At 36.2% G+C, this 288,358-nt stretch overlaps 1 pseudogene; it reads left to right on the top strand.

The window, feature by feature from the left end:
• The first annotated feature begins 64,599 nt into the window (after positions 1-64,599).
• Positions 64,600-243,872, top strand: LOC130844408 (tigger transposable element-derived protein 1-like; annotated as a pseudogene).
• Positions 243,873-288,358: the final 44,486 nt, after the last annotated feature.

The following is a 288,358-nucleotide window of genomic DNA, read 5'->3' as shown; positions in this document are numbered from 1 at the left end:
TAGATAAATTGACCATAATGTTTATTTCTAGAATGTCTGTTCTGTTCCATTGATCTATGTGTCTCTTTTTTGTGCTGGTACCATACAATTTTGATTACTGTAGCTTTGCAGTATAGTTTGATGTTAGAGAGCAGTTTCCTCTAGCTTTCTTCTTTTTTCTTAAGGTTGCTCTGGCTATTCAATGTCTTTTGTGATTTCATAAAAATTTTAGGATAATTCATTCCAGTTTCATGAAAAAATGCCAGTTTTATTTTGATAGCAATTGGATTGAATCTGTAGGTTGCTTTGGGTGGTATGGGCATATTAACTATATTAATTCTTCCAATCCATATACACATAATATCTTTTGCATATATCTTCTTCAGTTTCTTTCATCAGTGTCTTATAGTTTCAGAGTACAGGTCTTTCACCTCCTTGGTTAATTTATTCCTAGGTAATTTATTCTTTTTGATAAAATTATAAATGGGATTGTTTTTTTAATTTATATTTTGACAGTTTATTATTAGTACATAGAAAGACAACAGATTTTTGTGTATTGATTTTGTATCCTGCAACTTTACTGATTTCATTTATTACTTCCAATAGATTTTTGGTTGAGTCTTAGGGTTTTCTATAGATAATATCATGTAATCTGCAAACAGTGACAGTTTTACTTCTTCCTTTCTAATTTGGATGCCTTTAATCTTTTTTTTTCTTGTCTACTGCTGTGGCTAGGACTTCCAATACTATGATGAATAAAAGTGGCAATAATGCGCACTGATCTTAGAGGAAAAGCTTTCAGATTTCACCATTGACTATGATGCGAGCTGTGGGTTTATCATATGTGACCTTTATTATGCTGACATTTGTTCTTTCTGTACCCGTTTGTTGAGAGTTTTTATCATAAATGAATGTCAAATTGTGTCATGTATTTTTTTCTGCATCTATTGAGATGATAATAGGATTTTATCCTTTGTTTTGTTCATATTGTGTATCATATGGTGTATCATGTTGATTTGTTTACAGATATTGAACCATCCTTGCATCCTGAGAATAAATCCCACTTGATCATGGTGTATGATCCTTTTAATGCTGTTGAATTCAGTTTCCTAATATTTTTCTGAGGATTTTGCATTCATCAAGGATATTAGCCTGCCTGTAATTTTATTTTTTCTATTTCTTTATCTGGCTTTGGTATCAAGGTAATGCAGGCCTTGTGAAATGAGTTCAGAAGTGTTACTTTTTCTTCAACTTTTTTGGAATACTTTGAGAGACAAGGTATTAACTCTTCTTTGAATATTTGGTGAAATTCCTGTGAAGCTGTCTGGTGTTGGACTTTTGTTCATTGGAAGATTTTTGATTATTGAGTGTATGTCATTACTACTAAACAATATCTTCAGATTTTCTATTTCTTCCTGATTCAGTATTGAGGATTATATGTTTCTAGGAATTTATCCATTTCTTCTAGGTTTTTTAATTTGTTGGCATATAATTATTCTTAGTAATCTTTTAAGATTCTTTGTATTTCTGTGGTTTTAACTCACTTCTGATTTTATTTATTTGTATTTGGGTTCTCCTACTCTCTCTCTCTCTCTCTCTCTCTCTCTCTCTCTGATAAGTCTGGCTAAAGATTAATCAATTTAATTTTTTTTTTCCCAAAGAACCAGCTTTTAGTTTCTTGATGTGGTGGTTTTTTTGTTTGGTTGTTTTTTTTTGTCCCTATTTCAGTCTGATCTTTTCAGCTACGTAGGCTGGATGAGTTCTGGAAATTTAGTGTACAGAATGGGGACTACACTTAATAATACTATATTGTGTACTTTAAATTTGCTGTGAAAGTAGATCTTAAATGTTCTCACTGCAAAAAAATATCACTGTGTGAGGTGATGGATATCTTAATTAGCTTGATTGTGGTAATAATGTCACAGTATATGCATCTATCAAAACATTGTATACTGTAAATATATGTAATTTTTAGTTGACATATATACCCCAGTAAAGCTGACAATTATACCCCATACATAAATAAATATATGTAATTTTTAGTTAACAATTATACCCCCTGTAAAGCTGGTGGAAGAAAAATGAGTGTCAAAGAGAATGTTTCTCTCCACAAGTTCAGAGAAGATAATTGAGAAAGGATCTGCTTGTGGATGAACCCAAATTAGGAAAAAGCTTATCTGAGATGTCAAAGGAAAAGATTTAATCCTGGTAATATTGTCTCACGCAGTCATGCCTGTTTAAGAGAGACTCGCTTTCTGCACTGGCGGCTGAGAAGAGGCAAGATCCCAGATAGAAGATGACTCTGCTGTCTCTGTTCAGACAGGATCAGAGAGTGAATTTGCTGCGTGAAAAAACAGAGAAACGAGGAAGCAAAATATCATGCCACCCAATAAAATTAGCATCTTAGCCAATTCCTGTTCAGACTGTTGGGCTGGAATCAGGTCTCACCCCAACCCCAAATGCCTTTGCTCTAATCAGTTCACTATTCTGGGAAAAGTTACTGATAGCAATAGGTTTGGGCTGGACATAAAGATTAAATTATAGAAAAAAAGGTTCCCATTCCTATACACTTGCATTGGCAGACTGAGATTCATATACAATACATGTTGTGTAGTCTTGTTTAGGTTCAGTAAAAGTCTTAAATATTTGGAAAGTTAGTATTTCTCTGGAGGCATTTAACATCTCACAGAAATAGTTTCAGTGAAGTTCTTTCTTGAGGCAGGAGAGAGATTAAATGTTCTTTTGAAATGTCTGTCAGATTAATGATTCAATCATATTTGCTTTCATGTTTAGTATAAAAGTCAGTATTTATACTTCAAAACCAGTGACCTTTACGATTTTTTAAGATTCTGTGACAGTTTTATTATTTATATAGGAAAAACGTGAATTTCCTTAGGTAGTATATAATAAGTATTATGTAGTGTGGAAGAAATGAATTTTCTTTTTATCTTTGGTCACTCTTGTTTTGGAGAGCAGGGTATAGACGCCATGGTACATCCAAAGCAGAATGTGAAATTGATTCATTGTATTTGGTGTTTGATTGAAATAAAATATAAAACTAAGGTTTTATTTAATTCAATCTCTTTGTTAGCATATTTCCAAAACAATAGTGTAACATTAAATGCTTTATAATTATATTTTATCCTTACAACATCCCAAATAGGTTAGTATCATTATTTACATTTTACATGTGAGAAATATAAAGCACAGTAAATTTAAGTAACTTGGCCCAAGGCCACAAACCTTGACTGGCCAAAATGTGATGTTAACACAAATCTAACTAAATCCAAAACATATGTTGTCAACTAGTACCCTGTGTAGTCCTGGTTTTACTTTTAATTGGTATCACATTGACTTGAGCTATTTATTTTCTTCTTGCTCCACATTCTTTTCTATAATCTAATGTTTTGGACCAGGTGACCTCTAAAGTAGCTTCTGTTCACATATGTTATTCTATAAGACAATAACTGGATATATTTTTAAGCAATCGACATGAAAATTATTTCCCCAACAAAAAATATAATTTATAATCTCTATTTGCTAATTGATACTCCTTTGTGCATATGGAGGTAATGTAGCATTAGTAGTGCCATTGGAATAAAGACTCCTTTTTAGAGTCTTTAAAATTTTTTCTTGTCAAATAAAAATTGTATGTATTTAAAGTGTACAACGTGATTTTGATGTGTATGTATATATTGTGAAATAATTACCACAATCAAGCTAATTAACATTTCCATCCCCTCATATAGTTTCATTTTGTAGTAAGAACATTTATGATCTAGTTTCTTAGCAAATTTCAAGTATTCAATACAATATTATTAACTATAATAACCATTCTTCACGTTAGATCTCCAGGCCTTATTCATGCCATATAACTGGAACTTTGTAGCCTTTGACCAACATCTCCCCATCTTCTAACTCCAGCCCCTGGCAACTATGATTTTACTCTCAGCTTCTATCAGTTAAATTCTTTTAGATTCCACATATAAGTTGAGTTCATGCAGTGTTTGTCTTTCTGTTCCTGATTAGTGTCACTTAACATAATGTTCACTAGGCTCATCCATGTTATCACAAGGGGCAGGGTTTTCTTTCTTTTTTCAAGCTGAGTAGTATTCCATTTTGTATCCGTCAGCGGACATTACATTGTTTCTATATCTTAGTTATGGTGAGTAATGCTACAGTCAACATGGGAGTGATGATACCTTTTAGAGATATTGATTTCATTCCTTTTGGGCCTGTCCCCAGAAGTGATATTATATGGTAGTTTTATTTTTAATATTTTTGAGGAACTTTTATACTGTTTTCCACAGTGGCTGCACCAGCTTACATTCCCAGCAACAGTGCACAAGGGTTCCCTTTTCTCCACATCCTCACCAGGATTTATCTCTTGACTTTTTAATTATAACCATTCTAACAGGTGTGAGGTGATATCTCATTTTGGTTTTAATTTGTATTTTCCTGATTATTAGTGATGTTGAGCTTTTATTTTTCTTTCATACACCCATTATAGACATCTATAATGTTTTCTTTCAGGGTATGTCTGTTCAGGTCCTTGACCCATTTTGTTATTTTTTTTCTTGTCATTGAGTGATATGAGTTCTTTATATAGTTTAGATAGTAACCTCTCCTCAGGTATACAGTTTGCAAATATTTTCTCCTTTTTCATTTGTTACCTTTTTACTGTGCTGACTCTTTACTGTACAGAAACTTTTAAATTTGGTGCAGTCCCACTTCTCTGTTTTTGTTTTTATGTTTTTTTGCCTGTAATTTAGGTGTCATTAAAAAAAAAATCATTACCAGTATCATACAGTTTTGATTACTGTAGCTTTGAAATATATTTTGAAATTAAGAGTGTGATGTCTGCCTCCAGCTTTTTTGTTCTTCCTCAAAATTGTTTGTCTACATAAGCTCTTTTGTGGTTCCATATAAATTTTAGGTTTGTTTTTTCTGTTTCTATAAAAAATGTAATTGGGAATTTGATCGCAAATGCACTGATTTTGTAGATCACTTCATGAGGTATGAGGATTTTAACAATATTAAGTCTTCTAATCCATGCACAAGGAATGTCTTTCTATTTATTTGTCTTCTTTAACTTTGTTCCTCAATGTTTTGTCATATTTAGTGTACAAGTCTTTTCCCATTTTGGCTAAGTTTATATTTAAGTATTTTATTATTTTTGTTGTCAGTGGGGTTGTATTCGTAATTCCCTTATTGGCTAGCTTATTGTTTGTATATAAAAAAACACTGTTTTTTGTATGTTGACTTCGTGTATTACAAATTTAATGAATTTTTTTTTATTAGTTCTAACAGGCTTTTTTTTTGTCTTTAGGTTTTTCTGCATATATGATGATGTCATCTGCAAGCAGAGGTACTGTTACTTTTCTATTTGAATGGATTTTATTTATTTTTATTATCTAATTGCTCTGGCTAGGACTTCCAGTGTTGTTTTGAATAGAAATGGCAAGAGTAGGCATCCTTGCCTTGTACCAGATTGTGGAGAAATAGCTTTTAGTTTTTTCTGGTTGATTATGACATTTGCTGTGGGCTTTTCACATACAGCCTTTATTGTGTTGAGGGAACTTCATTCTATAACTAATTTGTTGAAAGCTTTTATCATGAATGGATGTTGAATTGTGTTAAATGATTTTTTTTCTGCATCTGTTGAGATGATCATGTTGATTTTATCTTGCATTTTGTTAACATCGTGTATCACAGTGACTGATTTATATGTGTTAAATTTTCCTTGCATTTTGGGGATAAATCCCATTTAGTCATGATGTATAATCCATTTGATGTGCTGTTGAATTTGATTTTGATAGTATTTTATTGATAATTTTTTTCATTGAAGTTCATCAGGTTTATAGGCCTGTAGTTTTTCCTTTGTTGTTTGTTTGTGTTTCTTGTGGTGTGTTTATCTGGCTTTGGTACCTGGTGATGCTGGCCTCATAAAATGAGTTTGGCAGTATTCCCTCTTCCATATTTTGGAAGATTTTAAGAAGGATTGGTATTGATATTTCTTTGAATGTTAAGTAGAATTCACCAGTGAAGCGATCTTGTCCTGGGCTTCTCTTATTTGGGATGTTTTTGATTACTGATTCAATCTCCTTATTTGTTATTGGTCTTTTCGTTATTTTTCTTTCTTAATTCAGTTTTAGTAGGTTGTGTGTTTAGGAAATTATCTGTTTTTTCTGGTTTGTTTAATTTTTGGTGTATAATTGAGCATAATAATCTCTTTTGATCTCTTTTAGTTCTGAAGCATTCATTATAATGTGTTCTCTTTTAATTTTAATTTTATTTATTTCAGTCTTTTTTTTCCCCAAGTTAATCTAGCTGCTTGTCAATTTTATCTTTTTGAAAAACAACTCTTTGTTGTGTTAATTCTTAGTTTTTGTTTTCCTTTTTTTTCTGCTCTAATCTTTATTATTTTCTTCTTTGGGCTAACTTTGTTTTCTTTTTCTATTTCCTTGAGGTTAAAAATTAGGTTGTTTACTTGAGGTCTTTGTTATTTTTAATTGAGGTATAATCAACATATAACACTGTGTTAGGTGTACAACATAATGGTTTGATATCTGTATATATTATGAAATGAAAATGTGTTTATCACTGTGAACTTTTGTGTTAGTAATGCTTTGGCTGCATTCCATAATTTTTGGTATTTTTGCCTTTATTTTTATCTCAAGATATATTTAAAATGCCACTTTGATTTCTTCTTTGACATAATGATTGTTCACGAGCATGTTGTGAAGTTTTCATGTGTTTTAGAATTTTCTGGTTTTCTTACTAGTGGTTTCTAGTTTCATTCCACTATGGCCAGAAAAGATACTTAGAATGATGTTGATTTTCTTAAATTTATTAAAACTTGTTTTGTGACTTAACATGTGACCTGTCCTGGAGACTGTTCTGAAAGTGCTTGAGTAAAGTGTGTTTTTCTGCTGTTGGCAGAGAGTTCTGTACGTGTCTATAAGGTCTGTTTGGTCAATGGTGCTGTTTAAATCAGCTATTTCCTTATTGATTATATGGATGTTTTCTCCATTATTCAATGTGGGATATTGAAGTCTCCTACTATTATTACATTGCTGTCAATTTTTTTTTAGGGTCTTTTACATGCCAAGTGACCATCCCTGGGGTGTATATTCCTGATTAGAATACAACACATGTGAACAAATCACAAACATTAGCAAAGCTTTGAAGTTAAAATCTTCTATGCTGTGGGCCCATAGAATTCCCTCACTAGTCTGTTCTTTATAATTAGAGAGGACCCATAGATAACTGTATCCTCTCCCTTTATAATGCTAATTTCCAAGTTGAGAAGGAAGGTCTGTGTTCTTCTCTGTTAACCTCCATTTAATTTGCTTATCATATAATAAAGGAGATATATACATGTGCATAAACAGTTAAAGACCATTATGAAGTATATAGTTATCACAGTGGAACTTAGTGATAATAATACAGACAAATACTGGATGATTTAGGCTGAAAAGTCACAAGATATGGAGGAACCTAAAAGTTGTGAACTAAGAAAACATTAATCAGATAAAAGTTGGATGTTAAAAACTATAACTATAGCAAGAATAATTTAATATTCAGTATAATTTTATATGTGCTATGTAATTTATACAATTCTAAGAGATCTGAACCCTTAATTAAGTATTATTCTAAGATCACCAGCCAAAGGCTGCTGAAGACAGCCATATTCAAGTAAATTATGTTTATTTGAATTCCTGAAATGAGAGGAAATACATTGCAGAGGGGAAGTTGGAAATATTTTAGTATCAAGAGTAGAAAGAAGCTTTTTAATAGCATTTGGGTTTGTGATTCTAAGAAAGGTGGTGGAAAGTAAGAACCAGCTCTAGATTGGGGGCTGTTGAGTAGTTAGGACATTTAGCAATTGGCTATCTCATAATAGTTGTTGGGGAGGTGAAAAGAAAGAAGTTGGGTTGAGATGTCATTGGTAAAAAAATGTGTCAATAGCTCGAAAGCAGGGGTTGGTATTTGTTCTACTGCCATGGTGTGGCCCTTGGAGAAGCATTGCTTATATGGTGTCAATATCCCAATGTAAACATTGTTCTGTGTTCTGTTAGGAATGTCACAGTCTGTTTACCAACAGCATTGACTTTTACTTTTGAATATTTATGCTCCTTTCTGAGTGATTCAGGATGGTTAATCATTTATTGATTCTAAAATTCTTTATTAGAAACCTGTTATTTATTAGGATCTGAATAAGATATAAATCCTGCCCCTCAAAGGGTGTTTAGACTATTGGACAAGGGAAATACATTGATAGCAGTGATTGTAGTAAATTGACAATGAGACCATTATTACTGCAAACTGACCCAGGACCATTTGGTGGTTCAGAAAGTATCAAGTGTCTTTGGTGAATATTGTTAGCTGATAATGGAAAGATGTTTTTTGGGGCCAGCTGATCCATATCAGGTGGAATGCTGTAGTGAAAGTAAGTCTAAGGTCAAGTTTCTCCAAACATGCAAACATTTTTAGGAATCAAAAAAAGTATCATGTACTTATTCTATACCTCTTGGAATTTATGTTTGCTGCATCAGGTTTGACTTAGAAGTAAATGAATGGATGCATAGACAGAAGGACCAGTCAGCTTTGTGACTGAATGAAGTGGCCAATGCTTTGTGAAAAGGAGGGATGCAGGGCCAACAGGACTCCTGGCAGAGTAGTGCTCTGAGGGCGCTGGTTGGTCCAGATGCTGTATCTTTTTCGTGCACAGCTTGAGAGACCTCTGTGATTATTTCCTGCCAGTTAAAATCTTGAACATTCATTTTACAATATAAAAATTATTTCTAACATCCTTTCTGCTAATGAACAAACTTCAGTATCAATGCTACGACAAAGTGGAAATGACAGATTACTTCCTCTGATTGCATTGATTCCTGATAAGAGCACAGATGACACTCTCAGGAGCATCGATTCCTGATTCTATTCCCTCACATGCAACTAACCTACCATTCCCAGGTTCTAGATTAAACCAAATGTGCAAATATATATGACAGGGCTTATCCTGAAGTATTCAAATGTAAATCAGAGCAAAGGTCATATAATTGGTCTATCACAGTAAGGCTTTGGACTTTGTTCTTCCAAGACATATACTAATTGCACACTTACACTGGAATAAACTAGTTGTCATTAAAGGAGAAGTTGATGTATTGTACTTTCCAAAAGAACAAGTGTAGCAGCAACATAGACATGCAAACAAAATGGACACTATACTTTAGTTGTCTCTTCACCTATCTTAAATGCATTTCCAAGTTTTTAAATTAGATACTGACCCCAGTTTTAAAAGCCCAGAAAAATCCTCAACACTTCTTCCAGTCTCTAAGGCTCTTATTGTATTATCCACTGAATTTTTCATTCTTCCTTCCTCTGATGGTTCCTGCAATAAAGTTTAAATGAGTACCGACTGTATTATAGACAGTATGTTAACTTAGGTGTAAAATGAATATGATGTCACCCTAGTCTCAAATAACTCAAAGTCTCCTGTGAGAAGAAAGTCCAGTATGGTAAATTCTAACACAAAATCATAAACAAATGTAGGGAGACTCCTGAGATGTAATCCATTTTGTGATAAATTATTTTATTGTTGTGATGGTTTTGTTCAAAAATATGATGCTGCACTTGCTGCTTGGTTATTCTTGGGATCATTTATAGCAAAGGATGCACCAAAATTTTAGTAAATAAATGAACTCTACCTGTTTTTTTTTTTTTAATTCTTCTTTGAGTGGGGTGATTATCATAACTTGTAGTTAAATTGAGAACTGCTGAATGTTTAGTACATGCAACCACTCTCTCACCTGTTCTCAGTGCAAAGTTAATCACATCTATCTCATTGAACTTAATGTAGATTCGCCTTGAACACAGTACTCCAGGCAGTTGGTACCCATCAACCGTTGTTGGAAATTAAGATGCAAATCATCTGTGATCATTGGTAGAGCTGATGTGACCTCGTGACTATGTAATACTGTAAAAATACTTAAAAAGTGGTTCTTGATACTGTTAAACTTTATATATATGTATCTTGCATTTTCATAGCCTGATGTGAAGTTTCACTGTGCCACTCTGCTGGGGAACTTTACATAACTCATGCCTTGTGATTCCTTTGTAAAAGCAAACCAAATGTGTTCCTAAAGGAGAAGCAATTTCTAAGCCACCTCAAACCTTTCTCATGCAACCTTTTAAATCAAAACTGTCCAAAGATGTTTTCCGTGACTTTCTTTTGCTTTTTATGAGTTTCTGCTAACCCGTTGAGCTTGACACAGTTTCACAAGTGTTTGCTGAGCTGAGCTTTGTCAGGCTGTAGCTTCAGCCTATTCAGTCTCCCTCTGGGCTCCTTTTACAAACAGCTGTGCTTCATCCTCCTTCCTTGTGTCCAGAGAATACTAAGTGGTAACCTGCTGTCATGCTGCTGCCAAAGCAGGGTAGGTGCTGGGATTCCTGCATAGTGCCCCAATTACAGAGGAGGGCACTTACCGTGGTGTGCTCACCCTGATGTGTATGAGTCAGATTTCCACTGGAAAATAGTTGTTCCTGGGAAAGACACTTGTGACTGATTACATACATTTGATATCCTTCCAAAACTAAAAAACAGAAGTTTTCTTCAAGTGCCTAACTTTTTGTTAGTGTCAGTGCATTTAAGAGATTGAAATACCAGCTCTAGGCAAGAAATTTGTACAATAGTTTGGATTAACTTGAGTGTGAACTGAAGCCTCTATTTTATACATGGGTCCTTCAGTGTTTTCATGCTGTCCTTTTTGTACACATACTCTTGTCTTCCATGCTTATGAGAGAAATTAGGAAATGTGTTTCTGCTCTTGTAGAAATGATAACTCAATCAGTGGTGGCCTTCCCTTTTTGGCTGCTTTTGTTTGTTTTCGTTGCATTGAGGAAAGGAAGCTAATGGTTATATAATATGTGCCGGGACTTGTGCTGAGGACTTGTACCTGTATTCTTTCATTTTATTCTCCTGTGAATCCCTGGAACATAATGATTTCTGGCACATATTATTTTCATTTTCCAGATTCAAAAAATGGAGACAGAAAGAGCAGGTAACAGGTGTCAGAGGGAAGGAATTGAGCCAGAATTCTAGGAGCACGGTTCATCACCTTGGCTGTGTGTCTGCTGTCAATCTGTCCCTCCCTCTCCCACAACTGCAGAAATGGTGGCACAGGGACATCTCCTGATTCATCTACCACCTAGTGATGTTAACGGGACAAGACAACTTGGTCCTCCTCTCCGTCCGACTTCCTGTTAAATCCAGCTTTGTCCCTCATTTTGTGTTGTCACTGTTTCCCATCCCTCATCTCAGCCCCTTCATAGGACCACCCTTTCTCTGAGTTAAATCTTCCCACATCATCCCAACTACTGCCATCTCACATATGCCCAGATCCTCTGCTGTACCTGTCTGAGCCACTTAGCTAGCAATTTGCAAAATCTATCTCTCCTTAAACATGTGTCACTCAGTTTAGGATTTTACTGTTCATGACATGTGCTTGTGAACTAACAAGCATGTTTTCCCTCGCCATGTGATAGAATTACCCTTCTGCCTTGTGACTCAGTATTTTTTATGTGTTGATTTTTTGCCCCCTCATCTAGACAGAAAAATTTTGCAAGTAAAGGCTATATCTTCCTCCTCTGTTTGAGCCCCACAAAAAGTGTCCAAAAGTATTTGATTGAACCAAAGGCAGTACCTCAGTGACTATAGGGCCAGTCTCCTGCGCAAGACACTAGATTGCCCTACTTGTTATGCCACGGAGATTGACATTAAACTTTGCAGGCATGTACATGAGCAGTTCAAACTAATTCCCAGTATAACTCAAGTCTGATGACATTTGGTACTACTGAACTTTCCAGAAATTGATGGAAAATGTCAATTCTTCCCTGTGGCAGTTTTGCCAATTTCAACTAAAGTGAGGATAGATGTTGCTGGGCAAACAAACTAGTTTCTTCCAGAAAAAAACAAATAAGTTGATGAGCAAAGTGGTTTGCTTCTGAAATACATGCACCCTGGAAAGGATGTAGGGTGATACTGAAGTTAGATGGAGCATCTGAACTTTGAAATATTTTTATTAATTTATTAACAGATTGAGTTACTTTGACCAATTTATTGTTGATATAACTTCTCTGAGTGTCAGCTAAGAGCAGGTTTGTTTCATTTAGGGAAAAATACCCTAATTAATTAATCCCTCAAACAAATATCTTTGAGTTCCTTTCATGTGACAATCGCTCCTTAGGCTGATCAGGCACAGAAGTCGGAAATTTAATTGAGAACTTTTCCCTGATCTTAAAAAAACTCAAAATCTCATAGAGAAAGATAAGTAAATAAAGACAGTTATTGGTGATTATTGGTATAATTGGTGATTATTGGTATAAGTGGTACAAACTACACTGATGGTACAAAGCAAGAAGCTCTAAGACTGATATCAGTGTTTGTAACAAAGATGGTTAAAGAATCTTGAGCTGAAGTTTGAAGGATGGACAGGGTTCACCAAGTAGATACAAGGAGGTCAGCTAGCTTTAACACCAAAGTCTAATGTCCACAATATAGACAGTGCAAGTGTATAGTATATGAAGTGGAGGCAGGGCTGATGTGCACAGTTTGGACACCTTAGGTAAACATTTAAAGGTTTTATGCAGAAAAGTGTAAGAAATTCCCTTACCATTTAAACTGACCCTTTGGCAGGAACATTGAGCCTGGAGGCTCCTGGTGTGCAGGTGGGGGCAGTGAAACAGGAAGAAGGCCTTTGTCAGTGTCGTATGACTGGTTACAGGTAATGCATGTGAGGTTAGATTGGTCAACACTGAATGAGTTCAAAGAACTCTAATGTCGGCCTCCCACTTTAAAAAATCTACGACTTCGATATTTATGCCAAACCTAAGAAATTAGATAATTAAAATATGTCTCATGAAAGGAGATGTAGTTTGTACCAGGATGTCATCTTAGCACCTTTCAGTGGAAAATACCTTCTATTGAAGTGTGATTATGAGCAAAGGTGACATTTTCAGACATATTCACAGAAGCCATTATATCCATATTTCAGCTCTGGCCAGAGCCCAAGGACACTGATGAAGATGCTTTTCATTCCACACTCAGCCTGGAAAGACACAGGCCTGCATTTAGATGTGAACAAAATAAAAATGTACTGATAAACTCAGCTCCTGTTATCATTGGAGAGGAGTCCCTTTCAAGGATACAGTCAATCTAACTTAATTCAGTTCTATTCTACTGTAGATGCAGAGACAATGAGAACAAAAGATTGACTTTGAACTTGCAGGCAGTCGGCCTCACTGACAACCCCTCCAGCATTTGTTCTGGATGGAGTATGAGTTGCAGTATGTCAGTCAATTCCCAGTTCTCAACTCTCAGTTCTCAACTATCTGTTATAAAGATGATTGTTAACAGTAAAAATAAAATCTTCCTAAACAAGTCATCTGTTGATGGGTTCCTAGGTTGCTTCCATGTCTTGGCTACTGTGAATAGTGCTGCTGTGAACATTAGGGGGCATGTATCTTTTCAAGTTAGTGTTTTGTCCAGCTAGATGCCCAGGAGTGGCATTGCTGGATCATATTGCAGCTCTGTTTTGAGTTTTTAAAGGAATTTCCATACTGTTCTCCATTGTGGCCGTACCAATATACATTCCCACCAACAGTGTAGGAGGGTTTCTTTTTCTCCACACCCTCTCTAGCAATTATTATTTGTAGACTTTTTGATGATGGCCATTCTGACTCGTGTGAGGTGATATGTCATTATAGTTTTGATTTGCATTTCTCTAATAATTAGCAATATTAAGCATCTTTTTATGTGGTTATTGGTCATCTGTGTCTTCTTTGGAGAAATATTTGTTTAGGTCTTCTGCCCATTATTTGAGTGGGTTGTTTGTTTGTCATTTTTTTGATATTGAGCTGTATGAGCTGTTTGTATATTTTGGAAGTTAAACCCTTGTCAGTTGCATCGTTGCCAAAATTGTCCAGAGCACCAACCCTAAACTCTTCAACCTTCCACGTGGAAACCCCAGTAAAGGCTCTGGTCTAGTGCTGCCTCTTGCTCCTGTCTTCTGCCTTCTGAACACAACCTGGTGCTTCCCATGTGGCGTGACTTGCCTCCTGTCTGTAGGGCCTATAAGTGTAATAAACTTTGATTTCCTGAGTGTTTCCTTTGTCTTCTCTTATGTCCTCACCTCCGTGACCATCACATAAAAAAGTACAAAACAGTCAGCATATTTACTTTAGCTTTACCTTACTGGTGATTTAAGACATTTCAACAGTCGTTTTAGCTCAGTTTTCTAAAACACTCTTCCATGCCTGTAACTCTGTCACTGCTCATGTCAAGAATCACATCCTAGTTGAATCAGGAGAAGCCCTTCTAACTAATACCTAGTTTTGCTTTCTCTTAGTTATATGATTTTTGATGTCTCCTAACTCAAGATTTTATATCAGATCTGTTTATATCACTTGAGGCTTGTTTCACATTAGGTTGTATTAATATGATGGGATTACCTTGTTGACCTAGAGCATAAAGACAGCCAGGTATTTTTCTAGCAAAAATGGGTTTATTTGGGATCAGCAGAGAATTGCAATTAGGGGTCTGCAACCATGGAGAGCCATGTGCAGGTCCCTGCACAGCAAGGGAAGGAGAACTTTTATAGGCAGGAAAAGGGAGCTGGGAGGGCCACAGTACACAAAGAGTTCATCCATGGCTTTCATGGCTGAGTCCTTGGCCAGTAAAGGAGCCTTTTTCCTTCCTATTGGGCTCAGCTGTGTCACAGAGTGTGTGAGCTCCTCCCTGATCTCCTGACCCTATTTAATTGAGGTTCTGTCTGTTAACTTTTTACAACCCCTACAAACAAGTCAAGTATTCTGGGTTAGATAATTTTTGACTTTGAGATTTGGAGTAAAATTATTTATAACGTCTGAATATTAGTTTTCTCTCTGTTTTAGCTTTCTATTGCCACTGTACCAGACTATCACAAATTTAGCAGCTTTTATTATTTTACAGTTCTGGAGATCAGAAGTCCCAAACTCTAGGTGTCAAGCAGATTGCATTCCTTCTGGCCATTCCGGGGGAGAATCCCTTTCCTTGCCTTACTCAGCTTCTAGAACTGCTTTTGTGTCCCTTCTCTGTGTCACTGCAGCCTCTTCCATCATCACATCTTCTATGGCTCTGACCCTTACACTTCCCTCTCTTAAGGCTGTTGGGACTATATGGGCCCAACCAGTATCCATCACTTAATCATAGCTGTGAAAGTTCCTTTTGCTTTGCAGAGAAGCAGTCACAAGTTCTAAGGATCAGGACTTGGGCATCTTTGTTGGGGGCAGGGGCATTTCCCATCTATTACATAATCCTCCAGAATGGGGAAAATAACACCTTTCCCTGCTGGTTTTCATAGTTTGTCATTAGGCACAAATGAGAAATATTGGGAAAGCTTTATACAATCAATAAAGTCATCGTTTACTAGAAGTGAACCCATTCTACTGCTCCCATTTCATGTATTTCTGTTTATTATATAAAATGTTTTTTTTCTTTATACTTGGAATGTTACATGAATTGATTTCAGTGCTGTGATTCATACAACTTTTTGTAGTACAGTGTGTTTTATCACAAAATTATGGGTTTTTTTTATTCCCAGAACACTCTGTTAAGAACATGTTGATAAAGGATGCTTAGAAGTCACAAAATATGATGCAGATTTGCTGTAGAGTGCTTTAAAACAGAAAGTGTTGATGCAGCAACTGAACTCAGGAAAGCAGAAAAAGGAAAGATTGTCATTTTTTTTGCCAGAGTTGCTAGCAATTAGCTTGGCTCCACAATATTATTTTCTTTATTTTTCATAACTACATCAGCAACAAGTGCCCTGAAAATATGTGGACAAGCTTAAAGTTATCTGAGTTTCAAGAGCAGGATGCTTGTCTGTTTGATATATACCCATGTAGATCTAGCTCCCTGGTGGAGACTCAAGCCTGTTTAGATGACATTGTGCCTGTTTCCAGCTGTTTGTGCTTAAGTTCAAAGGCACATATGAGAGGAGTGTGATATTTTCATTGATTGCCTTCATATCTCTGTGTAGGCAGTACTCTGAAACACTGGTATCCAAAATAGATAGTGTACAGTCATAAAATTAATTGTATGTCTATTGTTGTAAGACCCATTTGATATGCACCTCAGCTATCAGGAGCCGGTGTACTGTGCTTTCTCATCCTAAGTCTCTTCAGGGTGCATAGTCTGCAGTAGCTGACTGCTTGGTGGTGGGCATCCTGTTTCCATCCTGAGTCCCCTCCGGGCTCACCATCAGGGCAGTTGTAATGTGATGGCTTGGTGGCTGCAGCATTCTTTGTTTACTGATGTGTCAGCAACATTGTTTTTATTGACAGAAAGATTCAGTTTTGATTTTTACTTTTTTTTTCCTAATCTGTTCATTTATTTTTGCTTTAATTTTATTCTATTGTAATATATATATACAAACAGTAAACCTCTTATTGGTGTATAATTCAATGAATTTTATAGATTTGTTGTAACTCTCACCACAAACAGAATGTAGAATAAATTGTTTCCCCCAAAATTCTCACCTGATACTCTTCTGGTTATCCCCCTCTGCCAACCTCTGACACCTGTTGATCTGTTCTGTAGTTTTCACTCCCTGCTAGTGGTAATTCAAAATGTAAGACAGTCTGGGCATTCTTTATAAAGATGAATGTGCACTTAGATCTCCAACAATTCTACTCCTAAGTATTGAATATTTACTCTGGAAAAATAAAAACTAATGTTCACACAAAATGATTATAGTGATAATGTAAATAACTGTCTCAAACTGGAAAAAAATATATTATTCAACAGAAAAGCATAAACATACTTTGGTATGTCCATAAAATGGAGTACAACTCAGAAACAGAAAGGAGTTGAGTGGAGTTTAAAACAGTGTTGTATTTCCTAACTCTGTTTAGGTCAGTGGTTCTCAATGTGTCTTGGGGGGATTCCAAGACTTTTCAGCAAGTTTACAAGACCAAACTCTTTTCTGTGATAATATGATGGCATTATTTACCATTTTCATTGTGTTGACATTTGTACCGATGTTGCACAAACCGAGGTGGTAGAAACGAACTGTGCTGGTAGACATAAACCGAGGTGCCTTGGCATAAACCGAGGTGGTAGAAATGAACTGTGCTGGTAGACATTGTATTCCTGACAACCCAACACACACATGACAAGAAAAACAAAATGCCAGTGTTCCTGGTAAATGTCCTCAATTGTAGCATCCCTGGGCCTCTCAGTGCTCCAGCGGCAGGACCCAGAGGCTGAACTCTGAAACCCTGCTGAACTTATGAAATCCCAGTGACCGATGGTTGAAGGCAGCAGGGCTGTGAAAGTTCCTGGACGAGCAGGTCTCCTCCGCCAGGAAACTGGAGCTGCAGGGCACCCCAGTGCTTCCTGGTCCAGTAGGTTGGACTTTCTGCAGAAAAGAACTGCAGTTTTATGAGTTTCCACCAACTGTTTTTTCCTTCCTCTCCCCGTGCCTCAGGGCCAGACCTGCCTTGTGGTCTGACCCATGTGACTTACTTCATATTTTCTTTCACAGCCATTTTCCCCAATTAATTTCTTGCAAGTCCAATCTCATCTTGATGTCCTTGTCTCTGAGGACCTCAAACAACCATTGATGAAGCAATAAAATTTATTGATTTTACTTGATCTTGACCGCTGAGGACACATTGGTTTCACAATTGTGTATGAAAAGAATGGAAGCATACATGAAGCACTTCTGCTGCACGTAACAGCATGTGGTTGTCTCAGTGAGAAGATTTCTGCAACTATTTGAATTATGAGCTAAACTAGTCAGTTACTTTATAATAAATTACAACTTTATTATCATGTTATTATAATGATAACATTATTATTCCCTTAAAATTTTCTGAGGAACAAAGATGGTCGTCTATATTTGGGTGCTTTGTTGCACCTTTTCTCAGAAATAAGTGAAGGGAGCTTATTAAGTCAAGAAAAACAACCAGCAGTATTCGGTGGCAATTAGGAAATTCAAGTTTATAAGTGAAAATTAGACTCTTTTAAAAACTGTGGCTACTACCATGGGTTTCAGAGTTTTTCAATGTTTAAAGAATGTCTTTTTTTTAAAAGTCACTGTCAATTAAAGCCTCTGATTATGTGGGAAGAGCTGTCTACAGAAGGGCATGCAGAAATTTTTTTTGGGCGGGTGTTAGAAAGTTTTATATCTTCATTATGGTGTTGGTTGCACTCCTGTGTGCGTATGTCTGTATGTACAGAACTACACATTGAAGAGTGACTCTTGCTCTGTATAAGTTATACTTCAACATACCTGACCCAAATGTCCATTCAGTATATTTCAATACAGCTACTCATCAGTTGCTCAGAATCTCCCCACCTGCACCCCATATCTGGATTCTGTTTCCTCCAGTCTTCCTAACATCCTACTTCTCTTTTATCAAGCTGATTCCTGAAAAGCATTTCTCAGGCAATGTATCATTTACTCTACCACCAAGGGCACCTCGAGTCTATGGCAGTTATTATCAGTGACGCCTCACACGTTCCCCCTCATCAGTATTCAGCAGGTGTTGAACAGCTATTGAGGGCCATGTGATGTGATACAAAGACAAAAGGCAAATAGTTCCCCCAAAGTTGTGGCTCCCGTATGGAAGGCATACAGGTGGGTAACCTTGCGCAGTGATACCCTAATGGTAAAGTTGTGACAAGGTGCTACAGAAATCTAAAAACGAGGGTGAGATGAGAAACCCACTTTTGGTATGGCAAAAAAGGTGAGCTCTGAAATTTATCCAGAAAACATATACTTCAGGTCACTAATACACATCATTGTCTATAGTCTCCAGGCTTCAGTTAAATATACTTCTGTGTGGCTCCTGCAAACTGAAAAGACAAGTTGCCCCTTTGCTTCCTAATTTGGAGACTACTCCTAGGACAGTTGCCTTTACAAAGTATGTCATTTCTCTATATATTGCTGTTAGGTTTTGATAACCTGTCAATATCTTTCATTAATACAAACATGTAAGAGATTAGCACATCTCCTGAAATAAATACATACTGCTTAGCAATACACACAAACTTGTATTCACTTATTTCAACTGCTTTTTCCTTTCATCTTTACTTTCTGGAGGCTCCTCATCACGTCACATGGTTCCATCAGAGTTGGTCTGGTTTGGGAAGTGAGTGCCATCAAATGATATTTTGAACAATTTTGCTGCCACTTCATTTTCTCAAACTCCTTCAAATAATACTTTTTAATTTTCTTTAGAGAACTGTCTCATTTTATTTCTTCAACTACCATTTATTGATCTTGTTCTGTGTAATAGACTAGGGTAAAGGTCAAGTAATACATAGTTCCTGTCTTCAAAGAATTCACAATTTAGTAGGGCAAACAGAGAAGAAAACAATACATCTTAATATAATGATGTTTATATTATAGTATTTCCTAATGTGCTATGTGCACACAGTTTGGGGTGGTGCAAGCAACTTTAAGGACCTCAAGGAGACTGCAGAAAACTACATCTGACTCATACATTAAAAGATATATAGATGATTTAAGGTGAACAAGAAAGATCGCATTATAGACAGAAGCTGCATAAAAGCTTGGGCAGGGAGAGAGAGCGCGAGAGCACAAAGGAGACAGGAGGGGACATGTATACTGCATCCCAGGAAGTGGCAAGGGATGAGAATGACCAAGGGGCCACGTGCCAGAGTATGACAGACCTTGTATTCCATTTCAAGAAATTTGGTCTTTATTTTTAAGCCTATAAAACTCATAGGAATAGCATAAACTATTTTGTATTTTACAACATGTTTCTAGCTAGCATCAGTGTAATTAAAGGATCCAGTAAAATAACACTTAGGATTGAAAGGTAAAAAAAAAAAAAATTTTTTTCCAGTAATCTAATTTTGTCCTTTAATTAAGTCAAAACTAATGAGAATTATTAGAGAGAATTATTAATAAGTGAATTATTAGAAATCAAAGGTACAATACTCTAAAAAATGTGTTTTTTTAATTCTGAGAAGTGGTGGGGGGGGGTGTTTGACTGCAAGGTATCAAGTTGGTAATTTGGTTCACTGAATAAATAACCAAAACAGGGAATATAGGGAGAGATGGTTTTGACTGGAAAAAAAAAAAGGACTTAATTTTTAGAGCCATTTTAGGTTCCCTGAAAAATAGAAGGGAAGTTACAGAAATTTCCCATCTACTCCTGGGCCCCACGTGTGCAAAGCTTCCCCAGGAGTGCTCCATTTGTTAACAATTGATGAACCTACATTGACAACATCACTATCACACAAAATTCCGTTTGCCTTAGGGTTCACCCTTGTTGTTAATATTCTGTGGGTTTAGACCAAGGTATAATGGTATGCATCCACCATTATAGTATCATACACATTATAGTTTTCTCACTGCCCTAAAAGTCCTCTGTGCTGTACCATTCTGCATTCCCACCAGCTCCCCATCCTTGTCGGGTGTTGTCAGTGTTAGAAATTTTGGCCTTTTTAATGGGTGTATAGTGTTATCTCATTGTTTTAATTTTCATTTCCTTGGTGACATGATGTGCATCTTTTCATATGCTTATCTGCCACATGAGTATCTTCTTTGGTGAGGTATTGGTTCAGGACTTCTACCCATTTTCAAAATAGGTTGTTTTTTTCTAATTGTTGGATTTTAAGAGTTCTTTGTATATTTTAGATACATTCTTTATCAATAGATCTTTTGCAGATATTTTCTCCCAGTTCATGTTTTGTCTTTTCATTCTCTTGATAGTGTCTGTCTCAGATCAGAAAATCTTAATTTTAATGAAGTGCAGCTTATCAATCCTTTCTTTCATGGATCACACCTTTGGTGTTGTATATAAAATGCCATAGCCAAAGCCAAGGTCATTTAGATTTTCCCCTGTTATATTCTAGGTGTTTTTTTTTTTTTTTCTTAGTTTTTTTGTTTTATGTTAGTTCTGTGATTCATACTGAGTTAATGTTTTTGGTGGATATAAGGCCTTCACAATTTTTTGGTTATTTGTGGGTTTTTTTGTCGTACTTGTATAAAGAACAGTTACAATTTTTGTGAGGTATTTAAATAGATTGATGAATTTGGAATTCATGCCTGAGGCTGTTGTTATATGTAAACTTTTATGAGTTACGAGCCTGTAGTTGAAGGCATGGTGTGGGTTGGCAATAACAAAAGAAAATTTATAGAGTTTAAAGAGAGAAGACTTGGGGAAAAAAATGATGTTAGTTAAGGAAGAGGGATGAGAAAACAAGTAGAAAGGAAAGGTGATAAAATAATGCTGAATAAGAACAAGTATATAATTTGCCTGTGAAGCCATCTGGCCTTGGGCTTTTGTTTGTTGGGAGATTTTTAATCACAGTCTCAATTTCCATACTTGTGATTGGTCTGTTCATATGTTCTATTTCTTCCTGGTTCAGTTTTGGAAGATTGTACTTTTCTAAGAATTTATCCATTTCTTCCAGGTTATCCAATTTATTGGCATATAGTTGTTTGTACTAGTCTCTCATGATCTTTTGTATTTCTGAGGTGTCTGTTGTTACTTCTTTTTCATTTCTAATTCTGTTGATTTGCATCTTCTCCCTTTTTTTCCTGATAAGTTTGGCTAATGGTTTATCAATTTTATCTTTTCAAAGAACCAGCTTTTAGTTTTATTGATCTTTGCTATTGTTTCCTTCATTTCTTTTTCATGTTATTGCTGCTCTGATCTTTATGATTTCTTTCCTTCTGCTCACTTTGGGGTTTTTTTGTTCTTCTTTCTCTAGTTGGTGGGAATGTAAGCTGGTACAGCCACTATGGAAAACAGTTTGGAGGTGCCTTAAAAAACTAAAAATGGAACTACCATATGATCCAGTAATCCCACTACTGGGCATATACCCAGAGAAAAGCATAATCCAAAAAGAAACATGTAGCGTAATGTTCATTGCAGCGCTATTTACAATAGCCAGGACATGGAAACAACCTAAATGCCCATCAACAGATGAATGGATAAAGAAGATGTGGCACATGTATACAATGGAATATTACTCAGCCATAAAAAGGAATGAAATTGAACTATATGTCATGAGGTGGATAGACCTAGAGTCTGTCATACAGAGTGAAGTAAGCCAGAAAGAGAAAAACAAATACTGTATGCTAACACATATATATGGAATCTGAAGAATGGTACTGATGAACCCAGTGACAGGCAAGAGTAGAGATACAGAAGTAGAGAATGGACTTGAGGACAAGGGGCTGGGGTGGGGGGCGAAAGGGAAGCTGGGACGAAGTGCGAGAATAGCATAGACATATTTACACTACCAACTGTAAAATAGATGGCTAGTGGGAAGTTGCTGTATAACAAAAGGAGATCAACTTGATGATGGGAGATGCCTTAGAGGGTCAGGACCGGGGGTGGGAGGGTGTCACGGGAGGGAGGTGTTATGGGGATATATGTATAAATACAGCTGATTCACTTTGGTGTACCTCAAAAACTGGTACAAGAGTGTAAAGCAAATATATTCCAATAAAGAGCTTAAAAAAAAAAAGCAAGTATATAAAAAGGTCAAGCAGAGACTCAAGGATGTAAAGTTACTGGAATTCAAAGAAGTGAAATGTAAGGAGTGTTAAAGAGGCCATTGCATTGGAAACTAGACTTTGTTTACATTAGCAACAAGACTTTGAGTGGAGTGGTTGTATCAAACTTTTGGAATGGGTGAAGAGTAAATAGACTAAGCCTAAGCTTATGGTTTTCATTGTATTTATGGTCTCTCCATGAGTTTGAACTGAAAAAAATTGAACATACTTGTTGACAAATATATTTCCAAGTTGGTTTATTACATGTCAATATGTCATGAGTCTTCAAAGGCATTAGTTAATTTGTTAAAGTCAGAGCATCTGGAATTACTTATTTTTAGAAATCCAAAAATGTCATTCAGTAGATATTTCAAGAAGTTTTAAAAATTCCTTTTCCAAGAAGAATCTGTAGTAGCTCAGATTCAGGCTTTTTAAGAAATGGGCAGAGAGAGGAGTTAGTTTTGCTCAAGGTGGCAATTGGCATTTCAGTAGTAACAGAAGGTCACTGATCCTCTTCCTTTCCCAAAAAGTCTTAAAAATAATGCAGTAATTAACTGATTGTCCTCAGGATTCAGTAACTGTTACTAAATATGTAGATCCCTGGGATGAAATTACCATTAGTGAATTAAAATCTGGTACACTTTCACTTTTCTGAGATGATTGATGGTCATTGGCCATTATCATCAGCTCTCAAAAGACCCTTTCTGGCAGACTACTTTATTCTATAACTTTTCAGTAACTTTGCAGATGATTTACTAGAGAATTCTCATTGATTTTTTTTTCTTCTGGTATAATTTCTTTCTTAACAAATATGTATTATTAGAGTTGGTTGTTGACGCCATAACATCTTCACTATCATTGAAACCTACTAGAATATCAGATAGGATGGAATTTGATTTCCCTTATTAACAGATGAGAGTGAGGACATAGCCTGTTGGATCCTGAAGGCAAAGGACTATATTTTGTAACCTCTTGTACAATTAATGACACAATAATGTTGTACTCTTAATAGATACTTGTTGAATGTTTCCGTATGAATGGTAAGTGATTTTCAGACCTTTTAGCTAATTGCAGAAATAGTAAGAATATTTGTTTTCCTTATTTCATTGATCAAATAATTTGGACCATGTGATACAAATGAATAGATTCTGTACTGCTATCTCATGGGTCCCCATTACTGATGCTGGGTAATCTGCTTTCTGAACCTATTCAGTTCTGCCCTTCAAAAAAAAAGTCCTTGATGTGCACAGTCAGGACAGGATGCTGTATAAGATCTGGAAATGTACATAAAGTGCAACCTCAAACTGTCACTGAGCCACACAGAAGAAATACACACTAATGGAGATAATTTAAATGATCACCAGGGAGGCAGGCTTTGAAGTTTCAGATAATTTGATGACTTCACATCTTTAATTGCATATTTATGGACCATAAAATTAATTATTTTGTAATCCTTACTTTATTACACATACAAATGTGGGATGGCTGACCTTTCTCCAAACTGTAGTTAAAATGGCTCTAAGCTGCCTCATTAACAAGAATGCTTAGTAATGAAGCATCAAAGTGATATAAAATTTCTCATCATTTTAAAAATGGTCTCTATAATGGTGCTCATTTGTTCATGTCAACATTTTATCAAGCTCTAGGATCCCAGATAAGTTGTCAGGATCCTTCTGTCTCCGCTTGGTAGGGAAGATTGAATTTGACCATAGCTATGAACTATTAGAGGCTTACTTTATCCAAGCACATTTAAAGTTTAATTCTACAAATAGTTGAGTATAGTGTTCCAACATCATAACATAAGGTAAAGCCACAAGAAGGACAATGTGTTCCCTGTTCTTTATGAATTAACAGACCTCGTGGAAGTGTGAAGTGGTAGCTCAGGTCCTAGTTAATCTATTAAAATTTCTGTGGATTCAGTGCTAGATTTCAAATTCAAATTGTAGTTTGGAATGGTGTCACTTACTTGTCAGTTACTTATATGTAGAATGTGATGTGAACATTCAATTTTAGAATCATGATGTGATGACCATTTACTTTGAATATTTTTAAAGTGATGTTTCATGATAATCTCTATTCCCTTTCGTGTTTTCTTTCAATACAATTTGGTTAGGGAAACACCACAGTGACATTTGAAGACTCTAATTGCGTGAGAAATTCATAGAGGTTCTTAGTCAATTTATCCTCGTTGCAGAAAGATATATTTAAATCCTTTAAGAGGCCAATGAATAGCAGAAACACTTGTTATGTATAATAATTTTCAATTTTTGAAAGACCATGTTCCACTCATGGAAAACATTGTGATTATTAGAATAACTATAAACAGATTAAATACCTATTTATGTCACATTTACATAATCTAGAAAACATGAAACTAGTTAAAATGATCATATATGACTTTTAATTTTATCATCATATGTTTATTTACCATATATTGTCAATATGATACTGTTTTACTAACTTGATGGTGCTCATTTTCTCACATTTATTATCTCTGAAATCTGGAAATAGCAGTGGCATGTGAAAATAAAATTGGAAGTGTTACTTTTAGTGGTACATAAAATCACATTTAAAAATCAGCGGCATCTTATATTCAGAGAAATATGCTGTTATTCTGAGTCTTTTCAGAAAAATCGCTATAATAAAAATAATGCATTAAAAAACTCACTGGGTTAGGGACATAAGACTTCTGCTTACAGACATGATGTAGTCACTGTGTCCTGATATATATTTCTGCTTTGCATAATTCAAACACAAGAAAAAATATATGAAACAAGGATTTGTAGACACTAGAGAATGAAAGCACACTATGGTGATTTCTTAAGAGAAGTAAAGTGAGTCTTACAATTGTCCCATTTTACCACCTAGAGAGAATTTACATAACATAGCACAGAAAGAATTAACCCAAACTGAACCCGGAAGTCTCCTCAGTTGAGGAGACAGTTGAGAATTTGCAGGGAACAAAGCAGCTAGAATGCACAAGCCAGGGAGTTGAAGATGAGAACAGCATGAACAGGATAGAGGTGAACAGAGAGAGAACATCAGAACTTCCTCCATTATTCCTCAGCTGAATAGTAACCATCACGACTATGGGAGGAAAATAACCAAAGTGAAGAAAGAACCACTGGAAAGGAGAAAACAGAACAAGCTCTGAATCCCACACAAAAATGGAAATATTAGTTTCCCACCAGCCAGAAAGAAAACAAACATAAAACACAAAAACTTTGTCATACATCAGGTAGAGGTAGAGAACTCAAAAGGATATGCTTCAGTAATGGTTATAATAATCACAGACTAAAAACTGCTATGGTTTGCTATATTATAGCTGTATTATAGCAGATATGATGAGAAAGCCCAATTACAGGTAAAGCACCAGAAATTACGCAGATGATAGAATCAGAAGACAAGAATATTAAAATGGTTGTAACTCTGTATTATATGTTCAAGAAGGTAGAGGAAAGCATGAGCATTTACATGGATAAAATATGCAATCCTGGAGATGATAGATTAGACCCTGCAGAACAAAAGATTAATGAAGTGGAAGATATAACACTATAAACTATCCAAAATAAAGAACACAGAAGAAAAAAGAAGAAAAAAACTGAACCAAGTCTCAGAAGAAGAGGCAAAAAAGAGGATGGGAAAAAATGAGTAATTAATGCCCAATTTATAAAAAAAGTGATGGAAACAATGAACCCACAGATATAAGAAGCTCAAAGAATTCCAACCATAAGAAACATGAAGAAAACTACAATAAGGCATATCATAATCAAAATGCATAAAACCTATGATGAAAAAAATCTTCCAAGGATCCAGAGGAAAAAACCCATTTTGTACAGAGGAAGAAAATAACAGTGTCATAAAAGTGCAAACCAGAAAACGGTGGATCAACATCTGTGAAATGAAAGAAAAAATTGTTATCCCATATGCTCATATCCGTTAAAAATACCTCTTTTTAAAAGGAGGAAAAATGACTTTTGATATACAAAATAGTTGATAATTAATCACTAGAAGATTTACACTAAAAGGAATGGTAAAAGAAGTTTTTCAGATAGAAGAAAACTGATACCAGATTTCTATCTGTTATTACACCAAGAAATGAAGAGTGCCACACATATGTAGATACATAGAAAATACTATAAAATAGCATTTTTTAATTTTAATTTTTTAAAAAAGAAAATTGACTTTCAAAACAAATAATTATATATTGCAGGGTAAAATACATATGTAGAAATAAAATATATGGCAGCCATAGCACAAAGGCCAGGAGAAAAGTTAAATTATGCTATAATAAGGATCTTATACTACAAATGAATTGGTATGATATTATTTGAAACTAGACATGCACATACTATAAATCCTAAAGTACAGTTGACTCTTGAATAACATGGGGGTTAGGGGAACTGACCCTCTGCATTTGAAAATCCATTTGTAACCGATGGTTAACACACTTAATCCTCAGTTCCACATCCTTGGATTCAATCAACCACAGATCCCATAGATCTTGTAATACTGTAGTATTTAATATTGGAAAAAATACACATATAAATTCACCCATACAGTTCAAATGTGTGTTCGTCAAAGGTCAACTGCAATTATAAAATATACAAAAGAGCTGCGTAGCTAATGAACATAGGAGATAAAATGTACTCATAAATTGTAGTTATGAAAAGAATAATCCAAAGATGGTATGAAAAGAAGAAAAAGATCAAAGAATGGGCAGGACTAATAAAAAACAAATAACTAGCTGATAATATAAACTCAATGAGATCAATAATCACCTTAAATATAAATGAAGTAGACTTTCCATTTAAAAGTTAACTATTGTTGGATTATATAAATTCAAAACATAACTATATGTTGAACAAGAAACACACCTTAAATATATTGATGCAGTTAGGTTAAAAGTGATGGGATTAAAAAGTATTTAGTATGCTAGCAATAATAAAGGGAAAGATAATGAGGTTATATTAACACCAGACAAAATATATTTAAGAGCAGGTATTACCAGAGTTAAAGAGGGGGTTTCCATTAGAATAAAAAGGGTCAGTTTGTCAAGAAGAACAGAACAATAGAGCTTCAAAATACAAACAAAAAAAGCAATATCTAAAGAGGAAAATAAATGAATCTATAATTAGAGGTTTCAATACAACTTAGTGATTAATAGAATGAATGGAGAGAAAAATGAGTATAGATGGAGAACAGCAGCCAGCAGATCTTTTTTTTTTTTTTTTTCAATGAAGAGGAATGTAGTGACTATTTTAGGTTTTGTGAGCCATATGGTCACTGTAGCAACTATTCAACTCTGCCCTCATCTGTATTTCAATGGGGACAGTTGTTCTTATTAAACTTTATTTCCCAAAACACACAGTGGGTTGAATTTGGCCTGCAGACTGTATTTTGTCATTCCCTGATATAGAAAATTGAATAATCCTGCTAGCAAACTTGACCTAATGGACATTTATATAATACTTCACCTAATAAGAGCAGAATACATGTGCTTTTCAGGTATACAAGAAAACTTACCAAGGTAAACTATAATCTAGGCGATAAAGTAAGTCTCAATATGCTTAAAAAAATTCAAGTCATACAATCATTATCCCTGAGTCCTTTGTAATTAAGTTAAAATTCAGTAAGACAGAGATATGTGGAGAATGCTCAAATATTTAAAAATCGAACAAAACATTTCTATTTTGACTCAGTTCAAAAGATTTTTTAAAAATCTTAGGAATGAGCATTGCATAAAAATGAAAACATGACATTTAAAATTTTGGAGGAAGAAATCAAAGCAGTACTTAGACTGTAGTTGATAATATTAACAGCCTATATTAATAAAAAATAAAAAGCTTCCAAAGACTCCATCTTCTTTCTCAAGAAAATAGAAGACCAAATTAAAGCCAAAGTAAATCCGAAGAAGGAAAATACAGAAAACAATGAAATTCAATTTTTTAAAAATGCAGTAGAGAAAATTGGTGAAACAAAGTTAGGTTTTAGAAGTATCAGTAAAATTGATGAGTTGGTAACTGTAACCAAACTAATTAGTGAAAAAAAAAAGCTGAAAGAACAAACTATCAACATCAGAATTGATACAGAGGGATCACTAAAATCCTACAGACAATAGGATGATGATAAAAAGAAATCCTATGAGCAACTTTACACTTTGGTTGACGCATTTTTCTCCACTTTGACTCAGTTTTTCCTCCTAGCTTTCTCTTTACCGTCTTTTTCCCAGACCACAGGTCTATAAGGAAACAGGAGCCTTTTATTTTGACTCTAACAGTGAGATATCGCCCTGTTTGTGCAGCATCTGCCTGACCCACCTGCATGGTGCCAGTCTGTGTGGGCTGCACCTCTTTTTACCTCTTGCTCCCACTCTTTTCCTGAGTGAATAAGAGTTGATGGTTACTTTTATTTTGGCTCCTTGTCCTAAGTGACCACCTTGACACCTGCTTGCTTGATAGGTGTCCCACTGAAACCTTAGGACAAGCCCAAGCCACCTGTGTTGTCAGGCTCGTTCCCCTGCTAACAATGCTGAATCCTAGGCTCTTGGCAAATAATATCAGTTAATGAGTGAATACATAATTGAAATACCAGTGAAACAACTGGTTTATTACTTAGGAAGACATTTAAGAAATAATATTTTAATGAGCTAGAAAGGTTAAGCTAACTTTTATAAGTAAGTCTGGTCCCAAACGTTGAGAGATCTTGATTTCTTCCAAGAAATATTTTCATGGTTCTGCTATAATGCTTTATTTTTATCTCTGAAGTATATAATTTAGAGAATAAATTTAGGCTGTTTACTGTTATATTACCAAAATGTTATGTAATATATTAACCTGTAATTCTTAAATATCAAAAAATTGTTTTTATCCTATTGGGACATGTAATCTGAAAAAATCATGTACTTTATTTGAACGAAAACTGTAAGGTTTGCAAAGAGGGATACCAATTTTATTCAACAGTGTATCCTGATCATTGAGCACAATGGATCATTTTGAGTCTTTACTGAAAATAAGCAGATAAAATATTTGGTATTGAATATGTCAATTATAAATAGTACCAACCATTTTAAAAATTGGGAGTGGAATGGGTAGTAAAAGTTGTAATTTGTGTAGTGACACAAAATGCTTTGGTGTTTATTACAGCTTCATTTACAGGAGCTCAAGAAAACTTAAGGTGTTGCTATGGTAGTTGATGTATACTTTCAACCTTAATTTATCCTGATATATTGTAAACTTGAAACGTAGGTGAAAATAGTATAATATATATAGAACACATTTTTGCTTACATGAACTTATTTTTAACATCATGAAATTAACTATTTCTGAGTATTTCCTATAGCCTGCTATTCCTAATGTAAATTATACCCCCATATTCCTATCCTTTTCTTCAGAAGTTCTAAAAAGGGAAGATATTATATAGCTTCTATGTACTTTGCACCCAGTCTCCACCATTGTTAACATCTTACATTAGTATTGTATATTTGTTGTAATTAATGAACTGATATTTACATATTATTATTAACCAAAGTACCACATTTGTTAAAATTTCTATAAAAAATTAATAAACAGAAACCTCAATTGCATAGAGTTGGGACACCAGCAGGGGGAGCTCTCATGCCCTGTGACTAAGGCTCCTCTTCTTTCCTAAAAAGGACTCAGCCATGGGAAGCCATGGATGAACTCTGTGTACTATGGCCCTTCCAAATCCCTTTTCCTCCCTATAAAAGCGTTCTCCTCCCCTTGCTGTGTGGGGACTTGCAAGTGGTTCTTCATGGTTGCAGACCCCAAAATGCAAGTCTCTGCTGATCCCCAATAAACCCATCTTTGCTGGAGAAATATCTGGCCGTCTATTTATGTCAACATTTCTGTAGTCTATCCATTTATGATCAAGTATCCCTTGTGACTACCACCCTATATTTAATTGTCTGGTCTCCTTAGGCTCCTCTTGGCTGTGACAGTTTCTTAGACTTTCCTTGTTTTGATGCCACTGACAATTTTAAGGAGTACTGTTATTTTGTAGCTTGCTCCTCTGTTGGAATGTTTCTGATGTTCTTCTCATAATTAGACTGTGGCTGTGTGTTTTTGGCAGGAATATCAAACAGGTAAAATGTCGTTTCCATTCTTTTATATCAAGGGTACATACTGTCAACATCATTCACAGCTGCTGATGTAGGTCTTGATCACTTGGCTGAGGCAGTTTGCCAGGGTTCTAGACTGTACAGGTACCCCTGCCCACCTTTGATGCTGGTCTTTTGGGAAGAAGTTACAATGTGCAACACACCTTTGGGAAGTGGAATTTATAGTTCACTTCTTTGAGGGTGGGGTATCTACGTAAATTATTTGCAATTCTCCTGTATGAGAGATTTGTTGCTACTCCCCATTTATATATTCAGTCATTACTTTATATCAGTAAGGACACATAGATATTTATTTTGTACTTTGGTTTATAATCCAGTACCATTTTATTAATTTTTTTTTGACCAAATTGCTTAGCTTTGGCCATTGCAGTTAGCTCCTATGTCCCTTTGACATATCCCCATTGACTTTTTTTTTTTTTTTTTTGTATCTTACTTTCTGGAACTACACTATATTCTGGGCTCATTTTATATATGCCCTGGCTTAGTCCTAGAATCAAACATTTCTTCAAGGACCTCTGGCTAATTTTACTGGAGAATGGTGTTGGCAACTCATAATCTAAGTGCCACATGTGCCCAGATCACTCTGTATTTCTATATCTATTCATCTATATCTTCACAAAGCTAAATATTAGTTAATACTGATGTCTCTAACTTAAATCCATTATCATGTGAATTACTGTAACCACTACCTCTTCTTCTTCTGCATCTTCCTATTCCAATAGAAAGAAACAGTTCCTACCTTCAACATTTATTTCCTTAAATTTTCAGTTCCAATATATACGCATAGAAGCCTCAAACTTCTTATTTTGTATACACACAAGACACACTCTGTCAACTAGATCAACTAGAAAATAAGCTTATGTGCATATTCTTTACCTTTAGTGTTATAGACTCATTTCCAAAGTTACTTAGGTCCCCATCATTTACCCCAAGTGAACCACATCTCATCTCACCCCTTCAGTGAGAACCTTTCACACATTTGTGATATACTTAGATTCTTTTGTCATAGTCTCCATTCCTTCCTGGCACACCTCAGCCTCACAAAGGATTTTTTTTTAAGTTCCATACATTCAGGTTTACTCTTTATGCTGTAAAGTTCAATTGATTTTCACACCTGCACCATGTCACGTGTTCACAGTTACAGCATCACACAGAATAGTTGTACTGCTTTAAAAATTCCTTGTGCACGGTGCACCTGAAACTAACACAACATTGTAAATCAACTATGCTCCAATAAAAATTAAAAATAAATAAAAATTCCTTGTGCTTCATCTTTTCGACCCTACTACCCATTCCCTGAACCGTGGACAACCATTGATATTTTTATTGTTTCTATAGTTTTGCCTTTTCTAGAATGATGTATAATTGGAATTATCTGTTATGCAGGCTTTTCAGTTTGATTCCTTTCACTAAGCATTGAAGATTCATCTGTCCTTTTCTGTAGCTCAATAGCTCATTTCTTTGTATTGCTGAATATATCTCTGCATGGACGCACCAGTTTGTTGATTCGTTCGTCTATTGAGGGGCATCTTGGTTGTTTCCAGTTTTTGGCAATTGTGAGTAAAGCTTTTACAATATATTCATGCAGGAATTTGCGTGGTTATAAGTTTTAAAATCAGATAGGTAAACACCTAGGTGTATGACTGCTGAATCCTATGGTCAGACTAGGTTAGCTTTGCAAGAAGCTGCTTATTGTCCTCCAAAGTGGCTGTAGTATTTTGCATTCCCACAGCAGGAATGCAAGCTCCATGTCTTCCCAGTATTTGGTATTGTCAGATTTTTTAAAAATAAAATATTATAAGTAAATTAAAGTTTTAGTAACCTAATAGATTTGCAGTCATATCTCATTGCTTTCATTTGAAATTCTCTAAAGATTGTTTTGTTTGTTTTGTTGTTTTAAGCTTGTTGTTGGAATATAATTGCTTTACACTCTTGTACCAGTTTCACCAAAGTGAATCAGCTGTATTTATACATATATCCCCATATCCCCTCCCTCCTGCAACTCCCTCCCACTCTCCCTGTCCTGGCGCTCTAAGGCATCACACATAATCAAGTTGATCTCCCTGTGTTATACAGCAACTTCCCACTAGCTGTTTTACAGTTGGTAGTGTAAATATGTCTATGCTACTCTCTCACTTTGTCCCAGCTTCCCCTTCGCCCCCACGCTCCCAACCCCGTCTCCTCCAGTCCATTCTCTGCATCTGCATCCTTATTCTTGCCCTGTCACTGGGTTCATCAGTACCATTTTTTTAGATTCCATATATATGAGTTAGGATACAATATATATTTTTCTCTTTCTGGCTTACTTCACTCTGTATGACAGACTCTAGGTCTATCCACCTCATTACATATAGCTCCATTTCATTCCTTTTTATAGCTGAGTAATATTCCATTGTATATATGTGCCACATCTTCTTTATCCATTCATCTGTTGATGGGCATTTAGGTTGCTTCCATGTCCTGGCTATTGTAAATAGTGTTGCAGTGAACATTAGGGTACACGTTTCTTTTTGGATTATGCTTTTCTCTGGGTATATGGCCAGGAGTGGGATTACTGGATCATATGGTAGTTCCGTTTTTAGTTATTTAAGGAACCTCCAAACTGTTTTCCATAGTGGCTGTACCAACTTACATTCTCATCAACAGTGCAGGAGGGTTCCGTTTACTCCACACTCTCTCCAGCATTTATTGTTTCTAATTTTTGATGATGGCCATTCTGACGGGTGTGAGGTGATACCTCATTGTGGCTTTGACTTGCATTTCTCTAATGATTAGTGATGCTGAGCATCTTTTCATGTGTTTGTTAGCCATCTGCTTGTCTTCTTTGGAGAAATGTCTATTTAGGTCTTCTGCCCATTTGTGGATTGGGTTATTTGCTTTTTTGGTATTAAGCTGCATGAGCTGCTTGTATATTTTGGAGAGTAATCCTTTGTCTGTTGCTTTGTTGGCAAGTATTTTCTCCCATTCTGAGGGTTGTCTTCTTCTCTTGTTTATGGTTTCTTTCACTGTGCAAAAGCTTTTAAGTTTCATTAGATCCCATTTGTTTTGTTTTGTTTTTGATTTTATTTCCATGATTCTTGGAGGTGGGTCAAAAAGGATCTTGCTTTGATGGGTGTCATAGAGTGTTCTGCCTATGTTTTCCTCTAGGAGTTTTATAGTGTCTGGCCTTACATGTAGGTCTTTAATCCATTTGGAGTTTATTTTTGTGTATGGTGTTAGGAAGTGTTCTAATTTCATTCTTTTACATGTAGCTGTCCAATTTTCCCAGCACCACTTATTGAAGAGGCTTTTTTCCATTGAATATTCGTGCCTCCTTTGTCAAAGATAAGGTGCCTGTAAGTGCTTGGGTTTGCCTCTGGGTTCTCTATTCTGTTTCATTGATCTACTTTTCTTTTTTTGTGCCAGTACCATAGTGTCTTGATCACTGTGACCTTGTACTATAGTTTAAAGTCAGGAAGCCTAATTCCACCAACTCCATCTTTCCTTCTCAATATTGCTTTGGCTATCCGGGGTCTTTTGTGTTTCCATACAAATCGTAAGATTGGTTTTTCTAGTTCTGTGAAAAATGCCATTGATAATTTGATATGGATTGTGTTGAATCTGTAAGTTGCTTTGGGTGGTACAGTCATTTTCACAGTATTGATTCTTCCAGTCCAAGAACGTGGTATGTCTCTCCATCTGTTTGTATAGTCTTTGATTTCTTTCATCAGTGTCTTATAGTTTTCTGCATACAGGTCTTTTGCTTTCTTAGTCAGGTTTATTCCTGGGTATTTTATTCTTTTTGTTGCAATGGTAAATAGGAGGATTTCCTTAATTTCTCTTTCTGCTCTTTCGTTGTTGGAGTATATGAATGCAAGAGATTTCTGTACATTAATTTTGTATCCTGAAATTCTCTAAAGATTAAATGATTTTGAACATCTTTTCCTATGCATATTTGCCACTTCTTTATCTTCTTTGGTAAAGTGTCTGTTCAGATCTTGGCCCTTTTATTAATTGAATTGTTTGTTTTCTTATTGTTAAATTTCAGGTTTTCTTTTTATATTTTGAGATTCAAGTTTTTTATTAGATAATTGTTTTGCAAACATTTTCTCCTAGTCCATGACTTCTTTTTATATTTGCTTAACAGTGTTTTGAACAAGGCAGAAAATTTTAATTTTAACAAGTTCCAAATTATCAAGTTTTTTTCATGAATCATGCTTTTGGTGTTATAAAAACTCTTCACCAACCACGTCTTTGAACTCTTCTGAATAGAGTTTTTTATCAGACATGTGGTAGCATAAAACAATTCATACACAGGCTAAGTATTGTTTTGTATTTAGAGTTTAAAAAAGAAAATAGAAGTAATACAAATTAAAATTAGAATCTCGTCCTAAGTTCATAACATATTATTAGGGAAATTCAAAATAAAAGAATTATTAATTATGTGAAAACCATTTAAAATTTATGAAGGCTACTCGTCTATTAAAAATACGCTGTCGGAAGATTTTGTTCTGAATAAAGAAGCAATAAGACCTGGGAACATTGGACAGACTAAAAATGGTAATGGGCTTTCTTCCTTCCTTAGATTATTATTTTTAGATTGTCTCCTCCACACATCTCTCTAAACACTATTCCCAGGGTGATGATCTCCAAATTACATCGAAGATGTAGAAATCTTTTTTGAACCTCAGATTCCAACTGGCTACCTCATATCCACACTTGGTTCTTTCACTGAAACCTAATATCACCTGAGACAGGTAGGAGTTCCAGACCAAAGCAGTAGTACAGTTACAACCACAAGTTCAAACTCCATCCACTGGGAGCAGTAAGTCTTTTAATAAATACTCTGTTAGAGATAGTTATGATTGGGTCAGAATGGCATTTGAAGAGAGAAATTTTTAATACATAGCTGAAGAGGTATCTGGGACAGGTAGAAAGAGTTGGCCACCAGAAGCCTCCAGATTGTGATTTCTGTGATATTTGTAAATTTTTCCTATGTATCAACATTAAATAATTTTACACAACCCACTTCTACCTTTGCATCAATTTTAATTTTTATTAAGTGTATTATACTTTACAAAATGTACACAAATCATCAGTGTACTGTTTGTTAATTTTTATGAAGTAAACTTAAATATGTAAGAACCACCCAAAGAAAAATATAAAATACAGAATATTATTAGCAACCCAGCCCTTGAGACCTGTCTTACTCATTATACTCAAAAAGTAAGCATTTTCCTGTCTTTTAGCCCTATAACAACTTAACGTGAATGGAATCATAGAGCATGTATTCCTTTGTGTCTCTTTTTTCCTTAACCCTGTGACTGTGAATTCTACTCATTTTATTTTATCGATTTTTGTAAGCACTGACTAATATTCTTATGTTCTCTCCTTTTGAAGTACAATGGGTTATATATAATTTTTAACATTAACACGTTATGAACATAATTTAATGTGTATTTTGTTGCAAATATGTGCAGATTTTGGATGTGTATCAAGAAATAAATTCAGTGAGACCTATTTTATATATATATATATACACCTATTATATATACATAGACCTATTATATATATTATATATACATACATATTTACGTAGTAAATTCAAAGGTGAATTTATCAATTTATACTACCACCAATCTATACTTCCATTCATTTAAAGGCTTGTGCAATTTGAGTTTGTGTTATTTTGAATCACATTACACAGATACCTACCAAGTTTTAATTGTTGATACTAAAACCCTGCTAGAACCATTATTATTAATATCTTTAAAACGCCCCTAAAAGTTTCAGTTACTTAGACTCAATAATGGATCTTAATTTTTTCTTCTTTTTCTTGTGATTTATGTATTAAATAGAATTTGAAAAGTGAATGGATTAGATGTTATGATGAAATTGCTATGTAATTGACAACCATAACATCTCAGTGACATACAAACATAAGTACTTATTTGCAGGGTTACAAATCTGCAAGTTGACTGGCACATGGCTACTGTAGGGTGAGCCTGCAAGAGTGTTTCTGCTGATCTTAACTCTGAGTGAACTGGGGATTAACAGATCCAGGCTGAACTCTGCTCCAAGTGCCTCTCGTCCTCCTCCCAAGACCACATGTGCAAGGCTTTTCTCAGCCTCTGGTTACATCAGGGATATGAGTATCCCATTTTTTAAAGTCCAAATCCAAGTGGGAGGATACTGAAAAGTTACATGACACCATATATGATGTTTAATTCCTGTTACTGAGGAATCAGCAAAGAGTTGGATAATGATGCTCTTTACAACTCAGGATGTAAATTGGGTTTTACATGGTCACAAACACATTCTTTATATTTTTTCAAATCCGTGTTTTCTTTTGTTTGAGAAGCAGCAGTATTTTCCCATAACTATGCTAAAGTTTCCAGACATGCTAAGTGAATATGATGTTTTCATATATAATCATTTGTGCAGATTCTGAACAAAGCGCTAAGACACCAAGCTACAAGTATTTGAATTAAATGACTGTCATGTTTTATTTAAGAAGCAAGGGTTCATTACATAAGATTTTAGAATTGACTATTCATTTTAACTGTTTTCAGATGTATATTCAAATAGGTACCCCTTGTGACTGATGTTATGATGAGACTAAGAACTGTCTTTCAAGAAATATTCTGACAGACAGTATCTTGATTAAGATGAGCTCTAATTAAGATAAATGAGGCTGCTTAGTCATCTGTTTGGCATGATGAGCCCTGAATCTTTAAAATGATGCTAAAAGTGATGAAGAAATCTTCCATTTTCTTATTGAGAGCACAAATTAGATTTAGAGTGGGTAGCTTGCCCACCTGTGCTAGAACCATGCCCCTATTAGAAGGCAGCGATGCGATGCTGCAATTTCATTACAGTTAGTGATCTCTCCACGGAGTGGACCATGCAGACTACTGAACATCATACAAGGAAGCCAGTCAGCAGGATTTGTTCCGGAAAAAAAAAAAAGTTTTTTATACACAGTTAAGCCTAATTGGTGCTGGTATATTTTTCATTTATTTGACAACACTATGATTTTTTTTTGATTAATCCATTCATATTCTCCAAAGAAATTACACAGTATGTTAAACTTTGACATCCATCACTATCACTTGATTGGGAACACCTTTTCCTAGTATCTGTGTTAGTTTTCTGTTGCTATGTAATAAATCATCCCAGGTGTAGGGTCTTAACAAAAATGTGTTATCTCAGAGTTTCCACAGGTCAGGATTCCAGGCATGGGCTCACTAGACCCTCTGCTCAGGGTCTGTCCGTGCTGAAACCCACCTGTCAGTTGGGGTTGTTATGTAGGTTCAGGGTCTTTTTCCCAGTTCATTAGGGTTATTGGCAGAATCCAGTTCCTGCAGGTAAAGTACCATCCTGTCCCTGTTCTTGCTCTTGGCCAGGGGTTGCTTTCAGCTCCTCAAGGATCATTTCCACGAGGTCATTATTTTATCTATGAAAGAAACAAGGGATACAAGCTATGATTTCAGTCCACACAGTGCAAAGAAAGCATTTAAAATTTTGAATCCTCGTTTTAGAAAACTTAATCTTTAATAGCATACACGTTATAATAGAAACTAATATTGCAATGTTAGATAATTTGGGTAATGTCTTTTAATTATGGGTGATACCTTTTTAATAATAAAAATCATATTGTAATAAATAATACAATAAGGTTTCCCTTCAAAGAGCATAAATATAGAAAGAATAACACTGTATAATCCTATTAATTATTTTGTTGTTTCCTTTATTTATTTATTTATTTATTTACTTATTTATTTATTTTTAGCTGCATTGGGTCTTAGTTGTGGCACCCAGGATCTTCTTTGAGGCATGTGGCATCTTTTGTTACAGGATGTGGTCTCTTCTTGCGGCACAACAGCTTCTCTTTAGTTGTGGCGTGCCAGTTTTCTCTCTCTAGTTGTGGTGCATGGGCTTCAGGGTGCATGGGCTCTGTAGTTTGTGGCACGTGGACTCTCTCTTTAAGGTACCCAAGCTCAGTAGTTGTGGCACACGGGCTGTTGAGCACAGGCTCAGTAGCTGTGACACACGAGTTTAGTTGCTCTGCAGCATGTGGGATCTTCCCCGGATCAGGGCTCGAACCCGTGTCCCCTGTATTGGCAGGTGGATTCTTCACCACTGCATCACCAGGGATGTCCCTGTTTCCTATTTTTTAAAAATATTTTAATGCGTGCATCCCGTCTCCTGTGCAAATACCTGTCATATGGTTTGTCCATAGCAGGTCCTCAACACGTCTTTGAGACCAAAGTTAGTGGGTGATCCATCTGAAAATTTAGCTCGATCCATTGCTTTCACACAGTGGTTCCTCAGCATACCCTGTAATTCTTTATGAATCATTAGTCTCTTCATATTCCAACATTCTTTTCATGAAGGTTTTTAATGTATAGGCCCATCAATGTGGATTTCATAATTGTCTTAAAGAAGGAAGAGAAAGGGTGAAAGCAGAAAACTTATAAGGAATAAGAACTTGGAATCCTGCTAATTGAAGGGACCCACACCCTAACATCCAGGAATGATCCTGGAGGTAGCAAGACTTCAAGTGGGAAAAGTACATAGAGAGGCCTAATCCAAAGAATAAGGGCTGTAGCTTGAAGAAGCCAGGGATTTCAGAAAAGCTCCTGCATCTGAAGACACTGTTACAGTGACCTTTACTGACTGCTTCATGAAGTAAGTGGTGATTCAGTCATCACTTTAATGCTAAGTGAATCCCAGGACAATCTTCACAACCATTAGAGAGGGGAAGTCGCAGGAATGGCTGAGTTTAATGTGAACAGGTATCAAAATTCCATTGATCTAAATAAACAATAAATGTGCACAATAATTTATGTGCATGAGTGTGGACTTAAATTCAAATCTACCATTATTCAGTGTCTTCTGGGACACACTTTTAGAAGATAGTCTTTGAAATACTCACCTCTTACATCTCTCTGTCTGCCATTTTTTCCTTATAATGGAAAATCCCTTTCCGGTGTTTCTTCAGTCATATAAATGTAGCTTTAGTGTGAATTAAGGAAAGAGTTAATTTGAGTTGGCTAGAAACAAATCAGGTGACTTCTTTTGCACAAAGAACTTAGAATAAAAGCCATAATTAAAGTCCATTTAATGATTTGGGGAAGGCATTTTTATGCATTTATAAAAGATACCAGTTTTTATAACCCTAGCTGCTTAATAGGATTTTCTAATATTTTTTAATTTAAATTTTTATTGAGGTATAATTGACATCCAACATCATATTAGCTTCAGCTGTAAAACTTAATGATTTTGTATTTGTATATATTGTGAAATGATCATCACAATAGGTCTAGTGAACATCCATCACCTCGCATAGTTACAGAATTTTTTTAATGTGATAAGAATTTTTAAGATTTACTCTCAGTAACTTTCAGATATGCAATATAGTATTATTAGCTTTAGTCACCATGCTGTACATTACATCCCCAGGACTTACATACTTTATAACTGGAAGTTTGCATCTTTTGATCTCCTCCATTCATTTGGTCCACTCATCACTCCCCCACCACTGGCAACAACCAATTTATTCTTTGTATTTATGAGTGCTTTTATGTTTTGTTTTGTTTTTAAGATTCCACATATAAGTGAGATCATATAGCATTTGTTTTCCTCTAACTTCTTTTACTTAGAAGAATGCCTTCAAAGTCCATCCATGTTGTCACAAATGGCAACATTTTCTTCTCTTATATGTCTGAAAAATATTCCACTGTGTGTGTGTGTGTGTGTGTGTGTGTGTGTGTGTCTGTATTGTTTCCTTAATCCATTCACCCTTTAATGGACATCTAGCTTGTTTCCATATCTTGGCTATTTTGAATAATACTGCAGTGAACATGGGGATGCATATATATTTTCAAATTAGTGTATTTTATTTGCATAAATACCCAGAGGGGTAATTGCTGGATAATATGATAGTTCTATTTTTCATTTTTGAGGAACCTCTACTGTTTTTCCTAGTGGCTGCACCAATTTCGTTCTCACCAACAGTGTAGGAACATTCCCTTTTCTGTAAATTCTCACCAACATTTGCTGTTTCTAGTCTGATAGTAGCCATTTTGACAGGTTTGAAATGGTATCTCATTGTGGTTTTGATTTGCATTCCTCTAATGAATAGTGATGTTGAACATCTTTGCATGTACCTGTTGGCCATCTATATGTCTTTTCTGGGAAAATATCTATGCAGATCCTCTGCCCATTTTTTTAAAGCTCTTTATTGTAATATAATTACTTTACACTGCTATGCCAGTTTCTGCTGTACAACAGTGAATCAGCTGTCTGCCCATTTTTTAACTGGAATTTTTTTTTTGCTATGGAGTTGTCTGAGTTCTTTATCTTTTTTAGGTATTAACCTCTTAGCAGGCATATTATTTATGATATTTTCTCCCATTCAGTAGTTTGCCTTTTTATTCCGCTGATGATTTCCTTTGCTGTGCAGAAGCTTTTTAGTTTGATGTTGTTCACCTCCTTATTTTTGCTCTTGTTTCCTTTGCTTTTGGTGACAAATCCAAAAAACCAAGGCCAGGACTAATATCAGGACTGAGCATGCTGCCTATGTTACCTTCTAGTGGTTTTATGACTTTGGGTCTTACATTAAAGTCTATTGCATGTTGAGTTACTTTCTGTGTGTGTGGTGTAAGATAGTGGCCCAGTTTCATTCATTTGTATGTGGCTGTCCAGTTTTCCCAACACTATTTATTGAAAAGACTGTCTTTCCCCCTTTGTATATTTTTGCCTTTTTGTTATAGATTAATTGACCATATGTGTGTGGATTTATTTCTGGCCTCTCTATTATGTTCCAAACACAGTGAACCACATGTTTTCTTTTATGCCAGCAGCATACTGCTTTTGTTACTATAGCTTTGCAGTATACTTTGAAATCAGGGAGAAATGTCTCCAGCTTTGCTCTTCTTACTTAAGATTGTTTGGCTATTTGGGGTCTTTTGTGTTTCCATACAAAAGGATCCTCACAGAGACTCATAGCTGTAACAGCAATTCCATTACTCTTTCCAGGAAACCAAACTATAAGCAATTCCTATTCATTCTACCTTTAAAACATCTTTCACATATGTCTGCCTCAATTGATATTTATGACTTCCACCCAAATGTAGATCACCAGCATCTTTTTGTGGGGTCTAATGAACTGGTGCTGGATTTTCTATCTTGTGAATGATCCCTACAAAATCCATTCGCCATTGCACTCTGTCAAAGATACAGATGTGATCATGTGACTCATTCATTTAATGTATTTTATTTATTCCCCATTTCATTGAAAAGTAAAGCCCAAATGCTACAGAAGTCTTAATAAGTCTTCTGTTATCTGGCTCCTGTATACTGCCTAACGCTCATCTCTTACAATTCTCTTTCGTCAGGATCAAGTCACACAGTTATTTCTGGTTTAATAAGACATATTATTATCCCTTTCTTTACGACCTGTCACTTATGATCCATAGACTTTCCTCTAGAATCCTCTTCCTCATCCTTTTCCTCATTATGAGACTAACATTAATCATTCTTCAGCTCTAATTCTCAATCAGTCTCTCAGGGAGGTCTGCCTTGAAATCCATATTTAGGCAAAATACTACTTTGACATCTGTGATTTCATCTTCTCAGCACTTACCACACATTGTTTTAAACTTTAGTTTGATTGTCTGCCCTCTCTTCTATAACATAAGATGACCAAGGCAGACCATGTCTTTCTTGTCTGATTTGTTTCCTAGAAGATACTGTTTGTGACAGATAGAAGAGGAAGTAACAAACAGTTATGGAAGGAATGAAGGAAGAAAGGAAGAGAGGGAAGGAGGGAGGGAGGAAAGAACAGAAAACACATTTTTTAAAAAAAACCTCCATTTTGAAAAGGAACAGGGTATACATTAATGGGCCAATAATTAGGCAAAAGGAGCCCTCAAAGGCTTTGAATAAGGAAGTGATAATATCAAATATGACCTTTAGCAAGTTTAATTGATAATATTGAGAGAGTAGATTTAGAGACAAAGGATGAAGGAAGCCTATTTTCTAGAGCCTGTGGGGAGAAATTGAATCTGAATTAAGGTAATGACATCAAAATGTAAAAAAAGGGATTTATGCTTGAGGTACTCTGATCTTTTCAATTATAGGAATTGGAAGATAATTAAATGGAAAGAAATTGAGATTCAGGTAAGTGCGAGAAACTAAGCCAAAACTGACTTTGAGCCTTTGATTTCAAAAATTTAAGAAAATAGTATTGACTGAAAAATACCTAGCTATTTCCTAGCTAAATTTTCCTAGCTGAAAAATTCTAGGGAAGAAATCACAAATTGGGAATATGGGTAAAACATACATAAGGAGACTTTTTGTTCACAAAAGGAATTTGGGTTAAAGATGAAGATAATGCACATCATTTACATCATTTGAAATTCTCAGCAATCTGGTGAAATACCTAAATATATTTTCTCTGAAGAAAAGCAGATGCAAAGGACATATCTAATACACTTACTGACAAAGATGGTCTTCACATTTCCCTCAGCTTGACTAAATGTTAGATGGTTTCTTTCCAGATATAAGCCCTTGTCCTTCCTTTTCTTAGCATTTTCTTTAGAAAACTTACAATTGTAAATTCTTTTCTTTTTAATTAAATTTTATTGGAGTATAGTTGATTTACAATGTTATGTTAGTTTCTGCTGCACAGCACTGTGTATCAGTTATACATATACATGTATGCATTTTTTTTTAGATTCTGTTCCCATATAGATTATTACAGAGTATTGAGTAGAGTTCCCTGTGCTATACAGGTCCTTATTAGTTACCTATTTTATATATAATAGTGTGTATATGTCAATCCCAATCTCCCAATTTATCCCTCCCGCCTCCTTTCCCCTTTGGTAACTATAAGTTGTTTACTACATCTGTGACTCCCTTTCTGTTTTGTAAATAGGTTCATTTGTACCATTTTGTTTTTAGATTCCACATATAAGCTATAGCATATGATATTTGTCTTTCTTTGTCTGACTTACTTCACTCAGTATGACAATCTCTAGGTCCATCCATGTCACTGCAAGTGACATCATTTCATTCTTTTTTATGGCTGATTAATATTCCATTGTATATATGTACCACATCTTCTTTATCCATTCCTCTGTCAATGAACATTTAGGTTATTTCCATGTCTTGGTTATTGTAAATAGTGCTGCTATGAACATCTACCTCTTTGAGACTTAAGTCTTCTCCCAGCTTCTCGTCTGTTTTACAACGCAAAAAGCCTTTCTCAAGAACCCAGGATCCATCCCTTTGAAATGTAGTCATCAAGAAAGATAGGGACCCTGTCTTCTAGTCTCTGTGGAAAATAGGAACCCGATTTCAGAAAACACCAGTTAGTAAATGCAAATGGCCTCATCCCATTCCCCTACTCACAGTATCTGCCAGTACTTTTCCACCAGCTCAATCCAAGGAGTAAAAGTCTCCCTACTTTTGTTTCAGTTGATTTGAGTTCAGTCTGTCTCCCCTATTACAATAGCATTGACCTCTATTGTATAGATTTGAATAAAGTATTAGGCTCAGAATCTACCCATGCTTTCATAGCCAACAGGAGTCAAACTGCTACATAGACTTAGGGGGTAAGAAATCAGAGTCTGGTTTGCCTTCGTAATTGCCAACCAGTTGTGGTATTACCTGCTAATAGGAAAGACCCCCCCCCCGCCCCCTGCCATAGACCATCACTTTTGGTTTGTCTTTTCTCTAAGTCTATATCAGGTTTCTTCCCTTGGAAATTTTTCTTTAAAGGCACAAAACAAATAAATAATGTACTGCTTTTGAATGAGAGGAACCATCCTTACACCCCACAGCCCCTTGCAGTGCCTGTTACCGTCACTCAGGAAATGCCCTTTATGCTACTTTTCTTTTTCTCTTTGATAGATTTGGAGGATGAGAAAATGGTAAGAAGCATATATTTGCAAAGCAGCTTCCATTAGGAGTGTATGATATTTGCAAGCGAAACTCTATTTGGTCATTTGCTTTTTCTGAATATGCTAAAAATAAGCAGAAATGAGAAAATGTGTTTAAAATGCTCCATTTAGTGGCTGAGTACATGCACTCTAATTCCTTAGCAGAAATGCATTAAATAGGCAAATGTTACTCCAAGTACATCACCATTTTGGGCAAAGAAACCATCAGGTCTGTAATCCTACAAGGACTAGTATAAATGTCATCAAGAATCAGTTCTTCCTGTAGCTGGAAAGCAATGAAGCCAAATGTGAAATTTAAATGAAATCATATCACATGTGTCTCAGGGACCACACATTTATGAACCCCTCGATCTGGCAGATTTATTAGACTTGACTTGCAATGTCGATGATTGTCGTAACTTTCCTTTCTACAACTATTCTCTGAGGCTCTTTCTTCTCAATTGTTAGGTAAATTTTTAGTACATATTATGTTATAAATAAGTAACCTCTGAATATTTTAATTATATATACTTATATTAAATTTATTTTATTACGCTTTTTTAATGCACGCTTGACACCACTAATCTTTTCTCCTCAGTCATTTCTTCTCACTGCAGAGACTTTATGCTTTAAAGAATATCTCATTTAACAAAATGTATGTAAAATCTGCTCTCTGTGCCTCTTTTTTTCTCATTTTGGGGATAAATATTTAAATTTTAAATTTATGGTACCTTTTGTCCATAAAATTTTATGGTTATGATTTTACTTCTGACTTTTTAATAGGAATACAATTTTAAGATTCTGGAATCTGAGCTGATTCTTGGCCAACTTGGAGAATCCAGTGCAGCTGATTCTCCAGCCAAATGTATCTCTGTGAGTGAACCCAGGAAATGGCTAGCTCACCCTGAGAATAGATAATAATTTTAACCTTGGGGAAGAATCATTCCCATTATTTTAAGCACTGACTTTTCGAGTAGTTTAACAATAAGTAACTGATAGAAGAATTAGCGTGTTTCAAAGCAAAAACATGAGTACATCCTTGGCTTTGAGGCAGTGTCACAGGCAGAGCTGGAAGAACACTACAAAGAAAGCCTAGAAGAGCTGAGAGTAACTGCTCTTGGAAGTTGGAGCAAAGGTGACTCGTGTTATGTAATTGAAGAACATTGGCAAAATCTTTAAGAGAATAATTAGAAAAATAGAAAGTGCACTTAACTCACTTGTAGATCTGGTTTTGGAGATTTTTCATGCAGAATGATAAAATGTCACATTACAGCTTTATAGCTACATATGCTAAAACACAGGAAGGGAGATGAATCTGTTCAGTTGCAAGCAAAATTTAGAGGAAAATTTAGAGGATTTCAGGGATCAAAAACAAAAATATTACTCATTTCTTGTCTCTGATGGGGAAAATATTCTCAGTGTGAAACCAGACCTGGGCTAAGATTAGATCAAGTGTATGACTTTAATACCCTTTTTTAAGATCTCAGAAAGATTTAGATGGTATCTATGAAAATTGTCCAGCAAGAGAATACAGAGTTTAAAGAATTGTTAGGAAATTGACACCCCTCAGGGTCTCACATACATTTTAAAACCTCACCTGGTGTCTCAAAAAAAAAAAAATTAAGGATCTCATTTTTGGGTGAGAGATCACAATCAGATTCAAAGGAAAGATACAACATTTTTAAGGGAGTTTTGCCTATAAAAACACTACTAGAGTGAATTAAAAAAGAAAGGATAGCTCAAAATTAAAGGGGCTCCCAGCTTCTTACAAGAAGAAAACAGGATGAAAATCTTTACAGATCTGGAATCTTGGCCATTTACACTGGATCAGTTATACTTCCTAAAAATGAAGGAAGTGCTTCAGAGGGCAGCACCAAAAGTTCAGAAGGCAGAGCCAAGTGCAGAAGGGAAATGTGGTTTAGGAAACCATACCCAGGAGCAGAAATGGGTCCTGTTCCAGAAGCATTCCCTGCCCTGGAGGAGCAGAACTGGCCACATGGACTTGGATAACTTTTAGGATGATGATGGACTAATGACTGCTGTGTACTTTCTTTCTTCCTATTTTTAATTAATTTGATCCTCTACATTTTGCTGTCATCCTGTTCCAGTCTCACAAATAAGCCCTGTGTCCCTGTCTCTCTGTGTGTTGGAGGAGGTTCTTTGATGTCCACAGCTCTTTGGATTAGTGTTGCCATACCCAGGGCCTCTTCCCTATGTGGACCACATGCAGATCAAAAGACACTGGCATTTGATCTTGATGCCACAAATGACATTGAGTGGTGTTTGGGGAATGGTGAATATATTTTCTACTGGGAGCAGTGGAAGCAATTGTGGCTGCAGGATAGACTGTAGTAGATTAGGCACAGCCATAAATTATTTTCAGCTCCTCCCATCTTTGATTCCACCCTCTCTTGAAACTGGGGTAGCCTTCTGACTTATATTCACTAACAACATGTGGCAGAAGTGACATTTTACAACTTGCAGGGTCTTAGCTTCAAAGGGTCTCAGCTTCAAAGGGTCTTGCAGAAACCATGTTCTCTGCCCTGACAAGAACTATGTGAAAAAAGCAGTCAACCCTTCTTGAGGGTGAAAAGCCACATGGAGAATAATTGTGTCGCATCAGCCAGTAGCCAACACCTCCAGCCAGACTTGCAAGTTATGCCATTTCGGCCTCCCAATCTAGCTGAATCTCCACGTAAGCGTGGAGACGTAAGCGAACATAGGTGAAATCAGCAAAGAAAGAGGCACACAGCTCATAGTATCAAGAGAAATAATAAACCATCGATACTTTAAGCCACCGAGCTTCCGAGTGGTTTGTTGGAGGGCAGTAGGTAACTGATACAGACAGTGTTTGAAAACAAATGCACTCCGCCCCCACCCACGGAAACACTATCCTCTAATACGGACGCAATGCATATCACACACATACTGAAGAGTAGATATGCTTGCCCAAAGGAATCTAAGGTTTGTGTGGCAAAAAAAATTAGACTTGGTCTGGAAGTATCTATTTCATCCTTTTGTTTCTAACATATTTATTCTGTTCTGTTTATGTCTGTTTTGCTTCTCTCAATTTGCTGCATACTTTTGTGTGACCCATGTACCATGTTAACAGTTAATGGGCTATAGTAGATAATAAATATGGAGTGAGTAAATAAATTATATGTTTTTTGTGCTCTATGGGCAGCTTAGCAAGGAACTACGTATGTAGTTTAAATCCACATAATATTTCACCATTGTCTAAGTTCTCTCATGTGGAGCACCTTTCAGAGGAAAAAATAAGAATAAACAATGTGTTGGTTACATTTCTTTCTAGTGTATGGTTAGATGCGTTTCAAGTGTTTCTCTAACGTTGCTTAGAAAACTGGTCCAGGAGCTCATAGAATTTTCTCCAACATATTTAATATAGTAAGCTACTTCATTTCTTTATTACTGCATTACTAATAAGTTTTCCAATTAAGAAATAATGGTCAGGAGCAATTGAGATCAGTAAAACCTTTATTAACTATTACCCACAATGAGCAAAACTACATATCATGCATTATATCATAGGGATCAAAAACACAGTGATGCACCTCTGATTATTTTTCATCCGTTACTACCAGGACTGAGATCTATGATAAGTTATTTAATTAATCGTGCTTCATTTTATTATGTTAAAATGGTTACACATAATAGGTAGCTCCTGAGATTTTTAAAAGGATAAAGTATGATAATGCTAAGAATTACACATATATAGCGATTAGCAATCACCAAACAATGTGATTAGTGCTGGGGGTTCAGTGTAGAGAAGGAACATAGAGCTCATGTCCTTATGGAGGTTACGTTTTTATCGTATGAGACAGATCAATATAACAAACTTAAAAAATAATTGTAGAAGGGCAGAACGGCTTTTTTCAGACTCTCAGATAATATTTAAAAATCTGGAAAAATATTAGAAATTTATTTTTGAAGGAGAACTAAAAACTAATTAAAGAGACAACAAGTTGAGGAGCTGGTCCTTGATGAGAGGAAGTGGACTTGATGATCATGATGCTTTCCTTCTGAGATGCTCCAGTTTGCACAGAGCAAGGTGGCAGGGACTGAAACATAAAACGACAATATTACTATCTTAGCGATTCAGATGATGGGGTTTAGATGTGTCCTGGAGGCTGGAAAGTAAGGCAGAATATAGTGAAATGGAAGAAGCTGCAAAGGGGAGAACACCCAAATCTGCTCATATAACCCACCCCAGATCTTTGGTTGTTAATACACATGTGCAGAAGAAACTTTCTGGATCATGTGAAAAGCAAGAACTAGAAAACTGCAAACACACACACACACACACACACACACACACACACACACACACACACTGCTTCCCACCACAATGGGGGACAGAATTTCAGAGGAAAATAACAGAATTCAATGTGTTAAAAAAATGTATCATCCAAAATATTCAGTATATAAAATTATTAAATGTTCATAGAAACAGCAAGATGTGCCCCTTACTGAAGAGAAAGTCAATAGAAACCAACCCAAATATAGTGAAGAATTTGGAATTAGCATTTAACGATTTTTTTTAAGCTCTTTATTGGAATATAATTGCTTTACACTCTTGTGCCAGTTTTTGAGGTACACCAAAGTGAATCAGCTGTATTTATACATATATCCCCATATCCCCTCCCTCCCACAACTCCCTCCCACCCTCCCTATCCTGGCCCTCTAAGGCATCACCCATCACTGAGTTTATCTCCCTATGTTATGCAGCAACATCGCACTAGCTATCTGTTTTCATTTGGTAGTGTATATATGTCAGTGCTACTCTCTCACTTCATCCCAGCTTCCCCTTCGTCCCCTCCCAATCCTGTGTCCTCAAGTCTGCTCTCTACATCTGCATCTTTATTCTTGCCCTGTCACTGGGTTCATCAGTACCATTTTTTTTAAGATTCCATATATATATGAGTTGGCATACGATATTTGTTTTTCTCTCTCTGGCTTACTTTGCTCTGTATGACAGTCTCTAGGTCTATCCACCTCATTACAAATAACTCAGTTTCATTCCTTTTCATGGCTGAGTAATATTCCATTGTATATATGTGCCACATCTTCTTTATCCATTCATCTGTTGATGGGCATTTAGGTTGCTTCCATTCCTATACACTAACAATGAAATAGCAGAAAGAGAAATTAAGGAAACACTCCCATTTACCATTGCAACAAAAAGAATAAAATACCTAGGAATAAATCTGCTTAAGGAGGCAAAGACTTGTATGCAGAAAACTGTAAGACACTGATGAAAGAAATCAAAGACGATACAAGCATTTAAGGATTTTAAAGAAGCTTTTGTAAATATTTTCAGTGAATGAAGAAAATTAAAACTCAGCAGAGAAATGGCAGGTCTGAAAAAGAGCCAAATCCTAATTCTAAAACTAAATAGAGCAATATTTCAGTTTAAAAAATGTGGATGAGCTTAAAAAGGGATTGGAGGTGTCAGAAGAAAAGATCAGTAAACATAAATAAGTATTAATAAAAATTAACAATGGGAGAGGAAACAGACTGAAAAAAAAATTAACAGAACTTTGTGGGCCTGTGGGAAAGGATAAAGCATCCTACATCCACGTAATTTAATTTCTGAAAGGAAAAGACAGAAAGAGAGATACTTGGGCAGAAAAATAAATATTTGAAGAACTAATGGCTTAAAATGTCCTAAATATGCAGATATATATTTATAAATATATAAAATACATATGCTATCTATATGTGTATATATATATATATATATTTAGTCATGAAAGATAAAATACCAGGGAAAGTAAATACAAAGAAAACCCACACTTGAATATAATGTCATAGTCAGAATGATGAAAATCAAAGGTAAGTTTTGAAAAAAAACAGAAAAAAATTAAACATTACAGACAAGAGAACAAAGACATGAATGATGCATTATTAAAAATAATAAAGACAGAAATATGGTAGAATAACATTTTAAAAGGGTGAAAACACCCTGCCTTTGTAGAACTCTGTATTTGATGAAAATATCATTCATAAATGAAGATTAGATAAGTATTTATAGATAAATGCAAAGATGTTATTTGGAAAAAAAAATTATGACCTTCTAAGAGGTATGACCAAGAAGAAAGGAGCGTGAGGTTGCAAATTACCTGTGTCAGGAAATAGATGAGACACAACTACAGATCCTACAGACAGTAAAAGCACAATGAAAGAATATTATGCACATTATACAAATAAGCTTTACATTTCAGATGAAATGGATAAATAAATTACTTAAATTTTAAAACTGTTTTAAAATATCACAAAACCATTTAGGAAATCTGGATAGATTTATATCTAATGTAATTGAATTAATAATTCAATAAATAAAATGCCCAGGAAAGAGCACACAGAAAGGTGGTATTATTCACCTAAGATGGAAAACTATTTTACTAACGATAAAGAAATATTGCCAGCACTAAGTAATGCTGACAGTAAAGGAACATACAAGGTCCTCATTATTTCAGGGCCCATTGGGTATGCCATTGGAAGGTCAATGTGACCTCTGCAAGGTCAGTTAATGGGTCAGAGCTGAAAACCAAAATCACATCAGAAAACTAAATGCATGGCTATGCTTCTGAACTAAAGGAAAATTTAGCGGATTAATTATTTACTGCCTGTGGAAGTTATTAACTTAAAAAAAAAAGTCCCATTGGCTGTCCATTTAACACCTCTTTTGCCTTTTGTTTCTTTTCAAAGGATAACAGGTTTTAAAACAAAGGAGAGTTAATTGATCCTTAGATCATAATATGCCCTTGAGATGTTTTTTGAACAGGTAATTATTATGTGAGAAAAAAAAACTGAACTAAAGTTATGTTGAAAGTTAGGCTTTTTTTAAAAAAAGATAACTTTGTTTAGTTTTCAGGAAGCAAGGTAAATAGAATGAAACATTATATAAGTGTATACAATTTAGCAAAAGACTGGACTCCCTTCAAGTATACACGTGAGAAGGATCTGGCACTCATTTAAAAAACTATGACAGATATCTAAATAAAATGTACATTATAAAAGGATTTTTAAAAGCTTTATCTTAACCTTAGTTTAGATATTTTTTCTAACTGTCCAAAATATGTCCAGAATATGGAACTAACATATATTTGTTGGTTACTAAATAAGCTCACTTGTGATGATTTTTCCTTGAATAATTTAAGGTTTATTAAAATATTAAAATTATAAATGAATATGGGCATTTTTAAAATTAGACAAACACATAAGAAAAAAATTGAGATGGGACTTCTCTGGTAGCACAGTGGTTAAGAATCCTCCTGCCAATGCAGGGGACACTGGTTCAATCCCTTGTCTGGGAATATTCCACGTGCCCTGGAGTAACTAAGCCTGTGCACCACAACTACTAAGCCTGCACTTTAGAGCCTGTGAGCCACAACTGTTGAGCCCACATGCCACAACTACTGAAGCCCAAGCACCCAGAACCTGTGCTCTGCAACAAGGGAAGCCACTGCAATGAGAAGCCCGTGTATCACAATGAAGAAGAGCTCTGGCTAGCTGCAACTAGAGAAAGCCTGCATGCAGCTACGAAGACCCAATGTAGCCAATTAATTAATTAATTAATTAATTTAAAAAAAGAAAAGAAATTGAGATGAAATGTGAGCAAATGAGTGGTTGACAGCCCTCTTTCCATATTCCAGTGTCTATAGCTACAATCTACATCATCTAAATTGAGAAAATGTGCCAAATGTATTAGGTGATGAAGTCCAGCTATGAGAGCTGTACTGAACTAGATGAAGATCCTGCAGGCTGTGTTCACAGTGAGTTAAGGGAAGTTCTGCAGGTAGATCAGTTCATACTCAGGTACTCAGGTGACCTCGTGCCTGATGATGCTTCCTCTGCTTGTGGGAGAGTGACTGGATGGTCCTGAAGGGTAGCAGAATACACCTCCCCAAAATATGCCCACTTAGCATATTGACTATTTTGAGCTAAAGGCACTTGAAAAACAGCAGATACAAAAGGAACACTCTGACCTCCCCCTTTTCGTCCTCGTGGTAAATAGCACAAGAGATAGAGCAAAGGAAAACAGTGACTATTCCCTGTTAGGCTTAGGATGCATTACCGCTGGGGACCCAGAAGCAAATTCATAGTCTCAATCCAAGAACTAATTCTTACAAATGTTTTTCTCCTGCTCATTGAATTTGGAAAGGAATGGAAGAGGTCTCTTACCTCTCTCTGTGGCCTGGACAGCATAGATAGACGTCCAAAGGCTGCGGTGGTAGGAATTTTGCATCTTGTTGGCTTTCTGTCAGGAGTCTCAGACCTCAGCGACTGTCTCCAGGGGGAGTGGGGTGTCCCAGCCCAAGACAGCCGATCCCCCATGCCAGACACCCTACGGGAGGCAAAACTTTACCTTGACCTTCTCAGGGTCTGGGCTGGGCTCAGGGTCTTTAAACTGACGTAAAACAGATTATCAAGAGAAAAGTCTGTATAAATAGCCCACCCAGCAAGATGAAGACCTGACACCTGATGGGTGGGAGTGCATATATACTGGGTTGAACAAAGAGCAGAGTTTGTGGAAAAGTAACTAAAAGGCACAGGAAGACCAAAGGAGGACGAGACCATGTTAGCAAGTTCTGTCGGTACAGGTTTTTCTCTGCCTTGACACCCTGCCTCTGATGATAAGGCTGTTTCCTCCCATAGAGGGAGGGCATCTTCCACATGGGAGTTTCATCTCCTGTTTTCAGAAGAAAAGGGGAGATCTGAGTGCACCTTTTGTATCTGCTGTTTTCAAGTGACTTTAGCTCAGGAGTCAATATGCCAAACCAGCATATTTTGGAGCATATTCTGCTACTTTCAGTACAAAACAGTGCACACAGGTCTTACACTTGTCTTTAATGTGGAAAGTCAGGTATTTACTTTTATCAAGTTCAAGGGTACAAGGATCCCGGATTCCTGAATCCAGTCTTCCTGATGATGAATAATTTTAGAGGGAATTTGGACTAATTATTGGCAGAAGTGATATGATGCCCTTGACTCCTGCCAGCAACACTGTACACAGAGGGCCTTTTGAAACACAGAAATTCAATAAAATGATCCTATAAACAGCTTGTCATTAAGATGTGTATTGAAGTAACAGCAAAAGAGTTTTTAAATTAGGACATAAGGTGACAAGACATAAGAGAAAAGGCCAGGGAATTATGATAAAATATGTGAGGTGTCTGGACCTAAGAAGTGATAAACATTGTAATACTTAATCAATAATCCAAAGATCCACAGTTCTTTCTCTCGCAATCCCAAAACATCCACAGTTCTAGGGCTCTTTTATGATCTGCTCATAACAGCACACTCTGTACACCTCGTTTTTTAAGAAACAGGAGCCATTTTTTTTTCTTTTTTTTAATTAATTAATTAATTTATTAATTTATTATTTATTGGCTCTGTTGGGTCTCTTTGGCTGTGTGCGGGCTTTAGTTGTGGTGAGTGGGGGATACTCTTCATTGTGGTGTGCGGGATCCTCATTGCGGTGGCTTCTCTTGCAGAGCACGGGCTCTAGGCGCGCGGGCTTCAGTAGTTGCAGCACATGAGCTCAGTAGTGGTGGCTCACGCGCTCTAAAGTGCAGGCTAAATAGTTGTGACGCACGGGTTTAGTTGCTCCGCGGCATGTGGGATCTTCCTGCAGCAGGGATGGAACCTGTGTCCCCTGCATTGACAGGCAGATTCTTAACCACTGCTCCACCTAGGAGGCCCAAAGGAGCCATTTTTGTACTTTGCACGTTATCTAATTTGGCCTCGTTGTCCATAGCCAAGTCCTGGTTTTCCAGCAAGTTTGGTCCGCTTTTCTCATGTCATCCTTTCATATTCACAAAGCATGCTCTTTACAGAAGAATATGGCATTGGATTATACACAAAATATATCCTATGTGTTGCATAAAAAACATTTTTTCCTCAGTTAAAACACTTATTCTTCTAAATACAATGGCCGTAAAAATATTTTGCTTCATTTAAGGAAGGAAAAGATGTTTCACGTACATAGACTCTTAAAATTCCTCAGCTTCGCAAATGAGCCATGGTCGCTCATTGCCCTGCTGGTGGGTTACTGGAACCTTAAATCAGTTAAAAGTCAACAAACAGCACACTACTTTATTCTATTTGTTTAGGCCAATGGCTGATGGTGGTGATACCCATTAAAAAGCTGCATATGTGTTGTCTCGCTAAAGCTACAGATATTTTCAAACTTTAGACATCCAGCTAGAATATTCTGCAGTTCACTGTCCTTTTCCTCTAAAATTAGACTGGCAGCAAACATTTATGTGAGTTACTGAGCCTGGCATCCAATTAACACAGTCTTTACAGGTTTAATGAGCAGTGATAAATTTCTAGCCTTTCTTTGGCACATTTTAATTAGTTGTAATTATGAGCAGAGTGACCTGAAAAGATTGTTGTCCCACAGAATCACAGTAAATTTGTATAATTTATATTTGCAGGGACAGAATGTGTTTTTATGACTTGAAAAACCAAAAGGTTATTTAAGCCGTTTTAGTAGCCTTATAAAACATCTGTAAAATACAGGTAACTAAAACATTGGACAATCATATTTTGCCAACATCAGGTGAGATGCTTCATAAATCTTGTTTATCACACATCATTTCTCCAGAGTCAGAATTTGGAATTTATGCACAAGCTGAACTCAAACATATCTATTTTTGTATTTATAATACACATAAATTGTACATAAACTGCATATATATACTGATTTTTGTCTTATTAATAAGGATAACTACATTAATTTACTATAATTCTTAATATTATTTGAAAGCATAATGATTCATAGCTTGAGGAATAGAAAAAGATACATGTTTGCACTAAGATGTTTGAAAAATGCCATATATCCATTAGGAATAAAATTAAGAATGAGGCAGATATAGACCTTATTTTTATAAAGATTATAGTGGACCAAAATTAAAAAAGAAGACAATTCTCAGTGCTGACATTTGGAGGACACATGGTGCCCATCATGGGAAGATCTATATCACAACTGAAGTTTGCAAGGATTGAGGGTGACTGTGATGAGGGTACAAAAATAAGGGCTAACATCATCTTCATGTTTACTCATTGCTAGGTTCTATTGTAAGAATTTTGCATAACCTTTATTTTTTTTTAATTTTTATTGGAGTATAGTTGCTTTACAATGATGTGTTAATTCCTACTGTACAGCAAAATGAATCGGCTACATGCATACATATACCCCCTCCTTTTTGAATTTCCTTCCCATTTAGGTCACCACAGTGCACTGAGTTCCCTGTGCTATACAGTAGGTTGTCATTAGTTATCTATTTTATACATAGTATCAATGGTGTATATATGTCAGTCCCAATCTCCAAATTCATCTCACCCCACCCCTTTCACCTTTGATATCCATACATTTGTTTTCTACATCTGTAACCTTTAAATAACCAGTAATTTTTAGGAATAGAAGGACTAGCTGTTGAGTTTTCCCATTTAGGGGAAATTTGTAGAATCCCAGGAAAATCTATTGTCTGGCAGATTGCACTCAGGAACTCACAGCCAGTGGAATATCCCACACATACGAACTCTACCACTTCAGTAAAGGGGGGGGGTCTGATTTCCTCCTTCCGTCCCCCTTTTCTGGATTTTTAACATATCTTTTAATGTCAAGTAAGTATCCTCAACTAACATGACATTTCCTATGACTTTCAACTCTTGACCCCTGCTTCCTACTACAGTTCCCTTTGAACCATCATGTACCACAGAGTAATCTACATCGCTTTCGTCTTGGGGTGGTTGCATATACCTCCTATCCTTGTAGAGTTTCTTCAGAGTGAGAGCAAAACCCTCCAATTATACGTCTGCCCTTGTCAGTGGGGCATGAATGTAATGTACCCACGAAACCTCTTCCTCAGTCCTTTCTGTCATCATTTACAAAAGACTGGCTTTTCTGTGAGATGTCGTAGGGGACTTTATTTTACAAACATGGTTGCAACATCTCTTGTTCTGCAGACTCTTTTACAGCAGGACCTTGATGTTGCTGTCAGCAAGCCTCCTGTATGTGCCTCCACATGAATGGAGGTGGGGATGGGGAGCGAGTTGTGACTCACTTGTAACTTGTACAAAGCAGCAGAAATGATGCTGGGTGACCTCCGAGGGTTGGTTAGAAAAGGCATTACAACGTCTGCTTGCTTGCTGGAGGACTTTCTTTGCAGCCCTGGGCTACTGTGTCAGAATTCTGACTACGCTGAGGCTGGCATGCCAGCGTCCACATAGAAAGACCCCCATGGAGAGGCCCTGTTACCCACCATACCAAGAGAGAGATGCCTGCTGGCTCTCAGCTACCCCAGCCACCATATGAGTGCGACTGCATGTAAGACCCTAACCAAACCATTCAACCCAGCATGCAGAAAATGTAAGAAATTTCAAAAAAATCAATTGGCTTAAGCCACTAAATTTTGGCATGATTTGTTGTGTAGCATTAGATAATTAGAAAAGAGTTCTTGTATAACATTGATGATCAAGCTGTGCCCTCTAAGTCTGTCTGGGATACATTGTATGGTGCAGGGAAAGTTTTTCTTTGAGGTATATTCCTCTCTTTCTGTCTTCCTTTGGTTCTCAGTGTTGCCTAATAGAAATCTTCTGAAAAACTCATCTTTAAATGTAAACACAAAAAGGAGGATATTATAGTTGCACAACTGCTCTCCTGACTCTACTGCCAGTACATTCTGGGCACATTCTGAGAACCAAAGGCTTCTGTGGACCAATCCCGGCTTCCAGCCGTGATGTATTTTGGCTGCTGGCAGGTCACTTAATATCTATGACCATCTTTTTCCTCTGCAAAGAGACAATAATACTTAGTTATGTCACAGGGGTGTTGTATGGTTTAGATAGGATTGCACTCTGCAAATGTAAAATAATGTAATTTCAAGGTAAAATTATAAACATACTAACCCATTTTCATTTATGACCATATGGAGAGGGTGCTCTGAGGGCTTGGCTTCTAGTTTGTAGAGTTTCCAGTTGTCAGCTTACAACCTGCTACCTCCCTTACTTACCGTGTGAACATTACCAAGATTGGGTAACCACAGATCCATGTCTTATCTAGAAATGGATGCTGTTTTGGGCTTCATTTCCCTGACTTTATAGAGAATTCGCAAAGTTTTATGAGGCTTTAATAGTTTCAGGTTTTTTTTGGATCTGCAAGAGAATTTTTACTCTACTGCACTCCCAAGCAGTTCACGTCAGGGAACAATTTGCTATGGAAATATAATGTCCTGGTTAAGTCTCATTCGAATTGTTCTAATAAGAACACCCTAAGGACTCTTGCTCCCTTGATTATCGATATAAATTCCTTGGCTACAGAATATGTGTTTCTTTAATAGAGTCTTGGATTACCTAAATAGAAAACCATTTTTTTTTAAATGAAGACTTACAATTAGCTGAATTAGTCCCCATTTAATTTCAGGATAGTACACCTGGATTGAACATAGAAGAAATGTTACTAATAGTGGTTTAATATAATGTAACCAAGCAGTATTTTAATATAACTTTGCCAATATTAAGGGAGAATTAATGAATATTTTTCTTGTACTTCAGACCTGTAATCAATTTAAATAGCAATATCAGAACAAATTTAGCTGTGTTTAAATTGGGCTGGCTGCTCCCCACCTCCATGCTCATTGAGGAGCTTAAAATAAAGCAGAAATATAATTTTTTTTTAAATGAGAAATGTAATCTCCTACATTTTGTCATTGAAATATTTATAGTTGCAAAGAGTGAGAGTTTTATTCTTTACTCCTAATTTGAATGCTCAGTCTATCCCTAGACCAGGGGATTTGTAAGAAATTGCACCACTTATGTGTCACCTCTTTGACATTTGAGTGTCATTAGTCCTAATCTTGTGCTTCCATAACGCATTTGTGCTTGTTTAGTACCAAATCTAAACTCTAAGTAAGAGGTATCAGGACACACATTGAGTTCATTATCAAACTACCAGACAAAAGAAATTCATAACTTTCTTTTCCTGCCCTACCATTTTCTGGTGGTTCTAAAGATTTAATGTCTTTTGTTATTTTAAAATTAAGATATCCTAGTCACAGCTCAAGTCTCCCTGGCTGACACTCTTCTCTGCAGAGGCAGCGGCTGGGGGCAGGTGGTGGGCTCCGCTGTCTCCACATCTCCTGTACATGCCCTGACTGTTCCACCATCCCCCATCCATAGACCTCAGAGCTTCCACCTTACAGGGGCCACTGGCCTTTTTCTTTAAGATTAAAGCAGAAGTGCAGTTCTCTGTAATGGATATATGTCAAAGGAGACTTGCACAGCTGGAGTCAGGACATGAGAGACAGGATAGGCCCTCAGGCAGGACAGAGAAACCACATCCCGAGGAAAACAGCTTAAACCCCATTCACTCTTCTTTATACAGACCATACAGATATCAGGTTCTTATAATCAAAATCAATATACACTGCTAAGTGAACAGGAATGCCAATTTGTATTGAAAACATACACACACACACACACACTTCAATTGCCGTTACTATCCAATCTAGACCTCCCTTTACAAATCTAAACGAATAACCCAAATCCCGTTGCAAATTTCAGGAAAATTAGATGCTGAAGTTAAAGTTATTCTCTTTCTGACTTGAAGGCTCAAGAGGGAAGGGATATGGGGATATATGTATAAATACAGTTGATTCACTTTGTTGTACCGCAGAAACTAGCACAATAGTATAAAGCAATTATACTCCAGTAAAGATCTGGGAAAAAAAGATTAAGTTAAGGGGGTGAGAAGACAAAGCCAAAGGACTCTTACCTTGTTGTAGGGTAACTGGAATCTACAACGGTTTCTCTGAGATATTGTTTGTCATTCTAAGTGAAGAGAATAGTTTGAAGTGAAGAGAATAGTTTGAAGCATAATATTTTTATGAGACGTAAAAGTTTAATGGTTTCAATATTATGGAGTAAGATAACTGAGGAGGCAAATGCATATGAAAGTAATAAGTAACTTAATATATTATAAAGGGATTCATCTTCCAGTGGAAGGTTTTAAATTTTAGCATTTTTATTAAAGAGATCAACACTTTATTTTTGGAGCTGAGGGTTTTTGCAACAGAAGTAGGTACAATTCCCAACATATTACATCTCAACAACCCTCATTATTATCACCTGCATAGTTATAAATCATTCTATCATTTGTACCCTAAACATAAAGTCATAGCCATGCCCTCCTAAGCCCTGTTGGCTATGCCCTTATAAAACCAAGTTTCATCATGCTGGAAAATAAAACATCTGCAGTGAGTTTGCAAATAACATTAACAAACAGATCATGTGTTTTCACATTGAGATATATTGGATAAGTTCATAATATATCTCACCAAAGGTAGAAAGTGAATCATTTGTGAATTGAAAACAGAATTAGGACTTCCTGACCGCCAGTTATGTTTTCAGTAAACAAATCAGCCTTGTCGATTTTGTCCACAAGTGTTCTGAAAACATTAGCTTTGGATTTAACCTACTAGAATTTTTACCAAGACTATCAAGTATATGGGAATGTACAAGGATTTGGCCATTGAGGTTAGAACTGACAGAGGAAGAAGCTGTGACATTGTACTCATTCTTGAGGATGTTTCTTGGTTCTTTAAAAATATACGTTTTCTGTATCAAGATCATTAAATAATGTGAGAAGGAAACCTCTGATAGTCAAGGGAGAACAACTAATAACACGCAATATATGCAGTAAAAAGAGGTCATATCGCCCTTTGTGTGTTATTTGCCATTCCTGCATGCTTTTCCATCTACAGAACATACAAATATCAGAATGTTAATCACAGTGTCTTCTTCTGGCCAATTTTCTGATCTGTATTGCCTACTACACTGTAAGTTCTAAAAGAATAGGGCCTTTGTACCCTCGAACCCTGTCACAATGCCTGGCATTTACTAAGTAGTCAATAAATATTTCTAAAATAAATGAATAAACTTATTATATAGTTATTCTAATCTAAAAGAATATTCAGTTTAATCAGGTTATATTTTTAGAAGGCTTGGCTTTTCGTGAATCTTTGATGCATATAATATGAATTTTTAAATATTTTTATTGCATTCAATCAGGGAATTGTTTCAAAGGTATACATTTATTTTGGGTTTCCATTTGACTTTCCAGAATTTTACTTATCCTCTTCTTAGGAACTCCAAATAATATGCTTAATGCTTTCCCTAAACTGTTTGGTTCTGCTGTTGGTAATAGACAAGTTCTTCGATTATTATAAATTTAATACAAGTAGTGCAAAAACATTTTTCAGTTATATCTTATTTTAAATTTTGAAAATCAATTATTTTTCCTGTATTTGATAACGTAAAAGACAGGAAATATAAATTTCATGTGTAGATTTATTTTTTGTATATACAAGTACATTTAAAGTGTACTATATTTCAAAATAGTATTATTGGTGTCACAGTCAGGAATACTTATTGGGAAGAGCAAATAAGATTCTTGGTGTACTGTAGTCATAGCCTATGTTGTGTTAGCAAATAGTACCCTGGCGGATGTCAGCGGCTGTCCCAGGGCCTTGCAAGGGTGGTAGTGTATAAGGTGGGTCTCGAGTTACAGAATTGTCATTATGTTTGTAGGTCCAGGCATTTGATTTGGTCAGTCTCCCAGAGGTGATCCAGCCCTTAGCTACTGACTCACAGTCATCAAGTTTAGGCACTTTTAAATTCTCACTTTTATCACTTAATTGGGTGGGTAAAGGAAAAATTGGGATATGCTGTTTCCCTTGGGTAAAAAACAAATATCTGAACACAGCTTATTTTGACTGAGTTTTTAGTGGTTTCTAAAGTTTTCACATATTTAAAAACATCCTTAGGGTAGCATCCTTTCTACAGATGATAGACCCCATATGCCTAATTCTTATTATTCACATTTAATTATTAGGAAGTGGTAGCCATTAACACTTGGGGTAGAATAACATAGCTTCCTGGTTTCCATGGACTGAAATTTGAGTAGAGATTGAGTCCTGAAGTGGAAGCAAAATAAAATACTTCACCACTGAAAAGTGAGAATGATTTCAACTAACACTACATTCTGAGAATGGTCTGAACTAACCCTAACCCTTTTTAGTGTGAACCCTAACATTCACACTAAAGGTCGTACGTAAACAGAGATTGACTAACACAAAATAAAAAAGGCATGTGGATGACACCTGAAGCATTTTGGTCGATGACGCAGACAAACTGAACAATTAGATACATGAAATTCGAGGTCTCATGTTGTAGCAACAGAGAGCATGGAAACCTGAAGTGAATGATCAGGGCCAGGAGATCAAAAAGAAGTAGAAAAAACACATTATGTTGACATGCTGCTGTGGTTCTTCCAGAAACTCCAGGTAAGTAGAAAAGCAGGGTGATGGAGAACTATACACCTACAAAATACAGTGATTTTTAGTTTAGAGGTGTCTCTGAGGCAATCTCACCAAGTTTCATTACTATACAGTTTAGTCATTTCCCATTTATATAATTAATGGCATACCTTTGTTTTTTTCTAGATCTGTACCTGGACATAAACTTACATAATATGTGTGTGTGCAAAGCAATGATACCGTTAAAATATAAGAATGAAGTCCTTGTTGACTTATGTGTGCTCAGTAGAGACTTGGTACCTGTGTGAGTATTTCACAGGCATCACCTCACCATGATCCTAACCATTCTGAAGTATTCATACAAGAAAGCTAAGGATTGGAGAGGTCACAACAAATGTCAGTCTCTTACGAAGTAGAAAAGAAAGGCATTACAAGGCCAAGTGACATGGTTTGTAATCATAATCACTGTGCTCTATGATTTCAAAACATGAAATAAACACGTCCTGATTCTACACTGTTGGTACCAAATTTTAAAATAGCTGAAGTTAAAAAAGAACCTCACATAATTGTGAGTAGTCATGTTATCCTTTATCCTTTTGATATATATTTTTAAAGTAGACCTTTGTGAAAAAATGCCCAAGTTATGTAAATTTTACCTAATTTACAATGAAACATTCTTTGCCTTTAACATTATCACTGCACTAATTAAAGATCTTGTTTCTGTGAGAAGATTACGTAATGGAAATATATACCTTTTTCCAGGTTAGTCTTGTTCTAATAAGTAAGAAAAAGCACTTACACTTGCAAGTGATTTCACCTTAGTGCTTTTAGCAACATTTAAAAATACAGTATAAGTGCTATGATTTAAATTCCTTACATAAGCTCTCTTACCCTAATTGTTAGTGACTGATCTAAATGAAATCTTAGCTCTGAGTTTTAAAGTGCATTTTATACTTTTCTCACATGTATAGTTTGATGCTATATTTTTGTCTGTTTTGCAAGTTTGGTGAAAAAATAAAAGTTGTTTGTTATATAATATAAATTGATAGATAACTTGAATCCAAAACTAAATGTTAAAAAGTATAAATTTAATTTGCCGAAAATAGAGCTTTTAAGTAGAGCAAGCAAAAACTAAAGATTAATTTTCAATAATTTCATTGGTTTTATGCCTTCAAAGAATTGTAATTGGAATTCAAGATACCTAAGAAGAAAACATTCAAAACATGACTTTTCATAAAGAAAACATCTCTGGATACAGTTAAAATAATTCAAATCTAGAGGAAAACATCATTTATTAACTTCCATGGTTTTATTGAATATTGATGCAATTTTCATAACTGTATTGGCTCTTTACTGCTGCTGTAACAAATTACCATACATTTAGCGCTTAAATCAAGACAAGTTTGTTATTTTACAGCTCTGTGGGCTAGAAGTCTTCCTGAGCTAGATCAAGGTTTAGCAGTGTGTTGCTCTCTGCAGGTTCCAGGAGTGAGTCTGTGTTCTGGGCTCTTCCAGCTTCTAGAGGCTGCCCACCTTCCTCGACTCCTGGTCCCTTCCTCCAGTTTCGAAGCCTTTCATTTCAAACTTAAATCTCTCTGACTCTGACTCCCCTTCTGTCCCATTCATCCACTTTAGGACACCTGTGATTATATTCTGCCTACGTGGAAAATATAGGATCATCTCCCTATTTTAAGGCCAGCTGATTAGCAAGTCTAATTCCATTTTGTATCTTAATGCTCCTTTGCCAATAATGCAACAGATTTGCAGATTCCAAGGATTAGGATGTGGACATTTTGGGGGACCATAATTCTGCCTACCACAAAAATGTATCCTTCATTTTGATTTAAACATGACTGACTCTACATTTTTTATTCAGGCAACATGGTGGCGGTCATCATTACTTCATCCTGGTGTCATTACGTTTTCCCTCAATTTTATTTGTATGTGGGGTCAATCCATGAATATCCAAGCAGTGGCATACTGCATGGTGGGAAAAGGAGGGATAAATGTACAGTTAGTGAATACCACTTAGATATTCCTCTGTCTTCTCCCTCTAGACCAACATAGCAATTAATTTTGAAATATTTAACAGTAGCCAATACACATACATAAGGAGCATTTCACGAGACTTACCTTAATGGAGAAGGATTGAAGATAAACTACAGACCAAGTGTGCTAAGGTGCCTCTATCGGCAAAATGTAGATGTGAACTGCAATCTGAAATTACGAAGAATGTATTTGAGGAAAAGAAAACCTTATAATAACAGTACAATTGATCTTGAATTATTATTTAAAGTTAACTCATTAGCTGAATATTTTTGTAATCAAAAGAGAGAAGTTGTAGATACAAGTACTATCATATGAGCAGCCAATATCCAACCTATAGCACCCCAAATGTTTGGAAAAACTCAGAAGCGCCCCACTGGCCACTGTCTGAAAGCTTGTGTGAACTGGCAAACACCAAGCAGATGTGCCTTATAAAATGTGGAAAATGGCCTATTTGTGCATAGTCAGTTTAATCTTAGGTGGCCCATCCATCTTTCAGTAGATCTGTTGTCCCTGTGTGGGGGATTATCTTGTCTCGGCATAGTTTTCCCATTGCCCTCTCCCTGTGCAGGGACATGTCGGCTGCCTATGAATCCATAACAAGCCAGCATTTGTCTACAAGTCAAAGCCACAGTGGATGCCAGTACATCAGGTAACTTGTGGACCAAAGCCTTTTCTTGGAATTCCTGCTGCTGTTTATCCTTAACCCTGTCTGTTTTGAATAGATGTTCTCAGGTGCCCCTAGAGTCCTGGTCCCGTCACAGAGCCTGCTCGACTGGGACTACTGCATTTTGCACTTGACTCCTTCCTTTGCCCTGATTAGAATGTGTGCCTCTCTTGTGCCCCGGAACACTGAACGTTAGACATCCCTGAAGTCCACTTACGTATGCACATCAAACAGACAGGCGAGCAGCACACTCCGCTGGCACTGTGCTTGCTGAATAGGCAGGCCTCCTATCAACACATCTTTTCAGAGCATGAAGCCAGGCGATAGCGACACTCAGAGTGTGCAATCCTCCTGAAATAAAGGAGGGCCTTTAGGAATACCGCCTACAATGCAGAAATTCACCCACAAGACTCAGACCCAAAACAAACTCGAGGAAAATTATGTCACCTTAACAGTTTAAAGATAATTTTGAAAAACTCCTCTGGGCTGCCAGGCAAACAAACAAACAAACTTCCAAGGAACCACCACAAAACAAAAATTACACTGATATCATGCTTTTCAGCAAGGTTCATTGAAATGAAACAGGGGGCCGTATCTCAGGAGTGCTCGAGGAGAGAAAATGTGCACCAGGCTTCTGTATATCAAGACTGCTAAATACATTAACTGTGCAAGAACTCGGTAATATTCTACCCCTGAGTCCTTCCATAAAAGACATAAAGTTGTCAAAAGACAGTCTCCTCAAAGTAGGATCAGTCCTACACAGTTTTAAAGGGGAATTCCATTAAATCTTAAAGTTGAGACCATCTCAATCTATTTAAACTGATATATATAAGTGCACTAAAATCTATCAAATTAATACAATAAAAACATTTATTCATCTACACAAATACTAAAAGTCACTTTGAAAATTCAATATGTATCCATGCTAAAAACGCTCAATAAGATTAAATAGACACTTCCTTAATCTGATATATATATGTGTGTGAGAGCGTTTGTATGTTACATATGTTGGCCCCAAACAGAAGCATCTTTCTTAATGGGGAAAAGGGGGAATTCTCCCTAAATAGAGGAAACAGCAAGAATGCCCACTATCACCATTACTATTTAATATTGTTTTGAGAGAATTTCCCAAGATAGTTATAGAAGAGAAAGAAATTAAAGATAAATGTCTGGTAAAAGAATATTTAAAACTATCTCTATTGAAGACGATACAATGGTATGACTTAAAAATTCAAGAAACGCAATTAAAAATACTATAAACTATAAGGGAATCCAGTAAGTTAGCATTATATTAAAAATCCTATAATAATCAGTAGCCTTCATATATAAATAATAACCAGTAGGATATTTTAGTAGAAGATGAGGCCTATATAAAATATTAATTAAAAGATAAAATAATAGAAAATACCTTAATAAGAAATAGCAAATCTGTATAAGAAAATTCTTAAATTATGATGCAAGTTGCATCTGTTACACTTGAAAAAATTGGAAACTATAGCAGGTTCTTGGTTAGAAGAACTCACATCACAAAGATGTTTATCCCAACTAATTAATAATTTTATTTTCTTATTCAAGAATCCAAGAAAAACACCAACAGATGTTTTCCCTCTCCCCACCCTCCCAAATGCTGGATAAGTTGCTTTTACAGGTATGGAAGAACATATACAGAGTAATAATTAGGAAATTCCTAAAAAGGGGATTTGAAGAGGTTCTGGCCTTACCAGATATTGAAACCTACCATAAAATCCTGTAATTCAAGCAGTGTGGTACTGGTCCATGTACACAAAACTAGTAAAATAGTTAAAGTTCAAAAACATGTCTGAGATTTTACCTTATTTTCAGATTAACATGGAATCCTGCTACATTTTCATAGATGCTGATAGAAGACAGAAGATTCCAGGTCAGAGATTATTATCATTATTTGTGTCTGTTCCCCAAGTCCCAGTAATCACAGGGCAACGTGAAATAGACAGATGATGTCTACTCACAGAGGGAGTGCCCAAGGAACCCTGAGTTAGGGAACCCAAATCTTTTATTATAGGCAGGGAGTGTGCCAGGCCTTTGCTCCAGAGGAGACGACATTTCTGTCATCCAAAGCTGTTTGCTATAAAACATCCTTGACGAGACAGTCCAGAGCAAAAGGCTATTAGTGCCTCACTCCTAAGATATGCAGAAACTCAGAGACAGGTAGAGTTGCATCTAAACAAATACATATGAGGATTTAGTTGCTCATAAATATGATGTCTCAAATCACTGGGGAACGATGGCTTTTTTTTTTAAGGTCTTTATTGGAATATAATTGCTTTATACTTTTGTAAGAGCTTTTGAAGTACACCAAAGTGAATCAGCTGTATTTATACATATATCTCCATATCCCCTCCCTCCCGTGACTCCCTCCCACACTCCCCTTCCTGGCCCTCTAAGGCATCATCCATCATCGAGTTGATATCCCTTTGTTATACAGCAACTTCCCACTGGCTATCTATTTTACAGTTGGTAGTGTATATATGTCTATGCTACTCTCTCACTTCGTCCCAGCTTCCCCTTCGCCCCTCCCCCCCCAACCTGGTGTCCTCCAGTCCATTCTCTGCATCTGCATCCTTATTCTTGCCCTGTCACTGGGTTCATCAGTACCATTTTTTTTTGTTTTGTTTTAGATTCCGTATATATGAGTTAGCATACAGCATTTGTTTTTCTCTTTCTGGCTTACTTCACTCTGTATGACAGACTCTAGGTCTATCCACCTCATTACATATAGCTCCATTTCATTCCATTTCATGGCTGAGTAATATTCCATTGCATATATGTGCTACATTTTCTTTATCCATTCATCTGTTGATGGGCATTTAGGTTGCTTCCATGTCATGGCTATTGAAAATAGTGCTACAGTAAACATTATGGTACATGTTTCTTTTTGGATTATGGTTTTCTCTGGGTATATGCCCAGTAGTGGGATTACTGGATCATATGGTAGTTCCGTTTTTAGTTTTTTAAGAAACCTCCAAACTGTTTTCCATAGTGGCTATGCCAACTTACATTCCCACCAACAGTGCAAGAGAGTTCCCTTTTCTCCACACCCTCTCCAGCATTTATTGTTCCTAGATTTTTTGATGATGGCCATTCTGACGGGTGTGAGGTGATACCTCATTGTGGCTTTGACTTGCATTTCTCTAATGATTAGTGATGTTGAGCATCTTTTCATGTGCTTGTTGGCCATCTGTATGTCTCCTTTGGAGAAATGTCTGTTTAAGTTTTCTGCCCATTTGTGGATTGGGTTATTTGCTTTTTTGGTATTAAGCTGCATGAGCTGCTTGTATATTTTGGAGAGTAATCCTTTTCCGTTGCTTCGCTGGCAAGTATTTTCTCCCATTCTGAGGGTTGTCTTCTTGCCTTGTTTATGGTTTCTTTTGTTGTGCAAAAGCTTTTGTTTCATTAGGTCCTGTTTGTTTATTCTTGATTTTATTTTCATTATTCTAGGAGGTGGGTCCAAAAGGATCTTGCTTTGATGTATGTCATCAAGTGTTCTGCTTATGGTTTCCTCTAGGAGTTTTATAGTCTCTGGCCTTACAAGTAGGTCTTTAATCCATTTGGAGTTTATTTTTGTGTATGGTGTTAGGAAGTGTTCTAATTTCATTCTTTGACATGTTGCTGTCCAATTTTCCCAGCATCACTTATTGAAGAGGCTGTCTTTTGTCCATTGTTTATTCTTGCCTCCTTTGTCAAAGATAAGGTGCCCATATGTGCTTGGGTTTACCTCTGGGTTCTCTATTCTGTTCCACTGATCTACTTTTCTATTTTTGTGCCAGTGCCATACTGTCTTGATCACTGTGGCCTTGTAGTATAATTTGAAGTCAGGGAGCCTAAGTCCACCAACTCTGTCTTTCCTTCTCAAGATTGCTTTGGCTATTCGGGGTCTTTTGCGTTTCCATACAAATCATAAGATTTCTTGTTCTAATTCTGTGGAACATGCCATTGGTAATTTGATAGGGATTACGTTGATTCTGTAAATTGCTTTGGGTAGTACAGTCATTTTCACAATGTTGATTCTTCCAATCCAAGAACATGGTATGTCTCTCCATCAGTTTGTATCATCTTTGATTTCTTTGATCAGTGTCTTATAGTTTTCTGCATTCAGGTCTTTTGCCTCCTTAGGCAGGTTTATTCCTAGGTATTTTATTCTTTTTGTTGCAATGATAAATGGGAGAGTTTCCTTAAATTCTCTTTCTGCTTTTTAATTGTTAGTGTATAGGATTGCAAGAGATTTCTGCAGCAATGGCTTTTTAAATTGACTGATGTTGGGGCAAGCATATAATCATTGTCTAATGATATTATTTTCTTTAACTTACACTAGATGAGTTTCCAGTGGTTTAGAAACTAAAGTGTAAAATTGAAACCATTGATATATCTGAAGGGAGAAAAAAAGCCACAAAATTCCTTTGAAGTGAGGAATGGATAAAGCCTTTCCCTGCTCAAAATCTGGAAGAAAAGAAGAAAAAATGTAGATAAATTTGCATAAATCTAGAACTTTTTATGACAAACCATGACAGCAGTGGTCATGACATCAGCAGCAGCGTGGGCTCCTGGATTGTTGCTTGAGGAAAATGTTTCCAAGGGCAGCACCAGGCAGAGGCAGAGGTTCCCTGCAGTTACTAATACTTGTGTAACTTACTCTGAACTCTCCAATAGTTCCAATGTTTTAATAAACAATGTCAGTGTTTGAATTTGAGACTTGTATTTTAGTGGCTTCTAGTTTTTTTTTTTTTTTTTTTTTGGTCACTGTATGCAGTTTACAGCTATTAAATTTTAAGCTAAATTGAAAATATCAATATACATATGTGATTTTAAAATTTCTAACTTTACTTACTGAGAGAACATATCAGTGATAATATCCCATCCTCAGTATCATTTTGGGGAGCCCACAGTTTTTGTTTCTAAATAACATATCCCACTATAAGTCACAAGGGTTCTTTGGAGAAGTGGCTGGTTCTGATCTGTATCAGGGAATGTTCATGGTAATCCTGGAAAATAACTGGTATAGTAGGAAACAAAGGGAAGTGAAAATTTAATAGGGCCACATGAAATGGGCTTGGGAGTGGCTTGGACCACCATTGTACAAAGGTGGAAATATAATTTGCTGAAACATTTTTAGTTTGAAATAAAATATTTGGTTAGATTTCAATATTAAAGAAGGGTCTTTAAAACCAACACACATAAGTGTTCAGATGAACAATACTTTCTTAGAAATAACTGTAGCTCACATTCACTGGGAATGTTATGTTGTTTCACCATTGCATTTTAACAAAAGGAAGAAAAGGATGGAAGGGAAGGTGGAAGGAGGGAGGGTGAAGGGAAAGAACTAACTGGAAGGAAGTTCACAGAAAGTTCTGTGAACTGTTCAATGCTTTGTAGGGAGAGAGAACTTCCATTTAAATATTTACTAATAGAGTTAGACTTTTAGGTCTAGATAGATCAAAATTGATTTTCATAGACTTTAATAGGCATGCCTCTCTATCAAAAAAAGTCATAAAGGGTAAAGACATATTGCATTTGTATTTGTTCATGAAATCTAGAGCATTAATAGGCTTGAGGGAGGTAATTTAAAATCATCCAAAGGAACATGTCATATTAAGTAGATTTTTAGCAGAGATGGTTGAGGCTAGGGCTATAAATAGCATGAGAATTGAAGTCAGGCCAGAGAATGCAGTCACTATATCAGGCAAATAAAAAAGTATTAGGCTGAGATAAACCAAATTCTGTAGTGAAATCAAAAAAGTAATTTCTTTCTCTTTGACTCAGAGAATATTGGTTATTAGTTTATAGTCAGGATCAGAGGAAAGAAGAGAGAAAGGGAAAATAACATAGGGAGAACGTATCTTAAAACTTAACTGGTCTTACAAAGATATGATAATGCAAAGACTTCAGTCTTTGTAATTACGTAAAGGAGAGCTTCAATCTCAAATTTTAACTTAGCAGCTTTCAGCAATTTTCTTAACTCACTGAGCTTCAATTTTTTTTCATGTGAAAAATGAAAGTGAAACCAACCCATGCATGGGCTAGAGTGAAGATAAAAGATGCCTAAATGAAATACTTAACACATGGTGAATTGTTAAACAAGTGAACATCACAATATAACAGTAGACCATTTTACACTGAAATGAGTGTCACAGACAAAATAGTCTTGAATAATATAGAAAGTAGAGATTCCTGGAACACATTCAAATTGCTTAGTGCTTTTGCAGCATTTCCAAAACCCTTTATACTCTTTCTTATTAGTTTCTTAGGAGGTAGACCAGAACTGGAATTGCTATCCTCATTTTTACAAATGATTAAAACTTAGAAAATTAAGTGGCATGCCCAAGGTTGCAGAGTGCTCAAGTGGAGCTCAGATGTGATCTTTAGACTTAATACCATTCCTGTTTAAATGTCCAGTGACTGTAGAGTGGATCTCAGCATGGTTCAGATGCTCCCCTGTTCAGTTCTTTTGTCCTAAAGTAGTCCACTAAGATACCATACAAGTTACCATTCTGCTTATGAAACCCCATCTAGACAACTTCAATCTGTCATCTTCCTGTTATTAGAAGTTCTTCTCAGTGACTTGGCCATTTGAAAGGTGCCTACTATGCTTGGAGTAATAATTTTAGCACTGGCTACCAAAACACACTTCTCAACAAGGTGCATGAACTATCCATCTTTAAACTGTAGCAAATCTATGAAAAACACAACCAATAAGTATATAATTAGCACCTGCATATATAAATTATTTAATTAATGCTATGGCTTAATAAATGGCTAGTTCTCTACTAAGCCACTGAATCCAACTGACCCAAACAAGAAATGTTTACTCCCATGAGCTAAAAATACCAAAATAAGTATGGGTCCATGAACTGTCGCTCAAATCAAATATGCAGTTCTTTTTTTGTTCGGTTGATGCCTTAAGAAACAAAGTAAAAGGAGGCATGGGCAAGAAGTGAGGGTATGTGTTCATCCCAGTTAACAGAATTAGGGACTATTTTAAGATCTCAAAATGTTCTTCTAAACTTAAAATAACAAGCATTCATTTTCTTTTTCTCATAGTGTAAGATACTTAGTAATAATTAAAAGGTAGAATACACATGACAATTAGAAAAAAATAATAATGAAGAGGGACAAAATACTTTCGTGAGGTGATATATAGTCAAAAATGAAACGTCTCTCCTTAAAAACAAGTAAGGCAAAATGTTGTTTCTAAGAGCAAGAATCATTCTTTTATTGGACAGTTATGGATGGGTCCAAACCAAGAGTTTAGCATTGGTTCAATAGAGGATTAATTTCTTTTTGAGCTTCCTGAGTAAAAATATTCAATCAGGCTTAGGAAGAATTTTGAAAGAAAGCTATTGACTTGAAAAAATAAATAAACAACAATACAATCAATCAAACAAAACAGATTTCTTAAGCCTTTTCTGTCCTTTCAAGGAGAGAGAAAGAAGATAAAATCTAACAATTGGCACTTATTCTCCTGTGCAGCTACATGTAATTTATGAGTTTCTCTAAATTTCTCTTGGTGGCAGTAGACTTTATTGCCTTTCTCTCATTTAAAGAAAAGCAGTTAATCTATATAAAATTTAATATGCATAAAATAAGTAAATCTTCTTGAAGCCATTTGAGCCTGGCATTTTCCGATTTGAAAATCAGTTTAGGGCTCTGCTTCTTTTTGAGTGAGTTTTGGTAATTTGTTAAAGAAATTTTATACATTTTATATTTTTTATTGATAATGTCTCATAATCCCTTTAATAGCTATAGAATCTACAGTGATGCCACCTTTCTCATTCCTGATAATAGTAAGACTTTTTCCCCTTTTGTTTCTGATCAAGTTCCTAAAGTTTTATTAATTTTCCTGATCTTAAAGAACAAATTTAATTTCTTTGATTTTTCTCTGTGATTTTAATTGATTTTTTGTTGGTTATTCTTGCCTTTAAAGTTATATTATTTGCTTCCTTTTCTGAATCCATTCTTTGTTTTACTTCTTTTTCTTCCTTTTTGGATTTTTGAGTATTTTTTGTGAATCCATTTTATCTCCTTTGTTGGCTTATTAACTATAGTTCTTTGTTTTGTTATTTTGCATGTGCTTTTTGGTTTATAGTGTGCTTATATGAGACCAGCCTACATATAGTACAGGAACCTTACAATAATGGACTTAATTCACTTTACACAGGCATTTATCTTTTTAAAAGATATAAATAACAAGAAAGTAAGTTCCTGTATTTACCTGTGTAGTTACCATCTCTGGTGCTCTTAATTACTTTGTATACATACGACGACCCATGTTAATAAATTCCCTTCTACTTTATGGGCTTATTTTAAGGTGTATTGTTGTTGCTGTAATGCAAATCTGCTGGTGATGAATTCTGTACAGTTTTCTATGTCTTGAAGAAACCTTTATTTCACCTTCAGCTTTGAAATATAATTTTTTCAGGGAAAATAATTCTAAGTTGATTATTCTTTTAATATTTTAAAGATGATGTTCCATTGTTTTCTAACTTGCATCATTTGTTATGGATAATCTACTGTAATTCTTACCTTTGTTCTCCTCTAATAATGTCTGTTTAAAATATGCATACTCTGTCTGTTTTTAAGATTATCTCTTTATCACTGGTTTCAGAAAAATCATCATGATTAGATCAATGGGGTAGCTTTCTTTTTGTTTATTTTTCTTGGGGTTTATTGAAATTTTTAAACTTGTAGGTCTGTGAGTTACATCAAATTTGTAAAATGTTAGGCCATGGATATTTGTTTGTTTGTTTTCTTTATGATTCCTCCTAGCTCTCTTTCTCAGGGACTGTGATTATATTTCTATTAGGCTGGTTGACATTGTCTCACAATTATCTCACTACCACACAGCTTGTTTTTTGTTGTTGTCTGTATTATTCTTTGGATAGTTTCTATTGCTGTGTCTTCAAGTTTACTAAACATTTTTCCTGCAATGTCTTATTTGTCATTGATCTTATATAATATATATTTCATCTTAGATATAGTATTACTTTTCTGTAGTATTTAAATTTTGATCCTTTTAAAAGTATCTCTTATGCCTCTACTTAACATGATCAATTTTTCTTCAAGTTTCTAGAATATATAGAATTCAGTTATAATTACTATTTTATTGGCCATAACTGTTCTGAGCTAATTATTGGTCAAATTTAGCTGATTGATTTTTCTTATTTATTTGTTTGTTTGTTCATTTATTACTACTTTTTAGGTCTGGCAGTTTTTGATTGGATGACATGCATTTTACCTTTTTGAGTCTTGCATAGCTCTGACAGTTTCTCCCTCTAATTCTTTACGGCTTGTTCCTTTTCCATCATAGGGGAATTTTTTCATATATTTTCTGACTAGTACTTGATTCTATATCTGAGTATATAGAGTCTAAATGCATTAGAATTTTTCTGTGCAGTTATCCTGTCTGCTACTCTTCCCAGCAATCTCCAACTTCCCGGCCTCCCCCAGAATCCATACCAATATATCATCTTACCAGTCCATAGCTGGGAACTCTCTCCTTGCTCTTTATCCTGAAAACTTGTCTAGGTCAAGGAATACTGTCCTTTGTTACCTCATGCCCAATGTCTTGAGAGTGATTGTTTCATATATTTTGTTCAATTTCTTAGTTATTTTAGGTAAGATGGTAAATTCAGTCCTCTTTGGCTAAAAATATACATTCCTATGAAATATTTTCTTGGCCTATCTCTCTATCTGTAGATAGATAGATACAGATATAGAGATATAGATATAGCTATTTACTATTACAACTAAACATATATAACATATTGATTTAATAGTGGTATTTAATCATATATGTATTTAAATTAATGTTAAAATAAGTGAATTGGTAGGATGATAGACTGCAAGCCCACTGTAGTGTATAAAAATATATAAAATATATATACACACTACAAATGGTTTGTGATCTGTCATCTTATCAATCTATTCCTTTTGTTAATATTGAAATAAATAATGTCTAATTTTTACAAAGTAAATTTTGTTTGAGAGAAACAATGGTTATGGGAAGAAATGCTTCTCAATTTTGTTTCTGCAATGTCTTTTCTATTCATATATTCCTTGTTTATAGGTGACCATAATTGCTCAATTTAATGAGATCTTAGCATATACTAGAAATTCAATTTTGGATACGTCTGACATTTTTCTTTTTTAAGCACAGGGTCTTTGAAAGGCACTGTCATTGAAAGCCACTCTTCTAGATGAATGATGATGACTTAGGAAATAGACTTAGAAAATGTATAGGTGATTGTATGGAGATTCATAGTGTCACTCAATCCATTCTTTGAAGTACTCTTATGCCAAGACAAGTTGATTAAGTTATAATTAATTTAATTAGCACCTCTACAAGCTTTCAAAGGCTTTACTGCTAACTACTTTGGAGTCTAATAGGGCCAAACTCTTGTTTTACCTAAGAACATAAAGGAAATCACTGACTAAACCTTTTAGTGATTAACAAGATCTTAGCCTGTCAATTCTTAGAAGTAATTACTTTTTAGACATGCATTCAGTTTGACTTTCTGAATAAAATAACAACAAAAGCCTAGTTATATGGAGACAGATGTGGGAGTAAAACTAAAAATAAAAATATAGGTGAAAATAAGGTCAATCTTTCAGACAGGTTAAAAGCAGGAAGGTGATGTGATTAGCATAAAACCTTAATTCTTTTTAGACTGTCTCTGTCACTCAACTGAGACCTTATTTTTATACTTCCTTTAGCCCCAGTTATCCCTAGAAATAGGCCGTGTTCTTAAGTCTTTTCCTTGGAATATAATTTGCTAATAGGATTTCTTTTATTCTCCCCTTGTTGTTGGTAACCACATGGCACACTGCTATGATGAGACCACTGTTACCTCTCTTGCTCCCACTAACAATATGTGTACACAATTTATAAGACTCATTACCCTTAAAATCAATAATACTTCACTGTGCTTTCTCAGCATTTTTGTAGACTTAGTAGCATAAATGATTATTTGCCATTATGCTTGATCTTTATGCCTCTATGTTATAGGCTTACTGAAATAAAAAATTATGTATTATTTTCCTGAGCTATTATGGTTCTACCTAAGGAGGTAAGCAGTTGTTCTACATGACTGCCATCCATAACCTCTGCCTCTAAGACAATTTTATACTGAAATCATCTTTAAAAATATAGTTATAATCGTACCACTCACATGTTCAAAAATAAAAGGGGAGTGGCGAGTAGTAATGGGTGCATGCTGGAAAAAAATTAGCATCTTTCTGATCATCTTTAATGTGTATTGTCTCCTTTGCACCCATGTGTTTCCCAGTAAGCCAAACGCAAGAGTATTGAATATTCTTTCAATACATCTAGCATCACCTTGCCTCTATGCCTAAGTTCATGACTTGGAATGAACCATCCCTCTTCTCCCCTTCCTATCCACTAGTTCAAATGCTGTGTCTTAGTCTGCCAGGAGCTGTCCGGGGATTGCCTAAAGGCTCAGGCAAGGCCGAGCACTCCGGGAATGGCCTGCAAGGCGGGAATTCCGATGAAGGCATCTTCGGTTCGGGAGAACTGCAAGGCAGTCATCCTGGAAGTACCGGTGTGAGGATTTTGCCGAGATTTAGTTTCACTATGAGTCTCCTTTGTGTACTTTTCTTTCTAGGAATGATGAGCTCTCTGGGTGAAGGGGTGCCTACGCTGCCTTCAAGAATGGTGGCTACCCCCCCCCCCCCCCCCCCCCCCCCCCCCCCCCCCCCCCCGCTTTCTTGGTGTTGTGGAAATTCTATGGGCCGCAAACAAATCACATTTAGACCCTTAGGGGGCCCGGGTAATGGAGGAATGTTTAAACTTATTATCCCCACCCTTGGGCCATGCTGGCAATTCGGCCATAATGGGCCATGCATTGTAATCAAGAATGCTGCCTCACCCAATCACAATTATCCCAAACCTCTGCCCCCTCGGCCTCACAAGAGCTGGCAGGATGCACATTCTAATCATCATAATTTTTAGTATAGGATAAAAGTATAGGAACTTAAGGACTCCGGTGAAGTGAGGGTCAGTCAAACCAAAGCTGCCTATAAAATGTCCCATATACCCTTTCCTTATAAGAACGGAATATTACGGGTATCTATGTTATGTCCATGTCCTGTATGTCTGCTGTCACGTAGCATAGAGAATGTAGCTCACTGATTAAGCTTAACCTGCTGACAATGTGTCTGTCACTTCAAGCCTGGGCGCCTGAGAGGCCTGCCCTTAGAGATTGTTATCCTGTGTTCCCCTACCCCTTGAAACCACTAGAGGGTCAAAACAAGAACGGAAATGTTATGCATGGGGAAAAAATGCTCGACTGTTTGTGGACAGGAACGTGAAGAACTGATGAGAACTGATGATTACATAGAAGACTCATCACCTGACTAAGGATGGGCCCCCTGCGGAATCACTGGGACATTTGGGGGAGGAATATGGGGCCCCTAATGGAAAAAGCCACATAACAAGATGAAGGATATATAAGACCCGAGCAAAAATTAAAGTTGGTCTCCACACCTGCAACTCCACTGCCTCCTGTCTCTCCTTTCTCGCCGACTCTACCCCTCCCAAGGGACTCCCTGGATCCTGCCTGGGCTGAACCCCTGCATTAGTCAAAGCCTTCATGGATCAGAAAAAGGAACTTCTCTCTCTGTTTTTGATGTAACACAAAGATCTTGCTCATGTGTTCATCAGTGTGCATACATGTTACTGATTTCTTCACTAAATTTTAAGCCTCCTTGAATTTAAGCCCAGACTCTTACATTACTCATCTTTCAGTTTTAACATAGTTTATTGTAATAAGATCTATAAAATGCCTATTCAACTTATTTGACTTCAAGTTACAAATCTTATTCAGAAGTAGTGTTTAAACTGTTACTTAAGTGTATATCAAATATGTTTCTGATGGTTGGTAGATATAAAATGTGTTAGTGTAATGAAAATTACCTTATATCAAAAGTATCCTCTATGATATAGTGATATATTGATATTAACATTTTTTCATACATAAATTAATGGTGACCTCCTTTAGAAGAAAATGTATGTTTTTATGTGATATATAAATACAGTATTTTAGTTTTGATTCATTTGTTAATTATACATTGACTTTTAACATAATCATCTGTTTAAAAGAATATATGGACAACAGTTTTTTAAATCTTAAACATAGACTGAAGTAACTATTTTGTGAATTTTAAGTATGAATACCTTTCAGCTAAAAAATAAGTAAACCTCAGTTTAAACATCAAACTGACAACTTCTGCCATATGAAAAGTGAGAAAATACTGACTAGAAATGACATATGGAAATTGGCAGAGCCTGAATCATAAGAAGGATTTATTTAAAAAGGCATTTTTGTAAACCTTTCCAAATGATGAGAAATAGGGTATTTTCTCTGATAATTTCCTTTGTGTTGCCAAGGAGGTCATGTTTGCATGAAGTGCTGCTATCAAGGAAAAGTGGACACAATACCGAATGATTAATAGTATAGACAGTTTTATCTTACAAAACAGAAAACATTTTGATTACAAAACATATAAATTTAAACTGTCCTCTCCTCCATGGAAATTTGACAGTTGAGAATGATTTGTGTATTATGGAGAATCTCTCTGCATCTAGTGGCATTACATAGTTTAGATTGATGATCCTAAAAATGGAAACATCTACTCATACCCAGATTTGCACTCTTTAGAATCTCTCCAGATTATTTTTGGGAAAATATGTATCTGCTGACAGACTAAATATATATTTAGGAGTAGCATCAATAGTTTTCCATCGATTTCACCTTCCATGTTGACACTACAGTATGTGATGTTGAATCTGTCAAAATTGAAAACAACAAATAGGTGCCTCCGTTGTCTGGACCAGCTTCTAATATCTCATATTTAATGGGCTGCCTGAAGCATCCGTCTTTTCTGATGCTGCAAGAAAGGCAAGCTGGCTAGTAATCTTCTAATAATCTATGTGGGATTTTGCAAGAATTAAAAGTGATCATGTATATAGTTTAGTTAACAAATTAACTGAGAAATAATAAGAGCTGAATAAATCTTAGCTTCTGCGATCATTTGTTTTTATTTTCATGGTGTTCCTCTGAAAATTATGGTGAGAGAAGTGTCCTGGAGAATAGCCTCACTTTCACTCCTGGAGGCTTGTCACAGGTGAGACAAGGCTATGATCAAGCATGACTTCATTAAATGTTGTCGGACGTGTGAGAAGTGTTAACACTGATGAGTGACATGTGGATTTGGGTTGCTGGCATGACTCAAATCACTCTGTGAAGGCACAGTTTATCAATTACTCCTATAGTTTTAAAATATATAGTATATTATCAATAATTATTAATAATTATTAATAATTGTCAACAATGCTACTATCCAACGTTAATAATGTATATTATAGTAATAGAAATTATATTAATTCTATATTAATATAGTACACATATCATAATAATAATTTATTTACACAGATATCCAGAAAAATTCTACTACTCTTTGTGATATAGCTGATATTGAATACAAATGATACTTACGCAGGCCAGGATGTGTGCTTTCTCTTTGTAGACCATCATCAGCTTATTTTAATGAAGGTGTCTTTTTTTTTTGAATTTTTAAATTGAAGTATAGTTTCTCTACAATGTTGTGTTAGTTTCAGGTATACAGCAAATTGATTCAGTTACACATATATATATATATTTTTCAGATTCTTTTCGCTTGTAGGTTATTATAAAATATTGAGTGTAGTTCTCTGTACTATACAATAGGTCCTTGTTGGTTATCTATTTTACGTATAGTAGTGTGTATATGTTAATCCCAAACTCCTAATTCTTCCCTTCCCCGCCCTTTCCCCTTTGGTGACCATAAGTTTGTTTTCTATGTCTGTGTGTCTATTAATGTTTTGTATGTAAATTCATTTCTATCATTTTTTTAGAGTCCATATATAAATGATGTCATAGGATGTTTATCTTTCTCCGACTTATTTCACTTAGTGTGATAATCTCTGGGTCTATCCATGTTGCTGCAAACAGCATTATTTCATTCTTTTTTGTGGTTGAGTAATATTCCATTGTATATAGTACCACATGTTCTGTATCCATTCATCTGTCAACAGACATTTAGGTTGTTTCCATGTCTTGATTTTTGCAAATAGTGCTGCAGTGAACATTGGGGTGAGTATATCTTTTTGAATTATGGTTTTCTCCAGATACATGCCCAGGATACTACCCAAGGCAATCCCTGTCAAGTTACCAATGGCATTTTTCACAGAACTAGAACAAAAAAATTTTAATGTGTGGAAACACAAAGATCCCAAATAGACAAAGCAATCTTGAGAACAAAAAATGGAGCTGGAGAAATAAGGCTCCCTGACTTCAGACTATACTACAAAGGTATAGTAATCAAAACAGTATGTTACGGGCACAAAAATACAAATATAGATCAATGGAATAGAACAGAAAGCCCAGAAATAAACTCACACACCTATGGTCAATTAATCTATAACAAAATAGGCAAGAATATACATTGGCGAAAAGACAATCTCTTTCAATAAGTGGTGCTTGGAAAACTGAACAGCTACTAGCAATAAAATGAAATTGGAACATTTTATATAACCATATATAAAAATAAACTCAAAATGGATTAAAGACCTAAATGAATGGGAAACCATAAAACTCCTAAAACATAGGCAGTACATTCTTGGGCATCTGTCTTAGCAATATTTTTATGAATATATCTCCTCAGTGAAGGGCAACAAAAGCAAAATTAAACAAATGGGATCAAATCAAACTAGAAAGCATTTGCACGGCAGAGAAAACCATCAGCAAAACAAAAAGGCACCCTACTGAATGGGGAAGATATTTGCAAATGATATATCCAATAAGGGGTTAATATTCAAAATACATAAAGAATTAATACAACTCAGTATTTTAAAAAAAGAAGAAAAAAACCCAATTCAATTGAAAATGGGCAGAGGACCTGAATAGGCATTTTTCTACAGATGACATACAGATGGCCCACAGGCATATGAAAAGAGGCTCAGTATCACTAGTCATCAGATAAATGCAAATCAAAACCACAATGAGATACCACCTCACACCTGTCAAAATGGCTATCATCAAAAATACAGTTAATAACAAGTGTTGGAGAGGATGTGGAGAAAAGGGAACCCCAGTACACTGGGGTTTGTTTGGGTTTGTTTTTTTGTTTTTTGGGGTTTTTTTTTTTGTCTTTTTTATTCCTGCAATTCCTCACTACTTTGTTCAATAGAAATTTTTAAAATTGAATTTTTTCCAATTTTATAGTTATTCTCATTGTTAGGAGGTTGATAACAAATACCTAGTCTGCCATTGCTAAAATCAGAATTGAAAACATTCTTACTTTCATATTCCTAACCATATTTTTTGATATCCTACAATGATGCCACTGTTGTCTTGTTCCCTCAACTAGAACTGTCTCTCATAGGTCAAGTTATTACACATTCTGCAAAGCTGAGTTCCAATGTCACTTTCACTCCATTTCCATTGACCCCAAGTTGGTAATAACTACCAATCTATTTTAATCGATCTGTAATTTACTTCTAGTTCTTTAGAAAGAAAATCACAATCTGCCATTTTTCCTTAGAAATATGCCTGATTGCATACTTGTTTTTTACTCCCATAATGAAAAGAATTAAGTTGCAAATCTGGTCGTTTTTACATTTTATGGAATTTAGAGCAGTTTGTCCGCATATTTACTGGCAACTATTCACTTTGATTGTATCTAAAGTGGTATAATAATGCCAGTGACTAAACGCGTTCTTTGCCTACTGCATTGTTAATAATGTTACCAAATTTACATCAAATACAGAGTCATTATAGGAATGTTTAAGATTATAAACCACTTCCAAAATAGAGCTGTTGTAAGTAGCTTACTTTAAAATTATCTTCTACATGTATCAAGATAACTCTAACTCAAACGTTGTGGAATACTAATCCTGTGTCATTTTTGTCGACTCTTAATGGACATGCATTAAAACATGTCTACTTACTTCTACTAAACCACCTTGTAAACAGATATTTACATTTGTAAGTCATCTATTATTATAGAGCTTGAGGATGGAACAGGGTGAAAGAAGTTATACAATAAAGATATAGATTAATGGTAGGAATCCTCCAGTCCAATCACGTGTTAGAATTTTCACCTCCATTAACAGTTACCCTACCGGACAGTACCCAAAACAGCCACTTTGTATAAATCAGGCTGATTTCTTGATCTTGAGTTAAAACCTGAGATGGCTTACATGTCATTATAGGACAAATAGGGTCTAATTCAGTCTCCATGGCATATATTTTAGTGTCTAATGAGACAAATTTTATCTTTTCATTCATTCAAACATGAAATAATTTACCACTAATTTTGTATTTGCCAAGATTTCTACTGAACCTATTTGAGGAATTGAAAAGGAAAATTCTCTCAGATCAGTTAGTTCAGAAAAGAAAAAAAGACACATGAATATTAAAGTATTTATGAACTCTGGGCAGGGTTTGTAAGTAATAAAATGTTTTAGCTTTCCCACACAGCTGACAAATTTGAATAAAAATATCAAGCCTGGATTTTCAATTTAATCCAGCATATAAAATATCATACACACTAAAGCAAGGTTAAATATTATTTAAGATTTTTGATGTCCTCTGTATTGCTCTGCTGGGTTACTCTAGAATTTCCAAGGATCTTTTCTGCTCCACTCCACTGTGGAAAATACACAGACCAGTGCAACTTGCTATAGTGATTTTCTAAACTGTGGGTATATTAGTAGTTTCTAAAGTCACTAGTAATTAGAAGAAGCAATTTTAATTCAGATTCAGACTTCTATTTGCTATTACCAATTATCTTAACTATAAAGATTAATTTCTGAAGTTTATCTCTAAACAAATACAACAATTACCATTTAACAGATTTATCAGTTAAGATTCATACAGGAAATTAAAAAAAAAGTAAAAAATACTGGGCAAGTGAAAACACAGAACTTAACACTAAAATGACAAATTCTTGGCATTACATTTTGTTCATTAAATTAAAACATTAGAATAATTCTATTTAATTCACAGTTTTAGTTTCATATCTTTTTATTGAATTATGTATCTTCATTTCATTTCTACTCACCTAAAAATAATGGATAAATCAATAAAATCATAGATCTTTGAAAATACATCAGAAATATTTAGGAAAAATTATTGTAACGATTAATATTTGATCATTTTATTCCTTAATCTATGCCAGAATACTAAGTAAATATTAGAGAATTGAAACATTAGAGCAGTGACATATGAAATATATTTTAAAGATGATTGCACTTATTGTAATCCATATAGTTAAAAACTTCATTGAAAGCAGCATAAACTGAGCCTGAGATGTTCACGGTAACCTCTTACGTAAATTGTTGTGGCTCCTCAAGTTCCTCCTGCCCACTGCACACTCTCCTAACCCTTTTATGTCTTATTTAATGACTTTATTGAGATATAGTTCACATACCATACAATTCACCCTCTTGAAGTGTGCAATTCAGTGGTTTTTAGTATGTTCACAGATCTTTTCGTATTTTTATCTCCTTTCCCCTGCTCTTTTATTAGCCTTCCTCTGACCTACTTCTCAACTAAAAAGTAGTTTTATTAGAAAGCTAATGATATGAAATGACCTGGTATTGCTATTTGTAAAATGCTACAAAGAACCAACCCTAACTGAGGTGTATTGTGTTACACAGGGTGGCTGTTACCACTTCACTTTATTAAAACCCATATAGTCTAAGGCATAGGAGTAATAAAAAGATGTCTTGAGGATAATAAGAAAGTATTACTGGATACATTTGCCTCCAGTAGACATGGCATCCAAATTAAAAGTACTAAAGGGAAGTCCAGAGTCCCTTTATACTGTCGGTAGTAGTAATTCTCATGAAACTGGAATTCATAAATGCCTGCCTTGAATTTACCTACCATAGTAATTTATGAATCAGATAGTACTAATGTTACAGCACTTCAAGCTTTTATGCATTCCTGATCACCACGGGGAAGTGTGTTTAAATATGGGGGCATAAATTAGGTTTCCTATTATTGAAACCACATGCTTTGGTCTATGAAACAAAAGGAACCTCTGTTTCACGTGGACTCATAATTTATATAGGTTGTTGATACTTCCTTATACATTTAGTAAGTGATGCTGAACCTGCATATTGAATCATTTTAGAAGCTATAAATGCTAAAAGCTTTTTAAGTGTTTTGTAGCCTAAACATGCATTTTTCTCTATTTTGCATTGTCCCCAAAACTAATTTGCAAGTGCTAAATAAATTAAAGTCATCTTAATCTCTACTGAATATCAGTTATACCCTGTAAAATGAAGAAAGCCAAGGAGAGATATACCTCAGTGACTGGAAGCTGCATGCCTTATGGTTTTACATGTAATCATCTAGGACTGAATCTTAATTATAGAGTTACCTTACTTTCAATAGGATGTTTTTATTTACTAGAATAATGGAGAGTTACGTTGATAGAGAGATTATAATTAAGGTACATATTAATGACACATTTTATTCCTCTCTGTTGCAGGGGGTTTCTCTAACAGTAGAAAGTGTAATTCAAACATTGTGCATAAAGTTAATTTGTAAGTTTTATATGGTATGGAAATGCAAAGATATGTAAGCATCATTATTAGAAATTGAAATACTCCCCTGAAAAAGAAAAAAAAGTCTATTAAATTGCATCTTAAAATGTATGGAAATAATTCTATGGGGAAAAATAAATCAACTGAACACTATTAGAATAGTTTTCACCCATATAACAACGTCTACTAACTAGCGATGAATATTCGTAGATCCTCTCTACAGACTCTGACTTCCTGAAGGAAGCAGTAGACCTAACTTAAGATATCAGAACATATCAATATCTGGTCTGAATATTGATGTCTCTAGCCCGTTCTTGAAATTTGACTTCTAATTCTGGGATAGATTAAACCTCGTTTTGTTGATAGTGCCCTAGACAATAAATACACAGGTTCCATGCTACGTACTAGCTTTCCTCTGACACACTTCTCCTTTAACCTGATATTAAAAAATATATACCTGGTAGTTATTTAGAACAACTACCCTTACACTTCAAAGCTGTACAGAAACTTGTACATGAGGAGTAAAAAGGAAAGAGGCATTTGGTTATGAAACACCCACATGAACATTCACACAGACACACACACAGGCACGCACCATCTACTATTCCTTTTACATAGTTTTTTCCTCTCTTTTTGATTGATATCCTTGACATCAGGACATGTTGATATCTTGTTGTTATTATATTGTTTTTGTTATTATTACATTGTTACACTGCATTGAGTAAAGTATCCCAATATGAGTGAGCAGGTAGCCAAAAGTTATTGCACTACCACATAACCAAAATTATATTCTTCAGATGCTTATATCTTAGAAAATAGGGAGGAAATTTTTTCCAGGAAATTATTTGAAGGCCATTTCTCTAAGTAACACAATAAGTTGTTGTTAAATGGATATAGGTTAGGGAGGAAAAACATAAACTAATCCTTTCTCTAGGTAACTCATCCCTGCAAAGTCTGTGAGGGCTTTATAGCTATAAAAGAAGAAGGGAAACAGGGAAGTTAAGTATATTGTGATCTAGATGCATAATAATAGACCCTGGTGAGTAACACAAGTGAGTTAGAATTGACCCAGTAGAGAATGCCATTGTGTAACTCAATTGTCACAAAGTAAAATCAACCAAGGCTTCTGGCAACCCTATCTGTAATTTCCTGTCCTACCAAATAGCCTAAACGACATCTTACCTATAAATAATGTGAAGAAAAACTGTTGCCTTCACACTCACAGGAAAAGGAAACAAAGAAGATATGTTTGCCCTAAAGACTAGGTAAACAGGGATGCGAGAGGAGGCTTCTCTGTAATACGGTCCACACATGGGCTTTAGTTACATAGACTCCATGTTCCCTCAGAAATGGAACATACATGACAGTCTGTAACTAGGCATTATGCTTTGTTCACTATTTCAGTGAGCAAAAAGGGGGAAAAAATACCCTTAACCCAAGCAACCGAGAGCAATGTTCCTCCTTCTTAGCAATGGTACCCCCTGGCATTGGGTCAAGTAACTCCTATGCGTAACTGAACTGAGACTGATCTCTTAGTTTGTGAGAATCCTAGCTAACCTGAAACCCTAGGAGGCTCTACCGCTGAGCCCTTCTCTTAATGAATCCTCCAGGTGGCTTTTCCTCCTCTCCTCTCCACCTATGAGTTTCTCCATATCAGGTCAGGGCATTTTCTCACTTACTGTTGCAACTCTCAGAGTATCTGAGTACAGCATCACAACCTGAAAAAGTTAATAACCAAAGTTTCAGCCTTCCTTCACTACCAAAATTGGTTGAGTTCTGATACAGGGTTTGTAAACTTAATAGCCATTCTCATTTACTATCCAGAACTTTGGCAATTAACAGTTATGGTTAGTAAACGATTCTTAACTACCATCCCTCTCCCCCAACGTTTGAGGACATTTTGTTACTGGAGTCATCTTGGTCCAGCTGATCATGTAGGCTTCTTGGTCAGCTTATGGATTTTTTCTGTGGATTGGTCACCAAAAATATATATTTTTTCTTTTTTATGTTTTAGACATTAGGGAGAGTAAAGATCATGTTAAAAAAGCATGAGGAGAACTTAACAAATGAAACTTCTTGTGATAGTTGAAAGCATCTCCTTTTTTTAATAAAATGAAGAGGAAACTATTTGAGGAGAAAAATGTTTCATTTAACATTAGCTTTAAGGAGGAAGAATGTGCAAAAAATAAAAGTGTTTTATACAAGGCAACGCTAGATCTGAATTACTTATGCTCCATATATTTACACATACACACGTAGAGTTCCTAAGAGAAAGAGGATCTAACATTTTTATGCATATTTTCAAAGACCTGGACTACCTCAGGATAAAAGAGGAAAACATGTATCACCAGAAAGTAACACATTTGTTGGCAGCTCTCACTAGCAGCTTGGCGTAACCTGCAGACACCTTTGTTACCTAGTGCAGTGAAGCTGAGGGTGTTTCTTCCAAAGATAGTTGAATTGCCCCAAGCTAGCAAGTTGCTTAATGGCATATTGAGTCCATATGTTAAAAAGCAGGAAATGACTTAGAAGAGTGCAAAGTTATAATTATCTTTTCTGTTACCAGCCACCACATTGCACGTCATCTTCTCAAGGATGTAAATTCTCCACACGATATACTTCAAACCTTAGCTTCTCTTCTTATTTTGATAAAGATGAACCTGACAGAACTCAGTAAGATGTTTTAATATAATGTCTCCTTGACCAGTTGTGACACCATATTTTTGGAGGCTTCTTAAAATGAAGATTTCTGGACCCATCCCAGACCCAGAGAACCAGAATCTCTTGAGTATCTAAACTCAAAAGATGGGAGTCTGTATCTCTTGCCCTTAAGCCTAGGAGGAGGCTCTAAGGGCTCAGTAAATTTGAGAACCACTGTCTGTGGGGCACAGGATAGATGGTCACTTAAAGAAAGGCCTGGCAGAGTTGGGTTAAATTGTTGTCTAGTAGAATTCTGTATGCACGGGCTCAACTTAAAAGAAAATCTCTCCTGCTATTAAAGTGATTGTGCTTTTGTTATCAAAGAAAATAACTGCCAGGCCTTTCCCCTCCTCTTCTTGTATTACTATGTTTACTGCAGAATGAAGGGAAGCAGGGAGGGCTGGGGCAGCTCCATTTGGGAAACGTGGCTTCTCTCCAGTTTTGCACAGCACAGACTTAATTGGCTCTTCCTGCTTATTTTATTTTAGCTCAGGTCTGTTAGGATGCAAGGAACACACAAATGCAGATTGTAGGAGTTTATTTAAAAATGCGGGGAAGAGGAAATTTAGGAAACTCTTCATCAGCCTTGGAGTCAAACCTCTTGAACTTAGAACCACGCTCCTCGTCTTCCCAGATCATTGGTACCAGCAGCTCTAGTTACCCAAAAGCAGCTGCAGGGGTTCAATTTTCTTTAAATATCCGCTCTGTTAGGGAGTAGCTGACAAGCAGAGGGGTCCCCTTTTTCCTACCCTAGAGATTTAAGATTTCGGTTTCACTCTCTGGGTTTGCTTTATCTGCTACTGTCTCTGCTTTTATCGCTACCCCAGATTTTACAGGCTCCTTATCTTCCATACCTGAATCTTCTTGAAATAAGGTTTGATTGGATCAATTTATTTTCAGTCACTATAGAAATCAATTAATGGGAAGATATCTCTGTCAGAAGACTCCAGAGCTCAGACCTTCCCTGTGTCCTGTGTGGGGCTGTCTCCTCGGCTCAAGGGCAGCCTGAGGTGGCCAGAGATGGTGTCTCACCAGAGAACTCCCTGCCAGGAAAGTAAAAGAAAGTTCCTTTGACTGCTTTCTCTGGGGAAGGGCCATGCACTTAGAAGCTGTTTAGTTGGATTTACATAAGAAAGGAAACAGAGAAAGAAGGACAGAGGGAGAGGGTTGTTCTACATTGCTAGTTGTTCTAATTACTCACCTAGGCAATTCATTCTATGTAAAAAATAAATCCTTTGAAACAGTGTTAAGACATAGGTGGTTTGTTAGTTCTCCAGCAGTTGCAAGTTCATGATAGTATTTAGCCTTCTGTGTTAGGTACTTTGGGTTGTAAATGGCAAGTTTTCCAGATTTCCTGTGGTTTGGAAGAGTGACTCAGGGTGTTGTCCCATCACACTCCTCAGAAATCTCATCAACTACATAGCAGATAGCCATTTTTCTCCATTAAATAGGTTGCTTCTCTCAAATGGCAACTGTTGTCACAATAAGAGATGTTCCTGTAGTTGGTATTTATTGTCTGACCCTATCATTTCCTCTTCCTTGGTCCCTGGTTTTCTTTTACAGCTTGAGAATATTTCTGAGTAAAAGCTACAAAGAAAAGAATCGTGATTTGCACAAAAGCTTGAGAATAAAAGCCTTATGTCTTAAAGGCTATAAAACTGAGTTGTGATTCTGGTAATACACTGCTTAAGTCTTCTGAGTACTATGTGGGGAGAAACCTGTTATTAGCATGGTTCCATGATGCTACTGTTGACTACAATTGGCACTTGCCATCTACCTCTACAAGGATTAAATCATGTGGTGCTGCAGCTACTGATTTTCAACACCCCCTGAAAGGAATTCAGGGTGGAGAGCTGAAATGAGGCCCTCTGTGCTCTGTAAAAAACTGGCAGAACAGGTCCTTAGATTGTTAGATATTTTCAGGAGCCAACTTTATGAGCTCAATTCTTGTATCTCCTCATGTCTAGAAAAATATGAAAATCCTTCATGGTGACGACTGCTCCTTGTGACTAGCAGAAACCTTCTGTAAACAATATGTGCTTGATTGCATTTTTTTTTTTTTCCCCTTTCACCAAAACCACATATATACTGATCTTCCCCCCCTGCCTCTTTGGAACAGTTTCTCAGAGCTATCTGGAATGCTGTCTCCAGGGCTGCAGTCCTCATTTTGCCCCAAATAAAACTTAACTCGTAACTCTCACGTTGTGCAATTTTTTTTAAGTTGACAATACTTAGTTGAGTATTGTTATTTTACTTTCACTTACATTCAGTGACATATTACCTGTTTATTAAATGCCCTCCCCTGGAAAGAATGAAGCTAGGGTTATTATCAGCATGAACAATAAACAAAGTTGTGTCTCTTTTAATACAAAGGTTGCTGTGTGAGATTCTCTGTTTTCCTATATAGAAAAGGAAAAAAAACTCTTCTATACTATTGACGTTTTTTGAAAATACCTGTTTTCTTGCATCTCCAGCTAAGAACGAAAGCTAATTTTTGTTCATTGTGATATATTTAATGTCAGTCAGAGTGCATTTCACACAATGGGGTCATAGAATAGTCACAGAATAGACGGTTTAGCAGATGGATGGAGGAATGAATTAATTGGAGGACATTAAAATTTCTTTTTTTCTCTGTCACAACATAGCTTACCACAGGGCTTCTCAAATTCAAAAGTCCATGTGAATCACGTGGCTATCTGGGTAAAATGCATAGTCTGACTAGTAGCCCTGAAGTAGAGCCCGAAATTCCTAATTTCTAACCTAATTGATGCCAGTGCTTTCGGTGTGTAGAACCTGTTTTGAGAAGCAAGGTTGAAAGTATTGTTGCAAGCAACAGATTCCCAAATTCTGGACTTTTTTAATAAGATGAACAATTTGTAACATTTAAAATGAATGCCAACTTTCACTACATGACGGTATTTTAAATTATCATATTTGTTAATTTAAAAATTAACAAATGTAGATAGCTCCCTTGTAATCAGGTTACAGATGTGTCTGCATTTTATTTTTCAAAGCTGCCAAACAGAACATATATACATGCCACACAATACATACTAATCTGCATGGAATATACTTAGAGCTTTAAATCCTCTTAGGCAGTTGTCCTCAAAGTGTAGGTCTGTGGGACAGTGGTGATCCTGCCACGAAACAAATCCATGAGATCAAAATTATTTTCATGGTAAAACTAAGATGTTATTTGCTTTGTTCAATGCACTGATAGTTGTACAGCAGTGCAAAAACAATAACTCCTTAGCATGAATCGCAGCAGTGGAATTGGCTGTACTTACAAATCATTGCATTTTTGACCACCCTGTACTCAAAGTAGAATAATGCCAATTTTGCTGGAGAATGTCCGTGATGTGGCAATTCAAATTACATTTTATTAAATCCTGACCTCAGGTACATGTCTTTTTAATGTTCTGTATGCTGAAAGAGAACGTGTGTGTATAGGACTTTTTCTTGATGAAACATAATGCTTGTTTCAAGAAAAGCACTTGTGCGATTCTCTAATTTGTGAGCAAAACTAGTGGCTGTTTTCATAGAACACAATTTAACCTCAGAGAATGACAAACTATAATTTTTCTGATTTGAGTGTGTGGCGGACATTTTCTTGAAAATGAATGAAGTGAGCCTATTGTGTCAAGGTTAACACTTGACAGTATTTTTTTTTTAAGAACTTTTATTGAGATACAGTTAACAGACAATAAACTGCATATAGAGTGTACAATTTGGTATCCCAGTCTCCCAGTCCGTTCCCCCCCAGCCCTCCCTGCTTTCCCCACTTGGTGTCCATATGTTTGTTCTATACATCTGGGTCTCTATTTCTGCCTTGCAAACCGGTTGATTTGTACCATTTTTCTATATTCCGCATATATGTGTTAAAATACGATACTCTTTTTTTCTCTTTCTGATTCACTTCACTCTGTATGACAGTCTCTAGGTCCATTCATATCTCTACAAATGTCCCAATTTCATTGCTTTTTTATGGCTGAGTAATATTCCATTGTATATACGTACCACATCTTCTTTATCCGTTCATCTGTTGATGGACATTTAGGTTGCTTCCATGTCCTGGCTATTGTAAATAGTGCTGCAATGAACATTGGAGTGCATATGTCTTTTTTTTTTTTTTCTTTTTCAGATCTTTACTGGAGTATAGTTGCTTTACAATGTTGTGTTAGTTTCTGCTGTACAACAAAGTGAATCAGCTATATAGATTATACAATTTTTAATTGGAATATAGTTAATGTACATTATGTTACACATGTATAATATGCTGATTCACAATTTTTAAAGGTTATACTCCATTTGTAGTTATTATAAAATGTGTTGTACAATATATCATTGTAGCTTATTTTATACATAATAGTTTTTACCTATTAATCCCCTACCTTTATATTGCCCTCCCTCCTTCCCTCTCCCTACTGGTGACCACTAGTTTCTTCTCTATATTTGTGAGTCTGTTTCTTTTTTATTATAATCACTAGGTTTTTTTTTTTATATTCCACATATGACTACTAACATAATATTTGTCTTTCTCTGGCTGACTTATTTCTCTAATCATAATATCCCCCAGGTCAATCCATATTGTTGCAAATGGCAAAATTTCATTATTTTCTATGATTGAGTAGTATTCCTTCGTGTATATATATAACATCTTCTTTTTCCATTCATCTGTTGATGGACACTTAGGTTGCTTCCATATCATCACAATTGTAAATAATGGTATTCTCTGGGTATATGCCCAGACTTGACAGTATTTTTTGCCAATGATAAAATTTAAGCTTTCAAAGAAAATCAGATTTTGGAAAAATTGTAGCTGCCACTGTGAGTTTGACAGCTTACCTGCACCTAACACTTTTCTGATGAGAAGGTGATATTTTAAAATGTGATGTTTTGATATTGTATAAAGAAATATGTCAATGTTTGGAAGATATGACTAACATACCAAACCAATATTTTCCAAATGACCAATGCATTAGATTAGAAAACCACCCATAGTGGAAGAGCCTTTCACAAGCAAAAGTGACCAATGGATTTTAATGCAACAGAGTAGAGAAAGTTTGTTGATATGGTTTTAGATTCCACATTGCAAAAAATATTAATTTTTTAAAAGTACCATTTGTGAAGAGATGTGGTATAGTATCAAAAATACATAGTCTTCAGATGCAGTAAGTTCTGTTACATGAGTGCAGTTTTAGTCTGATGTCTGTGATTCATGAAATAAAATGATCAATTCACGTTTTGCTTCTCTGCTCTTTATTATTACATGCTTTTCTTTTTTAATTTATTTTTGGCTGCGTTGGGTCTTTGTTGCTGTATGTGGGCTATGTCTAGTTGTGGCGAGCAGGGGCTACTCTTCATTGTGGTGTGCAGGCTTCTCATTGCACCGGCTTTTCTTGTTGTGGTGCACAGGTTTGGTTGCTCTGCGGCGTGTGGGATCTTCCCGGACCAGGGCTTGAGCCCGTGTCCCCTGCACTGGCAAGCAGATTCCTTACCACTGCTTCACCAAGGAAGTCCTACATTCTTTTCTTTGAACTATATCTTGACTTAGTAAAATATTGGAGTCTTCTAAGCCAATCCTGTGTTTCTGCTAACTGATATCAATCAAACAATCAATCAGTAAATTATATATATCAGTCAAGTTTATAATGCATACTCATATAATATGTATAATTACAAAATGTCTAGTATTTGGTTAATTGCTATATGATTACACTTATTTAATTTTCAGTCACTGTAAATTTATTTGCAGATGTGTGAATGGGTGTTTATATGTTTGGTTTTATGTTTGTTACAATCACAGGCATAGGGATGGAGTCTGTAAAAATTGAAAATATACTTCTGAACCTATAATGAAAAATGAGCAGTTTATAAGAATTATTTCAACACTAGATCTATATTCCCACTAGTTAAGACTTTAATTTGCTCATTAATCTTGCTATACTGTGGTTTAAATATCAAAACCAGTCAAGTATTTGTTGTTGCTGTCATTAATTTTAGTCAGATGCAAAATATGCATTAATTTTAAAAGATTTCTCAAAGAATAATGATTTTCTTTTATTTTCATTATTCCCATGGACCAGATACTTTAGAATAAAAATAAAATATTGGCATACGATTTGCCAATAATAATGTCTGAAAAAATAAATAACTTGTGAGTGACTTAACCTCTTTGAATGTGAATGATGTGTAATGATATTAAACTTGTGTTTTGATTTTTTGAAGATTATTCTCATCTAAATGATTATAGACAAGTTGGCACAAAGCCTAAGGGTTTGGCTCCAGGATTGCCCAGGGAAACTGGTTGCAGTTTTCTGTAATCTGCTTTGTGGTCACAGAAGTCTGTAACAGATTTACCAGTATAAGAAGGGAGTGAAATAAAGAATCTTTTCCTCTTTGTTTTAGTCTAGAACAGTGGTCAGCAAACTTTTCTTTAAAAAGTTGGTAAGGAAGTATGTTTGGCTTTGTGGGCCCTACAGTCTGTGTTGCAACTCCAGGACTTTGTTGCAGGATGAACAAAATCAAAGAACATAAGTAAATAAATGTGTGAGGCTCTGTCTCAATACACCTGTATTTACAAAAAGTCAGTAAGCTGGTTTGATCCAGGACCTTATAGTTTCCCAGTACAAGCTCTAGAAAGACGATCTATCCTGTCACAGGGTCCTTGGCATACATACTTAGGAAGTACTTGGCTTCATGCTAATCATCGCTATTTGTAGCATTCTTACTGTTCCAGAAGGAGAGCACCAGGCACGGCCCCAGTGCACACAGTGTAGAATCAAGGATCTCAGTTCAGGTCAAGGATATCAACACATGCTTCACCAAGGACAGCAAGTTTGATGGGGACAACATGCACAGGGATCCTAGAAAGGAATATAATGAAGCCATGGCGAAGAGATGCCTCTCTTACTGACCAGGGTTCTTGGTTTCCTTAATCAATAGAAATTGATCAGAAGCCTGACAAGAAATTCAGGCAAGGCTTTATTGGGGCCCCTGCTTCAGCAGAGGGGAGCCAGAACAAACAACAGGTGCCCTTGTTTGCTCCCTCCCTGGGGTAGAGGGGTATGGCGAGCTTGTTCCTTATATGGTGTGAGGGTAGGGGTGTGTCCAGGGGTTGGGCTGGAGGGGTGGCTGAGGTGTTTTGCCCACCCCTTAGGTGGTGTTGTGTGCAGGGGGCATGCTTAGTACCCTGCTTTTGCTCCCAACCCCCTGTTTTTGCTCCCAGCTCTTCAGAAGTGGCAGTTGAGTTTTCTGGTCTTATGTATCTTTAGTCCAGAATGTGCCCTAGCAGCACATGCTCATGGTTATTTTTTAGTTCCATACAGTTGCTTTGTATTTTGTTGCTCCAGAAGCGGTGTGTCTAGGTGCAAGCACTGCAGCAGTGCTGCATAGGGTCCCAGGTCCCAGCCTGTCCCACCTCCAGCTGAGTTTTAAAAGCTAAGTACAGGTTGTTTGAAATAGGATTTAAAAAGCATACATGTAAGAGGGTGTTTGTATTTGCGTCTGTTACTCTTTGACAGTGAGGCATTTCATGCTTATGACAGGTGTCAGGGTTTTGAGTGTACCTGACATTTACCTTTAATTTTTATCTGCAGTGTTTTGTACCTCCCCTAGGAAGTCACTCCATGAGGGCAGCCAGTGTGTCTTGTTTATTGGTGTATCACCCCTTTGTCACTGCTGTGAGGGGTTTGGATCTCAGGTGATGGGTTCAGGGTCCCATAAGTACACCTCTCCTCTGATGGAGTTCTCTTCTGTACATCTTGTGTCTTTGTTCATAGGCACCAGTGGTCACTATAAATAACATTTCATGGGGTTGCTGTGAGGACTGAATGAGATCATACTAATAAAGTACATACCGCAGTGTCTATTCTACCCACTCAGTAGAAGTTACCTATTACTACTAACAAGCTCTAATTACATTTTAAATAAACACTAATTAAATTAATGTGGACTGTCTCTCATAGTGTTTTTAATTAATATAATTTATATACATGATAATATTTAAAACAAAAAAACATAGGCTCTCACTATGTTAATAGTAAGTTTAATTCTACTTGATTACAATTATAAAGGGTACCTGGATCTATTCTTTAATATTGGCTTTTTCTTCTTCAAATCTCTTACTGTGGTACTGTAATAGCTTTAAGGTTCCACTTAAATAGATTTTAATTACTGTTATCTTGTTTACAATAATACTTAAAATGAAAGATAAAACCTATAAATGTGGGCTCCTACTCTCTTAATGGGAAATTCAAGTCTACTTGTTCGCAATTGTAAGGTAATTCTGGATGTACCCATGTTTATATATGTTTGTTATGGCACTGAAATAGCCTTAAATTTTCTATTATACATTGTGGAAGAGAAAGTGTGCTTCATATCAGCTATCTCAAGCCTTCTGCGCAGGATAGCTTCTTTTTGCCTCACTTGACTTTCCTCCCATCCCTACCCCCCAGACACCCCCTGTTGTGTGCTGCCAAAGGTGGGTCAGTGTGGAAGCCAGGAACTGGATCTCTTATCAAAAAGCAACAACTGCCTGGAAGATCAGCGGGAAGGGTGAGAGTGAGGCTGTGGTTTTGGCTCCTCTGCAGGATGAAGCCATAGATCATGTCGGGGAACCCCACCCAAGCTCAGGTGAATGTTCCTTGTACTCCCCTCTTCAGGCCTCGGGGAGGTGGCTGCTCCCCACTTATATTACCTCAGGTTACTCCCCTATTCCCTGTGGTTCCCTACACCCTACCACAAGTTTGTAAAGACTCCTTGTGTTAAATTCTCCTCACGTTATCCAATTTGAATGACACATTTTTTTCTTCTCGGAACATTGATGGCACACCTTATGTACAAATAAGAGAAAAAATGTGTTGAGAATATTTTTTACCCAGAAGCAGATAGGGACCTAGAAGTGAGGTTTGCGGTTTTATAATTAGTATGCTTTACCGAGATCTTCTTAATTGCTTCATTAACAACTCTGAAAAAAAAATGAAAAGAGCAGTGCCTCTCTGTGTTTTACATACACACAGATAAGCACAGCATGCACTGCCTGGGGTCATCGTAGGGTAGGCATGAAATGAGGGGCTCTAGCATCTGGTTGCTTTGATTTAAATCCAGCCTTTCCTACTTGCTGGCTATATAAGGTTGAATAAATAAGCCTCCAATTTCTTATTTATAAAGTGGAGAAAATAAGATGACCTGCCTTATAGAGACATTATGGAGATGAATTAAGATAAACTTCTAAAGCACTTAGCAGAACCGAGCCCGCATAGAAAGTGTAAATAAAAGTCTGCCATCAATCATTTTTACTAATAGTATTAGTAAATAACAGTAATATCATAAAGTGGATTGAGATAGAATCAAGGGGCTTTGTTTTGTTCCCTTTTCCTCCATTTTATGGAATTAGTTCATCTGAGCTGAGAGTATTAAATTCTTGCAACGTGGATGGTTCAACTTGAGCCCTCTAATGTACTCAGGGTTCTTAGAGCCCCAGGAATCTTATGCACACTATATTCAAAAATCCCATTATCTTTTACAGAATCATTTTGGTTTTGGTTAGGAGCCATTTGATACTTTTGGAAGTTGCGTAAATTTTCTGTTTACTATGAATTTTAGATTATAAATGCAATTCCTTGTTTTATAGTCACAAAGATTTATGCACTTAACAAAAATGGCTGATTTGTGTATTAACATATGTAATGCAAATTTGTAAAACTGTTCTATTACTGTTTTAGACAAACTCCAATCTGATGAAACCTGTATTTTCACACACATAGGTGAAAATTAAGAGGCAGACACTCTCCTACAAATTAGTTTCTTTTAATATTAAATCAAAAGGGATATTTTCATGAGGAAACCTGTAGATGTTAATAATGATCTGAAGAATTTCCAAGATAGATTTTTAAATTCCTGTATTTGATTAAACAATTCCTTTTAAAAATATGTTCACATTAAAAATAATATTTTCCTTGCTGACAGCCATGCAAACAAATGTGAGGTGATACCTCATTGTGGTTTTGACTTGTATTATGTTTCCATGATGATTACTGATGTTGAGCATCTTTTCATATACCTTTTGGCCATTTGGATGTCTTCATTGGAAAACTGTCTGTTCAGTTCCTCTGCCTGTTTTTCAGTTGGATCGTTTGGGTTTTGTTATTGAGTTGTATGTTTATATATTTTGGATAGTATATCCTTATCTGATATGTGGTTTACAAATATCTTCTCTCATTCTGTAGCTTACTTTTTGTTGATTATTACTTTTGCTCTGGGGAGGTTTTTTTACTTTGATGTAGTCCTATTTGTTTATTTTTATTTTGGTTGCTTGTGCTTTTGGTGTTATATCCAAATGTCATTGCCAAGGCTTATGCCAAGGAGCTTGTTCTGTATGTTTTCTGCTAGGAGAGAACAAGTGTTGGCAAGGATTTGGAGAAAGGTCACCCTTGTGCACCATTGGTGGGAATATAAATAGGTTCAGCAACTGTAGAAAACAGTATGGAGTTTCCTCAAAAACTTAAAAATAGAATTACCATATGATCCAGCAATCTCACTTCTGGGAATATATCCAAAGGAAATAAAAACAGGATATCAGAAAGATGTCTGCACTCCCATGTTCACTGCAGCATTATTCATAATAACCAAGATATGGAAACAACCTAAGTGTCTATCAACAGATGAATGGGTAAAGAAGATGTGATACACACAGGCGCATGCGCGCGCACGTGCGCACGTGCGCACACACACACACACACAATGAAATATTATTCAGCCATGAAAAAGAAGGAAATCCTGTCCATTTGCAACAACATGGATGGATCTTGAGAGCATTATGCTAAGTGAAATAAGTCAAAATGAGAAAGACAAATAATCACTTACATGTGGAATCTAAAAAAGTCAAAGAATGGTGGTTACCAGGGTCTGAGGGCGTGGGAGAATCGGGGAGGTGTTGTTAAAGGGTACAAACTCTCAACTAGGAGATGAATAAGTTTTGGTGATCTAATGTACAGCATAGGGATAGTCAATGGTACTGTATTATAAATTTCAAAGATACTAAGAAACTAGACTGTAAAATTTCTCACCACAGAATAGTGTAATGATAATTCCATGACATGATATTGGTGTTAGCTAATGCTACAGTGGTAATCATATTGCAATATACAAATGTATCAAATCAACACATTGTACACCTTAAGCCTGCACAATGTTATATGTCAGTTGTATCTCAATAAAAACATATTTTCTCTTGAAAAAACAATTCCACTGATTAACTTGAGCAAAGAAAAATAGAAAATAGGAGAGAAATGAAGAAATTGAAATAGAAATAACCTTTATGTATCGAGACTATAACTATCCAAGAGCAGTCCTTCCTTTTAATAACAGATGATATTTCCTTTAGTCATAAACCTAAGCATTAGAAAGACTAACCATATGAATCTTCTCATTTACCTGAGCGTATCAGTTAAGCCATATGGTGCTTATTGGCATTGCACTTACGGTGCAAGAAAAATCTCCTGGTTTTAAATATGCTTTATAATTCTTGTTACCTCTGGTGTATGTATTGATAATTTTCCTAATCTTTACATGGCTTCTGGATGAGGTTTAAATGACTCCATCTGTATACTTGTTTGAAATTATGCCACAACAAATATAAACTATACAGAGCTTGTGTGAATGAACTGAAGAAGCATAGTTATTAGGAATGCGAATCTATGTAGTGGATTTTTGCCAAATCCACATCCAATCCTAGTTTTAATTTACTGCAGCAGCTTTGTTGTTCATTAAGAGCTCTTTAGAGTGAAGATGAGATGACCAGTGTGTGGAGGAGAATGGAGACATTCAGATGGGAAACGAGAGAGAATTCAGCACCCTCCTGGCTTTTACCATGTGCCCTCTTTCTTCCAACAGCCATAGACTCTCACGTCTGATCACACTGATGTCCACATGCACTTGAGAGATGAAGCCTTAATGCTTCTCTTGTGCAGCAGAAAGAGAGGGTTATGTTACCTTCATGTTTGATCTGATTTTTCAGTGTCCATTTCTTACTTTCTTTTTTGTGTTTTGCTCTCCACTTGAAGTGGTATGAGTTTAGGTCACAATCACAAAGGATGGGAATATTAAGATACTGTTCAATGCCATTAATGATGTTTATGTTTTAAAAACTGAATGCAGCATCATGTCCTCAGTGCTGACTTTTGTTCTTGTTTCTGGGCTCTTCTTATTCTGCTCATTGGAGCAGCTGACTTATTTAATTTAATAAAGCAGCTGTTGTGTACGGGCGGCAGCTGTTGTCCATAATGTTTATTTACATCACCATAATGCAGTTTAAGAGGCCATCATGATCCATTTTAAGAGCAATCCCATATTCCTTTGTAGATTTTGTGGGCAATGAACTTTCTTCTTTGTCAGAGCCTGAGGTGACAAGGTAAGCCAAATGAAATCAGGATAAACTTCTCTGGCTTTGTGTCCTCTTAGTTGTGGACAGAAGTGTGTAATTTCTCCTCCAGTTAGTACTAACTTCTGAAAAGCTAAGTGTGGGGATTATACAACATTCAGTACGTTGCTATATGTAAGCATTTATGTTAGGACTCAGAGTTTGTGTGCTTTTTCAGAATCCCTCTGCTCTTTCCCTCTTTTTGCCTCTTTGTTTGGCATGCCTTTTGCGTGGGTTGCCCCCAACTTTCAGATTTGGATGAAACCACTCAACATGCTGCCTGAGAGGTTGCTGATGGGCCAGTTGATTCTCCTGGAGTTGGGAGCAAGTTAGTCCCCTGTGGATGAACCTTCACCGGTGAGAAACAGGATCTGAGCAAAACCATTGCTCCCGCCCCCGTTTCCCCTTGATGACTTCATGGTTGAACTCATCCTTCCTCTCTCTAAGGAGGAAGATGCCATGTTACAAGTAGTACTGTGGACGTCTCCAGGTACCAAGACTCTCAGGGAAGCCTCTGGCCATCACCTAGCGAGGGCTGAGTTCCAGAAACCTGTGAGCACCTGAGTCCTGCCACAGCCAGGTGAAGCAGTCAGCCTGGAAGTTGACCTTACCCCAGCTGAGACTCGAGATGACTGTCCTGAAGCAGAGCACCTAACAAATGCACATCCTGGTTCCTGACCTACAGAAACTGTGGGGTGATAAAGGCTTTGCTTTTAGGCTGCCCAGGGTTGGGGTGATACTTGTTACGTACAATATTTACCAATTACAACGTGAATTTAGCTCTGTTATTCACTTCTGCAGATTGCATTCTGCAGCCGTTTGATTTCTAACACAGCCTTTGTCAAAAGAAAGCTCCTACAACCACAGAGGCACCTAGACCAGCTTTTCCCTTACCCTAAAACTATGCAATGTTATGTGGGGCTAGCTTATGTTTGGGGGCCCTACCCATTCATGATGAAAGGACCTCGTCTGTGGACCCCAATCGGAGATTCTTCACCTAACCATAGGTCTCTGGGCAATGAGAAGCTCTGTGCTACATCTCTGTATATGAGTGTTACCCTAATAAAACAAATTTTGTGTTTACTCTGTGCAGGCCTGTTTGTGTGTGGGTTGAATTTTCATCACATCCAGTATGAAGGTTAATTTTATGTATCTGATCCATCTAGCATAGTTTTTGTTTATTCTTAGTATTTGTAAAGATACTTCTATCTTACATGCATGTTTTATTGTGTGCTGATTTGTAGGGTTGATATTCTTCACCACTGACATATTTGTATATCCCCGTGAAATCCAAACTGCTTAATTATTATATCTTTATAGTAAATTTTAAGATCTATGAGGACTATTTTCTCTTATTTTCTCTGTTTAATAGAAGTATCTTGATTATTAATGGACCTTTACTAATCAATAACATTTTCAAAATCATGTTATTGTTTCATTAAAACCTATAATTGAGTTTCATTAAATTTGTAGATAAAGTTAAAGAAAATATTGGGTTGATCGTATGGAAAAATCCGAACAAACTTTTTGGCCAACCCAATATTTATATTTACTCTTTCTATCCAGAAATATAGGGCATCTCTCCAGTAATAACTTTAAAATCTTTATGCCCCTGCATATGTTTGTGTTTAGGTGCACACCAATCATTATTTTATGGAAATATGTTTGAACAGTTGGTTTCTGGTGTGAAAGATGCAGTTGATTTTTATGTATGAATCTAGACTTAGTCACCTTGCTAATGTTGGGGGACACATCTCCATAGGGTCTCACATATGTGTACATCTTTTTGGCAAAGACATTGATTGGTTTTGTTCTGAAATATCTTCTTAAGGATATCAGGATGGTGAATAGATTTGCAAGATAGAGCAAGTGTCTTCTGCTTGGGCATCGGGTAAACTTTTGCTGTCCAGCATCATGAAATGAATGACTCCTTCCCAAGCAGAGCTTGTGCAGGTGTGCTTCCAGCCCAATGAAGACTGAGGGTCCCTGAGTCTGGGCTTTCTCAGCTGTATCGCAGACCATTGGGTGCACAGCATCCACCTGTGTCTCTCTGCATCCTCTCCTGGGAATTAAGAACACAACTAAGGCCAGGACTGCAGTGTATTCTCATCCTGCAGCTTGAAGTCCTGTTGGCAGTAGCCTGAATTAAATCAAACAAATGAAATAAATGGAACAGAGCTGGTCCCAGGCCCTGTGGGAACATTAAACAAAGTGGTTACTAGCCTAAGGTGCTTGTGGGAAAATTTGCCAAAAACTAAGATGGTGTAGAAATGAGAAGTGGATATCTTTGGGAGACAGTTCTTCATGGTCTCTCATTAACAGGTAGGACAGTGGGGGGACCACCCTCCCCACATCTATCACCACTTAGCCAAGAACATTCACTGTTGGAGTGAAGTGATTGTGGTGTGATGTATATGTAGAGTCTGTATTTATATGTTTGCTTATAATCAGTTATAGTACTTTTCAATTTCCTTTACAAGTTTCATTCATATTAATTTGCAATGTGTACTTTAAAAAATTAACATGCATGTTTAGTAGGTGCCTTTTTGTTGACTTTTAACTTCAGTGCAGATAACATATTCTGTGTAATTTTAATTCTTAAGATTTGGTGAGAGGAGCTTTATGGCCCTGGGCCTTTTCATTTTTGATAACGGTTCCATATAGGCAAAAATGATACATTTTTGGACTTCTTGCGGATAGTATTTATATATGTCTCTTAGGTTAGGTAAAGTTTGTAATTTGCTACCAACTTTTATATAGCCTTAATGATTTGATTGTAGTATCTGATCTATCAACTACAGGAAATGATGTATTGAAAGGTTTCACCTCATTGTGGATTTGTCTTTTCACAATTTAATCTATCAATGTTTGCTGGTTATATAATGAAGTTTTATTAGTGAATTGAACAATATATCATCATGAGGTGACCCAGAGTTCTATTTGTTTAATATTAATATAGCTACAGTTTCCTCTTTGATAGTGTTCATATGATTTATTTTTCTGCATTCTTTCATTGCAGACTTTTTAATTTGGCCATGTGTTTAGCTCTGCTTCTTGTAAGCAGCATATTGTTTTTGCTTTTTTGTCTAGTCCAATATTCCTTTTTCACCTGGAGCATTTATTCCATTTATATTTTGTATGAGTTTTGATAGGCTTGGGTTTACATATACAGTCTTATTTTTGTTTTTGACAATTGTCCTGCTTGTATTATCTTTCCTTTCCTCTCCTTTATTCCCTGGGTATTATTCTTTTTAATGAGTTTTGTACTGGTTCATTTGATCATTTACCTTAGTACTTTTATTGTGGTTTCAAAAGTATTTTACCAGAATCTTAAAAAACTGCATTGTGGCTAATATCTGGACCATATTAAAAGCAGTTCTTAGTCTATGGTAATTAATTTTTGTCTTTGCTTATTAAGTGTTTTCCAGTTGTTTATTAATATAGTGAGGTGCAGAGAGGTGGCACATAAAACAAGGAAATACAGTTCTAAGAGGAAAGGGAAATAAAATGACATATTCAACAAAGTAGTCAGAATTAGAATTCAGAACGCTTAATTTCATCTCAAAGTAAGGAAATATTTCTCTCCAATAGAGTCATCCTGAGGTGGAATTGAGTTCCTTTTCATGAGGCGAGTTGTGCTCCATGAACTGCTTTAGCTCTGGGGAACACTTGAGATGCGGGGAATTTCTCCTTCCTTTTATCCTCCTCCACACGGAGTCCCAACCAGTCAGTGAATACTTGCACTTGGAAAGTAAAGGAAATATTTAGCCTCGTTGGACCTGGTGGAATAGTACTTTAAGGCAATTATTAACCACTGTGAAGTAGGAAAGTTTTGTTTAAAAACCCCCCTGTGGTGATGAATTGGTGTTCAGCTGAGGAGGTATTTTACTCTCCCTAAGGTCTTCAGCACTGTGCCAGCCCCCAGCTTTACCTTCCCTCCAACTTCCTTTGCTTCTTCCTCATTTATGTTGTAACTTTATCCTTCAAAACGGGTGGTAAACTGGTTACTGACATGCTCTGCTAACGCAGGTCAGTAACCAGTTACCACATGTCTGACACCTAAGAGTCTGTGATGATATTAGCTAGAACTTAAAAACATATATATTTTAAATAAACAGAAGTTTAATTTTTAGGTGCCATGACACAACTCTTGGTCTTCAATTTATGAGTATCTGAGTGAAAAGAAATTACTTCTAGACATCAAACACAGAACTAAGTTTTGAGTCATTAACATTAATTATATAATAGTGAATCCTTTCAAAATATGCTAAAATGTATTTCACTTGGATTTCAGCAAAATCATATTTATTTTAAATGTCCCCAACCTAGATTAAAAGTAAATTACATATGATCTATCTCTATATTCTATATTTTGAATTTAAATGTATTAATTGACTCAGTTCAATAAAGTTGATCATTAATCAAGAAGCTCAGGTAAATCAAACATTTGAAACTACTAGCAAATTGTCCATCCTGCCAGTTCTGTTTTGTTTTAAAGGACAGGAAAAAAAAAAAGAAAGGAAGAGAATTGAAGTCCTATGGTTTCCAGCTAACAGTGGCCACCTGATGTTAATTGTGACTTTAAACAAACCTTTACGTATGTGAACAAAAATTTAGCACAATTTACAATTCTTTAAACATCTTCTAAGACTCAATAACAAAACTCTTCAGGTATTTCTTCCTTCAAATTTGATTATCTTTACTTTAAAGGTAACAGGATTCTAGTGATAAAATTTTCCAAAAAATATTTAACTCTGTTCAAGGTAGTGTATGTCCATAGATATCACACTGATTATTTTTTTAAAGAACATTTTAATATTGCTTCTGTTGTATACTTCTCTTTAAATATATTTATTTATAATATGTCATTATATATTATAATATAAACTAGCTATGCATTAAGGTTACCTAAAATTACGGTAATAATGAAAAAGTAATTTTACCCATAGAGGAAGTAAATTAGAGAATGGTGACCATTCATATTAAATTTATATCAACTTTATAGGTGCTTTGTCACTGTGACATATTTATGAGGCTGTAAACTTTTAAGTGCCTGAGGGTTATAACGTACTTGATGTGACCCTTACATACTAAGTCAAGACCATTACAAGTTGCACTGATTATATGCCATTCAGAAGTCATACTAAAATTTAGCTTCTTATGTTTTAATGAAAGTCTATGAAAAAGGATGGCCATTTAATGTCTTAGGGGAAAAAAAAGGTCCTAAATGAAAGATGTAATTGAATAATATAACTGAAATGCCAAATTTAATATTATCACCGGCAAGCAAATAATAGCACATCATTAGATTTATTTTAAAACATTAAATTTGCATTCAATAAAATTAGGTTTTCCAAAAGAAAAGCATGTTGTTTGTATTTCTAGCACATAAAAATTAATAGAAACCCAAATCACAACTCAAACCTTTCACCATCACCAAAAGCTGCTGCTAAAAGAAGTAAGAGGGTGAGTCAAATATTATCCTCACTCCAGCTATAGAATTTATTTTAATTAACTTTTAGAAAAGACAAATACATCATTTTTCACATAATCTCCTTGCTTTTCAATACACTTTGTCCAAATGGACAATAAGCTTTCATATTCCCTCATTAAAAAATGTTTTAGGCTGAGCTGTACGCCATGAATACACCAATGTCTTCATTTCTTTATCAGAGGTGAATCTTCGTCCTCATAGGGCTGCTTTCAGGGGACCAAACAGGTGAAAGTGCAATGGAGCAAGATCAGGATTATAGGGAGGATGCTTTAACACTTCAAAACGAAGTTTTTGCGGAGTGTCGACAGTGTGGGTAGAAGTGTGCAGACGTGCATCATCAAGTAAGATCACAATGCCTTTGGATAGCAGTCCTTTGCATTTAATTGGAAGTTTAAGCTCCGGCTCTTCAATAAGCATCTCACTGTAACGAGCACTGTTAATTGTTGAACGTTTTTCCTGATAATGTTCCAATACTGACACTTAAGAATCCCAGAATACAGAATCATTTCATGTGTACGCTCAATGTTGTAACCACTGGGCCTCATCCCCCTGAACATTGTTTTAATGTAATTTTAGAGTTTGCAGACATAAAACATAGTTTTAATCCCATATTTCATCGAGTCGCATATGAAGTTTAGTGTATTTTTTAAGTGAGAAATTTGACCCTAAATCTTTGAATTAGGACATTTGGTTGGAAGCAGCTTTCCTTTTGTTGGTGCATATTCATACCTCCTTTTCACAAAACACAGTCAAAATCACAAATGGGGTATTTCCTTGAAAGGAAACCCCCATTCTCCTCAAAATGTACCCTGAATACACTTTGTTCCCATTAGACTTACAACTAGGGTTATATCCTAGTATTTTCTTGCAGGGTAAGTAAAAGTCTGATACAAGAAAAAAATAGTTAATATATAAAAGTAATTGAAATATTTTGCTAATTTATATTGACAGAACCCTGAATAATATGTGTGGGAATGAATAATGGGTAGACTTGAATAGAACACCAGATTTGACTGAATAATGATATGGTTGTGTTTACCAGGCATCCTAGATTTAATATGTTTGCTCATTTAGCTGCAAATGGCCCTAAGAGATGATTTGTTTGGTTGACTGGAATTTGGACTCAACAGTGGCCTATGGTTAAAAAATTGCTATGGCAGAACTTTTCCTGGTCTGCTGTAGAGGATGCAATCCAAGGCATAAGGGAATAGGAATGTCAGAGTGGGTTTATTATGTGTGACCCACACAAATACTTCACACACTACATCTCACAGGAGAGCCTGGTGGACGTTCCTTTCATTAGGCTTCGGGAATCATTAGTGAAGTGGTACCAGCCTCCCTGACATGTTCTGAGGTGGCTCTGCTCTGACCGGAGGTATGACAGTGGGAGATGCTGTCAATCATAAAGGCTCTCTGACTTCAAGAGAGACAAGAGGATCCCAGGATAGTAGAGGCCAACAGCATCTCTTAACTTCCTACAACAAAATGATGTTTGCTACCATGGGCAGCAGAGAGAAACTGGTGATCAGAATGCTTTGATGCACTGAGATCACAGTTATGGCTAACTGATGTCTATGTCGGTAGGAACAAAACAGGTTAGCTGTCAACTAAAGTGTCACCATATGCATAAAACAACTCCAAGACTGATGAACAGAAACCCAGTTTGAGTTGCCCAAGTAGGTATTCTCAGTTTCTTACCATGCTTCCAGAAGACCTTCCATCAATTCACAGACTAAGACAATCTTAATTGAAGGGGAAATTGAGTTCCTTTTCATCCCACAAGCAAAATTCTGATGATCTGAGATCATTTCCTAGAGTGGTTGTGTTCTGAGGTAAAGGAGATGCTCTGATTTATTGGGTATTAGTGAACACTGCCTTTGAAGTGGTACAGATTCTTGAAGACCCAAAGTAAAATTGTGGTCCAGGAATCAACATGGGAGCATACAGTATTTAAATGGTAAAACTTGACTGCAGTTTGCATCACCATAGATCAGTCAGAATGGGCTTCTCTTCTAGTTGCGTCCACCAGACTGAACATGTAATTGGAACAGACGTACCTGGGAGCAGGCTGCAGGTATGGCTGCATTGGTTCTCTGACCCAGGAGTAAGGACACTTAGTTTGAAGGTCTAGAATATCTCTTCCTTACCAAGTTAGCAATGTCAAAGCAGGACTCCGTCCCTGGGAGAAATGTACACACTTGTGCCACCTTCAAGGACTTGAAAGCTGCAGTGGTGGCAATACCACCTCACTACTCAGCTTCTCTGTTTGCTTGTATGGAAATCATACAGCAATTTCAGAATGATTATAGGTTATTGTGAACTTAATCAGACTCCATCTTCAGCTGCTCTTCCAGATGGAGGTTGCAGGCACCTGATATTCAGCTATTTACCTCACAAGTGCTTCTTTCATCATAAACTTTCACAGGAAAACCATAAGCTGTAGTGTTTACCTTTATCTTCTTTCTTTCCTGGGAGGTACATCATTTCTCCTACTCCCTGCCATGCCATAATCTGGAGAAAACTTGATCATCTTCAGATTCCCCATAACATTACAACGGATCATTTTATTGATGCCATGTGCTGATTAGAAAGTGGCACATCCTTTAGGTGTCAAGGTATGACATCCCTGCCATAGGCGGGGAGGTAAACCCAGTGATTTTCAGGGGCTCCCAGTGCCAGGAATGTATCTGGCAGTCCAGGGGTTTGTCTGTTGTGGAGCTGTCCACTCTTGAGGGAACGCTGCATCACTGCATCTTACATCACCTACCAAGACCAAAGAATCCATGCTTGGCGAGCCACTTTGGATTTCAGAGGCAACACATAACATATTAAATTTTTATTTAGACCCATTTACCAAATAACTTGTAAGGCTGCCAGTTTTGTGAAATACTTGTGGACGTATGCAGTATGTTATTCACTTAGTTGTCTTATTCTGCCTACTAATGCTTTACTCATTTCACAGCAGAAAAAGTGCAGCAACAGATTCCACATTTAAGGGATTTGCTTACCATTATGCTATCACTGAAGAGCAGCTAAACTAATAGACCAGTGGAATAGCCTAAGGGACTCTAGTATGATGTTGGTTGCAGAAAAGACCTTGAGTACATGGGGTTCAATCTTACAGGGTTCAGTATAGGCTTGAAATAGCAATCAGCATCTCTTCTAAGCCAGGATGCACGAGTATGAGAAAAAAGGCATGAAAATGGAATGACTTCCTCACTATTAAGTTAATAATCCAACTGTAGAAGTTTGGCTTCCACAACTTTGAGCTCTGCTGGTTTGGTGGTCTTAGGTCCCTGCAGAAGAGTACTTCTGCTGGGGAAAATCAATTTCATTGAATTGTAAGTTGGGGCTGCCTCCCATTGCTGAAATTCAGCTTCTGTTCACTGGTGCCAAATAGAAACGTGGAGACAGAGTTTCGGGTGGACTAGAGAAGAATAGCTTTATTGATCTGCCAGGCAAAGGGGGCAAGAGCAGGCAAATGCCCTCAAAACTGTGTAACCCACGCTGGAGCGGGTAGTGAGGAATCTTACAGTGTTCAGGGAGCAGGGCATGGTCAGCTCCTGAACATTCTTCTGATTGGCTAGTGTTGAGGTAAGTGGGAGTCAGCATCATCAACCTTCTGTTTTTGGTCTGGGGTCCACGTGCTTGTAGACAGCATGCACTTAACTTCTTCCACCTGGTGGGGGTTTCAGAATCTGCAAAACAGTTCAAAGGACATGGCTCAGAATATTGTTTATAGTCCTTGAGGAAGAACTAAAGGTCCTTGATTTTGTTTAATGGCTAAAGTATTATTATTTTGTCTTGCTTGACTGTGTTTCTGTCTTTCTTCATTTTCTCACTTCTCTGATTAAATTTATTCTTTGTCTAAAGTTTTTCTACCGACAAAAGGAAGGCAGAAGACATTGGCGGGAAGAGGGGGGGTTCCACTCTGGGAAGGCCTCATATGGTCCTGCTCGGTTTCAGTCCTCGCCATTGGGAGGACCACAAACATCACATGACAAAACAAATTAAAAAAGTGATATGTTACTCTACTGGGTGGAATGAATGATCCTCATTACCAAGGGGAAACTGAGTTATTCCTAGATATTGAGGTCAAGTGTTACCTGAGGCGCTTCTTTGTACTTCCATGCCCAATAGTAAAATTAATAGATCTCTATAGCAACAACAGCAAGAATTCAGGTCCACAGAGAACTCTGCCTCTCTGAAAGCTAAATCTGGGTCACCCCTCTAGTAAAGACTGCTCTAGTTGAGGTTCTGGTTGAGAACAAAGTAAAGTGGAAGTTATAAATATCAGCTGTGGCCTTCATACCAGTTATAGAAATGAGGAATTTAGTACCTAGAAGAACAGTTAAAGGAAATGTGACTGAATTTCAGGAACAATGGAATAAATAGCAAATGCAAAGGCCTTGAATGGGAAGAGTGTCTAGTGTGACAAAGAAGAGTAAGGAGACTGGGTGACATGTGAACTGAGGGGAGGAACTAGAGAGAGGAGAACCAAGAGATAAAGGGGAGGTGTGTGCTAAAGATTAGGGCTTTACACACAGGGAACTCTGCTCATTATGATGTAACAACCTAAATGGGAAAAGAATTTGAAAAAGAATTGATACCTGTATATGTGTAACTGAATCACTTTGTTGCATATCTGAAACTATCACAACATTGTTAATCAACTATACTGCAATATAAAATAAAAAGATTAAAGAAAGAAACAGAAAGATTAGGGCTTTACAGATAATGGACATGCACAAACTCTGTGACTTGGGGTATAACATGGTAAACATTGGAGGGACCTTTGGAGGCACCTCAAAAATATGAGGGTGAGTCAAAAATTATCTGCGCTCTGGCTGTAGGATTTATTTTAATTAACTTTTAGAAAAGATAAATACATCATTTTTGACATAAACGACTTGCTTTTCAATACATCCCTCTCTCTGTCAACAAGCTTTTGTACTCTCTCATTTAAAAAAGTGTTTTTGGCTGAGCTGCAAGCCACAACTGCACCACTGTCTTCACTTCTTCATCAAAAGTGAATCTTCGTCCTCGTAGGGCTGCTTTCAGGGGACCAAACAGATGAAAGTCCAATGGAACAAGATCAGGTCTATAGGGAGGATGCTTTAACACCTCAAAACGAAGTAATCCGCTACAGACTTAGGTTTTGAAAAGTTTGTCTGTCATGGGTGCCGAAACAATTCACGGAAGAGCATTAACAGAAGCGTTTGGATAGCTGCAAACAAAATTTGGACTAATGCTCCAAGGAAGTTGAAAGTTTCTTAAAAGGAATCATTACTGGTGAGGAGACATGGGTTCATCACTATGAGCCTGAGCGCAAACGGCAGAGTATGGAATGGAATCATTCTCAATCACCAACCAAGAAAAAGTTCAAAAGTCAACCATCAGCTGAAAAATTGATGCTTACAGTTTTCTGGGATTTTCAGGGGCCAGTGTTGGAACATTATCAGGAAAAAGGTTCAATAATCAACAGTGCTCATCACAGTAAGATGCTTATTGAAGAGTTGAAGACTAAACTTCAGATTAAACACAGAGGACAAGTATCCAGGGGTGTTGTGATCTTGCATGATGATGCATGTCCACACACTTCTGCCCACACTGTTGACACTCTGCAAAAACTTCGTTTTCAGGTGTTAAAGCATCGGCCCTATAGTCCTGATCTTGCTCCATTGGACTTTCACCTGTTTGGTCCCCTGAAAGTAGCCCTATGAGGACGAAGATTCACTTCTGATGAAGAAGTGAAGACAGCGGTGCGTTCGTGGCTCGCAGCTCAGCCTGAACATTTTTTAATGAGGGAATATGAAAGCTTATTGTCCATTTGGACAAAGTGTATTGAAAAGCAAGGAGATTATGTGAAAAATGATGTATTTGTCTTTTCTAAAAGTTAACTAAAATAAATTCTACAGTCAGAGTGTGGGTAATTTTTGACTCCACTTCGTATTAAATAAACGTTCTCTCTTATTCATTCATTACCTCCTTTTTATCCTGAAAACATAGTAAAGATTGTGCTCAAATATATGTGTAGCAGAGTATTTATTGTATAATTGATTTCTGTAAAAATAAAAACAACTCAGATATCTGGCTGAAAAATACTGTATCCATTAATGGAATTCAACATAGCTATCATAACGAATGATGACTTCTGAGTTTTCTATTGATTTGGAAAATGTTCTAACACACATTATTAAGTAAGAAAATCATGGCTTAGGGCTTCCTTGGTGGTGCAGTGGTTAAGAATCTGCCTGCCAATGCAGGGGACACGGGTTCGATCCCTAGTCAGGGAAGATCCCACATGCTGTGGAGCAGCTAACCCTATGCACCACAACTACTGAGCCTTCACTCTAGAGCCTGTGAGTCACAACTACTGAGCCCACGTGCCACAATTACTGAAGCCTGTGCACCTAGAGCCTGTGTTCCGCAACAAGATAAGCCACTACAAGGAGAAGTCAGCGCACCACAATGAAAAGTAGCCCCTGCTCTCCACAACTAGGGAAAGCCTGTGTGCAGCAACAAAGACCCAACACAGCCAGTAAATAAATAAATAAATTTATAAAAAAAAAAACAAAAAGAAAATCATGGCTTAGAAACATTGCTACCAGTTATTTGAAAGTGTGTGTGTTTATGCATATACACATATATGTACATACAACATTCTGGAAGAAAATAAAACACATATTAATAGTCTTTACCCCTGAGGTTATAAAGAAAATCCCTTTCCCTATCTTTCCTGACTGTTAGAGATGTTTAAAACTTGGAAGTATTCATAATGATAAAAAGAAAATAGCAAATGTGAACAATTAAATAGAAAATTAACTAATTAGTTTAATCAATATAAAAATTAAAATACTGTAAATGTTACCTTTATATCCACTTTTTCAGACATCTGTTAGGATATTTTGATTCTCTGGAACTTATCAAAATATACATTTGTATTTGATTAAATTCTAGTACCTTTTGGTTAAATATACAATAATTTCTTTTCTTCTTCTGGTTTGGAGCACTACTTGGAAACTACAAGGAAATCTAGAAGCCTCTTTATATTTTCAGATACCTGTGATTGAGGGAGATCTTAAGAAACTGGTTGAAGTAATCCTGAACTGCAGAGAAATTTGTAGCATACATTTATAAAAATTGTTTCTGTTAATGATAGGCAAGACTGAAGAAAAATGCTAAGTTGGCTGAATTGAAAATTCTTTGCTAATAAATTTATAACCATGAGCCAAGCAGATTTAGAATACAAAAAATGTTCGAATCAAAAGAACTTCATTTAATTTCTGCACAATAATTTTCATAGACTATACTGAGCTTGTCCAATTTTCTAGTCAGTCAGAGTCTAATTATATTTAGATGAGCTATAAGCTATCAGAAATAACTAGAGCTATATTTAAATATATGCTTCTGAAATTTGCAGACGTTAAGACCTAGTTCAAAACCTTTAAACTGGCAGGTTATAAAGCACAAAGTCAAAGTGTTCAGAAAAAAATATGTGGGCAACTTTGAAAGCACAAGGAAATCAATTTTATTATGTCAAGTACGTATACATGTTGTAGAGAATTTCCAATTAAATCCTTTAAAGTTTTTTGCTCTGTTTCACTTTTCTACACCTTTGAAGAATATCTTTGAACATTATTAAAAGTGAAATATAAATGTTATTTCTTTAGAATAAATGCAGCTATTTTGACTAAGCACTAAATTGTGTAAATGATTTATGGACATCCAATTTACCACTTAATTTATATACTTTCATTCCTCTCCTAAAAGCATATTGTCTTTGATTGTTATTGTAAGGTCATGCACACAATTTTTTTTTTATAAAATCGGTAAGTTATTAGGGAACTGATAAGTTATGTTACACTGAGTTGTACCTGATGAGAATGTGACAGTGCTCAAATATATTCATTTATATGTAGTAAGTTGTGTACCATAGTTTTCCATAATTGGAAACAAATTCAAACAAAAAATAGCCTTAAAATAATTGCCAGCTCAGTATAACATTACTGAGTATAACATCATCCTTTATTTATAACTTTTCCATATGAAAAATTTACCATTGGGAAAACCAATCACAGTATTTCGTATCGTAAGTATCATTGTGTATATATATATACACACACACAATGGTTTGAATTTATATGAAATACTGAGCTTTTATTTGGGGGTTTCTATTTTTCTAAGATATTTGAGTACTTAATAAATGTAGTTTATTTAAAAATCAAAGCAATTGTAAATATTTTTATTAAAGGCAAAACAAAATTGAAAAATTTGTTTCATCTGATAATATAATTTAATAAATTAAAAAATAATAGAATTTAAGCTACATTTAAATTTATTTTTATATTTTTGAATATATATGTTCAAAATGGTAATTATTATATTTCATATGTAGCAACATAGTACTTGAGTTGATGTCTTTAAATTTTTTATTTGAATGTAAAATGTATAATATATGTACATGTGTGCAATATGATTCACAATTTTTAAAGCTTATATTCCATTTATAGTTATTATAAAATATTGGCCATATTCTCTATGTTGTACAATATGTCCTTGTAGCTTATTTTATACATACCTTGTATCTCTTAATCCCACCCCTACATTGCCACTCCCCCTTTTCCTCTCCCCACTGGTAACCACTAGTTTATTCTCTATATCTATGAGCCTGTTTTGTTTTTTGTTAAATTCATTAGTTTGCTGTATTTTTTAGATTCTACATATAAGTGATATCATACAGCATTTGTCTTTCTCTGCCTGACTTGTTTCACTTAGCATAATGTGCTCCAAGTCCATCCATGTTGCTGCAAATGGCAAATTTTCATTCTTTTTTAGGACTGAGTAGTATTCCATTGTGTTTATATGTACCACATCTTCTTTATCCATTCATCTGTTGATGGACACTTAGGTTGTTTTCATATCTTGGCTGTTGAAAATAGTGCTTCTGTGATCATTGGGGCACATCTATCTTTTCAAAGTAGTGTTTTTGTTTTTTACAGATATATACACAGGTGGGGATCTGCTGGGTTACATGGTAGTTCTATTTTTAGTTTTTGAGAAACCTCCATACTGTTTTTCACAGTGGCTGTACCAATTTACATTCCCACTGATGGTGTAGGATGGTCGCCTTTTCTCCACATCCTCACCAGCATTTGTTATTTGTGTTCTTATTGCAGACAGCCATTTTGACAGGTGTGAGGTGCCCTCTCATTGTGGTTTGATTTGCATTAATAATAATGAGAAATGTGGATCATCTTTTCATGTGCCTGTTGGCCTTATGTATGTCTTCTTTGGAGAGATGTCTGTTTAGGTCTTCTGTCCAGTTTTTGATTGGGTTGTTTGTTTTTTTGATGTTGAGTTGCATGATCTGTTTATATATTTTGGATATTAACCCCTTATCAGTCATATCATTTGCAAACATTTTCTCTCACTTAGTAGGTTGTCTTTTCATTCTGTCAGTGGTTTCCTTTGTTGTCCAAAAGTCTTTAAATTTAATTAGATCCCCTTTGTTTATTTTTGCCTTATTTACCTTGCCTTAGAAGACAGATCCAAAAAAATCTTGCTGCAGTTTGTCAGTGTGTTCTGCCTGTGTTTTCTTTTAGGAGTTTTATGATTTCTTGACTTACATTTACATCTTTAATCCTGATGTCTTCTGGTTTAAGAATGCTATTTTAGCCATTTTATATGTTAAAGGTGGAGTCCTAGGTGATTATAATCGATCCAACAGCTATCTAAATCACAGTTATATTAAAATATTGTATGGTAACTTAAATATAGCAGTAAGTAGATGCTTAACATTTTTGTGTTGTGCTCTGACTCAATTTCACTAAGAAAAATGACAGACTTTGTATTTAACATGTGTTGTCAAGTGAACAGTGCAAAAGCTCTTTTTACTTAATTCATCAAGAAATCAAAAAAGTGAAGAAAACCAGGAAAATTCCTTTGGCAGTGAGTGCCAAGTGACTTTCAAGTAGAAGACAACTTAATGTTCACAAGAATCTTGGGTCACCACTGAAGAAAAATATGTTTTTATATTTAGAAAACATCTTAATAATTTACCCTGTGAGTGTCCCATTTACTTGAGTTTCCTTGAGTGTTTGTTCATCTCTGTGAGTGAGCAGTGGCACAGAGGAGTGAGTCTTGGAGCTGCTCTCCACAGTGCAGGCAATCAGGGTACCTGTTGTCTGCAGAGAGTTTAACAACAACTGACTAAGATTTGGTCTACTTTCAGTTATCACAAGGTGATGCAGTTCTGAAGATTGACAGAGAAAAGATACTCCCCTATGTAAACTTCTTTGTTATTCTAAGTTTTAAACCTTTGCTGACATTGTTCTTGAGTTTTAATTATACACACATGTAATTATACATGTGTAAGCTTCAAATCAGCACTTTTCAAAAACTTTTCTTTAAATAAAAACTGTATTTTACCCGGAGGTTAATTCAAAGCCCCAGTTGTACCAGTTACAAACTCAGCCACCACACGTGGACCTAGCTGCTAGCATTCCTTTTGAAAGGTTTAGAGTTTCTGTCACCACATCCTGTGATTGTGCATGGTCTTGTTTTTAAAGAATAGATATGAAAAAAAATGACAGAAGACTGACTGTAAAAGGGAAGAGTTTTGATTTACCACTTGATTTCTGTCATTTTTCTCTAACCACCCAGAAACGTTCTATTTAACATTTAAAGCCATGATATAGAGTATGATCAGCAAGGTATAATATTTATTTGGAAAGTGGAGAATTTTGTTCGTACCTGAAATATTTCACTGAAAGTTAATAATGATTTTAAGTTGAAATGTGTCCTTTTAAAATTGTTGTTTGTAGTGAAACTAAAGAATACATCTAGAAAAAAATTATTACTTAAATGACATGATTGTTACTGCAAATACCTGGGTTGTATGGAATCCGGGGATGTTAAGAAATGATGCACTCCTGGAATCAGATGTGCTGGGATCACAACTGGTGAAGGGTAAGAAGAAGACAAGTTGATAATCAGTAATGCCCCACGAAAGAACTTAGGGAGATGTGGAAAAGAATCATAGTAGGTCTTGTATCCTGCAAAAGAAAACAACAATAACAAAGTCACACACACACACAGTGTGATACTTCACAGTAATTACTCTGATCTCTGTAAATGAATTATTTTCTTCAGAGTCACATACTTTGTGCCTGTTCAGGCAACTAGTATCTAATTTAGTTTCAGATGATTTTTTAAATATATTAGGCATCTTATAAATATTCACTTTAAATTTTTAAATATCTTGCACTTTTTTTCTTTGAGTATATTCTCAGAGCAAAACCCACATATAGGAGGATATGAGATAATCCATATGGTCAATTTGTTTGATGGCTGAATAGGGACATTGAAATACACTTGTTTTTTGTCTATATTCTAAAGTCTGTTAGGTTATACCTTAATTTTTTGATGAGTATAATTTAGTACTCACGAAGCAATTTGTGTTACATAAAATAGGTATTGGTAAAACTACAAATGAAATAAATTTTATATATGTCTGTAATTTGGACTGTTAAAATGATGTGAAAAGACCTGAATGAAGTAAAGAAAAAAAGTAGGTAGCCCAAATCTTTAAATATTTAGAGCTATTTCTGTGATTGATTTTTCTCATTTAGTTTCTCACAACATCACATCACAACATATTAGTGTCACAGAGAGTGAAATTCCTGGTTAATCAACCAGCTTAATATATTTTGCCATTTCTTAACAATAATCCTGACATATGAATAAATGTTTATAAGAAGACTTACAGAAAAATTTTCTCAGTCTTTGTACTGTTAGAGAAGGAACCTAGAAAGTTTTTATTTTCAGTGTCATCTGGGGGAGACATTAAAAACTTTTATTTAATCATTCTTATTTCAAATTTCTATCAGTATCTTTGGAATGTATTCAGGGAATTTGCTAATGATATTGAGTTAAGACTGAGTCACAGCCAGTATTTTTTTCAGTTTCAAGGCACCTTAATGTTATAGTCAGAAGCAGAACAATTAAAATGAATGAAACCTTGAGCAGGACATCATACTTGAGAAGAAAACGGTAAACTACATAAATATAGTAGCCCACATTAAAATCAGGAGTTATTTGTTAAAAATAAAATAAAAGAAGCAAGAGGATTTATGAACAAAGTTGCTACCAGCCTATTGCTTTGAGTTGCCCATTTAAAAATCAGGAAACTGGCAATATTACAATATTGACTTCCAGTCTGTATGACTCATAAGTTAATTGTTAAAAGAATGCCTTTGGTATATTTCTTCATTCAGTATTTTTAACAATGCTGTGAGGTTTACAAAGCTGATGTTATACCTGTATTTGCTGTTAAGGAAACTCTGGACACTTGACTACCCCTAGGCCACTACCCACTAATTCCATGGAACCAAGGCTGGAATCTGATTCCTTGACTCTCGGGAATGAGGGTTAATATATCTAACGAGCATATACCTCAATCTTATCTGGACTACATAAATAAAAAGATCAAATAATTAGTTTAAAAAAGAAAAGAAGACCATCACAAAAGTAATTGAAATATTGGAAATTCTTATCGACATAAACATAAGAAAGAGCCATATTATGGAGAAAAAAAGTGTATGGAGCAATCTATTATTTACAATAGTGCATGTAAATCCTTCAAATTGTTAGGAAAAATATACATCTCTGTTAATATCCTAAATTTATTTTTCCTCTTCATAGTCCTGAAATAGATGATTGCTTGTTTTTCTATTTCTTTATTATTATCTTTAATTTACCATATTGTAAAAATGAGACTTAGCAGCAAAACTAAAATAAAAACTCATGGTTATGCTTTATGAACACTGAATTTAAGATTGACTGATAGGCTACCTTACTTAGGGATGAAACTCGGAGCTAGGATGTAAGGCTGTGTCAGAAACCTTGGGTATTGCTGTTAATGCATTTCTTCAAATGAAATCACGTTTAGTCTCTGATGTCTAGAAGACAGATCTGAAACAATGGAGATTTGGACCCTTGCCTGTTTAAATCAGACTCAAATTCGATTATTCCTTTTCTGAACCATCTCTTTATTATCCTTGAGTCTGTCACAGTGGTTTACAAGGAAGGGCTGTAGCCTTCTCTGTCAATATTGAGGAAAAACTCTTGTAACTACCAGAATTAGAGGCCAGGAAAGATATTATCACACGGTTGTCTCTCTGGAGCTCAGTGCAGGAAAGAGTGACCAGTATTCAGGGTGGCAGTTTTGATGGTACCTTGTGGGATGCCAGCGTCGTTTGGCACTTGAAACTTTAGTTGAGTGAAAATGGGATTGATTCACTTCCTTAAGCGGTTCTCCAGTTGAACTGAGAGGTTGAAACTGGCTTCTAAAAAAATGAACAGCATTCAGAATGGATAAAAGTGGCTTAAAAGATTTCAAGCGTATATTCCCCCCAAATGAAAAGATTAGAGTTTAAGTGAAAGACAAGACTTCATATAATTTAAAACCCGTTTTTCCTCTAAGATCAGGGCATATATCAATATTGTGTTTATAATTGGAGGATGGTATCTACATTTTATTTCTCACTTATTATGAAATAAATTGAAAAGTAACACTAAAATTTGTTATACTTTAACTTTCATATCCTAAAATTACCTGGTTGCTTTCTGTAATACAAAAATATTGTTAATAAAATCATAAAGCTTGTTATTACTTGACTAATATTGTCAAAGAAAAAATACAGAATATCGCTTAAGAAAAATACAGGATGAAATAATAATCATTAAGATATCAATGCTATTATTTTTAGTAGTTATTTTAATTTTTAAAATCTGGAGGATGTTATGTATAATTCTATATGAATAAATTACCATTTGCATCAAAAATTAGTTCTAATTTTTAGCATTCTGTGTGAGAGGTAAAAATTTCCAGAATTTAAATGAAAATGCTGAATCAAACTGAAGGCGCAATCTTTCCCAAAATCTGCCCTGTTGAAGAAAAATACATACCATAAAATACCTTTAAATCTGAAGAATATATTACTTTAAATGATACTGTAAACTACAATACTGCTTTGGCTATTAACTAACAAATAATACAAAAAATGAGTTATTTACATATTTTTAGCATTTGCAAGATGGAATTTTTTATCTTTACTTTTATTATGGAGGGTAAAGTGAGTTAAGATTAAAGAAACTTAAAAAAAGTACAGAAATGATTGTTCATTGGAATATGTTGAATCAATAGAATTAGAAGTAAAGAGAGGTAGAGAAAGAAAAAGGCAATTTCGCTTTGGTTGTATGCCTATTCCTTGGAGATTACAAGTTAACCTTAAATAGCATCAGGAAATTCAATCTCTGCTTTGCTATCTGTTCATTTTCTCTATAATTACTGAATACAGTTATTAGTGCTGAGTGGCAAAGGTGAGCATTGCAAAGGTTACTGAATCATAGAATCTTGGAATATTAGATCGCTGCCCCTCCCCTCTGAAATTATATCTGAGGAAATTAAAATCAAGACGGTACAGAGACTTTAATAAAGTCACTGAGAGAATTAGGTGCCGAGCTGGGATTTGCAGTCTTCTGACAGGTATTAGAGAGAGGTTTACGTTCATGGGCAGGGACTCTAATTCGCTAATTCGAAACCATCTTGGTGATGTGATATTCTGAAAATTACTTATATTGATGATAATAACACTGGTTCATCTAAGTAGGAAGTTGATATTAATATTTAGATAATCAAAAGTAGCCCCAGTTTTTGCAACCATTCAACAGCTATTGTTAAGGTTGTTCAGATTGATAACCAGAGAATAACTTTTTTTTAAGCAACATTTATACATTTACAGTCAATTAAGTGTTTGTTGGTTGTCTCCTTTAAGTACTACAGTATGGGATAAATTATGCCAGGCTTAAGTTTGCCCTTAAATAATGTGAGATTATTAATGAGTCAAAGTTAATTTTTATACAACTATACCGTAAGTAACATAAAGTGTCAGAGGATATAATCTATAGATGAAAATAGCTTGTACAACCTCTGATTTTGTATTATTATTTTTTCCGATTTTTTAAATTTATTTATTTTTTTGAGGTACACCAAGTTCAATCATCTGTATTTATATACATATCCCCGTATTCCTTCCCTCCCTCGACTCCCCCCCACCCTCCCCTTCCCAGTCCTCTAAGGCATCATCCTTCCTCAAGTTGAACTCCCTTTGTTATACAGCAACTTCCCACTGGCTATCTATTTTACAGTTGGTAGTATATATATATGTCTATGCGACTCTCTCACTTCATCTCAGCTTCCCCTTCACCCCCCCACCCCCCCAAACCTCGAGTTCTCCAGTCCATTCTCTGCATCTGCGTCCTTGTTCTTGTCTTGTCACTGAGTTCATCAGTACCATTTTTAGATTCCGTATATATGAGTTAGCATACAATATCTGTCTTTCTCTTTCTGACTTACTTCACTCTGTATCACAGATTGTAGTTCTATCCACCTCATTACATATATCTCCTTCTCATTCCTTTTTATACCTGAATAATATTCCATTGTATTTATATGCCGCATCTTCTTTATCCATTCATTTGTTAATGGGCATTTAGGTTGCTTCCATGTCCTGGCTATTGTAAATAGTGCTGCAATAAACATTATGGTACATGTTTCTTTTGGGATTATGGTTTTCTCTGGGTATATGCCTAGGAGTGGGATTACTGGATCATATGGTAGTTCTATTTTTAGGTTTTTAAGGAACCTCCATGCTGTTCTCCATAGTGGCTGTACCAACTTACATTCCCACCAACAGTGCAGGAGAGCTCCCTTTTCTCCACACCCTCTCCAACATTTGTTGTTTCCAGATTTTGTGATGATGGCCATTCTGATCGGTATGAGGTGATACCACATTGTGGCTTTGACTTGCATTTCTCTGATGATTAGTGATGTTGAGCATCTTTTCATGTGTTTGTTGGCGATCTGGATGTCTTCTTTGGAGAAATGTCTATTTAGGTCTTCTGCCCATTTGTGGATTGGGTTATTTGCTTTTTTGGTATTAAGCTTCATGAGCTGCTTGTATATTTTGGAGGTTAATCCTTTGTCCATTGTTTCATAGGCAATTATTTTTTCCCATTCTGAGGGTTGCCTTTTAGTCTTGTTTATGGTTTCTCTTGCTGTGCAAACGCTTTTAAGTTTCATGAGGTCCCATTTGTTTATTCTTGATTTTATTTCCATGATTCTAGGAGGTGGGTCAAAAAGGATGTTGCTTTGATGGATGTCATAGAGTGTTCTGCCTATGTTTTCCTCTAGGAGTTTTATCGTGTCTGGCCTTACATGTAGGTCTTTAATCCATTTGGAGTTTATTTTTGTGTATGGTGTTAGGAAGTGTTCTAATTTCATTCTTTTACATGTTGCTATCCAATTGTCCCAGCACCACTTATTGAAGAGGCTGTCTTTTTTCCGTTGTATATTTGTGCATCCTTTGTCAAAGATAAGGTGCCCATATGTGTTTGGGCTTACTTCTGAGTTCTCTATTCTATTCCATTGATCTTCCTTTCTATTTTTGTGCCAGTACCATACTGTCTTGATCACTATGGCCTTGTAGTATAGTTTGAAGTCAGGAAGCCTGATTCCACCAACTCCATTTTTCCTTCTCAAGATTGCTTTGGCTATTCGGGGTCTTTTGCATTTCTATACAAATCGTAAGATATCTTGCTCTAGTTCTGTGAAAAATGCCATTGGTAATTTGATCAGGATTGCATTGAATCTGTAAATTGCTTTGGGTAGTACAGTCATTTTCACAAGGTTGATTCTTCCAATCCAGGAACATGGTATGTCCCTCCATCTGTTTGTGTCGTCTTTGATTTCTTTCATCAATGTCTTATAGTTTTCTGCATACAGGTCTTTTGCCTCCTTAGGCAAATTTATTCCTAGGTATTTTATTCTTTTTGTTGCAATGATGAATGGGAGAGTTTCCTTAATTTCTCTTTCTGCTCTTCCGTTGTTAGTGTATAGGAATGCAAGAGATTTCTGTGCATTAATTTTGTATCCTGCTACTTTACTAAATTCATCAATTAGTGCTAGCAGTTTTCTGGTAGAGTCTTTAGGGTTTTCTATGTATAATATCATGTCATCTGTGAAGAGTGACAATTTGACTTCTTCTTTTCCAAGTTGGATTCCTTTTATTTCATTTTCTTCCCTGATTGCTGTGGCTAAAACTTCCAAAACTATGTTGAATAATAATGGTAAGACTGGACACCCCTGTCTTGTTCCTGACCTTAGAGGGAATGCTTTCAGTTTTTCACCATTTAGAATGATGTTGGCTTTTGGTTTCTCATATATGGCTTTTATTATGTTAAGGTAATTTCCTTCTATGCCCATTTTCTGGAGAGCTTTTATCATAAATGGATGTTGAACTTTGTCAAAAGCTTTTTCTGCGTCTATTGAGATTATTGTATGGTTTTTATCTTTCAATTTGTTAATATGGTGTATCACATTGATTGATTTGCATATATTGAAGAATCCTTGCATTCCAGGGATAAACCCCACTTGATCATGGTGTATGATCTTTTTAATGTGGTGTTGGATTCTGCTAGCTAGTATTTTGTTGAGGAATTTTGCATCTATATTCATCAGCGATATTGGCCTGTAATTTTCTTTTTTTGTAACATCTTTGCCTGGTTTTGGTATCAGGGTGATGGTGGCCTCGTAGAATGAGTTTGGGAGTGTTCCTCCTTCAGCTATAATTTGGAAGAGTTTGAGAAGGACAGGTGTTAGCTCTTTTCGAAATGTTTGATAGAATTCGCCTGTGAAGCCATCTGGCCCTGGGCTTTTGTTTGTTGGGAGATTTTAAATCACACTTTCAATTTCTGTACTTGTGATTGGCCTGTTCATAGTTTCTATTTCTTCCTGGTTCAGTTTTGGAAGATTGTACTTTTCTAAGAATTTATCCATTTCTTCCAGGTTATCCAATTGATTGGCATATAGTTGCTTGTAGTAGTCTCTCATGATCTTTTGTATTTCTGAGGTGTCCGTTGTTACTTCTTCTTTTCCCTTTCTAATTCTGCTGATTTGCATCTTCTCCCTTTTTTTCCTGATAAGTTTGGCTAATGGTTTATCAATTTTGTTAATCTTCTCAAAGAACCAGCTTTTAGTTTTATTGATCTTTGCTATTGCTTCCTTCCTTTCTTTTCCATTTATTTCTGCTCCGATCTTTATGATTTATTTCCTTCTGCTCATTTTGGGGTTTTTTTGTTCTTCTTTCTCTAGTTGTTTTAGGTGTAAGGTTAGGTTGTTTATTTGATGTTTTTCTCATTTCTTGAGGTAGGACTGTATTGCTATAAACTTCTTTCTTAGGACTGCTTTTACTACATCCCATAAGTTTTGGGTCATTGTGTTTTCATTGTCATTTGTTTCTAGATATTTTTTGATTTTCTCTTTGATTTCTTTAATGATTTCTTGATTGTTTAATAGTGTATTGTTTAGTCTCCATGTGGTTGTATTTTTTACTGATTTTTTCCTGTAATTGATATCTAGTCTCACGGCATTGTTGTCAGAGAAAATGCTTGATACAATTTCAATTTTTTTGAATTTACCAAGGCTTGATTTGTGACCCAAGATGTGATCTATCCTGGAGAATGTTCCGTGTGCACTTGAGAAGAGTGTATTCTGTCTTTTTTGGATGAACTGTCCTAAAAATATCAATTAAGTCGAGATGGTCTAATGTGTCATTTAAAGCTTGTGTGTCCTTATTTATTTTCTGTTTGGATGATCTGTCCATTGTTGTAAGTGCGGTGTTCAAGTCTCCTACTGTTATTGTGTTACTGTCAATGTTTCCTTTTATCGCTGTTAGCATTTGTCTTATGTATTGAGGTGCTCCTATGTTGGGTGCATAGATATTTACAACTGTTATATCTTCTTCTTGGATGGATCCCTTGATCATCATGTAGTGTCCTTCCTTGTCTCTTGTAATAGTCTTTATTTTAAAGTCTAATTTGTCTGATATGAGTATTGCTACTCCAGCTTTCTTTTGGCTTCCATTTGCATGGAGTATCTTTTTCCATCCCCTTACTTTCAGTCTATATGTGTCCCTTGGTCTGAAGTGGGTTTCTTGTAGACAGCATATATAAGGTTCTTGTTTTTGTATCCATTCAGCCAGTCTGTGTCTTTTGGTTGGAGCATTTAATCCATTTACATTTAAGGTGATTATTGACATGTATGTTCCTATTACCATTTTCTTAATTGTTTTGGGTTTGTTTTTGTAGGTCTTTTCCTTATCTTGTGTTTCCTGCTTAGAAAAGTTCCTTTAGCACTTGTTGTAAGGCTGGTTTGGTGGTGCTGAATTCTCTTAACTTTTGCTTGTCTGGAAAGCTTTTGATTTCTCCATCAAATCTGAATGAGATTCTTGCTGGGTAGAGTATTCTTGGCTGTAGGTTTTTCTCTCTCAGGACTTTCAGTATATCCTGCCACTCCTTTCTGACCTGCAGAGTTTCTGCAGAAAGATCAGCTGTTATCCTTATGGGTTTTCCCTTATATGTTATTTGCAGCTTTTCTCTTGCTGCTTTTAATATTTTTTCTTTGTGTTTCGTTTTTGTTAGTTTGATTAGTATGTGCCTTTGTGTATTTCTCCTTGGGTTTATTCTGTATGGGACTCTCTGTGCTTCTTGAACTTGATTAATTATTTCCTTTCCCATGTTGGGGAAGTTTTCCACTATAACGTCTTCAAATATTTTCTCAGACCCTTTCTTTTTTTCTTCTTCTTCTGGGATGCCTATAATTCGAATGTTGGTGCGCTTAATGTTATCACTGAGGTCTCGGAGACTGTCTTCTATTCTTTTTATTCTTTTTTCTTTTTCCTGCTCTGTGGCAGTTATTTCCCCCATTCTATCTTCTAACTCACTTATTTGTTCTTCTGCCTCTGTTATTCTGCTGTTTATACCATCCTAGAGTATTTTTAATTTCGGTTATTTTGTTATCTAGTACTGTTTGTTTGCTCTTTAGTTCTTCTGATTCCTTTTTAACTGTTTCTTGTAGTTTTTGGATCATCTTTACTATCATAACTCTGAATTCTTTTTCAGGCAATTTTCCTTTTTCCTCTTCATTTATTTGTTCTTGTGTATTTTTACCTTGTTCCTTCATCTGTGGCATATTTTTTTGTCATCTCATTTTTCCCCCACTTTGGATGGGCAGGATTGTTTTCCTTCTGGGTCTTGGTATTAAGTTGAGAACCTCTGGGAAACCTCATGGTAAAGGATATTTCCTTGGAACTGGGTTTCCCTATTAGTCCAATGTTTTGGCCTCAGAGCTCCGACCTCAGGAACGCAGGGCTGACACTGGGCTTGTGTATCAAGATCCCACAAGCTGGTTGCTGCGGGGTTCCCTTGGTCTGCTTGGGCCTCAGGTCCCCCACTGGTCTCCGGTAACTATTCTATTTGTGGAGAGATGTGATCTCTGCGTCTTCCCATGCCGCCATCTTGACTGCGCCCCCTGGCTCTGTTAATAATAGTAAAAACCATATTAAATTATTTTCTAAAATTTTAAATAGCAATTTATCTTTTACAGCCTTCTATAGTTTTAGTAATGTGCAGATTTGGACAGGCTATAATAGTTTTAATTTGAATGCTGTAATTAATTTATAGTTTAATTCGAATGCATTATGGTGTATAGGAATATATTGTTCATTTCAAAATGATGAAAATTGCAAAGAAAGTTCTCAATCTTCCTATTCTCTTCAGGAGAAATGTTACTGTTAAATAAATAAAACTTTTTTAAAAGATGTCACAATTAGCCCCTCCCTTTTATGAGCAAGAAGTACCTGATATGTAAAGTGTGAAGTGTATGCAAATGTAATTTTTTGAACTACTTCTAAAGTAATAATTGATAAACAATATTTTGTATAAAATAGCTTTATTGACTGAACTATTCCTTCCAGTATAAAATATAAAGAGTCTTCAGTCTGATAACTCAAAGTTATGTTTCTGCTTCAATATATGAAATATATGAAAATTGAGTCTTATTCAATGGTTGTAAAAAAGAAACATCTCTCATGTATCTATACATTAACCTGCAGATTTAGTATAACATTTGTTTGTTAATAACATATTATGGAAATTTTAATCAGGTCCTTAAATTGTAGTACCTGAAATATGTGCAAGGAAAAAGAAACTAAAATATCTGTCCCCCAGAGATGTACCTTAGAAATGCTTTATTTACCTTAGATTATAAGATTGTGAGTTTTAGTCAGGGGAATAAAAATATAAAGATAATTTTATATTTCTCAGATAAGATTACATTCTAACTGTTTATTAAGCAAAGCATGCATTTTAAATAATAATATAGCACATTACTAAACTGCTAAAAATGGAATTCTAGAAAAAAACACAAAATCATTAGATAGCGTTATTTCCAATTAAATCTAAAACACTGTCAACCTCTTGACCATGAAATTTGTATTCTGTAACTGCCTGCCTCAAAATTCTTTGCTCTATTCATTTTCACTCAGAATTCCAGCCAGAAAATGATAGGTAGAGGACACTTGAGCACTGGTTTTCCTACATCATGAGTCATGTCAAAAATGCTACCTAAGAAATTATGTTCTTTCTGTACCTATTACTGTCACCACATCAAAGGAGAAGGACATATTGACAATATAATTCCATTCACATTGAAGGATGGTTTATAGCGTAACCAGTAATGGTCACAGAAATAGTGCAATGCATTTATGAATATATAAACAGTACAACAATATATTGCTGGTGTTCCATTTATTTGTTGCATTCTTGTTGTGTAAAGAGGCTGGGCTTTCTAGTAAAATGAACTCAAAGTAGAAATGGAAAAGAGGCTATTGCAGTACATTGTCCTAGAAAAAAAGAAAAAAAGAAAGATACAACAAATTAACTCAATTAACTTTTAGATTATTGTTTTGTTATCTCCATGTATCTCAAAATTATCCTTCAACAAACATATTTAAATGATACTTATAAGGGAATTGAGTCTGAGTGATACTAAATAATTTCCCCAGTGTTACCTACCTTGAATGGCAGCTTCTACATAGAGATTTAAGGAAACCATTTGCCAAAAATCAGATTAAAGATATAAATATTCATGATTTCAAAGAAAAACGTATCTACACACTCAAACATACACATACAAAAACGCATTCATCCCCAAAATGAAATTAACTGAATACAAAAATGAAAACTGCTAAGAGAATTAGTAGTTTAATCAGAAATACTACATTTTCTATCTTTTAAGTCTTTTAAACTAATGCAAACCTAATATACAAACAAACATAAACTGTCCCAAATAGAACACTTTTCTGAAAATTGAGATATAATTGACATATAATATTACATTAATTTCAGGTATACAGCATAGTGATTTGATATGTGTGTATGTTGTGAAATGATCCACATTAAGTCAACATACATCACCATATATATAGTAACTATTTTTGTCTTGTGATGAGAACTTTTAAGATCTTACTCTCTTAACAGTTTTCAAATATATAGTTCAGTATTATTAACCATAGTCACTATGCTGTACATCACATCCCTATGACTTATTTAAAATATTTTATAACTGAAAGTCTGTACCTTTTGACACCCTCCACCCATTTTGCCCATCCCTCACCACCCACTTTTGTCAACTACCGGTCTGTCCTCTATCTATAAGTTTGTTTTTGTTTTGTGTCGTCTTTTTAGATTCCACATATAAGTGAGAACATATGGTATTTGTCTTCATGAACACTTTTTCAAAAATATGTTTTTAAATATTGATATATAAGTAATATATTACAAATATAGTTTCCTTGTTCCCATTCATGTCTTCCCCTGATGATCTTTCTTTTTTTAATTACTTGAACATATATGAAACCACTAAATCCAAGGTTCCTGAGGGATAAACCAATGTGGAAAAAACTGAGATATAAATTAATACATTAGCAGGGTTTGTTTTCCAAGAAAACTATCTTATCACACTGCATACAATTGATTGATATATAGTAATTTGGTGGGTTAAGCACAGTGTAACATCAATTGATAAACCTTGTAACAAGGATTACAATAGTTACCTTGATTCTTTCTTTCCCAGTCTCTTATGATGACAGGATTGGATTAAATATTCTTTTTCGCAGTCAAACTGTAGAATGATGGATGAAGGAAAGAATAGGAGCTCGGATATAAGATCATGTTACTTTTCTAGGCTGAAATACCACACACTGCATACTAATCTGTTTCCTTTCAATCCATTCATTAGTTAAGCCAATCTGCAAGAATGATTCCTTTGGTGATATTTCTCACAAGGACACAATCAGTGTCAGAATTGTGTTAGGGCATGGATGTGTTCGTATATTATTTAAAATTGTGAGGAATATGTATATGCAATGTGATATCCTAAGAAACATATTTCTAGTCTGGTAGAGTTAAAACTGTTTCAGTATTACTGTGCCAGCAGTTTTATTACCTGATACTATACTTTCATATTTTAATTTCCCGCAAAAAATTTTCTATCCACAAGATTGTTAGGTTTTCCTTCTTTTTTATCTCCTAATGTCCTGACCTGTCAGAGAGCAAGGCATTTTCATGTTATTTATTGTAAATAGGTACTTATTTTCTAGCCCTTCCATTATGAGATCATTGAGGACTTTATCTTCTTTTCTCCATTACATGATGGAATGTGCTCGTGAGAAGACATTGTCCTAGCATTCTTATTATTCCCCTTTTACCATCATGACCTTGAGACTTTGACAGGCTAAGTCCTTTGTCCATTGTCCCATAGATAGGAAGCAGAACATCAGAGGTGTTTTTTTGTTGTTTTTTCCTACGTGTGTATGTCTGAATGTAAATTCCAGTCATGTCTATTATTACATATACCACTGGCCCTTCAGTTCTCTCTCTGTGTGTAGCTGTATGTGTGTATCAGATGGGGGTGATGTTTATGTGTGATGGTGTATCTGCAGTACTTCTTTGTAATTTCCTATACCGCTCCCACAGAACTGAAGCATCAGAATCACACCTAAGGTTTGATAAATTATTTATGTTTTTTCGTAAACTTTTTTTATAGTGGGGTATATTTGCTTTACAGTGTTATGTTAGTTTCAGGTATACAGCAAAGTGCTTTAGTTATAAATATACATATATCCACTCTTTTCTACTCTTTCACTCTTTTTCAGATTTTTTCCCTGTATAGGTTATTACAGAATATAGAGTAGAGTTCCTTGTGCTATACAGTAGGTCCTTGTTGGTTAGCTATTTTAAATATGGTAGTGTGTGTATGTTAATCCCAACCTTCTAATTTATTCCTCCCCCCACCTTCCCCCTTTGGTAACCATAAGTTTGCTTTCTAGGTTAAATATACTCATAAATCAGTTGTTATATGTAGACAGGGTCAACGTCAGGTTTAACTTACAATGATTTCAGTTATTTTAGTTTGTTTAATATATATTTTAACTTCAAAAAAAAAGTTATGCTACAAAAGATAGCAGATTTGAAAAGTCTTAGCAACAGTCTTCAATAGCCTAACCTTATCTGTCCCCTGCATAGTTTATGTTATCTCAGATCATCTTGGAGTGACTTGGCCAGTTGTCTTGCGTCCAAGGCAGAGGGGCTGGAGTGAGGGCTCACAGTGTTCTTGTGGTTGGAAGCTCCTGCCCCCGTAGGTTGGTGGACAGGACGGAGAGAAGCCCGGCTTTGGAAGACTTGGCTCTGAGGGCCTGGGTGACACAAACTTGTGTGCAGGTGGAGCAGAAGGGCCGTGAAGCAGACTTTCAAAGTGGGACTTGGGAGACAGGATGGAAGAAGCTAGTTAAATCTCTTCTTCTTCCACCAATTAACAGTCTGGGATTGAATAGTTTCTGTTGCTTTGCTTGAGATGCCCCCCAGGGCCTCAGTAACGCTGCTGCCACACCAATACTGTGTAGCTGAACACCCCAAACTCAGCACTTCACAACCACATTTGATTTCCATGCAGGACAGCATAGGTTTACTGCTCTAGCTGACCTCAGCTGGATAGGACTCTAAGCCCCCTTTTGGACCGAGGCCTCCTCCACGTTAGTCTATTCCATCTGGGGCCAGAGCAATCAGATGTGCGGGAGAAGAGTCTGAGCCCTCAGGCATGTCTCACAGCATGTGTAGGCCTGCTGGCTTCATGCCTGTTAATATTCCAATCTCCAGGGAAAGCACATGTCCAGGCACACATTCAGTAAGTTAGGAAACACACTTAGCCTCCAATGAGAACTGCAAAGCTGTAAAGCAAAGGGAATGGGAACAGCTAAGGAGTAAAGAACTGAGACTAATATTTCAACCTGCCACAGTGAGAAATCTGTGTGTGTGTGTGTGTGTGTGTGTGTGTGTGTGTGTGTGTGTGTGTGTGTGTATGAATCTGGGAGGAGTTTCATTAAAATCCTTTTTCCATTTGCTCTTCCTTCTTCCCTCCCTTGCTTCCTTGTTTTCCGTCACTGCCGCTTCTCTGGAATTCATCCAACAAAACCTTAGCACAAAGTATTTGCCTTGGACTTTGTGTTCTGGGGATTATGGACCAGGAAGGAGGGTGGGTTTGGGATTACAAACAGACCTCAGGATGGGACTTCGGAGTGGGTTTTATGACAATAGGAAGACAAGAGTTGTCCCATTATGGTTGAAAAGAGGGTGTGAGAACCATTAGCATTTAGTGGTGGCACATCATTAAAACTTCTGTTTGTGTTAACATAGAGTTAAGATGGAAGTAGGAGGTGACAATACGGGGTATCAGGTTCCCGCTGTCCTTAAAGGCAGATCTCAAGATGTGCTGTGGCATTTGCTGATGACATTTCAAGCTTTGCAGCAAGAATATAATAGGTGCATTGCAGCTAACAGTCAACTTAAAGCATGCTGTGAAATGCAGGGGGCTTTCAGATGCTCTGTAAAGAAAATCCTCCTATGTCTTTAGAAGAGAACCTCAAGGAGCTGATTCTTTTGAAAGTAAAGCACAGAATATGAATTTATAAAAATAATTGTTTCTACAGAATACAGTAAATACACAGTCATGTCAAAATCAGAATCCTGATATGGTAGGACTGGAACTCAGATCTGGAATGGATTCATTTGAATAAATAAGCTAATGAATCTTGAAATCCAAAATGTCACCCAGATCACCTGACTGGCAAAAATAGGGAAAGGATGTAGACTAGGGGACAGATAGGTCAGGGCAGGGCATAGATCAGTAATAACCACTGCCAAATTCCAGGTCCACTCGGGGGCCCTGAATGACCACAGTGAAAGGATGTCTTCCGAGCGGGTAGACACATCTTATTTTTTCATATTAAGGGAGCAAAAGCTGTAGTACTTTTTTGTATCATTTCCACCACATGCAGGAGAGGCAGCTAGAGATAAGAATCTCTGCTGACTCTGAAGCTTGTATTTTGGCCAACTTGTCAATGACGTGGAATGAACAAGATTGAAAAATCAGAGACAAGGAAATTTGAAGAAGTTATACGTGGATGGACCTTTGAAAATGGACAGAAAGACCTGTAAATGGTGTATAATGGTAATACTGACCAGCGCTTATATAACATTATATTATATTCACTATTTCCTTGATTTAAAGTATATACTTTAGAGCAAAGGAAGGATAACAATTGGCTCAGCTGAGGGATTCCCTAGTTGTCTCACTAACGCCATTACCCAGAGGCATTCAGTTCGACTCAGTGGAGAAATGGCATTTGAAATTTCAGCTGCAATCCTATGTGAGTTTGGGGCATTCTTGTTCAATTGCCAGTATGGTGCTGTGTCCTCAATGGCTCACAGAACCAAGAGTTTGAAGTAGAATTTACCTGTTGACATTAACTCTCTTTGATAGGTAGTAGAATGTTTGTACTTCCTTTTCCCACAGCTTTCTTTTCTGCTGGTAAAGGGGTGCTGCTTCTCAGAGGGTGGGTGCTTGAGTTGGCTGACGTTGGAGATTCTGTTGAAATGGGAATTATGATTTCCACATTGCCACTTCAAGTCTTGTGCTGGTGACTGTCAGGTTCAGCATCTAGACCCTGTACTGGGTGGTCATTGGGTCTATTGAGTGTGAACACCTAGGGTTGCAGAGAGAAATATGCCTGGAACCCCAGTGTTCACTTATGTCTTATGTTTCTTCAAAGACCAGAAATAACCATAAACAGGACACTGCAACAAACATAGGTCTACAAGTAGAAGGAAACTAAAGTCTCTCAACTCCGGGGGAGGATGCAGAGCTGAGACAAGGGTCAGACAAGCAAGGCACACAGGCTTACGTGGAAGGAGGCACCTGCTCTCCCAAGTCAGCTTTTGCAGGACCCTGGCAGTGGATATCTACTTAAATTTTGCTCCGTAGGAACCTCACTCGCCTCACCTTAGTTCGGGCCTTTTGGTCTGGATCACTCCTCTAGTTACCAATTAGACTGGCCAATGTGCTGCATGATGGTGAAGAAAAATCTAAAAGTTGATGGGAGAAGTACATGAAAACCAGTTGTGATCCTGGGATCGGCTGTTGTGTCACGTGTTTTAAGAGATTGCAATTCTCCATCTCTTCCCCTCTTCATGAAGAACTGAAGGCACACTATTGAAATCAGAATATCAAGAGAGGGTCCAGGGAATCAAAATGTCACAAGGACTGTGTTGGAGTCAGCTCATATGGCACCCGGATGGTCACAGTCTTGCCTACCTCCCCTCCAGGATTTGGTAGCTTGTCCTGCTGGTGACAATTTGCATTATTTCTGTGGTTAGAAAGCCCAGGCTGCTGTACCTGACACACCTCAGTTGCCCCTAAGATCCCCATGTGAGTAGGTACCTACACTTACAAGGAGAGGCTGACACACGCCAGCTAAACTTGACCCCAGAAGTATTGGCTTCTCCAGAGCCTGACTCCGGATGCTAGGTAACAACCCCATGTGCAGGAGAGTTGGGATACAGCTGGGTGGACTCAGTCCTGGAGGCCTGAAGAAGGAGAGAAGATAATTTGTGCATCTTCCACATCTGTTCGCAAAGAATGTTCTGACATGCAGTGGTTTCAGAAGTCTTGTCTGAACACGTACCACTGAGACTGAGCAATTAGGAACATTATTATGTCATTGTGGCAAGCTTGATAATGCATCTTTTACCTTTTCCTTTCTTCACTTTTTCTTCATTTTTTCTTCACTTCTTCCCTTGAACTCTTCCATTTACCACTGCAATAAAACATTACCATGAATATTTTTTGTCTAGAATTCTTTTTCCTACGGATTATATGACAAAGATAATATCAATCATGACCTAATTTCATAACTTATTCTCCCCACCATTTTTCCTTTATATGATATTTTTGACAAGAAACAAATACATAACACTATGTATTTGAGGGAAAACAAGCTAGTAAGCAAAATACTGCAGCTTTTCCCAGCAGCATGCATTGCTGCTCTCTTAATTTCAGGGCTTAAGCACCACAGAATGAGCTTCCAGCAGAGCAGTCCCTGGCAGCTGTGGCCAAGGCAGACACACTGGTAATTGTAGCATTGCTTCCTCCAGCCAATCAGAAACAACATAGTCAGATGCTGTCTGCAGGCAGGTTGCCCTGGGAAGTGGTGTTTGGCTGAAAAGAAGGTAACTGTTTGCTTGTTTTAATACAAAACGTTTCCTCTGACGCATCTGAAAGAGAATGTTTAGAATTAGAATATACTAAGGTTTAGTAAGCTAACCTTCATGTGGACAGGAATTCCATTAACTTTAAAAGAGTTTCCCATCTTTTTCCTGAACCTGGATTTTGAAATTAATGAAGTAGCTATGGAGTTTCTGACACGGGGCCTCTCTTATATCTGTTGACAGAATTTTCTGGAAGTATGGAGAGCTAGTTCTTTCACTCTCAAAAGTATCTCTACAGAACCTCACATTTTGACGTCAAAAGTTTAGGTAGAAAACTTAAAAGTTTTAGAAATTAGACTTCAAAGTCCAGACATTTTTAGTGTGTGTACATGTTTGGTAACATTATAAATGTGACATTTAAAAAATACATTATGTTTGTGTATATATGTATATTATAAAATACAGTAAAATATACTATGTTTACAGTACGTTATAAAATTAGAAAATAATACGTATGTATGACACAGCTTCCATGTCTAAGGTGTTCGCATTCTGAAAGTTTAAATTTAGAACATTATGTACCAGTTACTCAATGTGGTAAGACAAGATTGAACTTCTAAAATATTAATATTATCTAGACATATATTAGTCATTAATTTTGCTAAGTGCTTTATATGAAATATCTCATTGACTACTGCTGAGGGGCCTGTATGAGAGATATCACTTTCCCTACATTATTTATAAAGTATCTGAGACTTGTAGAGTTTACGTTATTTGTTTTTGCATAAGTAGCAAGTGACGGAGCTGGGACTGAATCTCAATGTCATTTGACTCCAAAATTTATGTTCTGTGAACTGGACTTGATGATAACATTGTTCATAATCACCCACGCTCACTGGCGTTCTTTCTCTTCCTTTTCTAAGCTAAACGTCTGTCACATCAAAGCAGTTACACTATCTTGTCTCCACTGCCTGAAATGCTTCGTCTGCAAATATCAACATGGCTGTCTATTCATTCTGGTATGGATCAAAAAAAGCCCACCACTACCACCACCACCAGCAGCAACAACTTTATCCAAGGGCCTGCCTGCATCATCCTATTTTGTTTTCTTCAGATCACTTATTACTAGTGGACATTATCTTGTTCATTTATTTCTTTTCTTGCTTAACTTTTTTTTCAATTCTCACCAGAAAATAATAGCAGACACCTTGACTTTTTAATTCATCACTGATTTCTCATGGCCTATAAAAATCCTAACACTCAGCAGATCCTTAATTATCTATTAAAAGAGTAAATGCATAGAGTGTTAGGACCAATTATTGCTCCAACTATTTCTGTATATTAAAAACGAGGCATCAGTTCATTTGAAAACAATGAGTAATTGTTTGTTAGTATACACAGCATAAACTCATTAATTCCACATAAATGATATTAGACTTAAAGAAGTTGAGTTCTCCTGTAGCCTGCGTTGCTACCAACCTGACTTTCTCATTCTGTTTCTTGAAGTAATCATCTATTCTTTCTCATTCCCAAGAGTCTTAGCTGTTACAGATACATCACCCCCCACACATATATTCTACTGAAACTACTTTCTCTGGTCACAAATTAGTTCTTAATCTCCAAAAATAACAGTCCTCCTTCCCTTAATGTTCTTCTTCTTTTTTTTTTTTTTTTTTGTCCAGAAAGTACTTGATGCCATACAACCTTTTTTAGATTTTCTTTTATTCCTTCTTTGACACTGCAGGTCCCTGACTTTCCTCTATGTCTGTCAACTCACTTTCGCCAACTAACTCCTCTTTTTCCTCATGAACAAGTTACACAGGAGATCTCGTGGATACCCCCACGGGGACATCACGACACTAAAGAAACTCAACAAAAATAAGAAACTGGTCCAGAAGTGTGATGCCTTTTTGGCTTCAGAGTCTCAGATCAGACAGATCCTATGAATCCCAGACCCTCGCTAACATAAAGCTGGCGAGTTCCCTTCCTTGATGGACCATGAGAATGGGTGGGCAAAGTTGAGGAAGTGAAGTCCACATTCAAGTTCCTAATGAAGAAGAATGCTGTGTCTGGCGGGAGCAGTCCTCCATGTGAACATGACTGATGATGAGCTTTGTACAACATCCTCTCATCTATCAGTTTCCTGGTGTCATTGCTCAAGAATTGACAGAACCTCTGGGTTTAGGCATCCACAGCACCTTGGGCAAGTCCTGCCGCCTGTCCTGAGGCACAGCTTTGTATTCTTCTGTCATTTGTCAGTTCACTGGTCTTCTCACTTCATTCTCACTACATGTAAAATGACCGAGCTCCTACCATGTTTCATGCAATATGATAGATATTAGGGAAACACCAATAAAATGAAATCTTCATATAAAGGCAAGGGGAGACCAAGGATAGGTCCAGGTGCCAGACTTGGACAGATGGTCATATACTGTTCTTGTTCATTAAGGTTGGGATTTCAAGAGACATATGGCAATTTTTTTTAGCATTCTGAGTTTTAAGATTTCTATGTGATCTTCCAAGAGATGTGTCTGTGCTTACTAAGTAGTACCTATATTACTACCGGATGTTCACTCATTAAAACATTGAAACAAGTAAAATAGACTATTTGAGTACATACACATACACAAATACATATGTACACACATACAATCTATATTTTTTTAAAAGTCTGTTCTACTTCCTTTCTTTGAAGGCCTTTATTCTTGAGAACAAAGTTCACTGAATGATTTAATGTTACAGCATCAAGATTGAATGCGCAAGGACAGGTATAGAGCTGGTAACCAAAGTGCCATATTTGCAAAGTGCATTTGTCAGTCTAAATGCATTTCCTAACTGACCCACTGTTTATATAGACAGAGTTGGAAGTTTATATGGAGACTTAATCTAGAGGAAGAAACACTAGCAGAAAGATTGACTCTGCACATCACAAACTTCGTTTTCTTCTGTTACTAAGTACCGTGAACTCCACACTTGAATGCGTTCAAATCAAGGAAATGAGACATAACACATACATTAAATAGATAGGTATTAGCAACAGTCACTTCTTCACACTTTTTTAATCAAACAACCCTCCTCAGGTTCCTAGAAAGGCTGTGTCTCACCACTAAACATGCCCAATTATAACCAATAAGGTGGCTCCCATTAGACCTGATTGTTTTCACCCACCCCTCAGAGAACATCAAGACTAATTCCATTGTATCATCTCTTGCTGATTTGTCTTATTTTTTAGATTCTACATATAAATGATATTATAATATATATTTTTCTTTCTCTGTCCAACTTACTTCACTTAGTATGATAATCTCTAGGTCCATCCGTGTTGCTACAAATGGCAATATGTCATTCTTTTTTATGGCTGAGTAATATTCCATCGTGTATATGTATGTATGTATATATATATAATCTTCTTTATCCATCCCTCTGTCGATGGACATTTAGGGTGCTTCCATGTCTTATTTGTTGTGAATAGTGCTGCTATGAACATTGGTGTGAGTGTATCTTTTCCAATTAGTTTTCATCTTTTCCAAATATATGGCCAGAAACAATAAGCTTTTGCACAGTAAATGAAACCATAAATAAAATTAAAAGACAACTTATGGGATGGGAGAAAATATTTGCAAATGATGCTGCCTATAAGGGCTTAATTTCTGAAATATACAGAGAGATTATTTAACTCAATATCAAAAACAAACAACCCAGTCAAAAAATGGGTGAAAGACCTAAATAGAAGACATACAGTTGGCCAAGAGGCACATGAAAAGATGCTCAACATCACTAATTATTAGAGAATGCAAACTAATACTATAATGCAAATCAAAATTCAACACTAATCAGAATGGCCATCATCAAAAAACATCTGCAAATAATAAGTACTGGAGAGGGTGTGGAGAAAAGGAAACCCACCTACACTGTTGGTGGGAGTATAAATTGGTGCAGCCACCGTGGAAAGCAGGATGGAGGTTCCTTAAGAAACTAAAAATAGAGTTCCATATGATCCAGCAATCCCCCCCTCAGCATTATTTCTTACCACTCTGTGAATCTAGTTATATCCCAGTAAAAACTTTAATTAAGAAGTAAACAAAGGTAAAACCACAGCAAATGAACAGCCTTTCTTGACCTCCCATTTTCCTCCAGCTGCTGCTTTATTTCTTAATTCTCCTTCATCATAAACAATTTAAAACGCTTGTGAAAGGCTAGTTTATAGTCACTTACAGGTCTTGTATATGTTTGTCTCACGGACACTGGACCCTCCCTAAGAGGGGGTTCATTCTCTTCTGCCTTCTGAAATGGCTGTCTTAAATACTCAGTCTTGCCAAATTCATTGATCAATTCTAGTTTTTAATTTTATTCAAACTAAATAACTGAAACTTAAACAGTTATTTACTTTCTCCTTCCTGAAATACTGTAGATACTTTGCTTAAATGACACCATCTCTCATGTTATCCTTTTATTCACTTCTTGGATCCTGCTGCTCAGTCTTTTTGTCAGATTTCTCCCTTCCTTATGCATATTGCCTGTACTCCATAGCACAATGTTTCACTGCAATATTTTTTGTAATATGTGGTATGTAAATCAAGGTAAATGTTCATGAATAAGGCATGAGTTAAATATATTATGGTATATCCATACAATGTAATACTCTAAATTATATACCTGGTAAAGAAGAATACTTTTTTAATTTTAATTTTCTTTAACCATCACAAACATTTTTAAACTATACAGATCCATAGATGTTAAGTTCACCCACATTGTTATGCAACAGACCTCTAGAACTTTTTCATCTTGCAAAACTGAAACTCTACACCATCGAACATCTCCCCATTTCCCTCTCCTCCAAGCCCCTGGGAACCACCATTCTACTTTCTATTGCTATGAATTTGACTACTTTAGATACATCTTGTAAGTGGAATCAGACGGTACTTGTCTTTATGTGACTGGCTTATTTCATTTAGCATAATGTCCTCAAGGTTCATTCATGTAGCATGTGACAAGATTTCTTCCCCTTTTCAAGCTGAATGATATTCCTTTGTAATTATATACCACGTTTTGTATATCCATTCACCTGTTGATAGATATTTGGGTTGCTCCTACCTCTTGGGTATTGTGAATAGTGCTGTTATGCACATAGATGTACTGAATAGTATTCCGTTGTGTGTATATACCACACCATCTTTATCCCTTCATCTGTCAATGAACATTTAGATTGCTCACACCTCTTGGCTATTGTGAACAAGGCTGCTGTAAATTCAAGACCCTGCTTTCAATTTTTTGGATGTATACACAGAAGTGAGATTGCTGGATCATATGGTAGCTCTATTTTTAATTTTTTGAGGAACCGCCATATTGTTTTCCATAGTGGTTACACTATTGTACAACCCACAGTTGCAAGGGTTCCAATTTCTTCAGATCCATAACAGCACTTGTTTTATGGTTGCTTTTTGCCTGTTTGTTTGATTGGTTGTTTTATTAGTCATCGTATTGGGTGTGAGGTGATATCTCATTGTGGTTTTGATTTGCATTTCTCTAATGATTAGTGGTAAGATCTCATATTTCTTGACCATTTTTATACCTTCTTTAAATAAATGTCTATTTAAGTACTTTGTACATTTTTATTGGGTTATCTAATTTGTATTGATTTTGAGTTATGAGTGTTTTATACATTCCGTAGATTGACCATTTAAAATATATAATATGCAAATATTTCCCCTCATTCCATAGGGTTCCTTCTCACTGTATTGATTGTGTCCCTTGACGCACAAAAGTTTCCTTTTTTAATACAATTTAGTTTTTAGAGCACTTTTAGGTTCACAGCAAAATTGGGCATTGAACACAGAAAATTCTCATTTATACCCACTGTTCTTACACAGGTATGAACTTCCCCACTGTCAGCATCCTGCACTGCAGTGGTGTCTTTGTTACAGTCAGTGAACCTACACTGACACATAATAATCCTCAAAAGTCCATAGTCTGCATTAAGGTTCACTCCTGGTCTTATACATTCTATAGGTTTTGACAGATGTACAGTGATATGTATCTACTATTATATCATACTGAACAGTTTCACTACCATAAAAATCCTCTGCGCTCTGTCTAGGCAGCCTATTCAGCCTATAGTAACCCCTAGTGAGACACTGATCTTTTTAGTCTCCATAGTTTTGTGTTTTTCAGAATGTCATGTAATTGGAGTCAAAGAGTATGTAGCCTTTTCAGATTGCCTTCTTTTACCTAGTTATGTGCACTAACAGTACCTCCATGTCCTTCATGGTTTGATAGCTCATTCATCCTGTTATTTACTGAATAATACTCCATGGTCCGGATGTATCACACTTTAATTATCTGTTTGCCTTAAAAGAACATCTTGGTTGCTTCCAAGTTTCGACAGTTATGATTAAAGTTGCTATAATTATCCATGGGCAAGTTTTTATGTGAACATAATTTTCAACTCCTTGATTGCGTAGTAAGAGTATGTTTCATTTTCTAAGACACTGCCAAACTGTATTCCAAAGTAGCTGTACCATTTTGCATTCTGAACAAGAGTGAATAGAGTTCCTATTGATCCACATCCTTGTCAGCATTTGATGTTGCAAGTGATTTAGATTTTAGTGGTTCTATTAAGTGTGTAGAGGCATGTCGTTTTAATTTGCAATTCTCTAATGACATGATATTGGGCATCTATTCATATGCTTATTTGCCATCTGAATATCTTCTTTATTGAGGTGCTTGTTCAGGATTTTTGACCATATTTTAATCAGGTTGTTCATTTTCTTTTTGCTGAGTTTTACATTTTGAGTAACAGTCCATTATCACATGTAACTCTGGCAAATATTTTTTCTTCTATTCTGTGGCTTGTCTTTACAGTCTCTTGACATGCTATCTTGCAGCCCAGATGGTTTTAATTTTAATGATGTTCAGCTTATCAGTTATTTCATTTATGGACTGTCTTTGTTTGTATCTAAAAAGATATTATTGCATGCCCAAGGCCATGTAGGTTTTCTCCCATGTTATCTTCTAGAAGTTTTATAATTTTGTGTTTTACATTTCAATCTTTCATCCTATTAGAGTTTATTTTTGTGAAGAGTGTAGGGTTTAGGTCTAGATTTACTTTTTTTGCATGTGGATATCCAGTTGTCCCAGTTGCTGTTTGTTGAAAAGACTATCTTTGCTGCATTGTATTGCCTTTTCTTTTTTGTCAAAGATCAAACTGTATACACATGGATCTATTTTTGGACCCTCTATTCTGTTCCATTAATTTTTTAAGTTATTTTTGTTTGCGTTGGGTCTTCATTGCTGTGCAGAGACTTTCTCTAGTGGTGGTGAGTTGGGGCTACTCTGTTGCAGTACGTGGGCCTCTCAATTCAGTGGCTTCTCTTTGTTGTGGAGCATGGGCTCTGGGCTTCAGTAGTTGTGATGCATGGGTTCAGTAGTTGTGACTCGTGGACTCTAGAGCCCAGGCTCAGTAGTTGTGGCTCACTGGCTCAGTTGCTTCACGGCATGTGGGATCTTTCCAGACCAGGGATGGAACCCGTGTCCTGCATTGGCAGGTGGATTCCAAATCACTGCACCACCAGGGAAGTCCCCCCATTAATTTAGTTGCCTATTCTTTTTATTAATGCCATCTTGATTAATGTGGCTTTATAGATAGTCTCAAAGTTAGTTAGTGTCAGTCTTCCAAATATGTTCTTTTCCTTCGTTATTGTGTTAGCTATTGAGGTCTGTTGCCTCTCCATAAAAACTTTAGAGTCAGTTTGTCAGTACCCACAAAACAACTTGCTGAGAATTTGTTTAAGATTGCATTGAATTTGTAGATTAATTTGGGAAGGACTCATGTATTGACAATATTGAGTCTTCCTATCCATGAACATGGAACATGTCTTTTTATTTAGTTCTTCTTTGATTTCTTACATCAGAGTTTTGTAGTTTTCCTTATACAGATCTTGCACATGTTTTGTTAGATTTATACCTAAGTATTTCATTTATTGGGGTATTATAAAGTAAATGGTAATATGTTCTTAATTTCAAATTCCATATGTTCATTGCTGGAATGTAGAAAAGCCACTGGCTTTTGTGTCTTAACCTATATTTGCCACCTTGTTTCATCTAAAATCACCTTTTAGTTCCAGGAAATTTTTTTCCATTGTTTTGGATTTTGTGCAAAGATGATTATGTCATCTGTAAAAAAACTCAGTTTTATTTCTTCCTTTGCAAGCTGTATACCTATTATTTACTTTGCCCAATATCAATGAATCTCTAATGATACCTTCTCCTTCGTATCTTATACTAGTAATTCATGTCATCTCTCTTTCTTTTCTTTGTAAGCTAGAGGTTTGCTGATTTTTTTGGTCCTCTCAAAGAACCAGCTTTTGGTTTCATTGATTTTCTCCATAGATTTTCTGTTCTCACTTTCATTGATCTGTGGTCTATTTTTTTAAAATCTTCTACTTTAATGTAATTTTCTCTTCTTTTTCTGATTTCCGAAGGTGGAAACATAGATGATTGGTTTTAGACTTTTCTTCTTTTCAATATATGAATTCAGTGCTATGATTTTCCCTCTAAGCACTGCTTTCACTCAATTACACACATTTTGATAAGTATTTTCCTTTTCATTTAGTTAAAATATTTTAAAATTTTTCTTGAAGTTTTGTATTTGTTCCATGTTATTTATATATGTTTTGTGTAGTTTCCAAGTATTGGGGGCTTTTCCAACTATCTTTCTGTTATTGATTTCTACTTTAATTCCATTATAATCTGAGAGCAGACGTATGATTTCTAGTCTTTTAAATTTGTTAAGGTATTTTATTGGCCCAGAATGCAGTCTACTTTGGTGCATATTTCATGTGAGCTGAGAATAGTGTCCATTCTGCTGTTGCTGGATGAAGTAGTCTACAGATGTCAAGTATATCTGGTTGATTGATGGTGCTGTTGAGTTCAAGTATGTCCTTACTGATTTTTCTGCTTGCTAGATCTGTCTATTTCTGATAGAAGGGTGTCAAAGTCTTCAATTATGATAGTATATTCATCTATTTCTCTGTAGTTTTCTCCATTTCTGTCTCACATAATTTGATACTCTGTGACATGCACATTAAGGATTGTTATCTCTTCTTGGAGAATTGACCCCTTTATCACTATACAATGCTTCTTTTTCTCCCTGATAACATTCCTTACTCTGAACTCCACTCTTTATGGAATTAGCGTATCTACTCCTGTTCGCTTTTGGTTAGTGCTAGCAGGATATATTTTTCTCCATTCCTTTACTTTTAATCTAGATGTCTTTTTATTTGTAGAGATTTTCTTGTAGACAACATGTAGTTGTTTCTTATAATCTATCTACTCACAATCCATGTCTATTTAATTGTCATATTTAGATGATTGACATTTAAAGTGAGTATTGATATAGTTGGATTACTCTCTACCATATTTGTTACTGTTTTCTATTATTTTCCATTGTTCTTTGTTGCCATTTTTGTCTTTTCACTCATTTTCTGCCTTTTGTGTTCTTAATTGAGCATTTTATGCAATTCCATGTTTTCCCCTCTTTTAGCAATTCAGTTATACTTTTTTTTTTAACTTTATCTGGTGCTTACCCTGGAGTCTTCAATGTACATTAACATTAATCCAAGACCACTTTCAAATAACACTATACTAGTTCACAGGTAGTTCAAGTACCATGTAATAACAAAATATTCCTAATTCTTCTCCCTGTATCACTTGTATTATTGCTGTCACTCATTTTACATAAGCATAAATATAACAATCATATACACATGCATATGTATACACATAAGCATACATAGTATAATTCATATATTCTTTTCTGTTTTTTGTCAATCATTTTTCTCTTTACTTTCAGTTTCGGCAGCTTTACTGTCATATCCTCAAGTTCAGAGATTCCATCCTCAGCCATGTCTATAATACCAATAAGCCCATGAGTGCATTTTTCATTTCTGTTACGTTTTGTGATTTCTAGCATTTCTTTTCGATTCTTTCTTAGGCTTCCCATGTCTCTACGTTGTGCATCTGTTTTTGCATGTTGTCTGGTTTTTCTTAGCATATTAATTATAGTTTTGAAAAAATGTCCTGGTCTGATACTTCCATTGTTACTGCCATATCTGACTTTAGTTCTGATGCTTATTCAGTTTCTTTAAACTATGCTTACAACTTTTAGTATGTGTTATGATTTTTTTGTTGATCGTTGGACATGATATACTGGGTAAAGAAACTGCGTTAAATAGCCCTTTAGTAGTATAATCTAAAGGTGTGGAGTGAGCAGGAAGCATTTTGTAGTCTTATGATTGGGTCTCAGTCTTTTTTTTTTTTTTTTTGGGGGGGGTACACCAAGTTCAATCATCTGCTTTTATACACATATCGCCGTATTCCCTCCCTTCCTTGACTCCCCCCCCTCGAGTCCCCCCCACCCTCCCCGCCCCAGTCCTCTAAGGCTTCTTCCATCCTCGAGTTGGACTCCCTTTGTTATACAACAACTTCCCACTGACTATCTATTTTACAGTTGGTAGTATATGTATGTCTGTGCTACTCTCTTGCTTCGTCTCAGTTTCCCCTTCACCTCCTGCCCCCTCCCTATATGTAATGAGGTGGATAGAACTACAGTCTATCATACAGAATGAAGTAAGTCAGAAAGAGAAGGACAGATATTGTATGCTAACTCACATATACGGAATCTAAAAATGGTACTGATGAACTCAGTGACAAGAACAAGGACGCAGATACAGAGAATGGACTGGAGAACTCGAGGTATGGGAGGGTCTCAGTCTTTTGCTGAGCCTGTTTCTCTGGACTGTGAACTTCATCAGTGGTTCTCAGATTCACCTGTGATTTGGTGATTGGAGGGGTCCAGAGTTGGTTATTTCCCTTCTCCCAGATCAGTGAGGCTATGATAAGATCCCGGGAGGTTAGGCTCTAGTAAAAATAGTTTCTCCTGAAGACAGGCATTGTTAAAAAGAACAGAATACTCACGTATTATGTTTTATCCTCTTTCTACCAGAAACATGATGGGATTTTCTCAGATATTCACTGTGAGAAGTTGGTAGAGCTCCTGGAAGTAAAACACACAAAAGGGTCCCTCCTCTCCCCCAAATGACTGGGTCCTCTTGGATTTTTTTATTTCCCAGGCTTGACCACACTGAACAACTCATCAGTTACAGATTCGGTTTCCCTACCCCACCACTGGTTTCCATAAAGACTTCTGCTTGTTTTTGCTCTGGTGAGCAATGATTCTCTATATTTGCCTACCTGTGCCTCCAATTTGGGAATCAGTGGTTTACATTGTGACGTCACATCTCTGGCAGATGAAAAAGAGTTGTTGATTTTTTGGTTTATTCAACTTTTAACCAGTGTTTGGGTGTAGTGAAGATGTTCAAGTCCTTACATGTTGGGCCAGAAACAGAAATGCACAAAAGTTTTTAAGTTTAATGTAATCCCATTTGCCTATTTTTGTTTTCATTTCCTATGCTTTTGATGTCATAACCAATAAATCATTGCCACAACCAATGTCATGAAATCCCCTCTCTATATTTTCTTCCAAGATTTCTATAGTTTTGGGTCTTATTTTTAGGTCTCTAATTCATTTTCAGTTATTTTTTGTATATAGTGTACCTAAAGATGGAACTTAATTTTTTTGCATAGAGATATCTGGTTTTCCCAGCAATGTTTGTTCAAGAGGTAAATGAGGAAACTATTTACATCTGAATGTTGAAGGATTTATACATTATATTAAGTAAGTAAAAGCAATTCATATAACAAAATACTGTTAACATTTGGGTTTGAAAATATCTGCCTTTAAATGATAAAATATCCCTAGAAAGATTGATATAAAAGCATCTAGTAGGAATGTTTACCTTCAGAGAAAGGAGGTGGGTGACTGGTAGAGGCAAAGCAAAGATTTATGTTCTACATTATAGTTTTTGTATCAGCTTAATGATTTACCATATAAACAAATAGGGTTTTTTAAAATGGTAAATTAAATACAAAAATATTTCCCTTTCTAATGAGTTATTTTATTTTCTTCTTGTCTTTAAGTTTTTTCTAGAGCAGTTATCTTGTACCCTATACCAATTTTTGTTATCTCTGATGCATCAGAGACTTTAAAACTTTTGACAGCAAGCAATAACTCACATTAATTGATACACACTGAATGAGTAGAAACTCAAGTGTTTTGTTACCTGAAGCAATTCAGGTGGATTTTATTAACCTTACAGTTATTTTTGACCAGAATTGTTTTTATGAGGTCATTCAGTATCTCTTGCAAATAAAAATGGATGTCAGTTCAGTGAATTGTTGTTGAAAATAATTGTTTATTTGGAAATATGACTATACTTAGAAAATGCATCTAGAATCTTTAACAGGTGACACATTTTTACAGAGACATATGAGAATGTATTGTGTAAATTTTAGTTATATTGCTAAACTACAAATCATATCAAATAGTTAAAATTAGATGGACAGATTTGATTGTTTTCAGTGAGTTGGGCAACTCAATGATAGTAATTAAATAATATTGTAGGAAAACTAACGCATTTTATTTACCCCTTCTTTCTTCTCTTATTAGAAAGCCTTTCTAGCACTGCTTCCAAGGCACTAAATCAAATTAATATTTCAAAATATGACTTTGTACTGCTAGGTCCCCATGCTTTCTTAGGTAATACACTTAAGTATATATTCCAAGATATTAAATCCTGTGTAACCTCTACTAAAATGCTTCAGAGCTCAAAATTGATGTCAAATGTTAATCAGAATCTTTTGGCAAGTATAGAATTTTAATAGAATTACTTGGTTCTTGAATTAAAGCAGAAATTTAGACCCTAAAGTATAGGGCAAAAACCTTGACATATTAGAGGTATGTTCTCTGGTATTCATTTAAAAGGGCCAGTCAGGAACATAAAATGAATGCTAGTCATACAAGCTAGCGGCATTTGGTACCTAGGTTTTAACATTAACCTTATCATTTGATGAATATAATTGATTTGTCTCTTTTAGCCTTTGATAATAAAAACAAAATGTGGAATCTGTATCACCTTTACTCACCTATTTTTCTTTCAGAACACATCATACCCATCTCAGCTAATTTTCTCTAAGAATCTTTCTGGACTCCAGAGGAGGAATTAGCTTAATTTTAATCCTTTGTTTCTCATTTTCCTCCCTCACATTTCCAGATTTAAGTGGTAGTAAAAGTATTTTTATGTTATGGGAAAGGCAAAATAATTTGATCTCTGAAAAATCTTTTCTGAGATGTGTCATCAAGAAAAAGCGCCTGTTCAGCTTCTCAGAGGGTGTCTGAATATATATATATCCTGAAACACTAAGATTGCATTATTATTTTTTTATGGGAGAAATATATCTTTTGTAACTTGGGGAAAAGAAAAAAATTAAATGCTACTTTCCTTATTAAAGGATGGACATTTTTCAAATGTCACAAAATATGGCATTTTTTTTGATTAATTAATTAATTTGTTTATTGGCTGTGTTGGGTCTTTGCTGCTGCACATGGGCTTTCACTAGTTGCGACGAGCGGGGGCCTACTCTTCGTTGTGGTGCGCGGGCTCCTCATTGCTGTGGCTTTTCTTGTTGTAGAGCATTGGCTCTAGGTGCACAAGCTTCAGTAGTTGCGGCACATGGGCTCAATAACTGTGGCTTGTGGGCCCTAGAGCGCAGGCTCAATAGTTGTGGTGCATGGACTTAGTTGCTCCCCGGCACGTGGAATCTTCCTGGAGCAGGGCTCGAACCCGGGTCTGCTGCATTGGCAGGTGGATTCATAACCACTGTGCCACCAGGGAAGTCCTGCCATTTGTCTTTTATAATTTATTTTTGAGGAGAATTTTTATTTCAATTTGAAAAGCAGCTGTTTACTATTTTACCAATCTTGTCCTTACAAATGAGGGATTATGAATTTTTACACAGGAGTCATTGAGAATATAGAAGGTGAAATTTATTGTAAGGTCATGAGGCAAATTCAGCATTGTCAGTCATAATATTTTCTGAAGTTAGTTGCATGCTAAGTATATTTATATACATTTGCATTTCTCTGCCTGCCTCAATTTTATTTGTTTCAGATACAATTAATTATTTACAAACAACACACCAAGTGTAAAAGTATAAAAAAGCTGAAATTATATGTTTTGCTGCATTCTTCTAAACCAGAATATAATCTTAATAGCATTGCACAGTATTTTATAACAGGTGTATTTGGAACTGCAAAGTGTAGTATGTAGATAGTCATGTCATTTACAAATCAGTTTGCATATTTAATGTTATTTTGATTCATTTATATTTATATTGATTGTAAATTTTATGAACACTCTTTTACAAAAATACTATCAAAATGTTTTCTGGAGGCAAGAGAAGAATGGGTGGAAAAATAAGACTTCTGTACATATTTCAATTGCAATATTTACTACAAGTTTCTTTTGGTTTTTGAGTCACACAAATGAATTGATATAGAAATTAACTTTACAAACCATAATCAGGAAATTCAAAAGACAGTTTTCCTTTAGGTACTGTTTTCGTTAAATGTTGTTATCAAAGCTATGCTACTTTCAAAAAATGACTTGGGAGTAGAACCTGTTAAGTAATTTATCAAAACTGATCTGTAAACAGCATAGTTCATGAAATGTAAGGAATCTGGTCTTTTGAAGAAAAAAATAATTTCAAAGCCTTGGTTTGCTGCTTACTAATGAAAGTATGTTCCTGAAGTTTTGTTTGTTTGTTTGTTACTGAAGTTTTGATTCTAAGTCTTCTCACCTATATTATGTGGCTTATACCTCTCATCCTAACATTTTGGGCTCTTGTGATGAATATATATTTTGTGAGATCTCCTATGTTAACTGCATGGATTGGGCTCTGAGTAATTCCTGAAATAATCTTTGGCCATTGGCTTGGTGTTTAAATTTCTGCCTTTAAACCTCTAATTATTTTTGGCATTTAAACTTATATAATTATTTATCTTTATCTGATTATTAGTAATTTAATTCTGAATAAAATTGAGTGTTATATCTCCTGGATATAGGGTTATGATAATTAATGCCTTAATCAATAGTGATGAATATATATTTTGATTTTAACTAAAGGTCAAAAAGACATTTTTCTTATATTTTGGTTGGAAAATATAATAGACAAAATGAAGATTGCGTTAAATACAAACATATAGCAGAGTGAACAGTTGTAAAGACTATGTAACCACTACCCAGGCCTAGTGAGTCCCTTCTTATTAAGAAACCTGTGTCCTCCTTCATAGATGTAATCACTTTCAAACTTTTATCACTATCACTTACTTATACTTTTCCTACTTATGTTTTTTGTGTCTGCCTAAAATTTTATTACTTTTTCTATATTTTCTCTTTTGATCTTTTTTAATCCTTCCAGTCTTTCATTGTTTATTTTAAACAATAAAGATTTTTTGCTTTGTTTTTCTCTAATTTATATGAATTCTTTACTACTGTTTGAGAGTTAATTTTGATGTTATTTTTCATATGAATGCTTGGATCATAAGATTTTAGATTTCCTTTCGCTGCAATATGGTATAAGCATTTAATGATATAAATTTCCTAGCAAATATTACTATATTAGGATAACAGAAATTTTTCTATGTAGTATTTTATTAATATTTAATTTAAAAGACTTTCTAATTTCTTTGAATAATGAGTTATTTATAACATGTTATGAGTACACTTGAAATTTTCAAGTATAATTTGGGGGTTATTATTTTATTGATTGCTAATATAAATACACTTAGCCAGAGAATACACTTCTATGATTTCAGTAATATAAAATTTGTTGAAATTTTCTTAAAATTGTATAGCTCAGTATATGTTGAATTTTATAAATCTTGTGCTTAGATGTAAAAGAAAGAATGTATGTTCCATACTTTATGTCACGTTTGATCATGTTTAGGTCCTGTTTGTTAAGCTTGTCCCTCAAATCTTCTGTATATTTGTACTATATTTTTCTTTGTGCATTTGTTCTATTAGTAGAGGTGGTGTGTTAAAACTCCCCATGCTGTGTATTTTTGGTTTTTGGAATTGTCTATTTTTTTCTTGTAGTTTTCCAGTTGTTTCCCCTGTGTGTATGTGTATAGAGAGAAAGAGGGAGAGGCTATTTTATTAAGTGATGCAAAAATTTAAAGTGATTATATCTGTCCACATATATATATATAATTAAGATGAATAAATAGATGATAGATAACAGTTTGGCTTCAGTTAGTACTTTTTGTTGACATATTTTGTTTAATATTAATATAACCAACTCAATAACTTTAGTTAATTTTTATTAATAATATTTTGATCCTTTTATGTTGCTATGTGTTTAGCCTATGTCTTACTACACTTATAACCTGTATATATAATTGAACTTTTGGTTTTATCCAGGATGGTAATTTTTTTTACATGAGCTTTGAAAACCTAATGTAACACTAATATATTAGGGATTAAATTCACTATCTGAATGTGTGTACAAAAATACACAAAATTTAGAGCAGTTTCAATCTCATTTTTCTCCTCCTAACTATTGTTCACAAATTTTAATTGTATTTGGCTTTAAGAAGATAATGTAATTATTGTTTTATGTAATCATGCTTACTTCACTCTATCAATTGCATAAGTCAGGATAAGCAGTGGTTCTCAGTAGGGGTGGTTTCGCTCCCCCAGGAGACATGTACAAATGTCTGGAGATATTTTTGGTTTTAACAATTGGATGGAATGCTGCTGATATCCAGTGGGTAGAGGCCAGGGAAACTGCCAAACGGAGCCTAGCATGGGACAGCCCCCCATGACAAAGAATGTTCCAGCCCAAATATAAAGAGTGCTAAAGTTGAGATAACCTGAGGAGGTTATGCTGAGGTAACATAGGAAGCCGCACAAATGTCTAGTTATCACTCATATCATATGTCCCTAGACTGGAGTCATCTGTGCTCAGGCTCCCAGGCTGGGGAAGCAGCCACTATCTGTCACTGTGCAAAAGAAAGACATTTCTGGAGAGTCTTGAATTATACATCAAATATTTGGCCCAAGAAATGCATATGTCATTTCTGCTCACCAGTTACTGCCCAGTACTGATCTGGTAACTCCATCTCATCACCAAAAGGCAAATAAATACATTCCTACCATCTGCTGAAGAGATGATGATGCAGAGATAGTCAGTGCATCACACTAATAGACTACCACAATCAGTTCTTGGGGTCCCCCAAAATTTGGCCCTCTCTCCCTCCTATAGGCCAAATATAATCTCTTACCCCCAAAGAGAGAAAACTCAAAAAAGTCCAAGTCAGTTCCACTATGATCCCAAACTGTAAGATTTCTGCGTGATTCACAGTAATCTCTAAAGGGATAATGTATGATGGTCTTTTCATCCTATGTGGTTGTCATGTCTCTGAATCCAGAAAACAATGTCATGAAAAGACGTTTTGTCCTCGAAAAGCACACTAAAAATATTATTATATTTTTATATAATATAGGCAAAACAAAATAAGCACTCCTATTGTAGAAATAAGAAGAGAGACCCACAGAAATTACTGGATTGCAGCTGTTCTAAAATCTCAAAGTGCAGAATTTCCAAGACTCTCTACTCTGGTGAAAGATAATGTGCTTTGGGTAGACTTCAGTTTTATGACTTCAGATGGAATCCTTAATTCACTGTTTGTTGATCTGGCCTCTGGGAATTTCTGCCGGTCCCAGTGTTCTCCTTGGTCCCAAAGAAAATAGTTGCTTGAAAATATGCTTTACCTGCTTGCTAAGGGGATTTCTCAATCTGATTCTTGCCTTTGGTCCCAAGGAACTTTCCTTTGTCAGTACAGTTCTCTTAACAGTGAACTTTTTATCTCTTGATTCCAAAGAGTCATATGTCATTTGATTCTTAAAGTTAAATTTTAATTGGTCTTTATGGATGGACCTAGAGACTGTCATACAGAGTGAAGTGAGTCAGAAAGAGAAAAACAAATACCGTATATCAACACATATATGCGAAATATAGAAAAATGGTACAAATCAACCGGTTTGCAAGGCAGAAATAGAGACCCAGATGTAGAGAACAAATATATGGACTCCAAGTGGGGAAAGCGGGGAGGGTTGGGGGGGAATGAATTGGGAGATTGGGATACCAAATTGTACACTCTAAATATATGCAGTTTATTGTATGTTAACTGTATCTCAATAAAAGTTGGTAAAAAATTTTTTTTACTTTGTTTTTATCACTCTAAATTTTATCTTATGCTAGTTGGGGTTGTACACTTTTTTTTTTTTCCCTCGAATAAATACTTAGATTGGATTGCTGGTCAAATAGTACATGTATGTGTAAGTATAGGAAAATGTCACACTGTAGTTTACAAAGCCATCAGCACTGTCCCTCCATTACCTTATGGCTTGCATAGTTTCTAATGAGAAGGCTGCTATAATTCTTATCTTTGTTCCTCTGTGTGTAATATGTCTTAGTTCTCTGGTTGTTTTTAAGATTTTCTTTTTCTTAATGGTTTTAGCAATCTGATCATTGTGTGCTTTTGTGTAATTTTCTTTAAAATCTTCTGCTTATACACACTGTGGTTTTCGATCTGTGTGTTTTTAGTTTTCATTGCCTATGGAAAGTTTACTGCTATTATTCTTTGCCTTCCCACCAACACTTTTTATTTTGTGACTTCAATTACACGTATGTTACATCAGTTTACACAGCAACAGATGTTCATGTCTCAGTCTTTATTTCTCCTGTGCTACATTTTGGATAGTTTCTATTGCTAAGTTTTCAGTTCACTATTGTTTGGCAATCTGATATTCAATTTACATAATACAGTGTAGTTTTCATTTCAGATATTATGTTTTTCAACTCTAGAAGTACCATTTTGGTCTTTTTTAAAATAATTTTCATTTTTCCTTTCATTCTTTTCCTATTTTCCTCTAGCATCTGAAATATATAGTGGAAACTCATTTTAGATTTAACATTATTGTTTTATTCCATCATTTCTGTTTTCTTGGGTGTGTTTGCATATAATTTTTATTAATTTTTATTGGAGTATAGTTGCTTTACAATGTTGTGTCAGTTTCTGCTGGTCAGCAAATTAAATCAGTTATATGTGTACATATATCCCCTCTTTTTTAGATTTCCTTCCCATTTAGGTCACCACAGAGCACTGAGTAGAGTTCCCTGTACTATACAGTAGGTTTTCATTAGTTATCTATCTTATGCATAGTAACAATAGTGTATATATATGTCAATCCCAATCTCCCAGTTCATCCCATTCCCCTTCCCCCCCTTGCTATCCATAACTTTGTTTTCTACATCTGTGTCTCTGTTTCTGTTTTGCATATAAGTTCATTTGTACAGCTTTTCTAGATTCCAGATATAAGCGACATTATATGATATTTGTTTTTCTCTTTCCAACTTACTTCGTTCTGTATGACAGTCTCTAGATCTATCCACATCTCCGGAAATGACACAATTTCGTTCAGCTTTATGGCTGAGTAATATTCCATTGTATGTATGTACCACATCTTCTTTATCCATTCCTCTGTTGATGGTATTTAGGTTGCTTCCATGTCTTGGCTATTGTAAACAGAGCTGCAGCGAACATTGGAGGTGCATGTATCCTTTCGAATTATGATTGATTTTTCTCTTCATTATGGATGACTTTGATCTACTTCTTTTTGTGCCTGATAATTTTTGATGGGCTGCTGGACATTGTAAATAATGTTAACTTACCTCTTGGTTCATCAATTTTATTTTTAGCTGGTGTCTTACCTGCTGTTAACCCATTCATTCATTTTTAATATTGGTTGTTGAATTTTTATTTGTAAAATATCCAATCATTATATTTCTAATGAACTCTGTGACTTTTTATAAGTCCCTTTGAGCACATCTTTCTTTAAACTCTGTAAGTATATTCATTTTGTACGTTGTGTTTGAGAATCAACAGTTGAAGAACTGTGTGAGTTTTTCTTTTGCCCATGATTTGAGTTAGTCTTGTTCATAGAGAAAAGGTACTTTGTTTACTGTCTGTCTTTTTCTATCTACTGATTTCCCAAAATATGATTTTTCATAAAAACAGAGATATTATGATGGCATTAAAGATATTAGTGGTGGTATTTCAGAGAGGTTCTCAGCCTCTGTCAGTCTCCTAGGATAGTCTCCTGAGTGTAATGCTATTCTGGAACAGAACAAAACTGTTTCAAGGTGTAAGATTCCTTGGATGGCACAGGTAATATAAAGGTGGTAGTTTTTTTTTTTTTCTGGGTTTTCTTTTGTTGTTGTTGTTTTCCCCACTCCAGGTTTGGTACATTTCTAATTCTTGATTCTCTACTAAGGTTTCAGCTCTTCTTATATGTTTCTATTGTAGGCAAACATCTCCTTTTAAAATCCTTCCTGCATCCTCAGTCATGAGATCATTAACAGCAGAATTTCAATTTCTTCCTCATGACAAAAAGACTCATGGAAAAAGCATCCTTCAGGCTTTTAACTTCCCTGAGTTATGTTTTTTTTTAAATTAGTTTTAGCCTGCAGATACCTGTAGTTGGGCTCTTGGATGGGTTTAAGAAAAGTATTGCTAACATATATGAAGTCTTTAGTTTTTTTTTTTTTTTTAATTGTTTTTTTATTTTTTGGGGGGTACACCAGGTTCAATCATCTGTTTTTATACACATATCCCCGTATTCCCTCCCTTCCTTGACTCCCGCCACCTCGAGTCCCCCGCACCCTCCCCGCCCCAGTCCTCTAAGGCATCTTCCATCCACAAGTTGGGCTCCCTTTGTTATACAACAACTTCCCACTGACTATTTTACAGTTGGTAGTATATACATGTCTGTGCTACTCTCTCGCTTCTTCTCAGTTTCCCCTTCACCCCCCGCCCCGTCCCATACCTCGAGTTCTCCAGTCCATTCTCTGTATCTGCATGCTTGTTCTTGTCACTGAGTTCATCAGTACCATTTTTAGATTCCGTATATGTGAGTCAGCATACAATATTTGTCTTTCTCTTTCTGACATACTTCACTCTGTATGACAGATTGTAGTTCTATCCACCTCATTACATATAGCTCCATCTCATCCCTTTTTATAGCTGAGTAATATTCCATTGTATATATATGCCACATCTTCTGTATCCATTCATTTGTTGATGGGCATTTAGGTTGCTTCCATGTCCTGGCTATTGTGAATAGTGCTGCAATAAACATGATGGTACAAGTTTCTTTTGGGATTATGGTTTTCTTTGGGTATATGCCCAGGAGTGGGATTACTGGATCATGTGGTAGTTCTATTTGTATTTTTTTAAGGAACCTCCAAATTGTTTTCCATAGTGGCTGTACCAACTTACATTCCCACCAACAGTGCAGGAGAGTTCCCTTTTCTCCACAGCCTCTCCAACATTTGTTGTTTCCAGATTTTGTGATGATGGCTATTCTGACTGGTGTGAGGTGATACCTCATTGTGGCTTTGACTTGCATTTCTCTGATGATGAGTGATGTTGAGCATCTTTTCATGTGTTTGTTGGCCATCTGTATGTCTTCTTTGGAGAAATGTCTATTTAGGTCTTCTGCCCACTTGTGGATTGGGTTATTTGCTTTTTTGGTATTAAGCTTCATGAGCTGTTTGTATATATTGGAGGTTAATCCTTTGTCCGTTCTTTCATAAGCAATTATTTTTTCCCACTCTGAGGGTTGCCTTTTAGTCTTGTTTATGGTTTCTTTTGCCGTGCAAAAGCTTTTAAGTTTCATGAGGTCCCATTTGTTTATTCTTGATTTTATTTCCCTGATTCTAGGAGGTGGGTCAAAAAGGATCTTGCTTTGATGAATGTCATAGAGTGTTCTGCCTATATTTTCCTCTAGGAGTTTGATAGTGTCTGGCCTTACATGTAGGTCGTTAATCCATTTGGAGTTTATTTTTGTGTATGGTGTTAGGAAGTGTTCTAATTTCATTCTTTGACATGTTGCTTTCCAATTGTCCCAGCACCACTTATTGAAGAGGCTGTCTTTTTTCCATTGTATACTCGTGCCTCCTTTGTCAAAGATAAGGTGCCCATATGTGTTTGGGCTTACCTCTGAGTTCTCTATTCTATTCCATTGATCTTCCTTTCTATTTTTGTGCCAGTACCATACTGTCTTGATCATTATGGCCTTGTAGTATAGTTTGAAGTCAGGAAGCCTGATTCCACCAACTCCATTTTTCCTTCTCAAGATTGCTTTGGCTATTCGGGGTCTTTTGCATTTCTATACAAATCGTAAGATTTCTTGCTCTAGTTCTGTGAAAAATGCCATTGGTAATTTGATCGGGATTGCATTGAATCTGTAAATTGCTTTGGGTAGTACAGTCATTTTCACGATGTTGATTCTTCCAATCCAGGAACATGGTATGTCCCTCCATCTGTTTGTGTCGTCTTTGATTTCTTTCATCAATGTCTTAAAGTTTTCTGCATACAGATCTTTTGCCTCCTTAGGCAGGTTTATTCCTAGGTATTTTATTCTTTTGGTTGCAATGGTGAATGGGAGAGTTTCCTTAATTTCTCTTTCTGCTCTTCCGTTGTTTGTGTATAGGAATGCAAGAGATTTCTGGGCATTAATTTTGTATCCTGCTACTTTACTAAATTCATCAATTAGTGCTAGCAGTTTTCTGGTAGAGTCTTTAGGGTTTTCTATATATAATATCATGTCATCTGCAAAGAGTGACAGTTTTACTTCTTCTTTTCCAGTTTGGATTCCTTTGATTTCTTTTTCTTCTCTGATTGCTGTGGCTAAAACTTCCAAAACTATGTTGAATAATAGTGGTGAGAGTGGACACCCTTGTCTTGTTCCTGTTCTTAGAGGGAATTCTTCCAGTTTTTCCCCACTGAGAACGATGTTGGCTTTTGGTTTTTCATATATGGCTTTTATTATGTTGAGGTAATTTCCTTCTATGCCCATTTTCTGGAGAGTTTTTATCATAAATGGATGTTGAACTTTGTCAAAAGCTTTTTCTGCCTGTATTGAGATGATCATATGGTTTTTATCCTTCAATTTGTTGATATGATGTATCACCTTGATTGATTTGCGTATATTGAAGAATCCTTGCATCCCAGGGATAAACCCCACTTGATCATGGTGTATGATTTTTTTAATGTGCTGTTGCAGTCTGTTAGCTAGTATTTTGTTGACGATTTTTGCATCTATATTCATCAGTGATATTGGTCTGTAGTTTTCTTTTTTTGTGACATCTTTGCCTGGTTTTGGTATCAGGGTGATGGTAGCCTCGTAGAATGAGTTTGGGAGTGCTCCGCCTTCTGCAATATTTTGGAAGAGTTTGAGAAGGATAGGTGTTAACTCTTCTCGAAATGTTTGATAGAATTCGCCTGTGAATCCATCTGGTCCTGGGCTTTTGTGTGTTGGGAGATTTTTAATCACTGCCTCAATTTCTGTACTTGTGATTGGTCTGTTCATAGTTTCTATTTCTTCCTGGTTCAGTCTTGGAAGATTGTATTTTTCTAAGAATGTATCCATTTCTTCCAGGTTATCCAATTGATTGGCATATAGTTGCTTGTAGTAGTCTCTCATGATCTTTTGTATTTCTGAGGTGTCTGTTGTGACTTCTCCTTTTTCATTTCTAATTCTGTTGATTTGCATCTTCTCCCTTTTTTTCTTGATGAGTCTGGCTAATGGTTTATCAATTTTGTTAATCTTCTCAAAGAACCAGCTTTTAGTTTTATTTATTTTTCTTATGGTTTCTTTCCTTTCTTTTTCATTTATTTCTGCTCTGATCTTTATGATTTCTTTCCTTCTGCTCACTTTGGGGTTTCTTTGTTCTTCTTTCTCTAGTTGTTTTAGGTGTAAGGTTAGGTTGTTTATTCGATCATTTTCTTGTTTCTTAAGGTAGGACTGTATTGCTATAAACTTCCCTCTTAGAACTGCTTTTGCTGCGTCCCATAGGTTTTGGGTTGCTGTGTTTTTGTTGTCATTTGTTTCTAGATATTTTTTGATCTCCTCTTTGATTTCTTTACTGATTCCTTGGTTGTTTAACAGTGAATTGTTTAGCCTCCATGTGTTTGTATTTTTTGCAGTTTTTTTCCTGTAATTGATATCTAGTCTCATGGCATTGTGGTCTGAGAAGATGCTTGATATGATTTCAATTTTCTTGAATTTGCTGAGGTTTGATTTGTGACCCAGGATGTGATCTATCCTGGAAAATGTTCCGTGTGCACTTGAGAAGAAAGTGTAGTCTGTCGTTTTTGGATGGAATGTCCTATAAATATCAATTAAGTCGAGATGGTCTAATGTGTCATTTAAAGCTTGTGTGTCTTTATTGATTTTCTGTTTGGATGATCTGTCCATTGATGTAAGTGGGGTGTTCAAGTCTCCCACTATAATTGTGTTACTGTCGATGTCCCCTTTTATAGCTGTTAGCATTTGCCTTATGTATTGAGGTGCTCCTGTATTGGGGGCATATATATTTACCATTGTGATATGTTCTTCTTGAATGGATCCCTTGATCATTATGTAGTGTCCTTCCTTGTCTCTTTTAATAGTCTTTACTTTCAAGTCTAATTTGTCTGATATGAGTATTGCTACTCCAGCTTTCTTTTGACTTCCATTTGCATGGAATATCTTTTTCCATCCCTTGACTTTCAGTCTATATGTATCCCTTGGTCTGAAGTGGGTTTCTTGTAGGCAGCAGATAGAAGGGTCTTGTTTTTGGATCCATTCAGCCAGTCTGTGTCTTTTGGTTGGAGCATTTAATCCATTGACATTTAAAGTGATTATTGACATGTGTGTTCCAATTACCATTTTCTTAATTGTTTTGGGTGTGTATTTGTAGGTGTTTTCCTTTTCTTGTGTGTCCTACTTAGAGAAGTTCCTTTAGCACTTGTTGCAAGGCTGGTTTGGTGGTGCTGAATTCTCTTAACTTTTGCTTGTTTGGAAAGCTTTTGATTTCTCCCTCAAATCTGAATGAGATTCTTGCTGGGTAGAGTATTCTTGGCTGTAGGTTTCTCTCTTTCAGGACTTTCAGTATATCCTGCCATTCCCTTCTGGCCTGCAGAGTTTCTGTAGAGAGGTCAGCTGTTATCCTGATGGGTTTTCCCTTATATGTTGTTTGTTGCTTTTCTCTTGCTGCTTTTAATATTTTTTTCTTTGTGTTTAATTGATGTTAGTTTGATTAATATGTGTCTTGGTGTATTTCTCCTTGGGTTTATTCTGTATGGGACTCTCTGTGCTTCTTGGACTTGGTTCATTATTTCCTTTCCCATGTTGGGGAAGTTTTCCAGTATAACCTCTTCAAATATTTTCTCAGACCCTTTCTTGTTTTCTTCTTCTTCTGGGATGCCTATAATTCGAATGTTGGTACGTTTAATGTTATCACTGAGGTCTCTGAGACTGTCTTCTATTCTTTTGATTCTTTTTTCTTTTTCCTGCTCTGTGGCGTTTATTTCCCCCATTCTATCTTCCAACTCACTTATTCGTTCTTCTGCCTCTGTCATTCTGCTGGTTAGAGCATCTAGAGTATTTTTAATTTCAGTTATTTTGTTATCCATTGCTGTTTGTTTTTCTGAGTTCTTATGAACTGTTTCTTGTACTTTCTCTATTTTGTTATCGAGATTTTGTATCATTTTTACTATCATTACTCTAAATTCTTTTTCAGGCATTTTTCCTATTTCCTCCTCATTTATTTGGTCTTGTGGGTTTTTTTCCTGCTCCTTTGCCTGCATGGTGTTTCTTTGTTTCCTCATGGTTGTCCCAACTTTTGGGGTTGCTTGTCCTGGCGATAGAGGTGTTTATAGAAGACTGTCCAAGCCTCAGACTAATGTCCAAGTATTGGATTAAATGAATATTAAGTCTAGGAAACACATACATGTGTAAGACACACAATTACTGAATCCCTTAGGACATAAGGCCCTAGAAAGACCTGACAGAACCCCAGTGTGCTATCAGATATTCAAATAGAAACCCAACAGAAATTGACAACTGAAACAGAACAAATCGGAGACAAAAGCAAAAGCAAACAAACAAACAAATAACACCCTACACATACAAACATCAATCCAGGGAGATTTTGTAAGCTAGGATCAAATATAGAAAAGAGCTAGAGTACCACCAGAGAGAATGGAGATTCTCAGAATGTAATTAGACAACTGTACTAAGAACTAAGATAAAGACAAAAGCCTAATATTAAATACCAAGGCAGTGCGTCATCTGGAGAATAGAGCAAGGAGTCTGAGCAGACCGATAGTGTTGCTTATAAGTATGTTAAGATAAAATAAACTTAAAAAGGCTGGAAGAAAGGGGACAGAGGAGCGTAATGTGGTTGGAAATATGCAAATAAAAAGAAAGGAATAGAAATGTATAAAAGATAGGGATGAAAGGAAAGTATGAGAGATATATTGTCCGTACTACCAAAAACTTAGCTAGATATAGAAGTATATAAAAAGGCAAAAAAAAGAAAAAAAAAAAGAATAAAAAATATCCTTAAAAAATTATGTTATAAAACTTGTAGATCCCTTAGGGCTAAGATCGTATTTAATAAATCAAAAAAAAAAAAAAAAAAAAAGAGAGAGAGAGAGAGAAAGAGAAAAAAAAAAAAAAAATCCAGAACTGATCCCAGAATGGACCAGTTCCATAGGTATTGATACTACTATTTCTGTGTCCTTAGCGTCTCAGCTGTAAGTGTCCTTCTCCTTGCCTTGGGTTTTTTTTTTTGCGTTATTCTGTGACCAGCAGAGGTTCCTTTATTGTTCGTCTGTAAGCCTCGGTGTGTGGGGAGGGAGAGGGTACAATAGTGGCTCCTTCTCCTGGGAGTGAGTGAGCAGTGGCACACTGTTGTTTCAGTCAGGCTTGGAGGTGCCTGTTGCAGAGGGCGCTGGTGGCTCAGGCGTACACAGAAAGTCTTAGAGTTGGGCCTCTCTCGGGGTTTTTTCTTTTTGATGCTGGTTTTTTTTTTTCTCTCGGCAGCCTCCCTGCTGCTGGCATTGCAAGGAGTTTTAATCTAGCCCTGCCCGAGTGCCTGAGGGTGCTTGTTATCCCTGAGAGCCTTAGGTGGCCCGCAAGGCGTCTCTCCACTGCCTGTTGCAGAGGCACCGAAAGAGAAGGAGAGGCTATGCGCGCGGCTCCTCCCCCCCGCCCGGGAGCCTGCAGCCTCCAGCCGCCATCATGGCCGGGCAGCTCTCAGGGACCGGCACTCCTCTCCGCGGACCTCCTCCCTCCTGTCCTCTCGGTCCCTCACCCTACAGGCAACAATGTTTCTCACCCTGAACCAGCTCTCCGGTTTCCACGCTCCCGCTCCTGGACCCTCCGTTCAGCCGCGGATCGATGTCTCGGTCTGGGAACGCTGAGCTGCGCTCGGACCCTCCGTATGTTTCTCACTCCCTCCCGTCTGCCACAGCTCCACCGCTTCACCCTCTTTGAGCCCTCGTAGATGCCTCCCTACCGGCTATGTCAGGTTCTCCGCAGCCCTTTCCGGTGTCCGAGGCCGTCTGCTGGTGTTCAGCTGGTTCTCTGTGGGAATGACTGCGTCCTTCCGTGCATTCCCAATGCATCTGTGGAGAGGGATGCACTCCACGTCTCTCTACTTCGCCGCCATCTTTTTTTCTCCAAGTCTTTAGTTTTTATAGTATTTTTTCAGAAGAAGGTATAGTCTGAAATAATTAGCCTTCTATTCTGGGAAGTAGGAAATCTGTTTCTTTATCTATTTATAATTTGTGATATCTTTATCTTTAGAAATATTTTAGGATTTGATGACTTTTTAAATATTTAATATGAATAAAAGCTGATTATACTTTGACATCAGATACGGTCATGAAAAAGAACTATGGCATATATGTTTCATAAAGAAGATACATAAGGAATTAATGTTTCTTTGGATAGAGTATTTGACAAAATCCAGACGAGGTAGAGGTAGGTGCTATGTCTCCTAAAAATGATATAATCTCTTTAAAAAGTTTTGTGATTTGACCGAGATGATTTTAGGCTAAGTGTGAGGCTGTTCCTATAGTGGGTACACTGAGTCCTACAGATAATTCCTAGAATTTTCAAGGGTTGGAACATGCAGGAGCTCTAGAAAGAATCACACCACATATTGCTTAATAAACATAGGACAGTATTTCTATTGAAATACTGGGGATAAGAATTTGAACCTAGAGCACAGTGGTATCAGCAACATACCAGAGGCATCATGTGGACTCAAGATCTACAAGTGGAAAAATAAACAAACAAAAAAAACAGAGTCCAGATGAGTAGCAGAGCCTTATTTTGGAAAGAATATAGATAGAACGGAGGGCATGATCCTGTGTTGATCATCTCCAAAGCCAGTCCTGCTTTTGAATTACTGTGAGTTGTGGTAGAAAGAAAAGATTTATGCACCTTTGCTAGGGAAAGTCCTTCATAAAGAGTAGCAGAGTTTGTCCTGTTGAAAGCACACATGATTTGACAGAGGTTAGTAATAACACACAAAAAAATCAATTAGTTACAACAGGAGAAAAGCATGGTGACTGGTGTTGGTTAAGCAAGGAGATACAAGCAGTAAATGCCAAAGAATATGGTGTCAAAACATGTCAGCCTCCATCAATCTCTTCTTAAAATCCTAGAGGGGGGGACTTCCCTGGTAGTGCAGCGGTTAAGACTCTGCACTCCCAATGCAAGAGGCCAAGGATCCATCCCTGGTCAGGGAACTAGATCCCACATGCATGCCACAACTAAGAGTTCACATGCCATAACTAAGGAGCCTGCCTGCTGCAACTAAGACCCAGCACAACCAAATAAATAAATATTAAAAAAAAAAATCCTAGAGGGAATAATCACTTTTAGGGGACTAGGAGAAAATGATTGGACATCTTGGTAAGAGTCCAGTCATTAAGGTCATAATCCTGACCTTTGAAATATTGCTATAGATATGATTTATTTGGATTTACGATTTGGTGAGACCATTAATAAATAGGGAGCAAAATATATTAATTGAAAGTATGTCATTCAACAAAGATTTTCGAAAAGGCTTTGGTCAGAATCACATGCCTACCTGAAATGTTCATGTTAACAGTTCCATACTGATGTGTAAGCTGGTGTCACTGAACTGAATCTAGCCAATTTAAAAAGAATGAAAAGGAAATAAAAGAAATGTTAAATGAAAAGAGAGAAAACATAACTGTGAAGTCTGTATTAGCAGAGGAGGATCAATGTGTTGCGTAATGAGCCCAACTCCTACAATTATTCCCAGATAATAAGAGGGGTTTTAGAGGCACATTAACTCTTTCAAACCACTAACCACCTAATTTGCAATTAAGGGACATTTCACAAAATATATAACAGAAGCTGTTAAATGTTCTTAGATATTTCTTGAAATTTGCACTATAAAACTTTATGGAAGACTGAAAAGCGTGGTTTATACATGATGTTTGTAACCATGCAAATGAAAATAAGTGGTGAAAGACTTCTGGTTTTAGTAAGTAAATAAGATATATTTTCTTTGTAAGACATAGGAGAATTTTATGCTTCATGATATTTCACGTTAGCGAACATTTTACTTTATGATCAGTTTAAGTTTAAAAATGTCTTGTTGGTTTTTCTTTACATCAGCTACATTTCAAAGCATCCTTTGTATTTGATGGAGATAAGCCTTAAGTACTTGAGCTAAATAGTGAATTCTCAAGTTACATTACTAAAACTCATTTAGTCGTCAGTGAGAATGCATGAAATACTAATATTTTTACAAGGACTATTTAAAGAAAATTTATAACTTAGTCAAAGGATTCTTTGTGTCCAGCAATGTTATGCCATCACATTTTCCAGAGATAAAGAATAATATAACAAAATAAATAATAATGACAAAAATAAATTTAGTTACTCCTATTGTTTTCCTAAATTTTGACCTTTTCTTGTTATTCTAGTGGTTTGTAATTATTTTTAAGACTATAAGCTAGAAACAACACAAGATTGCTTTTAGTTTGAGTGTTTAGTTTAGTTTAGTTGAGTGTTAAGTAATGCCCATTAAAATATTAAACTTGTTTTCAACAACAACAACAACAACAACAACAACAATTTGTAAAATGTCTCCAGTTGGTCTCAGGTTTGAATTGCCGTAAGCAATGTATTTTAAAATGCTTTAAAAATGCTACTTTTATAATATTCTGTTGGCAGAGCAGATTCACTTTTATGTACTCTAATTTCTCCAATATTTATTTTGAAAATTTAAGAAAGCCTTGGAATTTATTTAAGCAGATCTCCCACCACTTCATATTTACTGAGCCTCTGAAATATAATTTGAATTTGATGTGCTCTTCTCTATCTTAAAGAAAAATATTTTTTAGCTGCTAAAATATTTTTGAATTAAATAAACACAGTGCTGTCTGGTGTCCAATGAAATTAAAATATTGAGTAATTTCTAGTGCCTAGCACCATGCTATGGATATATAAGAACTCTTATTGTCACTTGATCTGGAAGATGAGCATATGTGATTGTAAAATGTATAGTGAAGTCCTTAAGAGTAGAAGCTTTAAAGTGACAAAGATGAGAATGTATGCCTCTCCTTCTACCCTTCCCAGTATTTATTGTAAAAATTACATTTCTACGTCTCAGGTATCACTCAGAAATGCTACCAATATATTTCTCTGATGGTTACTCTCAAGATTAAAATAGAATCTATGCTGATAAAACCTTACATGCAATTCCTAGCACAAATTGAGAGCTAAGAAATAAACATTATTTTATTACAAAATTATTTCACTATATTTTGTTCACTAGAAATATAGTATTGATTAATGTACCATAGAATTGTGTAACTTAGAAAATAAGATAAATATCATTTTTAAAAAATATTTCTTTATTTTTACTTATTTTGGCTGTGCTGGGTCTTAGTTGTGGCACATGGAATCTAGTTCCCTGACCAGGGATCGAACCCGGGTCCCCTGCATTGGGAGCACAGAGTCTTACCCACTGGACCACCAGGAAAGTCCCAATTAATATCATTTTTAACAGAAACATTTTATTGAACAATAAATAAATTTAAAATTCACTTAGATAGAATTCTTTTTTATTTTTATTGAGATACAGTTAACATACAATAAACTGCATATATTTAGAGTGTCCAATTTGGTATCCCAGTCTCCCAAGTCATTCCCCCCCAACCCTCCCCACTTTCCCCACTTGGTGTCCATATGTTTATTCTCTATGTCTGTGTCTCTATTTCCGCCTTTCAAACCGGTTGATTTGTACCATTTTTCTATAGTCTGCATATATGTGTTAATATACGGTATTTGTTTTTCTCTTTCTGACTCAATTCACTCTGTATGACAGTCTCCAAGTCCATCCATGTCTCTAAAAATGTCCCAGTTTCCTTGCTTTTTACAGCTGAGTAATATTCCATTGCATATATGTACCACACCTTTTTTATCCATTCATCTCTTAATGGACATTTAGGTTGCTTCCATGTCCTGGCTATTGTAAACAGTGCTGCAATGAACATTGGAGTGCGTGTATCTTTTTGAATTATGGTGTTCTCTGGGTACATGCCCAGCAGTGGGATTGCTGGGTCATATGGTAACACTATTTTTAGTTTTGCAAGGAACCTCCATACTGTTCTCCACATTGGCTGTATCAATTTACATTCCCACCAACAGTGCAAGAGCGTTCCCTTTTCTCCACACCCTGGCCAGCATTTACTGTTTGTAGATTTTCTGATGATGCCCATTCTGACTGGTGTGAGGTGATACCTCATTGTAGTTTTGATTTGCATTTCTCTAATAATTAGTGATGTTGAGCAGCTTTTCATGTGCCTCTTGGCCATCCATATGTCTTCTTTGGAGAAATGCCTATTTAGGTCTTCTGCCCATTTTTGGATTGGGTTCCTTGTTTTTTTGATATTGAGCTGCATGAACTGTTTATATATTTTGGAGATTAGTCCTTTGACTGTTGATTCGTTTGCAAATATTTTCTCGCATTCTGAGGGTTGTCTTTTCATCTTGCTTATAGTTTCCTTTGCTGTGCAGAAGCTTTGACGTTTCATTAGGTCCCATTTATTTATTTTTGTTTTTATTTCCATTACTCTAGGGGGTGGATCCAAAAAGATCTTGCTGTTATTTACGTCAAAGAGTGTTCTTCCTATGTTTTCCTCTAGCAGTTTTATAGTGTCTGGCCTTACATTTAGGTCTTTTATCCAGTTGGAGTTTATTTTTGTGTATGGTGTTAGGGAGTGTTCTAATCTCATTCTTTTACAAGCAGCTGTCCAGATTCCCCAGCACCACTTACTGAAGAGGCTGCCTTTTCTCCATTGTATATCCTTGCCTCCTTTGTCATAGATTAGTTGACTGTAGTTTGTCTCTGGGCTTTCTATTCTGTTCCATTGATCTATATTTCTATTTTTGTGCCAGTACCATATGGTCTTGATTACTGTAGCCTTGTAGTATAGCCTGATGTCAGGAAGCCTGATTCCACCAACTCCGTCTTTCCTTCTCAAGATTGTTTTGGCTATTAGGGGTCTTTTGCGTTTCCATACAAATCGTAAAATTTCTTGTTCTAGTTCTGTGAAAAATGCCATTGGTAATTTGATCAGGATTGCATTGAATCTGTAAATTGCTTTGGGTAGTACAGTCATTTTCACAAGGTTGATTCTTCCAATCCAAGAACATGGTATGTTCCTCCATCTGTTTGTATCATCTTTGATTTCTTTCATTAGTGTCTTATAGTTTTCTGAGTACAGGTCTTTTACCTCCTTGGTTAGGTTTATTCCTAAGTATTTTATTCTTTTTGTTGCAATGGTGAATGGGATTGTTTCCTTAATTTCTCTTTCTGATCTTTCATTGTTGGTGTATAGAAATGCAAGAGATTTCTGTGTGTTAATTTTGTATCCTGCAATTTTACCGAATTCATTGATTAGCCCAAGTAGTTTTCTGGTGGCATCTTTAGGATTTTCTATGTATAATATCATGTCATCTGCAAAGAGTGACAGTTTTACTTCTTCTTTTCCAATTTTGATTCCTTTGATTTCTTTTTCTTCTCTGATTGCTGTGACAAGGACTTCCAAAACTATGTTGAATGGTAGTGGTGAGAGTGGACATCCTTGTCTTGTTCCTGATCTTAGAGGGAATGCATCCAGTTTTTCACCATTGAGAATGATGATTGCTGTGGGTTTGTCATATATAGCCGTTATTATGTTGAGGTAGGTTCCCTCTGTGCCCACCGTCTGGAGAGTTTTTATCATAAATGGGTGTTGAATTTTGTCAAAAGCTTTTTCTGCATCTATTGAGATGATCATGTGGTTTTTTTATCCTTCAATTTATTAATATGGTGTATCCCATTGATTGATTTGCATACATTGAAGAATCCTTGCATTCCAGGGATAAACCCCACTTGATCTGTGGTGTATAATCCTTTTAATGTGTTGTTGGATTCTGTTGGCTAGTATTTTGTTGAGGATTTTTGCATCTAAATTCATTAGTGATATTGGTCTGTAGTTTTCTTTTTTTGTAGTATCTTTCCCTGGTTTTGGTATCAGGGTGATGGTGGCCTCATAAAATGAGTTTGGGTTTGTTCCTTCCTCTGCAATGTATTGGAAGAGTTTGAGAAGGGTGGGTGTTAGCTCTTCTCTAAATGTTTGATAAAATTCACCTGTGAATCCAACTGGTCCTGGACTTTTGTTTGTTGGGAGATTTTTAATCACAGATTCAATTTCATTACTTGTGATTGGTCTGTTCATATTTTCTGTGTCTTCCTGATTCAGTCTTGGAAGGTTATACCTTTCTAAGAATCTGTCCATTTCATCCAGGTTGTCCATTTTATTGGCATATACTTTCTTGTAGTAGTCTCTTATGGTACCTTTTATTTCTGCGGTGTCCGTTGTAACTTCTCCTTTTTCATTTCTAATGCTATTGATTTGAGTCCTCTCCCCCTTTTTCTTGATGAGTCTTGCTAGAGGTTTATCGATTTTATTTATCTTCTCAAAGAACCAGCTTTTAGTTTTATTGATTTTTGCTATTGTTTTCTTTGTTTCTATCTCATTTATTTCTGCTCTGATCTTTATCATTTCCCTGTGTCTACTAACTTTGGGTTTTGTTTGCTCTTCTTTCTCTAGTTTCTTGAGGTGTAAGGTTAGATTGTTTATTTGGGATTTTTCTTGTTTCTTGGGGTAGGATTGTATTGCTATAAACTTCCCTCTTAGAACTGCCTTTGCTGCATCCCATAGGTTTTGGATTGTGGTGTTTTCATTGTCATTTGTCTCTAGGTATTTTTTGATTTCCTCTTTGATTTCTTCAGTGATCTCTTGGTTATTTAGTGGCGTATTCTTTAGCCTCCATGTGTTTCTGTTTTTTACAGTTTTTGTTCTGTAATTGATTTCTAATCCTATAGTCTTGCAGTCGGAAAAAATGCTTGCTATGATTTCAATTTTCGTGAATTTACCAAGGCTTGATTTATGACCCAAAATGTGATCTATCCTGGAGAATGTTCCATGTGCATTTGAGAAGAATGTGCAATCTCTTGTTTTTGGATGTAATGTCCTATAGATATCTCTTAAATCCAGCTGATTTATTGTGTCATTTAAAGCTTGTGTTTCCTTATTAATTTTCTGTGTGGATGATCTGTCCATTGGTGTAAGCAGGGTGTTAAAGTCCCCCACTATTATTGTGTTCCTGTTGATTTCCTCTTTCATGGTTGTTAGCATTTGCTTTATGTATTGAGGTGCTCCTATATTGGGTGCATATATATTTATAATTGTTATCTCTTCTTCTTGAATGGATCCCTCGATCTTTATGTAATGTCCTTTCTTGTCTCTTGTAACATTTTTTATTTTAAAGTCTATTTTATCTGATATGACTATTGCTACTCCAGCTTTCTTTTGATTTTTATTTACATGGGATATCTTTTTCCATCCCCTCACTTTCCATCTGTATGTGTCCCTAGGTTTGAAGTGGGTCTCTTGGAGACAGCGTATATATGGGTCTTGTTTTTGTATCCATTCAGCCAGTCTGTGTCCTTTGGTTGGGCCATTTAGTCCATTTACATTCAAGGTCATTATCGATATGTACCATCCTATTACCATTTTCTTAACTGTTTTGTTGTTGTTTTTATAGGTCCTTTTCTTCTCTTATGTTTCCTGCTTAGAGACGTTCCTTTAGCATTTGTTGTAGGGCTGGTTCAGTAATGCTGAATTCTCTTAGCTGTTGCTTCTCTGTAAAGCTTTTGATTTCTCCGTCGAATCTGAATGAGATTCTTGCTGGGTAGAGTATTCTTGGTTGTAGGTTCTTTCCTGTCATCACTTTAAATATATCTTGCTACTCCCTTCTGGCTTGCAGAGTTTCTGCTGAGAAATCAGCTGTTAACCTGATGGGAGTTCCCTTGTATGTTATTTGTTGTTTTTCCCTTGTTGCTTTTAATAACTTTTCTGTCTTTCATTTTTGTCAGCTTGACTACTATATGTCTTGGTGTGTTTCTCCTTGGGTTTATCCTACCTGGGACTCTCTGCACTTCCTGGACTTGGGTAGCTATTTCCTTTCCCATGTTAGGGACATTTCAACTAGAATCTCTTCCAATATCTTCTTCGGGTCCTTTCTCTCTCTCTCTTCTCCTTCTGAGAACCCTATAATGCGAATGTTGGTGCATTTAACATTGTCCCAGAGATCTCTTAGGCTGTCTTCAGTTCTTTTCATTCTTTTTTCTTTATTCTTTTCCACATCCGTGATTATCACCATTCTCTCTTCCAGGTCACTTACTCGCCCTTCTGCCTTAGTTAACCTGCTATTGGTTCCTTCTAGTGTATTTTTCATTTCAGTTATTGTGTTGCATATCTCTGTTTGTTTGCTCTTTAATTCTTCTAGGTCTTTGGTAAACTTTTTGATCTTTGCATCCAATCTTTTTTCAAAGGCCTGGATCATCTTCACTGTCATTATTCTGAATTCTTTTTCTGGAAGGGTGCCTATCTCCTCTTCATTTAGTTGTTTTTCTGGGTTTTTATCCTGTCCCTTCATCTGGTACAAAGTCCTCTGCTTTTTCATTTTCTCTATCTTTCTGTGGCTGTTGTTTTCAGTTCCGCAGAACGAAATACTGCTGATACTGCTTGATACTGTTGTCTGCCCTCTTTTGGAGGAAGCTATCTAGGAGGCTCTTGGGTGCTTCCTGATGGGAGGGACTGATGGTTGGTGGGGCTGGGTGGGCAGAGCTCAGTAAGACTTTAATTGGATTTGGTGGGCGGAGATCAGTAAAACTTTAATCTGCTTGTCTGCCAACAGGTGGGGCTGTGTTCCCACCTTGTTTGTTGTTTGGCCTGAGGCTACCTAGCAGTGGAGCTTACAGGCTCTTTAGTGGGGTTAATGGCAGACTCTGGGAAGGCTCATGCCAATGAGCACTTCCCAGAACCCCTGCCCCCAGTGCCCCTGTCTCCTCAGTGAGCCACGGCCGCCCCCCACCTCTGCCAGCAACCCTCCAACACAAGATGCTAGGTCTGATTCACTCTCCTATGGGGTCACTGCTCCTTCCCTCTAGTTCCTGGTGAGCACACTTTTTTCTGTGCCCTCCAAGAGTGGAGTCTGTTTCCCCCAGTCCTGTGGAGGTCCTGCAATCAAATCCTGCTGGCTTTCAGAGTCTGATTCTCTGGGGATTTCTCCTCCCGTTGCTGGACTGCCAGGTTGGGAAGCCTGACATGGTGCTCAGAACCCTCACTTTAGTGGGTGGACTTTTGCAGTATAACTGTTCTCCAGTTTGTGAGTCACCCACCCAGCATTTATGGGATTTGATTTTAACGCGGTTATGCCCCTCCTGCTGTCTCATTGCGACTTCTCCTTTGTCTCTGGATGTGGGGTGTCTTTTTTGGTGAGTTCCAGTGTCTTTCTGTCGATGATTGTTCAGCATTTAGTTGTAATTCCAGTGCTCTTGCAAGAGGGAGTAAGTGCACGTCCTCCTACTCTGCCATTTTGATCTGTCCTTCAATTGCATAGAATTCTAAGTCATCCTTAGATTAAATTTTCTAACTTTGAGTCAGTCCTCAAATATAAAGCATACTACACTTTTTTTTTGTATCATTCTCAATTGTCAATTAAATTGACACTGGTTGTTATTTCTAATGTGAAGAGCATTAGTCTGACAACCTATTCAATTATCTTGAGACAAAAAACTCCGACATTAATTCAAATGTGCCCATTCCTATTTTCAAACATATGTCTCTATATACTTATTGATTTGTTTTCTGTGGCATAGATACATATATATTGCACATTAACTTTTTTCCAACAATTGAAGTTTCATTTTTTTTTTGAGTATAGAACTGTTGCTAAAGTGAAATATAGTATAAAGGGTAAAATTCTAGACATTGAGTTATTTGACCTTTTGAGATTTATATTTGAGTCATTTAGCTATTTCTACCCTTATTACAAAGTTATAGCCCTTTTCAGCAGATGGCAAAGAGAATGGAACATAAATTGTTTTGTTTCTCATTACTTTTCTATGCAATAACCTATTAATTCCAGCCACTGTCTGCCCACACTATACCATGTCCTTCTCCTCAAAACTAACTCTACTTAATGAAGTGGGTATATTTCAAGTAATTCAAAAAGAAGGTAGAATGAGTTTGGGGATTGGATTTTTAAAAGTTCGGCTGATTGAAGAAAGGAGAAAGGAATGAAAGACAATGGCATAAAGCCAAGGAATAATGTTTTGTGATTTGAATTAATGAGTTTGGGACTATTCATTAAATGAAATTTTCCTTAATGCATTTTATCATGTAAGATAAATTCAATATTTTGATTGAAAATAACCTAGTAAAGATTATTTCTTTTTTGTTTGTTTTAAGCTTGTGTTTTTTCAGTGTGCTCAGTTTCGAAATATCCCTAAATATTTCACATAAAGCAAAAAGAAAGCCACATTCATCCTAAATAGCTCACATTTTTTAGAGATTATTAGGCGCTAAACACTGCACTTTGAACATTTTAAGGTTATTTTATTTAATCATTAAGATAAATTAATAGAAAAATATTATCCCACTGTTGCATTTATTTTTAAATTAATAAACTTTATGTTTTACAGCAGATTTCAATTAACAGAAAAACTGATTGGAAAGCACAGTTTCCATATAGACCTTGTATTCCCCACCCCTCCCCGACAACCTCCCAAAATATCAACATCCCACGTCAGAGTTGTACATATGTCACAGGTGTACAAAATTCATCGTTTGTGGTGGGGAGTCACTCTTGGTGTGGTAATTTATATGGTTTTGGGCAAATTTATAATGACATGTATCCATCATTATGGTATCATACAGAGTAGTTTCAGTGCCATAAAAATCCTTTGTGCTCTACCCTATTCATCCCTCCCATGCCCCAACCTCTGGCGACTACTGATCTTTATACTGTTTCCATATTTTTGTCTTATTCAGAAGGTAATATAGCTGGAATCATATAGTATGAAGTCTTTTCAGACTGGCTACTTTCACTTAATAATATGCATTTAAATTTCTTCCACATCTTTTCATATCTTGGCAGCTCATTTCTTGTAAGTGCCAAATACCATTCCATGGTCTAGATGGACTACAGATAATCCACTCCACCCACTGTAGGACATCCTGATGATTGGTTTCTTCTTTTCAGTTTCAGTGATTTCTGCTCTATATGTTTTTCTTTTTTTCTTCCAATTTGATTGAGATATAATTGGCATACAGCAGTCTATAAATTTTAAGATGTACAGCATTATGATTTGATTTACATCATGAAGTGATTACCACAATGTTTATTGAACATCCAACCATCCTACACAGATACAAAGGAAAAGAGAAAGTATTTTTTCCTTGTGATGAGAACTCTTAGGATTTACTCTGTTAACAACTTTCCTATATAATGTGCAACAGTGTTAATTATAATAATTGTGTTGTACATTACTTCCCTATTTATCTCATAACTGGAAGTTTGTACCTTTTGACCATCTTCATCCAATCCCTCTCCCCCACTTCCCACCTTTGGTAACCAAAAATCTGGTCTCTTTTTCTATGAGTTTGTTTGTTTGAAGTGTAAGTGACCTATACCACTACATTAGTTCCTGTTAATGCAACATAGTGGTTTAATATTTCTGTACATTACAAAATGATCACTATGTTAAGTCTAGTTACTATCTGCCTCAGTACAAAGACATTACATAGCTATTGACTATATTCCCCAAACTGTTTATTTTATCCCTGTAACTCATTTATTTTGTAACTGGAAGTTTCTACCTCTTCCCCCCATCTCCTGCCCTCTGGCAATCACCTGTTTGTTCTCTGTATTTATAACTTGTTTCTGTTTTGTTATATTTGTTCATTTGCTTTGTTTCGTTTAGATTCTACATATAAGTGAAATCATGCAGTAGTTGTCTTTCTCTGTCTGACTTATTTCACTTAACATAATACCCTGTAGGTCCATTCATGTTGTCACAAATGACAAATTTCATTATGTTTATGACTGAGTATTATTCCATTATATATGTCTCTTACATCTTCTTTATCCATCTCTTGATGGTCACTTAGGTTGGTGCAGTATCTTGGTTATTGTAAATAATGCTTCAGTGAACTTTAGACAGGGTGCATATATGTCTTTTGGAGTTAATGTTTTCATTTTCTTTGGAAAAATACATGGAAGTTAAATTGCTGAATCATGCGGTAGTTCTTTGTTTCTATTTTTGACTTCTGTTCTTTTTCTGCCTTTTGTGCTTTTAATTGAATATTTTATATGATGCCATTTTCTCACCTTTCTTAATTTATCAAATCTCTCCTTTTTTTTTTTTTACTTTTTTAGCAGTTTTTTTTTTTTGGGGGGGGGTACACCAGGTTCAATCATCTGTTTTATACACATATCCCCATATTCCCTCCCTTCCTTGACTCCCCCCCCCTTGAGTCCCCCCCCACCCTCCCCACCCCAGTCCTCTAAGGCATCTTCCATCCTCGAGTTGGACTCCCTTTGTTATACAACAACTTCCCACTGACTATTTTACAGTTGGTAGTATATATATGTCTGTGCTACTCTCTCGCTTCGTCTCAGCTTCCCCTTCACCCCCCACCCCCTCCCATACCTCGAGTTCTCCAGTCCATTCTCTGTATCTGCATCCTTGTTCTTGTCACTGAGTTCATCAGTACCATTTTTAGATTCCATATATGTGAGTTAGCATACAATATTTGTCCTTCTCTTTCTGACTTACTTCACTCTGTATGACAGATTGTAGTTCTATCCACCTCATTACATATAGCTCCATCTCATCCCTTTTTATAGCTGAGTAATATTCCATTGTATATATATGCCACCTCTTCTGTATCCATTCATTTGTTGATGGGCATTTAGGTTGCTTCCATGTCCTGGCTATTGTGAATAGTGCTGCAATAAACATGATGGTACAAGTTTCTTTTGGGATTATGGTTTTCTTTGGGTATATGCCCAGGAGTGGGATTACTGGATCATATGGTAGTTTTATTTGTAGTTTTTTAAGGAACCTCCAAATTGTTTTCCATAGTGGCTGTACCAACTTACATTCCCACCAACAGTGCAGGAGAGTTCCCTTTTCTCCACACCCTCTCCAACATTTGTGGTTTCCAGATTTTGTGATGATGGCCATTCTGATTGGTGTGAGGTGATACCTCATTGTGGCTTTGACTTGCATTTCTCTGATGATGAGTGATGTTGAGCATCTTTTCATGTGTGTGTTGGCCATCTGTGCTAGCTCACGAAGCAAAGAAGACATACAGATGGCTAGCAGTTTCTTTTTGATTTTGCAATGTATACTTAAAATTATTCTGAGTCCATTTTCCAGTAAGATTATACCACTTCACAGTAACTACCTTATAACAACAACAACAAAAATTCCCAGTTCCTCCCGCTGCTCCATAGAACACTGCTGTAATTCATTTCACTTGTACATAAGCATAAACAGCCATATGTCATATATGTACAGTTGAACCATGCAAAGGTTTTAGAAGTGCCAACCCTCTTTGTAGTCGAAAGTGCCTGTATAAATTTACAGTAAGCCCTTCATATCAGCAATTACACTTCCTTGGATTCAACCAACCATGGATTGTGTAGTTCTGTGGTACCTATTTAGTAAGAAAAAAAAAAAAAAAACCTGTGTACAAGTGAACCTGCACAGTTCAAGCACATGTTCAGGGATCAACAGGATCTGTGCTTTGGTGTCACATTAATTTGGGGAAATTTTCAATCATTACTGCTTCAAACATTGCTTCTATTCCTTTACCTCTTTCTTCTCTTTCTTGCATTCCCATTACACATGTTATAAATCTGCAGTTGCTGCACAGTTCTTGGATATTCTGTTCTGTTTTATTCAGTCTGTTGCCTTTGCTTTTCAGTTTTGAAAGTTTCTATTATTAACATTCTCAAGCTCAGAGGTTCTTCCCTCAGTCATGTCTACTCTGCTAATGAGCCTATCAAAGGTATTCTTCATTTCTATCATAGTGTTTATGTTTTCTAGCATTTCTTTTTGATTCTTTCTTAAATTTTCCAACTCTTAACTTACATGATCCATCTGTTCTTGCATGCTGTGTACTTCTTCCATCAAATCCTTTAGCACATTAATCACAGAGTTTTTAAAATTTTCTTGCTCTGATAATTTCAATATTCCTACCATACCTTTCTGTGGTTCTAATGTTTGCTTAGTCTCTTCAAACTCTGTTTTTAATTTTTTTACTTTAATTATGCCTTATAATTTTTTAATTGAAAGGTGGACATGATGTATTTAGTACAAAGAATTGTGATAAATAGGTCTTTAGTAATATAGTGGTAAGATGGGAGTGGAAGTGTTATATAATCTTATGATTAGATCTCAATCTTTTAGTGAGTTTGTATCCTTAGACTGTCAACCTCATCAGTGCACCTTATCTCCCCTCCTTTAGGAAGGAGGGGATGGCTGGAGGGGCTGGAGTTGTGTATTTTCCTTCTTCCACCTGGAAACCTAGAAGGAGTTGCAGCTGGGTATTTCCTTTCCACCAGATCAGCTAAGCTCTGACATAACCCTGAAGCTGTGGTTCTGGTGGCAGCCCTTGTTAAAAAGAACAGAGGATTTTCCCCTGACATTCATTATAAGACTGTGGTTGGGGCCCTGGAGGTAAAACTCACCAAAGTGTAAAACCCTTCCCCAATGACTGGGTCCTTCTGGAGCTTTTATCTCTCAGACTTGTCCACACAGTTTATCAATTACAGTTCAGGTCCCCCTACCCTGGTACAGGTTCTCATGGAGGTTTCTGCTCATGGGTTTCTCCTCCAGTAAGTTATGTCTCTCTGTATCTGCTTGACTGTTTCTCCAATTGGGGGGCAGTATTATTCCCCATGACCTCATTTCTCTGACAGATGAAAGAAGATTTTTTGATTTTTTAGTTTGTTCAGCTTTTTAGGTATTGTTAAGACAGAGTGAAGACTTCTAAGCTCCTTCCATGCTGAACTGGAGATTGGGAGCCCCCCTTGTTTTTTCAGATGAGGATTCGAGACTTTAAAAGTGAACACTTTTTTATTAAAAGTCACACATAAGGTAAAGTAAGGTACAGAACTGTGGCTGAATGATGGTGATCCAGTCCAGGGCCCTGTTTCATGACCACTGTGAAATGATATAGCACTGTCTTGAGTTAAGTTAAATCATCATCTCAGGAAAGTAAACATGCTGTCTGTTGTGTTAAATATTGAAGCTCTTGGACAAATGTAAAGTAATAGAAGTGTAAATAATGATTAAATTACATATATTAAAGCCTGGTGTTCTGCAAGGTAAATATGTTAATGCTGTAGACTTCACAACCTAGTGCAAGTCAAAAATAAAAACAAAAAAATCCAGGAAGAATCTGTTGGAAGGTAGCCACATCATCAGTGGTATGATCTATATTGCTTCTGTTTCACACAATTGCAAACACAACAAATATTTCACTTCACAAAACTGATGCTTCTGGAACTATTTCTCAAAAAATAATGATCCCATTTCTTCTAAACATCTCCTCATAAATGCCTGTATAAATATCCCTGGAGTCTTGAACTTCATGGCTCATTTAAAAAAAAAAAACAGTTTCATTTTGAAGAGATAAGATAGAACTTAAATCGTGTATTTATAAACATCCCATTTTTTTATTATTGTATTTTTATTATAAATAAAATTTACTCCCAACTTTGAGATGTCAGAGATATGTAAGGAAGAAATACATTTTAAAAATCATGCCCCTTTAGAAATGTGGTATGAAATCTTAGGTATCTTACTTTGTGTTGCGAAATAAATATCCATCCACAACAGTGTCCCAGAGCAGAGCACATGGAATGCCGCCCATAACCACTGGTATCTGATCAAGTCTCTCCTCTTCCTTTTCCATCTCCCCTTCTAAGTGAGGGGCCCCCAGGTGTGTGTGTACGAATTACAACAGTCGAATCCACAGTTTCTTACATTGGTGAGCAAGAGACACATGATTTTCTTTGAGTCTGTAAATTTCAATTTAAGGAAGTTTTTATCATTGCAACTGGAAAAGGGTTGATTTGCTATAAGTAGGTGTGTGGTCCAGGCTGACAAGGCTAGAGGCTTGCTGCTGCTGCTACTTCTGGACCTTGAAAGCAGAGGCATTACCTCTCATGATGAAACTGAAGTGATAAAGGCGAGGCTTCCCCTCCTCTCCCTTACCGGCAGCTTAGAGTCATGGATGAATCATGTTGTGTTGTCCTGTGCCCTCTGTATATAGCACTTTTCTTTATACAACCAGGTGTTCCCCAGGACACAAATCTACCACCTGTACCGAGTGGCCAGGGGATCTTTGATTAGCCATTTCACTCACAGACTTATGACTAGAATATCTCCCTTTCTGGTACTGGTCATAGAACTGGGATCAGATTACCATTTCTGTTTTTTGACATGTTCACAAAACTGTATTCCAGAGGGCTTGTTATATTACATAGCTAATTTCTGAGTCAATTCAAAATTTTAAATATTCTTTAAATTTTGGGAAAAAGTAGTGTATTTTTTCTCATGAGGCACCTGGGCTCCTTATGAAAAGTGCAGCATTTTCAGTTAGGCTACTAGCTCTACACTAATGTATTTCACACAGTTATTATTTTAGGCTTCATTAAGCACTGCCATATGTACACACAAGTAACACCATGGCTGTTTAACATGCAGCAACAGGTAAGCATGGAAGGGCCACTAGGGACCAGGTGCTGCTATGGGAAGGGGAAAAAAGCAATGAACAGACAGAAAAGGGTTTGCCCTGAGAAAATCTGCATTATTTTGTAAGTAATAATATGAACCACTATTGTTTTATTTAAAGTCAAAGGTTTTAAAAGATCCCTTTGGTGTGGAAAATAGAAAGGTATGAGGACAAGGTGGAAGTAGGGAAACCCTTTGGAAAGCTACTAACATGGTACAGATGAAAGACAGTGGTGGTCTGTGCTAAAATACTGGAGGAAGAAAAAAGTACTCAGATTCAACCCTTACTTTGAAGCTAGAGCAGATGAAATGTATTCATAGAATGTGCTTGGAGAAAATGAGTAATCTTGTGATTATAATGCATATAGTCTTGTATACCTTTTAAAACTTGTAGCACAGTAATATCAGTTCTCTCTAGCAACTGATTTCTCAGAAAATGTGATTGTTAAAGGTTGCGATGCTCATCCGATGTCTGAGCTCCTCTCTGTTGAATTGTCAGTGCTGGCAAGTTTATCGTGTTATCTGAAGTTCAGGACTGGCAGTGGACAAAAATAAGACCTGGGGACTTTTCATACACCCCGTCTGGTCGATTACCCATGGCCACCTTAGCTGCACCCTGTAGAGACAAGGAAGTGTGGCAAATAGAACTCATGAAGCTCCAGTTTCTACAGAGAGACAGGGGATCTAGAAGACAGACCAGGAGCAGGACTTAGGCAGCTCTGCTCTGGCACTGCCCGCCCTTTCCCCTTATACAGCTTTGTCTGACCCCGTGACGCATTCGTTTTGAGGTGGTGCAACCTGGACATGTGTAGGGTGAGGGAAAATGATACCCTCCCTCAATGGAATATGCGTAGACTCTCATTTCTCTGTTTCTGTGGCTCCAAATCTTGAGTGTGCTCTAATGTTCATTAAACTGTTCTTAAAAAAGGTTAGCATGCTTTTTCATTTGCATGTCAATTCCAGCACTTTCTTCTCTATTAAATGGGAGATTGAAGTGAAAGTTTTCTGTTCTTATCATTTCTACCATCCGTTTTCACTGATAAGATTGCTTCCCTTAGTTTTTTGCCATCACTCTTAATTTTAAGACACTCATTTTTTCTGTTCGCTGAACTCATTCCAACATATCTGTCTTTTAAAAATATATATTCTTAGATTTCAATAAATAGCTCCATATGAAATCTGACTGATGCCAAATAAATTAGACCAATCTTCTTATCTGGGTATGAAATATATTTTAAATAGTTTGCTGTATGGATAAAAAATAACAAAAGGACCTGCTGGACAAATCATTGAACCCATAAAAACTCCTGCTTATAATCAGACTCCCAAGAGGTCCACTTAGAGGATTTTACTGCTTGGGATGCGAGTTGATGCACAAATGATGAGATCATTTCATCAGATGCTATTTGTTGAATCCATGGGTACCATTTTTGGCATAGATATGTACTTCACATCCAAATTAACAACATTATAATGATATTAAATTCCAAAAATAAAAACAGGATTAATATATTTTTCATTCATTTAATAGATGTACGATTCAACAAAAATATAAAGATTGTCACATTGTATGTAAATTTCTAGGCAAGAAAGTATTTGAAGTTACCTTGTGTTACCATCACTGCCTTCTGGTTCCCATTTCCAGCATCATCATTTGTCTTGATAAAGTCACACAACAGTAGTTTCCTTAATGACTTCCCTGACCAGCCTTGATATTCTTCAACACTATTTATTTCTGTCAAGTTGAGTTTCCAAATACCACATAAATTATTTTTTCCTATTGCCATTTTGAATATTGAAAAACTAGCATTAAAATCAAAAGATCCGGGTTCAAATTTCAGTTTGAATATTTCTTAGAGCTTCAGTTTTCTTCTCTATAATATGATGAAATTATTACTTAAAATGTTTTGGAAATTACATAAATATATACACATACACATTATTTACATATTTTAATTCTCTCTGTCAATCTCTAATCAATGTATCCATCCATCTGGTAGATATCTCCTTGCCATTCTTTAAGGTTGTTTAATGCTTATATATATATATATATATATATATATATATATATATATATATAGTTTTTGAGAAAAGTAGCATCATTACTAAGTTTGGCATGCAAGAAATTTTCTCATGTGGCCATAAATTAACATTTCCTACCTGCTCCCAACATACTTTTCTGGCCTTATATACTATTTTTTTTCCATCCAATTGGGTTTTTTAGTGGCATAAATTACCTTACCCTTTGTTTCTTTTCACAGTCTCTTCCTGTCTTTTTCCTGCAAATAATGTTTTTCGCCATCCCTTATGAATATTCTACACATCTTCAATAATGTTCTTTGTTAAATCCTCATTATAAACTTCAGGTCATTTCTCAACCTTTGCTTTCATTCTTGTGTTCAAACCATTTTTCCTTGATCTCCTCACTCAGTGATTTAAGTATGTCTTCCTCATTTGAAAGGTAAGAATAGAAGGAACACACATTGGGCAGTGGGGAACTTCAGTTCAGAGTCATTCGACCTTTATAAACTGAGGAATCTTCACCTTATTTAGTCTCTGTTTCTTTATCTCTAAATGTAAAATAATAATAGCATTCTCCACTGTGTCATAGGTTTCTCATGACTGATCACCAGGGTAATTAATGTAAACTGATATATAATCCACACATTACTAGATGAATGAGAAAACTCTGCTTTTTTCAGTGTCTCTGTGTTTAACAAAAAGCATAGTTTAGCGTATTGTTTGTAAGTATACCATATACAGTATATGTATATATGTCTATACGTGCACATGTAAACATATATATATATATCTTATGAAAACTATAAGCTACTTGAGATCAAGGATAGTGTTATATATGACCTTGCACCTCCTGTGGCTTCACTCTAAGTATTTATGGAATGCTCAATGCTCAAAATGTTACTCTTTTATTGTTTTATTAATTCAGTTTAAATGCCCTCATGCTGAAAATATACTACTGGCTTATCATTGCATTATGTTTAAAAGTTTTGACTCTTAACTTTGAGTAGTAAGAGGTTTCTAAGTGCAAAAAATTTACTTTTCTACTGATGGTTAAGAGAAACTTACATCCCTTAGGAAAATCTCTACCAAATACACTATTTTTCCGTAGATGAAAAAGCTTAAATATAGCAAAGCTAAAACTCATGGAAAAAGTATTCCTAATCAATAGAGCGTCTCTACAATTTATGAAGATAACCATGGGACAATGTTAAAAAAATGAAGAAAATCATATTGGAACCAGAAACTTATTTTATTATAGTTTTAATAATTTATTCAGAAAAATTTTTCAGTAGACAAGACACTTTTCTTAAAATTTAATGAAAAACAATTCAAATGCTATTGACTTATAAGAAAAAATGCAAATTTTAAGATATAAAGGAGAAAAATAGGGCTATCTTAGAATTTTCTATAACTATAGTCAATGCCAGAAGACTACTGCCTACCAAGTGATAAAGATAGGAATAAAAGGTCAGATTCAAGAATGTTAAGCCAAGTTATATGATCTTAAAATTCAGACATAAAGGTTTTAGAAATATTGACAAGCATGCACAAGCATGCTGATTGTACCACCTTAGGAGTCTTTTAGGGAAAATAAACACAGTTCAGTTCCCCAAATAAACATCCTAATTTATTTTGTATTTTAAATCTAGGCAAAATGAAGATGAACTAAAATAAGTAAGGCAGGAATGGTGACATCATGGTTCGATGGTAAACATCATAGTCATTAAACATACAATGAAGACTGACCAACTGCAGTTTTCTTCAGTGAATAAACCCTAAATGTTGTAAAGCTGGACAATAGTAACATAGCTGCAGTATGTTGAGAGGTAGGGAGGGAGAAGTATATGGTGTTAATTTTTTGCTTCTTCATAGCAGGGAGTTCATAGTAGAAAATTAAAATGTAATTTAAAGGTGGATCCAATTCAACATGTGCTGTAATCTCCTTTCTTAATTTAGAGGGATTTTTAGGAAGGAAATGATATCCCATGTAGTGAAGAAAATGGATCTGAAATAAGTCTTCTGATTTTACTTTGGCTTCTTTTTCTTCCATTCATTTCAAATGTAAGAATTTAGTACTTTTGAATATTAAAAATAATGTGCATAATAAAAAAAACAATTCAAGAATTTTTGAAGCTGATTTGAATTATCTGTTGACATGTGCTTGTTTGTGTTTATGTTTGCAATTATGATCTAATAACACCGATTTTTGTGGGCAGCTTATGGAAGTGGTATAATTACCTTAGAATCACAGTTCATACACCATACCCCACTCCCAAACTGGTATATATATGTATACTTTGGCATGAGAGATTTTTAAAGGATTATATAAAAATGGTTTTCAGTGACACAACTAGTTCTAAAAATCTTTTTGTCTTTCTCACTACATCCCTCATGTTCCAAAATAAGGTAGTGCAATGGACTTTGTGAGCCTGATTTTTCATTTTTCTGGCTTTTTAGTTCCTCTCTTACTCATGTGAATCAAGGGAATATAAGCAACATGTCTTTGTGCATCCAAAGGGGAGAGGAATCTTCGCTTTCTACACGTCGTTATTTTAACAACCCATGCTTTTGCAACCCAAATATAAACTAAATTTCAGTGCGAACAGTGGAGGAGATGTGGTTTTTATGATACTTCCATGACTGATCTAGCCTTTTTTTCTAAGCAAAAGTGAAATCACCTTTATAGGAAGTAAGGCCTTACTAAAGGAAGGACAAGTGGATGTGAAGAGGATGTATTGCTTCCTTCTTAAAGAAATCTACTTAAAGACTTAAATGTGCAACACTCTCTATCCTTAAATCATAACTTTTCTCCAGGCCTACGCCTTCTCCATAGAATGGCTCAGAATGAATTGAACACTTGATAGTAAGTCAAAATATTAGCTACAGCAAAGCGCTAAGTTTTGACTTAATTCTAAACAAATAGTTTTTGTTCAATTTAAGGAATGAGGTTAACTTCCAATAAGTTGAAACCTTTGAAAGATATTGTAGCATAAATCTCTGATTTAGTTATCACATATGAAAAAGAAGAGGGCTGCCACCTCAGTCAATAGGGGGAACCAATTCTGTGCTCACTGTTCTTATTAAATTGCAAGACTGAGGGGGAGGGTGCTTATTTTGTGTCTAGAGTAGCTGTGAATCAGTGTCTATAATCATACAGTGATTAAATTAGATTAACTTAGACTTGTCTAAGTCCTGCTATGATATATTATGATAAATCTCTTGCTTCCGTGGTTCGTCTTAAACTCAGACATGAGGAATCTAATCTTCCACATGCTATATTGCCTTGAGTTTTGTTGTATACTTTTTCGTTAAGGTTTTTTTGGGGGGGTTTTTTTTGGTCAAGTAAATGTGTGGTAAGTGTATTATAAAGGAATCTGGACAGGCTGTAGCTATTCTGGATAAAGATATACCCAGAGTTGTTGATGGAAATAAAATGCCATTACATGCACTGTTGCAAGAAACAATTTCTTGAAGAGCTAACTGAAGCATGCACTAGTAACAGTGTGTCAGAGATATTTAAAATGTACTACGTATTCACTTAGTGTACTATAGCATCTGTGTAGAAAGTCCCGGACCTTTTAAAATCTGAAACTTAGAATGATTAAATTGCATTATAAATACCTCTGATTGGCCTGTGTTCCAACTGAATTAAAATAATATTTTTATTTAATAAATTTCTTAGAAAAAAGTATTGTTGTACGTATGTAAACATGATTTTATCGCCCTTAAATAGTGCTATATTTATGAAATTCTCACTTTTTTTTAGAAGGTAGAAATTAGATAATACTAGCCATATTACATGTACCCCATCTTTAGGTCCCTTTAGTTATATATCAGGATAGATTAATTGAAACATTGTTATTTTGGAAAAAATATAATTACATATATTACAGTTGACTTTGAACAAAGTGAGTTTGAACTGTGAGGGTCCATTTATATGCAGATTTTTTCAATGAATATATTACCTGTATTTTCATTTTACACATCTTTTAGTTAATTGAAACATCATGGCATCAAGGATTAAGATGGCAGATTAGGAGGACGTGTGCTCACTCCCTCTTGCAAGAGCACTGGAATTACAACTAAATGCTGAACAATCATCGACAGAAAGACACCAGAACCCACCACAAAAGGCACCCCACATCCAGAGACAAAGGAGAAGCCGCAATGAGATGGTAGGAGGGGCACAATCGCGTTAAAATCAAATCCCATAAATGCTGGGTGGGTGACTCACAAACTGGAGAACAGTTATACCACAGAAGTCCACCCACTAAAGTGAGGGTTCTGAGCACCACATTAGGCTTCCTAACCTGGGAATCCAGCAACTGGAGGAGAAATCCCCAGAGAATCAGACTCTGAAAGCCAGCAGGATTTGATTGCAGGACCTCCACAGGACTGGGGGAAACAGACTCCACTCTTGGAGGGCACAGAAAAAAGTGTGCTCACCAGGACCCAGGGGGAAGGAGCAGTGACCCCATAGGAGACTGAACCAGACCTGCCTGCTGGTGTTGGAGGGTTGCCTGCAGAGGTGGGGGGGGCAGCTGTGGCTCACCGAGGAGACAGGGACACTGGCAGCGGGGGTTCTGGGAAGTGCATATTGGTGTGAACCCTCCCAGAGTCCACCACTGGCCCCACCAAAGAGCCTGTAAGCTCCAGTGCTAACTAGCCTCAGGCCAAACGACCAACAAGGTGTGAACACAGGCCCACCCATTAGCAGACAAGCAGATTAAAGTCTTACTGAGCTCAGCCCACCCAGCCAACCCATCATCAGTCCCTCCCATCAGGAAGCACCCACAAGCCTCCTAGACAGCTTTCTCCAAAAGAGGGCAGACAGCAGAATCAAGGAGTATCAGCAGTATTTCATCTTGTGGAACTGAAAACCACAGCCACAGAAAGATAGAGAAAATGAAAAAGCAGAGGACTTTGTACCAGATGAAGGGACAGGATAAAAACCCAGAAAAACAACTAAATGAAGAGGAGATAGGCACCCTTCCAGAAAAAAAAAATTCAGAATAATGATGGTGAAGATGATCCAGGCCTTTGAAAAAAGATTGGATGCAAAGATCAAAAAGTTTACCAAAGACCTAGAAGAATTAAAGAGCAAACAAACAGAGATATGCAACACAATAACTGAAATGAAAAATACACTAGAAGGAACCAACAGCAGATTAATGGAGGCAGAAGGGCGAATAAATGATCTGGAAGACAGAATGGTGAAAATCACTGATGTGGAAAAGAATAAGGAAAAAAGAATGAAAAGAACTGAAGACAGCCTAAGAGACCTCTGGGACAATGTTAAACGCACCAACATTCGCATTATAGGGGTCCCAGAAGGAGAAGAGAGAGAGAAAGGACCGGAAAAAATATTGGAAGAGATTCTAGTTGAAAACTTCCCTAACATGAGAAAGGAAAAAGCTACCCAAGTCCAGGAAGCACAGGGAGTCCCAGGCAGGATAAACCCAAGGAGAAATACGCTAAACATATAGTAGTCAAGCTGACAAAAATGAAAGACAGAAAAGTTATTAAAAGCAACAAGGGAAAAACGACAAATAACATATAAGGGATCTCCCATCAGGTTAACAGCTGATTTCTCAGCAGAAACTCTGCAAGCCAGAAGGGAGTGGCAAGATATACTTCAAGTGATGACAGGAAAGAACCTACAACCTAGAATACTCTACCCAGCAAGGATCTCATTCAGATTCGACAGAGAAATCAAAAGCTTTACAGAGAAGCAACAGCTAAGAGAATTCAGCACTACTAAACCAGCCCTACAACAAATGCTAAAGGAACTTCTCTAAGTGGGAAACATAAGAGAAGAGAAGGACCTACAAAAACAAAACCAAAACAATTAAGAAAATGGTAATTCAAACATACATATCTATAATTACCTTGAATGTAAATGGACTAAATGCCCCAACCAAAAGACACAGACTGGCTGAATGGATACAAACACAAGACCCATATATATGCTGTCTCCAAGAGACCCACTTCAGACCTAGGGACGCATACAGATGGAAAGTGAGGGGGATGGAAAAAGATATCCCATGCAAATAAAAATCAAAAGAAAGCTGGAGTAGCAATAGTCATATCAGATAAAATAGACTTTAAAATAAAAACTGTTACAAGAGACAAGAAAGGACATTACATAAAGATCAAGGGATCCATCCAAGAAGAAGAGATAACAATTGTATATATGCACCCAATACAGGAGCACCTCAATACATAAGGCAAATGCTAACAACTATGAAGGAGGAAATGCAAGGCAGAAATAGACACAGGTGTAGAGAACAAACACATGGACACCAAGTGGGGAAAGTGGGGAGGGTTGGGGGGGATGAATTGGGAAATTGGGATACCAAATTGTACACTCTAAATATATGCTGTTTATTGTCTGTTAAAAAAAAAAAAAAAGATTATGGCATCAAAAGAACTAGGGCTTGAATCCTGGTTCTACTCAAACTGTTTCAGCTTACTGCCCAAGGGTGGGTCATTTCTCAAGTCCTTTGTTTTTGAGGCAAAGAGAGCAGTAGATGGATGTGGATTTTCTTCTGCCCATAACCCCTGCCATGTTCAAGGGTCAACCGTATTTGAAAGACTGCTTCACAGTATATGAATTCCTTTAGTAACAGATGATCGACTATTATATTCAGAAATCCATGCTGATAAATTTTGTTTTCTTTTGTTTTTATAACAAAATTCAATGTGTTAGTAATTTTCAAGGTGCAGAATTTTGTGACCCTAGGTATGTCAAACAAATGTGTCACAAAATATCCTACTTGGCAAATGTTCTACATCCTCTGCATTGAGGAAAGTTTAGTATTAATTGTATAGGACTCTGAGCACCCCCTAGGGTAGAGGTCTCTGAATGTGAATCCACCTACTTGGGCTCAGTCCTGCCTCTGCTGCTTTTTACAAACTCTGTGACTTTCCCTAATTTATAAGCATATTGATCTCTAAAATGAGACTTATCTGTAAAATGGTACTTGTCTTATAGAACAGTTGTAAAGATTTTCTGTGATGATTATGGAAAGATTGTAGCAGAATGCCTGGAGCATAGTATATGCTCAATTACTAACCAGTCAGTTTTTTCAGTATCATTATGTAAGCTTTCAGTATGTTGTTTTATCACCATACAGCAGATTGTGATATGGAAAAGATGGTCCAGAATAGGAAAGAAGCCTCTATGTCAATTGCTGGACAAGATGTGCCAAGTTCTTCTCCATTTAATACATCACATCATGTATAAAAATAGGAGTTCTCTAAGAGTGCCTTTTCTATGGGCTTTCCCAGGGCATTTTCATCCTCATTTGAGTTATGATTTATCTCACAAACTAATAAATAGTCAAAATAGTCCTCTGGGTCAACCTAGTTTTTGATAATTTTAATTCCAGAAATTAATTCATGGCTTGGATTAGTATTGTTAGAAAAAAGACTTTCTTGTTGTTTAAGGCTTGGATCTCTTTAGAATACAGGAACTCAGCACACGTTGTGATAGAGGGCTGTGCGTGAGCTTATATCCTTCGTAATTAGAAATTTTAAAAGTTAGAAACATTTAAAAGCATCTAGTTAGAATACTCACCTCGTCCACTTGAGCATCCATCTGTATCACAAAAGGAAGCAAATGCTATTAGTTTTCTGGGCTCTGCAACAGCTGAACTAAGATCTCTGTATTTCTGCTCTCTCTGGTATTTCACAGATTAGCTCTCTATTCTTCCTATTAGTTAGGGATATTGGAGATTATTGTTTGTTAGCTATTCAAGAAAATTCTGATCTTTATTTTTAGTATTTTCATTTCGTTTGCTTTCTGGAGTTGTAAGTGCAGTGATTTGGCGGGGCGGTGGGGGGGGTAGGTTACTAAACGAGGGGTCTGATTCCCAGGGAGGAGACGCTCTTGAAGATTTACTTACATAACTCATCTGTTGCAGCCCTAGAATAAACTGTCCTCAGACTCCTCTAGCTTTTAGGAAAACTAGGTGACGGAAAATGAGAAAGAAACATCAGAATTATTGGAGTGCTAAGAGCTTGACAGTAGTAAATGGTTCTGATATTGGCTGACAATCCCAACAATACAATGGAACATCAAGATGTGATTTGGGTTTCTTACATATTAGAAAACCTTGATTGAAAACTAGGCCTGACTCCAAGTTTTCATCCTCGAAGGGTTCTGACTTCTCCTAAGCATGATTAATAGACTGGTACTTTATTGCATCCTTCATGCAGTGTATTGAACATTTAAATAATGTATTAATTAATCTTTCATTGTTGAACCATGAATACCACATGATCCTCCTCTTCCCATGGCAGACTGCAGGCAATATTATTGAGGAAAATGACTGCACTCAAATCCTGCATAGATTTATACCCTTGGGTATAAAAATCATTTTTCTATTCTAATCCTTACCCATAGTGGTTACTCCACCCTCTAATATCTGTTCATTAATTCAAAAAACACAAGGACACTCTAAAAACGTCCTGAGATACCGTGCAACACTATAAATAGCATATTAGCACAGTAAATATTTCTAAAATGAACAAAGTTTTCTTGCTTCCCTGAAATCTCTATTATTGGGTAGTGTGCATTTAGCTACTTAATTTTATGCTATCTAATTTTTATAGTGCTTTCAGTTTCCAGGGAGTGATTTCACAAGACTTGGAATAATATAATAAGATATATAAAATATTTTAATAATTGTTTTCATATATGAAAAGTCTGGTTCAATATTACTTCCACAAACTGAACATTTCTAGTTATATAATGTATCTTGGATTTAGATCAGGTTATAGATATAGATTAAGTATCTTAGTTATGTAAATAGGAAAGTGACCTTAGCTTTTAAATATATGCTAATGAAAACAGTAATAATACTTGTAGTTAAATTATTGAGGCATAGTAATGACTTGAGAAGTAAGCATATACTGTATATGTTTCATCTTGACTCGAATAAATATGCGGTGATTCTGTGACTCTCATCAAATAATGTCACTCTGGGTTTTAATTCCATTTTTATCGCCCAGAAGATCAGATCTGCCAATATTTGATTAGAGGATCTAGCTACCTAAGACAGATTTTCTGTTTGATAGATCATCTGGAACTTCAAGATTACTGATTAAAGCTGCATTCAAATAAGAGAAGTAAAGAAATAAAAAGTGGAAGTTAACTTTGGTTACACACTTTACCTTCTGCTGTTTTGCTACCTTGAACCCAAACGGCAAAGTGGGTTCCTGTCTTATCACCACAAACAGATTCTTCTATATTGATTAGAAAATAAACTTCCAATGAGTTCCAACTTTATGAAATTTAAAAAAATCTCATTTAAGAATTTTTAAAAAATCCTTAATTCTCTTTATTATATTTTTTGAAAAAAAAAGAAAAAAAAGAAAAAACCCAAATCATCTGAAAGGATATTAGGAGTAATGTACAGTGTACCTTGAAGTCCTTCGTTATTAGAAACATAGAATCAGACCAATAATTTAAGCTGTTCCAATAAATCAACTATAGCCAAACGCAGATGAAAGGAAGTTTTCTTAAATGATTTTTAAGTATTTCACTGCCTTATCCAACTACTTTATGGACCCTTCTAACAGGACACAGCTGGGATATAATGAACACCCAGGGCAGGTGTTATGAACTTGGATGCATTAGTACCCATTTGAGCTGTGTGCTCTAAGTATTTTATTACAATCTTTTTTTAAATTAATTAATTTATTTATTTATTGGCTGCCTTAGGTCTTTGTTGGGGAGAGGGGGGCTACTCTCTTGTGCTGTGCAGGCTTCTCATTGTGGTGGCTTCTCTTGTTGTGGAGCACAGTCCCTAGGCGTGCAGGCTTCAGTAGTTGTGGTACATGGGCTCAATAGTTGTGGCTTGAGGGCTCTAGAGTGCAGCCTCAGTAGTTGCGGCACAGGGGCTTATTAGCTCTGAGGCATGTGGGATCTTCCTGGACAAGGGCTCAAACCCATGTCCCCTGCATTGGCAGGCGGATTCTTAACCACTGCGCCAACCAGGGAAGCCCTTTAGTACAATCTTTTTTTTTTTGTAAGCTCTTTATTGGAATAGAATTGCTTTACACTGTTGTGCCAGTTTTTGCTGTACACAGAAGTGAATCAGCTGCATCTACACACATATCCCCATATCCTCTCCTTCCCACGACTCCTTCCCACCTTCCCTGTCCCAGCCCTCTAAGTCATCACCCATCATGGAGTTGATCTCCCTGTGGTATGCAGCAGCTTCCCACTAGCTATCTATTTTACAGCTGGTAGTGTATACATGTCAATGCTACTCTCTCACTTTGTCCCAGCTTCCCCTTCGCCACCCCCCCCGACCCCATGTCCTCAAGTCCATTCTCTACATCTGCATCTTTATTCTTGCCCTGTCACTGGGTTCATCAGTACCATTGTTTTAGATTTCATATATATGAGTTAGAATACAGTATTTATTTTTCTCTTTCTGGCTTACTTTGCTCTGTATGACAGACTCTAAGTCCATCCACCTCACTACAGATATCTCAATTTTATTCTTTTTTATGGCTGAGTAATATTCCGTTGTATATATGTGCCACATCTTCTTTATCCATTCATCTGTTGATGGGCATTTAAGTTCCTTCCGTGTCCTGGCTATTGTAAATACTGCTGCAATGAACATTGTGGTACATGTTTCTTTTGGGATTATGGTTTTTCTCAAGGTATATGCCCAGGAGTGGGATTACTGGGTCAGATGGTAGTTCTATTTTTAGTTTTTTAAGGAACTTGCATATTGTTTTCCATAGTGGCTGTACCAATTTACATTCCCACCAACAGTTCAGGAGAGTTCCCTTTTCTCCACACCCTCTCCAGCATTTATTTATTGGTTGTAGATTTTTTGATGATGGGCATTCTGACTGATGTGCGGTGATACCTCATTGTGGCTTTGACTTGCATTTCTCTAATGATTAGTGATGTTGAGCATCTTTTCATGTGTTTGTTAGCCATCTGCATGTCTTCTTTGGATAAATGTCTATTTAGGTCTTCTGCCCATTTGTGGATTGGGTTATTTGCTTTTTTGGTATTGCTGCATGAGCTGCTTGTATATTTTGGAGAGTAATCCTTTGTCAGTTGCTTCATTGGCAAATATTTTCTCCCATTCTGAGGGTTGTCTTCTTGTCTTGTTTGTGGTTTCTTTTGCTGTGCAAAAGCTGTGCAAAAGGTTCATTAGGTCCCATTTGTTTACTTTTGGTTTTATTTACATTATTCTAGGAGGTGGGTCAGAGAGGATCTTGCTTTTATGTATGTCATAGAGTGTTCTGCCTGTGTTTTCCTCTAAGAGTTTTATAGTGTCTGGCCTTATATTTAGGTCTTTCAGTACAATCTTAAGACAAATGAAATTATTTACAATTTCTCTGTAACCTGACAAACTTCTGAGATGATTTCATAGATATCAGACAAAAATTCTGAACTTATAGAGATTAATTTTAAATTAATTTACATGAAGTCAAATACACATATTATTAGTGTACAGTTTGATGAAATTTGACAAATGTGTATTTCAGTACCATTGCCCATGCAAAAGAGATTTGAATGTTTTCACAATTCCAAAAACTTCTCTCAAGGCACTTTGTGATTGATTCTCCAGCCCTGGAACCATGCAACCTCTGGTCTGCTTTCAGTCACTAGAGGATCATTCCCATTTCTGGGATTCAGTATTATACAGTATGTACTCTTTTGTATCTGGTTTTTATCATGCAGCCTATGCTTTTGAGATTCATGTATGTTTCTGTGTGCATTAAGAGGTCCTACTTTTTTATCTGAGTGGTATCCCATTGTATGAATAGCTACCAGTGTGTGTATCCACTCAGCTACTGATGGACATTTGTATTGTTTTCAGCTTGGGGGCCATCAGAAGTAAAGGTGCTGTGGACATTCATGTTCATGTTTTGATGTGGACTTGCATTCATTATATTCGGGCACAAACCTACGAGTAAAATTGCCAAAACAGGTAGAAATGCAACTGCAATAGAAACAGTGCAAATCTTTTCCTACATGGTTTTTCCAGTTTACTTCCCCAGCAGTAATGTATGAGAGACCCAGTTGCTCCACACCAAGAATCCTCAGTCTTTTAAAGAGTAACCATTCCAATGGATGAGTAATGCAGTCTCATTGTGGTTTTAGTGCGTTTTACTGACTAATGGTGGGAGAAGCTTCACATGCATGTGTTAGCAGCTGTGTATTTTCTTTGAAAAGTATCTATTCAGAGGTTCAACCAATGGATTGGGTGTCTTACTGAGTTCTTACAAATTCTGGATGCAAATACTTGGTTACATATATTCATTGCCAACATCTTCCCCCAGTTTGTAGCTCGGCGTTTTCTTTGTGGTGCCTTTTAGACAGTAATCATTTTTAATAAGTTGAAGTCCAACTTATCTTTTTTAATTTTATGGTTCATGATTTGTGCCCTCTATTTAATACCTCTTTGCCTATCCTGAGTTAGCAAATGTTTTTCTCCCATGTTTTCTTCTATAAGTTTCATAGAAATAAAATTTACATTTAAAGTTATGATGTTTTAATGCTTTCAGTGTAGAGTTTGTATTTATGTTTAAAGTGAAATGAGTATCGAGGTGAATTATGCTCCATATGGACGTCCAGCTACTTGGGATCAGTTGTTGACTGTCCTTATCCCCTTGCAATTAATTTGACATCTGTATTGAAAAATCGATTAACCGTATAATTGGTTGTAAACTCTTTCTCTGCAATATTCTAATGCATATCATTACATTAATATCACATTGTCTTAGTTGGTCATAGAGTTAGGGTAAGTCCTGCAATCAGGCAGTTTTAAATATTGAAAATTTGTTTTTCTTTTACAAAATTAGTTTGAATATTGTACCTTTTTTGTATTTTCATAAATATCATACAATAAGTTTTCCAATATATACAAATATAAAAGCCAATTGAGATTTTTATAGAGATTATATTGCATCTGTAAGTTAATTTGGGGAGACTGTCATTAAAATCTAGAGTTTTTTGATTATGAACATAATTCTCTAGATATATTTAATTTTTTCTCATCTAAATATTGTATTTCAAAAATTTATACTGATTGATGATGCGTTGTTAAATATATTCCTAAGAATTTCATATGTTTGGACACTATTATTAATTGAGGTTTTTATTTTATTTCTTAGTTGTTCATTGCTAGTATATAGGAATATCATAGATATTTTATAAACTGTATATCCTGTGACCTTGATAAAAACATGTAGTGCTTCTAGTAGCTTTTTAATACATTCCTTACCCTTTGTATATCCACCATCATACCATCTATAAATTAAGACATCTTTACTTCTTTCTTCTATTGTATGAATCTAGATGCCTTCTCTTTCCCATTTTATTAACTTATTGTTATGTCTGGAACCTTGAGTATATTTTTGAATAAACATATTTGTGTGGGCAATCTTGCCTTGTTCCCAATCTTTAAGAAAAATGTGTTCAGTATTCCATTATGCAGATTGTTCTAAGTTTTCTCTAGATATTCTTGATGAAGTTGTGAAAGTTTCCTTCTATTTCTAGTTTGGTGAGAGTTTTTGTTGTTGTTGTTTTTTAATGAAGTGTTCGATTTTGTCAAATGTGTTCTCTTCATCTACTGAGATCATCATCTGACTTTTATCTCTTTCCTTTCATGTGGTAAATTACAGTGATTGATTTTTTTTTTAATGTTAAACCAACCTGGTCTTCCCAGGATGAACCCAATTTGTTCGTGATACCTTTTTCTTTTAAAATTTTGCTAACATTTTTAAAGTGGGGGCAGCAGTGGGGAGTTATTGCTTAATGATTACCTAATTTCTGTTTGAAGTAATGAAAAAGTTTTGGGAACTGGTAGTGGTGTTGGTTGCACAACAGCGTAAATGTGAGAAATACCATTGATCTGTACACTTAAACTTTGCCATTTTAACTATTTTATCTTATACATATTTTACCACAATCTAAATAAAACTTTTAAAAAGGATAATTATGAAAATTCTTCGAACCTGTGGTATCTTTAACAATATATTCCCCGCAAAGTTCATTAAGCCCCCAGTATTTGATCTCTGAAAGTCCTCTGTGTTAGTTACCAGTGGATTCATGCTCCTATAGTACATACCACACCTTGATGTTTCTAATTCCTAGAAACCAGCCTGAACCTCATCAACATAGTGCCCAGCTGCAGGGCCCAGTTCTGTTCTCTGCTTTCAAGTAAAGGGCCAGTGGATGAGACAGCCAGTGTCTCACTTGCCCCCGTGTGCATGAGAGCAAGCATGGCAAAATTTAGGCATGGGTGTCACACATGGATTACCCCAAATTTCAGGGGCATTAGGCTGTCATAGCAAGAACAGTGGGCAGTCATGGCCTGGCCATGTTACAGCTCATTCCTTGTCGAGTGGGATAACAGAGGAATTTGTTTTTAAAGAGACTCTCATATATACAGAGTGTGTAGCTGGTTAAAATTTTAAACTGTTCTTTGAAACATGTATTTTCCCTAGTGCTAACAGTAATTCAATCTCAAAGAAGAAAAATGTTGACATACATGGCTAAAAAAAAAAAAATAAGAAATAAAGTAATTCTCTTGTCAGAAAAAAATTAGAATAGTGACTGTGCTTTTTTTAAATGGCAGAAACTTTTTTAAAATTATTATTATTGTTGTTGTTATTATTTTCAGACATGCTGCACAGCATGTGGGATCTTAGTTCCCAGACCAGGGATCGAACCATGCCCCCTGTAGTGGAAGCATGGAGTCTTAACCACTGGACTGCCAGGGAAGTCCCCCTGAATGTGCTTTTTTGTTTAAAAAGAAGAAATATTTAGTACAAGAAAATCAGGATAATGAGTGACTATCTTGCAAGTATTAAGATAACTATTAAAATATTCAAAATGTATTGCATAAAGTAATAACATGACAGGAAACAATGCATTTAAAATACACATGCAAGGATTTCCTAGGTGGCGCAGTGGTTAAGAATCTGCCTGCCAATGCAGGGGACATGGGTTTGAGCCCTGCTCTGGGAAGATCCCACATGCTACAGAGCAACTAAGCCTGTGTGCACCACAACTATTGAGCCTGTGTGCCGCAGTTACTGAAGCCCATGCACCTAGAACCTGTGCTCCACAACAAAATCCACCTCAGTGAGGAGCCCGTGCACCACAATGAAGAGTAGCCCCCACTCTCCACAACTAGAGAAAGCCTGTGTGCAGCAATGAAGACCCAACACAGCCAATAAACAAATTAAAGACAATAAATAAATTTATAAAAAATAAAAAATAAAAAAATACACATGCAAAAGTAAATACGCTATGTTCATCTCATGCCATGGAAAATAATACCAACATATATACCAGTAAAATACTGAAATGAATTATTTTGGAATTAGAAAGAATGGATTTCATATTTACAAAGAAAATAAGGAATTTGTAATATCCAAGAGAAAAATGTAATAATGTAGAAAAAGCCAAATAAAAACTAAAAATATTAAAATGCTGCAATAATTAAATGTGTAATTTCAGTGGAGGAAATAGAAAGAATAACAATGACTCCAGTTGCATATAAGAATTCAGTGCAAGGTAGAGCTGCCTTTTCAGATCAGTATCAGAAATGTATAATATTGAATAAATGTACCTGTAATTACCAAATAGCCACTAGAAAAAAAGACAGTTGAGTATTTGTCTCAGATAACAATAAAATTATTCTGGGCACATCAGATATTTAAAAGTAAGAATAAAGTTATTAAATTTCAGAGAAAAAATATTGGAAGAATTTCTACCATGACACAGAAGTCACATATTTTAATATATATAAATAAAATAATGTCAAAAGACAAATGACCAATTGGTTTAAGAAAATGAAATTCACGTCAGACAGAAGATTGATTTCCTTAATTTCTAAAGAGTTCCTAAAAATCAAATTTTTAAAAAATGCAGTAAAAAAGACAGTATGAATTGATAAAAGCAAATGCAAATCACTCTTAAATGTATATTTTAAAATGCTCAATCAAGCCCTGGTGAGAAAAATCAAAACTACTTTGAGATATCATTCTTTACACCAATTTGAAAAATCACAAAAAGTTTTGATAACAATATTTTAATGAGTTTATGGGGGAAATAATATCTGTATAAGCATGGTAGTGAAGCATAAACTTCTGTTGTGGCCGATTTTACAATAACTACACAAATTAACATATATGTAAATATTAGATCTAGTGGTACCAAACTTTAGGAATTTATCTAATAGACATTCTTGACTATATGTAAATTACATGGATTTTTAAAATTTTTTTTCTTTTTACAGCATTGTTTTTAAAAGCAGCCTTTAAGAGGTAGGGGAAGAAGGAGTGGAGGAGGGAGGCCAGATGGCTACTTAATGAATATAATATAATATAATATAATATAATATAGCCAGTAAAATACATGAGACAGCTTTATACATACTGATATGAAAGAGTGGTATATTCTTGAATTACACACACACACACACACACACACACACAGAAAGATACCTTCAGTTCCTGTACAGTTTTACATGGACATATACATATAAGCGTATGTTGTAACTTTGTTAAGTAGGATCCTGGGGTGTGGATGGCCAGTCGTGGTTCAGCCAGGGACTACTAGGGAACTGAAGCACAGGTTTATGTGTCACAGGGCCTGGAGGAGGAGGCACAGGGTAGCCTTGAGCGGCCACTTTGGGAGGTCAAGGCAGGTGCAGGCAGAGAGAGAGGAGGGTCTTTATCGGGGTCCCCAGGTAGAGAGCTCTGGGGTTCCCCGGCTAAGGCTGAATTGCTCAATTCAAACCAAAAAGAACTAGGTTTGGGTGAGATCCCTGGGGGGGTCTTCTCTAAGGAGTGCACACAGAGAAGGCCTGGGGGGCAGGGGGTACTGCTGCTCACGAGGGCTGCTGCGGGGTCATTTCAGGAACTTCCCTGCCTGTGACTCTTGGGCTGTTACCAGGGTTGTGGATTCATAGGAGGGGCTCAAGTAAGTCCAGGGCGCCCGGCTGCTGGCCACACAGCATGGACACTGAGGCCGCAGCATCACGGGGTAGCTTAGCACACTCTGCACCCCGTGTATGTGTGAAACGTGGCATGTGTCTTGGGAAGGATACCTGGTAGCCTCTGAGGTGGGAAATATGGGCTAAAGAGTGAGTATGGGAAGGAGAAATACAGCCTTTTCCCCTCTTTGTATCGTATTATTGTATTTATATATTAAAAAATTAATAACTTATGGAACATATGTTGCCCTTCCTTTGGGAATATCCTTTCATACTTATAAACTATATTATTAAATCTTTTTATGAGTAAATCATGCCAATTATTTTCTTTTGACGCTTATTCTCCACCTCTCTGATGGCCCCATGAGTGAATTATGAGACCCAAGTTTTAAGGTTTATGCTTTAGTGCCAGTTTGAACATTGAAGGAGCCAGAGAAAGCCACACATTTTCCAAGGGGAGGCTGCTGGGAGGGCAGAGATAAGGGAGCAAAGTTTAATGAAATCAGTAAGGAAATTACCTAATTAGTCTATAAATGGAGGGGCAATCTCATCATTGAGATGTGGGTAGATTATAACCAAAAATGAGTATTATTCCCTCATCTTCCAAGAGGAGAGTCAAATGCTATTTAGGAATCAAGCAAAATTCTTATGGTCAGGAGAAATGAGAGAAACAGTGATGCCTGCCAGGTGCAAGTTGTGTGAAGGATTCCAGGGGCTGTAGGAAGTTCAGGGTTCAATGTGGGGGCTCATTACATGGGGCGGCTGTTTTAGGGTGTCTGTGGATGCAGTTATTTAAGGTCCTTGATGAATGGGATAGGATGCAAACATTTGTACACATGTAACTCACTCAACTGTATTTGTTAGGTTATTTCTTATTTTTTTCTTATAAGATTTGGAACTCTGTGAATCACAGGATGGACTTTGCATTTCTCTATATGTAGGGATATATCGCTCACTGAAGTACTGGACAAGTGAGCACAAGTTTCCTTTTGAGATTTTTGTAAATAATGAGTGAAAGTAGAGAAATTAGAAACTCAATTAGCATGAAGGTGAATAGAGAAAGATACCGATGTAGATGTGGAGGCAGATGCAGATACAGAAGTAGACATAGATGTAAATGTAGGGAGATTTAGATAGAGGCAGATGTATTAAAAAGACTGAGTATATCAACAGATAGGAAACTGATTATGCAGTGGGGGATCATAATTTGATGACTTGAAGAAGGATCTTCCAGATCTTTGAATAGTAAAAGCAGAAGACACTGTTTGAACTTAAGGTATTTAAGTACTTAGGTCCCTGAGATAAAGTAGAAGGCAGAGGGGATGAAATTCATTAAAGAAATACTTAAAGCTCTAGAAAGAAGGCATCTCTAGAAGCTATTTTCATGGCAGTAAGCAATTAAATAATTGTACAGGGTTTTAAAAACATGCTTTGGAAATTCATTTAGACACAAGACCACTTTTTTTAAGCATTAAAATCTTCAGAGTATGAGCCACAGATGTTTTTCCCTGATTGTCTAAAAATGCATATAAGTGATTAGTTTTCTTAGTTTGAGAGTAGATTTTCTGAAAGCATGGCAATAGAGGCAGTTTATATAGGATAAAGAGTGTGGCCCATATAAGGATATATGGGTCCTAGATTAACCCTTGAAACTATCTTTGGGAACTCCGTTGAATTCTCTAAATCTCACCATTTTTTCCATTAACATGAGAGGTTTGACAGACTGCCTGTGTGGCCACTTCCTAAAAACTGTATCAAATGATGAGCTGACCTTTACAAGTTTCTTCTAGCACCAGTGTCTGTAATTTTAAGATATTTCTGTGTATTAGCAGGGGACAAAATAAATTATTTGTGTATATGTATTTCCTACTGTCTGAGGAGCTGATATGTGAAGCAGTAATAAAAGAATGTTTGCTCATAAATTATTCCTAGGGATTTTTTACAGTCTTGGCTTGGGAGCGGTTTCTGCATAATATGGTGTACGTTGTTTGACTGCCAAAGCTAGGTCTGATGGCTGAAGGATACAGGAGGCTATTTTTGCAGACAGTGAGTCCTTCTTCCTTGAAGCACAATTGATGGCTGCATATGGTTTCTCTCAGTTTTACATACAGCAACGTACATACAATACAGCTATTTTAGAGTCACTCAATAATAGGTACGTCAAGGACCATTCTGCATGTTGCAGAATAAAGTAATGACTCTAGTTTCCGGAGGGATTTCAGACCACAAAGGCAGAGGACAGTTGAAAAATGAGACATTCAAGATACAGATTTCATTCAGACTTTGTTTAGCTGAAAGTGTTCACCTAAAACATGCACACACACACGTGTATGCACACGGAAACCCACGTGGGTGTTTCAGGGTCACAGAAATAAATGAGTCATGAGTATGAAATTTGTACAACCTTTTTGGAATATGAAAATATTTATGGAATTGACAGATGGTACTTTTAGCTATGAAAATAAGTGCATTTTAAAAATAATTTCTAAGATGATTGCTAAGCCCTTACTTTTTAGGAATCTCTGCAGGTCATCTATAGTGTAGTCCTAGGGTTCTTGATTTTTCTATACATGAGCAAAAGAATGAAAACACATACAATTTACTTTTTGGACCCCCAGGAATAAACATGTGTGTATTTTTAAATGAAATATTTGTCACTTCTTATTTCATTGCTGAATTCTGGAGAGCTTGTATTTTGTTTTTCTTTTTTAAACAGAGGGCTCAGTTTATCACACTCATAGCTCATAATAACGTGAAATTATTGGTCATTCCATACTTCTCCCTTTGTTTATTCTCTTTCATCTTCATACAGCTTCCATGACTCCCTCCAGAAGGATAACCATCTTAGTATATTTAATAAATTACCTTTTATTTGAATGTGTTCTTACAAAGTCTATGTTATTGCTGTGTTTATTTTAATAAATTTTGTTGATGTACACTCAGAAGTGCTCACATTGTAAATGTACAGCTGAGTGAACTTTCATCACATGAACGTGTCTGATTAATCTGTACAAGGTAAAAACATAGACTATTAACAGGACCTGCAGAAGGTGCCCTGTATCCCTTCTGGTCACCACTCCCTTCCAGAGTAACCCTGACCCTGAAACACTAACTATGTCTATTGTTTTCAGCCTTATATAAATGGAATCACACACTAGGTATTCTTTTGGTTTTGACTTCTTATGCTCAATGCTATTCTCAGCAGCCTTCTTTCTGTTGCTTTGTGAGAGTGAGTTCTGTCACTCTCATGACTCAAACATTTCACAAGGGAGGAACTCTTGATTCTTTTTGAGATCTCAGGGAACCCCTAAGTAAAAATCATAATAACTATTTGTTAAAGTAAGCAAACATGCTCCCTGAGTTCTCTACCATAATCTAAAATTAAAATGTGAATAATCTTTTAAGAGGAAAAAGATAATTCTCTGAAGATTTGCTTATTTGGGGCAAATTTACTCCCTTTATGTATCGTTTCTCCTCCCTACTAAGGATAGTAATTCTAATCAAATCAATATTGTAGGTACAGGAAATTTATGTTTTTTAAAGGTTTCTATTTTACTTTTTAACTTACTGAAATGTCCTAAAATCCTCATTACAAATTTCTACTGTACGATATGCTAATGAGTTAATGAGGTATGGTATGTGAAATATTGTCTGTGAAAGAGTTTTGTTTTTTTCCTACTTAAACAAAAATGACTTTTAACTAAAAGTTACTAACTAAAACAACAACAACAACAAAACCCAGGTGGAGCATAGCTTATATTTCTTGAAATCAATCTCTTTCTTCTCTTTTCATAAAATTTTAAAACACCATGCAGACATTTCCTGATAAATAACTGCTGTAATCCAAATAGGATTCAATTTTCTAAAGGTAAGTTTGGTAGAATTAATTTAGTGAATGTAAATTGGTTTTAGTTAAGATCATTTATAATATGAAAATTTATGGCATGTTGAAAATTAAATATACTAATACAATTATCCTTTAAATAAAATATGAATAACATATGGCTTAAATCACTTTATACAGCAATGATATAAAAACATTTCTTCCTGACTGACTTGATCACGTCCAACTACAGGGCTAGAAGTTACAAGTTTATTTTACATGCATGTTAGTTTCTTGATCTTTTGCAGCTTTATATACCTAAAATGGGTTTTTTCCTTCTCTAAAATGAGTGACTTTACCTCTTTACTGTTTATATGCTGCACGAATGCCTAACTGTGGAAATAAGCACAGAGGGATTTCATATTAACTAAACTGAGACAATTTCAGTCTTTGCCCTTGATTCTTTTTTTAAATAAGGAAATTTGCTCACACCTTGATGAATTTGAAAATTGTATCTAACTGCATGTTACTCTTGTAAATGACAGCATATGCATCTTTTATAGCATCTGGAACTTTATCTGGAGCAATCAGGTGGTCTCACTTTCATTGCATTATCAGGATACCTTCTGTAGGATTCTTCCTCTTCTCTACATGTCAGAAACTGAGCAGAAGATTCAGAGAAAGGGCCCCAGTCCATTCACATGCAGGTGTTAACAGTATAGGAAATGTTGCTCTAAGCTGTATATTTCTTCTGAATGGTTTTAAGAAAACGTGAGATGTCCTCATATCCTTTGTCATTGTCAAACCAAAGCACCAGTGGAAATATTTAACTATTTTATTTTGCAGTATTTTCCCAAAGATTCAGTTTTCTTTTAAATCCAAGGTTTTTGTCACTTAACGTCAAAACATTTTCTCCATTCCACTGCAGAGATGTGTTCAGCTAATTAAAAAATGTTTGTTAAGGAGTTTCTGCCGACATGCTTCATTTTCAAAGCACTAGGTAAAATCTAGCCTACTATTTTTTTAAGTACTGCAGTTCACCTTTCAGATCAAACAATTTATCAAGAGCTCTTCCTCTGTAAAGCTATCATATTGCTATATATAGTAGATGTTTGTGTAGTTAATCTTGGTTTCCAGAAGTTTTTAAAATACTTTGATTAAACAGGTCTTTGTTACCTAAAATTAACCATTTTGGAGTATCAACCAGTAGATTTATAAATTGCTTCCAGAATCCAAAAATTTTTCACTGAATGTGAATTAAAAACAAACTATAAATTTATTTTGTCTTTAGATTCCAATTTCCATCTAAAATCATTAGCACCTTGTCAAGTAGCAATCGTTTGTGCTTGTCTTTTCAATTTTGTTATACCATTGCTCTATTTATAGGTTTTGAGCTAGAGATGACGCACAGTGGAATAAGATAGCAAAAAGCTAATTTGCATTATAGTAGCTTTCACTATAGTGCCCAACTTGTTTGTTACCTTTGTTGCATTACTATAATAAATGACACAAAGGATGATAGTTCCTCATCTTTGTCAGAATTACCTTTACTCCTACATCTAGAATCCTATTCTTCTATTTGACACCTCTTCTTAAGAATAGCCACCGTGCATGGTCACATAAATTGTAAATCACAGATTTTAATGAAGCATGAAACAGAGAGAGAAACAAAACCTGAATGAAAAAAGTATTAAAATGCAAAATTCTCACAATGCAATTCTCTTCTAACTTACGCCATCCGTGTTTTCGAATATTTACCACAACAGCAAAGCAACAGGTATGCAGCAAAGTTATTTTGCATAAAAATTCCTCCTACATGTGAACATTTTTCTCCTCAATTTTCTGCTATAATATTAGAGCTTGTACAAGCCTGCAAGTAGGTCCGTGATGTGTAAAAAGGGGTTGGAAGCAGTACTAGAAAGGAGCTGACATCATCAGCTACTTTTCTCCCTCTGTGTCAGCTGTGTTCCCTGTGATGGGACATAGCTGAGGGCTAAGTAATTTGACTAAACAATGGCGGGCGTATTATTCTTAAAAGACTGCAAGGATGTGCCTCTCTCACCAGAGCATGTAAAGCTTCCTTGGTCACCACATGTGAGCCAACTCCTGCATAGCTGGGCTTTCTAAACTTGCCAGTTGAAATGCTTTGTTGAGTGCTTTGTGTATCCCAGATATTGATCACTTAGAGGTATGAACATTTCAAATATCTTTATAGATTCCATCACATACCTATTTAGTAGGTCAAGATGTCATCCATTAAAAAGAAGTTGCTGCATAACATAGGGAGATAAAATCGATGATGGGTGATGACTTAGAGGGCTGGAATAGGGAGGGTGGGAGGGAGTCGTGGGAGGGAGGGAATATGGGGATGTATGTATAAATACAGCTGATTCACTATGGTGTACCTCAAAAACTGGCACAAGAGTGTAAAGCAATTATATTCCAATAAAGAGCTTTTTCAAAAAAAAAAGAAAGCCTTATTTTTGCTGAAATAAAATTCACCTTGTTTTGCCTTCTGAAGTGTTATAAAATTTTGTTTATAATTATTTGTTTATAATTTTTTAAATAACTTTTTTGGTTACAAATATGTATCAGTTACATTTGCTTTATAATTTTACCAATAACCTTTAGCTCTGTATTATTTTTCTGAGGAAGGTGCCCAGTTAAGTATCACAAAGCACAATCAATATAGTATGCAGGGAACGGGCCTAGGAATTCCTTGCTATTTCCCACATATACAGAAAGTAATTAAAACAAAGCAAATAACGCTTGATCTTACAAAGTAATCTGGATTCTTGAACTGGCCAATGAAAGATTTAAGAACTTTTATTATTGCATAGTTGTTGCTGAGTCCAAGCTTATATTGCTTTCCTCATGACAAACCGATAAATTGAGAGATGTGGTATTAGGGCAAGGAATACCAAGTGTATTTGGACTAGTCAGCAGACTGAGAAGATGGCAAACTAGTGTCCCAAAGAACCATCTTACCTGAGTTAGAATTCAGGCTTCTTTTTTTTTTTTTTTTCTTCTTTTTTTAAGCTCTTTATTGAAATATAATTGCTTTACACTGTTGTGTCAGTTTTTGCTGTACACCAAAGTGAATCAGCTATACATGTATTTGTACATATATCCCCACATCACTTCCCTCCCTCAACTCCCTGCCACCCTCCCTATCCCAGCCCTCTAAGTCATCACCCATCATTGAGTTGATCTCTCTGTGCTATGCAGCAGCTTCCCACTAGCTATCTGTTTTGCATTTGGTAGTGTATATATGTCAATGCTACTCTCTCACTTTTGTCCCAGCTTTCCCTTTGCCGCCCCCCACCCCATGTCCTCAAGTCCGTTCTCTATATCTGCATCTTTATTTTTGCCCTGTCACTGGGTTCATCAGTACCAGTTTTTTAGATTCCATATATTTGAGTTAGCATACGGTATTTGTTTTTCTCTTTCTGGCTTACTTCCCTCTGTATGACAGTCTCTAGGTAGGGGTGGGGTGTGGCTTGTTGGTGCAGACTTCTTGGTGCCCCAATCCTTTATAAGTCTGGTCACAGTGTCTTCCAAGAAGACAATTGTTCATTTCTGTTCTGCAACTTTTTATCTCTACACTAATGGAAAAGTGTTATATGCCTTTAGAAGTCAAGCCTGGGAGGCAGAGCATAGAGAATGAGCTATCATGTATTGCCGAGACCAGCTCGGCGACTCGAGGCGAGTGACGGGTGCCGCAAGCTTGAACAAGACACAGACACAGACTGAAGAGAAAAGTGGGACCGGGGGCTCAAGACCTCTCGGATCAAGAGCCCTGCTGACTCATCCCAGGTTGCTTTTATTGAGTTCCTGGGCTAACATTCTCAGGTTACACTCATAAACAATCAAAGGCCTCACATGACTGAGGCAATTATCTTTGTTTACTTCCTGGGTCCGAGTTGAGCAGGTGTGGATTTGAGCTGGGGGTGGAGAGCAAAACAGCCCTGGGGGCAGGAGACCTCTCTCAGATATTAGGGGTCTGTGCCCCACCCGTGTTGGCCCCTCTGCGACTGTGCCTGTCTTAGGTTGTTCCTCCCTTGAGGAATCTTACCCGTCTCTGGCTAACCAGTCATCCTCTAGGGCCAAACAGGGTGATATAAGGAAGGCTCTATGCACCACCCCTGTTGGCCCCTCTGCGGCTGTGCCTGTCTTAGGTTGTTCCTCCTCTGAGGAATCTTACCCGTCTTTGGCTAACCAGCCGTCCTTCAGGACCAAACAGGGTGATATTAGTCTCCACGCCCCGCACCCTCAGCTCCTCCACTGCTCAAGCAGGACATTCTGAATCCCATCGCTCGGCCCACATACTTTAACATTTTCAAGGTTTCAGAAAGGTTCCTGAATGTCTTCCCACAATGTATATTTCAGGCAATAGGCTACATTCTTTTATTGTTTGAGACAAAGGTGCAGAGACAGCATGACTAAGCAAGGCAACAGAGCACAGTGGTTAGAGCTAAAGGAATAGATCCAATATGGAGTCAGGTTTGTTCTTCTCTGTTAAATAGTGAAGTACCAACAACAGAATAACTGACTGAGCTTGTAGCTTGGGTGGCCATGAGAGGAGGTGCTGACCATTGGGTACAAGCAGACTTCATGAACATTTTTGTGTTGATCTCAGTGAGGATGTATGCCCTTCCTTCTCCTCCTGCTTCTCACTGGCTGAATGCATACCAGGTGACTGGACAGAGTTATAGCAGAAATCTTGGGTCATGATCTGGCCTGACGTGTAGGAGTGGAGAAGCAAACAAGAAGCTGCCTGGAAACTTACTTATCATGCAGTCACCCTTTTAACCATGACATTTTGGATTTACTAGTATTAACAGAAATATAGTAGACAGAAATAGCTAAAACTAAAAAAAAAAAAAAATTATGTTGATATTTCAGTGGGGAAAATGTGGCTCCCTTTATTGCTTGAAAACGGCGACGTTATCTTACCTCCCAGGATCTGGATAGGAAAAGCAGAATAGGGTACTTAAAATTAGTAGATATTACTTGAGTTTTCATATATAAATGATGTATTTACTTATCATTAATTTCTTTTACAAGGAGAAATGTTTTTCTTAGTACCCACTCCTGTGTGCTAGTGTTATCTACAAGTATAAAAACTTAAACTGTAGATTAATAAAAACATTTATCAGATAGAATGCCTATAAAGAAACAGTTGGACAAGCATTTGTTGTGGGACATATAATTTAAGGTAAAGCTAAAGTGGTATTTTATCAATGTAATTCAGAAAAAATAAAAGAGAAAATGAGTTAAAACAAAATCAAACCTAAATTGGATTTTAACCAAGACTAAATAAATCAGGCAAAAAAGAAAAATCTATTTCCATCAAAGTATGGATACAAAAGAAATTAATAGGATGGTGGACATAAAGTTAAGACTAAAATTAGCAGTTAAAAATGAATAATATGACAAAAAAATCTTAATTCTTTTTCATTGTTTTAAAAAAGAAATAAGCATTTAGAATAGCACTTTAAAATCCATTGAATATAAAAACTACAATCACAATAAGTAATGGTAGGATAACTTAAAAGAATTAAACTGCTATCATTAAGTAATAAATCTGTCTATTTTTTTTTGAAATACATTCTTTTAGAATTTTAGCTTAACTCAGTTCAAAATCCCTGGTTTAATGTGGTATATTTTTGCAATAGAAATTATATTTTATTGTATCCGTTTATAATACAGATATATGTTTTCTATTATAACCTTAATCATTAAAAACTAACATAGAGATTTCCTTCTTTTCATGGCTGAGTATTATTCCACTGTATAGCATATTTTCTTTTTTTTCTTTTTCTTTTTATAAGAACTTTTATTGAGATACAGTTAACATACAATAAACTGTATATATTTAGAGTGTACAATTTGGTATCCCAATCTCCCAATTCATTCCCCCCCAACCCTCCCCGCTTTCCCCACTTGGTGTCCATATGTTTGTTCTCTACATCTGGGTCTCTATTTCTGCCTTGCAAATTGGTTGATTTGTACCATTTTTCTATATTCCGCATATATGTGTTAATATACGATATTTGTTTTTCTCTTTCTGACTCACTTCACTCTGTATGACAGTCTCTAGGTCCATTCATGTCTCTACAAATGTTTCATTGCTTTTTACAGCTGAGTAATATTCCATTATAGCACATTTTCTTAATCTGTTCATCTGTCGATGGACACGGGTTGCTTCTATGTCTTGGCTATCGTAAATAGTGCTGCAGTGAACAGTGAGGAATTTTGCCATTTGCAGCAACATGGATGGGATCTGGAGGCCATTATGCTAAGTGAAAGACAAATACTGTATGTCTTCACTTATTAAAATGACAAAACAAAATAATAAATATAACAAACCAGAAATAGACTCAGATGCAGAGAACAAACAGGTGATTGCAGAGGGGAGAGGGGTGAGGAAATGGGCAAAATAGGTGAAGGGGATTAAGAGGTACAGACCTCCAGTTGTAAATTAAATAAGTCACAGGGATGTAATGCACAGCGCAAAGAATATAATCCATATTATAATAATTTTGTATGGTGCTTAATATATAAAAATATCAAATCACTTTGCTGTACACCTAAACTGATATAATACTGTAAGTCAACTATACTTCAGAAATGAACGAAAAACAAATACTGTATGCGAACTCATATATAAGGAATCTAATAAAAAAGGTACTGATGAACCCAGTGACAGGGCAAGAATAAAGATGCAAATGCAGGGAATGGACTGGAGGACACGAGGTGGGGGTGGGCAGTGAAGGGGGAGCTGGGACAAAGTGAGAGAGTAGCATAGACATATATACACTACCAACTGTAAAATAGATAGCTAGTGGGAAGTTGCTGTATAACAAAGGGAGATCAGCTCGATGATGGGTGATGCCTTACAGGGCCAGGGCAGGGAGGGTGGGAGGGAGTTGTGGGAGGAAGGGAATATGGGGATATATGTATAAATACAGCTGATTCACTTTGATGTACCTCAAAAGCTGGTACAAGAGTGTAAAGCAAGACGATACAAACAGATAGAGAGACATACCATATTCTTGGAATGGAAAAATCAACATTGTGAAAATGACTATACTACCCAAAGCAATTTATAGATTCAATGCAATCCCTATCAAATTACCAATGGCATTTTTCACAGAACTAGAGCAAGAAATCTTACGATTTATATGGAAACACAAATGACCCCGAATAGCCAAAGCATTCTTGAGAAGGAAAAATGGAGTTGGTGGAATCAGGATTCCTGACTTCAAACTATACTACAAGGCCATAGTGATCAAGACACTATGGTACTGACACAAAAGTAGAAAGGAAGATCAATGGAACAGAATAGAGAACCCAGAGGTAAACCCAAGCACATATGGGCACCTTATCTTTGACAAAGGAGGCAAGAATGTACAATGGAAAAAAGACAGCCTCTTCAATAAATGGTGCTGGGAAAATTGGAGAGCAACATGTAAAAGAATGAAATTAGAACACTTCCTAACACCATACACAAAAATAAACTCCAAATGGATTAAAGACCTACATGTAAGGCCAGACACTATAAAACTCTCAGAGGAAAACATAGGCAGAACACTCTATGACATCCATCAAAGCAAGATCCTTTTTGACCCATCTTCTAGAATAATGAAAATAAAATCAAGAATAAACAAATGGGACCTAATGAACCTTAAAAGCTTTTGCACAGTGAAAGAAACCATAAACAACACAAGAAGACAACCCTCAGAATGGGAGAAAATACTTGCCAATGAAGCAACAGACGAAGGATTACTCTCCAAAATATATAAGCAGGTCATGAAGCTTAATACCAAAAAAGCAAATAACCCAATCCACAAATGGGCGTAAGATCTAAATAGACATTTCTCCAAAGAAGGCGTACAGATGGCCAACAAACACATGAAAAGATGCTCAACATCAGTAATCATTAGAGAAATGCAAGTCAAAGTCACAATGAGGCATCACCTCACACTGGTCAGAGTGGCCATCATCAAAACATCTAGAAACGATAAATGTTGGAGAGGGTGAGGAGAAAAGGGAACTCTCCTGCACTGTTGTTGGGAATGTAAGTTGGCATAGCCCCTATGGAAAACAGTTTGGAGGTTCCTTAAAAAACTACAAATAGAACTACCATATGATCCAGTAATCCCACTCCTGGGCACATACCCTGAGAAAACCATAATCCAAAAAGAAACATGTACCATAATATTCATTGCAGCAATATTTACAGTAGCTAGGACATGGAAGCAACCTAAATGCCCATCAACAGATGAATGGATAAAGATGTGGCACATATGTACAATGGAATATTACTCAGCCATAAAAAGGAATGAAATTGAGCTATATGTAATGAGGTGGATAGACCTAGAAACTGTCATACAGAGCAAAGTAAGCCAGAAAAAGAAAAACAAATATTGTATGCTAACTCATATATATGGAATCTAAAAAAATGGTACTGATGAACCCAGTGACAGGGCAAGAATAAGGATGCAGATGCAGAGAATGGACTGGAGGACACGATGTTGGGGGTGGGGGGCAAAGGGGAAGCTGGGACGAAGTGAGAGAGTAGCATAGACATATATATATTACCAACTGTAAAATAGCTAGCAGGAAGTTGTTGTATAACAAAGGGAGATCAACTCAGTGATGGGTGATGCTTTAGAGGGCCAGGACGGGGAGTCACAGAAGGGAGGGGATATGGTGATATATGTATAAATACAGCTGATTCACTTTGATGTACCTCAAAAACTGGTACAACAGTGTAAAGCAAGTATATTCCAATAAAGAGCTAAAAAAAATGAATGAATGAATAAATAAAATGTTTTAAGAGTTAAGTAATGTGGTACATATGCCGTGTATGGAACGAACGTGGCTTGTGTCTGGAGATTAAGTGGTTTAAGAGGCATCCAAAATTTAAATATCTTAAGAGAACCACTAGCCCATGAGACAGGCCAGGTGGAAATGGGGCCAGTGGAGAGCACTGGATTTCTAAAATGTTTTGACAACTCCATGCTCGCTTCCTTGTAGGAACAGTGAGCCTGGTTTAGGCCTTTTTCTCCATTCTTTTGGAAAATTCAGTATCAATATTTAAATGAAATCTCCACATATTTAAATACCATTAAACAGTAAATTCCATTTTTCTTAAAGTGTGTGAGCTAATTGAACAAAATCAGCATCTTTAGATCATCAATTTGCAAGATTGGTTTAGAAAAAAAGTGGAAAATAATATTCGCAAACTGGGCTGAATTTTGTACCTGGAAAATTCCTAAATTGAAGCTCTAACCCTGAGTACCTCAACTTGTGACTGTTCTTGGAGACAGAGCCTTGTAAGAAGTGATTAAGTTAAAAAGAGGGTATTAAATTGGCCTAATCCAATCTGTCTCATGTCCTTATAAGAAGAAGGAATTAGAACACACAAAGAGACCCCAGGAATTCATGTGCAAGGAGAAAAGACCACATGGGACACAGCTAGAAGACGCCATCTACAAGCCAAGGGGAGACGCCTCAGAAGAAACCAACCCCACCCACACCTTGATCATCGACTTCTAGCTTCCAGACTCTCAGAAAATAAATGCTTGTTGTTTAGGCCCCCTAGTCTGTGAAATGTTGCTATGGCCAACCCTAGCAAACTAATATACAAATTCAAATTATCTTTCGTTAAATATTCCAGTTCTTAAAAACAGATAATCCAGTAAGCAGTCTCCTTTTGTGTAAAATAATTTAAACAAATTTAATTATTAAAAACATTTAAACATTTATTAGAAATAAAGAATAAGAGAAAGGAAAAATAAAAATAAACATTTTCTTTATTCATTTCACTGTACTTGCACATTTCTTTCTTCTAGTTTGCTCTGGTCAGTAAGAAAGTTTGTTTATTAATCATACAGCCAATATCCATTTATATTGCCTTGCTTTAGTGAAAAATTATTTTAATGTTATTGAAGCAAAAATCTTCTATTGAATAATATTTTCTGCAGACATGATTGTAAAGTAGCAATATCATTAGCTAAGGGGAGAAGTTGATGCAACACTTGTTCAGTAGATCACCTAGACTGCCTACTAGGAAAGCTTTAATCAGCCTAAATGAATGTTATCTTCCTTAGGTCATGTAAATATTCACAGTTATTAAATAGCACAATTATCTATATAAACAAACTAATATGATAGAAATTTGTATGCTTCTAATATTTATCCATTAAGAAGAGTGGTTTAGTTTTTCAATGTCCTACATAGAGGAGGTCATACAGGAATACATACTAAGGTTTTATCTTCTTGAAAAATATATGTGATACATAAAAGAGCCCATATGCTTTTCAAATATTTAAAACCAGACTAATTTAAAACTGTTTATGTTTCGGACATAATTATGCAATATATGGTAACATATTAAATATATGTACAAATATAAATATGGAGATGTAATGAAAACAATTACTAGCTTGCATTGTTTACACGTTGGAAAAGCAAATAAAATGATGAAGAAAACATAAGGCAAGATAATCCATCCTTCTAAAGGGGCAAGTATTTAATCTATGGTCATCACGTTCAGTATTGAGCTTTATTAACTTAAAAATTAAATTTTAAAGTTCAGCAGGACATGAGATAACATCTTATATGACTATTATATTTTTCAGAATGAAAATAAGAGCAGAAATGTTTGCCTTATCCCCAAATTCAAAGCTCATGGAGCTAAAACCTAAGTCCACTGAGTCATAGTCTGGCATTTTGTTTACAATAGAGAAGACTTGTATTATTTGTTCCTTGTACTCTTTTGCCTTTTCTTTCCTTTTTTTTGATCTTTTCATTTTTTTTTCACTTTTAATACCATTTATTTTTTTTTCTGATTTTACAAGAGATACATATTCATTGCAGACAACTAGAAATATTTAAAAGCTGGAAATAAAAAATAACAATCACCCATAATCCCCAGCCTGCAGATATAACTGTTACTAGCATTTTGATGCGTTTCCTCCCAGTGTTACTGGGTTTTTTTTAATTGAAGTATCATTGACCTACAACTCTATGTTAGTTTCGGGTGTACAACATAGGGCTTTGATATTGCTATACATTACAAAATGATCGTGATGAGTAGTCTAGTTACCATCTGTCACCATACAAGGATATTACAATATAATTGACTATATTCCCCATGCTGTACATTTCATCCCTGTAACTCATTATTTTGTTACTGAGAGTTTTTTACCTCTTGTTTGCCTTAAAAACAAAACAAAACAAGCCCCCAAAACCAAAACCTCTAACCTAACACCAACCTGTCAAAATTCCAGTGGTATTAGACAATGTACATCACCTGGATTCTATTTAGCTTGTCTGTATAATATAGTAGAACAAAGAAATATGGCATGCTTTCTAATTATTTTGCAAATAAAAATATAATATTAAAAAGGTATATTTTCAATAAAATGGGATATGTTTTATAAAGGTAAAATAAACATTATCCTATTTTAACGTATTGAAGAATAAATGCAAGAGTACAATTGAGGTGGGATGAATTGGGAGATTGACATTGCCATATATGCATTACTAATAAAATATCAAACTGTACACTTTAAATATATGAAGTTTATTGTATGTAAGTTGCATCTCAATAAAAGTTCTTAAAAGTAAAGAGTATAATTGAAAAATACTGAAAAGTCAATCCCCCAAATTAAAACACTTCAGTTTAAATATATTCATACTCTTCCAGCTTTCATAACTGAAGTACATTAATATTATCTTCTTGTTAAATTTGTGATATTTTTCACCACAATTTTTAAAATTTTTACTATAATAACTGATGAAAATAACATTCTTTTTAAAACATTTTTTAACTGGCACAAATAAATATACCTAGTTTCTCAATTGTTTATTTAGCACTTAAAGTCTTTACTTTAAAAGTTTTAGAAAATTTGCCAGAATATCACAGGGTGTTCCCATACACCCTATATAGTCTCCCCTATTTTTAAATCTCACATTAATGTGCACATATATCAGCACATTTTTATTTTGTAATATTTACTGTAGCATTAAAAAAAATTCAGAAACCCATCATGTACCTCCAGAGCACTGAGTAAGAACATGTCTATAATTATTTTCCTTACTTCCCTGGCTAATCACCATAGTTAAAATGCAAATACTTCATGTTTGGTAATATTGCCAAATTCCTTTCCCGGAAGATAGTGTCTGTAGACTCATCTACCAACTGTGTATGCAAGTATTTGAGTCACCACAGTCTTACCAACTTAGACATTGTTTACAAAAGTAAGAAAGTAAAAAATAAAAACAAATTTTAAGTTCAACTTGATTTTAATTTCAGAGGGTTTTTTTTTTTTGCAGTTTTCTTCTAGTTCTTCCGTATTTTAGTCATGTTTAATTTTATCACATGATAACTTTATCTAAGTTATGCTATTTATTTCTACTGACCCATCTACAGAATCCAGGTCTCTTCACTTACTGTTGAGTGTGTCATAGAATTTTCTAAAATTTTCTTCTGATTCCTATGATGAGTACGTTCTCTCCATATGTCTTGTATCTGGATCTTCAGGATGTTGGTTTATTTTTTTAACCAGAATTTTTATTTCATAGAGCAAAGAGTATTTCTTTTCTATTAAATCACATTGGAATTAGTGGAGATCTATGCATTTACCACTTGAAAGGGGTATGGATTTGATCCCATTTATTAGCTGATTTCACTTAGACAACTGTATTTCTTGGCTATGCTGCTGGAGTATGGATGGACATATAGAATTCCTAGGCTAATTTCCTGTTATTTTGTTCTTTGCTTTCTTATTACAACTCAGTTTTCAAAAAATGATCTAAATTTGCTGTCTTGGAAAGTAGCAATAATTTGCATAAGAAACAAATCATTAAGTTCTACCCATTTTCTGTGTGTGTGTATATATATATGTGTGTATATAAACGTATTCATATTTCTCTTAAGTATGGTACCTAGCATAATCAACCATTTATAAAAATTACTATTTTCTCTTCAGACATAAAAGAAATCTGAAGTACAGTTTAGTTTTTTTCTTCAGTAAGCTATTCATTTCATACTAGTTTAAGAAATTGAGGTAACAAAATAAATGTATACAAATTATATATGTATATGTAAATTTACATATGATATACAAAGTAATTTGCATGTTTTAATCTATTGTAAGTAAGATTAAATTAATAAATTACACTTATGTTCAGTTACTAGTGTGCTAAATCAATTTCTTACTTAGAAGTCAATCTAGGCATGCAAAATTATTTATTATTTAACTAAATATTTTGTCTAAATTTTAAAGTTAGCCACCACATTATATTCCTATTATTAGCAGCATTGAAAGAATTTACAATTTACAATATTCTTGAACAATGATCCTAAGTCATGCCTTTAAAATTTTGCTTACTGGAGAAAAAAGATGGCGGCGAAGTAGAGGGACGTGGAATGCATCCCTCTCCACAGATGCATTGGGAATGCACCGAAGGACACAATAATTCCCACAGAGAACCAGCTGAACACCAGCAGATGGCCTCGGACACCAGAAAGGACCGCAAGGAGCCCGACATAACCTGTAGGGAGGCATCTACGACGGCTCAAAGAGGGTGAAGTGGCGGAGCTGTGGCAGACGGGAGGGAGTGAGAAACTCGGAGGGTCTGCACCGCAGCTCAGCATTCCCGGACCGAGACATGGATCCACAGCTGAACAGAGGGTCCGGGAGCCAGAGCGTGGGAACCGGAGAGCTGGTTCAGGGTGAGAAACATTGTTGCCAGTAAGGTGACGGACCGAGAGGACAGGAGGGAAGAGGTCCATGGCGAGGAGTGCCTGTCCCTGAGAGCTGCCCGGCCATGATGGCGGCTGGAGGCTGCAGGCTCATGGGCGTGGGGGGGTGGGGAGCCATGCGCATAGCCTCTCTCTCTCTTTCGGCGCCTCTGCAACAGGCAGTGGAGAGACGCCCTGCAACAGGCAGTGGAGAGACGCCCTGCGGGCCACCCAAGGCAATCAGGGATAACAAGTACCCTCAGGCCCTCGGGCCAGGCTAGATTAAAAACCTTGGAATGCTGGCAGCAGGGAGGCTGCCGAGAAGAAAAAAAAAAAACCCGAGAGAGGCTCAGCTCTGAGACTTTCTTTTTACACCTGAGCCACCAGCGTCCCTCTGCAACAGGCACCTCCAAGCCTGACTGAAACAACAGAGCGCCGCTGCTCACTCACTCCCAGGGAAAGGAGCCACTATTATACCCGCTCCCTCCCCGCACACCGATGCTTACAGCCGAACAATAAAGGAAGCTCTGCTGGTCACAGAATAATGCAAAAAAACCCAAGGCGAGTAGAAGGACACTTACAGCTGAGACTCTAAGGAAACAGAAATATTAGTATCAATTCCTATTGAACTGGTCCATTCTGGGATCAGTTCTGGATTTTTTTTTTTCTTTATTAAATACGATCTTAGCCCTAAGGGATCTACAAGTTTTATAACATAATGTTTTAATGATATTTTTTATTCTATTTTTATTTTTTTGCCTTTTTATATACTTCTATATCTAGCTAAGTTTTTGGAAGTACGGACAATATATCTCTCATACTTTCCTTTCATCCCTATCTTTTATAAATTTCTATTTCTTTCTTTTTATTTGCATGTTTCCAATCACACTTCACTCATCTGTTCCCCTTTCTTCCATCCATTTTTAGTTTATTTTATCTTAACATATTTATAAGCAAAACTATTGATCTGCTCAGACTCCTTGCTCTATTTTCCAGATGATGCACTGCCTTGGTATTTAATATTAGGTTTTTGTCTTTATCTTAGTTCTTAGTACAGTTGTCTAATTTCATTCTGAGAATCTCCATTCTGTCTGGTGGTACTCTAGCTCTTTTCTATATTTGATTCTAGCTTACAAAATCTCCCTGGATTGATGTTTGTATGTGTAAGGTGTTATTTGTTTGTTAGTTTGCTTTTGCTTTTGTCTCTGATTTGTTCTGTTTCAGTTGTCAATTTCTATTGGGTTTCTCTTTGAATACTGATAGCATACTGGGGTTCTGTCAGGTCTTTCCAGAGCCTTATGTCCTAATGGATTCAGTAATTGTGTGTCTTATACATGTATGTGTTTCCTAGACTTAATATTTGTTTAACCCAATACTTGGACATTGGTCTGAGGCTTGGACAGTCTTCTATAAACACCTCTATCGCCAGGACAAGCAACCCCAAAAGTTTGGACAACCATGAGGAAACAAAGAAACACCATTCAGGCAAAGGAGCAGGAAAAAACCCACAAGACCAAATAAATGAGGAGGAAATAGGAAAAATGCCTGAAAAAGAATTCAGAGTAATGATAGTAAAAATGATACAAAATCTCGATAACAAAATAGAGAAAGTACAAGAAACAGGTCATAAGAACTCAGAAAAACAAACAGCAATGGATAACAAAATAACTGAAATTAAAAATACTCTAGATGCTTTAACCAGCAGAATGACTGAGGCAGAAGAACGAATAAGTGAGTTGGAAGATAGAATGGGGGAAATAAACGCCACAGAGCAGGAAAAAGAAAAAAGAATCAAAAGAATAGAAGACAGTCTCAGAGACCTCAGTGATAACATTAAATGAACCAATATTCGAATTATAGGCATCCCAGAAGAAGAAGAAAACAAGAAAGGGTCTGAGAAAATATTTGAAGAGGTTATAGTGGAAAACATCCCCAATATGGCAAAGGAAATAATTCACCAAGTCCAAGAAGCACAGAGACTCCCATACAGAATAAACCCAAAGAGAAATACACCAAGGCACATATTAATCAAACTAACATCAATTAAACACAAAGAAAAAATATTAAAAGCAGCAAGAGAAAAGCAACAAATAACATACAAGGGAAAACCCATAAGGATAACAGCTGACCATTCTACAGAAACTCTGCAGGCCAGAAGGGAATGGCAGGATATACTGAAAGTCCTGAAAGAGAGAAACCTACAGCTAAGAATACTCTACCCAGCAAGAATCTCATTCAGATTTGAGGGAGAAATTAAAAGCTTTCCAGACAAGCAAAACTTAAGAGAATTCAGCACCACCAAACCAGCCTTACAACAAGTGCTAAAGGAACTTCTCTAAGTAGGACACACAAGAAAAGGAAAACACCTACAAACACAAACCCAAAACAATTAAGAAAATGGTAATCGGAACACACATGTCAATAATCACCTTAAATGTAAATGGATTACATGCTCCAACCAAAAGACACAGACTGGCTGAATGGATACAAAAACAGCACTCTTCTATATGCTGCCTACAAGAAAGCCACTTCAGACCAAGAGATACATGTAGACTGAAAGTCAAGGGATGGAAAAAGATATTCCATGCAAATGGAAGTCAAAAGAAAGCTGTAGTAGCAATACTCATATCAGACAATTTAGATCTGATAGTAAAGACTATTAAAAGAGACAAGGAAAGACACTACATAATGATCAAGGGATCCATTCAAGAAGAACATATCACAATGGTAAATATCTATGCCCCCAATATAGGAGCACCTCAATACATAAGGCAAATGCTAACAGCTATAAAAGGGGACATCGACAGTAACACAATAATAGTGGGAGACTTGAACACCCCACTTATATCAATGGACAGATCATCCAAACAGAAAATAAAGACACACAAGCTTTAAATGACACATTAGAGCATGTCAACTTCATTGATATTTATAGGACATTCCATCCAAAAACGACAGAATACACTTTCTTCTCAAGTGCACACGGAACATTTTCCAGGATAGATCACATCTTGGGTCACAAATCAAACCTCAGCAAATTCAACAAAATCGAAATCATATCAAGCATCTACTCAGACCACAACACCATGAGACTAGATATCAATTACAGGAAAAAAACTGCAGAAAATACAAACACATGGAGGCTAAACAATTCACTCTTAAACAACGAAGAAATCACTAAAGAAATCAAAGAGGAAATCAAAAAATATCTAGAAACAAACGACAATGAAAACACAACAACCCAAAACCTATGGGACGCAGCAAAAGCAGTTCTAAGAGAGAAGTTTATAGCAATACAGTCCTACCTTAAGAAACAAGAAAATGATCAAATAAACAACCTAACCTTACACCTAAAACAACTAGAGAAAGAAGAACAAAGAAGCCCCAAAGTGAGCAGAAGGAAAGAAATCATAAAGATCAGAGCAGAAATAAATGAAAAAGAAAGTAAGGAAGCAATACCAAAAATTAATAAAACTAAAAGTTGGTTCTTTGAGAAGATTAACAAAATTGATAAATCATTAGCCAGACTCATCAAGAAAAAATGGGAGAAGATGCAAATCAACAGAATTAGAAATGAAAAAGGAGAAGTAACAACGAACACCTCAGAAATACAAAAGATCATACAAGCAACTATATGCCAATGAATTGGATAACCTGGAAGAAATGGATAAATTCTTAGAAAAATGGAATCTTCCAAGACTGAACCAGGAAGAAATAGAAACTATGAACAGACCAATCACAAGTAATGAAATTGAAACTGTGATGAAAAATCTCCCAACACACAAAAGCCCAGGACCAGATGGGTTCACGGGTGAATTCTATCAAACATTCCAAGAAAAGCTAACACCTATCCTTCTCAAACTCTTCCAAAATATTGCAGAAGGCGGAATACTCCCAAACTCATTCTACGAGGCCACCATCACCCTGATACCAAAACCAGGCAAAGATGTCACAAAAAAAGAAAACTACAGACCAATATCACTGATGAATATAGATGCAAAAATCCTCAACAAAATACTAGCTAACAGACTCCAACAGCACATTAAAAAAATCATACACCATGATCAAGTGGGGTTTATCCCTGGAATGCAAGGATTCTTCAATATATGCAAATCAATCAACGTGATACATCATTTCAACAACTTGAAGGATAAAAATCATATGATCATCTCAATAGATGCCAAAAAAGCTTTTGACAGAGTTCAACATCCATTTATGATAAAAAACTCTCCAGAAAATGGGCATAGAAGGAAATTACCTCAACATAATAAAAGCCATATATGAGAAACCAAAAGCCAACATCTTTCTCAGTGGGGAAAAACTGAAAGAATTCCCTCTAAGAACAGGAACAAGACAAGGGTGTCCACTCTCACCATTATTATTCAACATAGTTTTGGAAGTTTTAGCCACAGCAATCAGAGAAGAAAAAGAAATAAAAGGAATCCACATTGGAAAAGGAGAAGTAAAATTGTCACTCTTTGCAGATGACATGATATTATATATAGAAAACCCTAAAGACTCTACCAGAAAACTGCTAGCACTAATTGATGAGTTTAGTAAAGTATCAGGATACAAAATTAATGCCCAGAAATCTCTTGCATTCCTATACACGAACAATGGAAGAGCAGAAAGAGAAATTAAGGAAACTCTCCTATTCACCATTGCAACAACAAGAATCAAATACCTAGGAATAAACCTGCCTAAGGAGGCAAAAGATCTGTATGCAGAAAACTTTAAGACATTGATGAAAGAAATCAAAGATGACACAAACAGATGGAGGGACATACCATGTTCCTGGATTGGAAGAATCAACCTTGTGAAAATGACTGTACTACCCAAAGCAATTTACAGATTCAATGCAATCCCAATCAAATTACCAATGGCATTTTTCACAGAACTAGAGCAAGAAATCTTACGATTTGTATGGAAACACAAAAGACCCCGAATAGCCAAAGCAATATTGGGAAGGAAAAATGGAGTTGGTGGAATCAGGCTTCCTGACTTCAAACTATACTACAAGGCCATAGTGATCAAGACAGTATGGTACTGGCACAAAAATAGAAAGGAAGATCAATGGAATAGAATAGAGAACTCAGAAGTAAGCCCAAACACATATGGGCACCTTATCTTTGACAAAGGAGGCACAAATATACAATGGAAAAAAGACAGCCTCTTCAATAAGTGGTGCTGGGAACACTGGACAGCAACATGTAAAAGAATGAAATTAGAACACTTCCTAACACCATACACAAAAGTAAACTCCAGATGGATTAAAGACCACATGTAAGGCCAGACACTATCAAACTCCTAGAGGAAAATATAGGCAGAACACTCTATGACATCCATCAAAGCAAGATCCTTTTTGACCCACCTCCTAGAATCATGGAAATCAAATCAAGAATAAACAAATGGGACCTCATGAAACTTAAAAGCTTTTGCATAGTGAAAGAAACCATAAACAAGACTAGAAGGCAACCCTCAAAATGGGAAAAAAATAGTTGCCTATGAAACAACAGAAAAAGGAGTAAGCTCCAAAATATACAAGCAGCTCCTGCAGCTTAATACCAAAAAAAAGCAAATAACCCAATCCACAAATGGGCGGAAGACCTAAATAGACATTTCTCCAAAGAAGACATACAGATGGCCAACAAACACATGAAAAGATTCTCAACATCACTCATCATCAGAGAAATGTAAGTCAAAGCCACAATGAGGTATCACCTCACACCGATCAGAATGGCCATCATCACAAAATCTGGAAACAACAAATGTTGGAGAGGGTGTGGAGAAAAGGGAACTCTCCTGCACTGTTGGTGGGAATGTAAGTTGGTACAGCCACTATGGAAAACAATTTGGAGGTTCCTTAAAAAACTACAAATAGAACTACCATATGATCCAGTAATCCCACTCCTGGGCATATACCCAAAGAAAACCATAATCCCAAAAGAAACATGTACTATAATGTTTATTGCAGCACTATTTACGATAGCCAGGACATGGAAGCAACCGAAATGCCCATCAACAAATGAATGGATAAAGAAGATGTGGCATATATATACAATGGAATATTACTCAGCTATAAAAAGGGATGAGATGGAGCTATATGTAATGAGGTGGATAGACCTAGAGTCTGTCATACACAGTGAAGTAAGTCAGAAAGGGAAAGTCAAATATTGTATGGTAACCCACATATACAGAATCTAAAAATGGTACTGATGAACTCAGTGACAAGAACAAGGATGCAGATGCAGAGAATGGACTGGAGAACTCGAGGTTTGGGAGGGGGCGGGGGGTGAAGGGGAAGCTGAGACCAAGCGAGAGAGTAGCACAGACATATATATACTACCAACTGTAAAATAGATAGTCAGTGGGAAGTTGTTGTCTAACAAAGGAAGTTCAACTCGAGGATGGAAGATGCCTTAGAGGACTGGGATGGGGAGGATGTGGGGGACTCGAGGGAGGGTGGGGGGGGAGTCGAGGGAGGGAGGGAATACGGGGATATGTGTATAAAAACAGATGATTAAACTTCGTGTACCCCCCCAAAAATAATAAATAAATAAATAAAATTAAAAAAAAATATTGCTTACCATATAAAAATGTCATCACGTTTTGGTTTTTGCAAGACCAGTGTAAATTGTAAATTCTTACAGTGTTACTATAGGAATATAATGTGTTATTAAAGTTGTGATTTCCAGATCTAACTAAGTAAAACTTAGACAAAATATTCAATTGGTAAATAATTTTGGCATGCTTCGATGATTTTGAAGTAAGAAACTGATATAAAACACTGGTCACGAAACATAATTTTAATTTAATAATTTAGTGAAATATTAAAAAGAACGTTATAATCTTTTGTTTTGTCTTTTTTTCTTGTTACCAAGGTCTTCCTTTTTATCTTGTAGCTATATTAACAAAGACTATTATGTATATAATATTTTCACTATCCGCAACAAAACACAAAGCCTTGAATGCATTTTCTTTCTTTTATTTAGTATTATGGAACTTACTGGTACTTAAATATCCCTAAGAGTCCTCACATAATCACATAAATTTTATTTATGCTTTTTCCTGATTAATAAATCTTTAAAATTTACTAAGAGAGGGATAAAGAGGAAGAGAGGAATGAAACAGAAAAAGTGAGACAAGGTCAGGTTGAAAAAAATATGACATTTTTACTGTAAAGGACCAACTATTTTCCCTCTGCAGGCTGAGGGGAGAGTAACCCTTAGAGTGAAGAGAATCAGCATGGACACACATCCACGAATGAGGGCCGTTATAGTTGTTTTAGTAACTTAGTCTCCTGAGCATTAACAAATTGTGTGATTAAAAAACCATCATTATTAGCTCTTGAAGTATGGAGACAAAGCAGAGGGTGTCTCCTATGTTAAACCCATGATATCTTCCTTTCAACAGGCAAGAAGTTTTTCTCTGGGTGGTACCCTACCCTACCTAACTCTCAAATGAAAAGTTATTTTTTCATATGGAAATGTTTCCCAAATAGGGACTGCAGTTCTACATTGTTACCGTTAAAATTCTGTCAGACAAATCTGCATATAAGTTAATGTGTTAGTGAGAAATCCTGAAGGGAGCAGATGTTCAGCCTGGGGAGAGGCACAGTCTTACCTTGAGAGGACCCGGAAGAATCGTAAATCTGTCAAGGTATGAATGCTCCTGTCCCTAGAACTTGGCAAAAGACTCGAGGGGCCCCAGAGGTGCTCACTCTCACTGCCTTCAGCGTAAGAGTCAGCAAGGGTCTTGTGTGGATCTCAGTGAACCTCCACTTCTGTAAGTGACCTCTAGCCAAAGGCCACCAAGAATATACTTCAAGTCAAACAAATCTGGTTTTACTGGTGCATTGCATCCAAGGAAAATGTACCACACATGGAACTGTGGCCCCATTCACTAGCCCTCCCCTCACTCCCTGTCTTTGTAAAACCAAAACACCACCAAGAATTTGTGAGATGCTCCCAGGTGGGGGTGTTTCTTCCCTGTGACTGTTGCTTTGCATTTTATGTGAAAATGGAAATGTGGAATAAAAATATTGCAAATTGCTCATTTCTGTCACATAGGTATGAAACACCTGTATGTAGAAGAGGTAGTTAAGGCAGTTAAATGTGAACTTGAACATGTGACATAAACCCAACATGTGAGAGCCAGCATTGCCTCATCCAGGTAGCAAGAGTCTCAACCTGTTTTAAGTGCCTCTGTTCCACATCTGCCACCCACCAGTCGGGAGTGTCTGCCTCTTTCTTTGTTCTCTCCTTGCCCTTTGTGTATGGGGGCCAGTTTAGAAACCAACACCCCCTTAACAACTGACCCCAAATGGCCAGGACTTGTTAATAACTGACAGCTTTCCTAATTTCTGTCCCTGCTTCCCACTTAGGACAAACTAGAGAAAGCCAAATATGTACCCCTAACCAACCACATTGGATACCCTCCTTTACTTAGCTGGCCCACAGCTTCCCATGCCACAGCCTCCATCAGGGCATATTTGAAGCATTACTTTTTTTTCCACCATAAAGTTTTCCCGCTCCTCTGCCTGCCTTTGAGTCTCTGCCAAGACACAAGTATTGGTGGCTGACTCTCTTGCTAGAGCAACCTCTGAATAAATAGCATTTCTCATTTGGTTGCCTCTTGCCTATTTCCTCAGGAATTAAAAGAAAGAAACTAATATAGAATTTGACTTGGGGTAGGTGATTGGAAAAGAGTCCAAGGAGGTGGGAATCATGGATTGTATGAGGTGGGGGTGATTCTGTTATTGTTAAGGGCACGTATGACATCTAGAAGGAAGAAAGAAGGAAGCTGGTCTAAATCTGTAACTGGTAAAGAAGCAGCAATCATATCAGGCAGAGAATGGAGATATCTGGACATTTTTCATGTTTGCAGCATGTGATATGAATCCACATATCAGGCTTTGATAGGAATACAGAGCTGTGCTATTTCAGTCTTCGCCCGTCAGAGTCACGGCGTGGCTTTGTTGCTGCTGGGTGAAATAATTGGTGTTCAGTAGTAGAATGTGTGTCCTAACAGTAATGGCCATGCCATGTGCCTGTGCAACCCTACAGCCTGGCTGATGGTGCCAGGACATGCCCTGGTTATCAGAGCTGCTTGTCACTTTCCCCAGAGTAAATGGTTTTAGGAAGAAGTCTTCCGTTAAAGGTGCTTGCTGTGCAGTATAGACCTGCCTACCCAGTTATCTGTTGCAGAGTATGTATCTCTAACATGAAGAAGGAGAGTTTAGGATAGATTAAATGTTGTTCAACCTCCCTTTCTAGGCTTCTAATAATTTTTTTGACATTTCTAGTAGCAGAACTACCACCATCACAATCACTATCAATCATCATCATCATCTTCAAATTATGAGGCTGCTTTTCTGTTTCACAGTACATTTCCATTAATTCTTAGACTTTTTATATAAATTGTGGCTACAATGAGAAGATTAGACCTAGAATTTTCTGCTATTTGTGATTTTTTTCTTTTCTCTCTCTCTCTCTCTCTTTTTTTTTTTTTTTGTCTACTGTGTCTCCCTGCTCCAGAGTAATTTGTAAGTAATTTGGGAGAAGCTTCATCAGGGACTTATATAAGATGCTATTTTAAACCTAAACCCTACAGTCTCCTTTCTCCATATGCTTTGTAAAACTTTCAAAGGATATTGGTAGTTAAGAGCTATTTGGAGGTAGATGAATAAAGCATGGCATAATTGGAAAGCAGAGAATCTGCAGGAGCTGGATCTAAAAAAAGGGAGGGGGGACAGAAGTACAATTTTTGGAGTGCATTTATTCATCCATGTCCTTTACAGCTCTGTCTTATGTTGTTATATGGAACCTTCTCTAGTTTGTTGAATCATCGGAGTCCTTATGAAGAATAGAAATTAGTAGGAGGGATGGGATGCTTTCAAGAAAACCAGTATTGGGCTTCCTAGGTGGCGCAGTGGTTAAGAATCCCCTTGCCAATGCAGGGGACATGGGTTCGATCCCTGCTCCAGGAAGATCCCACATGCCGCAGAGCAACTAAGCCCCTGCGCCACAACTATTGAGCCTGCGCTTTAGAGCCCGTGAGCCACAACTATTGAGCCCATGTGCCGCAACTACTGCAGCCCACGCGCGTAGAGTCCGTGCTCCTCAACAAGAGAAGCCACGGCAATGAGGAGCCCGCGCAACACAACAAAGAGTAGCCCCCGCTCACCGCAACTAAAGAAAGCCTACGCACAGCAAAAAAGATCCAACACAGCCAATAAAATAAAATTAATTAATTAATTAATTTTAAAAAAAGTCTGAAGAAAACAAGTGTCATATTTATTTACAGTAATGAGAGGCCATAAAACACCCAGATCTTTTAATGAACAATCACATGATTGTAAAGAAAGGACAAATAACTGAATGCCAGCCTGCAGAGACCCCCCAACTCCCCCCCACCCCCACACGCACAATCTACACGAGCAGATGAGAAACACCCTGGGCTTGGTCAGATTCATGGGTAATAATCTTTCTCTCCTGGGGAGATGATGTTGAACAGAAATCTGTACAGTGAGGTCAGGGGAAAACAGCCCCATCTCTCTTTAGCCTGTTAAGCATCACCATGTAAAAACACATCTGAACAGTGTACTGTGCATGATAAGGAGTTTATTAGAACCCACCCCCAATAAGCATAAAATTGCAAGCTGCACAAATGTCATCATGTGTGCCCATCACCCAAAAAATGAAGTGTCCTTACCAATTAAGAATGACTGTAGAGCCTCAGAAGTTTCATTTTTTACAACTTCATTATACAGGTTTCTTTGTTTCACTGTGGAGACCATTTAATTCTATCACTCTGAATCCCTCAGTAAATAGAGTATCTTTATCAATGCTTCTTGCCTCACCTGTGTTTTGCCGTTTGTTGATTCCAAGTGTGTATTTTCTGTACTTACTTCTGAAATTACTTCTTGGTTGCTACACAGCAGTTCTCAGTGGTTATAAATCAATTCCTTAAAGCAATTAATTAAGAAATTTAAGGCAGTTAATCCAGCCTAAGGCCTCCAAACTCATGGATCACCAGCTGGGTTTATGGAAGCCATCTGGCATATACTGATTTTTCTTTTTTCCTTTTTAAAATTTGCAATATAGATTGTTCAATCAAGGTCTTTCCTTGAAAGATTCAGGACAAAGCATCTTGCTTGAAACCCATCTGTATGTAGGTTAGTAAAGATATGCATAAAATATTAAGATAATGAATTCACTTGGGGAATACTATTACATGTTATAACACTTGGAAAAAATGTCATTTTATGAATGCCATGTCCCCTTCTGAATGTCCCCTTAACTTTTCCCTATGACTCCTTATCCATTTTCTAAACCTCAGAAAAGTCCACATTTTAATTCAGAAATTCGTAAACCCATAAGACCCAATGACACTTTAAAAACAAAAGTAGTTTTGTAACATTGTTTCCTATATTAAAATGAAACCCATAGATTCTATAGCTCACTTATATTAGGGACATAAACCAAGATGATGCCATCAATGTAAGGGAGATATTAAAATAATAATCAATAATAGTGTTCAGTATAAACCTCTGAAACATAATGACATTAAAAGTCATATCAAAATAGTGAGATTCTTATAATTCCATAGCCTGGAATCACTATGAATGATGCAAATACAGAAAGATACTGTAATAAAAAGATTCCATTTTTGATGTTAGCAAGATGACAATTTTCAGGTTTACCACCCCTCCCCTCCCTCCATATCTGAGTAATCAGATCAGAAACTGCCCACCCATTCCCCCTGCACTCCCACACCTCCTGTCTCAGGTCACAGTTGGTAATTTGTCACAGTAGAGCTGGTCCAGCCACTCCACCCAGTGATCATAAAACAAACTCCAAGCCAACCATTTCCTCCTTTTCCTGTTTCTTTGCAGACACAACCTAAGCCCTTCTCCTTGAGGGAATCCACTTCCTGTTTATCATCTGAGTAATAAACTTATTTCACATCCAGGGGTATCTGTGTATCATTAGACCAGATGTTCATAAATCTGGAGGTGGGGGGAAGTTTTTCCCTGAATCCACCAGGGCATGCCAGGTACCTAAATTGAAAAATGATCCAGTTGTGTACTGTCAGTGATTTAAATAAGAAAAGCTGCTATTTTACCATTGTAGATATGGATTTTGGTGAAATGGTACATAAGGTTTAAGAGTTTGAACAAACAGTATAAAATTCCCCTGATTTACCTATTACTTCTATTAGAAATATTGAAATAGTAAAGAGACAGACTGTTTATTGTCTGTCAAGCACTGTTGTAGGTTCTTTGTGTTTACTCAGCACAGTAACCTTATGGTATGACCATCCCTGTGTCACAAGGGGAGAAACCAAAGCACAGGAGGATGAAGTCACTCATCTAGGGTCACATAGCTAGTGACAGGTCCAGAATTTAAACCCTGGCCATCCAGGAACTGCTGCCAATCAACACCCTGTATTGAATCTTAGACACTTCTCATTTATGTGCAGTATAGTTAAGAGCCATTCTCAGGTAATTAATGATAAAAGTATCCCTGGCATTGGATTCAAGATGGTGGAGTAGGAGGACATGCGCTCACTCCCTCTTTCAAGAGCACCAGCATTACAACTAACTGGTGAACAGTCATCGACAGGAAGACACTGGAACTCACCAAAAAAGACACCTAACATCCAGAAAAAAAGGAGAAGCCACAGTGAGGCAGTAGGAGGAGCACAAACGTGTTAAAATCAAATCCCATAAATGCTTGGTGGGTGACTCACAAACTGGAGAACAGTTATACCACAGAAGTCCACCCACTAAAGTGAGGGTTCTCAGACCCACGTCTTCCCAACCTGGGGGTCGGGCAACGGAAGGAGGAATCCCCAGAGAATCAGACTTTGAAAGCCAGCGGGATTTGATTGCAGGACCTCCACAGGACTGGGGAAAATGGAGACTCAATTCTTGGAGGGCACACAAAAAATTGTGTGTGCACCCGGACCCAGGGGGAAGGAGCAGTGACCCCATAGGAGACTGAACCAGACCTACCTGCTGGTGTTGGAGGATTGCCTGCAGAGATGGGGGGCAGCTGTGACTCACCTAGGGAACAGGGACACTGGCAGCAGGGGTTCTGGGAAGTGCTCATTGGCATGAGTCCTCCCAGAGTCCATCTACCATTAGCCCTTCCAAAGAGCCTGTAAGCTCCAGTGCTGGGTAGCCTCAGGCCAAACAACCAACAGGGTGGGAACACAGCCCCACCCACTGGCAGGCAAATAGATTTACTGAGCTCCGCCCACCAAAGCAGATTAAAGTTTTACTGAGCTCTCCCAACCCAGCCCTACCCACCATGAGTCCCTCCCATCAGGAAGCAGCATGAGCCTCTTAGATAGCTTTGTCCACAAGAGGGCAGACAGCAGTATCAAGAAGTATCAGCAGTATTTCATCTTGTGGAACTGAAAACCACAGCCACAGAAAGATAGAGAAAATGAAAAGACAGAGGACTTTGTACCAGATGAAGGGACAAGATAAAACCCCAGAAAAACAACTAAATGAAGTGGAGATAGGCACCCTTGCAGAAAAAGAATTCAGAATTATGATGGTGAAGATGATCCTGGACTTTGAAAAAAGACTGGATGCAAAGATTGAAAAGATGCAAGAAACGTTTAAGAAAGATCTAGAAGAACTGAAGAACAAACAGAGGTAAGCAACACAATAACTGAAATGAAAAATACACTAGAAGGAACCAATAGCAGATTAACTGAGGCAGAAGGGCAAATAAATGACCTGGAAGACAGAATGGTGAAAATCACTGATGTGGAAAAGAATAAGGAAAAAAGAATGAAAAGAACTGAAGACAGCCTAAGAGATCTCTGGGACAATGTTAAATGCACCAACATTTGCATTATAGGGGTCCCAGAAGGAGAAGTGGGAGAGATAGGACCTGAGAAAATATTGCAAGAGATTCTAGTTGAAAAATTCCCTAATATAGGAAAGGAAATAGCCACCCATGTCCAGGAAGCGCAGAGTCCCAGGCAGGATAAACCCAAAGAGAAACACACCAAGACATATAGTAGTCCAACTGACAAAAGTTAAAGACAGAGAAAAATTACTAAAAGCAGCAAGGGAAAAACAACAAATAACATACAAGGAACTCCCATAAGGTTAACAGCTGATTTCTCAGCAGAAACTCTGCAAGCCAGAAGAGAGTGGCACAATATATTTAAAGTGATGACAGGGAAGAACCTACAACCAAGAATACTCTACCCAGCAAGGATCTCATTCAGATTCAATGGAGAAATCAAAAGCTTTACAGAGAAGCAACAGCTAAGAGAATTCAGCACCACCAAACCAGCCCTACAACAAATGCTAAAGGAAGTTCTCTAAGTGGGAAATGTAAGAGGAGAAAAGGACCTACAGAAACAACAACAAAACAATTAAGAAAATGGTAATAGGAACATACACATTGATAATGACCTTGAATGTAAGTGAACTAAATGCCCCAACCAAAAGACACAGACTGGCTGAATGGATACACAAACAAGACCCATATATATGCTGTCTCCAAGAGACCCACTTCAGACCTAGGGACACATACAGACTGAAAGTGAGGGGATGGAAAAAGATATCCCGTGCAAACGGAAGTCAAAAGAAAGCTGGAGTAGCAAAACTCATATCAGATAAAATAGACTTTAAAATAAAAAATGTTACAAGAGACAAGAAAGGATACTACATAAAGATCAGGGGATCAATCCAAGAAGAGGAGATAACAATTATAAATATATATGCACCCAATACATTAGCACCACAATACATAAGGCAAATGCTGACAACTATGAAAGAGGAATTTGACAATAACACAATAATGGTGGGGGACATTAACACCCCACTTACACCAATGGACAGATCATCCACACAGAAAATTAATGAGGAAACACAAGCCTTAAAGGACACAATAAATCAGCTAGATTTAATAGATATCTATAGGACATTACATCCAAAAAGAGCAGATTACATTTTCTTCTCAAGTGCACATGGAACATTCTCCAAAATAGATCACATTTTTGGTCACACATCAAGCCTTGGTGAATTTCAGAAAATTGAAATTGTATCAAGCATCCTTTTCAACCACAATGCTATGAGATTAGAAATCAATTACAGGAAAAAAAAACTGTAAAAAAAACAGAGACACATGGAGGCTAAACAATACACTACTAAATAACCAAGAGATCACTGAAGAAATCAAAGAGGAAATCAAAAAATACCTAGAGACAAATGACAATGAAAACACAATGATCCAAAACCTATGGGATGCAGCAAAAGCAGTTCTAAGAGGGAAGTTTATAGTCATACAATCCTACCTCAAGAAACAAGAAAAATCCCAAATAAACAATCTAACCTTACACCTCAAGAAATTAGAGAAAGAAGAGCAAACAAAACCCAAAGTTAGTAGATGGAGAGAAATCATAAAGATCAGAGCAGAAATAAATGAAATAGAAACAAAGAAAACAACAGCAAAAATCAACCAAATGTTGGTTCTTTGAGAAGATAAATAAAATCAATAAACCTCTAGCAAGACTCATCAAGAAAAAGAGGAAGAGGACTCAAATCAACAAAATTAGAAATGAAACAGCAGAAGTTACAACAGACACTGCAGAAATAAAAGGCACCATAAGAGATTACTACAAGCAAGTATATGCCAATAAAATGGACAATCTGGATGAAATGGGCAGATTCTTAGAAAGGCATAACCTTCCAAGACTGAATCAGGAAGACAGAAAATATGAACAGACCAATCACAAGTAATGAAATTGAAACTGTGATGAAAAATCTCCCAACAAACATACATTCAGGACCAGATGGATTTTCAGGTGAATTTTATGAAACATTTCAAGAGCTAACACCCATCCTTCTCAAACTCTTCCAAAACATTGCAGAGGAAGGAACACTCCCAAACTCATTTTATGAGGCCACCATCACCCTGATACCAAAACCAGTGAAAGATACTACAAAAGAAGAAAATTAAAGACCAATATCACTGATGAATTTAAATGCAACAATCCTCAATAACATACTAGCAGAGTCCAACAATACATTAAAAGGATCATACACCATGATCAAGTGGGGTTTATCCCTGGAATGCAAGGATTCTTCAATATATGCAGATCAATCACTGTGATACACCATATTAATAAATTGAAGGATAAAAACCACATGACCATCTCAACAGATGCAGAAAAAGCTTTTGACAAAATCCAACACCCATTTATGATAAAAACTCTCCAGAAGGTGGGCATAGAGGGAACCTACCTCAACATAATAAAGGCCATATACAACAAACCCACAGCAAATATCCTTCTCAATAGTGAAAAACTGAAAGCATTCCCTCTAAGATCAGGAACAAGACAGGGATGTCCACTCTCTCCATTACTATTCAATGTTGTTTTGGAAGTCCTTGCCACAGCAATCAGAGAAGAAAAAGAAATCAAAGGAATCCAAATTGGAAATGAAGAAGTAAAACTGTCACTGTTTGCAGATGACATGATACTGTACATAGAAAATCCTAAAGATGCCACCAGAAAACTACTTGAACTAATCAATGAAGTTGGTAAAGTTGCAGGATACAAAATTAACACACAGAAATTTCTTGCATTTCTATACACTAACAATGAAAGATCCAAAAGAGAAATTAAGTAAACAATCCCATTCACCATTGCAACAAAAAGAATAAAATACCTAGGAATAAACCAAACTAAGGAGGCAAAAGTCCTGTAATCAGAAAACTATAAGACACTAATGAAAGAAATCAAAGACAACACAAACAGATGGAGAGATATACCAATGTTCTTGGATTGGAAGAATCAACATTGTGAAAATGAGTATACTACCCATAGCAATCTATAGATTCAGTGCAATCCCTATCAAATTACCAATGGCATTTTTCACAGAACTAGAACAAAATATCTTAACATTTGTATGGAGACACAGAAGACCCCAAATAGCCAAAGCAATCTTGGGTGAAAAAATGGAACTGGAGGAATCAGGCTTCCTGACTTCAGGCTATACTACAAAGCTACAGTAATCAAGACAGTAATGGTACTGGCACAAAAACAGAAATATAGATCAATGGAACAGGATAGAAAGCCCAGAGATAAGCTATGGTCAACTAATCTATGACAAAGGAGGCAAGGATATGCAATGGAAAAAAGGCAGCCTCTTCAATAAGTGGTGCTGGGAAAACTAGACAGCTGCATGTAAAAGAATGAAATTAGAACACTCCCTAACACCACACACAAAAATAAACTCAAAATGGGTTAAAGACCTAAATGTAAGGCCAGACACTATAAAACTCCTAGAGGAAAACATAGAAAGAAAACTCTTCGACATAAATCACAGCAAGATCTTTTTTGGTCCACCTCCTAGAGTAATGGAAATAAAAACAAAAGTAAGTGGGACCTAATGAAACTTCAAAGCTTCTGCATAGCAAAGGAAACTATAAGCAAGATGAAAAGAAACCCTCGGAATGGGAGAAAATATTTGTGAACAAATCAACAGACAAAGGATTAATCTCCAAAATATATAAACAGTGCATCCAGCTCAATATCAAAAAAAACAAAAAAACAAAAAAACCCAATCAAAAAATGGGCAGAAGACCTAAATAGGCATTTCTCCAAAGAAGACATATGGATGGCCAAGAGGCACATGAAAAGCTGTTCCACATCACTAATTATTAGAGAAATGCAAACCAAAACTACAATAAGGTGTCATCTCACACCAATCAGAATGGGCATCATCAGAAAATCTACAAACAGTGAATGCTGGAGAAAGTGTGGAGAAAAGCGATCCCTCTTGCACTGTTGGTGGGAATGTAAATTGATACAGCCACTATGGAGAACAGTATGGAGGTTCCTTGCAAAACTAAAAATAGAAGTACCATATGACCCAGCAATCCCACTCCTGGGCACATACCCAGAGAACACCATAATTCAAAAAGACACATGCACTCCAATGTTCATTGCAGCACTATTTACAATAGCCAGGACATGGAAACAACCTAAATGCCCATCAACAGATGAATGGATAAAGAAGATGTGGTACATAAATACAGTGGAATATTACTCAGCTGTAAAAAGGAACGAAATTGGGACATTTGTAGAGACATAGACCTAGAGACTGTCATACAGAGTGAAGTGAGTCAGAAAGAGAAAAACAAATATATATTAATACACATATGCAGAATATAGAAAAATGGTACAAATCAACCGGTTTGCAAGGCAGAAATAGAGACCCAGATGTAAGATGTAGAGAACAAACGTATGGACACCAAGTGGGGAAAGCAGGGAGGGTTGGGGGGGAAATGAATTGGGAGATTGGGATTGCCATAAATATATTACTAAGAAGAAAAAAAATATCAAATTGTACACTTTAAATATATGCAGTTTATTGTATGTCAATTGTATCTCAAGAAAAGCTCATAAAGAAAAAAAAAGTATCCCTGTACACATTTCTGGAAAAACAGTCAACAGTTGTACAGCATCCAGGACAGTTTATCTGTTATTTTTGGTCTCATATTTCTACTCTTCCAACTCAGTAAGCTCTAGACAATAGACCTTAGAGATTGGTAAAGCAACTTAATATTTTTTCTTTTTTTGCATTTATTTAAGCCTATAATCAAAGCATCTATATTTGAAACTTCCAGAGCAATTAATCTCAGACAGTTTCAGAGAATTTTTTTTTAACTTTAGGATTCCCCAGAGATTACTATTCTCTGAAGTCATAAAAATGAGACTGTGACAATCAAGTTTACCAAAATATATTTGTAAAGTGCATATTTCTTTGTGCATTTTTGCCATGCACAACAAAGTAGATTGACAGCTCATAAAATACTTCAGTCATAACTGAAGAAGTTAGTTCTTTAGACAGCTTCATTTAGATTTTAATGTTAGTATTAATATTTTCTCATCTCTTTTTTTTTTGTTCTACAGAGTTTTGCATTTCTTTCAACAAAACTGTTATTTGTATTTTTCTATTAAAATCTGACTTGGTAAAGTCTGAATTTCTCTTATACCTTACAAAACATTTTTCAAAGTCTTATACTAACTCCTCTCCATCCGAATGTTTGAACTTTGGGAGGAACAGAATTTTTCTTTGGCTTTTTAATTAATTTGAAAATGAGTCTTTACATTCTAATACAATCAAAGGATCACTGAAGGGATACTAGAGGAACCAGAAAATGCATCAAGAATTATTTATGAGCTTTAATTCAAAAGTGCGTAGGTATACAGGTTCAAAGTCTGGAGAAATAAATATGGCATTTATCAGCAATGCTTTCATGCCAATGGAATAGAAATCATTGAGTAAAATCCCTTTGTAAACATCAGTTCTTAGCTGCCATCAAGCAGATGCTGAACTTCTCACATCCCAGTTCTAGTCAATTTCAGTGATACTCCCAAGATCAACTTCCTGTCAGAAGATGCTATAGAAAAGCAGACAGTGAAGACAAACTCTCCGCAGTGGGAAATGATCCTCAAAGAGGCACACTGAACCCAATGATTAATAAGCTTTAACTTTGCAGTAGTGATAAACAGCAACATACAGAAATAAAAAACTGGGATAATTACTTCTCCAACTCAAGTTTCTTTTTCCTTTTAAATAATTTCCTTTTTTAAGTATTTTTTTTTTCACTGACTGAATAAGTTAAAATGCAAACTACTTCATTGTTTAGTATAAAGACTCTAAACTAGCACTCAAGAGCTGGGTTTTCATTTCAGGATTATTGGTAATCTGTCAACTCTTTCACTTATGGGGAGCAACATGAATCGCCTTATCTGAGAAATGAGGTTACACTAGATAGAGTTTTAAGTGCATGTTTGATGAAGTTCTCAGATGAGCCATGGTGGGGGTAGGGGGTGAGAGTATAGGAGGTTGGGTAGCACGATTCCTAGGTTTTCACATTTGTTTCAAAAAAAAAATGGATTTGCCTTTATGTGTTTTACATATTGGGCTGCTGTACGAACGTAATTCAAGGCAGGCAGTGGTAATTTCCTTCTTTTTTACACAAAAGTTTGTGAATGGTTTTTCTCTAACAATTTCTGAAATGAGGATAATAATTCTGAATTTCTTTCTCAGAAGGGAAGAGGCTTAATCAATGAAAACAAAAGGGTGCAGTTCAGGAGAAAAGGGTAGTATTGTGTAAGGACCTTTTTATGGCTTTATGATGGATGTACATTGATGTCTGTCAGTGGATTCAGAAGCCCAGAGTGATGGCAGGTGCGGAACTAAACAATTTGTTAGCTACCTTAGCTGTGATGGCAATATTTCCTCTCACTGACTCTAGGCACCAATTCTGAAGATGTAGAATATCAAGCACTTGTGAACTGCATATCTGTCAGTAGGTTACCCCAAACCTACACTTGCAATTCTGCATTACTTTTAGCCTGCTTTATACAGTATGTTTCTACTTTGAGATTCAAAATAATGCCTGTTCCTGTTGCAACATTTACCTCCCTTTTCACAAAAGAAAATCCACTTCGATAACAACCAAAGACAGCGCTGGAGATAAAGCAGCTTTGGCTTTAGAACACAGCATACAGGAATATGCATGTAGTGCTTCTAGGGCACTAGGAGAGCAGAATGAGACTTTGCAACTGCTCAGAATATATCACATACACAAAGAGAACCGGGGATTCCATTGAAAATGAGTAAATCGCAAGATACGATGTCACACTGTAGAGATTTGTTTCCACTCTTTGTCAAGGGGCTCTCCAATTTAATACTTACAGTTATACACTTCAGTTACTTCTGTGGACTGTTTGCGTATCACCCTAACCCCTCTACCTTTCTGCCATTTCCCAGTTTAAGTAGCAACAGTGACTCCGTGAAGCAGATTGCTTCAGTTGAAAATGAAAATATCACTCACATATTAAAACATGGGCATGCACTCTCTGAAAGCTGAGATATGGGCAGGAGTTGGAATAAAGAGATAAGAAATAAAGGAATAGCTGATGTTGCAGAGAAAACAAATCCTCACTCTTCAAAGCCTAGCCAGGAGGGCATGGGGTGTCCGGAAGAGATCTTGGCAGAGAGAGGAGGTGAAGCATATTCTGGGAAATGAAATGGAAAACACTGTTTTCCTGAAGACTTCAAGTAAGAATGCCCACCAGCTCTTGAATGAGCCCACTCACCAACCACAAATGGAGCAGGAGTGGGACCCCAGGTGCTCTCTGTGACCCGGGGGCTCTGTGAGAATTCTTTTCCTGGTACCTGTTCCCACTGGGCTGACATGCGCAGTAATTGGAGCTCTGATGCTTACACAGCCTGGTGGTTCTGACCCCTTCAGGTCAAATCACCTTTCACTTAACAAAGGAAAAGGTTGAAATTTGGGCAGATGCTTAGAGAAAATGAAATGTACTGATATTTGGGGCAAAGCTATTATGAAAAGTACATCCTCTCTTTGGGGTATCTTAAAATAGATATGAATTGCCTAAGGATATATTTTGCTTGACGAGTAATAATAACAGCTGCATAAACAAGCCTGAGACATCTCTTTGAAGTTTTGACTGACTTACATTTTCTAATTTTTTTGGCCTCAGAAGCATCCTAGATCACCATTTGACAAATTTGGTATTTCAAACCAAAATGAGAAAATATGTGGAAATATAGTTTCCAATGCTGCAAATTTGCTATATTTACCTAGAGAAGTTAAGAATCTGAATCATACACTGTTGTAGTCATTTTTCCAATTGTATTATTTAAAATCAACTTCTCTTAATTTTTAATAAAGCATTGGACACAAGAATTCAGACAGGAATTAAGAATATTTTCTCATAACATGTTCAGTAAATGTGACATGTTAAAATGTTAAGTAAAGCAACAGTTGAAGTGGTTGGCTTACCAAATCTACAGACCCAGTTCCATCTGGTGTATTTAGAATGCAGTCTGTCCTATTAAAAAAGTGAATTCTCTGTATTCTATTATTTTAAGCCTTTATACGCAAGTGTCTTTCTTGATGAATTGCAAGGCTTGAATTCATAGGTCAATGTTCAACGTGACAAGCAGATTAGTTTTAAACACTGTTAATTCAATATTGATCACTGTTAAACTCTTTGGCAGCTGGTGGAGAAACTTCTTTCGAATAATTTATGAGTGTTCCTGTCTGTTATGAACTTTCAAAAAGTCTATAGTCTGCATCTGTTATGTTTGAGCTTCTTACATTCAGTATACCCTACACTCACCCCCACCGTTATTGATATTTCTTCCATACAACTTGCATCTTATTAGTACTATGAAGAGTAATTTTCACAATGATTAATATGGTTTTGTTTATTTTGGATCTTTTCTTTTCCAGCGTGTATCTTTATGGTCATGTCCTTTATGTGGATGAGTTTTTCACCTGCCTCCCAAGCAGGGACCTCTTCAGTAGAAAATAGCAATGCAGGATTTTTTTCACATGAAGATGACTTCATGGTATTTCTCCCAAAGTAGACTGCATTGTTTCAGAGCCAATGTGGCCTTTCCTTCAACCATAAGGCACTAATTATCTGTGTATACTGTGAGTTCCTGCCACAATAAAGTAGCATAAGAAATTGAATCCTCATAATTAAAAAATAATATTCACTAATGCAATGACACATGAAATTATTCCCTCTAAAATATCCCTATGTAGTTTACTCATGTAATTATTTAATTAATATGTGTATGTCATACAAAAATTCAAAGCAAATTAATATTAAATAAAACATCTTGCAAAAGATATAGCATTTTGTGAGTTAAAATGATGTTGAATTACTTCTTAAATCACTAGAATGGTTAAGTTATGAATTAGAAAAGTTAAAAATAAAAAAATGCTCTAGTTGTATAAAAATAACTTAAAATCACAGGGTGTAAAAGTACTCCAAACATTGATGAAACATTTTATATTCTTAAAAATTAAATGTGCTGGCATTTAGTACTATAATATTTTATTATAAAACTAATATGTAGGTGTAATCTTCTGCTTTAGCAAGTTTTTAAATTAATTTTTACTGGAGTATAGTTGCTTTACAATGTTGTGTTAGTTTTTGCTGTACAGCAAAAACAGTTATACATATACATATATCCACTCTTTCTTAGATTCCTTTCCCATATAGGCCATTACAGAGTATTGAGTGGAGTTCCCTGTAATATACAGTGCATTATTAATAGTTATCTATTTGATAAATAGTAGTGTGTATGTATCGATCCCAGTCTCTCCATTTATACCTCCCCGCTTCCCCCTTGGTAACCATAACTTTGTTCTCTACATCTGTGGCTCTGTTTCTGTTTTTTATATAAGTTCATTTGCGTTAGCAGTTTTTAATGTTAGTGTCATTATGATCTACTCATTTGTCCAAAGCAAAAATCTGGGGATAAATCTCCCCTTCAAAATGTAATACTTCATTTTCCATGTTCATCATTTTCCAGGTTTGTTGATTTTCACCTCTCGGGGCTTCTCCAATCCACATGTGCTTTACTCTCAGCACAGAGAGGGGTCTAGGGCAGCCTCTCATTAACCATCACTTCATTCCTTCAAGCATTTGCTAACTGTCTTAGACATCGATGCATCTAGTGCAGACCTTGTCATGTTGTGTTTACATTTCTCAATCTCTTACTAAATTATCACTTTCTGAATTGTAGGGACTGTGTTTTTTTTTTCATAAGCCCGTTCCCAGTACATATGCCTATTTTGTGTTTCAGAAAAGATCTGCCAAAATATTGTTCGAGTATCTGTTCAGGTCAAAATGGGAACAAAAGAAATTCAATTTCCAAATCAACAGAATGGGAAACTGTGTTAATTCCCAGTATGAGATTAACTGAAAAAAACAGGCATTGGTTTTTGCACTCTGGCTTTCGTCCTGCCAGTAAAATGACTAACCAGATTGAAGTGGGTTCAGAAGAAAGTGGTCTCACTGAGGATGTGTAACCTGTGAGTGGGAGTATGTTGTTAGCAGCTTGGAGTGAAAAACAAGAGATGACTAATGATGATCTGATGGAGAAGAGGAAGAAGAGGAAGTCGGATTTTTGTTTTATAGTTTGTGTGCTTTTAACAATTCTGCATAAATTTTTACCATTTGAGAAGTTATAGAAACTGATTTAACTATATTTTCTTACTGAGAGTGTGGAGTAAGCATTGTACCTTTCTGTATAATCTTTTCTCCAAAATCAGTGTGCTGTGGATATACAATCTTAATACATTGAATCTCCCTCTCAACTACTATGTCTCAGCTACTTTTGCTTTCATCAGTGATAGCAAAAACTTATTTTGATATGTTTCTAAATTTTTATGGAGCTATAACACCAGGAAATTAATAAATCTTCTCACATTGGAAAGTCTATCCTATGTAGAATTTAAAAAATCTTATTAACTAAGCTTATTAACCATGTCTGATTGTTAATATAGTACATGTGGAGTCACATAAGTAAATTCTCAAAATATGAGACACCTGGGTTTTAGGAAACATATTTCTCTGCTTGAGGCGTGTTCATCTACACACTTTTCAAATTTGTCCTGGCTTTTGCTTGAATACACATTCGAACATTGAATGTGTTTCTCAAACAAACACAGGGGTTTAATCCTATAGTTTAAGATGGTTGAGCTGATTATAGACCAAACATAAGCCCTAAAACTATAAAACTTTTAGAATAAAATTTAGGAGAAAAATCTTTCTTACTATGAGCTGATTATACACCTAAACATAAGCCCTAAAACTATAAAACTTTTAGAAGAAAATTTAGGGGAAAAGTCTTTCTTACAATATTTCCGAGGTCATGAAATCACAAACTATAAAAGAAAAACACTAAGGAACCTGATCAAAAGTAATGAGTAGTGCTCCTCACAAGACAGTTAAGAAAATGAAAAGTGAATTGTAGTCTCAGAGAAAATATTAGCAAAATATGTATCTGATAAAGCACTTATATCCAGAATAAATGATGTATACTTCCAACTCAATAATAAGACAAATGAGTCAATATTAAATGGGTAAAAGATCTGAACAAATACTTCACTAAAGTAGATGAATGAATGGTTAATAAGTGTATGGAAACATGCTCAACATCATTAATCATTAAATACAAATTAAATTACAAATTAAATGCAAATTACAATGACAATTAAATGTCACTATACACCCATTAGAGTGGTTCAAATTAAAAATCATGGCTATAGGAAGCAGCACATACTGTCCTATGTTGTTGGTGGGGATGAAGATAAATGATGTGGCCGATTTAGACACCAGCTTTGCAGTCCATTCCACAGGTAAACATAAAGTCACCACATGATTCAACAGTCCCTCTTTCTGATATTTACCCAAGATTAATTAAAACATAAACACACAAATACTTACAATCAATTTTTATATCAGTCCATTAATATTCCTCTCAAAATGAAAATAACTCAAATGTCCATCAACTTGTGAACAGATAAAAAATGTGATGAAAATATGTACAATTGAATGCTTTTCATCAAAAACAGAGAAAAATACTAATACACAAAATAGCACGGGTGAAACACAAAAGCAATTTGTTTTGTGACAAAAACAAGACACGTGGATGAATATATACTTTATGAATCTATTTATGAAACTCAAGAAAAGTCATGTGTTAACAGATTAGTCATTTCCAGGTGGATGGTGTATATGGATTTACTAATCATGGCTGTAGGGTGACTGTTATCCAACTTTATATACTTATCAATAGCATTTGAGTTATATACCTAGAAAAGAGTATTTCCTTGTATGTGTTAAGAATTTCAAGTTTGTACTGCTTGCTGCATGACAGGCCAATAAATTGAGTTGTTGGGGCAAGGAATAGCAACTTTGTCAGAAAACCAGCAGATTGAGAAGATGGTGGATTACCACCCCAAAGAACCATCTTCCCCGAGTTAGAATTCAGGTTTCTTTTATATTAAAAGGGAAGGGGTGTGTGGCTGGTTGTTGCAGACTTCTTGGTGTCGGATCCATCCTTTCTTCTTGCAGCTGTCCACGTAAGTCTGGTCATGATGTTCATGTAAACCTCTAATAGGACAAATGTTATTCTCCATTCTGCAACTTTTTATTTCTATGTGAATGGATAAGTGTTATCTCTTTAAAGGTCAGAGCCTTGAGAATGGGTTATCCTGTATATTTCAGGGTATAGGCAGCAATCTTAACTTGTGGCAAAAGTGACAGAGTACAAAGGTTAAAGTAAAAGAAACAGATCTAAAATGGAGTCAGATGTATTCTTCCCTATTACATATGTATATTGGAACTCCAAAAGCTAAAAATATTTTACAAATATATTAAGAAAATTGATGAGCAAGAATCCCTTATTTTTTTAATTAATTAATTTATTTATTTATTGGCTGTGTTGGGTCTTCATTGCTGCGCACAGGCTTTCTCTAGCTGCAGAGAGCAAGGACTACTCTTCGTGGCGGTGCACAGGCTTCTCATTGTGGTGGCTTCTCTTTGGCGGAGCACAGGCTCTAGGTGACTGGACTTCAGTAGTTGTGGCACGTGGGCTCAATAGTTGTGGCTCACGGGCTGTAGAGTTCAGGCTCAGTAGTTGTGGCGCACGGGCTTAGTTGCTCCACGGCATGTGGGATCTTTCCAGACCAGAGGTCAAACCCTTGTCCCCTGCATTGGCAGGCGGATTCTTAACCACTGCGCCACCAGGGAAGTCCCAAGAATCCCTTCGTATGTTAATCAAATCAAATATTTTTTACAATTATTATTAGTTCATAATTTATTATATTTAATTTGGGAAAGGACAAAATTACACATAGGGTGATAAAAATAAAATAATTTTATTTTCTATACATCATCCAGGAAACAAACTGATATACTGCTTGCCAGCTTTTATAAATTAAATGCTCATGATAAAATGTCTAAGATAACTAATAAATAATAGAAAAAGACTATGTAACATAGCTACTATCACTTAAAAGAGAGATATAACAAGAAAAAGGTATACTCCTTTTATTGTATTTTGCTTTATTGTGCTTTGTAGATACCCCATTTTTGATGAACCAAATGTTTGTGGCAACCCTGCATCTAGCAAGTCTGTTGGCACCATTTTTCCAACAGCATTTGCTCACTTTGTTCTCTGTGTTACAATTCTTGCAATATTTCCAACTTTTTCATTATTATTATGTGACTATGGTGATCTGTGATTCGTGATCTTGGATGTTACTATTGTAATTGTTTTGGGGCCTCCACACACCTCACCCATATAAGGTCAGGAACTTAATCATCAATGTTGCGTGTTTTCTGACTACTCCACCAACCGGCCATTCCCTGTCCCTCTCCCTCTCCTCGGGCTTCCCTACTGTACACAACGACATTTAAAGTAGACCAATTAATAACCCCACAATTGCCTCTATGTGTTCAAGTGAAAGGAAAAGTCACACATCTCTCACTTTAAGTCAAAAGCTAGAAATGATTAAGCATAGTGAGGAAGGCATTTTTTTGTTTGTTTTTAATTTATTTGTTTATTGGCTGAGTTGGATCTTCATTGCTCCATGCAGACTTTCTCTAGTTGCAGAGAGCAGGGGTTACACTTTACTATGATGCGCGGGCTTCCTATTGCTGTGGCTTCTCTTGTTGTGGAGCATGGGCTCTAGGTGTGCAGGCTTCATTAGTTGTGGCACGTGGGCTCAATAGTTGTGGCTCGTAGGTTCTAGAGCACAGGCTCAGTAGTTGTGGTATGTGGGCTTAGTTGCTCCACGGCATGTGGGATCTTCCTGGACCAGGGATTGAAATGTGTTCCCTGCTTTGGCAGGCGGATTCTTAATCACTGTGCCACCAGGGAATTCCCCAAGGAAGGCATGTTGAAAGCCAAGACAGGCTGAAAGCCATGACTCTTTCACCAAACAGCCACGTTCTGAATGCAAAGGAAAAGTTCTTGAAGGAAATTACAAACTGAATCTAAAATATGATACAAATGGACTTATTTACAGAACAGAAACAGACTCATAGACATAGAAAACAAACTTATGGTTACCACAAGGGAAAGAGAGAGGAGGAGGAATAGATTAGGATTTTTGGGTTAACAGATACACACTACTGTATACACACTACTATATAAAAAGCAGATAAACAACAAGGACCTATGTATAGCACAGGGCACTATATTCAATATCCCGTAATAAACCATAATGAAAAAGAATATGGAAAAGAATTATATATAACTGAATCACTTTGTTGTACACCTGAAATTAAACTATATTTCAATTTTTAAAAAATGTGCTATTCCAGTGAATACATAAATGATAAGAAAGTGAATCAGTCTTATTACTGATATGGAGAAAGTTTTAGTGGTCTCAATAGAAGATGAAACCATTCACAACATTCCCTTAAGCCAAAACCCAATCCAGACCAAGGCCCCAACTCTCTTCAATTCTGTGAAGGCTGAGAGAGGTGAGGAAGCTGCAGAAGAGAAGTCTGAAGGTAGCTGAGGTTGGTTCATGAGATTTAAGGAAAGATCTTTATAACATAAGATACAAGGTGAAACAGCAAGTGTTGATGTAGAGGCTGTAGTAAGTTATCCAGAAGATCTAGTTAAGATAATTCATGAAGGTGGCTACAGTGAACAACAGATTTTCAGTGTAGACAAAATAGCCTCGTATTGAAAGAAGGTGTCATCTAGGACTTTCATAGCTAGAGAGGAGAAGTCAATGCCTGGCTACAAAGTTTCAAAGGACAGATTAACTCTCTTGATAGGGGCTAATGTAGCTGGTGACTTTTAAGTTGAAACCAATGCCCATTTACCATTTAAAAAATCCTAGGACCCTTAAGAATTATGCTTAGTCTATTCTTCCTGTGATTTATCAATGGAATGGCAAAACCTGAATAGTAACACATTTGTTTACAATGTAGTTTACTGAATATTCTAAGCCTACTGTTAAGATCTACTGCTCAGAAAAAAAAAATTCCCTTCAAAATATTACTGCTCATTGGCAATATACCTCATCATCCAAGAGCTGTAATGGAGATGGACACTGAGATTAGTGTTTTCATGACTGCTCACACAACATCCATTCTGCAGCCTATGGATCAAGGAGGAATTTCAACTTTCAAGTCATATTATTTAAGAAATAAATTTAATAAGACTAGCTGTGACAGATAATGATTCTTCTGATGAATCAAGGCAAAGTCAACTGTAAACTCTCTGGAAAGGATTCACTATTGTAGATACCAATAAGAAGATTCATAATTCATGGGAAGAAGTCAAAATATCAACATTAACAGGAGTTTGGAAGAAGTTGATTCCAACCCTCATGGATGACTTTGAAGAGTTCTAGACTTCACTGGTGGAAGTAACTGCAGATGTGGTAGAAATAGCCAAGGAACTAGAATAAGAAGTGGAGCCTGAAGATATGATTGAATTGCTGCAGTCTTTTGATAAAACTTTAATGAATGACAAGTTGCTTCTGTAAGAGCAAAGAAAGTGGTTCCTTGAGATGGATTTTATTCTTTGTGAAGATGCTGTAAGGATGGTTGAAATGACAGCAAAGGATTTAGAATATTATCTACACTTAGTTGATAAAGCAGAAGCAGGATTTGAGAGGATTAACCCTAATTTTGAAAGAAGTTCTGCTATGGATAAAATGCTATCAAACAGCATTGCATGTGACATAGAAATCATTCATAAAAAGAAGCGTTAGTCCATGTGGCAGACTTCATTGTTGTATTGTTTTAAGAAATTGCCACAGCCACTCCAGACTTCAGCAACCACCACCCTAATCAGTCAGCAGCCGTGAACATCGAGGCAAGACCTTCCACCAACAAAAAGATTGTGACTTTCTAAAGGCTAACATGATGGTTATCATTTTTAGCAAAAAAAAAAAAAAAAAAGTGTTTTTTAAATTAAGTATATAAATTGTTTTTTAAGACATAATGTTGGGCTTCCCTAGTGGCACAGTGGTTAAGAACCCGCCTGCCAATGCAGGGGACACGGGTTTGAGCCCTGGTCCGGGAAGATCCCACATGCTGTGGAGCAACTAAGCCCATGTGCCACAACTACTGATGCCCGTGTGCCTAGAGCCTGTGCTCCGCAACAGGAGAAGCCACCGCAGTGAGAGGCCTGTGCACCACAACAAAGAGTAGCCCCTGCTCTGTGCAACTTGAGAAAGCCTGCGCAGCAGCAACAAAGACGCAATGCAGCCAATAAATAAATTAATAAATAAAAAAGACATAATACTTAATAGACATCACTATACTATAAGCATAACTTTTATATGCACTGGGAAAACAAAAATATTTGTGAGATTTGCCTTATTGCAATATTTGCTTTATTACAGTGGTCTATAACCAAACCCAAAATATGTCTGAGCTATGCCTGTATAGAAAACCCAAAAGCAACAAGTAATGTTTGAAAAAAAAATCTAAATATTTTTATTACTACAGTGAATTTAAACAAAGTCATCGTGTCAACTAAAAGACTAGGATACCAGATTATATGTTAAAATCTAGTAACATGCTGTTTATAAGATACACACTAAAATCATAAGATTATGGAAAGCTTGAAAAGAAAAGGATGGAAAAGACACAAGAGAAATAAATAAAGAATGGAAAAAAAGAAGCTGTCTGTTATTGAACAAAACATTCAATTAACTAAGTAAGCAAATAATAAAATACTCTAAAACTATATGAATTTTCAACAGATACAACAAAAGAAGAAAGAAAAAATTCACCATTACAATATGTAACTGTACCATCTCTCTTAATTATTTGTTTTGCAGGCAAACATTTAGTGAAAATATAAAAATTTTGAACAACACAAATAATGACTTCCATTTATTGAAAATACATAGAATAATTTATGAATTACTTGAACACAATTGAACACTTACAAACAACTAGCCATTTTCTAAAATAAAAATTATCATATATTAAGAATGTATAAAACCCCTCCTCTTATGATAAGACAAGTAAATTTTAACAGCCAGTAAAAAAACAGGAAACAACAACAAAAATCTATGTGCTTGAAAATTTAAAAGCACAGCGCTAAAAACCTCAGTTCAAAAATAATTCATGTTGATAATTTATAAAGTAATTAGACTATACTATATATGCATATCAATAAATGTGATATACAGTGACAATAATTCTTAGAGGGAAATTATCAAAAGTTCTTGTAATAAAATGATATTTAAAAATGACTATCATTCTAATAAAGATGTTAGTAAAATAATAAGGAAAATATTATATTGAAGAAGAAATTAATGATATAGAACACCAAGTTATAATAGACAGTTATCAACAAAGCCAAATGTTAATTCTTTGATATGACTAATTAAATAAAAAATATTTTTAAGGGAGTCAAGAAACAAAAATGAGACATACCTAATGTAATAATTTAGTACAATATATTTATTTTTAATGCAATTTATTTAATACAATTTATTGCAACAATTGTATCAAATATTTTAAAATGTGTGAGAATGCTATTAAAATCTTCATGGCAATATATTTGTAGCTTAGATGATATGGACAACTTTCTAGGAAAATATACTTAATTAAAATAAATTCAAGAAAGAATGTTTAAGTAATACTGTCACCAATTAAAAATGAATCAACTTTAGACATTTTCCTAAAGGAAGTAAATTGGTATGGTATTTATTACAGGTAAATTATTTTCAAAATATGAGGAAACCGGTCATTCTTTCTGTATTTGTTTCTCTTTTATAAAATACGAAACAAAACAAAAACAAAAAAACAAACCAAAAAAACCCCACCTCCCAAGTATTTTTATGAGGTCTGCACAACTTCTTTGACACAATTAGACACATGCAGGAAAAGAAAGTTTTTTCTGAATGATTGCATTTATGATACAGATTTTTTTTTTAAATCTTAAACAAAATGTTAGCAAATGCAATCAAACCATGTGCAGAAATCTAATATATTATGAAATAGAGTTAACCTAGAAATATTAGAGCAGTTTTTAACAAAATATAGTATTTGACCATATTCACAGATTAAAGCAGAAAGACATATGAGCGTCTAAGAAAATGTAGGAAAAGCATTGACAAATTTCAGCATTTATTCTTGAATCAATTCAGTACATGTACTTATCCTGATAATGTATATCTACATAAAGCTTTCAGAAATTATAATTCTCAATAGTGAAATATTAGAATTCACTCTAAGTAAAGAATGAAACTAAAATGTGCACTTTCCTTGCTTCCCCCAGCTAGTATTTCCAGTGAAAAAAAAAAGAGTAAATAATACAAGAATGATAAAGAAAACAAATATGTGAATATTGTGGTAGATGTGACTATCTTCATTGAGAATCCAAAATAGTATACAAACATATGATTAGATATAATAGATAAATTTGGCAATATATCTGCTAGAAAATCAATATACAAGCATCAACTAAATTTTAGACACTAACAGGGAGCATATAGAAAATACAATATTTATTTCATTAAAAAATAGCTCAATAACTAATTAAACCATGTCACAGAAAATATAATTTATTTATTTCCTAATTAATATTTAGACTGAGTACTATCCCAATTAAAATCCCAGTAAGATTTTGCTAAACCTTGGCAAGCTCTTTCTCATATTTATATACAAAGAGTATAGACTAGGGAAGTTGTCCTACCAGATAGTAAAGTTGATTTTAAACCTAGGACAGTTGAGACTGTGAGTTATAAGGCAGGGGTAGTGATATGAGATAATAGAACAGGAAAAAAAATCTCAGGAACAGACAGACTTATGTGAAAACTGGGATGTTGCAGATTTCCCTTTGCATGGCATTAGGGAAATGATCCTAGAATAATTTGTTATCTTTAGAGGAATATTGAAGTTAGATCTTTAGTAATCACTATATACTAGAAAAGAATTGCTGATGGATTAATCCTTTAAATGAGATGAAACATTTTTAGTCATTTGGAAAAAAGTATGTTTTTTTGTTCATTTTATGTGTATGAATCACAGCACTGAAATCAATTCATATAATTATCCAAATGTACAGAGAAAAATATGTAGTAAAGAGAAATACATGAAATAGGAGCAGTAGAAATGGGTTCTTCTTTAGCAAATGATACCTTTACTAAAGCTTTCCCCAAAATCATCTCAATTGAGACTATTGACAAACTATGAAAACAAGTACAGAAGGTGTTATTTCCCCAATTCTTTAAGGTAATTGTTAGACAGGAAATGCCTGCCCCCCAACAGAGATGTCCAAGTCCTAATTCCTAAAACTTGTGACTGTTACCTTGCAAAGCAAAAGGGACTTTGCAGATGTGATTAAGTGTTGGATACCAATTGGACCAGATAGAGGAGAGAGTTTTCTCATCAGTTAGTTTGGTGTCAAAGACATGGTGTGTGCTGAGCACTTCACTGACTCAAAGAATTGGACAGACTGTGAAGGGCAGTATTTCCCAGCCAGAAAAATTATTTTTTTAAGATAGCAAAATGTGATAATATTTGGAAAATTTAAAAAAAATTATAAACGATACAGTATGGTAAGAAATTTTTATGATGCAGCAATAGAAATTATTACTAAATGTATTAACCAGATATCACATCATTTACATTTGATCAGTAAAATGAACAACCTCCCTCATCAATAAACACCTTAAAGGTTGTGAAAAAGTCAGTTGGAGAAACAGTTCACCAGGTGTCCATAGCATTCTTGCATGTTCTTGCTGTGTGACAGACTGAAAGCTCTCCTGTTCTGAGTGGGCTCTGTGGCTGATCACATAGGTAACTGTGTAGGTCAACAGGATCCATGTGACTACTGTGTAACTGCCTGCTTCCCTGGGTATGTATGTGGAGGATGTGAAAGAGGACCAGGAGGACAGGCATGTTTGCTGCTTGGTACAGTGTTTGCTCTTTGGTTAACACAGGCAGGGCCCTCAGCCCTGAGTCCCTCTATGAATCCTGTCTACTTTGCAAATGCTATGTATGTGCTTGTCAGAAATAAACACAGCTGAATGCTAGATAAAGCTGGAAGGATGGATTTCTATCATGCTATACTAATGCTATAAGGAAGAGTCCAGCATGAACTGAGCTCAATTTTGATTTGTTCAGAGGTAACTCAGTATTTTAAAAGGAGAGTGAGGGAGGGGCGTGAGCAAGGGCACAGTGGATTCAGTGAACAAAAAATACAAAAGGAGGACAGGAATGTCGGTCAGTCCATGAACCCCACCCCGGTTTTCTAACCAGTGTTTATGGAAATTAGGTTCCTCTCCTTCTACAAAGGCTGGGGGACCCTCTCTTCAGGTTTTGGCTGGAACAACTAGTACATTTCTTTTGGCAGCTTCAGCTTTTTCAGGAAGGCACTTTAAAAGGTGGAAAGATCACCCTAAAGATGTGGCCTTGAGCTCTTAGAAACCATGTTAGTGTTTTGTTCAAGACTTCATAAGCCTAGGTTGAGGCTTGTTGAGAAAAGGGCTAAGAGGAGCCTAGTAGAGTTTGGTCAAGGAGAGAATCCTGTCAACCTTGACCCAGTTCTTCATTCTCATGGAATTGAGGGCAGGAGAATAGGTGAAAATATGGCAATACTTTATTTGATATTTGCTCTTGTGCTGTGAGTAATGGTTTCTTCTCTCTGATGTAGAATTTTCTTGTCATTGCCAGTATCTATGATATGGTGCTGTCAAGCTAACATGTGAGTTTGCAGGTAGGGCACAATCTCAGACGCTTCACATTCCTAACAGCCATCAACCTACAGAAGATATTTGTGACACCTGGCAGCAACAAGTAGTATACTATGTATAGAAAGAATTTCTGGGAATTAATGAGAAAAGGGAAAAACAACAGAGTAAAATCAGACCTAAGGAAGGATTGGTTGTTTAAAGTAGGAGAAAAATGTTAAGTAAACAAATAAATATATGTTCTTAACTTCATTTGTAATTAGTGAAATAAACATAAATGAGATCACAATAAGATAGAATTTTACACTCATGATTTTGGCCACAAATAAGATGTGTGACAATACCCAGTTTTGGATAGGATATGGAATGATGAAAAATTTTATAATTTGTTGTTTTGAGTGTACAATGGTAAAAACCACTTTGGAATAGAATAACATTCAATACTCTTAAATCCTGCAATATTTTTTATTGCCTTGCAAGTGAAGGGGAGCAGATACACCACTTCAAATGTGACATAGGCATTCAGGCACCCCAAATTATGCCTTTTTGTGTGTGTGTGTGTGTGTGTGTGTGTGTGTGTACTGATTATTTTGAGCTGTAGGCACTTGGTTAAAAGGTAGTAGAGGGAGAGGCCTTCTCTGAACTCCTTTTATCTGTCCAGACATGAATCCTGCGAAAGGAACAAAAGGAACTGCATGGCCACAAATCTCCTCCCCAGGAGTTTCATCACCCAGGGAAGGTTGACTCTTAATCACAGAAGAGACTAGAAATCAACTCCACACCGAGACAAACTTTGTCACAGACTGTCAGATCTCCCATCTCTCCTTCTGAGGGCCCATTCATCTTTCCTAAAAATCATTTTCTCTCTCCCAAGTTGTCGACCTCTCCCTTCCCCTTTCTCTATTAAGATGATATTTAAACCTGAATTTTAAGCCACTTGGGGAGTTACTTACTTTTCCCTGCGTATCTCCCATGTATATATGAGATATACATGTTAATACACTTCTGTTTGTTTTCCTCTTGTTAATCTGTCTTTTATGACAGAGGGTCTCAGCCAAGAACTCACAAGAGTGGAGGGAAAATTATTTTTCTTCCTTACACAAGAATGCAGTAGGGGACAGGTAGGAGGTATTAATAGCAATGTTATTCATAAGGGAGTGGACTGAATCAGTAACCCAAATACCCATTTATGTATACTAAATTAAAGAAACTATTTTACAAATGTGGTATTGAACAAACTAAAGTCATACTCAGTGACATGAATGTCATAAAAATGAGTCCTTAAAAGCAAATCTTAGCATATTACACTTTTTCTGTAAAGTCCAGAACAAAATTTTTAAAATAAAAATATATGATGAATTGTTGAATGCATACCATGAAGCCAAAATTCAATCTATACATCTTCCTAGACTTACAATGAGGCTATGTCCCGATACACCCATAGTAGGTTGAAAATGCATTTAACACATCTAACTAGGGAACATCCTAGCTTAGCCTAGCCTGCCTTAAATGTGCTCAGAACACTTACAGTAGCCTGCAGCTAGAAAAGATCATCTAACACAAGCTCTATTTTGTAATAAGTATTGAATATCTTATGTAAGGTCCTGGACACCAAAAGTGAAAGCAGAATGGTTGTGTGGGTATATAATGGTATTAAGTGTATTGATTGTTCACCCTGGTGATCGCCTCGCTGATGGGGGAGCTGTGCTCACTGCCCCCATCACAAGAGGGCATCAGACCACGTATCACTAGCCCAGGAAAAGATCACAATTCTAAATTCAAAGTACGGTTTCTACTGAATGCCTATTGCTTTCATTCCGTCATAAAGTCAAAATATTGTAAGTTGAACCATCATAAGTTAGGGACCATCTGTAGTTGCTTGGCAACAGGACAAGGAGACAGAAATTGAGACAATAAACATGTATATTCAATCATATTTGTAACATTGAAATTAAGTATGGTAATGTGGTCAAGGTTATTTATTTTTATGCTTTGTAACATGTATTCTTCTTATGATCAAATACTGTATAATAACTTAAACATCATATGATAAAACAAGAATTTGTACTACACATAGAAATATAATAATGAATTCATAATCTGGATATAAAGAGTATAGTTTCTATAATGTCTAAGAAGAAAACTATACAAATAATTTCACTTAGCTATTGAATTTCACGGAAATATCTTTATTTTCCAAATTCTGGGGTACCTTCTTGTTCAGTTCTAGTAATTTTACAGCTTTTGTTTTATCACTTAAACCAGAAAGGCCATAGAAAAATTTCTCCTGTCTCTAAAATTATTTAGGTTCTACTTTGACCAGTGAATGATAACCATTTAATTATTTAACCAGATACGCTCTGAAGTTGAAACTCAAACAAGTTTTAATATCAGCGATTGTGCTAGATTCACTCACTAAACAATATTTTTCACGGCTAAAATATCTCCTTATTTTAGATCCATGTTTTCTTACTCCAAATTCAGGAACAATAATATCCATACCTGTAATGTAAATTGTAAGTGTAGGTATAAAAATTTATGACTTCCATGTATTACCATTTTGAAAATATTATTTATTTGTTTACTTAAACTGGTATCCATATCGGTTGTCTTATTCTAAGTGCCCAGCCTGGCAGACATGAATAGGATCAAAGGAGTGTATTAATTAAACTTATCCCAAGTTCATACAAGTAAAGTTTGTCAGGGAATTTATGTGTTGACTTAGGTGTAAATTGTTTCTTCCACAGTGTGTATGTGTATCTTCCCTTATTCTACCATCCATGCTCTATCATCCATAAACAATTTAAGAGCATTAAGTTAGCGTTATTCTAAGAAGACCTAATAACTACCGTGTAGTGGTTTTCTTTCCAATGTGTTTCAACAAATTAGCTGTAAGTCAAGCATGACAAGTCATTAATCCTTGTTAGTTTTCCTTCAGGTGTCAAGAAAATAGACTTTCCCAACTTGAGGAATTTGGCTCAACCTCAAGAAAAGCTAACAAAAACAAAGAATTCCTCTTTCATTTTACCAGGAAAGATAACTTTCATATAAATTGTGTCAATGAGAAATCCTCATAGAAGAGAATTTTGTGATTGTTATTGTACCTATTATTCCCGTCAGATTTTCCTACTAAGTAAAGAGTGTTTTTCATTTTGTATACTGTAGCATGGGCACATGGACCAGAAAATTCATGAAAATTAAGAAACAGATCTTCACTTAGCCTGCTATTACATTTTATGTTTCCTTATTTCTCTACTTAGCTCCCATATTTCTTTGTTTGCCAAATAGGAAATGTGATGGAAGTGATGAAGTGTAGCTCTTTCAGGGACCCATTGCTGGAGGGATGAAGGGGGTGGAGATTGGGGAGCTGAGGGATAGTGTTCTTTGCAAAACAATGCACTCTGTGCAAGTTTCTTTCTACTCCGTTGTTAACATAGTTTCCTCTTAGAGACTAGCAGTACATTTAACATGGTTGTATAATTGCAGTTATAGAAAGGTGATTTTTAATAATAGTGCAGATATCTCAAAGGGATGAAAAAGGAATATCCCTTTTATTCTCAATTTATTCTCCTTCCTTCTGAGGATCTAAGTTTGCCCTAAGATTATCAGTGACAGGGAGAATAAATGAGTGTGCCCTGGCGATGCAAGATGGTAGACACCTTCTGTTGGTTTTCTCTGAGACCATTTTTGCATTTCTGGTGAACCTTATGCTAGGTTTTTCCATATCTGTGTAAATCTTTTCTGGTTCCACTGTAAAATGACATTAGTTGTCCCCCGATCTTCAAGGTGGTTAAAATAGTTACAAAAACTTAGATTTACCTTATAACAGTATCTCTTTGTATTCATTATATGAAATTTTAAAAGATATGTACTTTATTTGAAAAATATGATTTATTTTAGTGTGTTAGTTATAATAGAAAATAATAGTTATTTTCCATTATCTTAGCCTTTCAGCTTTTGTTTATGTAAAAGAGCAAAACTTAGATAAACCTTTTACCTTCAGAGTTCACTATTTACTACAGATTCCCCAAGCTCTATTATGAAGGTAGTTTATATAAAACTGCTTAGTCTACAAATGAATTCATGGAGGCATTTTTAAAATGTACTAAATAGCTCTGAATGAAGAGTGTGACTATAAAGGTTAGAGGGAAATTTTTAAAAAAGTAATGTAGCTAAACACCCTTATGATTACGTGAGGAAAAATAAACAGCAAAGCTTCCTTATAAGAAAGCATAATAATAATAGATAAGATTTTGAGTATAGAGTATTGGGCAGATAAGCACCATGAAAGACTTATACAGACAGAACATAAAAGGAAACAACACAGAGTCACAGATTTGCTGTGAAAATTTCATTACCGTTAGGGCTGCAGAGTCCTCTGTTAGCATTTGGGAAGAACTCCTTGAGACCCGAGAATTTTTGTTGTTGTTGTTAAGTTATTTTGTAGCCTATGACTATGGAACCAACTGTAAACCAAGGATTCTTCTCTTAGCCATGAAGATTGGACTGGCTGAAGCACTCAGGCCCAGTTGCAAGGCATTTTCGCTAGTACTCATTCACTGGTCTTTTGTGATGACAGCAGTGAACCCCAAGATGCTGTACAGAGAATGGAATTATCCTTGTGTGTGAAACACCAAAGAATCCCAAACAAAATACATGAAGCAATGGACTTCAAATACTAGACATCAGTGAAGGATAGTGATTCTTGAAAGATGGGATAAAAGACAGTGAGCCCTCCAATTACCCCAGGATGCTCCCTTAAGAGAATTTCCAGGTATCCCTGCAAGGAGGGGAAAGTAAAAAGGAAACTAACAGGCTCCTTGTGTTGAGAAGATAGAGCTGTGTCCAGGGCAGTTCAGGTAACTTGATCTCATCATATAGTAAACCAGAGAAGACAGAGCATCCTGGAGATCTATAGAAAGTCCTCTGTGAGTATTTAGCAGGTACTGATCAGCATATATGCATGAGGAAATAATCCTAAGGTAGGAAAGAACTAATCAAAAGGACTAGAAAATATAGTGCTTGGCACTCCCACAGGGCCAAGAATAGTAACTGTTCTTAGCCAGATTGGAAAAACTCATTAATTCACAGGACACTGAATAGAGTACTTTGGAAGGTCCTTTCTCCATAGCGAGAAATAATCAGCCCTATACTGAGCACAGCTTCAAACCCACTTAACAAGTCTTAAAAACAAGCCCTCCTAATATTAAATAGTTTAAAAACTGGACCTCAAAACAAAGCTGAAGATGATTTGCAGGAATACAAAATATCCAGCATCACCAAGTTATATTCACAAGACCTGGCATCCAAGCAAAGATTACCAGTCATGCAAAGAGCAAAGTTGGAAAACAGTTCGTACCATCAAAACTGGTGCAGAACTTACACAGATGTTGGAATTAGCAGAGAAGGATATTAACACAGTTACTTTAACTGTATTCCATTACTCAAATAGTTAGAGACATGGAATGTATAAAGGAGAACCAAACGGAAGTCATAGAGATAAAAACTACAGTGTCTGAGATGAAATGTATACTGGATTGAATTAGTAGTGGATTTGATCCTGCCAAAGAAAAGATTAGAGAAAATAAAGGCATAGCAATAGAAATTATCAAACATGAAACACAGAGGGGAAAAAAGGACCTCCAACAATGAAAAGATCATGAGTTTGGGGACAAACTCAAACACCCTAATTTATGGGTGACTCCATCCCCAAAAGAGAGGATGGAAGAGGAAAAGAAAAATTATTTGAAGATATAATGGATGAAAATATACAAACTTAATGAAAACTACCTATAAACCCATGGATGCAGGAAGCTCAGTTAAAACCTGAGGACAACTGAAAAGCATGGGAAACCTGAGGAAAAACTACAGCAAGGCACGTCATAATCAAATTGCTTTGTGATAAAAGTAAATTCTTAAAGACAAACATAGAAAAAATGCAGAAGAACAAAGATAAAGTCCATGGCAGGTTTCTTGCTCTAAATAGCATAAGCACTAAGATGGTAGAGTTGTCTTTACAACAAGATTCACTAAAACAGTGTACATAGAATCATATACCTGACAGAAATATCTTTCCAAACTGATGAAATAAGGACATTTTCAGAAATGCAAATACCCAAAACACCACCTGAATGTCCTAATTGGTTGCCACTGGGAAGCAGGAACTGGAGATAGAAATATTAAGACAGGTACTGTCATTATACATATGAGTATTTGGAGAATCATTTGAGGTATAAATGAAAGGCATTATTTTGTTTTTTTTATTGTTTTTAATCAAGTAATGATGACCTACCATTGCTTAAAAATTAAGGCAAGATATATCCCACACACACTGTCTTGAGTCACCTTGTTGATTTAGTCCTCTTGTCTAAGTTTTGCTAAAGTAGAGCAGTCCTTTCCAAAACAGATTTTAACTATGGTAATCATATAATTTATCATCTAGGGCTTCCCTGGTGGTGCAGTGGTTAAGGATCTGCCTGCAAATGCAGGGGACACAGGTTTGAGCCCTGGTCAGGGAAGATCCCACATGCCGCGGAGCAAGTAAACCCGTGCGCCACAACTACTGAGCCCATCCACTGCAACTACTGAAGCCCACGTGGCTAGAGCAATAGCAAGCCTGCATACTGAAATGAAGAGCAGCCACCGCTCTCCACAACTACAGAAAGCCCGCACGCAGCAATGAAGACCCAACGCAGCCAATAAATAAAAATAAATTTAAAAAAATTATCATCTAAACTGTGGTGTTTAGAGAGTACTAAATGCTAAACTGGATGGTACTCACAGATGACAGGCAGCAGCAGTGTTCTGCCATGCAAAACCATCCTTTGTATGTCCATGGAGATATTTGAGGGTCTATTGTACTTAACGGTGAGCACAGAATACAAACAGGGGCAGTTTCTAACGAGAAAAAAAGAAAAACACTTAGAGGTTCATATTCTACATCAGCAGTTTTGAAATCAAAAATGAAGTTCTAAAAACTGGTAAGATTTTGAGCCTGTACTGTGGCAAAATCTAAAGAGATCGTAACTCATGTGTCACTGAAACTTTTAAAAATTTTTATTTGTTTCACTATCTGTAAATACTCATAAATTTTGCTGCAGAAACATTAATGTGCATGATTATAGTTCTCTGCCCAGGCAAGGTATTATGCAATATGTAAGTAGGGAATTATCTTTATAAAATGAAAAATTCAGGATTCTGAAATACATCTGATCCAGAATATCCCAGCTAAGGAATTGTGAATCTATTTTTTTCTTAGTTATCTTTTTTTTTGTCATTTTATTTTCTAATTCTCCTTTTTATTATTAGATTTAAAAGGAAGGCAAAACTTTAAAAAAAAAAAGTTGTCATTGAGGGAAAGGAAGCCTTTTCTTTACACTTAGGGCAAGGAGAGCAGAGATGCTGTAATTTAGCACCAATCTTCTTGAAGTAGGTGGAGGCCCCCTGGTCCTCATTGCAAAGCAGAATATGGCAACATTCTGTCTTCATAACCAAATGTGGAGTTTCTTCAGGAATTTATACTTTACAAAACTCTGACCCTTTTTCTAATATAGACACTCAAAAACAATCCCTGTGGCATCAACCATCACAATATTTACAGAATGATAAACAACATATGATTCTAGGAAAAATTGAGTAACTTACTCATATGTAGGAATAAAATGTCTTTCTAAACTGGACAGGGTGACTCAGTGAGTATCCAATTTCTCTTTTGTGTTAGTGTTCTCAGGATCTCTAATATTTTCACATTATTTCAGTTTTTTTTTGGGCCTGTCAGATTTTGGCAGTTGATCCTGTGATTTCACAACAGCAAGCATCCTGTGAATTCTTAACACCGAAGCCCCCTCTGTATATGGCCCCCACGTACGAATCAGTCTGCTGATGCATCCCAAGTGAGAGAACACAGCCTGTTATTAAGGCAGCTCTGCTCCAGAAGAAGGAATGTGCTTCTAAATGTGTATTCTTTGAGTTGGGGGGAATTGATTTGAGAGGTAGAAATAAAGCTAAATTCTTACAGAACGTAGCCTTGTGGTTATCATTAATTTTTTTTATTAAATATTGTGCTTTGGATTTTTTTAAGGTTTATAGACAGGTTGCAAAGATAATGTCGAGTGTTCCCCTACACCCTCACCGAGTTCCCCTAATGGTATCAGCGGACAGTACCCAGTATGTGGGTCAAGATTAAGAAACCAGCACTGGCACATTACTAGTAACTAAACTCCATACTTTATTTGAATCTCAGAAGTCTTCCCATAGATGCCTTTTTTTGTTGTTGGGTCCAATCTGGGGAGCACATCGCACTTAGTCGTCCTCCCTCTAATCTCGTCTGGTCTGTGAGTTTCACCATTTTTCCTTGCTTTTTTATGACCTTGACAGTTTTAAGGAGTTTTGGTCAGGTGTGTTGTAGAATGTCTCTCAGTTGGGACACCTGATGTTTTTTCTTGTGCTTAGAAGGGCGTTTGGGGATTTCGGAAGGAATGTCACTGAAGTGAAGGGTCCTTTCCATTGCATCCTGTCAGGGATACATGGCATCTACAGGCAGTGCTTCCCTTGTTCCTTGCCGAAGGTGCTGTTGGCCAGGTGTCCCCACTGTGAGCTTTCTGTTTCCCTGGCCAGGCTCTCTTCTCTGGAAATGAGTCACTGCCTGCAGCCCCTCCTCAGAAGGAAAGAGGAACCAGGCTCTACCTGCTGAAGGGGTGGGGGTAGCTCATGGGAGGGGAGGGATTTGTCTCTTGTCCCCCATGTCTATTTATTTAATTATTTTATGTCAATAAGGACACATATATTTACTTTACACTTTTGATATAAGCCAATATCATGGTTTTGTTTTTGTTGTTGCTTTAGCTATTGGGAGTTCCTTTTGTTCGTCTCCCATGTGTCTTATTTTCTGAACCTTTCCTTATGTTCTGGTCCCACAAGGTACTCCTGGCTCATTTGGCATCAGCCTTAGAACAAGCCACTTCTCAAAGGAGTCCTGGTTCCTTTTACTGGATTTATATGGTTTTGAGAAATGGAAATCTGGGCACTGGGAATGCCTGCTGTTACTGGGGTGTCACTACTTCTAGGCTGTCTCAGCAGACAGAAGAGCTCAGTAGAGTGTGTTATAATCAGGTATCAATCACTGTATCTATCACTGTCTTATTAATGGTATTGTGTAATACACCTGAATATGTATATTACCTACATAAGAAGTTCATCCCGGTGTCCTTGATGCTGGTCTAGTAACACAGGGTCCATTCTAGCCTTCCATCGTGCTTAACTGCAACTTTCTTCCCGTCCAGAGAGGAAACTGGCCACCACTGTCCACTGTCCACTAATCTGGTCAACGCTAGTGTACCCAAAGCAGATTCAAAATGGTCAGCCGGTACCCCAGCTAGAGTACGTGTTAATGTATGTTATTTTTGTCTTTACTCTCACAATTTCCGATCAAAACACTGTTTCCCACAGTAACTTAAGTCAGCTCCTTTATTTCCCTATCTTTTCAGCACAGTTATACCATATATTTATAATAGATTCATTTCTCACAGTCTGCATTCCATCCTTATGCCACCAAGTCCAAGCTCATACTGCTGGCCTCAGGACAGGCCAATAATCAAGAGATGAGGTGTTTGAGCAAAGAATAGTGAATTTATTTGTAAAGCCAGCAGACTGAGAAGATGGTGGACTAGTGTCCTTGAAGCACCATCTTACCTGAGTTAGAATTCAGGCTCCTTTTATACTAAAAGGGGAGAGGGTGTGGCTGATTGTTGCAAACCTCTTGGTATCAGTCAGACCCTAGAGGGAATGTGATTATTCTTTGTTCTTGCAGCTGTCCGCCTAGGCCTATTCACAATGTTCCTGTAAACCTCCAACAGACAAATGTTGTTTTCTGTTCTGTACTCTTTTATCTCTATATGAATGGGAAAGTGTTATATCTTTAAAGGTCAAACCTGGGAGGCAGAGCATTGAGAATGGACTATTATATATATATTTCAGGCAATAGGCAATATGCTTTTAAGGTTTGAGACAAAGGTGCAGAGCCAATATGACTAAGCAAGGCAACAGAGCACAATGGTTAGAGCTAAAGGAATAGCTCCAATATGGAGTCAGGTTTGTTCTTCTCTGTTACACTTAGATGTCTGAAATCCTGGTTATTTTTTTTTTTTTTGTATTTGAACATTAAAACGTTTTATTTTACAGTTTTATTGATTTTAACGAACATGTAGAATCATGCGTCCACCACCCCCATTACTGTATAGAATCGTCCATCACCCTAAAACTTCCACTGTGCCTCCCCTTGTAATGAGCCAGCACCTCTTTGCCAAACCCTTGGACAACTACTGAAATGTTTTCTGAAACTATAGTTTTGATTTCCAAATTTTCATAAATGATGCACTGTTTTGGGCTTCCCTTTTTTTAGTCAACAAAATGCATTTACAATTCATCCATGTTGTTGGCTGAATCAATAACATATTTTTCAATTATTTCTGAACACCATCCCATTGTCTATTTATACTGCAATCTGTTTATCGATTCTTCTACTGAAGGACATCTTGATTTTACTTATTCATCATGTATTTTTAAATTTATCATGTGTAAATATAAAATAAAATATTTTTGTCAATTACAAATAAATCAACATTCCATAAAACTAGTAAATTAAACTTGCTTTTAACTCTTTATTTTTTAAAAGTTTTTTTATTGAAATATAGTTGATTTACAGTGTTGTATTATAAACCTGTTTTTAATTCTTAACTTTATTTTCCATTTGTTTTCATTACTGGAATTGGCACAGGTAGTGATGTTGTTGACACATTGGCAGGCCACCAGGCTATTCCTAGACATTGCAGGGTTTTAATAAAAAAGTATTATAATATGGATATATTCAAGTAGCTGCTTATTTTACACTTCCAGACTAAAACATAATAAACCATAATTTTAGTTGAAGGGAGTATACTGAATCCTGTAACAAATCACTTATGGAAAGTTTTGCTTCAAAAATAATACAGAAGTAAATCAGAAAGAGAAAAACAAATACTGTATGCTAACACATATATATGGAATCTAGAAAAATAGTACTGATGAACCCAGTGACAGGGCAAGAATAAAGATGCAGAGACATAGAGAATGGACTTGAGGACACCAGGGGGGAGGGGAAGCTGGGACATAGTCAGAGAGTAGCACTGACATATACACACTACCAAATGTAAAATAGATGGCTAGTGGGAAGCTACTACAGAGCACAGGGAGATCAGCTTGATGCTTTGTGAAGACCTAAAGGGGTGGGATAGGGAGGTTGGGAGGGAGATTCAAGAGGGAGGGAATATGGGGATACATGCATATACGTGGCTGATTCACTTTGTTGTACAGCAGAAACTGAGACAATACTGTAAAGCAATTATACTCCAATAAAGATAAAAAATAATACAGATATATTTTTAAGTAAATGGAAATATTGATTTAGCCATTGTTAAAGGTTAATATTTTAATGTTTTTAATTATAATTAAGAAACACAAATAAGATGGGGGTTTTTTGTGATCTTTTTACTCCGCTCATGTTTTTTTCCCCAAATATAGTTTTCTATTATCAACAATGAAAGATGCCTCAGGTGTGCTAATTTATTACGGTAATTTGACTACTAGCTGTTTCACTAATACCTCTATATGTTTTTGTAATAGAAGGGGCTTCAAAATTCAAAATCAGTTGTGTTTATGTGTAAGAGTTTTATTGATGGTAAAGAAATCATGCATATCGTGTGTGTGTGTGTGTGTGTGTACTATGTGTTATACATAGTATTTGTCCAGTACTGTCCTTGAACTACAGTTTTTAGTCACAATAGCTATGTAAGACATTGGATACATGTTTCTAACAGAAGAAATATAATATTTTAAAATACATGTGTATTTTTATGTACCGTTTTCAAAATATTATTTTCAAGTAAAATATAAAATAAAATATTTCTGAATGTTACTAACTTCATATTCAATATGTCTATATAATGAATTAAGAATAAAGTAAAAGATGAAAATCAGGCTTCAGAATTTGATATTTTCCTTAAAGTAACAGTATATATAGTGGTAGACTCTGAAGTCAACTGAAATGTCTCTGTTGTTTATTAGATCTTAACTTTGTAAACTTTATAAACTTTTTTCCTTAGTGACTTTGTAAACACACAAGGAATCTATGTGTATCCCACTCGTATTATGCTGCCCCTCCCCAGCATATGTATACTGTTTACACTAGTTAGTATTCAATGAAAGTTTAGTTTCCATGAAGTATCCTTCTTTAAAAATATTATCTTAATGGGTTCTCATACTGTTCTTTGATTTGGTTACTACTATGATACCAAGTTTTTCAATGAGAAAACTGAGGCCTAGAGAGATTAAATAAATACTATGACTTGCCCAAAGTTACATGGCTAATAAATATAGTATAATAATATATACTGCCACTTCAAAGAAAATAACAAATTCTGAAATCTGGTTTTTATATTTTATCTTAGTTTATATACACTAACATACATATATATATATACACACACATTTGTATATGTATGTATATATATGTATACACACACATACGCTTTGGATTTTATTCAGAACATATTTTTCTTTAAGTATAAATATAACCTGTTTTGTTGTATTTGTCTAAATTATACTCAAGTGAAACACATGAAGTGCTTTCTGCAGACCCCTCTAAACCACTATTTGAAACACCCTCTTTAACAGTATTGCCTAAGAGTTAACAGCTATGAAAACTAAAAACTTTTCAAGTAATACCTTACATGACTCAAAATTGAACACAGTTATCTGAAATTGCTTATGTCAACTTATAAATTCCTTTTCGATAATTCAGAGTTATTATATAATTAAATTTTGTATGTCAAGACCTAAATTAGCGAGGGATGTTATGGAAGGTGAAAAGTAATGTACGTGAAATTTACATATTTCTGCAGCTTGGCACAAAATAAGCATGAAAATGTGTGTGTATTTATAAATAAATATATATATATATAGAGAGAGAGAGAGAATATGTCTTACATGTGTGTTTCTATACACAGACAGGACCACACACACACACACACACACACACACACATGCATGTTCGTGGCTGCCCGTGTAGGCACACACTCACACTTACACACACATAAGTAGATATATTTGGGTAACTGATAGTCCAATAGTGCTCTTAAGGGTGTGTAAAGCTGCAAATGATAATTCTGGATCTAGTAATATTCACTCTTTAGAGAGAATTAAAATCCTAAATGATATTTGTGTCTTCCAATGATGAAAGCATGCCTTTAGTGAGAGTGAAAAATGAAATTTCTAGATATAGATGACACGAGTCAACAAAAGTAGCTTGCATCTTACAAGTGGGGATGATAGATGATAGCAAGGAGGTCCAGCGTATGTGGTGCAGTGTCTGTCTTGCTGTATCCTTGTGGGATGGACTTCAAGACACAGGCGCCACAGACTGTGATGCAAGGTTGTCTGGGGCCAGACCTTACCCCTGCCTTTCACTGGCTGTGTTACTTCAGACAAAGATTTAACCTGCACATGTCTCACTTGAATTATAAAGTTAATAACAGTAGATATGGTTCTTGTTAGTATAAATTAATATATAACACAGGCTTAGAATGGTGCCTGGTAACCACTTCACCAATGATTGCTTTTATTATTTTTTTACTATGATCATTATTATTTGGTTGGACTAACAAATATATCTTCTTTGTAAGTTTATTGTTACTTGTATTTAGCCTTAAGTAAAAGTCCATAATTAATGTGACATCAAAAGAGATACCTCTTGCACATCAGGTAGCGTTAAGGAATCATATGAAAAAATTCACTTTCCACTTGAATGTATGTTTCTTCTGTTTGACAGCAGTGCTAAGTCTCTCGTTGACCACTTTTGCTTAGGCTAGTTTTGCCTTTGAATGGGACTAAGGGACGCTTTAGCTGAGTTTGGGTTTAACAGGAAGTATTTTCAGACACAGAGCACAGGGCCAGGGGGTGTTGCAGTTTGTGAATCTGGTCCCTGCCTTAGAAGTAGGTGAGGAATAGAGGGTACACAGAGTTTGAAATGTCTGAGCTAGAGGTTAATCCTTGGGGAATTCAGTTACCAGTGACATCTAATCAAAATGGAAGTGTTCACCTCTCATGAATATATCTAAGGCAGCATACCCATCATGAAAGTATCCACAAACTGAATTTATTTTATATATTTCTATATGAAACCAACAAAATTTATTAAAACATTGAGAAATAATTTGTGACATAAACTTCAGATTATACCAATTTCAGATCATTCCTTATTAAATGCATTTTGTAGAGAAGTAAGAGTTCTTGGACTGTTTGCTAAAACAATTGCCAGAAAAGTAATAAATCACATGAACATAAAATAGATTAGCATTTCTTGTTGATGTGTCATGAAATACTGGTAAGAATGAAAAACATATAAAACTCATAATATCCCACTTAACACAGATGTAGACAACAGATTGCTTAACAAATGTTGTCAATTCAGAGTTTTTAAATTCATTCAAAGCACAAGAGAATATAACATGCCCACCTTTTTACAGTTTATGTGTAGAATAAACTTATATTTTCCCCCAAATTTGTCAACCATACTAAAAATGTACATGATATTATAAATGATGTATGTAAAGTAGGACTTTTTTTCTAGCCTAAAATTAGTATAAAAATAATTATAGGGAAAATACTGAGTTACATCTTTAATTCCTCTGGAAACAATATTGTGCAAAATCATTATTATGAATAATAAGATCAAAAATAATGAGGGAAATCAGTATTTTATTATTTTCTGATTGTTGATATTTGTACATTTGTCAGTTTCTTAATATCTGTAATTGGCTGTGAGTTCTTGTCTCATTCTAAATATTTGCTTTCATAATAGCTTTGTATATTTTTTATACTTTTGTATTATTTTTCTTAAGGAATAGACATACGATCCCATCACAAATTATAAAAATGTTGGCCCCACAAAATCTCAGTGCTCCTGGTTCAAATGTCTGAATTTTTATAAAGCTCCACAGGTGATTTAGAAGCAAGTCACAGTTAAAGAGCATTAGTATAATTATTAGAATCACAAAGATGTGTGGCAGGGAGATGACCTTGGGTTTCTTTATGGGTTAAGAAGATAAACACTTATTTCATTAGTCAAGGTAGAAAATACAAAAGAAACAGTCTTTCTTGTGAACGCACTTATTTATAGATCATGTTGGCTGTCACGCTAACTTTGGAAACCATATCAAATTGTTCTTATATCGAGTTTACAGTAGACTAAATCCTTGAGATTTGCTTTTTTTTAGTGTTCTGCTTCTTAGTCAATTTTCTCCCCGCATTTATGTGTACACTGGGAGCTTTGGATTGCAGTACACAGAGGAGTTTACTTTCATCCGTGTAAACGTCATCTTGTTGAGTTTAGCCCGTTTCTCCAGTCTGCTTTTCAATAGTATCATGGTCTTTCTCCTTGTGCTGCCTAACCTGTGCTTTAATTTGATGGTATGTACGTGTTCTTCCTTATTTTGTCTCAGTTGATCTCATGGCCAGGAGTACAATTACAATAACTACAAAGCATCTCCCCTGTGGTACCTGCCAGAAGAATGGAGAGGAGGAAGTCTGCTTCCTGCTCCTAAGGAGTGTGTAGAGTGAACCGTGTGTTACACAGACACACAGGTGTGCATGCAGGTGAATTCCGCTGTACCCAGCTTATGATTATTTTATTACAGACGCTCTTCCCTTCACCTTTAAAGCTCTCTGGAGGGGAATGAGCTGCAGCCCAGCAGTTTGGAAGGTGATATGAGAGCTGTCATTTGCTATTCAAGTGTGGCTCTCCTGTTCTGCTACCCCAGAATGATTAGGATACATCACCTGCAATGTTCATTTGGTTTAACTTTGGGGACCTGTTGAACTTTAATCGCATTTTAAATACTAGAAGAGGGAATTTATAGACATGATGAAAAGATGTGTCTGATATACAATACCAGACTTACATAAGATTAAATTCTGTCTCTCAGAAAAAGAGACAAATCTAAATCAGAAACTCACCCACAGAGAACATGATGATAAAAAGCTAATCACTGAAAGAGTTTCTAAAAATCTTGATGTGAGCTCTGAGACAAATTTAGGGAGAAATAGTGTAGATATTATGCTTCCAGTGGTCAGATTCATATTGACTAGGATCTGGGGGGAAGAGGGGGGGATGCCTTTATCTGTTATAGCAAGAACCTCATGCCATATGGAAAACATAATTTTAAAATGAAACAGTTGGTCATGTATTTGCTTTAAAGTCAAGTTGAGTAAGCAGGAACTGAATTAGCTAAAGATGTACATTATCTTAGGGATACTCTTTACTCGATAATATTTTGAATAGTGCTTAAAATTTCCTAATATTACTAATGTTAAGTCAGTGAGCCTAGATTAAAAGCCTGGCACAGCCCCTTAGTATGTGTGTGACCAATTCACTGACTAGTGAATAATTCATCCATTAGTTCATCTTTCACTGTCTCCTTCCTCATCCATAAATGAAGGTCGTGGTAATATCTACTCTTAGAGTCCATGTGAGGATTAAACAGCAATGCACAGAAACACTGATGGAGGGCTGAGCTGCAAGCCCCCATGTGTATTAGGTGCTGTGAGTTCAGCTGCCCAATCTCCCCACCGTTCTGCAGGCTGCTTCTTTCTAACAGTGGGAACACTTTCAGGACATTTTCCTTTCACTTCCTAGTCACACTCTACAATCCTAAGATATTTACTTATTAAAATATTTGTTTACTTATTTATTTTATTTACTTTTACTTTTTTGGCTTCGTCGGGTCTTAGTTGCAGCATGTGGGATCTTCATTAAGGCATGGGGAATCTTTCCTTGTCCCACACGTGTTCTGCATTGCAGCATGTGGGCTTCTCTCTGGTTGTGACATGGGGGCTCCAGGGGGCATGGGCTCTGTAGCTTGTGGCACGTGGGCTCTCTCGTTGAGGCACACAAGCTCAGTTGTTATGGCGTGCAGGCTTAGTTGCCCCACACCACGTGGGATATTAGTTTCCAGACCAAGGATTGAACCTGAGTCCCCTTCATTGCAAGACAGATTCTTTACCGCTGGACCACCCAGGGAAGTCCCTCCTAAAATATTTATGCTCCAGATAGTTGAGAATCAGAACTGCTCAATCTAAAATCAGCATCTCCTCATCTCCAGCTGCTCCAGGCACATGTCAGAGGATACAGACTCGTAGCCACTGCATCCCTAGGAGGAGCTGCTCATTGCTCAGGTCCCAATCCAGGTCTCTATGAGGCTAAGTTTTCTGTTCTGTATGAAAGTTTGCTTTCATAGAAAAATGTTGCGTCCCTCTTTCCATGGGGTTTGTTCTTGTCTACAAGCAAAGAGGAAAGTTTAAGACAGTTTTAGTGCTCTCCTTCAAAATTATTAATAGGACTAAATGTTACTTGGAAAAAACACAAGATTCCGTCAACTTCTATTGATAAGTCTTATAAATATATATGTGTATGATGATATAGCAGATTTAGCAAGTGCTAAACCAATGTTCTTCAAAAGGTCATCAAAGTATTGCCTGCATTGTTTGCTAAAGTGCAAATTCTTAGGGCCCAATCCATATATACTTGATTAAATATATGGGTGTAGGACACTGTTATTAACATTTTAGTAAGAAATCCAGGTTATTTTTCTGCATATTATAGTTTATGAACCACTGCTAGTCCCACCGGGCAATACAATTTTTATGTATTTCATTTTGGATCCACCTAAATTGAAGGATATTATTTCACTTGGGATTATTTCATGTTATATTAATGGGACAAAATAATAGTGAAAAGGGAGCGTGGGGAGTATGGAAACTTCTTCTCATGCCCTACTACAATGGAGATTTTTAAAATTTATTTATTTAAATTTTTATTGGAGTATAATTGCTTTACAATATTGTGTTAGTTTCTGCTGTACAGCAAAGTGAATCAGCTGTACATATACATATATCCCCTCCTTTTTGGATTTCCTCAAAAAATCTCAAAAAAAAGATGGAGATTTTGCTGTTTCCTGAGAGGTCATGCTCCCAACTTGACTTCTCTCTCTCTGGTTCCTGCATCTTTTCTATATTTCTAATGTGTTGATTATTGTTTTCTTCTCTTTTTTTTTAAATAAATTTATTTATTTATTGGCTGTGTTGGGTCTTCGTTGCTGCACAGGGGCTTTCTCTAGTCACTGCGAGCGGGGCTACTCTTCATTGTGGTGCGCAGGCTCCTCTTTGTAGTGGCTTCTCTTGTTTTGGAGCACAGGCCCTAGGCGCATGGGCTTCAATAGTTGTGGAACATGGGCTCAATAGTTGTGGCTCACGGGCTCTAGAGCACAGGCTCAATAGTTGTGGCACACGGGCTTAGTTGCTCTGTGGCATGTGGGAGCTTCCCAGAGCAGGGCTTGAACCCGTGTCCCCTGCATTGGCAGGCAGATTCTTAACCACTGCACCACCTAGGAAGTCCCGATTATTGTTTTCTTAATCTTTTCTTATCCTTCACTGGTTTAGGTTGCTAGATTTAGCAAATAAAAATACAGAATGTCCAGTCAAGTCTGAATTCCAGATAAACAAAAATATTTTGTTTTTAGTAGAAGTATGTCTCAAATATTGGAAGCGACACACTAGTACTCAAAAGGTATTTTGTTGTTTATTTGAAATTTCACTAGGTCACTAGGCCTTACGCATTTTATCTGGTAACCTTACTGTGGATTATGTTTCTACCTTCTTTTGCTTGATTTGGTCTTTGTCTTTTATCATTGCAATTTCTTTAACTACCTGCTGATACTTGCCTCTGCCTTCACCTTTAAGAGGGGATACTACAGTGGGTTGAACATGTAACAGACTTCACAATTAAAACCTTTATCCAGACAAGAAAGTTGGCTATGATTACTTGCCCATGGTAATGATGAGGAGAAAAAATTACCAGAACATAATAGATTTTCAGAGGATTATATACTGAAACTCGCCAAGTTCAAGTCTGGCCTGCCAGCACCTGTAGTGTTTCTATTCCTAAAGCAGCTCTAGGCCACCCAAACTACACCAGAAGGCGTAGGAAGCTGTGTGGTCCCCAAGAAATAGTTCTCTGGGGACTTGAAGAGTGAGGAAGAACTGCAACCACAGGAGGTGTTGAAAAAGTGAGTTCTGAGAGAGCAGAATTAGAGTGGACACAATTACTAACTGAAAAATTTACTGACAGAGGGGGAAAAATTCCATATACAAGGGAGAAGATGGTAATTTTATGGACAGAAGAGTGCTGTGTGTTTTCCATTTTTCCCAGTCCCACATGGGTCATCCTGTTCAACCTCCACCATTGTTTGTTGAATGTCTTGTGTGCTGGTGACTGGTATAGTTCCTGGGGCTGGAAGAGCTGTGCGTAACCAGGCTTCCTGTGGTGTCTGTTGAAAGCAGTAACTGGGTGATGCTCTCAGGCATCTCTCTTGGGCAGACATGGGACTGCTTAATATGTAAAAAACCAACAGTGTTGGACATTAGGTGAGTAGGAGAGCGGACCTGCATTTTCCTTGTTTCTACCTTTGCTTGCTTCTCATCTGTTCTCAATACAGCAGCCAAAGTGTTCGCATTGTGAAGTGAGTCACCCATTGTCACCCCTCTTCTCTAAGTTCTCCGGGAGCTTCCAAGCAAAGCTGTGTTTCTCAGCAGGCCAGGCGTGGGCTGGTCTCCTGCTGTTTGCCTTCCTGTCTGCTCTGGCCTTTGGTTGTTACAGAAGATGCTAGGCCTTCTCCTGACTCAGAGCACTGGTCCTTGCACTTGCCTTTGTTTTTTCTCTTTTCCCTCAAGAAAATCTAAATACTTTTCTTATGTATTTCCTTCAGATTTTAATCAAATACCACGTTCAACATAATGCCTTAACCTGGCAGCTCTATCGTATATTGGAACCCTCTGTGATTATCACAAGTATGAACACATTCTTTTCTTAATTTTTATTAGAGCATAGTTTATTTACAATGGTGTGTTAGTTTCTGCTGTATAGCAAATGATTCAGTTATACATATACATATATCTACTCTTTCTTTAGATTTTTTTTCCCTTATAGGCCATTGCAGAGTGTTGAGTAGAGTTCCCTGTGCTATACAGCAGGTCCTTGTTGGTTATCTATTTTATATATAGTAGTGTGTACATGTCAATCTCAATCTCCCAATTTATCCTTCTCTCCTCCTCTTCCCCCTTGGTAACCATACGTTTTTCTACATCTGACTCTATTTTTGTTTTGTAAATAACTTCATTTGTATGGTTTGTTTGTTTGTTTGTTTTTTTAGATTCCACATACAAGTGATATCATTTGATATTTGTCTTTCTCTGTCTGACTTACTTCACTCAGTATGACAATCTCTAGGTCCATCCATGTTGCTGAAAATGGCACTATTTTGGTATGCACGCGTTTTCCTTCAAGATTCCTGCTTATTGTTTGTCTCCCTCCATTAAAAATGCAAACTCAAGGCACATGGGCCTGTTTGTCTCATTTTGGTTTTGTTTCGTCTTTAGTTTACTGCAGAATATGTATTCTTTAAATCTGTGCCTGGCACGTTGTATATTTCATAAATATTTGGTGGTGAATGAACAAAAATGGTAATGTCCTCAATGTGGGGATGGAAGAAGCTTGCAGACAGGAGTCAAAGAGCAACTGAGAACAACAAATTATAATGATATGACTAGAAGTGTAAATACAACTTATAAATATGAATACATATAAATATCTCTACTTCAGAATCCCATATCTAAACAGTTACCAGTATTTAATTCTCCCTAAAGTTGAAAAAACTTATTTTATTTATTCTTTTAAATTTTATTTATTTATTTGGCTGTGTTGTGTCTTCATTGCTGCACACAGGCTTTCTCTAGTTGTGGTGAGCAGGAGATACTCTTCGTTGCAGTGCACTGGCTTCTCGTTGTGGTGGCTTCTCTTGTTGTAGAGCACGGGCTCTAGGCACTCAGGCTTCAGTAGTTGCAGCATGTGGGCTCAGTAGTTACGGGTTGCGGTCTTAGTTACTCCACAGCATGTGGGATCTTCCTGGACCAGGGATCGAACCCGCATCCCCGGCATTGGCAGGCATATTCTTAATCACTGCGCCACCAGGAAAGTCCCCAGAAAATTTATTTTTGAATATTTCTAAATTACTTTTGAATAGATGTGAAATATTTACAGGTAATGCAAGAACTACTTATTTTTCCCTTGAACTCTAAACCTGGATTTAGAAAGAAGTAAAATCCTGTGAAACATTCACAACCACTTTTCTGTTTCTTTGTCTCTTTCTGTATACATTTATCTAATCAAATTGGTTTACCTTAAACTCTTCTTTGGTTATTATATTCTAGAGCTGTGCTTAATTATTATTTCCCAAACAATTCATCCTACTGTGCTGCTCGCATCACCTAACCTACATCCATTTGAGGTATTTGGATTGGGTACATGCCTTATTGTAGGCTTTAACTTTTTAACTGTTAATAGTTTTTCTCCGTATCCTTAAGCTTCCACAAAGTATCTGTTTGAAAAAAGGTGGAGACTTAAAGTAGTTTGATAACCAAAGAGGTAAAGATTAGAAATTGTTAAGAAAAATCAATGGATCAGGAATGACATATGATGCCTCCTTTTTCAGTGACAGGGTCCTGTCTTTCAGACTCCGGTTTGTTATTGGCTCTTGAGCATCTCTTGAACTTCCTACTTCTCTCTTTCTCTGCTGTCATCACCTAGCCTAGTCCAGCTCCTGACTTGTCTTTCAAACCCCTCTCTTACTCACACAGTAGCCTCAGATGGAGCCTATAAATACACAGCTCATCAGGATGCCCTTCTGCTTACAACCTTTCAGTATCTCCCCTTGACTTTGGAGTAAAGAAAGTCTACAGTTCTTAGCCTGGACTGAAAGTATCTACATAGGCTAGTCCCTGTCTATCTTGGCAACTGTTTCCTATATTTCATATACCTTTACTTAAAAGTTACACAATGTAACTTTGCATTGATTTGATTTGTGTGATCATATGATTAATGTCTATTTGTCCTATTAGAAAACAACCTCCATAAGTGCAGATAAATATAAATGGTTTATCACTGTATCTCCATGGTGTAATATTGTGTCCAGTTTATAGTGGCTCCTTAAGAAATATTTGTTGAATGAATAAATGAAAGAGAATAACAGACCAATTATGTTCACTCATTTATTCATTTGTTTTTTCAAATACATTCAACAAATACTTATTAAGCACCCACGATGTATTATGTGCTCTTCCTGGCATTTGGGATTCATCAATGAACAAAACAAAGCTTCCTTACGCTACTGCAGCTTAGAATCAGTGTCCTGGGACGTGTGATAAATGATAAATGTAATGTGTGAATTGCTTTATAAGAATAAGTGATATGAGCTGTGAAAAAAATTAGAAATAGATAAATAATTTTGGGAGGAATTGGAGAAGGAAAAGTTGCAGTATAAGTAGGGTTGTCAGGGTAAACCTCATTGAGAAGGTGAGAGTTGGCTGAGGTGAGACAGTGGTGAGGATGGGTGTTGAGTGAGATGAGGGGCTTAGACATGCAGGTCCTGGAGAAATAATTCAAGTCAAGGATAGTCACTGGAGCAAATGCCTGTCATGTGAGTGTGCATGACGTGTCTGAAACGGGTCATCAGAAGAGTCATGGGAGGAGGTTAGAAAAGCAGCAGGGGCAGGAAAGAGATGTGGTGGCAGGTCAGGCGGAGCTTTGTTGTCTGCTTTAAGGACTTCTGCTTTTACTGAGGGTAAAAGGGAATCACCAGCAGGTTTTCAGCTGAGAAAGGGAGGACATAGTCTGATTTACATTTTACTGGGTCATGTTGGCAACCATTCTGAGGGTAAAGAGTAGTCACTGAGAAATCAGTTAAGAGGCTATTGCAGTAAATCCCAGAGACGATGGTGGCTTGGACCAGGATGTGAGCAATAGAATGCTGATCGATTGTAAGATTCTGGACACATATTGATGATAGAGCCAAAATGACTTGGTAGTGGATTGGGTGTGGAGTGTAAGAGAAAGAACAAAATTAAAAGTTACTCCAAATATTTGACCCGAGGAATAAAGGGGAAACAGATGTCATCATGTAATGAAAATAACCACAGATGCCTGCCTGGGCAGAGGAGGTAGAAGATCAGCAGTTGAGCTTTGGAAATGTTGAGTTTGAGATGTTTACAAGATGTTAAGTTGTACATGACTACAAGTGGAGCTATGAAATCTGGGTTTGGGGAGAGCTGTCTGGTCTGGAGAAAGAATTTGAGAATCATTGGCATAAAGGCAGCATGTTAAGCCATGAGAATAAAGGACACCAGCAAAAGGTGAGTGTGGATGAAAAGGAACCAAGGACCAAAGACTGAGCCCTGGAACATTCCAGTGGCAAAGGGGCAGAAAGAAGATAAAAAAAAAACAAGTAAAGAAAACAGGGAAAGGGGGGCAAATCAAACAGAGTAAAACAAAGAGTGTGAATGTCCTGGCAGCCAAATCAAAAGAGTCAATAAACTTGAAGCAGGAAGTACTCATTAGCTGGGACACAGGCTGTGATCAGGTTAAGCTGAGGATTCAAAGCTGTGTTTCCATGTTGCTTTGGGGAGTCACTATTTTTAGAAGTGTGTGTTGGTGACTGTAGACATATTCATTAAAGCTGTTCTGATTTGCTTCTACACAAACATATGTAATCACAGGAAGTAGGGATCACAGCCCTTTGTATACCTTAATCAATTAAAATGATTCCAGTGCTTTCAAAATTATTTATTAGGGTTTTATTATTTATACATCAGAAAGATTTCATAGTTGTGAATATGTCATTGTAGTATAATTGAAATTTTGACCTGATTTTTGTGAAATACATGAAATCAGATAATATAATTCAGATTTTAGCAGTAATGTGAAAAAAATACATTCTGAAAACTGAATTTTGAATAACGAGCATTTTCACAGTTGTTATATAAGAGGGCAAGTTAAATAAAAATGTTATTTGAATGATAGAGTTCTACTGAAATAACATTTTTTGTTCATTTGTTTGTTTGTTTTGTTCTCCAGAGGAATTTGATGGAATTTGAGGCTCCATGTGACAGGTTCTTGATCTAGAGCTTGTTTTTGCCACTTCTTAGTTGTGCCATATTAATCCAGGGTTTGCCTTGTGCTCTGTTAATATTATGATATTCCATGTTGGTCAATTGATTTTCCAAAGTTAACTTTTTTGTCCATCTTTACGTTAGAGAATATTATATATATATCCACTTGATTTCACATCGCTTCAATCATTCCTGTAGGTAAATAGAATATACATATTTTTAAAGTGAAATTATGACCCCCCAAAATAGATATTTTAATGGATTGTGTGCAGGCATTTTTAAAGTCTTTAAGTGTGATGCACTTTTAATGTATTAAAACTGCTTTCCAAGAATATGAAGTCTGAGTTGTTTTATATGGATCATAGGAAATAATAAGAAATAATTGTACATGTGTAGCCTACATTTCTCAATGCCTAAATATAAATCATTAGAATGTGGATAAGATTTTAGTTTTTGCTTCACAAACATGTTTTTATGTGATTGTTGAGCCTGTTAGCTGAGGATGCTAAGGGAATGGTATTATTTTCTGAAAGGATGCGTGTGTGTCTGGAGGTGCTGCTATGTGACTCAGCTTTTTGCCTCCACTGCTCCTGGGGGAATTGCATTATCTGCAGCTCTGTGGCCTCGTGGAGAACACCTTGCTTCTCTTTGAACAGAATCTGTCTCTAATTGTTTGCACACCACGTTGTTTTGCAGGTTTCTCCTGCCTACGACTCCATCTCATTGTCCCCAGAGGGGACTTCTAAGTTCTTGAAAAGTTTCTTAAGCCTGCCTTCTGTTCTGCTCTCCATCGTTTAGCTTTTTGGAAGACTTTGCTGTGAAACCCCAGGGTTCTGTTTTGTTGACTCTCATCATGTGGCTTCCTCAGCAAAGCAAATTCGCAGTGATGGCTTTGAATCTTTGGGTTTGGATGCACTCCCTTAAAAGAAGAATTATGCCTCATCCAAAAGTTGAGTGGAAAGTAATTGTTTCCACTGATGAGTTTTATGATATATAAAAGTAATTATGAAAACAGAATAACCTTTTATTCCTATTTAGACCTCACAAATTAAAAGTGTTGAAAGCTTATTTTTTATTTTAAAATTTTTTTCTGAGGTGCTCATGTGTATTAAATGAGTAAAATGATTAAAATTAGAACTGCTACTGTATACATATACATTATTGACATAAAATGATTAGACATAAATCAACTCAATTTTTTTTCAGTGAAAGGTATGAATTGATTATCAAATTTTTAAGTGTGAGCAAATGAGAAAGACAGCTTGTGAACAAAAACTTTATATTGAAAATAAAAGATACTAAGTTTTAAATATATGGTACAAAGAACTAGAGTAATAGAAAAAAGTTAAAATACATTCATAAAGTACACAGATGATCAGAATAATATGCGTTCTACTTACTAAGTTTTTTTTTCCAGATCTTTATTGGAGTATAATTGCTTTACACTCTTGTGCTAGATTCCGCTGTACAACAAAATGAATCAACTGTATTTATACATGTATCCCCAAATCCCCTCCCTCTTGAACCTCCCTCCCACCCTTCCTATCCCACTCCTCTAGATCATCACCCATCATCGAGTCGATCTCCCTGTGTTAGGCAGTTGCTTCCCACTAACTATTTTACATTCGGTAGTGTATAAATGTCAGTGCTACTCTCTCACTTTGTCCCAGCTTCTCCTTCCCCTACCCCATGTGCTCAAGACTGTTCTCTACATTTGCGTCTTTATTCTTCCCCTACCATTGAGTTCATCAGTACCATTTTTTTTAGATTCCATATATATGTGTTAGCATATTGTATTTTTTTTTCTCTTTCTGACTTCACTCTGTATGACAGACTCTAGGTCCATCCACTTCACTACAAATAACTCAATTTCATTCCTTTTTATGACTGAGTAATATTCCATGGTATATATGTGCCACATCTTCTTTACCTATTCATCTATTGATGGGCATTTAGGTTGCTTCCATGTCCTGGCTATTGTAAATAACAGTGCAATGAACATTGTGGTACGTGTATCTTTTTGAATTATGGTTTTCTCCAGGTATATGCCCAGTAATGGGATTGCTGGGTCATATAGTAGTTACGCTTTTAGATTTTTGAGGAACCTCCATACTGTTTTCCATAGTGGCTGTATCACTTTACGGTCCTACCAACAGAGTAGGAGGCATCCATTTTCTCCATACCCTCTCCAGCATTTATTGTTCCTAGATTTTTTGATGATGGCCAATCTAACTGGTGTGAGGTGATACCTCATTGTGGTTTTGATTTACATTTCTCCAATGATTAGTGATGTTGAGTATCTTTTCACATGTTTGTTGGCCATCTGTGTGTCTTCTTTGGAGAAATGTCTGTTTAGGTCTTCTGCCCATTTTTGGATGGATTTGTTTATTTTTTTGATACTGAGCTGCATGAGCTGCTTATATATTTTGGAGATTAATCCTTTGTCAATTACTTTGTTGGCAAATATTTTCTCCTACTCTGAGGGTTGCTTTTTGTCTTGTTTATGGTTTCTTTTGCTCTGCAAAAGCACATAGGTGTCATTGTCACATTTATGTAGGATTAATGAAATAGATGGAAACTACAAATAATTGAGGAGGCCAGACAAAAACACAAGTAAGTACAACAAAAATGATACACATTATCATTAAAGAAGGGCATCATGGGAGACCTGATGTTTGGATGGGGACCATCCTCCATTGGGGGAGAGAAACTTTAGCACATGGGTGTCATTGTCACAGCTCTCAGGTGCAGTTTAGAAAGATGGTTTCATGAAGTATCCTAGCATTGAGGGATTTACTCTAAGACTTCATTACCCTGACTTTTCTTCATTCCTAAACTTTTCCCCAGGAGTTTCATCATCTCTTACAAATAAATACCTCATCATTTTAATGAAGCAGATGATTATTTTCTATTTCCACATGTTTAGGTAACTGTGTTTTATTTTTCTGTTATTTTCACTCCTATGTGTTCAAAAATAATTCAACATAATATTATTATAGGCTCTGAAAATTAGCAAATTAGCATTATATTATAATGCTAATTATATATTCATCTCACTTTAGATGAACAAGAAATTTGTGATGAAAACCGTTTTCTTTCACTTTAATCTGTGAACAGTTCTATATTTGATTAGAGTTTGAGTTTATGACAGAGCACACTCTACTTAAGAAATCAACAAGATATAGTCAATTTACATTCGTTCTATCTGTTTTCAAAAAGTAATTGATACTAACCATGTATTATTGTCATCATTATCTGTGTTTTTACATCAAATTTAACAATATTTTTTAATAATTTAGAAATTTGCCCTCAGTTGTTGCCAGATTTTTCTCATTTATCTCTTCTCATGCAGATTTGAGACATTCTAATAGTAGACAATAATTATGATTATATTCATTCAATAATTGGTTTAATTTCTTCAGTTTTTTAAGGAGGTTTATAAGATTACACCTATTTCCAGTTCATCCCCTCCCACCCCGCCCAATTTTTGTTTTAGCCTTGGACTTTTCCACCTGACAGGCAGATATCAGGTGTGTATAAAAACAGGGCTCATTCAAAGCAGCATAAGAAATGCAGCTAACCTCCATGTGAGTATTTTTTAGACTCCCTTGTCTTGTACAGAACATGGATTTATCTCAACTAGATTTCCCCAACTAGAACTCCCTTAATCATTGGAGATGTTAACTCTTACCTCCACTGTAAAATTATATTTCTCTCACCTCTGTAATACCACAGTCTCCTTATATTCTTCTTACATCTTTGATTTTGTTTTTTATTTACCGCTTCTTCCTTGTCAGCTGGAATCTAATTGTTAGAGTACATCAGGACTCAATCCAGGTCTGTCTTTATTTCTCACTCTACCTTGTCCATGTACAGGATCTCATTATTTCCTAGTGTATTAACTCCTAGGCGGAAAATTCCCAAATTCTGTATTTGACTCCTACCTCTCCTGTGAACCTGAGGCTTATATGTTCAGTGTTTGTCAAAGACAGAAACTCAGTGTAATTGTATGAACCATTCTTGAAATTTAGTTCTTTATTACAACCTGCTCACGATCAATCACATGTCCACCTTGCCTCTAAATGTCTTCATGTTTCTCTTACCAACTATGCTTAACCTCAGACCTTTCTTTCATCTTCTACTGGAAAGTCTCCTCCTCTAGTGGGAAGATTAAACTTAACCAAATTGCAAATCAGATCTGCAACACTTCTCTTTGCTCACAATTACTTTTCTAATAGAATCCAAATTCCTTAATTTGTCAAGTCCCAATAATTTGTCTCATCCACCTATTTGTCTTTCTCCTCATGTTCATGATGATCTAGCCAAGTATTTTTCTCTGACCTCCTCCAAATCAACAAGCTCTTCTTTACTCCCTTTGCCTGTTAGTTGTCTCTTACTCATCTTTCAAGTATCAACAAAAATGTCATTTCCCTAGAGAAAATGGTCTGGAACCTGTAATCCTAATTAGGTCTTTTCTCTTATTCCATACGTTAATATTTTGATTTTTCCTCCATCAAGTGCCTTGCTTAGTGTTTATGCATGCGTTGTGGGCTTATTTATGTAACACCAACCCCTACCCCTCCTAAGCTTCCTAAGTCTTAGGGTGTCAGTGACCAGTTTCTCTGTCCAAATCTGGAGTGTGTAGAAGTTTCTGACATTAGAAATGGAGATGATAATACTTGATTCATTGAGTAGATGTAAAATTAGATAACATGTTTACGTGTCTAGCAAAGTTGTCACATCGTAAGCCTTTTATAAGTGTATACATTTATGAGGAATAGTCCTGTCCAAGGCATGCACTTTTGAAGAATAGAGTCAATGATTTTAGGAGGGTGAAAGCATGAATCAACCACTCGGGCAGTATTCAGAGCTCAGCTCAGCTAACTTTAGCTGTGTATTTGTGACGACATGACTCTGCAACTCTCTGTCTTCATTTCCTCAGTTTTAAAACAGGAGTAACAATATTTGATGAATTCATATATTTAAAGTACGTAGTCCAGTGCTTATGTACTGAGCAGTCAGTGAACATCAATTTTATTGTAATTATGAATTATTTTGTGAATTTAAAAAACATTTAGAAATTTCTATAAATATTGTCAGTTCTAAACTGTCTTCTGAAAACTTTCCATTTTCTGTCTGTACTTTTCCTCTACTTTCTCTCTATTTTTCTATATTAAAAAGTTTTTTCCAGCCATGGCAATGGTTTAGGTTTCCTTCTTCCTGCACAGCCCTCTCAGTTTTTTTGTGAACACTTTTTGTAGTGCGATTCCTAAAATAAGTTATGACTTCATTTTATTCTCTTCAAAATGTCATTGTTTGACTCAGCAAAATGTGTCTGGTTCTTCTTGAGGCACTTTGAAATCTCTGCTACTTAAGTCTTTTTACTCTTCCAGGACCTTAATCGTGTCAACTCATTTTAAAAGCTCTCCCTTAGTCTGAAAATATCTTACACAAGTACAGCTCAAGTTTCTAAAGGTGCATTAATCTGCTGACTTTGAACTCTGTAGATTCCTAGGCCAAGTTCATCCCGCACGCAGACTTTGAAAACCATCAGGGTCCATCCTGACAGGTGGCTTTGTCTTCCTCTCCCACTCTTTACACTTCCTGAGCTAAAAATGGCATCTTAATCAGCATCTCCTAAGTGCACTCTTTCAAATGATTTTCTTACGCCCACCTTTTCTGTTCAGTCTAGAATACTGGAATGAACATTCCCCCACCTGCCAAATTCTTGGCCCTCTTCAGTTTTTATAACTATAGTTAATTATCAACTCATAGTCACAGAATAGGAAGGTATTAAAATTGAAATGCAGCTTTTAGTTGTCAAAAACATCTTTAATATCTACTTCTATCCCAGATCTTGAGAGTATATCCAACCTTCACTGAGAAACAGAAGGTTATTCCTTGAGTAGATAATGCAGTGGGTATAAAGGACATCGCTATTGCATGTAATATCTCTAGACTATATGTAATGCATTTATTTTTTAAAACTCTTAAGGACATGAGCTTCTTTTGTAGGTATTTTTTTTTCAAGACCTCATATTGTCTGTTTTTGTGCTCTAAGACAAAAGATGCTTAGTAATTATACATATGAAAACACTACTGCTACTACTCCTAATTGTTACAGCATCTACAATTCTTTGTGTGCTTGAGTATTGGGTCTTGAGTGCCTGGTAATTTGCGAGTTACTTTACAAATACGCTTCTCTTTATTTTTCACCATACCAAACTATGATACAGTTATTTATCGCTGTATTCCAAATTAAGAAACTAAGTATTAGAGAAGTTAATGTATCCAATTTAAAACATGAATAAATAAGAAGTCTTGGTTTGAAAACAACTCTGATGTCAAAGTTTGTGGTAGGTGGTATGATGACTCCTGGAGAAGTCCAGATCCTAATACCCCCAGTACCTGTGGGGATATTACATGCACAGCAAAGGGAATTAAGGGCACAGATCAGTTTAAGGTTGCTAATCAGCTAACCTTAAATTGGGGCGGTTATCTTGGATTATTAAGGTGGGCCCAGTGTGCTCACAAGGGTCCTTAAATGTGGAGAAGGAAAGCAGAAGAAAGCAATTCCATATATGTGAGGAGAGCTCTATGTGCATTGCTGGTATTGAGGACAGAAAGGGGCCAAGAGCCAGGAATGCAGAGCTTCTAGATTCTGGAAAAGAGAAGGGAAAGGATTCACCTTCAGACCCTCTAGCAGGACACAGTCCCCAGCTAATAACTTGATTTTAGGACTTTTGACCTCATAACCTTGCACTAATATATTTGTATTGTGTGAGCCACCACATTTGTGATGATTTGTTACAGCACTGGGAAACTAACACTAAGACTTCAGTTATTTGTAGCTTTTGATTATCAAGAAAGACCTATTTTAAAACTGTAAGTACTTGAGAGAGGATCAAATTCAGGGCTCTCATTTATCAGGTGAGAAAAACGAAGAATAGAGATACCAAAATCAACTGCCATCAGCTTTTTCTGACTGCTCCTATTGGCTTTCCAATTGAAATATAAAACCAAACTTCATCAGAGGTCACATACCTTTGTTCTTTCTGTTCCTGAATTCACAGGATGCTAGAGCTGTTACACTGCTTTATTTCTCCTGAGCAGGACGTTTTGCTCTCTAATCTATAGTATCTCTCTTGTGTTCACACAATATATCAGAGAGACTTATTAGTGTGTTAGATAGGTTATGAATGCTGTTAGAAATATATTTTCTCCACTTAAATGTACTCTGTATATTAAGTTACTTATATCTAAGTGGAGAAAATATTGTTTACTTAATATTTTAATTGCTTATTCTTCTGCAATCACTTTCTTAACGCACGAGTGACAGATTTTTGGTTTTTTTTTTTTTTACGAGAAAGTTATTGGAACCACTAAAAATTGGTAGTGTGGTAATTTTTAAAGTAATGATAAAAATAACCAGAGCTAACATTTGCTAAACATTATCTGTACTGGATACTGCTCCCAAACACGTGTTTCAAGTGTATTACTGTGTCTTATTCTCAGTGTTCCCATCATGGATGCTCTATTACAATGCGCCTTTAATATATAGGAAATAAAGGCACAGAATGGTTGTATAACTTGTCAGTTGTCACACCCATGGAAGCAGCATTGTAAGAATTTATATATAGGCTATCTCTGTCCAAAGCCTCTGTGTGTGTATGTGTGTGTATGTGTGTGTGTTTGGTTGGCTGGCTGGCTGGCTTGGTAGATTTGATTTGTTTTTAAGTGGCTGTCATAAAACCTCCTACCAAATGTAATTTAAAAATCACTTCCATTCACTGGGTTTTATTATTTGTAGTTATTAAATTCCAGTTAATCCACAACATTATTACTTTTAAATCTAATCATTCCAGTTATTAACAATCTACAAGTTTGTTTTAAACCGATCTAGGAAACCCAATCATCGTTAGCTCTAACAATTAAAATTTCTCTTGATAGAACTTCTGCAGCCACCATCCCCAAATTGTTCCTTCTGTGTAATTTAACATCTGCTGGCTATTCCTTTCTTCCTCATTCATTCATTTACTAATTCAAATATACTGGAACTCTTTGCCAAACCTTGCCTTAAAGCAGTGGATGTGATGGTGAAATAAATTGAATATTCTCATGAGGCATGTGAATCATTAGCTTATTATAAATCAATGCGAATCCAAGTATCAGAATTTAGATGCAGGGTGTGACAGGGATTTTTATGAATGATATCAAATGTTATTCAGTGGTTCTTTACTTGAATGTTTTAGTCAGGATCTCTTGGGATAATGATCTCTTGTGTTTCAGTTATTTTTTTCTACTGGAGGCAGACCGCTGGAAAAGGAGGAAAATATGGGAATGAGTGTAATCATCTTGTAAACATGCTAGGGAAATACCAACTAGAAAATGTACCAGATGTTCCTATCTATGGAATGTTTTATCACAATGCCTCTGTTGTCTACAATTGCCTATTAAAACATTAAATCTGTGTATTTTTGATGCATGGCTTCCTGAGAAATATTCCATAATCTATATAATCATCTGGACATAATGTGGAGATGTCTCGTGACACAAATTGCCCTTTTTTGTCAGAAAAGTGACAGAAACCTCACTTAGAAACCTCTGATAGTCTGGACAAAACACCTGTGATGGGAGATGTAGGAGAAAGAAAGACCCAGGGGCCTGTTGAAGGGCTGTCCTCCTGCTTTGCCTATACCTGAGATGACTTGTATCGCTGAAATCCTCAATAAAGCTTGATAGTGGGAAAGCCATCTAATCTATACGAGTGTGCTTTGACGATCTGATCGGATCCCTTGTGTTATGTCACCAGTAAAAACAGAAGCAAGAAGCTTGACTATGATTATAAAGTTTAAAATGAATAGCCCTTCCATCGCAAAAGAAAAGAAAGAAAAAATAAAAGTCGCAAAATTGCACTCGTCTCCAAAAAAAGATATTAGGGAAGAAATATGCCAAAAATACACATTTTAATCATCTCACAAAACTGAATCAATATGTGTAAATTGGAGGAAGGATAGTAATGTGCTCCCCCTATTTTATTTTACATTAAAAATTTGTATATAAAAGTTTTCCCAAGTAGAATGTAAATAGTAATGTACTAAATTCAGAACTCTGAGCATGCATAAACCCCAGTGGTGTGTGTTGACAATTTTAAATGTTTAACTTGATATTGCCTTGTTGAGTAGACCATTGACAAAGTTTTTAATGTGCACCTGGGGATAAAAGAACAAAGAACTTTGAAAATGTATCTCTTTCTGAAGTAAATGCAAATACATTAAGTATGTTAAGGATACATCATTTCTTTATGATTTCTCACATCATTTCTTTATATAATTTTCTTTATATATATTCTTGCTTTGTTTAAATAGTAACATTAAAAAACTGCTATATGAGTAGAGAGAGATTAGAGGAAGAATAGGATGACTTAATAGCAACAACGGTTTACATCAGTTTTCAAGAAAACAAAGTTCCAAGGAAATTTGACCTTCTGATCATAATATATCAAAGCTCATAAGGTAGTTTCTGCGTTAACCATGGTCAGGAAAGGGTGATGACTGATGTCGAAGCTAGGGCCAGCAGTCCACTATCACTGAGTCCCTGTCGGAGGAAATACGGGGAGCGGTTCCCTCCCTGACGAGGCGTCGGGTGGAAAAGAGCCCCTGTGTCCCTGAATCTCATGACCTGTTCTCTCTTCTCTTGCTGTGGATGAGTTCTGATTTGGACTCTTCCATACCGCAGGTATTTACAGACATTTGGCTCGAATTCATAGAATGAATGAACTCATGAGTGCTGGTTTTATCAGCCAAAGATGGGGTTTAGCGGTGGTGGGTGTCTCTTTCGGGGACACCGAGGTAAGGTGACAAATTGTCTTGGAGGCAACCTCTCCCTTGGGTGGCAACTTCTGGACATTTGCTCCCTCTGGCAGAAAGTTGTGGGATAGCTTGGAGTGGGCAAAGCAGTCTGTCAGGAAGAGAGTGGGGATAGAGCTGATTGCAGAAAAGCTGTCTCAGGAAAGCATGGTGATGTTGTGTCACCTCTTAATATATCCTCCATCCAAATATTTGGGAGGGACTGAGAATAAAAACACTTTATTTTACTTCTTAGATACTGACTCAAAATCTAACATAACTTGGAATTTATTTTCATGAATACATCAGTTCCCCAAAATTTATATATTGTGTTAAATCCTGTGAGTGCATACCATCTACTTTTTGCACATCATGTATACCTTTCTCTCTTGGCGATCATGGATACCTACATATACTAAACTTTTTTTCTTGGAACCTTGCTTTTTTGTCTTCCACTCATGGACTCTGTTAGTGGAAACTCTCATGCGTATATCCCTAAAACAAATCTGAGCAAAAATTAGATGTTCCAAACGAAAATTGCATTTCTTCCCTATATATGGCAAACACCCTCTTTCTCAAGGAGGCTTGTTTCCCTTTAAAGAAAGTTCAGGGCAAAGCACAGCAATTCAAGAAGCCTCTTCCTGTAACTTGAGTGCCAGCAGCAGGCAGGGGCTACCAGTGGAGGCTTATAAGATTGTTTCATTCATTCTGTGGTAATTATTGATTACCCTTCAAAGACAACAGTGAATATTGATATTTTACTTTAGCCTACATTTTATTAGCTCTTCTCTTTTAAAATTTTGTTCTTTTTTTTTTTTTAACTCTAATATTAAAAGCTTAGTTAACATAATGAGCATATAGGGAATTAAGTATAGAGTGGAATCTGCCTCCTGAAAGTCATGTGACATTTTCTGGAGTGAAGTTTATTTTATATTTTCCATTTGTGATTTTGACAAATTTGATGTGCATTTTGGGGGCTAATACAAAGCCAGTCTAATGATTAATAGCCCTGGCACTACTTTCAAGCAAGTGTCAGAAATTCAGTCTTGATCATTTCTAGCTCACAGAGGAGGGTGCTAATATTTTCTTCTCACCTTCCCGGGACAATTTCACCATTAACTGTTTATGCATCCCAAAGCTTAGTTCAGTCACAAAGAGCTAAAATGACAGTGTTCACCATGGTTAGAGCTTTGTGGAGGAGAATGACATCAATCGAGTCATCAATGAAAGGGAATAAGAGAATCCGAAATAGTGCAAATATAACCCAAAATAGCTTGCAATACACTGAAAGTGAGCAAGCAGTTGAGGGGACCTCTATTCAGCCTTCTACACTGTACAACCTACCACTCAGCCCACACACGTGATCTGTGACATATGAAATTCAGAACAATTTCCTTATCCCAAGGATCGTCCTGCACTACTTCTGGGGTGCATGTGCTCCACTTTGGACACTTCTGGGATGCATGTGCTCCACTTCGGACACCACTGGTTGATTATATGATGGGATTACCTTATGAAAATGTAACATATATGCAAAGACATAGATATTATAGGGGAAAAGATAAAACATGTATAAGGCTTGCCCGTATTAACGATTTGAAAAATGAATGTTCAACAAGGAGAAAAACATGAGAAAAAAAAATGAAAAGAAAATTTTGTGAGATGAAATAGGACCTTCTTTTCAGGGAAAACTAACATCAGACAAAGACAAGCTTAGAGAAAGGTTAAAGGAAAATCAAGTTTAGACAAAAATTAGATAAACCTAGACGTAACTTCTTAAAATTTTGAGCTGCTTTCATAAAAAGATATCACACAGGTTTTAAGGTGGGAAAGCATATAAGTGAATATGGAAAGGTAATTAGATGAGTATCTTTAAAAAAAAAATCTGGCCTCAGGGTCATATTAGATAAGGGAATAAGACATGTAGGCTTTGAAAGAAAGGGTTATGATCCGATAACCAAACAGGAACACAGTTAATCTTCATATTGGAAGACAATAGAAAGACATATTGAAACATGCACAAAATTAGACAACATCCCATCCATGAACTATCTCTGTGCAGTTCATCTAAGGAAAATATCTAGTCAAGAGAAAAACGAAGTAAAAAATATAAACAGCCTTGAAACAAAATTCAGTAAATTTCCCAAAAATTTAGCATTTGAAAACAGTGGTAAGAAAGACAGGGAAGCTAAATGAAAGTGAACTATCTCCAGACTCTCATATCAATGGTGAAAAGCATGTGTTGGGAAAAATTGTGAAGGTAAAATATGAAGGTAATTACTAGTAAGTAGGGATGTGTAGCATAACATGCAAATTCACAGATGTGAAACCATACAGATAAAAGTTTTTTTTAAAAAGTCATTAAGAAGGGACTAATCGGAAATAATAAAGATCATAAAAATCAGCAAAAAAAAATATGACATAAAAGTCATAACCCAAACATATTAGATGTTATATTTAATGGGAATTCCCTTATTGAAAGATGTGCTTTCAAATTGTGTTCTAGCTATATTCTGCTCAGAAAGAACACAACTAAGATTAATGAAAAAGAAAGTACAAAACAAAAGGAAGAGAAGAATACAGCATATAAAGAAACAAGAATATGAAAGCAGTTTTGAAAATATTAACTAACATCTAAGTAAGATCAAAGAAGCACAAGGGATTAAGGTTCATATTTTTAAAGATGAAGCATGATATTCTCAAAGTAGATGTACTAGTTGGTAATGCTTATTCATTTGGCAGTTTTTGAAAATATAGTGCTGTGTTAGACTGAGTAATGTCTCCTTCACCAAATCTGTTCACTTCCCAATCCTGGAACCTGAAATGGTCACCTTACATGCGAAAGCAGATTTTATAAAGGTGATTAAATGAAGGATCTTGGGGGGGCGGTGATTATCCTGGATTATCCAGATGTGCCAAGGTAGCCACAAGGGTCCTTATAAGAGGGAAGCTGGGAAGTATATAAGATGACAGAAGGAGAGATGGAGGTGAGAGGAAGAGGCGAGAGAGATGCTGGCTTTGAAGCTGGAGGAAGGGACCGCACATCAAGGAACTGATCAGCCTCTAGAAGCTGCAGGGAAGCCTTCACCCCTTAGAGTCTTCAGAAGCAACCAGTCCTACTGACACCTTAACTGTAGCTCAGTAAAGCTGATTTCAAACTTCTGACATTTTTAAGAAGAAAAAAAATGGGGAAACATGCTAATAATCCTTGGCTGAGGACGAAGCTGTAACACATGTGTATTTACTTTGTAGATGTATGCAAAAAACTACACATTAGGTGCATGTTTTTCCTCTATGGATATTGTAATTTACTGTTTTGAAAAAATACCTGGGATTCTGGGAGTATAGTAAAGACAACAACAGTATGTTTTTTCCATCTCTCAGAGTAACTGACAGAGCAAAGAGATAGTAAAACAAAATATCTACAGACAACGTTTACACCAAATGAGGGGAAAAGGTGTTCCCCCATTCCTAAAATCCAGGCAGTTGATTACAATCCTGTGTGTGGAGAAGAAGAAAGAACCATAGGAACAGCGTGTGACCAAAGATCAGCAGACTCCAGAAGAGCCCACGGGATGCCGTGGAAACCTCAGAGGGCTGCCTGGGGAGGAGCAGGTGGTACTGGGGGCTTGGACCCCAGCAGAGAGTGAGTAGAGGCACCTGCCCTGGTGGGAAGGGCTGGGGGTGGACTGGGTGACTTGACTCTCATAGTTGCCCTGCAGAGGTTCCCTTCTGGGACAAGGCCCCCCTCTAGAAGTCCCTGCTGCAAGGGAATTCAAAATTGGACAGAGAAAACAGTGAACAAAAGAGAAGGTTGAGACCAAAGTTGAGGAGGGAAAGGGAACCAGGATTTCATAGAAATTGAGCCACTGTACTGCTGCACAATGTACAGAAGAACCTCTGGGAAGACAGAAAAGCTTTCCTGAGCCCTGCCTCATTATGAAGTTTAGGAAACCTCATTTCACCCCAAAATGAGAAAAAAAAATGTATACATATCAAACCACATGCAAAGATATTGTAAGAATAAAGAGAATAAAGAACAGAGTAATATCCCTGCAGACAAAGAGAGCATTCCAGAAAGACATGCCCACAAAACACGTCAAAACTATCACCTGCCATGTTTACACAAACTACAAGACATTAGTAAAATAATATAAAACATTCAAGAGCAACACGCATCCGAACTAAAATGAGTATTGAGGTCCCAGAACTCAAGAAAGGATTAGAAATAATAGAAACCATGTCAGAAATGAATGCTGACATTGAAAGAACACAAAACAACAGAAACAACAAAATAATGCCTAAAGTAGAAAGTAACAGATAGGAAGATGTGAAACAACCATAAAAACGGAAGAAAGAGATAAAATGACTTAAGAGGAAAATGGGCAAGCTGTTTAAAATAGACAGGGGAAATTAAACATACGGAAAATAGGATAATAAGAATCACCAAAGAAGAAAACCAAAACAAGAAAATAGAATACATACTAAAAGCTATAATTTAAAAAAATTCTGAAGATAAAACAGACCAATTTTTTAACTACATATTGACTAAAAAGACTGTGTGCCTGGGGATATTGACTCTGAATAATCAACCCCAAAGCATATTCTAATAAAAATTGATGAACTTAAAAATTTTTTTTTTTTTTTTATGTTTTGGAAGCACTTAGAAAAAAAGAGCATGTGACTTATTATGGAAAAAATAGATCATCAGTCTTTTCACAGCAACACCTGAGGCTCATTAGACTTCTCCATAGAAGTTATAGTGCCCCTAAATTAAATGGAAGTGTAATTGATGTCTGGAGTGCAGAGATATCATCACACATATATGACATTTAATATCATTATGAAAATTTGATGAATTTGTTACGAGTTCAAATATAACTTTTAATTGGTAGAATTAGAAATGCATTTATTTCTTTCTATTTTTATCATGTTTCTAATACCTGCAAAATTTCAATTAGGCATTACAAGTTATCCTTGAAATGTGTCATCTTGATGTATAAACTCCTTAAAGAAAAAAAAAAAAAAAAAAAGGAATGTGCAGACATTTCCAAATTAGAGCAAACTTTGCTGGATCACTGCTATCCCCTTGCATGCTAATCCAGCACTTTCTAAATCCACTCCAATCTGCCCAAGGTAATGATTATTTTGATGTTTTATATAATACATAAAAAAGCAGACAGCACAATATGTACTGAATAATACAGTATATATTGTTTTGAACAACACTACAAATAATAAATCTTTCTCCCAGATACCTCAAAGCACTTCAGAAATTATGACTTTTTAAGAGCTCTGGGATTAAAATATGTTAGTATGGTTTTAATGAAAGGAAAAGAGAAGATCACAAAGGTAATGTAAGCCTCTCAAAAACATTTGTCAAGTTAGAGTGAAGGCTGAAGACTGGAAACAAGACTCATATCTCCCCATACAGACATAGCACAAAAGAGCAAGACTTTTTTCTTAAAAGTTAAATATAAGTTCATATTAGGATCACATGCAAGTGAATTAACTTAAGTTCATGGGAAAGCACTAAGATAGATCACGAGAGAAATAGATAACGTGAGAAAAATTAGTTCTGATATTATGAAGTTTAGAATAGTGTTACCCATCTTTTATTGCAGTGTAATTTAATATTTCAGCATCATGGAGTACACACAATCCTGACAAGAGATGTCATACTGGGGAGTATCTGAAACACATCATCCAGTGAGAAATGGTTGGATCCCTAGCAAATATTTTCTCTGGTATCTGCCA

Source organism: Hippopotamus amphibius, chromosome 2 (assembly GCF_030028045.1).
Source record: "Hippopotamus amphibius kiboko isolate mHipAmp2 chromosome 2, mHipAmp2.hap2, whole genome shotgun sequence".
In the NCBI taxonomy this organism is placed as follows: domain Eukaryota; kingdom Metazoa; phylum Chordata; class Mammalia; order Artiodactyla; family Hippopotamidae; genus Hippopotamus; species Hippopotamus amphibius.
This window is presented reverse-complemented; position numbering and strand designations above follow the sequence as displayed.